This window comes from Crotalus tigris, unplaced genomic scaffold, assembly GCF_016545835.1.
Source record: "Crotalus tigris isolate CLP2741 ecotype Arizona unplaced genomic scaffold, ASM1654583v1 scf7180000017736.1026742, whole genome shotgun sequence".
Taxonomy (NCBI): domain Eukaryota; kingdom Metazoa; phylum Chordata; class Lepidosauria; order Squamata; family Viperidae; genus Crotalus; species Crotalus tigris.
The window spans coordinates 26,781-315,138 of NW_024096602.1; the positions used below are offsets into that span (position 1 = coordinate 26,781).

General features: G+C 41.8%; 2 protein-coding genes and 1 long non-coding RNA gene across 8 annotated transcripts; 2 read left to right on the forward strand and 1 right to left on the reverse strand.

The window, feature by feature from the left end:
* Positions 1-16,605: 16,605 nt before the first annotated feature.
* On the reverse strand, positions 16,606-188,730 carry LRMDA (leucine rich melanocyte differentiation associated). Of its 6 annotated transcripts, XR_005556273.1 has the most exons (6): positions 188,561-188,730; positions 182,945-183,045; positions 88,044-88,202; positions 21,119-21,203; positions 18,681-19,065; positions 16,606-17,916 (listed from the first exon to the last, which is right to left on the reverse strand). XR_005556273.1 is itself a non-coding variant. In XM_039339609.1 (5 exons), the coding sequence occupies exons 1-5, from the start codon at positions 188,726-188,728 to the stop codon at positions 19,042-19,044; spliced, it is 537 nt and encodes a 178-aa protein (XP_039195543.1). In that variant the 5' UTR covers positions 188,729-188,730; the 3' UTR covers positions 16,606-19,041. The 6 variants fall into 6 exon arrangements, 4 of the variants coding, with proteins under 4 accessions (XP_039195543.1, XP_039195542.1, XP_039195545.1 ...); XM_039339609.1 differs by having other exon boundaries at positions 16,606-19,065; XR_005556274.1 differs by lacking the exons at positions 16,606-17,916; positions 18,681-19,065; positions 21,119-21,203 and adding exons at positions 41,751-43,664; positions 52,084-52,237 and having other exon boundaries at positions 188,561-188,672.
* Positions 188,731-203,843: 15,113 nt separating this feature from the next.
* On the forward strand, positions 203,844-207,684 carry ZNF503 (zinc finger protein 503). Its single transcript, XM_039339613.1, has 2 exons — positions 203,844-204,852; positions 205,727-207,684. The coding sequence occupies exons 1-2, from the start codon at positions 204,535-204,537 to the stop codon at positions 207,242-207,244; spliced, it is 1,836 nt and encodes a 611-aa protein (XP_039195547.1). The 5' UTR covers positions 203,844-204,534; the 3' UTR covers positions 207,245-207,684.
* Positions 207,685-214,018: 6,334 nt separating this feature from the next.
* LOC120306411 lies at positions 214,019-219,017 on the forward strand. The gene is made up of 2 exons (XR_005556275.1): positions 214,019-214,643; positions 217,019-219,017. It is a non-coding gene; the product is annotated as an uncharacterized LOC120306411 (long non-coding RNA).
* The last annotated feature ends 69,341 nt before the right edge of the window (positions 219,018-288,358 follow it).

Below are 288,358 nucleotides of genomic sequence, written 5' to 3' on the forward strand. Positions count from 1 at the left end.
AGGTTCAGGTCATAAAGAACTTGTTGCTTGTCACTTTCTTGCCACTTTTTCCCACTAATGGACCAATCATTTCCTTAACGTTTTTCTTGGTTTTTTTACATGTTGAAAGAAGGGTTTTTTTTGTTATTTTTGACTTTTTTCCCAAGCCTTAGATCATTTTGAGCCTTAGCTTTCCTCACTTTATCTTTGCAGGCTTGGGCTATTTGCTGATATTCTGCCTTAGTTATGTGCCCCTCTTTCCACTTTTTATATTTGTCCTTTTTGTCTTTCAATTTATCAGAGAGTTCTTTATGCAACCATGCTGGTTTCTTTTGAGAGCTGTTATTTTTCTTCTTTGTTGGTATTGTGCTAGACTGGGCTTTTATAATCCCACTTTTTTGCCCACTAGTTCAGTGTGAAATTTGTCTTAGTTGAAATTGGAAGTTAAAGCTTGGATTTCTTTTCCCTGAACATGCCAGGTTCATTCACATCATTAAAAGCAATCATTTGTTGTTATGCTTAAATCAATCTGTGTTGCATTGATTAAGGGGGAGAGTGTATCGATTGGAAAACAAGAGATCTTACCTCTCTGTTTCATTTCTTCTGCCCACCAAATGACATCTAAATGTATCTTAAAGATTTCTGGTGCAAGAACAAATATGTCTGATTTTAAAATTGCAGAACACTTAAAAGATTTGAAGAAAATTATTCTGTTATCTTATCTAGCAAAGAACTGAACCTAGCGGGAGAACTATCTGCCTTTTAAAAAAAAATAATAATTCAAGGTCTATTTCAGTCAGAACACATTTAAAAGGCAATTTATGCTGACAATTTGGAAAATATAACTATATGTGATACAGTTATATATTTGCAGCAGGTTACCCCCCAAAATAGTACATTTCAGTCCCACTGATTTAGATGAAACTTCATTAAATCAATGACACGGGGCTTATGGGACTGAGTCAATGATATTTGGATATTTGATAGCTCTACTTTACACAGTGGAGTTGTGAAAACTGTTCAAATTTTTTAGTAAAAACCCCCAGCACACACAAACCCCAATTACCAATGAAGAAAACAAACTTAAGCTGTATCCCACAATATTGCAGCCTTCTGTTCTCCAGGTTGAATCTCACAGTTGTACAAAGACCTCAGAGTTGGTTTCTAGCATTTGATTTTACCATAACTCACAAAAATGAATCTGTTAATAAGTAAATTAGGGAATTATGTATTGGACCTTTGAAGATAACACCGAATGGAAGTAAGGGCAATGGAAGAGGTGGGCGAATGTATCAAATATTTCCAATATTTGAGGGGCAGCTATAGACAAGGGGGGGTAAATTTACTTTCCAAAGCACCTGCAGGCATGATAAGAAGCAACAGAACTAAAGGAACAATTTCCTGACAGAGAGAACAATTAATCAGTGGAACGGCTTGACTTCAGAAATTGTGGATGCCCCAAAACTGGAAGTTTTCAAAAAGAGACTGGACAACAATTGGTCTGGAAAGGCATAGGGTCCCTTGCTCAAGCAGGGGGTTGGACTAGAAGACCTTGAAAGTCCCTTCCAACTCTTGCTATTCTATATTCTGTATTTCCAACTTGTAATAAATACCTTCCAAAATGAGACTCTCTTTTAAAAACAGCAGGTATTTTCACTTCCATAAGTGCAAGAAGAATTAAATATACAATACTATATCTTTACTGCATGGCGGCACAGTGGTTAGAATGTGGTATTGCAGGCTGATTCTGCCCACTGCCAGCAGTTCGATCCTGACCAGCTCAAGGTTGACTCAGCCTTCTGTCCTTCTGAGGTCGGCAAAATGAGGACCCAGATCGTTGGGGGCAACAGGCTGACTCTGTAAACTGCTTAGAGAGGGCTGTAAAGCAGTATGAAGCGGTATATAAGTCTGCTTGTGCTATTGCTATTTTCTTTTTTATGTTTACTGCAACCTACAAGTAACCAATATGTGGTAAGTTTCACTTTTGGTTTTGTGTTCTTCATGTATTTGTTTACCTAAACTAAATTCTTGGCTTTTTTCCACCAGACAAAGCTTTGCTTAGAATTTGCTCCTTTATCCTCACTTATATGCCCAGTTGGATGAATTAGGTGACAGCATCAAACTGACTGAAAGAGTACTATGTGAATATATTTCTTCCTGGCTTTTTTATTCCTTGTTTTATATTCTTTTGCCCTGCCTGCTTCATTCTGTTCGCTTGGAGGCGTGCAAAGAACCGAGAATCTTTTTGCTTTCTGCAGAATGCAGAAGAGATAAAATAATCCATCCTTAGACTATCAAGAGATAGTATTTAAAATTTGGAGGTGTTGGCTGTTGGAGCACTGTAAGAATAGTGTTCACCACGCAACAGCTCTCTCCCAACAGTAAGCCTGGGGGTATTCCAGTCACAGACACACACTTTGATCTCTTGTGCTATTGGATTTTTCTCTCCAAAAGCTCTCCCTTTCTTGACAAGGGGGGGGGGGGAGAGAAACAACTGTAGCAGGGCCTGTTCCCACCATGGCTTCAAGATGAACGTTCCATATGTTTTCTGCTATCTTAGCCTTGTGCCATTATTTCATACACTTGTGTGTCTAATGACAACTGCCCTAGGATTTCCTGATCAAAGTTGGGGAGAAAAAAACTAAGGAAAGGAACAACAGGCACCAAAAGCCTGGAGTTTACTTTGTATGTACTTTCTATATTACATCCCAAAAAGTTATCGCCACATACTAAACAAACTACATTTTTTTGTTAGTCATCCTGACTGATTAATTTAATTCAAATAAATTAATTAAATTAATCAAATTTCCTCCAGGAGCCACGTCTAATTCTTCCCACTAATTTTACTCCACAAGAGCTGTGTTACCCACAGGTAAGCCAGCTACACTATTATAGGTTGTATGTTTTGATGAGTGTAATAGAAGAATCGGGCCACTGTAATTTATCACTTATGCATGAACCATATGTTGGAGCTTGAAGCAGTCTCTGTGGAGGGCAAAAAAAAAAAATGTTCCTGAACAAAAATTAGGGAAGCAAACTTTATAATTCCAATGGAAAGGAAGTTTATTAAGAGGAAATACATGATAAAGCTGGGCAAAGCCTATTGGTCAGTTGTCTACTTCCTGACATAGGAGTCAAAGGCTCTGTGCTTTGTGCATGTTTTGTGCCCTGGGTCCCTTCACTGTTGAAGGCCAGTGCAAGGCTGTTGGGGATGAGTCTGTGTTGTCTTCATCTCAAACTGAAGCGCAAACGGTTCCTGGAGTCTGCAATGTTTTCTGGAAATCCGTTCAACATTGAAGGGATCCAGGGCAGAAAACATGGGTATGGCACCAAGAAGGCTCCACACCCATTTGCACCACTCAGGTGACCCTGAGGACACAGATAAACCTCCAAGTGGCCTCAAGGACTCTCTAAAAGAAGGCAAATGACCAGCTCTCTGCAAGGAGTATAAATCCTTCCATTCCCCACCATCCAGTCGGAGCTGAAGAAGCTTCTGGGATGAGAAGCGAAACGTCTTCAAAGGAAAAACAAGAAAGTCCAGTTGCCTCCTGAAAAAAGCACCTTTGGGGGACTTAATTTTAATTGTCTTGTATCTTTTTCACCTTTTCGCCGTTCTGTAAGCCACCTAGGGTCACTGCAGCAGCACGTGGGGCAGCATATGAATGTAATAAATAAGGGAAACATCCCACCCAGCCCCTGGCCTATGCAGAGTCACCATGCATAGAAAATCAGGGTCTTTTCGGTCCCAGTCTGGGGTTCTTAATATAAAATCCCATCGGTTCCCAATATGAGCCGATCCTGAACTCTAATGGAAATCTTCTCTTAGCAGTTTCTTAATAGGCATCAGAGGAGCTGAAATCCTGAGCCTAGTTTTCCAAGGCCCTAATTATTAATAAAGGCATCATTATTAGTCCTATCAGAATATTCACTTGATGCAAACCGAAGCCTTATACAGTTTGTTTGAGTCACCAAGATGACACAGCTTTGGCACTGATGACAGCAGCTCAGATGAAAAAATCTGAATTCTTCCTCCACGTAGCCACCCTTTTCATGGTTTAAATAGGCTAAGTGACAATCTTTTCTCTTCTCATTCTCTTACAATATCTGGGTTATTACAGCCCAGGATGTTCTGTTCAATTTAACATCAGCTGCAGCGTTTATTAATAATAAAATCTCTACACCGTGGACTTCATTTCAGTCATACTAAAATCAAAGGAAAGGGGGGGGGAATCAAAAAGTTTTAAGATGGCATTAACTTTTAGACTTGACTAAGTCAAGTCATTCTGTTACACATCAAAAGTTTTTTTTGCCCTATGACAAAAGTGTCACCCTTACTAATTGGGAACAGATAACGCTTCATTATAGAGAGAAGATTTTGAGCTGAAAAGAGATGTTTCCAGGCATCTCTTGAAATAATTTTGTAGCCATTGTTGCTTAGACTATAAAGACATATTACTTGAGCAGACTATATTAGGTGGAGTGTGTTTTCTCAGGTAATCCTTCTATTTGTTATGACTGTACAGATCTCCACATATCCTTCTATCTTGATATCATTCTGGAAAAATAAAGATGGGAAACATACACAAAAATTGAGGTCCATCTTTTCACCCTGAATTGTCCTTCTTGGAGTCATGCATAAAGAAATGTGGGGATTCGTGGGTAGAGAAGGGGAACAAGTGACATCAGTCATGCCATAAATGACACTACATAAATGATGCAGTGTGTGTCATTTGTCCCACAAGGTGTTCGTGCGTGTGATGTCATCACAGCTCCAAAGCGTAAGATGTCATCACAGCTCCAAAGTAAGAGATACATGGGAAATGAAACCAGAATAACTTTATGCGGAACAATTTCATAATAAAAATTAAACCTGGCAAGGATAATTAACGATGATCAAAACAGCTGTGGAGAAATGATTGATGTTAAAGATTCTTTTCAGAACTGAAGGTGACATGACAATCGTCAACATTCTCCCACTGTGAATATTCATAACTTTTCTTCTGCTTTTGGCCAAGCAGTTCTACCCGTTTTTGAAACGAAAGAGTTATAAATCTTGGAGAAGATGTCAGAAGAGATCAACTGTGTGCGCCTTAGGCACCCATAGCTATCCTTCGCCTCCTTCAAGAAGACTGATAGAGCAAAGAGGAAGAGATAAATCAAGAAATTTATGGTTGGTTCTTGCCTGTGTCATGAACTCAGAGCATGGATTTAGTCAAGCCAATCTCTTTTTCACGTTTACCTACACACTCAAAGCAAAGCCGACTTAGGCCCAGCTAGACCGGCTGGTGTAAGAATCACAATCTTGCAGCAATGTCCGTAGGACACAGTGTTCAAAACAAGATAGTTTCAACCATTTAACGGAAGCTCTGCTCCTTCCTACAGGCATCCAATCTAGAGTAGTGAGGCACTTTGAAAACAATACTCTGTAGACATTCTAATTTGTTCATTTTTTATTCCTCTTTCAAGGACTCTTAAGTGTTATATTGCTGAACATGTGTCCAACTTCATCTCCTTTTTCCTGCTTTATTTTTACCTTTGAATCAGGGATGTACGGTATATAATCTTTTGTTTAACACAAAAGGCTGCAAGTTAGTTGAATAAGAAAGGTAGGCCTGAAAAGCTAATACAAAGTACTATAGTACATTCCATTCCAGCACAATTTGGTTGAAAAGGCTTTAGAAATGACAGATAGATTAGGTAGGTAGGTAGGTAGGTAGGTAGGTAGGTAGGTAGGTAGACAGACAGACAGACAGATAGACAGACAGACAGACTACATTAGCATTAAAAGGAGGCTATCTACCTAGTTTTGGGTTGTCCATTTGGCCTGATGTTTTTTATATGTTTTTAAGGATTTTCCAGTTTTCGCCTCCCTTAGTCTCAACTCGTGGCTGGTCCAATTGACCCAGCTGAGGGTGCTCTGTCTGGCTAGCCCTCTCTAAGCCCCAATCCTGACCAACATTCGGCTCCATGCCTTCCTCTGCCAACTGAAACTCACCCTCCTCCTCTGAACCTGTGTCCAGAGATGGGTCTGGGGGCAGATCCATGACACTATCTGAGATTGAGCTTGATTGCAAGAAACTGCATCCTTTATTTTCCACTCTTCCCTCTTCATTATTCCTCTTTTGCCAGGCTTTTATCTGGAAACTGTACTGTCAGCCATCAGGGTACAGAAGGAAATATAGTGCATTGACTGACTCGTGGGATATGTTAATTATTGAAATTGATCTCAGAGACTATCTTGGTGGGACCGCAGAATTTCCCAGCCTGGAAACTTTGCACAGGCGGAGAGTGTCCAGACCCAGCATCTTTTCAGGCTTAACTGTTGACAAAGCCAGAAAAGCAGATCTGCAGAACTGTATCAGGAGATGCTACGGGACACTCAGGAAGGAAGCAAAGAAATAATATCCCCCACCGACACCACCCCCTTACAGAAGCAAATGCTGGAGAAACAGAAACGAGAAATCCACACAAGGTGAGAATCAGATCCTTGGAAACGGCAAAGGGGAAGACACCAGAAGAGATTCTTCAATGTCTGAGCCACTTACCCAAGACATCTTTCCTGATTTGCTGATGACTTTGGGCAGGCCTAGTTTTGTCACCAGTCAGTCTCTCCGTGGCTTAATTATGCAGCAGCCCAACTGAAAATTTTCTTTCTAATCGCATAAATCACCTTGCTTTGACACCACGCTCAATAGGGGCCGCAAAGAGTGGAAGAGAGCTATCGACGGCTCTGTCCCTCAAGTCCACAAGGTGCATCGTTTAGCCAAGAGTGATAATGAGATGCAGAATATACTGGAAACTGTCAATAGGCATGTCAATGGAAAGACTCTTAGATCCAACCTCCAGCAAATCAATGGTGGTTTTCAGCTATAAAAATCAAGAAAATGATAGCTTTCAAATGAATGGTAGAAGGAAACACGAGACTCCTTGGGGAGAGATAACACAGCTCAATTTTTCCTCCCTGAGTAGCTTCTCTGTCTGATGCACTCAGGGAAAAAGGTCACAGAACATTACAGGAAAATATCTCTGAAACAAGATGTACAACAACACTGGGACATGACATGAGGCGCAAGCATTGCTACAAAGGCCGGTATAGTTCTGACCTGACAGAATTGAAGTGTGGATCTGCGGTTGATAGGCAAGAGGGAACCAAAAGACAATGGGGGATCTACTCTGAAAAAAACATGAAAGACAACGAGGGATCTATGTTGAACAAATATGAAAGACAACAATGGATCTACTCTGAAAAAACATGAAGGACAATGAGAGATCTACACTGAAGAAATATGACTGTTGAGTTGTGATCAAGGCTCTTGTGGCGCAAGACACACACCAAGAAAATCTTAATCTCTCTTCCAGGGGCAACTCTGAGCATTAAGCCACACATTTTTAGGGAGCAATGCCAAAGGATTTGGTTTCATTCTGGGGGAGAGTCTTCTTGGGGGGTGGGGTGTCTTTTTTTCTTGCAGAGAAATCAAATTTCTATTTAATTCTGAGTAATAAGAAAATTTATATATGGCATAAAGGTAAAAGTTTCCCCTGTCCAACTCTAGGGGGCAATGCAGGGGTTAGAATGCAGCATTGCAGGCTAACTCTGCCCACAGCCTGGAGTTCAATTCTGACCGGGCTCAAGGTTGACTCAGCCTCCCAGTCTGTAAAATGAGGACCCAGATTACTGGGGGTCATAGGCTGACTCTATAAACCACTTAGAGAGGGCTGTAAAGCACAGTGCAGCAGTATACAAGTCTTAAGGACTGTTGCTATTGCTAGTAGCTGAGGAAGCCAGTGTTGTCCGAAGACAATTTCAATGGTCATGTAGCCAGCATGCCTATACACCAAAGACGCATGGAACACTGTTACCTTCCCACCAGTACCTATTTATCTACTATCGTTTGCACGATTTTGAACTACTTCGTGGGCAGGAGCTGGGGCAAGTGACGGGAGCTCACCCCATCACGTGGAGCTCGGATCTCGAAACCCAGGCTGTCAGCTTTCCAGCTATGCTATAGGAAATAATAAACTGACAGTTGACTCCGTTCTCCATCACAATGTAAGCAAGAAATTTGAGTTTTAGGAGAATCAGCAGATGTTTTCATGCAAAATGAAAAGACGGACTATACGCGTTGCCCTCTTGGTATGTCCATGGAGAGACCGTGTCTTCTAAGCAAAGACAGCAAAGCTTTGATTCTGAAGAACGATATGAAAGGAGCATTCCCCCCCCCCCGATAGCAGAAGGGCGGGAGGGGTGCAGAAAGGGACAGCAGCAATTGCCTTTGGGGGCTAAATTATTTGCATGCTCTTAATAAATACTTAAGCATACAGCTGTACAACTGTGGAGGGTTTGATTTTTTGTGTAAACTTTTGCTAAAGAGCTCTAGATTTTGTGAGTTGAATTAATGCAGGTTTATTAATTAATACGTTTAACTATAAGGTGGAATAGGGGAAAAAATCCACTTTGCTATAAATATAACATAGACTTTATCTGATTATCTTGCTTTGCATTTTGTTTAACAGATTTTAAGTTTTAATCATATTATGGCAACCCAATTGAAACAAAAAGTAAAACACATCAAAACAGGCTGGGATTTTAAACAGAAGGTGAGTGTAATGCTAAGCATGTTAGATTAAACACTATTATAAAATTATTCTAATAAGTTAACTGCTTAATTAGGTACGAAGTCGAAATTTTTGGCCCCTAAAAAATAAGGAACGAGGGGAAACATTTATAACATTTTTTTATATATATGAATTTGGGAGTTTTCCACAGAGTTTGTTCTATAATTCAGTGTGGGAGGAAAGATTTCTGATTGGAATGGAGCCAAGATTATTTTATTAAAGGAACAGTTCAGATAGTCAATAAAGAATTATCAAAAAAGCACTATATTTTATGCACCTTCTGCATGTGCGTTTAAAAATTCAGCAAATCAATAGCAATGTTACAAACACAAGACAAAGCCAAAATTTATTTTTTGTACTTCTGGCAGGATGAAGAATTGGCCCCATTTAACACTTTGTAATATAATATCCTAATGTATTAGATCTACATACACTATTTCATATAAATTACTTAAGAAATTTCAGTCTCTTATATTTTGCATTGGTTTCCCACTGATCTTTGGAAAGTATACAAAATTAGTTTTCTGTAATTTTTTTGTCAAACCAATATTTGAAGTTCAAGTCAAAGAAATGAAAGCCAAAAAAAAAAATTCTTGTAAATAAATAATGCACAAGGCAATTCTTTGAGTGGTTTGTTTTTATTATTAATATTTTGGGCTTCTACTAAACCTTGGCAAACATTGATTCAGTAGGCTGACCTACCATTACACAGGATAAGTGTAGGAGCCAAAGAGGCAAAGTCTGGGGGTGGAATCAAGAGAGGAATAAGCCTAGAATTACTATGTGGCCACAAACACTTCAAGTCCAGCCTCCCTTGAATTCCATTAACTCTTACCTAGCGCCAATTTAGTGCTGACTATTAGTTGACTAGATTCTTATGTATAGCTCTGAGCAATAAACCAACATAACTGCAATTTATAAAGTGTGTTCCTGATTCTTTGCCCTTGACAATAAGGCAACTACTTTTAGTGGTATCTTGGATGTTGTTTGTGCTACCGCTGTTCTCCTGGCCATGCCAACTCCTTTTGGTGAAGTGAAAAAATACACCAGTAATAATGTATTTCTATTTTCATTTTCTTCAACCCTGGTGCCCTCCAGACAAATGGGCCCAATCTAATCACTTAGTAAATTCTGGGTGATTAATGAAGGACAAACATCTTGGGGAAGACCTCACTATGCAGAGTGCAGGAGAGGAAGCCATCTACACAATACCCTTTTGAGTTAGCTCAAGGGTTCTTAACCTTGGCAACTTTAAGACTTGTGGACTTCAACTCCCAGAATTCCTCAGCCAGCTTTGCTGGCTGAGGAATTCTGGGAGTTGAAGTCCACAAGTCTTAAAGTTGCCAAGGTTGAGAACCCCTGAGTTAGCTCTTCTCTGCTTTCTGTTAGCAAAGGGGTGTCTTCACATAGCTTAATTTGCCTCAGTTTCTGGGAATAATGATGTGTTGGATATTGGGGAGACTCCTGTGCCTAGGTTCAAAAGAAATAAAAAGCCATTACACCGTTTAATAGTGATGAGAATTAAGTAGATCAGTCCAGAAATAAAGGTCCATTCTGTCATGTTTTGCAGTTTTATCAGAACAATTCTTTAGAGGTGTTGAACTTTCTAGGTCCTTCCTTGGATGAAGGGAGGAAGAAAGAATTCTGACTGAAATAAGACAAAGAGGGAAGCAAGGAGCTCCTAATACAGATTTTGTGATATTCCAATGAATTAAGAGGTACTTTTTCCCTATCTCAAGACCTTAAGTAGCATGGTCATTTTTAAATATTAATTCGTTTTGTTGGAGGAGAGCTAAATAACATTTCCCAAGCTTTTTTGGACCAAATTATGCCAGGAGAATCTGTGGGCAACATTTCCTTGATTTTCTTATCCTGGATCCCAGCTGATCTCCCAGGAGCTTAGATGATTTGAATCCCAGGGTTGAAAGGATTTTAAAAAAACATATACAAATGAGATAGATGAGACACAAGCTCTTTTTCCGGGGGAAAATCTGAAGCTAGGAACATCCTCGTTCATTCTATCCTCTACTTTCTAAACCCTCTCTGTGGCCACAGGTTTTTACAAAGAAGTGGCATGAAAAAAAAGCTCTTCTAAATTCTTAAAAAAACTAGATACCAATCAAGGTTTTTTAAAAGATTGTTCATCCAGTTTTGGTCACCACATTACAAAAAAGATGTTGAGACTTTGGAAAAAGTGCAAAGAAGAGCAACTAAGATGATTAAAGGCCTGGAGACAAAAACATACATAAAGAACGGTTGCAGGATTTGGGTATGGCCAGTCTAGAGAAAAGAAGGACTAGGGGGGCATGATAGCAATCTTCCAGTATTTGAGGGACTGCCACAAAGAAGAGGGGTCAACTTATTTTCCAAAGCACTAGAAGGCAAGATGGAAACTAATCAAGGAGAGAAGCAACCTGGAACTAAGGAGAAACTTCCTAACAGACAGAACAATTAGCCAGTGGAACAACCTGCCTCCAGAAGTTGTGGGTACTCCATCACTGGAAGTTTTTAAGAAGAGACTGGACAGTCACTTGTCTGAAATGATATAGGGTCTCCTGCTTGAGCAGGGGGTTGGACTAGAAGACCTCCAAGGTCCCCTCCAGGTCTATTCTGATTGAATGAATGACAGAGACAGCAAATGTGCAACCTAAACAGAAAGACAGCAATGGCTTGGCAATTGACAAAACTATGGCACTAATAAACAGGTTGCAATAGGTAACGTTAATGAACCAGGGCACACGAGGTTTGCTTTTAAACCTTAGCATATGCATCTCTATTATAGCAGTTCGAAATTGCATTCTTAAAACATGCAGCTGGTGTTTATCACAAACTTCCTGATGATTAAGTTAAATTATACTTGCCAGTGCCTAATTCCTCTAAACTTCATTTCTTCCTCAGCTCGTAAAAATTCGTTATGTGTTCCTCCTTTGAATTTTTGCCGGCATAATAGTAATAGTAACCATGATAAAAAGACTTCATTAGCAAAACAATGTATGCTCTGATCCTATGTAATTTTCACATTCTGGGTACCAGCCGCGTAAGTTGGGAATACACCTAAAATATTGTCTATTAATTTCAACAGGCTTAATAACCTCCGCGACAAGAATCCCACTAATTTACTCTTCACTGACATTGCTAAAAGAAAAATGATTTATGCAGATCAATCACCTTTACTCATCAAGTCAGGCGCTGACAGCCAGCCTTCATCACTGCTATTTAAAAGGCATCGCTGACAGCAAAGAGGGACTTTTTGATTAAGGGTTCTGTCTGGCTAACCTTTTATTTGAAGAATTATTGTTGCTGAGTGACAAATACTTCTCCATTCATTTTCAAGGCAAAGATATTGACATTCAAACGCTTGATGTCTGCACCGAACAGATGCCGCGGTTGGCAAGGGTCTCGCTCACAACAGCAGGTATGCCGCGACTCTGGGAGCCCAAAACGAAAAAGAGAAAAATCCAACACTACTGGCTCAGGCCCAAAAGCTCACAACAAGTGTGGTCAAGAGATCCTGCAGCCACGTGCTCTTGTTTTGAAAGGCTTCGTTGGTGACCATCTACTTGACCTTCTTCTTCAACAGTGTCCTCCCCTCACCTTCACCCTGCTTCTCCAGCTGATCAGATGGGATTACTCAGAAGAAAAGGGAGCAGCCAAGTGACTTGCGCTTGAGAGGTTGTGCACCCCACATCCCTGGATGCAGTAGAGGAGAGCAAAAAAATCCCTAGACAAAGGTTTCCTTTCCCGACTCTAAGGAGATCTAGGTTGACAGCGAGATGAAACACGCAAGTTATATTTGCCGTATCACCTACAAAAATCAAAGCCAATATATTTGTGGCTTTAAGCTAATCCGGCCGTCGCTTTCAACTTTATCGCTTTATAAAAAGGAAGAAAAGAAAAGCGAGAGAAGGAGAGGCAGGTGGGATGAAGGAAGCATCTGGAGAACTTAGGGAATGTATGAAAGGAAAGAGCTACGGAGCCCTTAAAATATACATCGGCTCTGTTCCCTTCATTGGTTAAAGATGAAGGCTGAAAGCATTTCTCATTTCTCATGGGTCCAAGGGCCACTTAAGACCCATCAGGCTTAGTTTATGTGGGAAATGAATCTGTTTCATACACACCAAGTCCTTTACCGTTTGCATCAAAGTCATTGCAGTTGGGAAATTGTTTTATCAAGTCACATGGGAGGCAAAGAAACTAGACCGACCAGTTGGATTCCCTCTCCTGCCAGGCGGGACACAAAGACTTGGGCACCGTGCCCAAACAAAACCATCTTTTGACAGGCTGGAACTCACCACCACACTCTGCTTTTTACAATTTACGATTTACTGGCATCTCCTCTGAGCGCCATACTTTTGAAGTCTTTGCCAAATGAAATTAGGGAAATGGCTGGAGAAGGCAGGGCCTTCTTTCTGATGCAGGCTAGCTTCTGGAATGGCCTCTCGGGAAAGGAACATCTGTGGCTAACAAGGTGATATATATATATATATATATATATATAGCGCAGTGTTTCTCAACCTTGACAATTTTAAGGCATGTGGACTTCAACTCCCAGAATTCCACAGCCAGCATTGCTGGCTGTGGAATTCTGGGAGTTGAAGTCCACATGCCTTAAAATTGTCAAGGTTGAGAAATACTGATATAGCGGAAGCCATAAACTAAATCAATGTTTTTCAACCTTGGCAACTTTTAAGAGGTGTGGACTTCAACTCCCAGAATTCCCCACTCAGTAAAATTGAGAATCACTGATCGAAGTCATTTTTTCCCCCCTGGTACTCATCATGAACACGGGTTTTAAGGTTGTAAGAACATTTGAAATCTAGAAAAAGAACAAAATGATCCTTTTGGGGCAGATTAGGGAGAGAAAAAAACAGTCTCTTCTTGAAAGCTTCCAGTGATGGAGCACCCACAGCTTCTAGAGGTAAGCTGGTTAATTGTTCTCACTGTCAGGAAATTTCTCCTTAGTTCTAGATTGGATCCCTCTTTGATCAGCTTCCATCTGAACACAGCCCTTGATTAGATAGATGCTATCTAGCTATCATTTAACATGTAACGTTACTTTTATTTCTTGACCTGGCTATTCAAAGCATCTAAGCCAGGGCTTTTCAACCAGTGGTACGGGTACCACCTGTGGTACATTGGCACCTGGCAGGTGGTACGCAACCATCCTAGAAAAGTGGTAGCGGGGGAGGGGAATGAGAGCACCGCCAGGCGGGCAGGCAGGTGTCTTGCTCGGCTGTGCCTGGGGGGGGCACTTTTTTCAGTGCCATTGTAACTTTGAACAGTCACTAAGCGAACTGTTCTAAGTCGAGGATTACCTGTACTTTATCATTTTTTTCCTTTTTTTTTTTTTTTTGGTCATCTAGTTTTTGACCCCTTGCTAGGCGACGGGTGGTCCTCGGATATTGCCATGTCCTAAAAGTGGTACAATGGGTGAAAAGGTTGAAGAGCCCTGGTCTAAGCCATCGGCTCTTGTCACATATTCTGGATAACGCCTGCTAGTGCATGAGTATTAAATACAGTTGCTCCTAATCAATAAGAATGACTTTTCCATTAATATTCTCCTGCTGTTCACTCTGTGTGTCTTGCTTTAGAGAAAGAAAGCAAATAAAGAATTAGGAATTTTATGTGCGTTTTTTAAAAAAGATGTAGGACTGGAATAAGAGGTTATGCTGGTACCAGATGAAGTGGGCGGGGAGCACATTTCATCGCCTTCCTTCCGTAAATAAAAACCACCAGGAGACGGTGAGTTCTAGTTTCTCCTTAGGCGTGAAAACAGGCTGGGTGACTTTGGGCCAATCACCAGGAGACTGTGAGTTCTAGTCCCGCCTTAGGCATGAAAGTCAGCTGGGTGACTTTGGGCCAATCACCAGGAGAAGGTGAGTTCTAGTGCCATCTTAGTCATGAAAGTCAGCTGGGTGATTTGGAGACAGTCTCTCTCTCTCTCTCTCTCTCTCTCTCTCTCTCTCTCTCTCTCTCTGTGTGTGTGTGTGTGTGTGTGTGTGTGTGTGTCCAATTCACCTCCCAGGTTGCAGGTATACTTGCTACCCTGAGTTATTCCTAATTTATCATTGTGGCGAAATGGGCAGCAGATAAATTTAATAAATAAAATAAATAACAAAGGCAGGATAACAAAATCTAAAATAATAATAAAATACAATCCTTCCATAAAAGAAAGGAATCCTTCTGTTTTTGGTGAGATGCTTGAATCCGACTCGTGGGCCAATTTAATAAACATTTCATTCCACATTGCAACTACACCTAGATAGACGATCTGAGAAACAAACAGTCACGTGTGGTTTCTTGTGCTCAGTTTTATTTTATAGATTTTTTTTCCACTGACTCTTTATTCCTACTCTGCTGAATGAAAGCATCAGAATAGCAAAGGACAAAAAGAAAGAAATTATAAGGGATTTTCTATTAGTAAACATTTCCTGGAGCAATACATGGATTTTGTTGAGGTTTGATTTCAGATTTTGCTCAAAAGGGGGGGAAAAAACACAAGTTCATCACAACTCACGAGATGCAAAGAAATGCAATTGAATGAGGAGAAATAAAATAAAAGAGAAGGCTAAAATGCAGGTTGTTTATATGCACTCTTTAAAATATTAAAAGTTCATTCCAGTGAGAACATATAGCTTATATCACATACACAAATATGGAAAGCAAACATTTTAAACCGCTGAAATAATGGCTATTGCCATTGTGTATAGAGAAATTATTAAGTTTATTACAGTAAAAATTGCTTAAATAGAAATTGTCCAGCTGTTACAACAGACCTTTGCAATGATCGCAATTTTCTCAGGCAGATACTCCTTTTGTGCATCAGACAACTTCCTGCAATTAAGGGATAATCCCACTTTATAATTCTGTGATTTAGAACACTTTCTTCTACATTGCAACCCACGTGGAACCCCACAGCCAGCTCTTTTTATTCAATTTTGCTGCGTGAAACACACAACTGCCCTATTGTCCAATCTATATTTTGAGCTGAAACAAATCTGGGCTAGGAAATAAACATTAACCATAATAGGAAGCAAAAAACCGTTATGCTTTGAAAAATGCGTGGCTAAAACACATCATGCAATCATTATTTTTGGTATCTTCACTTTTTAATCAATTAAATTTTGCAAAGAATGGTTATAGTGACGAGGAAGCCCTACGAAGAACAAATAGGTTGCCTCATTCATATCGATGTAGGTCAATTTTTTCCCTGATATTCATCAAAACTGGCACATCGGTTCAAAGAAGCTTCTTGAACAAGAAAATTGAATGTTTGGGAGCATACTAAGGTCCACATTTTTAAAATTTTTATGGAGCATTTTTGAAGAAAAAAAAAGAAAATAAAAAAGAGACAAGAAAAAATAAAGAAAAATAAACACAGAAATGAGTGAAGGAAACATATAAATCTCAAAGAATTTGGTTAATTTTTCTTTCAGTTTTTCATCTGTTAGCTTTAAATCCTGGCTATATCATATCATTTGGAAAACTGCAGACTGTTAAAATGAAAATAATATGGGGATATCAATAGTAGCAATCAACACAAGGTAAATCATAAAATGAGATTTACAATAAATTCTACCCAAGCAGCTCAAAATCCATTTTCATCTAATAGATCATTGAAAGTTAGAATATTCACATTTTAAGTAAAGAGAAACTCGTATTTTGTATGTTGTACAAGGCCATATGGGATCATGACTCCCAAATTGAATTAAATTATTTTTTTAGATTTATATCGGAAGATTTACATATGAAGTTATTTCAGACATTGATTCATACTCAAAATAACACAATAATAAAATAACAGAGCTGGAAGGGTCCTTGGAGATCTTCTAGTCCAACCCCCCTGCTCAGGGAGGAAAATGTAGACCTGGGGTCTTCAAACCTGGCCCTTTTATGACTTGTGGACTTCAACTCCCAGAATTCCTTAGCCAGGCACACGTGCCTGGCTGAGGAATTCTGGGAGTTGAAGTCCACAAGTCATAAAAGGGCCAAGTTTGAAGACCCCAGATATAGGTTGAAAGTGCAGTGCTGCATTCTAACCACAGTGTCACCATGGCGCAGGACCAATAAAGATAGCTGTAGTCTTTCTTGCCATGACTGTTTCCTGACCAGGCCCTCTTCAATCAGTGAACATTTAACCCATCCTCATGTTGGGTTTTTCCTTACCTCTCGTTATTGCTCATAGGAGGCAGGGTGTGCTAGTATATCTATATATAGACAGGGATCAATTAATTTGATATATGGGATGCCTTATTTTACTGGCAATTAATTTTGAACAGCAGTTATCAATTTAATTTTTTTTTGGTCTTGGCCTCCCATTTTTTAGGGGGTGCTTTCTGACAGCTATCCTGCCAGGCAAACTTATTGCTGGTCTCTCTAACTCACAAAATACTCCGTTGAGGCATAGTTGCTGAAATTAAAAATGATAAACATGAAAAATGGGTCTGATTTAATGTTTGCAAATTTTCTGCATAACTATGGCAACACACCCTGGAATAAAACATTTTGCCCCTCTGAATTGTTAGCAGCTTTGTAGAAATTAATATCTGGTGTTACTATTGCAATTAAAATTTAAAGATATATGCAGTAATGTACTAACCAACCATATCAAAGTATCCGATTTCATCTATCTATCTGTCTATCTATCTATCTATCTATCCATCCATATCTATCTCTCTATCTATCTATCTATCTATCTATAAAATATATCTGTCTATCTATCTACATTTACTTGCACAGTAGGACATTGATTGAAAAAGTTATCCTTTTACCTCTGACATTTACAACACCGTCAAACTACTTAGTAAAGCTGTATTACCATTATTCTCCACATCTTTCCTATTACCTCTGTCCTTCTCTTGTTATGACTATAACTTTGTTGCTTGTATCTTGCAATTTATATTGTTTTATTTAGTATCCTAATATGATTTATGTTGTTGCTTAGCTAGTACCCTCTGACTATCACTAGATGTTGCATCTTATGATTTATGATAACTGTACTTTTACGTTGTTTATGATCATGATCTGTTACTGTTACTTGTATGTACATTGAGAGCTTATGCACTGGAGACAAATTCCTTGAGTGTCCAACCATACTTGGCCAATAAAGAATCTGTTCTGTTCGTTCCGTTCCGTACCATTCCGTTCCATTCCATTCCATTAGATTCTGTTCTGTTCCATTCTGTTCTGTTCTACTGAAATCCAACGTGAAGAAAAGAAAAGTGGCCATTGGTTTGCTTTGTTATTGTGAAATTGTGAGTCTCAAAGCTGCAGGAGTGAAGATCTTTGACTGTTTCCATGAAGCATGGCTGAAGTTGTTTCCTTTAAGTGAAAAAAATGGAGTTGGGGATTGGACAACTCCAAAGGGCTCTGCTTCTTTCAATTAAATTTCTGGAATCAATAGAAACTCACCCATGACACATATACACCCAATTAATGTAATGCAATACTTGAGCTACGATTCACGGATGTACTTTAAGTTAACCAAGGGCTTGTACGTATGACCTTCTACAGACTGAGATAGTCTACTCTTACTTTTTCACATCTCTTGCTAAAATACTCCTAGCCAGTTCTGTCCTCCTCCTTATGATCCTTTGAACTCAGCCTTTTGTAACTCAAGAGCATCCTGCTGTGAGTATAAGTGAATGCAGCGGTGTTTAGTTGTTTTTCGGATTAAATTTATTGCAAACATGCACGTTCTTGACAGCAGATTTAAAAAAAAAAACCCAAAATAACGGAGCATGTGAGAGAAAAGTCCAAAGGAGCCAATTTCTTTGTAAAAGCACCTGATGGACATTGTGACAGCCTGATTGCCTTCCACCACCGATTTTGGGAACATGTGAAAAATACTGTGCACTGCTGGCTGGTATGTGGTCCAAAATGACTCATAAATCTTCCTTTATCTCCACTGCGGTGTTAGCAGAAAAGGATGAACTATGTTTTTTCTCCCCCATCTCATTCACATGTCTGTCTGTCTGTTAGCTGTGCCCTTGAGCAAAGATTACTGATGACCTACCTTTGATGTATGACACATCAGAAGCAGCAGCTTTTCATCAAGTGAATTAATCTGGGAAATGTAAACCTACCTGCATGTCTCTTTGTAACTTCCCACAATTCTTTTGTGCACTCCCCTGAGCAAGGCAGAAGTTCAGTATTGGAAAAATTATTCTCCAATGAAGCAAATTTGCCACTTATGTTTAAAATACAGCCTAAATTATCTTGAAAGCATCTAAAAAGGACGCTGGTCACCAAACGGATCCCTTGGCGTTCTGGGAAAGGAGCCTTGCTAGCTTCAGCCTTGAGGGCTGCATAATTTGCTGGGGATTCCTCTGATCTTGCATTGTTCATTATGATATTGCCACGGAGCAAAACAGTTTGGGGTGTTGATCAATGAAGAGGAGGCTTTACGTGACAGCTGTCTTTCCTCCACGCTGATACTCTATCAGCTCAGTCTGGAAACCGTGCACTTCTCTGTAAAGATGGCATTATGCATTAGGGCAAATTTTCCCCCGCAAATTAAATCTGTTACACGGTGGCATATTCTTTCTTTTCCTTCCCTCCCCTTTTATCACAACACAATAAACAGAGGTAGCTTTTAATCCTACAATTTTCAGGATGTCCAAAGGATAACCCCAGCTAATTATCCCAATCTTGACAGCCGACACCCAGCTCCCTATTTCTGCTTTTATTTGCTTTGCTTTCCCTCAACCTGCATAAAAACGTAGCTCAAAACAACTCTGCTTTACGTTGACAAGCTTCTGCAAAATCAATCACCTCTGGGGTGTTAGGACTATTTATCCAAGCACTGCATCTGCCTATAAACTGCAAAGCCATTCTTCCCTTCAATTGTTCAGTATTTATTAAACCTCTTAGTAAAACAAAGTGACAGAACTATAAACTTCTAGGTATAGTTTTCACGGAATTGGCTTAAGAGGGACTTGTAAAAATAGGATTAATGGCATAAAACGTGCAATATATAAATACAGCCCTTAGGAAAACGGAGGAGTAAGGGAAAAATATCAAGCAATTACATCTCTAGTTCTGAAAGCTGTGGTATTATAGGGTAATATTTCCTTAATGTTAGACTTCATTAACCCTAAGATAATCTCTCATAAATTTGGCTCATTTTTAAAGTGAAAAAACTATGTTTATTAAACTACTGAATATGTTTATGAAAACAAGACATAATCTACTGCCATAAACTTCTTGTCTTTATCTGAATAATCAAGCACCTCATAAATAAAATATCACAGAAAGTGAGTGCTAAAATTCATTACCGTAATCGCTCGGCGTATTCATCATCTATTTCATTAACAGTCCTTCTCCTTCTTGAATAAATGGATTCTTAGTCTAACAGAGCAAAACCATTTACAAGACAAAATGCTAAGCTGCTTTTTCTCATTTTCCCTTATCTGCGCCTGACTTTCTTAAATTAATTCTTCCCCTAAATCTTATTGTTTCTTTCCAGTGTAACTCAGCACATCAGAGGCCTTGAAAGAAATGTAAGCTGAAGAAATAGGTCTGTAGAGTATAAGTTAATTAGAGATCTAAGTGACTGGGGATGAGATTTGATGGCATGTGGTGCCAGGGAGAATTTAAGAAACTAATCTTCATTTAAAATGTTTGAAAATAGAGCACAAAATATGAAGTGAAGAGGCTCCAATTTCATCTCTGCCGCAGCAATATTTTCATTCTGGGGTTTACTTAAAAGTAACATGCTGGCAGAAGACGACAGTTGCTCCTTAGAGCAATTATTACTCAGCAAAAGCTAAAATAAAACAATGCAACGTATGCAAAAGTCTTCCATTCTTTCTCTCTTTTTTTATTTTTGTTCTTGGAACTGTTCGCATGATTGACTGATTGCTTGGTTAAGGGCACTGATGTGCCCAGTGGAAATTGGAGGAGACATCAGATATATTTATGTATATGTATATGTATATGTACATATACATGTACATATACATATATGTGTGGTGGACCGAGCGGAGGGGTCGAGCAGCCAGAGAGGCACGAAGCCGAGGACCCCAGCCTGAAGCTAATTTTTTGTTGCCCAGGCCCAGAATGGATTTCCGGAAGTAGCATCCACACAGAGAACCGGTTGTTCACATATTTGAATCCCAGCACTGTGTATATGTGTGTGTGTGTGTGTGGAGAGAGAGAGAGAGAAAGAAAGATGCAGATACAGATATAGATATAGATGATATAGAGATAGAGATAGAGATAGAGATAGAGTTAGGATTACATACATACATGCATGCATGCATACATGCATGAATATATTCTTTCCTAAATGAGAACAAAACTCTGTTTTATGAATAAGATTGTGGCCATGAAATGCCTCTGGGAAATTCTCATGGGTGAAGAAAGGAATATAGGTTAGACTTATACAGAACTGAAAATGAGCAAACTGAATTTTGTTTTGTTTTGTTTTGTTTTGTTTTGTATTTGACACTATTAATTTCAGAATTTTCAGAGTGGCATCCATTTAGGTCTGTCCAAGATGGTGACCCTTTCATTGGCATACCCTTGATGAAGCCCAATCTTCCCTCGCTTGGGATGTTCTGGAGAAGATTTGGAGAAGCTGCTCTAATGGTCTCCTCTCGCAAATCCTATGGAATAATAGGAAAAGATCACCAGATTTCCAAAGTTTTCCATATTTGGAATTAACACTTCTAGGTTGCAAAAATCCCAGGGAATATGTAATTAATCTGACCAATCATAGCAGTAGGAATTGTTCATCCAAAATCAGTAGCAGAAAATAAGCAGAAAATAACTTGTTTATATTTGACATTCAAAATTGTGGCTATTAAAACCATTTCCTTGAAGATCATTATAATTAAGTATCTGACTTTATTTTACTTAAGCAAATAGAGAACCTATTTCATTTTACTGTCATTTTATACGTTGCACTTATTTTAGACATTTAATCTAATTATTTTTTCCAGAGATCATTTTACTGCTAATAAATGAAAGACATGAAAAATTAAATTGCGTAATAAAGCGGGAAGGGGATTTGGTTCACAAGATACAGTGCTCCTGAGAACTGGGGTAGATTTAAAATTATGTAAAAAAAACTACTGCCCAACAGAATTAGGAATGTTTGTAGATTTTAAAATACGAATGAAAATACATGGAACTTAATGGTAGAGTGTTAACATGACTTACAGATAATACTAATATATTAATGGAGCTAGGAAATAAACAAAAAATTCTACATACCACTGCACTACTTTGGAACTAAAATTGTTAATAAATGTGTCAAATCCTATATAGATGCCATGTATTTTAGATATGTCTTCGGATTTTCCAGTTAGAGACTACATAAATGATTAGTAAGATCAATTTTAGTATGCATAGGGTTTATTTTTTAAAAAAACTATAACTGTTGTAGCTGCAGGTGGGCAGAAAAGACAAAGTTTCCTGCTTTCAAAGGATGTGGCCATATTCTTTTAAAAAATAATAGTATACATAATTTATGTTATACACACACGATACAGTACATAATTTATATTAATATACCCGCCACATAATGCAGACATAAAATTCCTGATAAAAAAGACAACAATAACTCTGGATAGTTTTGGCAGTACTTGGAGACAGCAGAAGAGAAGAGAAAGAACCAGAAATACAAAATACAAAGACCTGCAAATCCTTAAATAAAGATTGATAGATAGATAGATAGATAGATAGATAGATAGATAGATAGATAGATAGATAGATAGATAGATAGAACAAGATAGATAGATAGATTAGAACAATTAACCAGTGGAACAACCTGCCTCCAGAAGCGTTGAATGCTCCAACACTGGAAGTTTTTAAGAAGAGACTGGACAGCCATTTGTCCGAAATGGTGTAGGGCAGGGGTAGGCAATCTCAGCTCTTTTATGACTTATGGACTTCAACTCCCAGAATTCCTGAGTCAAGCTATGCTGACTTGGGAATTCTGGGAATTGAAGTCCATGAGTAATAAAAGAGCCAAGGTTGCCTACCCCTGATGTAGGGTTTCCTGCCTGAGCAGGGGGTTGGACTCGATGACCTCCAAGGTCCCTTCCAACTTTATTATTATCATTATTATTATTATTATTATTATTATTATTATTATTATTATTATTATTATTATTTTGGATCATTGCACAGTCAGCCAGATGTTCAGACTGGATTTGGCATTTTGTCTACCTATCGAGTCCTTACCCAGGACCTGGGATAGGCAGATGTGGATGTTTGATGGTATTACAGGTATCGTCGCAAGATGGAAGCAATTCCTAGTAAGGCCGCCTTTTGCAATTGACTAATAGCAAATTTGTCAATGCCAATGGTGTTCAAGTGGTGCTCCAGTTGTTTTGGGATTGCACCCAAGGAGCCTATGACTATTGGTGCTACCTTTGCTTGCTTTTGCCACAGTCTTTCTATTTCTATTTGTAGGTCTTTGTATTTTGTTATCTTCTCCAGTTCTTTCTTGTCTATTTTGCTGTCTCCAGGCACTGCCACGTCCACTATCCAGACTTTTTTGTCTTTCTTATCGACAATTGTTAAGTCTCGGGTGTTATGTTGCAGGTGCTTGTCTGTTTGAATTCTGAAGTCCCAGAGCAGTTTAATTTTATCATTTTCTATGACTTTCTCTATTTTATGATCCCACCAGTTTTTGCTTACAGGCAAATGATTTTTTTGCAGATCTTCCAATGCACCATTGTTGCTACTTTGTCATGCCGCTGCTTGTAGTCATTCTGTGCAATCTTCTTGCAACAGCTTACCAAGTGGTCCACTGCTTCTTCAGCTTCTTTGCATAGGCGGCACTTACTGTCTGTTGCTGTCTTCTCAATTTTGACTTTATATGCATTTGTCCTTAAGGCTTGGTCTTGTGCAGCCAGAATTAATCCCTCGGTCTCTTTCTTCAATTTTCCTGCTCTTAGCCATTGCTAGGTCTTGTTATTATCTGCTTTCCCAGCTATTTTTTTAACGTATTGGCCATGTAGTGCTTTGTCTTCCCACGCCTCTATTCTGTTCTTCATTTGGTCTTTCTTGTAGGCTAGTTTGGTCTCTCCAGTAGTCAGTAAGCCTTCCTGATATGCTAATTTCAGTGCATCTTCATCATTGTTCTTCAGATATTCTTCCAAAGCCATTGTTTCTTCTTCAACCATTGATGTACTTATAGCATTCCACGTCCACCTGTTTGCCTTGGTAGATAAAGTCTGTCAATGTCACTGCGTGGATGAAGGGCATGATTCATTGTCATTATTTTTCTGGTCTGCCTATCCATTGCTTTTAGTTCTGCTTGGGTCCAGTCCACTATTCCAGCTGTGTACCTAATAACTGGGATTGCCCAGGTGTTGATTGCCTTTATGGTATTTCCTCCATTGAGTTTGGATTTTAAGATCTTCTTCACTCTCTTGATGTATTCATCTCTAATCTTTTTCTTGACTTCAGTGTGCTTGATGTTGTCAGCTTGAAGGATACCCAAGTATTTGTAGTACTCTTCCTCATCCAGATTCTTAATGTTATTTTCGTGGGGCATCTTGATTCCTTCAGTTTTCATTATTTTTCCTTGTTTGATAGTAAGTTTGGCACATTTGTCCAAGCCAAACTCCATTACAATATCTTGGCTATATATACGGACAGTGTTGAGCAGCGATTCTATTTCAGATGATGTTTGTCCATACAGCTTCAGATCATCCATATAAAGGAGGTGGGATAGTCTAGCAGATGTTTTTGATGTTTGATAACCATGTCCTGAGTTATTTAGTATTGTTGACAGAGGAAACAGTGCAATAACAAATAGTAATGGTGATAATGAATCTCCTTGAAATATTATTATTATTATTATTATTATTATTATTATTATTATTATTATTATTATTATTATTATTATATAACCTTTATTGTCATTTTTTACTGTGGGCACAAGGGCACACATTAAAAATGAAATTTTTAAGTGTGTGTTATGTAAATACATAACACACACTTAAACATACTATGTACAACATATGTATAGACCAGTGGTTCTCAACCTTTCTAATGCCACGACCCCATAATACAGTTCCCCATGTTGTGGTGACCCCCAACCACTTATATATCATCGGGTGCCAGGGGCGTGGCCAAAGAAAAGGGGGAAAAAATGGCGGACAGCCTTGTTTGGCGACCCCCGTGAAATGGTCATTCGACCCCAAATGGGGTCCCGACCCACAGGTTGAGAACCACTGGTATAGACCTACACCTTTATATATAAGTAACATGTTAATATTAATCATTGTCCATCTTGACTAAATAACGATAATGATCTCTTTGGTTTTTCCAGTGTTTAAAACTAGGCTGTTCTCCTTACACCAGTTCACCAAACGCTCAACCTCTTTGTGGTAAGCACCCTCATTGTCATCTTGAATAAGGCCCACTACTGTTGTATCATCCGCAAACTTCACAATATGGTTGGTGGCAAACCTAGCAGAACAGTCATGGGTCAAGAGGGTGAACAGCAGCGGACTTAGGAGGCAGCCCTGAGGAGCACCTGTGCTCAAGAAAATGGTGTCAGAAATATTTGTTCCAGCTTGCATTTACTGGGGCCTGTTAGTAAGAAAATCAAGAATCCAGTTGCACAAAATATTCATAAGGCGTTTGATTCTGTTCATTGGGGATTCATGAATGATGTCTAGCAAGGTCGCACTGCGGTCCCTAATTTGACAAAAATATTTTAAAAATGTATTGGCCACTGGTAACAATCATAAAGTGCTAATAAGGCAAATTCAAATGTAATAATACAGTGGCAAAAGGAATGAACCAGGTTTTGCTCTCCCTCCCTTCATTTTTCCATCATGAACTGAAACAACTTATATGGAAAATAAGAAAAAAAAATTCTTGGAGCAAAATTGGTAATGCCAGTTATAACATTATCTTACACACAGGTGATAAAATTTTTTGACGGCATCTTATCACTTAAACTGCATATAAATTGCAATCATCTGAGAGGCTGCTGGCTGAACTATAAATTATATAAATCAAAATTATTGTGCTTTTTTCCCCAAAGAACCATTGACTATAGAATATAAAACATTAGCCGTTTGGATATGATACTCCTTTTGGAGGTTATCCAAACTTAAAGAGATTATTCATAATTAATTGTAGAGAAGCTTGAAAACAATGTAAGCAAAACAGGACAAAATGAGAGGGGGAAAAAATCTATTTTGGCAACCACAATTGAGAGCACTAAGTCAGTTGTTAAACAAAGCGGTCACTAAGCAAAACCACAGCTGTACTTATAATGTTTCTTCAGATTTCCTTTGCTTTACAGACCTGTGAAGGCCGTAAGTGTGAGAACTGGTTGCAAAGTCACTTTTTCATCACTGTTGTAACTATGAACAGTCACTAAACAAGGCAGCCTGTACAGGTAATCCTCAATTTACAACAGTTCATTTAGTGACCGTTCAAAGTTACAACGACACCAAAAAAGTGACATGTGACCATTTTTCACATGTATGACCTTTGCGATCAAAATTCAGAGGCTTGGCAACTGGCAGGTACTTGTGACAGTTGTGGTGTCCCGGGGTCACGTGATCCCCTTTTGCAAACTTCGGACAAGCAAAGTCGAGGGGGGAAGCAGGATTCACTTAACAACCATGTTACTTACTTAACAATTGCAGTGATCCCCTTAACAACTGCGGCAAGGAAAGTCGCAAAACAGGGCAAAACTCACTTCACAAATGTCTCATTTAGCGACATAAATTTTGGGTTCAACACCTGTAAACGAGGACTGTCTACACTTCAGATAACATCGGCCACGTAACTAATTTTGTCTTAGCTCAACGGCCAAAGAATAGTTTTATTTCTAATCTAAGCAATCTGAAATTTAAAAATAAATCCTTTCTCTGGGGATCATGTAAGGGCAGACATCCCAAATCCTAGCTTAATATGTTCGCTATCAAAATTAGTGTGCTTAACAGTGAAAGGAACACGAATTGGAAGGGAAATGGGAGAATATGACACACTTTCCTAAAAGTATTGTCCTCTATAAATGCCTCCTTTTGATCAACAATATCAGTGCTAAATTGAAACTTTAATTAAAGGGTGGACGTTCATTCTTCCGAGCTTGTGAGTTGGTTTCCAAACGTTTTATTACCAGGTTAGGTAACATCTTCAGTGTAGTTCAAGGCATGGCAGTGTTCTTCAGTTTATCAGGGCTTCAGGTGTGGGCGTGTGGAGTGAGGGTGTTGTGATGGGTCTGACCCAGGGGTAGGCAACCTTGGCTCTTTTATGACTCGTGGACTTCAACTCCCAGAATTCCTGAGCCAGCCTGGCTCAGTTAATAGTGTTGATTCAGTCTACATTCAGCAACGCACTAAAATATATAAACATTAGAACAGCTGTATGCAATGAAGTTTCATTTTAATGTACGCCAATGAGTGTACATTCAAAGTGCCAATTAAGTTATTATTCTATTCTATTATTCTATTCTGTTCTAACAGGGGTTCCCAACCCCTGGTCCACAGCATGCCAGAAGCCCCATCCACGGGATGCAGGCAGCACGCGAAACCATCCCCTCCCTCTGGTCCACCAAAAAACGTCTCTCCGTGGAACCGGTCCCTGGTGCCCAAATGGTTGGGTCCCCTGCTGCAGTAGAAGATGTTATAAATTGAAGGTGCATTTGGGCGTTGGTAATGAATTGGCTTACTTTCAAACAAACTTTCAGCTCCATTCTTTTTGGAAAAATACTGAAGATATTAATCACGGTATAAGAAAATGTAAGGGTTGAAACTATTGATCGAGGTGGGAAAGACTCTTGACAAAGAAAAATATGTAATGAAAGTGCAAACAGTTAATAATTTCATTTCCTCTGAATCCATATCCCCTAATAGCAGAGAGACAACACTAAAAACTACACAGAATTTCTCAAATTTTATGTCGGTTCCCAGGAACCAAGAACCACACGAGGAGTTGCTTCAGAGCAGTTTCTTCATTGCTGCTCTCCTATAGACAAATGTCTTGGCAAACTAAACCAAGGTCCCCAACCACTACGAGCTGTGGCCCATTCAGAACTGGCTACGTGAGTGGATGGCCAGCACAGGTGCACATGGGTGCAGCTCAACTTGCGCAAGTAATGGGCCAGTGCACATGTGCGCACAGCTCAACTTGAGGGACAGTTCCCCTCTCCCCTCTCTGGCAGGGCTGCCAAGCCATAAAGATTGGGGAACGCAGGAATGAAGTGCTTATCTGCCACTTATCATCCACCCTGTTTTCAAACAGGTTATCTAAGAATCAAGTCTTGAATCTACCTTCAAGTCTTCAAGTTACCAGGCATGCTGGCTGGGAATTCTGAGAGTTGAAGTCCACAAGTCATAAAAGGGCCAGGTTTGAAGACCCCTGGCTTAGAGAATGGGTGAAGATTTATATAAACTCAACAATGTTTTCATAAGAAGCAAAATGGTCTACATACAAACATAGAAACATTTCTAAGATAATCCCTATTGCCTGATTAAACCCCAAATGAACAAGTGGTATCATGCAGATTAAAAAAAATATGTGTGTGTGTGTGTGTGTGTGTGTGGGTCTTTGGTTATTCAGGTTTTCTCCCACGTCAAATTGGAAGTGTCTTGGTGACGTTTCGACGAAGTCCCATTCGTCATCTTCAGGCTGGTGTTTTTGGCTTCATGCTCCTAGAAGCACGAAGCAATGGTGCATACCCCCACTGGCAGTTAAAAGGAACAGCTAAGACCACACATTGCTCCTCGAAGCACGAAGCTGAAAACACCAGCCTGAAGATGACGAATGGGACTTCGTCGAAACGTCGCCAAGACACTTCCAATTTTACGCGGGAGAAAACCCGAACAACCAAAGACCTACATACAAACACCCGCAAAAACCTCAGAAAACACACACACACACACACACACACACACACATATATATATATATACACACACACACACACACACATACACACACACACATGTGTGGTTTTTTTCCCTTTTTGAGGGTCTGCATCAAAAGATCCTTAGCTTCCTCCAATAAAATCAGTGAATTAGGTTAAAAGAGTTGACATCTTCAGTACTTGCAATCTGCCATTATTTACCTTCGGGTCATATTGTCAGAGGTGTCAATTGTTATCAGAATGCAAAAGTGTGGTTTTGGAGAATTACTCCTTAGTGTGGACACAGGTGGACGCAACACATGCGCGCATGCACACAATTGATGTGCCATCTGTTACATTTGTGCATGTGAGAACAAGTTGACCTGCCTTAAAACGGTCTTCCTGGCCTCCAGCATATTGTATCTGAGTCCCCAAAACCAACACCTACGTGCCAAATACCCTGAGCGTAATTATTTTACTTGTCGCTAAGAGCCTGCTAAATATTTGAAACAACAAGGCAATATCAGTAAGTATACACTTTAAGCCACACATCCAATTCTCTGTGTGGAATGAACAGATGTGATCTTACTAAGGCTGTAGCACAGTTCAACAATAATTTGTCATATCTGACATACTTTTAAATTGCATATACCTGCCAAATTCATACAGCAATTACAAGCCTGTGTATCTGGCACATTTTAACTTGCGGTGCCTAACCAATTTATCAAGTTGTGCACACAAGACAACCTGAATGTTTTCTCTACTGACACAACAACAAGGCCGACTAATGTCTTAAAATTCCTTTATAGGTGTTTTATGATGCAGCCCAACTGTTTCAACACTCTAGTGGCCGGACTTTAATGTGGTTCAAATGGTTCTAAATACCATCATTACATGTTTAACATCTGTGAAAGTTGGACCAGTAAAGGCAAATATTTTGAAGCTTTGCCTGTCCAGCTTTCATTAACCTGGGGGGAGGGGCGACCTTCAACTTTTGTTAATGGCTTTCCTATTGGGGAATGGCACTTGAAGTTCAGCTTTCAACACAGTCATTACAATGACCTCAAAGTATGGTGTTAGAGAAGGGAAGGGAAGATGGAAGATGGAAAAGAAGGGAAAATGTAAAGAAAGGGAAGAGAAGGGAAGATGGAAAGATGGAAGGGAAGGGAAGGGAAGGGAAGGGAAGAGAAGAGAAGAGAAGAGAAGAGAGGAGGGGAGGGGAGGAGAGGGGAGGGGAGGGGAGGGGAGGGAAGGGAAGGGAAGGGAAAGGAAGATGGAAAGGAAAGGAAGGGAAGGGAAAATCAAAAGAAAGGGAAGAGAAGGGAAGATGGAAATATGGAAAGAAAGGGAAGGGAGGATGAAAAGAAATGGAAGGGAAGGGAAGATGGTTTTCTGTGTCACTAGAGAATCTCTGTCGCAGATTTGTAGAAACTCCACCTTAACCACCTTCAAGCAAAGCTCTAAAAGCATAGCTTTTTCTGTAGGTGTTTTATGCTGGGGACATTTGTCTCCTTTGTTGCTCTGCTTACGTAAGGTTGCTTGCCTCCTGCTTCCTTTTAATCTCTGCAGCTGCTCAGGAGCATTTTGGAGGTGGGCAGCCTCAAGATTCCATAATCAACCTTGTAATAAAGTCTACGGTTTGCATTTCTAAACCACAAAACTTGATCAGTGTTTGTGTTCTCGCTGTGGGCCCCTTATGTATAAAACTTATTTTGGTGGTGGGGGGGATTTCGCATGAAGACCTTATTTGCCACCCTTTCATGTCAGTGGTGCTATAGAAGGTGGCCAGGCTGAGCCCGAGGGAGGGGTCAAGCACGCTATCAGTCTTGAGTCCCTTCATGTCCACAAGAGATCTCAGTCCAGCCCCCCTTGAATTCCATTGACTCTTATCTACTGCCAATTTTCTTTGACCGTTAGTAGCTCAGATTCTTGTAGAGAACTTAAGCTTGCAACCAATTTTTATACCCATTTGGATCTTCTGATTTTCCAGGCACTTGACAGTTGGTAAAATAATGTAGAGGTTTGAAGTCTCTTTACCTGCAAGTAATTAAAGTGTTTTCCAACAATAATCTATATTTCTTTTCAGGAAGCTAATAAAAACAATTTGATCTGGCTCTCTTTGTAGCAATGTAGCAAGAATTGGTGTATATTCCTAAACCATATGTACATATACACAAACACACACGTGTTCGTGCATGCACACACACACTGTGTGTGTGTGTGTGAGTGTGAGAGAGAGAGAGACTACATATAATGGACAAAACCCTGTTCTAAAATGGTCCATTTGCTTTATTTTATCTAGAAATGGCATATGCATTATGTATGAATTTCAAAATGCATTGGATTTATATATATATATATATATATATATATATATATATATATATATATATATATATATATATATATATATATATATATATATATATATATATATATAAACACACACACACACACACACACACACACATATACAATGTCTTAAGCATCATAAATGATCTAAAAGCATGTTCAGATGATTGTCTGCCATCATGTTTTTTAAAAAAACACAGGCCTACTTATTTCCCAACCTGTCATAAGATAAAGACGATTACAATCGAACTCCAGTAACAGTAAACCAAAGTTACTGATCTACCTAGCGAGTTATAAAACTCAAAACTGGCCGTAAACACCTCTGTACTTGGTTTAGCATATTGCCTTCTGTGAAAACGACTTTATTTACTTAGTGGTAAATCTTTGTGTATCAAGGAGTGCTACAGAAGGCGCAATACATAAATTATCAACCCGAGAGCATCCAACTAGTTAATCAAACAAATAGGACATGTAACAAAGAGAAAAGCTATAAATATTGACAACAAGCTGCTCCAGTCACACAAACATTCAATACTTTAGTTCTCAAGTGTGAGTTTTATATCAGTCCCCGAGAAACAGTTTGTATTCTCCAATAAATTTTTACAGTTGATTCACCTGCCTGAGTTCCTTCAGCCATTTCCTTCAGAAGCTGTCAAATCCGCCAACTATAATATATGGGCTGACCAGCAGGAACAGCTGTAGCCATTCACCGCCCTGCCTCCTGCCCTCTGTTCTGCATAAAATAATACATCAAGATTAATTGATTTCCTGTCAGTCTCACAGAACAGAAAATTAATTTTCATGTAGCTATTTTGCCCGGCATATGAATTTCAAACATGGCAAGTAATTTAAGTTTTTAATTATTCATAAGCCAAGGAGGATGGAAGGCGGTGGTGGGTGGGTGGGGAGAGAGAGGCCACAACATATGAGCTTCAAAGAAGCCCAAGGCTCTAGTCTGCCCTCAGATAACCAGAACTTGCTAATGTCTATATAAATAATATATGTGTTCACATACATCTTAGTACAACATCGTTTCTCCCACTCTGACCCGACACTTCAGGGGTGTAGAGCTGCGGTTTGTCAAAGTGGCTGTTCATCAGGTACCCATCATGGGTATGGAGGTGGCATGCCAACCACCTCAAACTGACCTCTCGGGGCCTGTGAAAAGGCCACTCTTGTGAGGAAGACTCAAAAAAGAGCTTTCTGTTCTCCTTTTGGGCTGAAAAAGAGAGAAAGACCGAGAGAGTGGAGGTGAAGGCTGGTTTGAGTGATGGCCATAGCTGGTGTAGAAGAAGGAATGGCAGAACCCAAAGGTGGAGTCAAAAAAGGGATCGGCCTATATGTAGCCACAAGTAGAAACCAACCTCCTTGAATTCTGCTGATTGTTATCTAACTCCAAACAAATGATGGACATACACAGCACCCCTTGTTCTTCTCAGTTCACAAAAATGCATGATGGGGAAAAAAGATACGAGAGAGAGAGAGAGAGAGAGAGAGAGAGAGAGAGAGAGAGAGAGAGGGAGAGGGAGAGAGAGAGAGAGACAGATTATTCCCTGGAGAGAAAAAGAAAGAGAAGCAATATGTCACATCATTACACAAAAGAAAATATAGACTCTGGCCACTGTAGTAAAGGGGTTGAAAAGAATTCCAGAAGAATTCCACGATCTGCAGGCGTCTCCAAATTTGTTCCAGCTCACTGGTGGAACATTGGGAAAAACAATATATGGGATTATTTTTTAAGATTTTTTTTTCTTTATGTTTTTTTTCCTCTATATGCATCTTGGAAGCCTGAAAATGTTTGATAAAACTAATACAAAAGTAAAATTGATCAGGCTTTTTCGGAATAAAACGAGTCCGTATTTGGTCATAACAGCCTGAGCTGTTTTTCCATTTCTCCCGAGATTAAAGCAAAACATTTTTCAGGAAGGCCAGGTGAAGCAACAAACACTGCAAAGAATCCAGGAATGAAGTGTGGTTTGTGGTTGTGAATACATTAGCAGAACTGTGAAACACTGCCTAAATTCCTATTTTATCTTATACTAAACAAAATCAAGAGGGTAGAGATTTTTTTCTAATGCTTCCTTCTGTCTCTGGCCTGTGTCAGTCCACCTCCTCATTGACAACTCAGTCCTTCCTTCCCCACTTCATGTCAGATCTTGCCCAGGTCAGCCTTTTGACCCTCCCCATCTGGAATGGGATGGGATGGGATAGAATAGAATAGAATAGAATAGAATAGAATAGAATAGAATAGAATAGAATAGAATAGAATAGAATAGAATAGAATAGAATAGTTGGAAGGGACTTTGGAGGTCATCTAGTCCAAACCCCTGCTCAGGCCAGAAAGCCTATACCATTTCAGACAAAAGTCTCTTCTTAAAAACTTCCAGTGTTGGAGCATTCACAGCTTCTGGAGGCAGGTCCTATCCTATCCTATCCTATCCTATCCTATCCTATCCTATCCTACCCTACCCTACCCTACCCTACTCTACCCTATCCTACTCTAACAAGGAGAGTAGTTTTTCATTCAGATGAGATTCCCAATAACCATAACTGGACATGGGCTGCTCTCTGCCTTGCATGGACAGAAACCCAGCCCTGATCTCTTCCCATGTGCTTCAAACCACAAGGCCATTACTCCTGCTCTTCCCTGCTAGGGTCACCTATTACTCCACAATGTATAACAGAACTGTTTGCCTTAACATAATGCAGCTATTTATAATGCTGTAATTAAAATGCTTTTTAAGGACTCCCCAGTCTTCAAACAGAGTACAGCTCTGCTGCCATGAAAGAGTATCTGCTGGCTTTAAAGGTCTTTGTTTCTATCAGCTGAATTGGCTGCAAGAGGTTCTAATTATTTTTAGAGGTCTAATTAGCATTTAGTATTACATTACTACAAACTGAAGCAAAATTGTACCCCTTCTCCAATAAACAGCATTCACAGTGTGCAATCAAGCTGCTGTGTGATGCAATGAGAATTAATAGCACTCGGTGCCAATGGTAAATCCTACAACTCCCGCTGTGTGTGTTTAACAATTTTTCACTCCTTCCAGATTGTTCCCATCAAGCGCAATTCCCAAGATCCTAATCAGCTCCTTCCACCATCAATAGTACACAGAGATCTGAGCACCGAAAATTATCTGCAATTTCAAAAAGTGCTTTGTTGCATTATTAGGCCACTGACCTAAGAGGTAATGGGTAAATAGGTTCGGAAAAATGTCCAAAGAACAATATAAATTAAAAGCTTACAGCCTTGCCTGCTGCTTTCACTGGAGCTGCAAATGGTTAGAGTCTTCACACGTCTCTAACTAGCTGCTCAAAGGCCAACAGTGTTCTGTATTTTAATTAGGATTTGTTTTTGTTTAAAATTCCCTTTCAGGCAATCACGCTTGGGCTAATAAATACCTAAATAGGCAGCTCACAAAATTACACAAAGCTTGCCCTCTGGTTGTTTTAAGTTTGGTGGGGGGGAGTTCCCCCCCCCATAAGTCTGCAGAACTACTCACCTAGTCATTCAGATGTTCGGTGGACTAAGTAGTTCCACTACACACCCAAATCACTGGGCTTTGTAGTGTTATGGCATCACCTAATTCAGTTGGGCAGATCCTCCCTTGTTCAGATATTACTCACTGAAGAAGATCTTACAACCGGGGTCTTCACACTCGGTCCTTTGATGACTGGTGGACTTCAATTCCCAGAATTCCTCAGCCAGTCATCAAAGGGCCAAGTTTGAAGACTCCTGCCCTAGACCATCAGAATAGCAGATAAACATTGGTTGACTTCAATTATAATGGAAGCAATGAAGATCCAGATAACCAAGGCACTGCAGTTTTTTAGAGCAGTGGTTCTCAACCTGTGGGTCGGGACCCCATTTGGGGTCGAACGACCATTTCATGGGGGTCACCAAACCACGCTGTCCACTATTTTGTTCCCTTTTCCCTAGCTGTCCTACTCCCTCTTATTGGTGGCCACACCCACTTGGGGGTCACCACAACATGGGGAACTGTATTATGGGGTCACGGCATTAGAAAGGTTGAGAACCACTGTTTTAGAGGAAATCCAGCTTGGAATCAGTGAATTACAGAGTTGGAAGGGACCTTGGAGGTCTTCTAGTCCAACCCTCTGCTAATTTGAGAGACCCTGCACCATTCATTTCAGACAAGGGGTTGTCCACTCTCTTCTTATAAGCCTCTGGTGATGGAGCACCCACAGCTTCTGAATGAGGCTCAGCTTATTATAGCGAGAACAGCTCTGATAGCTTTGATTTTCCACCAAAGGAGCAGTTAACAAACGTATTGATTTGGAGCCAACATATTCAATATGGAAGAAACCAGATCATTTGAACAAGAGAACCAATCAGTTGCTGGGAATTCAAATTATAGCTCCCAACTCCAAACCTCATTGGCACATGAGACCCTTATGAACTAAAGAGAAGAGGGCAAGCAAATCCTGCGGATGATGTTACCTAGTTTGGTAACGCAACATTCAGGAATTGTATTAAAACAAGCTTGGAGAGCAAACCACAGCCAAAATTCTAAAACCCAAGCTACAAATATTTCTTGTTATTTCAAAGAATAGCTCTTGCTCAGAAAGCATAGGAACACAGGCTTTGACACTCAGCTCTCCTTCGACTCACAGAGACAGAAGCAGCAAGATGTTCAAACCAATTAGATAGATATTTTATTCCTTGTTTAATTTGTTTCTTGTTTGACCAGACCAGAATATCTACTCCACTGGAAGGCTACACTACTTTTATTGAAGTTGGCTGTAACAGCGGAATCTGACAAGCTTGATTGAGCTTGAACCACCTTCTCTCCCCCGCCCCCCTTATGCTCCTGTGAATCCAGGAGAACTGCTTCTGAAGGGATGTTATCTCGTATTGCTCTGGAATTGTTTTTAAAAATGCATCTCCCTCTTTTCCTGTGACACAATAGCAGTGCTCCAGTATTTGAGGGGCTGCCCCAAAGAAGAGGGGATCAATCTATTCTCCAAAGCCCCTGAAGGCAGGACAAGAAACAACGGATGGGAACTCATCAAGGAGAGAAGCAACTTAGAAATAAGGAGAAATTTCCTAACAGTGAGGACAATCAACCACTGGAAGGGCTTGCCTCCAGAGATTGTGGGTGCTCCATCACTGGAGGTTCTTAAGAAAAGACTTGTCCAAACTGGTATAGGGTTTCCTGCTTGAGCAGGGGGTTGGACTAGAAGACCTCCAGGGTTCCTTCCAGCGGTATTCTCTGATTCCGTAGCTGACAGTTCCTGTGTTATCTCCATCAAAGTTATTTTTCTGACTCTGTCTTATCTAGATTCTTGAAATGTCTTATGGGCCCATGGGCCAACCATATCTGATTCTACTTGGATTTCTCAAGATCAGCCAAGGTCATCTAGGTGTTGCTTCATAATCCCACAGGGAATGCTCCTTCCTATTACAAACCCTAAGACCTACATTTGACCTCCATCCTTTCAATATTCCAAAAATTTACACATATAAAAAAATGTGCCTGTTTTACTAGGCACTTAATTATTATATTAAATTTAGCATCCATTTTGATCTATGTAACTTTTTTAACTTATTATGTTCCTGATTTGTTCTTGGTTCCCCGTTGGACTGTTTGTAGATAGATCTCTTTAGGCAAGCTTTTAAAGGTCAATAATTTTATCATTTGTATTTTAATGTATATGTTTTTTGTCTTGCCTGGTTGTTTTCAGTGTTAAGGTGGGAGCTTCTTAAGGGAGTTCATTCTGAACCGCAATATATGACATATAAGTAAATAAATCCACAAATCCCCCGGGGGCAGAGAGGATGGTTCTGCAAAGGTGGAACTCTGCATTCTTAACAAGCTAGCAGAGTTTCCCTTTCCAGCAGGAAAGGATTACCCTTGGCAGTCAAATGATGCATTTTGACAGGGTCTAGATGTCTGTTGCTACTCAGGACTTCTGCTCCAGGGATGTTTGGCTGGACAGGCAAAGGATTTAGACCCAGGCTATATTATATTTGCAAACAGAGAGTGGTGTGGTAAAGGACATTTTGCTTGCCTTTGAGAACATACTGAACAAGGGCATTCTTATTTGAAATTGCTGAATTCTGAAGAATTCAACCTTTGCTTTTTCTTAAAGAGATAATCCCCACCACCCTATCACAACAACAGATTTATAAGGCCACTAAATCAAAGAGACCTCAGATGTCTCATGTTTAAAACTTGGGGGGGGGGGCAGGGGGAAATAACAATCCAGATGCAAATATTAAGTCTTCAAGGGCAGCCCCATATAAAATGCATTACAGGAACTCAAAGGAGAGCTAATTAAGGTATGTATGAGCAGCCAGGTTTGCTGATCCACAAGAGGGCAGAATCGGCGCAGAGGATGGAAGGAGTCAACAAGATATGTCGAGAAATTACTGGACTCCATTGTCACACCAATGTGAAAGATAAACAAATATCCAGGGTATTAATGTGTTTTAAGAAAACAAAAACAGGGTTGCAAAATCTAAATGTAAGTTTTAGTCTGTTATGCTAATGGTGTTCCACTTTTTCCTATTCCCCTAAACTTTGGAAAAAGTTCAGAGAAGAGCAACTAAAATGATCAAAGGCCTGGAAACTAAAACATACGAAGAACGGCTGCAGGACTTGGGTTTGGCTAGTCTAAAGAAAAGAAGAAACAGGGGAGACACGATAGCAGCATTCCAGTATCTGAGGGGCTGCCACAAAGGCAGAGGGGGTCAAATTATTCATCAAAGCACCAGGAAACAGGACAAGAAAAAATAGTTGGAAAATGACCAAAGAAAGAAGCAACCTGGAATTAAGGAGAAACTTCCTGACAGTGAGGACAATTAATCAGTGGAACAGCTTGCCACCAGAATCATGGTTGCTTCATCACTGGAGGTTTTTAAGAAGAGACTGGACAGTCACTTGTCTGAGATGGTATAGGTTCTCCTGCTTGAGCGGGGGGCTGGACTAGAAGACCTCCAAGGTCCCTTCCAGCTCCTATTCTATTCTATTCTATTCTATTCTATTCTATTCTATTCTATTCTATTCTAAACCCTGCCAATCACCGAGGCCCACTGGTATTTTTAAGTATTCTCCATGTGATATTAGTTATTATGCTTGCACACCCAAGACATCTATAAACAGAGCCCAAATTAAGCTAAAGAATCCTTGCTCACAAAATAGCCAAAGATGAGATCAATAGCTGAAGCACCAGCATGGAATCTTCTGTCTGGAATGAGACCTCCTTCTTCTGAAGAAGTTACAGGAACTGTCACACTATCCCAAATGTGCTTTTTCAGGAGGCAACTGGACTTTCTTCTTTTTCTTTGAAGACGTTTCCCTTCTCATCCAAAGAAGCTTCTTCAGCTCTGACTGGAGGGTGGGGAAACCGACGAGGAAGTGAAGTGAAACATCTTCACAGAAAAACAAGAAAGTCCAGTTGCCTCCTGAAAAAGCTAGATTGTCACACTAGCAATTTTGAACCTGCTCCTGAAACTTTGAGAAAGGTTGGGCTGTAGGTAACCAGGATGGACTGTGATTCTTACAGGGTTGTGTCTCAACACAAGTTCAAAGAGTTGCCTTGTCATTCAGCCTTGTCATTCTTTCTCTCACCTCTCTTCTTCAAGCTGGTCCTCGGGTTAATAGCTTGTCCCCAGAACTGAAGAGTTGATAGAAACCCAAGGATGACTATTTTCATTTCAGGGAAAAATATAAATCCAGTAGGTTGAAACCTGGAGTGTGGATTCTGCGCTGGGCTGCCATATGTTGCTTTTGATTTGTATTTCTATCAGAAAAGTCTGAGCATCCTCGTATACACACATACCTACCGTGTACATGATTTATAGCAAATCGGTCAAGGCTTCCCTTCACAATTTGACATTATCAGATTACTTCAGAAGCTGGCAGCAGCAACCATAAGTAACAAGCTGTCACTGTAAATAAATCACTCCCTCAGAAATAACATTTTAAAAAATATAGATTAGTATGAGCCAAGGACTATTTTAACACAGGCAACACATTTCTTTCTCTCTCTCTCTCTCTCTCTCTCTCTCTCTCTCTCTCTCTCTCCTGCAGAGACACAATATAGCAGAACACAATATATTACATTTAGGGTGACTGAACGATAGGGAGAAAAGAAGTGTGTGCTTCACAATTTGAGTTGTTGACGCGTTCCTCTGTTTGGTGGCAATGAAGTACAGTTCATTTAGTGACCAAAATTACAACGTCGTTGAAAAGAAGTAACTTAGGACCGTTTTTCATACCTTATCACCCTTACAGCATTCCCCGTGTGGTCACATGATCAAAATTCAAATGCTTGGCAACTGATTCGTACTGGTCACAGTGTCCCAAGGTCATGTGATCCACTTTGGCAACCTTCTGACAAGCAAAGTCAATGGGGAAGCCGGATTCACTTAACAACCTGGTCACTAACTCAACCCCTGCAGTGATTCACTTCCACAACTGTAGCAAGGAAGATTGCAAAATGGGGAAAAAAATCACTTCACAAACGTTCCACTTAACCACAGAAATTTTGGCCTCAGTTGTCAAGGACCACATGTACACAAATATTTACAACAGATGAGAAAGATGGACCTGTCCCAACAGGTGATAAACAAAAGTCGGGGTGCCTCCCCTTTTCCAGTTGATTCCAAAAATCTGGTCAAGGCCAAGACAGAGATGTAGATACAGGTAAGGACAAGAGTGAAACTCGATTTAACTCAACCTCCATTAATACCATGGTTGCCTTTGTAATAAATCCTTTTTAACCTATTGTCATAATATGAAATATACAATTTGGAGACAACTTTCAGAGGTTGGAGGTAGCCTGAACTGTTTTAAGGCAAGAATTACCTGTATTTTAGTTTCCTGCCCTCCCCTTAATCCCCGGCTTGTATAGCAGGAAAGGAAAGAGAAGGGAAGGGAAGGGAAGGGAAGGGAAGGATAGGATAGGATAGGATAGGATAGGATAGGATAGGATAGGATAGGATAGGATAGGATAGGATAGGATAGGAAGAGTAAAACAAAAACAAAAAAGTATATCTAAAACAAAATATCTATATAACACATAAAATGTGCCCCCTGGTTGAATACTGATAAATATATTTCAACAATAATAATTCCCCCATCCCTTGCAAAAGAGATCTGCCTAAAATCTCTACCATCGGTATTTGCTAAATATAAAAGGGACGTGAAAGGAAATCTCGGCGGGGGGTGGGTGGGAACAGATCTGTACACTGCTGATGAGTGTGTGGCAATTTTTCTTGCACATTCCTAGACGTTTGTCCACTGGGTCATCCCAGACTCAGCCTCCTGTACGTTTGCCAAGCAATGATTAAGAAGATGGATTTGCTCCAGATACGAACTCTCTAGAACTATTATCTCCCGTAATGCCGTTTCCGTTCTCGGTGACAGTTCTTCACTCAGTGGGAGCCGAGGTCATGAGAAATGGGCAAAGCTCCCCTTTCCCCCAGAAATCCTGGAGGCCTGCGGTTAAAGCTGCTGAAGCAGAACAAGAGATTTCCCAGCATGCTCGCTGATCAGCTCGTTTCCATAACCGTAAAGTCAACAATCATCGAACTACGTGCCTTTTTGGCAGGTGGCCAACTATAAACGGTAAGTAAGACAGTGGCAGTGGAACTCATTGTGCATAAACAGGGTTACAGCATGGCCTTAAATACATCGGACGGTCTTGGGAGTCTGTAAAATAATAATTATAATAAATAACAATAACAGGAGAAGGAGGAGGAGGAGGTGGAGGAGAAGGAAGAAGAAGAAGAAGAAGAAGAAGAAGAAGAAGAAGAAGAAGAAGAAGAAGAAGAAGAAGAAGAAGAAGAAGAAGAAGAAGAAGAAGAAGAAGAAGAAGAAGAAGAAGAAGAAGAAGAAGAAGAAGAAGAAGAAGAAGAAGTCCTGTGGGATTGGATAGGTGCAAAATAAGGACAGAAAAGGCCATTGTTCTTCCGGCTATACTAGAGTCCAAAATCTAGAAAGACTCTAGTAGGAATTAACTTGCACAGAGAACCAGCAAGGAAATGGAGGTAATAATGTAGTTATTATACTATTCTGTGCAAGGTAGTCCCAACCACAGTTGAAATATGCATAAGGAGATAGGTTTAAGGGTTTGCCTGCTAGTAGCCTCAGGCAAGCACAATGCTATGCGGTATTTTCCATAAAATCTCAGGGTACATTCAGGCCCTGGTGTTTTCCTTCTCCCTCTTAAATTGCATTTCCTAATATTACCCCTTTCCATCATTCGCTGGAGGCTACTGTTTAAATGCATGTCAATATAAATATTGCCGAAAAGGAACCGTTTATAAAATTAATCTGTCTTCCAGTACGCCAGGTAGACACTCGAGTGGCAGTAAATAGCAAACCTGAAACCGCTATTACCTTGTACACATATATTGTATTTTCTAAAGACTGAAATCGGTTACGGGAGGGGGGGAGAAGCAAAGTTACTTTTTTTCCCCTCCACCCTCTACACAAATTTGTTAATGGGCAGCGTAATGGGAAGCCATGTTTGCTAGCGTTCTGTAAAATATCATCAAATTGCCTTTGCAAGGCATTATAGGTTGTCAGACTAATGTGGTTGAGGATAATTTGGCCTTTCAGAGAACTGAACCTCACAGCACGATTATAGGCGCGCACCAAGCAGAGTGTCACAATTATTCTTTCATGCCAAATTACCATATAATGTCATAAGCCTACCTGTCATAAGCCCCGGAGCTTAGCTTCAATTCTTTTTTCTAAGTCTGGAGGTTTGTGGCACTTGCGTCCACACACACACACACACACACACACACACACACACTTACATACAGACACATACCTCCGTCCCATACACACTCCCCTGCACATCCAGAGACGTGCACATCCGCTAATGGAAATCTGATTGTTTTTACCAACAATAAATTTCATAGCAAATCAAAGGATATGCTTGGGCAAACAATCTGATACTCAAGGTTAAAAAATACACAAATAACAAATCGCTGTGTGTCATGTTCAATTTTTATTACTGCATTACACTGCAATAACCATAACAGGATCTCAATTTGTTGTCAGAACATTAAACAACCCCCCTTCAATGCTTCACAAAGGCATCCTGTCTCAGGAACTTACACAATTATCAAATTTCCAACTGACCCACTCTTCTCCCCATATATCAGGGCAGTTCACGTATTTAGACAATTTTGCAGAATAAATTACTTCCCTCCTGACTGCTGCTGCCACTTCTGCTAAAAGTCATCTCACTTTTAATTGTATTTCTGTCTTACTTGGGAGCTACTTCTGTCTTTGGCTCCCTTCCCTGCCGCTACATCCGGATCAGAAGAATCTCCTGGAAACCTATTCATACCTTTCAAATTAGATATTTAAAAACTGGGAGGGAAAAGGGGGGGACCATCTGTTTTCCTTTGAGTTTGTTAACCACCGTCCAGTGGATTTTAGAGATAAAGGAACAAATTAACTAAAAGACAGATTCCATTTGTCCAGGATGGTGTAAGGATTCTTGCCTAGAGCAGAAAGTTGGATGAGAAGATCCCTTCTAGCCTTATGATTCTGTGATTCTACAAATATTAGGACTGGAGCAGTTCTTGTATCAAACTTTCATTTTTTCCAAAAAGGAAAGAACCTGCACATTAGTGGAGATGTCCCTCACTGCTGCCATATTTGTATTTTCACTCCAGGTTGATAGTACCTTATAATACCTACCTGAAGATGCTCTCATTTTAGTCATTCTAATCCATGTGGTCTCTAAATACAGCTATGCCCGTTTCCCATTAGCATAGCATCTTGAGCATGAAAAAGTTTAGCAAACACTTCTGAATCATTGGTGGAAACCGTATGAGCTGGCCTGCTACATTCTTTCTTCCTAGATTTGTTGGTTTACTACTTGATTTCTATAGCTGCCCACCTCAGCAAATGGCTCTGGGTGGCTCTACTGAGGTTGTTCTTCTCAGTTTCCTGTATAATTTAAAAACTGAATAAACTACGATTAGATGTAACCTCTCCCTTTTTGGAGAAATACAGAATCAGATTGGTTGGGGGCCTGCACTTGTGGGGAAAACGTTAGGAAGAAGAAGCCAGAGAATTAGTGAACACAATAGCTGCCATCTGCAAAAGGTAAAGAAAAGGCGAGACCCCTTACAATCAAAGGGCAAATCAATACAACTTTTTTTCCCCTAAGTAAGAACTGCATGCAATTCCTTGGAACAATTGTCAGCTCTTAAAACATCGGTGTACTTGCTTGCATTTCAGCTTCCTTTCCTATCTAAAAGTAACAGCACTTCATTTCCCATTTTTTTGTAACGGGAAAAAAAATGCAGAATCTAACTGTGTCCAAATTGCCAATACCGGATCCATCTTTCCCCATTCGCTAAGGCCTGGCTGAACTTTTTTTTTTTAATATATATATATATAAAACCTCCAAAGCAATAGCATCGATAGAAGTTATAATTTACTTGGAAGCCCTTCTATTATTAAAATACTTTGTCTTACTGTATTATTGATTTGCAATCTATCCCACTTTACTATTTGAGCATCTGAAAGCAATCAAAGCACCCGAGTTGCAAAATGTTTAGACAGCCATTGTTTATGCAGGATTTAAAAAAAAAAAGCCAGATTGAAAAATCCTCAACTGCTTAAGCATCATGTTATGGAAATGATTTATGGCCTCGTAGCAATAACGATGAGGCAGATCCATTAACATATTGGCAGACCCCAGGATGGATTATCGACATTGATTATTCATGGACCACTGATGCTCATTCGTTAGGAGAAGATGGAAGATGGTCTGTGCCTGACGGTAATCTTTTATGAGCAGATAGAATTTCAAGTATTGGAAACCTGGGATTCAACCTCTTTTATGGTTTTTATGAAGAGCAGACCTCAGTCTCCTCTTCTGTCACCTACAAAAAAAAGTGTCCAAATTAAAGTTCATTCTTTATGGCAGGCTTCATTTCTCCAGCCATCATCCTCATGTCTTCTTTAAAAATTAATGATTGCCACCATTCAGCCACCGATTGTTGCTATGAAGATCTATGCAAAAAGCGGGATCCCTACAGAGCCTGTGATATATGGAATTCTCTTTATTACTACAATAAAACTTACTGACATTTCAATACTTCTGCAAATAGCATTATAGTATCAATCTTCTGAATTAGGTTGAAAATTAAGTTGTAAATTAAAAGAAAGTGTACTTTGGACCACAAGGAGGTTTGTCTGTGAGAAAAAGACCTTTGTGCGTGAGAGAACCAAGTGGGAAAAAATCAAAATAAGCAGCTTCTAAACTGCCTTCCCTGAATAAAATGTGGATTCTGTTCTACAAGTTTCAAACACTTGGCAAAAACAAAATCTGAAATTAGAATCCGGTGGGATAGTTTGGTTGGTGATGAGACATGGCAGAGGCTGAACTGGTTTAAAATTTCTAACCTCTTTATTTTTTGCAACTGCTTTCCAATGTCCCTCGGATACTACTGTTACCATCTACATCTCCCCAAAAATATGACAACTTCAGTTGTACGAAACCGAAACCATGATAGTAGGACGACAGGAAAAGGGCAGCTGGAGGTTCCGAAAAAACACTGGCAGGTTGCAGCAGGGAACAGCTCATCCTCCAATATAAATTCATCAATCAGCATTACACAAGAAGTGACTTGCAAATTAAAGGTAGTTCTTTCTGGTTCATACCCAAACAATTGGAAGTAAGACAGATGCCCACTGTGAAATTTCTACAAAGTGAAGGAAAAGGGCCATTTCTAAAGAAAAAAGTGAGAGAGACAGAAAGAGAAATGATTTAGTCGTCACACATACACATGTAAAAAAGATATTGAGACTCTAGAAAGAGTGCAAAGAAGAGCAACAGAGATGATCAGGGGACTGGAGGCTAAAACATGTGAAGAACGGTTGCTGGAATTGGGGATGTCTAGTTTAATGAAAAGAAGGACGAGGGGAGACATGATAGCAAGTCTTCCAATATCTCAGGGGCTGCCCCAAAAAAGTGGGAGTCAAGCTATTCTCCAAAGCACCTGAAGGCAGGACAAGAAGCAACGGATGGAAACCAATCAAGGAGAGAAGCAACCTAGAACTAAGGAGAAATTTCCTGACAGTGAGAACAATTAACCAGTGGAACAACCTGCCTCCAGAAGCTGTGAATGCTCCAATATGGAAGTTTTAAAGAAGAGATTGGACAACAATTTGTCTGAAATGGTATAGGGTTTCCTGCCTGAGCAGGGGGTTGGACTAGAAGACCTCCAAGGATCCTTCCAGCTCCATTCTGATTAATTGATGGATTGATTGATTAATAGTTATCAACTTTCTGGTTCTTGGGAGCCTTTAGAAGCACAGGTCACCAGGCCTATCAGAATTCACAAAATTATAATTTTTTTCAGGTTTGCTAATGCTAAAAGAGTAAAATAAGGATATTGCTTTGCCCTCTGATACTTCCATATTAGTAAGGATCCAATCTGGGTCAGTCCGCCAAGCTTTCAGACTAATACTGGAGCCCATCCGCAGGGAACTTCTCTCTAGCAGAGTGTATGCTGTCTGCTGTTCTTTGTGGGGTATTTGTATGGTGCCTGTTGTGTGTGGCTTTTGGGATATTGTTTGGGGTGTGTTGATAGCTGGCTTTTCATTCCTTAGCTGTGGTGTCCTTGTGCCACCCAGCCCTCGCCCTCTAAGTATGTGATAGGCTGGGAGTAAATCAGCATTCCTGTTGACTAACAAGGGGCCCGTTCCCCAGGTGTCAATCACTTCCCCGGCTGTTTTTGTCTCTGCTCGTCCCAACAATCATAATAGCTGGGAAATTGAATGTGTGTCCTTGTTCATTGCAGGGTGAGGCTACCAATGAGTTCGGGTCTCCTGGTCTGACTGCTCCCTTGTGTTCTTGCAATCTGGTGGTTAAGCTTCCTCCCCATTTGTCCTACATAGTCACAGGGGCAATGTTAGTAAGAACATATGTGCAAATATGAAAAAAATCTTGGGGTTTCTAACTTTGGTATATTTTATGTTTGAATGAAAATGGTTCATTGAACCTGTTGTGTTTTTAAAGTACATTTTCACTATTTTAGATGCAACTTCCTTTTTTTTTTTTTTTTTTTTTTTTGGCTTCTGCCACTTAGGAAAGAAAAATTCCCAGGAAATTGATCATGATTCAGAGCAATACATCTAATTTGAGGAAACCGTATTATATGCTACTTGTCCAGGTAATCCTCTACTCATTTAGTGATTATTTGAAGTTGCACCACCACTGAAAAAAAAGGGGACTTACAACCGATACTCGTACTTACAATCATTGCAGTCTCCTCATAGCCATGTGATCAAAATTCAGGCTCTTCACACCCATGGTTGTGGTATCATGAACTGGTGTGATCACCATTTTTTGACCTTCCCAGGTGGCTTTCGACAACCAAAGTCAATGGAGGAAGCCAGATTCGGTTAACGAACATGTGATTTAATTAACAGCTAACCATTTGCTTAACAACCATGGCAATAAACATTGTAAAATTGGGCATGATTCGCTTAACAACTGCCTTCCTTAGCTATGGAAATTCTAGTCCCAGTTGTGATTGTGAGATGAGGACTGTTTGTTTCCCAGATAAATGCTTCATGGCATTCCCTTGGCTATAAAAAATTGGGGAACGTCAACCAGTATTAATGGGGGTAATTCATTGTCAAAATGTACAAAATCCAGAGATGTGCAAAACAATGTCTATTGAGCCTGGGACCCTCTAGCGTCATCTGGAATAGACCTATTCCAAGTCAGGGCCATAACCCACAGCACTGTCAACTATTTCTCATTCTCTATCGTTCCCTTCCAGAAAATAAATAAATCAATAAATCCTGGAGTCGTCGGTAAGTCAATTCCGAGAGAAAAATAAAACGTTCCCGAATTATTCTAAGAATAGATCACGTAACGTTCATTATGGGACTAATGAAGTCACATAAAACTGAATCAGAAAAGTATCATGTGTTATAATATATATATATATATATATATATATATATATATATATATATATATATATATATTCTGAGGTTTTCGCGGGTATTTGTATGTAGGTCTTTGGTTGTTCGGGTTTTCTCCCGCGTAAAATTGGAAGTGTCTTGGCGACGTTTCGACGAAGTCCCATTCGTCATCTTCAGGCTGGTGTTTTCAGCTTCGTGCTTTGAGCAGCATGCTGCGCAACATGCTGCTCAAAGCACGAAGCTGAAAACACCAGCCTGAAGATGACGAATGGGACTTCGTCGAAACGTCGCCAAGACACTTCCAATTTTACGCGGGAGAAAACCCGAACAACCAAAGACCTATACACATACACATATACATATATATATATATATATATATATATATATATATATATATATATATATATATATATATATCCCAACGGACACAAAGGTGCTGCACCTGCCTTCAGAATGGGCTACTTTAAAGGTTTAGGGCTGCAAAACTACAGCTAGTCCTTACTTACTGACAACGTTTTACCAACCGTTCAAAGTTACAACGGCACTGAAAAGAAGTGACTTAAGATCGTTTTTCGCACTTATGACTACTGCAACATCCCCAGGATCACGTGATCAAAATTCAGATGCTTGGCAAGTGACTCACAGTTATGATGGTCGCAGTGTCCCGGGGTCATGTGATCCTCTTTTGCGACCTTCTGACAAGTCAATGGGGGAAGCTGGAGTCACTTAACAACCATGCCACTAACTTAACCAACGTTGTGTTTCGGTTACCAACTGCAGCAAGGGAGTTTGTAAAATGGGTCTCTGCTTAGCAACAGAAACTTTGGACTCAATTGCAGTCTTAAGTCAAGAACTGCCTTGGAAAGACATCCTAACTCCTCCATCCTGATTAAATCAAAGCCTGTATTAACATATTGTTCCTATATTTGTTGCATGTGGTCAATGCAGGTTGACGGTGAGATGTATCGGGGAGGCAAACGCAAAGAAAGAGAGGGCTCCACAATGTTTGTGAGATTTTCAAAGTTAATGCCACACAAGACTGGTTCTCCGCTCAGCTGCTTCTCCTCACTCATTTTTCATACCGTATTTTTCACGGAGCCATCACCCTGCCTCCACCAAGGTCAAATGAAAGGAAGAACGCTAGGCACACCACAAGAAGATTTATTACAAACCCAGGGTGTGTGTTGTTGAGGTTATTTAGGCAAATTCATTTTCAACCCTCCCTGCTCTAAAGAAGTAGAAAGCGACCATAAAAGGTGTTTAGCCAGAAAAGACAAATCATAAAGCAGCGGAAAGAATTTGCTTGATCCAACGGACCAAATGTTTATCACCAAATTGATTCGTTCTAGAGACTTAATTTTTTTCAATAAAGAAATACCTGAACATGTGAATTGTTGTTCTTTTATGGCAACCATCAGATTATTAGCTATTGTTATATAATAATGAAACAAAGAGGACCCTCTGTCTTCCAAAATCTCAGGGGTTGCCACAAAGAAGAAGGAGTCAAGCTATTCTCCAAAGTGCCTGAAGGCAGGACAAGAAGCAACGGATGGAAACTCACCAAGGAGAGAAGCAACCTGGAACCAAGGAGAAATTTCCTGACAGTTAGAACAATTAATCAATGGAACAACCTGCCTCCAGATGCTGTGGAAAAGTTTTCAAGAAGAGATTGGACAACCATTTGTCTGAAATGGTATAGGTTCTCCTGCTTGAGCAGGGGGCTAGACTAGAAGACCTCTAAGGTCCCTTTCAGCTCTATTCTATTCTATTCCATAAAACCTATTCAGAAGTTGCTCAGACACTGGGATGGCAATATCCTACAAATAAACTTTTTTTGTTATTTCAAAGGTATGCATACTACATGGATTCTCTCCCTGATGTAGGTTTGATTTTTGAATACTCTGGGTATCTATTTTCTCTTCTTATAACTACAATCTGGCTACTGGTTCTTAACTGTCCAGTCCTTCCTTTCCCTGGAGGCTATTTATTTCTACTCTACTCTGTTTTATGAAAAGAAAACCAAGGAAACATCAAAGTGATATTTTTAAGAAGTCACTTTAACGTTGGAAATGTTACAAGCTGACTAAAATAAATTTGTGGCACCCCATTCTCTATTTGCTCTCTTTTCACCTCATGATTCTACTTAAACAGAAAAGTTGCATATGTTTGCATATTAATTATATTTATAGATGCATGTATTTGGGCATGTGAATAACTCCATATGTGATAGCCTTGTATTCCTGTACAATTTACTGAAGCAGCAAAACAGTGCGTTCAATTTATCAACCCAGCATATGCTGTTGGTTATTAGCATGTTGCATCACTTTAGTATGACTTTTTAAGTGTGTGTGTGTGTGTCTGTCATAGATCATTGTATTTATGGTTTATGCTTATTATATGAACCGAAATGTTGTTTGTACTAACTTTGTACAATTGTTTTCAATATGCTTGGTTATGTAGCATCACAATGTCTTGATTGCTTACAGTCATAACGGTATGCCAACTGAATTGTTGTATACTACCAAACAACGTTCTTAGATTTGATCATGGCTTACTTTGGAAATACAGACAAGCAATTTGCTATTTTAAGAGAGGATTCAACCATTCCGTATGAAATTAAAGTCAGCCAAGTTTGCAAGAATTTCCTCAGGTTTCATAGATTCAAGTATTTTTACCTAAGCAAAATCCAAAATTGTACAGATGGAAGCCCATTAAAGCATTGAGACATTCTCCTAGTAGTAGTAGTAGTAGTAGTAGTAGTAGTAGTAGTAATAATAATAATAGCAATAGCGATAGCAATAATAATAGAGATGGAAAGGACCTTGGAGGTCATTTAGTCCAACCCCCTGCTCAGGCAGGAAACCCTATACCATTTCAGACAAATGGCTGTCCGGTCTCTTCTTAAAAACTTCCAGTGTTGGAGCCTTCACCGCTTCTGGAGGCAGCTTGTTCCACTGGTTAATTGTTCTCACTGTCAGGAAGTTTCTCCTTAGTTCCAGGTTGCTTTTCTCCTGGATTAGTTTCCATCCGTTGCTTCTTGTCCTGCCTTCAGGCGCTTTGGAGAATAGCTTGACTCCCTCTTCTTTGGGGCAGCCCCTGACATATTGGAACCCTGCTATCATGTCCCCCCTCATCCTTCTCTTCATTAAACTAGACATAAACTAGATTCTCAATCATCCAGGTCCTGGTTGTCCCAAAGATGCTTTTTCCAAAAGGCAACTGGACTTTCTTGTTTTTCTTTGAAGACGTTTTGCTTCTCATCCCAAGAAGCTTCTTCAACTCTGAAGGGAAGGTGGGAAATAGGAGGATTTATACTCCTTGCAGAAAGCTGGTCATTTGCCTTCTTTTAGAGAGTCCTTGAGGCCACTTGGAGGTTTATCTGTGTCCTCAGGGTCACCTGAGTGCTGCAAATGGGTCTGGAGCTTTCTGGGAACTCTTGAAAGGAAAAGGAACTGAAGAAGCTTCTTGGATGAGAAGTGAAATGTTTTCAAAGGGAAAACAAAACTAAGAAAGTCCAGTTGCCTTTCGGAAAAAGCACCTTTGGGTCTCCTATTCTTTCTTGTCCTGGTCTGAAGAATGAAGAATCTTCTACTGTTAGGAAGAGTCTTTTGCTGGAAGAAAAGACGTTAAATCTATTATTCAGTTGATGGAGAATTAAGAGGTTCAGGAAACTTTTTTATATCATTCTTTCCAGCAGAGGTTACAGAGATTAACAATTTGTAATGCATACTGGAGAAAAAGGGGGAAAAATATAACCTAGAATATTTGCGTAGCTCGAAGGTTTTGATGAGATGGATGAGAAAAAGCTTGAATAAATATTGAATAAAATACAATATTCAGGTGCATTACATATCACAAAATAGTTCCTGCTGAGGAACTTGTTAGGAAAAACAATCATGTGATAAGTTGCTTTAGAAAATGTGCTATTGGTTAAGCTAGTATGGAACACCTGCAGTATCTTTTGTGCCATCACAAAGAGGAAGTTGAATTTTAAAAAGGACACTTTACGTTCTTGCACTGTATCAACCTAGCAGCAGAACTATTTAATTTTAATTACTTCGTTGAATGTACATACAGTGCATATGCATAAATGTATGCCTGTATCTCAAGTTATCTAAGGTATTTAATAAGAAAGGTTCAACACAGCTAACAATTCAGATCAAGAAACCATTTACTTAACCTTTACTTAATCCAAATAAATGTACTTATTTTAATACTGGATCAAAATGGATTTTAGATAAACTGGAAATGTTCATCCCCTTCATTTAAACTTAATAATAGAAAAACAGCTATTTTTTAAGGCAAAACCCCCATATTATGCTGTTACATATGATCAGAAACACACTAGTCTTGACACTAACATTTTGACATAATCCTAAAGGTTTTTTAAAAAAAATATTTTCTTATTAATTGCTGATACTTTCATAGCATTTTCATGCAGCTAGCTATTTGCACTTCATCTAACTGCAAAATGAATGTTGTTCTTTTGGAATAGAAATTAATCCTTATTAGATAGATAGATAGACAGACAGATAGATAGATAGATAGATAGATAGACAGACAGACAGACAGACAGACAGACAGACAGACAGACAGACAGACAGACAGATAGATAGATAGATAGATAGATAGATAGATAGATTTAATTAATCCTAAATTAGACTTTCTAATGTGTGTGTGTGTGAGAGAGAGGGGGGGGAGAGAGAGAGAGAGAGAGAGAGAGAGAGTATGTGTTAATAAAAATTTAGGGTGCACCAACAATAATTGGCCAAGATAGATTTATTGGGGGAAAAAAACTATAATGATACTCACTACAGAGAAAATATTTCACGGAAAATAGAACCCAAAAAGGTATTTCCAATGATTAAACACCCAGTTTGAATTGAGTAACTGTGTGGGAATCAGGAAGAGGGATGAGCAGCACAGGAGTTGGAATTTGGGAGATGTTCCATCTTCTCATATATTTTAAGAAAATCTGCAGAAAAACAGTCCCGGCCGGCCTTCTGTTAGCAGTAAGTAAATTGCTTGTGGACTGCAACTGCCGGCACACTTCAAGAGGCAATTTCTCTCTGTCGTTCATTCTGTTTGTCTGTGTTAAATTCCCCCTCTGCCCTCATCCATTCTTGCATCCAGTGCTCAGCTTTGTCCATCCATCAATCTGCACACTTTGTCACTGCCGACTTCATCCCGGCTTCTCCACAATCACATCCAGGCCTCCTGAGTGCCGCCAGGGAGTCTCTTGCCTCCCAACTGGGTCTCCCTGATCTGCTGACTGAGGGCCTGACGTTTGTCGTTTTCTATTGCAGAGGCAAGCAAAAAACAACAACAACAAAAAAACAACAACCCCAACATCACTAACCTGATTTCTATCATGCAGCTTGGTTTTGTTTTTTTACTTTTTTTCTTGGAGGGAAGGAAGAAACAGGAGAGACACAAAGAGAGATGTTGGCTGAATTTCTTAAAAAACAATTCACCCCTGTGGAGTCAAGACACCGCTTCAATTCGTCTTCCCTCTGCAAAACATCAATAGGGATCACCAGGAGAAAATGTATCACTAATTAAGGGGTTGATAAGTTCCGTGTCAAGAGCGGTTTAGGGGAAGGAGCCCAGACGTTCCCAGGGCCGTAGATCTGGACACAGCATAGTTACAGGAACATCAGAGGAAGACTTTGATTCAAAGGGGGAGAGGTTAAGGGGGAAAAAATGAGGATCTTTATTCAGGGATGCGGGCAGAAAGTTCTAAAGCAGGGAGTTACTTAAAATTAAATCGGTAAAAAAAAATCAGCGAATTGTTTAATCAGTAAAAAAAAATTCAGAGGAAAAAATTAGCAAGAGCACTTAGACAGGCGACTTTTTCCCCATTGCCAGCAATGTGGTGGGCGCGGTTTCAGTATGCTGCATCCGGCCTGTGGGCCGGCAGTTTGACATGCCTGACTTAGACTTATATACTGCTTTGTATTGCTTTACAGCCCTCTCTAAGCAGTTTACAGAGTCAACCTCTTGGCCCCAACAATCTGGTTCCTCATTTATGTTGTCATAAATACGAGACAGTTGCCAAGCGTCTGAATTTTGATCAGGTGATCGTGGGGATGGTGCAACGGTGTGAAAAATGGTCGTTAAGTCACTTTTTTCAGTGCTGTTGTAACTATGGTCACTAAATGAACGGTTGTAAGACGAGAATCACCTGTACTCTTTCTCAAAACTAAAAACCAGCTATTTCACTCAAACGCCACATCTGTAAAACTTATTGCTATGAATATGTGGCCTCCTTTCACTAGATTGATTTGTATTTCTGCTGTTCCAAACACTGGGTAATGTTAATCCCTCCTTCGACTGAGCAAAGGGCAACAAAGAGGATAATTCAATCTGCACCAATTCTTCAAATCAACCCCAGGTCCTGTTCTCCTAAAAGGGAAGATGGTTCTGGGAACTGTTTTCTTCTTTGATTCTCCTTAGTCCTTTCTTGGTGCTTCCATTAGAACGGGCTAGCTGTAGCAGGAGCCATGAAGTTACTACCAATGCTTGTGCAATAGGCTTCACTACTATTATCAGTAAAGTATGTGGAAGGCCCCCAACCAATTGAATCAAATAATGATTGCAAGGATTGCAAAAGCCCTGAAGAAAATTTCATTCATTCATTCATTCGTTCACTCACTCGTTCATTCATTCCAGTTTATCATATTTTTACAACCACCATCTCTCAGAAAAGTCTTATTTTGTTCCTAAATAACCAAAAATGCCAAGCTGCTAGATTCCCTTCAGAGGTCCATCTAAGGCAGGGGTTTTCAAACTTGGCCCTTTTATGACTTGTGGAATTCAACTTCCAGAATTCCTCAGCCAGGCACGCGTGGGAGTTGAAGTCCACAAGTCATAAAAGGGCCAGGTTTGAAGACCCCTGGTGTAAGGGCTTTCTACAGGACCACCTTGGAAAGAGCTTTGGTCCATAAACACCTGGAGTCACTTCTCAGCAGTGGAGCATTGGCAGGGTGTTGGACTACAAGGCCTCCAAGGTCCTTTCCAGCCCTGTGAATCTACGATCTAAAGCAGAGGGGTCCAGCCGTGACCACGTGAAAACCTCTGGACTTCAACTCCCAGAATTCCCAGTCAGCTATGAACTGGGAGGGGTCCAGCCTTGGCCACTTGAAGGACTTCAACTCCCAGAATTCCCAGTCAGTTATGAACTGGGAGGTGAGAATTCTGGGAGTTGAAGTCCACAAATCTTCAAGTTGCCAAAGTTGGACCCCGTGATCTATGGTTTCTTCTCGGTGCAACCCAACGCAACATCCTTGTGCACCAGGCAACCAAAGAAAGGAAAAACCGAAGGAGCCTCGCCTGCCAGACTACCATATACCGACATCTCTAATTAGACAGCAACAAAATTTTATTAATAGGCTGGACATTATGGAATGAGCTTGTTATAAATGGGCCCTGTCAAAGCCTGACTCAGCTCCCAAATGAGTATTCTCAGTTCACTGCTTACATCTGAAGCATCACCACTGGTGCCGGATAACAAATGATTGCTATTAACCGTATTGTTAGTAATGATGGCTGAAAACAAACAAAAACCCATAAATAACACTCTCCAGAAAAATTAACCCATAAACCTGATAGATACCCAGCTGAGAAATAATAAATGACACTTTGGATCCTGCTGGGAAAAGTGAGCGCTTTTTGTTTTCTCCTCTGTCATTAACACATATTCTGTGCTAAAAATTAGATTCTGATATATAATTATCAATGCTTGGAGATATTAATTCTGCTATCACTCCCCATTTCTCTGCTAGCTGGGTGCAATGTTATTCACAGACTACTCTGAGAAAACACATCAGACACTTAAAAGAGCAGGTCAGAGTGACAAGCAGGCTTTTTTCCCGGGCAACAAGGAGCTTCGGCGTGTTCGTCTTTAAATAAGGAAAAAGAGAGCAAGCAGGCAAGGATTCAAAACGAATTTCTCACATTAATTAACTTGGGTTTTCTTTGCAAAAGTGAAAAACAGGCCCGGGGTGTGTAATGTGAGCTCAGCATATTCCCATCTGTCCTAATGAAAGCTGCCTTAAAGAAGGAACAGCTGAGAAAGGCTATCTTGCATTTGTGTATCTAAGGTCCACATCTGTTAAATCTAGCCCAAGTGTTCCTCTTTTTCCCCAATAAAAAAATCCAACAGAACTTATTGGAGATGAAAGGTCACATTCAGGACTCTTCCCAACCAACCTTTTATATGCCATTATGTACGTTAGAACAAAATGGGTGCGTGCAGTGGCTGAAAACTAAAAACTCCAGAAGGGGAAAATGTTCATTTCAAGTCGTTGAAATGAACAGATTTCTACTTTCTGTGGATGGACATTCCCAAAGGCAAAATGGAGCTCAGCTTGATGGCTAAATGCCTCCTTCCGGCTTTATAATTCTATCCTTCTTGCCAAGGACTTCCTCATCTTCCAGAACCTATTTGTCGGTCTTTCTGCCAACAGATTAAATTGTACACAAAAGAAGCAGCTGCATCTTGTAAGGGAACACCTGCAATTAAAAACAGTAGCGCCTACAGCAAGGAATATATATGTACAGTATATGGACGCAGGATGAAATGATAAATATCTGATGGATTTTTTTTTCCCTAAGATAGAAGACATTCTTCTTTTTTCTGTCAGATCCCTGCCTATAAACAATTAGATCACATAATTGCACCATCCTCTAAAAACAATCTCCAGCAATATTAGGCGCTGTAAGCAGTAGCTCAGCTCAAGCAGACATTTCAGTGGGGATACATCCTTAAAAGACATTGAGATAAAATTCAGTTCATTGATGCACTGCCGTTCATGGGAGTAGTCTCAAAACTGTGGTTGAAATTAATTTGCAGGCTACTTAATTAGATTCTTTTTTCTATGTATAAGTTTATTGTGCCCCTCTGTTTAAAGGAAGTCTAATGTCATTGGGATATTAAGCAGGCAAGATTTGGGGATGAGGTGGGGCAATTAAAAATTAACCGGAGATGGATTTTACTTCTCTTCTTCATTTCTAGCCCTGGCCAAATTCTGCTGATCAGCCCCCTCCCCCCCCAACCCAATCCGTTCTCCCCACCGCCGTTTGCTCGTTCCTCAGCACCCCACGATATTAAATAACTATAAAACCCGAAAGCCAAAATAACTAAATCACCTGGCAGCCAATTTCGGCGCGTTAAACCATCAACCCGTAAAATGGTGGAGTGTGTTGAAATAATGTAAAGGAAACCCATAAATTCAAACTTTATGTTCTGTAAAGAACAAATATGAAAAAGGCATCAAAATAATGAAAGATTGTTTATGTATTCTGGCATGAAATGGGAATGTGTTAGGAGAGAGCGCCCGGCGCTGGCAGAGACAGATCGACCGAGCTGACAACGTGGGATCCATCTTCGCGCTACGGCAGACGCCCTGCTAGGACCAGCTGACAGTGCAATAAATCAAGCCCTCTGAATGCTGTACCTACAGCTTATTACATCCAAGATGACAAATAAATAATAATCCCTGTCACAGCGGCCCTTTGCTCAAGGATTGAGCCTGAAACCTTTTGCTCATCATTCCTGGTCTTAAGTGAAAACACCAGAACAAGGGAATAGAAGGCCACGCTTTACTGAGCTCATGAAATACAAAAGGCAAGCTAGGCGAAGAGCGCCCGAGTAAGAGGAAGAGAAAAGGTCAAGTAGTAAAGAAAGGATAAACATTTAAATAGCCCGACTTAAAAGGAGGCAACGCTTAGCACCAGGGCAGCCACCAATTGCTCGGAAAGGGGAAAAAAAGGAAAAAGAAAGGAAGGGAGGGAGGGAGGAAGGCTGGAGAGGCAGGGAGGTGGGAGCCCAGTCAGTCAGAGCACCTGCAACCTCTGGGGACAGCCTGGCCTTGGGTGATTAGGTCCATGGCGCCAGCTCCAATGTAGGGGTAACAACTTGTGACAAATGTGCACAGAATTCCTGTTTTGGAAAGTAGGTGCTGGACTCCGGGCTGGGTTTTGCCGTCCTCCATGAGGACTGTTTACGGAAGAGACTGAGCAGACTCAGCTCTGCCTAAAGAAGCATGGAAGAGTCCTTACCCTCTCCTGGAACCCCTTCTGGACCCAGAGAGGACGGTCCTTGCTTTATTTTTAGCCAATATTCTGGTGTAATGGAATAGAATAACAGAAAGGACCTCAGAGGTCTTCTAGTCCATCCCCCTGCTTAGGCAGGATACCATTTTAGACAAATGGCTGTTCAATCTCTTCTTTAAAACTTCCAGTTTGGGGGCATTCACAGCTTCTGGAGGCAGGTTGTTCCACTGGTTAATTGTTCTCACTGTCAGGAAATTTCTCCTTAGTTCCAGGTTGCTTCTCTCCTTGATTAGTTTCCATCCGTTGCTTCTTGTCCTGCCTTCAGGCGCTTTGGAGAATAGCTTGACTCCCTCTTCTTTGTGGCAGCCCCTGAGATGTTGGAACACTGCTTCATGTCACCCCTGGTCCTTCTAATAAGTAACAAGTCAACACCCCTGTCCAGAGAGTGCATGTGTGGGTTTGTCATGTTATACATAAATGTCCACCCCTACACCAGTGGAGGGGGCAGGGTTGGGTGTTCTGGCTTGTTCGTTCCCTTAACATCTCTAGCTTTCAAGGGTTCAAGACTGTGTCTGCAGAAAGGCAAAGTCCCAAACCCAGCAGATTCTAGGTGATATACTAATATGCAGATCTAGAGCCTGATTGGTCTAGTGTAGAAGTAGGCAACCTGGGCTCTTTTATGACTCATGGACTTCAACTCCCAGAATTCCTGAGCCACCCTGGCTCAGCTTGGAAACCTCTCCCTTTCCCCTCAGCATAGCTGGCTCAGAAATCCTGGGAGTTGAAGTCCACAAGTCATAAAAGAGCCAAGGTGGCCTACCCCTGGTCTAGTGGTTAAGGCGCCAGGCTAGAAAGCAGGAGATGGTGAGTTCAAGTCTTGCCTTGCCTTGGGCTAATCACACACTCTCCGCTCAACTCTCTTCCCAGGGTTGTTGTGGGGAAAATAGAAGCAGGAAGGTTGGATATGTTTGCTGCCTTGAGTTATTTGTAACAATAATAAAGGAAGGAAGGAAGGAACGAAGGAAGGAAGGACTCCAAAGGTTCTGGTTGCATTCAAAAAAACACTTTTCCCAACCTACCAAAGGCTAATATGACTTTGACACAGAAGATCTATTTTTTCATCCTTATTAAAAGGTAATACAAGGAAACTGTTTTCAAGTCCCTTTAGCTATCTCATCCTGGCCAAGGGTTACAAGAAACCTTCCCTGGCAGCAGAAGTTTCTGAAATGCAAAGACGCCGTGGTTAGTAATAACTGCTGGATAACTCTTTGATTCTGTCATGGGTGAGGTCACATTGTACTACAACAAACAACTACAGTTATTTGTTGGACGTAGGAAAAGCCCATGTAAATATCTTAAACAGATTAATGAGTGATAGAGGGGGGAGGAAGTAAACACTGCCGGAGAATCAAGTCTCAATTATTTCTTTATCCAATGCCACGCTCAAGTAAAGTTTTATCTATGCAGGCCAAACAAATATTTACTTAATGGTCTCCAAGATGGAAAGTATTAATAATACAGAAGGAATAACTTCAACTGAAGTGTACTGTGCAACTTTCCACCTGAATCTCGAAAGAAGAAAGACAGTGTAAAGATAATTGTTTCCAGTTCCATCAGCTGGCTTGGTTCAGCATTATTTTATTTTATTTTATTTTTGGAGGGGGGAATAATGCATGCTTTCTTGCCCCACAAAAGCAGAGCAAGGTACGCTGTTGGGAAACACCCAGCCAGGCAGGGAGGAGGAATCAAGCAGGGGATTAGGCTTGAATCCTTGAGCAAGCACAAGAGATTCAGGTCTGCCTTCCTCCCCTCCTCATGGTTGTTTTCCAGGGATTTCCATCAGCACTGTTTAAAAAGTATGACACACAGTGCATGATCAGTCCTGGATGTGACAGAATGAAATAAGCTGTAAGGAAAAATGGATGTCTGTGGTCATCATCAGTGGCAGCCACAAGAGTGAGACCAGAGCAATTGGATTGAGATAAATCCGATGCACAAAATTCCTAGGAAGAGTCTCTTGCACAAGGACAATCAACCTTGTCAAGTTTCCATCCAATTCATGGGTTGGGCCAAGCCGGGAGCTTCATCCTGGACAAGCTAAGCCCATGATGGAAAATGGAGGAAGGACTTAGTTAACGGACCAAGCTGAAAAGGAGTAGCTATCTATTCCAAAGTCAGCTGGGCTTTAATTGAACATATCAGAGCAGCTTCAGTTGACACGAGAGAGAAAAATGTGAAGGCTACTCATAAAATTGCACTTAATATCTATCACCCTCACTCATGTTGTACATCTTCTTTGGTGGGTATGATGTGTTGTACCAAAATTGTATCCAGGAAGAGAATTCCAATCACCTCCTAGGATAAAGAGTGTTCCTCTGTTCATAAACTCTGGAATATAATGTTTCAAGAATGCATTGTACTCAAAATGTGATAAATCTTAAGACTGCCCTTTCGTCAATATTTGAAGGGAGAAATAAAAACTTGCCAGACAAAGAACTATTTTTTTTTCTCTTTTATTGCCTCTTAAATCATTACAGCTTCTTGGAAATTTAAAAATGGGCATGTAAATAAAATGTTGTCTAACATTGTGTGGTAGCTGGCAAGAACAGAACAGTTAATTAATGAAGTAAAAGTTGGAGGGCAATGCTCAATCTAAATGATTTGGCAAATAAATGGTCAGAGTATATTTCTTATATACTGTAGTAAATTAGATTCTATTTATCCACCAATTTTTCATTGTATTCTTAGGCCTGATTTATTGGGATAAGGTTAGAAAGTGTGCTACTTTTATGAACATGTTATAACTTATGTATATGTCACTATATGCATGCTCTCTGGAGTTTGTTGTTGTTGTTGTTGTTGTTAAGTTTCATCTCAGGCTAGAAAGCAAGAATGATTGGAGACAGATCTTCAGATCCCTGGAAAGTATTTGTTCCGCCAATGAGGCCCTTTCTGGGAGCTCTTAAATAAAATTCTCAGAAAAAACTTACTTCTGATCTGAAAGTCAGACAGTTCTCTGGCATGGAGCCTACAACTCAACTGATTCTCAAAATCTGGTTTTTGGATATTATAATGAGTAAATTCATTAGATATGTTCTTCGGGAAGATGGTTCAAAGATTCTTAAGAATTTAGACAGAGATGTCTTCCATTTTATTTATTGATTTGTTTCTTTATTTTATATTTATATATTTAATATCCCTCCTTTATTACATTCTTTATGAATAAAATATTATTTATTTGTTTCTTTATTTTATATTTATATATTTAATATCCTACCATTATTACATTCTTTATAAATAACACATTCTTTATTTATTTTATATTTATATATTTAATATCCCACCTTTATTACATTCTTTATAAGTAACACATTCTTATTTATTTTATATTTATACATTTAATATTCCACCTTTATTACATTCTTTATAAGTAACACATTCTTTATTTATTTTATATTTATATATTTAATATCCCACCTTTATTACATTCTTTATAAATAACACATGCTTTCTTTATTTAGTTGTTTATTTATTTAATATTTATATATTTAATATCCCTCCTTTATTACATTCTTTATAAATAACACATTATTTAGTTAGTTAGTTATTTTTTATTTTATACGTAATATCCTACCTTTTTTACATTCTTTATAAATACCGTATATGCCGGCGTATAAGGTGACTTCCGCAAGTGCTAAAATCGGCGCCAAAGACGGGGGTCGTCTTATACGCCGAGTCATCTTATACGCCGGAAATACTGGTAGTTTCTGGCGTATAAGACAACGTCCTAGGAATGCGGCCCGGCGACAAAGACGGGGGTCGTCTTATACGCCGGGTCGCCTTGCACGCCGGCATATACGGTAACACCAGGTGACAAACTTACTGTACCTCATATTCCTTCCTCCTTCTATTTCCCCCACAATAACCACTCTGTGAGTTGAGTTGGGCTGGGCTGACAGAGAGATACTGGCCCAAAATCACCCAGCCAGCTTTTCTGCTTAAGGCGGGACTAGAACTCCCCATCTCTTGGTGACTGGCTCAAAGTCATTCAACTGGCTTTCATGCCTAAAGTGGGACTAGAATTCTCTGTTTCCTGGCTTTTAGCTTGGCGCCTTAACCACTAGACCAAACTGGCTCTCCGGTGACAGCTTGGATGTTGGACTCAGTGCTAAGGACCTGATCTGGTTTCCCTCTTGGGTTATTCATTCAGATGCGCCTTTTTTCCCTTTGAATTCCTGTCCCAGGAGATTAAGAGAGTCCCAGATATTACATAAAACGGGATGGCAGAATTCTAGATGGCTTCAACCCCAAACCCTAGCTAGGTCTTGTTTTCAAATCTTGCCCACAGAAGCGCCCTTGGCATATGGTAGGTAGGTAGGTAGGTAGGTAGGTAGGTAGGTAGGTAGGTAGGTAGATAGATAGATAGATAGATAGATAGATAGATAGATAGATAGATAGATAGATAGATAGATAGATAGATAGATAGATAGATAACCTTTATTGTCATTTTTTACTGTGGGCACAATGACACAGCTTAAGAATGAAATTTAGTTGCTTGCTCTCAAAGTGTACATATACGTAACACACATATAAACATACTATATACAACATGTGTATAGACCTACACCCTTACATATAAGTAACATATAAATATTAATCACTGTCCATCTTGAATAAGTTCACAATGAACTTATTTAATCTGTCTATTTTACAATAGTGTTTAGCTCGGCAGAACAAAGCAAGGCTAGAAGTACTAAAGAGTACAATCTGACATAGATCAACCCATAATTTTATCTTCTGATTCTGAATAGAGCCATAATTTTAGTTAAATCTTACATAGTAAAGTAAGGTTCTAGTATAGTACTGAAGGTCCACTATTTATCTGACAACTTGACTTCGATAAGATGCTTCTATATTTGATTTTGTTTTCCTTAGACTCAAAAGCCATTCACAAAGCCAGTTTGGTTGAGTGGTTAAGGCACTAGAAAGTGGGAGGCTGTGAGTTCAAGTCCCACCTTAGCCATGAAAACCGGTTGGGAGACTTTGAGCCAATCATCAGGAGATCATGACTTTCTAGTCTCAACTTTAGCCATAAAAGCCAAATGGTTGAATCTGGACCAATCACCAGGAGGCTGAGAGTTCTGATTCTGCTTTAGGCATGAAAGCCACCTGGGTGACTTTGTGTCAGCCACTCTCTAAGCCCAACCTACTTCACAGGGTTGTTGCTATGGGGAAAAAGAGGAGGAAAGTATGTTGAATATGTTTGCGGAATATGAATGAATGAATGAATGAATGAATGAATGAATGAATGAACCAAAAATTGGACACCTTTGTAATCTCAGGTCAAATGACGGAATATCCTATTCAATTTCCACTATAAAAACAAAACTTACATTCCCCCCATAAATTTAATTCAACCCTAGACACTGCTTTAATAATTATAATAATAATAACTTTATTATCATTTTGAATGTACACCTATCGGCATATTCATTTATCCGAATATCTTTTTTTGTTACCTGTTACTGGAAGGAGCACCAGATTACGCAGTCGGGGAATTTAAGATTTGAATAATTTTGCCTGGGCTAATGCTAACGCGGGGTGGGGAGCATTTAGTGATAAATTGCCCGTCAATAAAAAAAAAAGTAAGGGGTCCCCAAACAACCAGATGAAAAGATCCGGGCAGCTTAAATTAGGGAAGTCAATTTCCACCTGCCGATCCTAAATATTTCATGGCCCTATTTTATTCTGACATTTGTAGATGACTAAAGCGTTACAAAGGAAATAAAATGCTGATTAAAGAGTTCACTGTCATAAAGGTTACTGAATTGTAAATGGCCCTTTCCATCTTCCTGTTAATAGGTACCCAGCTGTAAACATCAAGAAGGATGTGGGGGGGGGGTGTCCACACAGCTCCTTTAGCAGTTGTATATACATTAATCACTGGATCACCAAGCCGTGCTTAATTGCAAGTTGTATATCACCCAAATCCATGGTAAGTAGAAAGAAGCTCATTATTGCAGCTTCATAACTACGGGTACTTCTCATTTTAACCTTCTCACACCTGGGACATACTGTTGTTTTACAACGCCAGTGCAGAGATGGAATTAAGCTACTAATTATATTGGCCTGTGCTGTGGGGGCCTGCTGCTTAAACATTCTGCGAGAGAAAGCAAGAAAATAAAATGAGAATAAGGCTTCTCGGTGCATATTCTTGGCTTTGGCCATACGTTTTCAAGGACTCCTGTCTTTCATTTGTTGGGTTAAGGACAGGCGAGCCACAATCCTTGAGAGTTTACAGAGCCACACTGGGAGAATCGGATCAGGTGGACCCCACAGTATTTCGTTTCACCGTGACTGTTGTTCTAAATTCCACACCATAGCACATCGTTGTTTAAAAGTCACCAAAGGGGGGGGGGAGGCCCTATATTCATCCAGAAAAAAAAGTATCTGTCAACAAAGTAGTATGATAAGTTTGTGTATCATGTTGTATACATGACCACTAAGTAGATGGGAAGGGAGGGAGGGAGGGAGGGAGGGAGGGAGGAAGGAAGGAAGGAAGGAAGGAAGGAAGGAAGGAAGGAAGGAAGGAAGGAAGGAAGGAAGGAAGGAAGATCAGTGGGAAGGAAGGAAGGGAGAGAAAGGGAGGGAGGGAGAGGAAGGAAGAAAGGGAGGGAGGGAGGGAGGAAGATCAGTGGGAAGGAAGGAAAGAAGGGAGAGGGAGGGAGAGAGGAAAGATAGTTCATTAATTGTTTCAGCTCTCATCATGCACCGAAACTGAGGCCAACATTATGAGAGATTTTGCTGTAGAATGAGAGGGTGGTGTAATAGAATCCTAACACAATCCTGCTAAATTTAATTTTTCTGTTGTTTTTGTTGATGGGAGCACATACTACAATGGAATTGTGAACTTATAAAAATCAGGGTGTTTTTCCCACTCATAATGGATGCTTTGCATCCCCAGGACTTTCGGCTAAGATTATACATATAATGTGTGTGTGTGTGTGTGTGTGTGTGTGTGTGTGTGTGTGAATGTCTTTGAGTCAGTTTTTGGCTCTTGGGAACTGCCTAATCAAGTCCATGAAATTTTCTTGGCCAGATTTCAGAAATGGTTTTGCCTTCGTCTGTTTCCTTGGGCTGAGAAATTCAAGATCACCCAGCTGGTTTTGTCTTTAAGGAGGGAACTAGAACTCCCAGTTCCCTGGTTTTTAGCCCTGAGTCTTAACTACTGCACCACCTGTTCTTACACACACACACACACACACACACATCTTGTAAATATACATACACTTCAATGCTAATGCTTTCCGTTTCAGTGTCCTAATCGCAGAGTAGGGATCGCAGGGGCCTCTTTAAAAGCTCTATAGTAAAACTAGAGCAATTTTACTCTAAGTAGTTTGCTTCTTCTTCTTTTTTTTTTTATAGACCTCATGTGTTTATCATTCCTAGTTAACCTAATAATAGGCCCAAGTAAAGCGTCTATCATTTCTTCTGAGCAAAACAAACAGAAGTCTCCTGTTTGTTTTGCTTTGTTTGAATGTTAAACTGACCGAATCTTATTTTCAAAAAAAAAAATCCTAATTAATGAAGCAACATGATTTCTCAGTTTGTTGGTTTGCATCTTGTGTTGTTGTTGTTGTTTTGAATTAAGCAGTGCATGTTACGCAAAAATTTCTTCTAAAGTGCTTCTGAAGAAATGTAAGCTACTGCTCAAAATTAAAATGATCTATTTCTTCAGCAAGCCACTTTGCATTTAAGAGGCTGCAGATTCTCTAATTCTCTCCAAATGCTTTCTTTTGAAATGTAAAAGGTAGGGAGGTTGTCAGAGAAGTGGATAGAAAATAACCCTCTGAAGACACCGGGACAAATATTGGAAAGATGGCCTGCTTGAAGCATCAGCAACCAACATCATCCTATTACAATTAAAACAAAATAATGTAACAGTGTATAGGAGAAGGACAGACAGAGCCTGAAGGCAGAGTCAAGCAAGCCATCAGTCTAGAATTGTTATGTTCCCATAAAGAGTCTACTGCTCTTGAATTCCCATCATTCTGATATAGTGCCAATTTATTGCTGACCGTTAGTTGACTAGATTCTTCTGTGTAGGCATGAGCAGTAAATCAGTTTGACTAGAACTTAATGTGTAGTGCTGATTCTTCATGCCTGATGCAAACTGATCCCCAGGGAGAATCCAAAATAGGTCTCCTTGGAGAGCTTGGGATGTTATTATATTGGCCATGTTGATTTACAATGAACATTATGGCTTAAAAATCATACTGATTGGTAATCAAAACATTAGGCAGAAGTCCAGTTCTAGCTAGTTCCTAGTTTCCCAACTACTGAGAAAACAAAATGAATGGTTATCTTCTCAGTTGGCTCTACTTCTTGCAAAACTATACACCTACACAATTGACATGGATCTTGAGTTTGTGTGGAATTAAGTGCTTCCACCCTTCATCCCGTAACCTATGGCCATTATCTTAGGGGATAGAGAGGAAGAGTTGCTGTAGTGAGTATATACTCCCCTTACATATTGCTCTAAGTGCCTAACAGGTATCTATGCCAAGCTGATCTCAACAAAGACAAACTTGGTTGGTCTTAGTTACTTGAATAAGAAACCACCCATCTCAGGATAACAGATTGGAATAATACGTTGAAAACAGTAATCCTAAAATGGCAAACTAGTCCTCTGTTGCTGGCAGGCAGACAACACGGATAAATCTATGTAGTGCTTAGAAATTGAGTTCAGTTCAAGAGAGATTAAATTCAAAAGAATAAAATTGAAATGGCTTATCTACTTTCCATTAGTCACCTGGTGAAACAAAATAGTTCAATATGCACATGATTCTTCACAGTGCCCTCCAGCAAAGCATAGGAGCCGCAGTCAAAATTATCTTGGCCAATAATCTACACGGTACGGATAGTAGATTAGATTTACTAAATGTCTCTAATCCACTTCTTTGTTATGCATTTTTCAAAACCAGCTGCCTGCTTAGCTGGACCTCCTGCAGTATCTTCCAGCTAGTCCAGAAGTTGGTGAATTCTTTCCTAAGTGACATTGCTGGTATGACAAAAGCTGTCTGTCAGTTTTGATGGACAATTCTTCGCGTCATCCTCAGAAGAATAGCACCTTGACAGGGGCAATTCATGTCTATCAACAGAGCTGAGCACAAGGCAGAGTATCGCCCAACTGCTCCTTGACAAACTGCTCTGGATCGGAGGGAAATTTGAAACTCAGTGATTTGGCAAAGGATCGTAATATCAAAAGTTGCTTTGTTCTTTTTTGAAAGCATGTGGCAAGCTCTGAATCAACTCTTTGGATCCTAACCTCAGCTCCTTTGAAAAAGAATCATAATTATGCAGGATTGCTACCCATACAGATCTTAGCAGTCGGCTAAGATTGGGAAGAACAAGCATGGGGAAGTTTTTCACACTAGAGACAAGCTACACAGCTCTTTCAATGGGACAGTTGTGAATGCAATTTTTAGCTATATTATATTTAATATTTTGCTAGGTTTTTGAAAAATTCATCTCAACCCACCCCACCTCTTTGCTACGGAATCAAGATTGTAACCTCACTAGACTGACTACCTGTTGTGTACTCAGAATAGCGAAACAAAGAGGATGGAGGAATCACAGCTCAGAGGGATTAACACTTCTACTTCATATATTAAAGGTTTTAAGTTGACCCCTGGTTAGCCCAGATGTGCTTGGAAAAACTGCTGCTTAAAGGTCAAAACTTTTCAAGCTTAGAAATCTCTTTCAAACAAGCGAGCCAATCTACTGAAATTTGCTAAATGCATTATTTTATGAATATGAAGGCAGAGTTTCCATCTCTTCTGCAGTTTAACTTGTTCACAAATGTCGACGGAACAGAATAAGCAATGAGTTGGCCATTGTGGTTCAATTCACATGAGAAAGACCTTGGGATCACGCAGATGGCTCCATGAAAATATTGAAGTAGCATGTGACCTCTGGAAAAATGCAGATTCTGCGCCAAAGATCCCTAGGAAAATAGAACGATCCACATTGTAAGGCTCTAATAGAAACCTATCATACGCCTGCATCTGGAATACAGTATAAAGTTCTGGTCTTTCATATTGGAAAAAGGATAGGAAAGCTACATAAGTGGGCAACCAAACAGTCAGGGTGTCTCAAACATCTTCCTTTCAAGATAAGGCTAACTGAACGTGGACATAACAATACCAAAACATATAAAATTATTAATAGCCCAGAGAAAGTGGATCAGAAAGTCTGTCTGTTTTTCTCGCTATCTCAGAAATACAGGGCCAGGAGTGGAGCTAACTCAAAAGAAATTTGGAAGCAGACAAAAGGAAAGAACAGTTTCATGTGATCCATAAGTAAGTTGTAGAATTAATTACTACAAGGCAGTCACTAACCAGGATGGCTTACAAGGGGATTGGACAAATCAATGGAGATCAGAACTCTCAAGCTGTATAGTTTCAACATTCAGAGTTACTTCTGGCTTCAGGACAGTAAGAGAAAGGTGCTTCTCCATCTCCTGCTTCTGAATATCAATAAATCTGGATTAGAACAGACCTTAGCAGTCTTCTCTTATGTTCTTAAGTGTTATAGAAAACCAGTCACTGGATGCATAAATCACAATTCCTGGTTTACCGTGCCATCTCAACCCAAATAATTGTTTATTCAAATAAACACAGTTGACCAAACCATGGCTTAGCAGAGAGTGAGAATCCATGCAATTCATTGACTACCTCTTTGTCCATAGAATCAATAATACTCATCGCTCTGAAGGATTGCCAAATTAAACTATGCATAATATCAAAAAAAGTGTAAGGCAATTGACTTTTACAAAGTTTGGATGAGGGAAAAATTGGCATTATGGTGCTCAGTATTTATTTATTAAAAAAAATTATATGGATGCCCGTTCTTGATGACTTCGGGCAGCTTGGAAAAGTAAAACCCAAGTACAAAAACCAATAATCCTCCACACATCCCATCAACAACAATCAGAGCAGTTGCTTGATGGATTCCATATCATTCCGGGATCCCCAGGCCTTGGGAAAGCATGTGGAAGTGGGGCAAATGTTATCTCCAAAGGGAGATGTAGGAGATAACCAGGCAGATCCTGAAGGGGGGGTCAAATGCACCATCAATCTAGCATCCCTACACCCCCAAAAGAGACTTAAATCCCGCTCCCCCTTAAAGCCCATTGACTCTTATCTGGCGCCAATTCTCACTGATTCTTCAGATCAGATTCTTATGTATAGGTTGAGTGGAATAAACTTGCAGTGCTTTTGAACTCTATCCTGGATCCTGGTTTTTTGCACCTAATAGGAAAGATATGTTGATGTTGTAATAATTTCACAGCACTGTGAAACCAAAACAGCCAGGACACTCAGTGCTTCCACAGGAACAACATCTAAACAACACTGTGATGCAAGTGGTTTCTTTTTAATTATCCATCACAAATCTCTCCTGTGATCAACACCGCAATTCATTGATGCAATTAGAAATTTGCTCCTAGCATAAAGGTACCATAAAACATGTATTGATGAAATATAAAATGTAAGGCCGCCCATCCTTTTTGTCTTTGTTAATGTGCCATAACAATCCAAGCAGTGCTACCTGTAAATTGAGAAGGTAACAACCGCTTGATTCTGGCGATTCAGTTGCTGTTTTTTAAAATGAGACTTTTCCTATGCTCAGATTTGGTTCCTATGGGCAAAAGGCATGCTTGTTACATGCTTCTCATAACCTGATTTATGCGCCAATTTATTTTATACATTAGGTGCACTGTGTGTCGTCTAAGTGATGCATAAAAATTTCATGCAGAAAGAATACACTCACACGAAACTGCCTTTCCGATATTATTCTCTCTTCTTTTAGTTAGCCTCTCATGGTGGGCAGAACAAATGATGCCACACACCAAGCATTTCCGCAGCCTTCCTGGCCCAAAATGTTGCAAGCTTGCTAATTCCCTCTGTCCAGCCTATGGAAAGCAGAGCAATTCTATCATCGGAGGGATCCAACTCTGCTATAAATAACCCCATCCAAACTCCAATTTTATTTCCCCCTTTCTGCTCACCCCAGACAGAAGTCTTTATACATCTGCGAATGCTAAGCACCCAAAACAAACAATTTCAAAGCAGTTTTATTTCACTAGATTGTACTTCTGCCGAGATCCTTCCTCCATTATTAACGGCAAATTCACAGTAATCTTTCTCCCAGCTTTTTATTTACTAAAGCAGAGCAAGGAAACCATATTTCCGCATTTCCTTGTATTAGAAGTCTCCCTTCATCGAAGAAATATGAGACCTGGAATAAATTGTACCATCCTGCTTTCTAAAAAAAAAAAGAAGAAAAAATCCTTTCCAGGCCTAGGCAGTATGCTAATGAAAACAGGTTGATAAATGACTCCCTGATATTTTCCAGACATTTTTCTCTCAGAAATGTTCTAAACTGACGAAGCTCAAAGAGAATAAGGCGCATTAAGTCATTATATCAATTTTTGTTACCTAGATACTTCAGTCCCAGTTAAGAGCTGACAGCCTACATAAAACAAGGCAAGGGCGTCATACAACTCCATCGATCAAACTTTGTCGTAGATAGATTGGCTATTACATAAATAGAAGGAGCAGATTCAGTTCTGTAGTTTTTATGCTTTTCAATTAAAGGATAACAGGTACTTTCCCATAAATCTACTAATTGCAGCCGCATTAAATTAACGAATTTCACCAAGCATGGAGGAAAAACCTGCTGGTGGGCTAGTATGGCCTAGCTCCAGTTGCCTCAAAGTGGATTTCCATTAAAGGGTCGACGGTGGCGGTCAAACACCTTGGCTGAGCAGCATGCCACAAACATTTAGCTGATTTGACTGTTAGAAAGGGTGAGGGGGCTACGGCTGACACATTCCCATTTTCTCTTTTGTAACTCCCATCTCTGTTCATACATACAACCTTATGAAATCTCAACGTTCTCCAGAATTCTGAACACCATGGCCCTGTTCTCCTAGTTTCTATTGTTGACTTTGGAAAAAGAAGAACAATTAAGACGATTAAAGGTCTGGAGACTAAAACATATGAAGAATGGTTGCAGGAAGTGGGTATGGCCAGTCTAGAGAAAAGAAGGACTGGGGGAAACATGATAGCAGAATTCCAGTATTTGAGGGGCTGCCACAAAGAAGAGGGGGTCAGCCTATTCTCCAAAGCACCAGAAGGCAAGACAAGAAACCATGGATGGAAGCTAATCAAGGAGAGAAGCAACCTGGAACTAAGTAGAAACTTCATAACAGTGAAGACAATTATCCAGTGGAACAGCTTGCCTTCAGAGGTCTTGGGTGCTTCATCACTGGACAGTCACTTGTCTGAAATGGTATAGGGTCTCCTGCTTGGGCAGGGATTTGGACAAGAAGACTTCCAAGGTCCCTTCCAGCTCTGTTTTGACTGAACTGGGACATGGAAGAATAATTAAGAGAAGAATCCACCTGGATCCTGGCTTGGCCTTCTTTGGGATGGTGGCCATTAAGGGATCATGCAAAGCCTGATACAGACTTCAATGTGACATACATTAGGGCAGGGGTCTTCAAACTTGGTCCTTTTATGACTTGTGGACTTCAATTCTCAGAATTCCTCAGCTAGGGTGCCTGGCTGAGGAATTCTGGGAGTTGAAGTCCCCAAGTCATAAAAGGGCCAAATTTGAAGACCCCTGCATTAGGGATTACAATATTTCTAATGGATCCAGTTTCCCCTCATTTTTTGGGCTGAATTCCACATACAGCATTGAAATAATGCACAGCAATATGAAACCAGCAGAAGCTCCATGAAAGGTTGACCATCTTAAAGTTGCTATGAGTGAGAAAAAAATGGTTTAGATTAACCATCTCACTATCACACAACAGGAGATAAGTTGTCTGCAAGGATGAATCACAGAATCAAAGAATGAAAGGATGAGAAGGAACTGTGGACATCAACTAGAGCAGGGGTCTTCAAACTTGGCGACTTTAAGACTTGTGGACTCCAACTCCCAGAATTCCTCAGCCAGGCTGGGGTTTCACAACCCTCTATCTAGACATCAACTCAGATTTGATCACCCTATTTCCTAGGCCTCAGGAACTTTAAGACATGTGGACCAATTTCCAGGATTGATGTGGGCTGGAAGATTCTGGAAATTGAAGTTTACATCTCTTAAAGTTGCTGAGGTTAGAAAACATTATCCTAACCCATTAGCCAAGTCGTATCTAAATATACAGAACAGCACAGAGCTCTGAAAGGAACTATTTGAAGCTTCCTTTCTGGTTGACGTGGAGCCACTGACATATACTCATTGGGCAAGCTTTTATTCAGCCAGTTCTGAATATTCTCAGGTTCAACAATGAAGATTACAGTTACAAGAAGGTCTGGGGAAAAAAGAAATAATAAGTAGAAGAAATGAAATGCACGCACAGCTGTTCCAATGAAGGGCTAAAAATACGCTCCCCTCCGAACAGAACAAAGCAATTCAAACAATAAGAATCTGAAAAGACAAAAAAAAAAAAAAAAGAGGAAAAAGGTAGGAGTTGGATGTTCATTTAATTCCTTCCAATGCATACTGTTTCAAAGGCAGATAAAGCCACCTGTGATATATAAATCAGCCGCTCCCTTGCTTGGGAACATTACATTCTCTAAACACTTCATACAATACCAATTTGTATAAGAGAACTGTTCTAAAGCAATTTTACTCGTGAAGTATAAATGGTTGCCATTACAGCTTGTTGCTTTTGTACTTACTGACTGCGCAGAGTAAAATCTATAACATTTACATTTCCCCCCCCCCTTTTTTTTTTCACATATTCATCTTGTCATAAATGGGGCCGGTGAGTCCTCTTCGAAGGAGCATCAGCAGATGCCACCACATCCTCTGAAAGCAACTGACAAGAAGGAAGGAAACACACTTGGTCGTCCTGTCCCAACTGAGCAAGGAAAAAAAACTCTAGATTTCAGTCTGTAAAAGGGAATGGAGAGATATGCTCAGTGCCAAACGATTTCTTGAAAATAGTTGGGTATTGTTTTCTTTTAGAACTACAAGAATGGAAGAATTGCTAGAATGTTCTGCCTAGGAAAAAAGAACTTCAGGCTAGAAATAACAAATTGCAAATATAACCAAGTTTTTGGCATGTTACCGGCCCTGGAGAACTGTAGCCTCTTCATTTGACCTACCATTGAAGCATTCCCACATATCTAGACTTCCAATTCTAGATTTGGATTCTCAATTTGCTTCCTTGATTCTATTTTGGCTCCAAATGGACCTCCGAAGGTTACATTTTAAGCATATGTATCATGGTCCAATTCAAGCTTCTAATGTTTTTGAAGCAAAGCATCTCAACTGTGTTGGACTGGGCTGGGACTGGAAGGCTTTATAAACTTTTACTTTACTTTACTTTACTTTACTTTACGTTACGTTACTTTACGTTACTTTACGTTACTTTACGTTAGGTTACTTTACTACTTTATTTTACTTTACTTCCGCCCTCCAGTTGGCATTAATAGCCGAGGCCCTTTAAATTATCAACTGGAGTCAGCAGGTCTGGGAAGGGTTTGATATCTTTTCCCCAAATCTGTGCCTCCATTGATATCCCGCAATCTCATTATTTAGCTTAACACCTTTAATCTTCTTTGCCTTGTACAAACTTTACTGTGACCAACCGAGTTACATATGGAAAGCATTATAAGGAGGGATGCTGGTTTAAATATATATTGCTTAGGATGCTCTGGAGGTTATTTAAGAGATGCCCACAGAGGGGCATTGCTCCTGCTGAGAACCTGAATATCTAAGGCAGAGAACCATATATATTTTTTTTCTGACACCACACTGTACGTGTTACTAACAGGCCTAATTTATAATTTCAGAAATGATTAATGATTTGTGGTGTCTCACCTGAAAAGTTTGTAAATATTTCATAGAGAGATTAATTCACTGCAGCAAAACCACCTCCTGCTCATGAAAGCTTTCTCACAATACATCTGTGGCCATCAAGACACCCGTAACATTTCTTGTTATATACATCTGAAAATATTCTGTAGCGCCTGTATCGATAAAAGTGTTTTTTGGTCAAAATAGTTAGACGCATACAAGAATCCTTGAACTGGTATAGGACACATCTTCAAATTCAATCAGAATAGAACTGGAAGGGACCTTGGAGGTCTTCTAGTCCAACCCCCTGCTCAAGCAGGAGACTCTCTACCATGTCAGACAAGTGGCTGTCCAGTCTCTTCTTAAAAACCTCCAGTGATGAAGCATCCACAATGTCTGGAAGCAGGTTGTTCCACTGATTAATTGTCCTCACTGCTAGGAAGTTTCTCCTTAATTCCAGGTTGCTTCTCTCCTTGATCTGTTTCCATCCGTTGTTTCTTGTCCTGCCTTCAGATGCTTTGGAAAATAACTTGACCCCCCTCTTCTTGTTTCTGTTTTAAAATCTCTGGGAAACAAACCTCAGTGTATCTGTTGCATACTTAAGAGTATGGGTCTTCAAGGGAAAAAACACTTTGATTCTGAAACTAGATGTAGAACAGTTTTTCCAGTCATCACCAATGCTTTTGCTGATAAAGGGAGTCATGCTGTTCTCCAGAGCACCAGAAGGCAGGAGAAGAAGCAACAGATGGAAACTCATCAAGCAGAGAAGCAACCTAGAACTAAGGAGAAACTTCCTGACAGTGAGAACAATTAACCAGTGGAACAACCTGCCTCCAGAGGTTGTGGATGATCCAACATTGGAAGATTTTAAGAAGAGACTGGACAGCCACTTGTCTGAAATGGTATAGGGTTTCCTGCTTGAGCAGGAGGTTGGACTAGAAGACCTCCAAGGTCCCTTCCAACTCTCTTCTTCTATTCTTATTCCTATCCCATCCCTATCCCATCCCTATTTCTATTTCTATTATTTCTATTTCTATTCTATATTATATTATATTATGTGTTATGTTATGTTATGTTATTATATTAATATTATATTGTATTATATTATATTATTATATTATATTATAGTATCGTATCGTATCATTATATTATATTCTTTATTTTATTATATTATATTATATTATATTATATTATATTATATATTCTATTTTATATTATATATTATATTATATTCTATATTCTATTCTATATTCTATTCTACATTCTGTTCTATTCTATTCTATTCTATTCTATTCTATTCTATTCTATTCTAAAGGGTCTGGAGGCTAAGCCGTGTAAGGAAAGATTGTAGGAACTAGATATGTCTAGTCTAAACAAAGAGGAGAACTTTGGGTGATTTTATAGCTGTCTTCTAGTAATTGAGGGGCTGTCAGAGAGAAGGGAGTCAACTTTATTCTCCAAAGCACCTAAGGGCAGGACAGGAAACCACAAGTGGAAGCTCCTCAGAGGAAGACCCAACCTGGAAATACGGAGGAATTTCCTGACAATGAGAACAATTAATCAATGGAAGAGCCTGCCTCCAGGAATTGTGGGTGCTCCATTGGTGGGGTTTTTTAAAGAAAATACGGACAGGCATTTGTCTGGGATGATAGGCAGACTCCTGCCTTGGGCAGGCAGTTGGACTAGAAGACCCCCAAAGTCCCTTCCAGCCCTATGGTTCTATAATTTTATGATTCTATGACTTGAGATATACAGAGAGATATACATGGACTGATATACGAGGAGGAAAAATTTCTCACAAACACTTTGGGAGGTTTGAATGATCCTTAATTTAGATAAGTCAACAATTCCACATGATTATTGTAATATGAACTTTGTACAATCTGCATGATCTGACTGCAGAAAATTCAAGAATCAATGCCATATGAAGAGCTGCTGCTCTGAACCGTGCTTATTCCCATGAAGTATGATAATAATTTCTAGAAAACCACTATATAAATACTGAGCTCTGTTTTTGCCAAATTTGCTGGGAAAACATTATTTAAAAAAAAAAATACAACACTCCACGGCAAAATAACCTTTGCATCATGGTCTTCTAGTTCCAAATAATATTCATCCATATACCAAATATTTTGTGAGCGCTTCTTTAGTGTGTTTTATGACTACACAATCAATAGTGCTCAAGAGTCAAAATAGGATATAAAATCTGAATGGGTGCTATTATTATTTTGCACAAGAATTAAACTATATTTCTGTCTAACCTGAAGACAGTCCAGTTTCATGGCTACAATATGTTACATTTCTACCAGTTCCTGAGGCCTGGTAAACCTCCAACTCACAACCGAGTTGTGCGTTCAAGCACATTACAGTTTTAACAAGCTATATTTAATAAGCTTTATTTGCTAGTTTCCAAGGGAATGCAGTCAGTCTGGTGAGATTCTTGTAATCTAGGTGATCAACAATAAAGTAACTGCTTTGCTCCTGACTGTTCCATTACATCCTTGAGGATTTAACCATGTGAACATTCAAAAACTGCCCTTAACATCCTACGGAAATTAAAAACAGAACACATTTTCATGTTTGCTTCCCCCCAAATTCCACATGGACCTCACACAGATACACAACATTTTCCCTTAATAACGTGGCTCTCTATCAACAGAATTAATCCTTCTATGTATTGGCACATAAGCTACATTTTGTAAAGCTGAAAGTATTTAAGCATCCTAAAGTGGTTCATTTCCAATTAAGGCTGCATCATTGAAAACTTAATTGTTTTTGGAGAAGGAGATAAGAAGCAATACACGGAAAACAACGGGGAGCAAAACTGTCTTTTGCGAGACAAGGGCGGCAGACCGAAGTAAATGATTGTTCAACTATATTCAGAGGTTGCTTCAGATTGGTGGTGCAGCTTGGAATAATTTACTGTATTTTATTATTTATTTTAAATACGGCGTAGCTTTAGCCTTGATCATCTCTACTTTTTGAAGTTTTTCACAAGAGGCTATTCAAAAACAGCTCTCAAACTGATATGGTTGTGCACACAACTTTCAAGCTTCAAAAGTTGAAATATGGATAAATATGTTTTCTTGGCTGTATTTCGATTTTATCTTAATCTGCTAAGCAATCACCAGGACCGCAGAGTATAGCTTGGATGAGACAAAGAAACTTAAAATATTTACAATACTCAAAATAGGAAATTTCCATAGAGTTGGTTTACAGAATAACAGTGTTGGAAGAGACCTTGGAGATCTTCTAGTCCAACGTTCTAGACTCTATCCTATTCCAGACAAATGGCTGTCCAATCTCTTCTTAAAAACCTCCAGTGATGAATCAACCCACAACTTCTGAAGGGAAGTTGTTCCACTGTCAGAAAATTTCTTCTTAATTCTAGATTGGATCTCTCCTTGATTAGCTTCCATCCGTTACTCCTTGTTTGATGAGGCAGATTTGTTTACATTTCTTAACTTACTGTTGAAGGCAAGTTTATTTCTCCCTTTCTTCTTCTCCATCCTAGCTTCATTTGGGAATATCACTAATCAAGGCAGGAGGATCTAGTCTACCTACATCAGAAGAAGGCCATAGCGTGAAAGATGAAGGTGGTCTCTCTTTACTTTCTCCTTAGTCCTATGCAACCTGCTACTTAATAACTACTACTACACGCTGGAGAAATTCAAACCAAATATGACCAGGCACTCTGCATTTGAAATATCCTCCCACACAGCATAAAGCTAATTTAGCTGTCACTTACTGTAAGTAAAATGACAAATATCCGTAATATCTGTCAGGGTATGAATACTTTAAAATGAGTTATGCAGCTGTCAACATTTTGATGACTCTAACAAGAACAAAACAAACGAACAGCAAACAGACAGCAAGTCTGTTACACAACCAGTTGCCAAAGTCTGCTATTACTTATATAAATATTTTTTTAAAAAAAAAATCAAATGACTTCATAAAAAGAAGATGAAGAGGAAAGGATTCAGCCCTGAAGTAATACAGATAAATTGTCAGTACAGTAGACAGATACATGCCAGGTAGGGTTTGAGGTAGATTATAGTTCTCATCATGATTGCAGCCATTTATTTAAAAAATGCATAAATGCTTTATGATTTTGGAATATCAAGATCCACAATTAACACTCAGCAGCAGAAAACCTACTATGTTCCAATAGAAAAGGGTTATTTGTAGCTCAGGGTTGAAATGTAATAGTAATAGTAATGTAATAGTAATGGTAATAATTCCTGTTCTTTGGGAATCTTATCCCATAACTCCAAGAGTGGTTTTCTTCCCATGAGTTTAGAAATGTTTAAAAGCGACCTTATTAACACATACAAAGTTTATTGTTATTATGCCCAGATTACAGAGCGCATAACTGTCCCTGAGAATTTGGATTTTGAAAAGTACTTGCAGAGCTGCCTAATATTTTTTAAATCTTTTGTTCCTTGGGGGAAAATATGAGATGTGGAAATCTTAGCCTTAACCTTCCTCCTAACGGTGTATTAATTAATGACAAGGAAGGGATTGAATCATTCACTTGTAGATGGGAAATTATTATCCAGGCACCTGGTCTGCCCGTTGAGGCAGAGCATACAATAGACTTTCATTCTTAAATCCCAGGTGAGCAACTTCGGCTGCTCAGTTTACAGCCTATGGAGCTGCTGGCCAACCTGGACATTTGGTCTGCTGCCCAGCTGATCCTGAATTAGGAGCAGCTAAGAAAGGGAGAAACCCTGCAAACAAAGAGTGTAGAGTTAAAAGGATTATCTCCACCAATGCAAGACGCAACTTTCTTGGAAGATTTTAACTAGAAGACAAACCATATTTTAAGGACTGCATCAGCTTTTGTAGGACCTTAACTTTATTTGTTGGGAGAGTCATAACATGGTTTTGGTCACCAAGATGTAAAAAAGATGTTGAGATTCTGGAAAGAGTGAAGAGAAGAACAACAAAGATGATCAGGGGACTGGAGGCTAAAACATATAAGGAACGGTTGCTGGAATTGGGTATGTCTAGTTTAATGAAGAGAAGGACAAGGGGGGACATGATAGCAGTCTTCCAATATCTCATGGGTTGCCACAAAGAAGAGGGAGTCAAACTATTCTCCAAAGTGCCTGAGGGCAGGACAAGAAGCAATGGATGGAAACTCATCAAGGAGAGAAGCAACCTGGAACTAAGAAATTTTCTGACAGTTAGAACAATTAATCAGTGGAACAACTTTGTCTCCAGAGGTTGTGAATGCTTCAATACTGGAGATTTGTGCTCCCAAATCATTTTATCCACTTTCATTCAGGAGTCAAGCCATCATTAACCCATGTTCATTTTTTTCTTTGAGGCTGCCCTGTAGTAGGTATAATGCTTGATTTTCAAATTCTTTGAAAATATCTTTGGATCAAATCTGTTCACCATAAAGTCACTATATACACCACAATTCCTCTCTTTTAAGTTCCATGTGGCATTTAATTTCTCTTGTGTAGAGACTTTTATACAAGATGTCCTTATAATCTGTTTTCTAAACATGAGTCCAGTCCACTAGGCAAAAGCAAGTTCCAAGACAAAGGCAAGGGCAACAGCAGAAGAGACACAATCCAAAGTTTAAGGCAAGAATATACAGCAAGGAAACAAACACATTGTTCCCAGTATCATCTCCATCTGTCTGCTGTGCTAAATAGCCAGCTTCTGGTGCAGCCCATCAAGAAGGGTGAGCCTGCCTCCTCACAAGTAATCTGGCTGACTTCTTCTGCTCCTGCCTTTTCTTTGCCCTACGTGTTCTCAGATCAGGTGCAACTGGCAGTTCCTCTTCCTCATCACTGACCAGAGGCAGCTTCCTGCTTTCCCCACCTGAAGCCTCAGGGCTGTCCTGCTGCAGCTGTGCTTCAGCCAAATCCCTCTGGACGGCTGCTCGGAGCCATTGACCAACTGCCCTCCTGATGTGTCTGGAACTGGTTCATCCTCCTCCAAGCTGACATCTGGAGAGGTATCTGGGGAAGCGTCCTTGGGAGTCATTACATAGCAGCAGTTTGGGACACTGGGAGAAGACGCTAGACAAGAAGATCCCAACACACTCAGAATTTGTGGATGTCTTCAAAAGCTACTTAGTGGACGTTAAGCCAGAATTTATACTGCCAGCTGCTACAGTGCAGAACTTCAATTTGGAAATTGTCACCACAGATGTCACCTTAAGAGCCAAAGCAGCTACGAACTGTAAGAACAATATGTAGGAATTGGCATGGTGCCCTCAAAGAAACACTTATCTTAAGGAATGTTTTCCTTATTCTTGCCAAGGAACTCAAAGGCGCTGTTTATTTTATAAGTGAAGTCTGTATTAACCATTATATTGCAAAGTAGCATTTGGTTGGCAACTTTATCTTCCCTAAATAAAATCACTGCTGCGTTCTAATCTGTAGTTGCGCCACTCCTGGTAAGAGTAGAGTCACTCCCGAGGTAAGATCTGACAGCACACTGTAGCATGATTGTCTCCCTAATCAAAACACTCAGGATGATCTTACAAGAAAAGGAACTGAGAAAAAATCTGAAGAAGAAGAAAAATTGTAGCAACGGCTGATTCAATTACCTTCCCATTGACTGGATAAATGCACGTTCTTCCAATCACGTGAAACAGATAAAATTTGAAGATATTGTAAAACCTGTGCCCTGGTGAACAGGGAAACAGCTGGTGGTTTGATAACTCTGAAAATAATCCTAAATAGGGCCCGGTGTGATGTATGAGTGTTGTTGAACAACCGGAAGAGATAGCTGCACACTGTGGAAGTTGTGAGCTTAGTGGGTGACAAGCTAATTGAAGTTAAACAAAGAAACCAGGAGACTATCTGTGTTTTCCCAGCAAAGATTAAAGACTAGATGCACCCAGGTCTGAAATCAAGTGGTTTTTTTTTTTTTTTTCAAAACTTATAAACAGAAAAACTCTACATCAGTGTTGTCCAATTGGCACCTTTAAGCGGTGTGGACTTCAATTTCCAGAATTCCCTAGCTCTCATGCTGAGTGGAGAATTCTGGGAGTTGAAGTCTACACAGCTTAAAGTAGCCAAGTTGGGGGGGAAAACCCACTCTTGATCTTACCAACCCACTGAGGACAAAATTGTGGATCCAGATTATGTCTTCCAAGTATTCAGGAGTTCTTAAAAGAAATACCTAACAGTTTGCTATGATCATTCTCAGTCTCAATTACTCTTATTTGGCTATTTAAAAAAAAGAAAAAAAAAAGAAATCGGGATAATTGCAATTTATGTCTGTTTGGGGTATATTGATAGAAAAGCTCAAGGTGAAATTGTCAAATATAAGGGACAAGTCTGCAAAGGTATATTATGTCCTTTCTCCCTGCCTTCAGTGGCAGGCACTGTTTAATTCTTTAAATAATTATCAGTGCCTGGATATGCTACTCGGTGTTGCTGCAATTAACACAACAGTCAATCTGGAGAGCTTTTCCGTCTGCATTTGATAAGCAGATGGAGAAGAAGGAAAACTGGAGCGTGTCTGGCTTTTGTGCCTGGGCACTGAGATGTAAAGGTGCAAAGAGGGTGTTCACGTTAAAATCCTTGCAATGACCAGACCACTAAGCAAAGACAAGTTCCCGTGTTTTGTGAAGTATTCGGAGTGTCCCGTCAACTATCTGAAGCATCCTTCTATATCTTCTGGGTCTTAACACGCTAAGGCTGGGGAAAATTCAGTAAATCTTACGAGGATGCTGGGCTAAGGCAAATTGCACAGCTATTTCCTGAATTTGTGTAAGAAATGTATGAAAGGAGTATGAAAGTAAAATTTAAAATAATTTTTTTACTTTGTTATACCTTCTTGACAAAGCTATAGAGGTTGTCCAGTTAGCTGCACGTATGCATTCAAAAGGAGAAAAAACAAACGTTGTGGGTTTTCCTCCAAGAATAAATGAGCTTCTTGAAAAATACTGTCCAAGGTTTAAGAAAAAGAATAGTAGCGCTGCCTCATTTCTAAGAAATTTAGATCTTCCGTTTCTTCTGCCCCTGAGTTGGAATCAATTCCTGTAACAAAGTTTACGGCATTTTTTCTTCCTTTCTGAAAATAACGAGAATGCAAAAATGAAACCAAAAACCTCCCCCACGATCGACATAAAATGGTTTAGAATGGAATTTGCAAGTCTTCTGATGAATCTTTTGTGTCTTGCCCTAATCAAATGAAGAATCTGTATTTCTGAAAAAATGGAACCGAGATTATTAATAGCAGCAAAACGAAAGAGTTTGAAGGTCTCCATCATCAATTCCAAAAGGAAATAAGCAAAGTGAATTTGCTGGTCTATTACAAACGAGAGCCTAGATTTCAGAATTATCCATAAGCACCGGGACCCCAAAAGTTTCTAGTCCTCTTCATTGATTCTGGTTTATGGTTAAAGTCCTTCAGCTGCTTCGGGCTCTTTGCAAAATTCCAGACATTATTTCATAATGGAGCTTCTGCTTCTCTGGAACGTTGTGCCATCAATGATCCCTATGCCCATTTTCGATATTCCTTCGGGGAGGAGGGCTAGTAGAATAATATAATATTTGATTATTGAGTTTGGATATCTATTTATTTTATTTAATTTGTTGTTTTTATAAATAGCTCATGGTGGCATACCTAATTAATACTATGCCTTCCTCCTTCTACTTTCCCCATAACAGCAATCCTGTGAGGTGGGTTGGGCTGAAAGACAATAACTGGCCCAAAGTCACCCAGCTGGATTTCATAGACAAGGCTGGACTAGAACTCACAATCACCTGGTTTCTGATCAGCTGGTGCCTTAATCACTAGAGCCAACTGGCTCTTTACAATAAAGTGCTGCAGGTCCAGTGGTACCTACACTATAAAGTAAAGTGCTTGCAACTTTATGAATACTCTGTTTTCTTGACAGAAATATAGGTGAAAAGCTATCATTTTCTTCCATTATTTTTTTTTTAAAAAAAAAATTCCGGTCCAAGCTACAGTTTTCACACTGATTGGAAGTCTCCCATCCAAATACTAACCAGGGCTAAGCCTGCTTAGCTTCCTATCCCAGATATAACATTTTATAGAATGAAATAATTAATATTGCCCTCTCCTGAAAAAAGTACAATTATTGGGAGACTTCATTCATATATGAGTATGTTAAATATTTTTTGTATGTGAGAGAGTGTGCTTTGTGAGTTTAAGACTTTTGTTGTTGTTTTCTTAAATAAATCACAGACTGAAATATCTACCCACTCTAGTTAGCCCCTTGTTGGAGCTAACTAGATTTGGGGAAATGTGCAATGGAAGGTTTTGTGGATACGTTGGTGTCCACAAAATTATGCTATAAATGTTCCCTTTTAATCATTGACACTGTCAGACTGGACAATATAAATTAGCATTTTGTCAATAGCTAAGCCTTTCCCCATCCTGTCTCACCAATTAATGACCATAAAGCCGATATATTTTTATTTAAATAATCAATGGGATTTTTTTTCATCTGCTTTTACTGTTGTCAAGAAACCTAGGAGAGTAAGATTGTCGTCAACTCTTCTTCATTTAATTACCATAATTTATGCAGATCAGTGTTTGATGAAGTGTATAAGGAAGGGAACCACACTGCCAATCATAAAAATATATAGCTACCATTTTCCTTTAATGCCGTCTGTCAATGCTCTGTAATAGAAAACATCAAATCACCTACTTTAAAAGCCCCTAAAAATATACTGATTCGTAACAAGGAATAATATCTCTCAAGGTTAAAGCCAAGTTTGAAAGTGATCAGTACTTCGTTATTCTGGAGATGTTGCAAGGTGCAGCTGATGAGTAAGCACAGTGACAAAAGTGACAGTACTGAAATTATCATCTGTTAAGGCTTAGCTTAAGCATCAGACATATTGTGAAGGACAGATGAATGTTCCCGATAATCCTCAGAATAATTCGGCTCTAAATTCTCCAGGCCAGACGTGGGATGTGAACATTCAAGTCCTACGAGCAAGGACGGTTGACATTTGATCTCCTCTTTGGCCATTTGAGGCACAGTTCGGTTTCACGATAAAATGAAAGGGGATGCATTTCGGACATTCTCTGCTCTTGGAGCAAAGAGTGGGATTGATTTTGTAAAAACGGTGAGAAAAGGAGCATCGGCCTAGGCCTGCAGAGTTTCCCTATGGGGTTGTTATCTTCCACATAACGTGGAGAAAATCGTGATGGCAAAGATAACACTGCCTCTCTTCGTCCTGAAAATATTACGCCATATTAATTGTTTAATAAAATGGTCCCTCACCCATCTAAGAAATAGCAGTGTTTCTGACTAGGGGCGATGTGATTATAGTGTTCCAGTATATGAGGGGCTGCCACAAAGAAGAGGAGGTCAGCCTGTTTTCCAAAGCACCAGAAGGCAGGATAAGAAAAAACGGGTGGAAACTAATCAAGGAGAGAAGCAACCTGGAACTAAGGAGAAACTTCCTAACAGTGAGGACAATGAACCAGAGGAACAGAAGTTGCCTTCAGAAGCTATGGGTGCTCCATCACTGGAGGTTTTTAAGAAGAGACTTGGCAGCCACCTGTCTGAAATGGTATAGGGTCTTCTGCTTGAGCAGGGGGCTGGACTAGAAGACCTCCAAAGTCCCTTCCAACTCTTTTATTTTATTATTCATTTATTCTGTTTTGATGTTGGTGCTAGGAAACAGTGAGGACTCAAGCAGAATTAACACCTATATTAGGCATGTCAAACTCGTGACATCACATGACATCGCACAATGTATCGGGCCAGTTTTGCCATTGCTGGCAATGGGGTGGGAGCAGCTTCCAAGTGACACGTCCGGCCCACGGGCCAGCAGTTTGACACCCTTGTCTTAGGACAGGGGTAGGCAACCTTGGCTTTTTTATGACTCGTGGACTTCAACTCCCAGAATTCCTGAGCCAGCTGTGCTGGTTCAGGAATTTTCGGAGTTGAAGTCCACGAGTCATAAAAGATCCAAGGTTGCCTACCCCTGTCTTAGGGTTTCTATTAATTTAATTTCTTTCTTTCTTTCTTTCTTTCTTTCTTTCTTTCTTTCTTTCTTTTTCTTTCTCTTACTCTTTCTTTCTTTCTTTCTTTGTCCCAAGTCTTGCTGAAGTTGCTGGTTTTAAATGTCTGTCGTTACAGTTTTTAATCTTTATCTGCTTACATCATCAATCATTCAGGAAGGCGAAGGGGATTTGTGAAATGAACGTGGAGACGAATTTACTGTAGAGGTCGCCACAGAAAGGAGAAACGAGGATTATTGCCCTAAAACAAACAGGACTTGTGTGAAAGCAGGATCAGGGATGAGAACATGGAATCCCAGTGCCACCATCTTCACAGATGGGAACGTATCCATGATTTCTGGGAGTTTGCAAATCAGCACAACTCTCAAGCACTGCAAACCACCACTGCAGTAACTTAATAACCCCCTACATGGATTCACACATCATTAATTAAGATGCATCTGACTACTAGGAGTGGAGGGACCCTGGTCTTTGCAGGCCTAGTGAGCGGAGTCTGAATGCGAGTGATCCCTCTTCTGTCTCATTGTCATTGATCGTGTATGATTAATGATTTCCAGGAATAAAAAGTGAAAGGTCAGTTTCGTAGTTCAAGATAGAGCAGCTACATTGGGAGTAATTAAGAGACTTGTGTAAGCATGATGAATAAGCACAAATAGGGACCGTGTGCCATAAACAAGATAACACCAGAAGGTTTAGGACAAAAGGGATATTTCTTTAGAAAGTAGACTGGGAAGGAAAGCAATATTTATTTTTCCTCTCCTCCTCCTACAGTTGGCTCACCCTCAGTTTCTGAAAAGCTTATTATCCACACAGCTTACGAAGGAAGGAGCCTCCTTAAACATTCTCCCAATTCCAGCCTGCCCGCCTCCTTTAAAAATAAAGATAAATTTAAAAAATTAAACACAGATAATTTAAAGAGTTTTCATGTAAATGGATTCAACTCATCTTTGTTTAACATTGCCTTTTATGTCAAGTTCCATGAATTTCTAAGCCTGACGAGGTTCACTGGGAATCTTTTTAATTCCCACCCACAAGGTCTCGCTGGCTGCCGTCTGACTGGCACTATAGAGGGATCAGCCATAGAATTTGCCGAGAAAGCTGGCAGACAGGTGTCAGAATGGGCCAGCGGGCCAGCCTAACACACGCTAATCAGCTCTGGTGTTCTTTTACAATCCATATCTAATTCGCAAGTTTCATTCTTTCTGAAAAACAATTACTAGGTTTTGAAGTTCATTGTGCATTTACTCAACTGTCTCTTTGCATTAATGTAAAGGGGAAACAAGGGGGGGGGGAAACCCCAGAGTCAGTAGGGAAAGGACATCAAACAAACTTAGGAGCGATGAAGGCTTTATTTTTTTAAAAAAAAAAAGCTAATATAATTACAGAGGCACGTAATGTTTTATAATACCGGGGAAAAATGTAAAAATACCTCTTTCCACCTCCAAAAAGGTAGGGGAGCCTTTTTGTATTTGTGAAACTGAAGGGCAAACATAAACAACTTACAGAAAAGTAACCAATGAAATCCCTTGTTGATGGCATCAAAGAAAAAGATTATAAGGGTTTTTTTTAAAAAAAAAACTATCACCAAGGGAAAGCATTCCAACTGCCTTTGAAGAAATAGGCACATAGTTCCCCCTTAAAGGACAACTATTTACAATGTCGTACTTAAAAGATGTATACATGGTTATTGCATATTTCTGCTTCATTTTCATGTTTTTCTAAGCAAATCATATGTTTTTTGAAATTCTAGGTTTACCCTTTGACTTTGGAAATGTATAATTTGATAAACCTTCAAGCAATCTTTACTGAACATAGACGCAGTGCTCCGTACAAGGAATTTTGCTTTGTTTTGTAATATTCAAGTGTCTCGATTATAGATTCATTTCCAAATCAAATACAGATTTCTTTTGGTTATGTTATTTTCATACCATGACAAAGAGTGATAAAATAGCCCTCTGCCAGCAATAATTTTGTTCTGCTACACAATGCTTCCTTCAAACAACATCATCTCCCTAGAAGAACAGAATTAAATAGACAGCATGTCAAACACCACAAATTTGTCTAGATCGCCATGAATAGAGTAGAAGCCAAGAAACCTTAAGAAAAACTTTCCAATTGATTTATTCACTGCTAGTCTATTACAGGTATTTATACTTAAATATGATAGCATTTTATGATATTTAAATGTTTAAATTTAAATCCAACTTTAGTAAGAACTTTATTTCAATGCTGGTCTGTGGCCGTATAGAAATTACTACAACTTTGCTACGTTTTGCTATATTCATAGAATTTTAGGGAGAGACAAAAACTTGAATCCAAGAAACAGAAGAAAATTCAAAGACAGATATTGGGGTGTGATTATAAATGAGCCTGTAATACTAAATGAAATGCCCTTTAATTGTCTTATTTATTTCCTCTTGAGCAGATTGCCTTCTCATGATCAAGATGAAAGAATGGGGAAAAAATGTGGTTTCTCTCTTCCCTAGACTATTTTTCTAAGCCCAGCACAAGGCCAGAAGCATCCTCTAGTTCTGGCTAATTGTCAGTGACTTGAGACATCAGGACAATGCTGTTCCACACATCAACAAATGTGACAACTGACAGCTAGACTATAAGCAATGACAGCCACCAAACAGTTGTAGGTTAACCTGATTGCGGATCTGCACGTCTTCTTCTAAAAGATCTAATAGCATCACAAACATTCTTAAGGTCCCCTAAAATATGTAAATTGAATTCATAAGGTGAACCAACCAGGCATCATAATACTAAAATGAATTCTTAAAAATGAGGACGAGATTTTAGAAGGCATTTTAGCACTTCGGTCCATACGAAAACATACCATCATGGTCAGTTATAATGGAGTATGTTCATTATTCTCAGTTTACTCCTTCCATATTTTGAGAATATATCGTGTGATCCAAATCCCTTTCTCCACATTGCTTGCATTTTTTTAAAAAAAAATGGAATATGCATATGTCCATCAAGGTTATTAACCCTTCCTCCTCCCTCTAAAGAACAAATATCTCCTGAAAAACACTTGAAGTGCCTCTTGAAAAATACATCAAGACTCCTAATGAATCTTGGAAGTAAAATTACAGCCTATTTGCTTTTCATATTGATTCAGCCAGGCTTCAGATTGTCACAATGCTTTTAATTTTAACCAAAAATACACAAAGTTAGAGCTGCTTGTTTTGACAATGATAGAAAGATTTCAGTTACGTGTTAGCTGTGGAAGATCTTAAGATCTTTCACAGTGAAAACCTGTTCGGGCAAGTTCTTAATATTTTCATGTTTACAGAAGAAGAATTTAGGCAGTCAAGTTTTCACATGACTGACAAGGCCTGACTGCATGAAGATTACATTAATATTAATTTGCTGAGCATTATAATTGACTTATTGGGTTGGGTAGGTGAATACACTTAGTTTTGACTTTGCGATGCAACATGTCAACCAGGTTAGAAATACAGATATTCTGAAAGGCTTCTCTCCCAAGAGAAGGATTATTGCCTTTACATAGTAAAATGTAGGGATGGGATTATCAGTCAACAAAAAAAGCAATTTTGTTGTGGGATATGAGCAGTTCTGCCTTTCAACTAAAAGGGAAAGCATATTGCCTCTGTTCTGATTTCTTGGGAACAATCCAGATTATAGGTTTTTAAAAAGTCTTGCAACAATAAAGAGAGATCAAGATCAGTTCAAGATTTTTTAACTTAGATCAAAGCTTGATAATTTGCAACCATTGCCTCATTTAATCACCGGCTGCATTAAAACCCTGCCAGATGCTATCAATATTCTGATAAATTTCCTGGTTGGAATCACTTACAGAACATTCTCTGAAAATTTATCATGGTTGTTATGGGTCTCATTCCAATCCTGCACTGCACAAAATAATTTAAAACTACTTTCCCCCTTTCGTTATTACTCAGCACTTAGGTCTTTAAGAGCGGGACATTATTCTCTAAAGTGAATTTAATATGGCGGAGGGCGATGTTTGCTTTTTCAGCTGAGAACTGCACTGCAACATCTGGATAGGACTAGAGATTTTAGTCCGGGAAAATTGGATGCGATCGTCCCACATTATGAATCCTTCAAACCTCTCTAAAAGAATAATGGCAATCCCTTCAAAGAGATCCCTCCCAATGTGCAAAACGTGTGCAAAATATACAAACATACAAAATACTGTTCTTCGTCTCATTAAAGCATCTGCATCTTTTTTCCTCAGCAGAGCAAAATAGCCCTGCAGGCATGTTGGAAGAAACAAGGCCAGATGCAACACCCAGACCTGTTATAACACAGAAATTGTCAATCAAACTCCAGTGGAGATGCTTCTCGCTCTTTTGGGGTGTCCAGGCAACCCAGGAAAAAAAAGATATCAGATTTGAGTCAGGGGAGAGGAATTGATCTTCCTACCTTGCGGTGCAGAGTTGGCACCTTCTAATATTTGTAATAAACATTTCTTTTAAAAGAGGCATGTTGTCAAATGTCTGCCACATAGCTTTCTCGTCTGAGTATCCATCTGGGTAAAGCATGACAGCCAGAAGCAGGTTCATGTGAGTGATCATCGGGAGTCTGGAAAAAGATGCGGTTACTTTAACAACTTGAAAAGAGAGGCTTCATACTCATTCCCATCCCTCCTTCCTTCCTTTCAAGGATTTGCCCGGCCTTAATCTCTCATTTTAATTATTTAATTCTTGCTTATTCAAACAGGCACAAGTTTTCCAAGTGGGGGCTGTTTATTAGTACAATAGATCGCCCTTTTCTTTTCCTTCTTTTTTTTTTTTAAAAAAAAAGAGAGAAGTGGAGAACCAAAAGCTTTAGTGAAAGTGTTTTCTGGTTTTCTTAACTGCTGGATAAATAAAGTGGATTCTAATCTCCTTGCGTAAGACTTGCAGATGTCAGATTCACTTTGTACTTGGCTCCCCCAAATGTTGCCAAGCCATTTAGTGAGGTTTGAAATTTTCATTTACAAACCTTCCAGAAGTGTATATTTCCCCGATGGTTTACGTAGGGAGCTCTGAAAAAAAGAAAGGCACACGGAAAATGGCAAGAACCAAATGACATTCACAATTTCAGAATTATATTTCATAAAGCACATTTCTATATAATTAACAAATCCTGCAATGCAATGCAGAGGTTTCCCTATGCATAATATAAAGACATTCTTAGACGGCCGCACTGGGGTTGATGTATTCAACCTCTCTGTGCAGTTTGTATATTTTAAATTATTAATAATAGTCTATGTTTTGATAATATTTTAAATATTTTGTAATGATTGTTTTGATATGCTTGTTGTTTTACTCAACTGTTGTTGCCCAGAGTTACTTTTTTGTGAGATGAGCAGCCATCTAAATTCGATAAATAAATGAAATAAAAAGTGCTTCACATCAATATTTAACAGTTTGTTAAATCTAAGTTGGAAGCCAGTTTTGCATGGTTAAAAGCACCATTTAGGCACGAAACCAGGTAGGTGACCTTGGGCCAGTCACCTTCTCTCAGCCCCAGGAAGCAGGCAATGGCATACTATTTCTGAAAAACCTTGCAAAGAAAACTTCAGGGACTTTTTTGACTTGAAGAAACAAAAAAAAAAATCTAAGAATGGTGACCCACAATGACAATCTTAAAAAAACAAAAGCAATCCCTTTTTATGTAAAAGAATAGCTGAGAACAAATTTAAACAATGCAGGTGCCAGCAGTTCTATTTGACGTACTTCTGTCTTTGAAAAGGGCCATTCTAGAATGCATTAGAATTATTCTTGATATTAATCACTTTTTATAGATTCAGTCAACAGACATCCCAGAGTGACAGATAGCAATAAATTAAGATGTACAAATAAGAGCATCTACCAAGAAAATGAAAAGTCAGCTGTAGAATTTTGCCTATGAGACCACTGCTTTTGGAAATCTTGATTTAAACAAATATGTGCATTTTTCAGTTTTCAAACCAATGTTTACAGTGATCATTAAAGGCACACTTCACAGTATTTAAAACAAACAGTTCTAGGCCTCTTTTTCACAAATGAAGAAATATGGTCAACTCCAAACAGAACACTAGTAACTTGCATTTTCCTTTCAGAAAATCCTGTAGAAAACTAGTTATCGCAAAATTAGACTTTATTCCCAGCCTTTGCATATTGGTAGGTGGCCAAAATAAACAACATCCACAAAAATTAACTGCTAAACCAATCAAGGTGGATCCTTCTTCCTTCTTCAAATGATGGCCCTTTTTGCTTTTTAAACAACTCCCTAAATGTATTTAAAGGGGGAAAAAGAGCAATAAGGCTAAAGGATTTAACCCGATGTGCTGATTTACAATATCTACAGGATTTTTTGAGATCTAAGAGCATCCCAGGATTTGGATACCTGCTGCCACGCATGTTATATCCTCAAATTCAATCTCTTGACTTCAGCTCTCCCTGACTTGAGATGCTATAAATCTCTTCGATGATATAAAGGGAACTTTTGACCTTTGAAGGATTATTTCTCCGTGGAGATTCCTTTTCTGGACTTTTTTTCTGAGAGATTTACCAGATATGTGACTGTTTCTCTCAGCTGTCATTCAACAGAAGCCTATGGCAATGAAAACAATACTGCGAAAAATGTCCTGTTTGATGCCAAATGACCTCCAACTGATTTATTTAGCCGAGACTTGCCCTCCTCACCAGAAATACATGAAGGAGGGCAGAAGAAACCATGGTTCTTCTCCAGTCTCCCTTGTGGTTAAGAAAAACAAACCTTGTTTGTCAAAATTATCTTGTAAACATATGTCATATAATTTAGTGGCCAACAAGAAATAATTTTGATAAAATTTTTATAAGGTATGACCTTCTGCCTAAGTGCGGTAAAGATTTATTTTTCTCCATAACCAATCTGCCAGGTAAATGGGGCTGGCAAAGGATGATGGGATGAGGATAGAATGGATCACAAGTCTCCCCACTGTTAATCCAAATACTTTAATCCAGTGTTTTTCAACCTTAGCCACTTGAAGAGGTCTGGACTTCAACTCTCAGAATTCCTGGCTGCTTTAACCACTATTCTTCACTGCAGCATTTCCATCCCTCTCAAGACCCAAAGCAACATGCCTCACTTTCAGAATCAAATAATGTGGTTGAGAGAACACAATCAAGATATACAACTAACTGCTCAAAACAAATTGGGAATTGAGTGGTTGGTAACCTAATCCTGTATTTTTCATAGCCTCTGAGAAGGTTAATTCAGAGAGGGGCAAATAAATGCCCTTGTTGAGATTTAAAATATGGATTTTGGAAAAAAAAAACTCAAAATCAGATCCAGAGTTGGTTTTTTTTGTTGTTGTTCTAAAACAAAGATATTCTCAATGGGTAGGGCAAAGCAGAAAGGAAAACCTTTCAAGTAAGTTAAAAGCCAGACAGTGAAAGCAGATTTTCTTCAAAGTAAATGCAAGCCTCAAAGCAAATTTAACTTATCCATTAGGCTATCAGAGTTACCATTAAGACAAGGACAGAGCATCTATGTTAGCCTTGAAATAATTATATATATTTATCAATATAATCTATACAGGTAGTCGTTGATTTATAACCACAAGACAGCTGTAAAGTGAGTTTTGACCCATTTGTGCTGTCCCGCTCACTCACACAGATGTAACTTTGGTTTAGTGAGTTTATTAATATTCCCCCGCAACTCCTTTCATCAAAAACCCAGAACTGTCCCAATTAAGTCCAGCCAAAAGCAAACCAAGGCTAATCCACAGAGCCATGGCCAATGAATCCACAAGGCACTTGAAAGTTTCCCAATCGAAATAAACCCACCAAGCAAAATTAAATCTACAAGACAAGAAGGTTCATGGGGCATGGTGTCAATCCAAAGGCAATCACAATGACTAGAAAACAAACAGCAAGAAAATTGCCTCCATCTGTCTGCTGTGCTAAATAGCCAACTTCTGGTGCAGCCCATCAGGAAAGCGAGACTTTCTCCTCTTGAGTAATCTGGCTGACCTCCTCTGCTCCTGCCTTTTCTCTGCCCTACGTGTTCTCGGATCAGGTGCAGCAGGTAGTTCTTCTTCCTCATCACTGACCGGTTGCAGCTGCCTGCTTTCCCCACTTGAAGCCTCCGAGCTATCCTGCTGCAGTTGTGCTTCAGCCAAATCCCTCTTAGACTCTTAGATGGCTGCCTAGAGCCATTGACCAACTGCTCTCCTGACAAGCCTGGAACAGGTTCATCCTTCTCGGAGATGACATCTGGAGAGATATCTGGGGAAGCGTTCCGGGGGAGTCATCACACCATTCTACAACATTGCAACTGTCATAAATCTGAAGCAGCTGCCAAGCTTTTGAATTTTGAGCACATGCTGCAACCATTGTAGGTATGAAAAACGGCTGTAAGTCACTTTTTTTCATTGCTGTTGTAACTTCGAACAGTCACTAAACGGATGGGTGTGAGGTGAGGGCTACCTGTGTATCAAAATGTAGTAATCCCTTATTGGAGGTAACATTGTAAAGGGATCTAACTCTGCACTGACAGTCACAGAAAAACATCCATCAATGAGCAAAATTTAAACTAGAACATTTGGATGATATCACTGGTGGTAAAATGGAACTGGATTTATTGAAGTGTCAAGTGCCTTCATAAAATCAACATTATCAATGAGGAATACCCTCTCCAGTATCCAGAAGTTTTTGCTTGTAATTAAGTACCTCAGTTAAATCTCAGCCCAAGCTGTGTCATCCTTGATTAAAGCTTTGGTTCATAAATCCTGCAAGCTTCAGAGAATGCGCACCTTGAAGGCAACTAGAGAGAACATTTTGAAGAGAACAATTCTGGATCAAACTGAAGAACTTCATAGAGTTCAGAAATGGAAAACTGGGAGAGAAATATTTAGGAAAGGAGAGAAGGAACAGCAAAGAAAGTCATGAAAGATGTTTTTGTACATATAGATTTTAAGCCAGAACTATTCTTGTTAGGCATAATTGCATGAAATTATGAGAAATTTTACATTGACAATTGTATTTGTTCAACATTGGAAAAATGAAGATTTACCAACAGAGGAAGAGGTCCAAATTTCCTTTACAAGCATATTAATAAACAGTATCATTTAAATCGTGTTGGCTACATAGTTATGAATGTTAAACAAGTTTTCTTCTGAGTCTCTGCTGAAATTATAGTAGAAGCTATCATGAGATGATTATGAGAAAGATCACATTCATCCAGATACTGGAGAGCCCTCGCTATGAAACTTCTAGACAACTACTATCATTATATTTTAATAGTGGTCTTCATAAAAATTAAATGACCCGGGTTTTTCCCACGTATCCATTCTGAATTTCCATTTACAGTTCAGAATATCTGGTGGGAGATGGAAGTACGGAACACCAGTTTGTGGAACAGATCCCAGTTTTAATGTATCTGCTACCTGGAATTTGCTGATGGAAAGTCTCAGAAAGTCGAAATAAGAGCATAAGGCCAGCCTTAATATAAAGCTAGTCTCATGTGTTCAGAGTCCCAAATAATTATTTGTCTTAACCTCTTGGTCTGCAAATTCACCAAAGCTTATAACCCAAAGCATTTTTCAACCATGGCAACTTTAAGATGGGTGGACTTCAACTCTCAGAATTCCCCAGCCAGCCTGGAACTGGCCTGGGAATTCTAGGATTTGAAGTCCACCCCTCTTAATGGTGCCATGGTTGAGAAACTCAGTTCTAACTCATTCTGGTCTCCTAGCCACAAAACCCACCACTTTCCAGGATGTCCCAAAACACCAGAAGCTCCCATGTTGACCACGTTTCTTGAAGGTCTAAAAAAGACGCCTCTTTTTTGAAACCACATTTCGTGAAAACTACCGGTTAACAAAAAGTACTGAAAAGAAGAACTCTAGAAATGCATAGATAGACGCGCCGGTGACTTCATTTATTCATTTAATTGTCTGGGCTACTCCTGACCAAGTTCTGTTCTTGGAAGAGAGAGGGAAGGCCAATTAATTTATCAATCTCCACTCTTTTCTGCCACAACGTATTTTCCACTTGCCCACAAAAAACGTGTCCATTATTATCAACCAGGTCCCTGTCCTCCCAAGCAGCTTGTGCAGCTGTATAATTACACTTCTTCTTTTGACAACTTCCATGATTGTTTTCCTAACAGTATATTACTTCGTTAGTACTTTCCAATATACGTTATTTTTAAACTGTCACTTGTGCCCGACTCATCCCAATTCTCACTCGTCTGTTTATCATAACAATCATTAATAACTGTCACTCCACGCCATCAATTTAACGAACTCTCTCCCTCATTAGCATGTTCTAGCATTTGTTCCATAGAAAGCCTGATTATTTTCTACAACAGGCCAAGCCAATTACTTTAGTGAAATGGAATCACATTAATCAAAACTTAACAAGGTGGCAAATTTAAAGATATCTGATTGCAAAAGACAGCATAACTAATATGTCAATGTCAAAAGGAGTAGGTAAGTACCCGGCAGCTGTACCCAATGTATCTTTTCACGGGAAAAAGCCCATGGATTTTGACATTTCATCCAATTTGACAACTACCACAGGGTACCACAAAGCAAAAGGCAAGCTGAGCGGCGCCTGGTGACTTCTAGAAAGCCCAGCAAGGACAAACTGGGGTAGGAAACTGGTCACCCAAGCGCCAAGCGCCAGTCCATCACATCCCCACTGCCCAGACGTTTTTCTTTTACACTTGAGAATGAAGTTGCTCATCAATCACAACTTGAGAAATTCAGCAAAACGGGTGACAAAACATGCACAGCCAGCAGTCTGAAATATGCTGACACAACGGACTGAAATATAATATTTTTCCCCCATTCAAGCCATGTAGGCAAAAGGCGGAGGGGAGGGCAGAACACCAGCCCCCTTCTTCCTCCCCTTGAGAGACAGACAAAAACATATTTATTCTATGCTCTAATTTGTTTTCTTGTGCTTTAAAAAAAATACAAGGCAGGTTTCGACTTGTTAAGACAGTGGAGTGATGGCACAATAATCGATACTATATTTTAATCCATTTTATTCACACCCAGGCAACTTGTTAATAATCTGAACAGGATGCTTTCCATTTGTGTTTGGAAGTTGTGTTCTCATTTGTATTCCAATGAGGGAGGGAGGGAGGGAGGGAGGGAGGGAGGGAGGGAAGGAAGGAAGGAAGGAAGGAAGGAAGGAAGGAAGGAAGGAAGGAAGGAAGGAAGGAAGGAAGGAAGGAAGGAAGGAAGGAAGGGAGAGAGAATGGAGGAATGGAGGGAGGGAGGGGGGAGGGAAAGGAAAAGGAAAGGAGAAGAAAGAAAAAAAGAGATTCATGCTGAAAGCCAATATAGCATCAAAAGAGATTGTATAATTTTATTCGGCTTGGGCATAGCATGGAGTTCATGAAATTATGCTCTGATTCATTTTTACAACTTAAACAGCCATTTGGTTCTGGTGCCAGGTTGAATGTGATGTGTATGATAAAACTGAACAAAAAGGAGCACTGCTTGTAAAGCTACCACATTAGTCAATGTGTTGACCTGTTCCATTCCCACCCACACTGCTAAAGTTTACCCTGAATCAATTAATTGTAACACATCAGAACAAAGGCTTATATTTCTGTTGTATAAACAGGAACAGAAGAGAAGAAACATTTTAGTAAAGCATGCTAGGTTCTTGTGTTGAAGCTCTAGATTAGTTTTGTGACATATATATGATGGTTTCTGTTACTGGACATAAAGGAGGAGGCCTTATCTGATTAATCTGAAACTCCAAAAGGTGTTTCATAATCTCAGCTATCCAACATCTGACAACCAACTAAAGCACAAAGCCTTCACCTGAGCTGTAACTGGTGGGTGCCAACACTACAATCACTTATTTACTCTTGGTTAAATAAAATAAAGCACATCAACAAAGTACTGTACAGTGATTAAAGTGGCAAACATGGGCCGGGGAGACCAGTGGTGTCCACATTGGATTTTGGTGTCCATTAGCCCTTCCAGGTTGGCAATGTCTCCTCCTCCTCCTCCACTTTCTTCTTCTTTCTTTCTCCTCCTCCTCCTCCTTGTCCTCTTACTCCACAGGGCAATTTTCTTTTAGAAAGACAAGGTTGCTGTAATCACCGTGATTTGCAAAGTATACATGAAAACTGACTGGTTCCCTTATTCTAAGTAAAACGTTGGACGTTTCACCCCCTTTTCAGAGGCTCCAAACCATGGGTCTGAGTCATTAACTACACAGAACCATCATCCACCATCGTGGCTGCTGGTAAGGTTTTCATCTTCCTCCAGTATCCTTGCTTATCCTTATTCTGAAACGAAGGGATCAAATTAAAGAAAGGAGGGGGGAAAATCCTTGGGATGACTCTAATACAGGGGTCTTCAAACCTGGCCCTTTTATGACTTGTGGACTTCAACTCTCAGAATTCCTCAGCCAGGCACATGTGCCTGGCTGAGGAATTCTGGGAGTTGAAGTCCACAAGTCATAAAAGGGCCAAGTTGGAAGACCCCTGATCTAATACCTTGGCATGGAAGTAAACAGTTAAAAGAGTTTTCCTACTAACCAACTTAGCACATACCGGTTTGCAATCACTGGGGCTTCTAAGCCTTTCCCTGGCAGATACAAAACAGGATGGAAAATAAAAGGAAATTATGCCCCAGATTTTCCAGAGGCAAGAATATGAAGGACAAATTAAGCTATTCGCTGTTCTCTGTTTTCAAAGTATGGCTGCAGATTCCTTCATTTCTTCCTAGGAGAAATGGCAGCAAAGATATTAAAATGACCAGAGCATTAAGCAACTATGAACAATTAAATGAAACGCAGCTGAACAAGCTGATCTCTTTACGATAGGGAATGTGAAAGCTTTATCTCTTTCCCATCCTTTTCATGCGGTATACAGTGCTCCGGATTAATCCCAGGACAGTCTCTCTCTCTCTCTCTTTCTCTCTCTCTCTCTCTCTCTCTCTCTTCCCCCAATGCTACCTATATTTCATCTTCACCCCCAGCCCGAACAGATGGATGTGAATTCAAAGTTTTTTGATCTTTAGCACAAGTTATGGAGGGTTATCTTTGATGGTATATCTTTCGTCTGGCAGCGGTTCCCTTGGTGATGAAGGATTAACCACCACAGCTGTCCCTTCGCAGAATGATGCAGTGGCCTTCCGCTCCACGCGACAGCATCACTTAATCTTAATGTCCACGCTTCCAGTGCAGCCACGCAGGACAAAGCCAATCAACATCAGATGCCACCAAGATGGACCTACTCCTTGACCCTAGAGTCTTTCAACCTCCCACGTCTATTAATCAACATCAAGCAACCAATCAGGAGGTTTCCTTCTTGGAAATGACTCCAAAAGAAGCTAGCATTTGCGGGTTTGGTCACCGGCATCTTTCGGGACTGTGCGCATCAACCAAACTCTGAGCTTTAATTCTCAGGATTTAGCCTGCATCCACCACGAAAAGTTTATTTCTGCAGGCTTGGACCGTTATCAAAAAAAAGGGGGGGATGGTGGTGGCAATTTTGTCTGTGTATGTAAACTAACAGTGATGGTGCAACCTTGTCTCTCATATTCCCGATCTCTCCATTTGACATGCTTGAAGAGGAATTAGTAACTGTGTTTCAGGCAGTGAAGATGTTATGAGGATTCATGTTTGACCGATGAGTCAGAAAAGGTAAAATTAAGTTTCCTTCAAGTTCAGTTTGAGTGCTAGGGACCTCATGGATGCATTCATGAATCGTTCTGGCAACAATAGAGAAGTACCATAAGTGCCGGCGTACAAGGCGACCCGGCGTAGAAGACGACCCCCGTCTTTATAGCCGGGCCGCATTCCTAGAACGTCGTCTTATACGCCGGAAACTACCAGTATTTCCGGCGTATAAGACGACTCGGTGTATAAGACGACCTCCGTCTTTGGCGCCGATTTCAGCGCTCACGGAAGTCGCCTTATACACCGGCATTTACGGGTAGCTTGCCATTCCTTTCTTCTGGATGTATTTACTCATCCAATTTAGCATGATCAGTCTGAAATTCCTCCGAAGTCTCTGTCCAACTATTAGCCACAGCCTAGTTCCACCACGTATCTCAACGGGCAAAGGAGGATGTGGACAATTAGAAAGGAAGACAAACTGGGTGGGGGAAGTGGACACAATGTTTAACTTTTTTAATAGTTTTTCCCAAAAAAAATTGCAATTAAAAATTGCAACCCAAAAAAAACCCCAACCTTAGGATTTGCGTGTATATGAAGTTACTTTTTCCAGAATCAGAAAGACGGTTTTTAGTCAAGTTATTTTTCTGACAAATCATTTTCAATAAAATGTACTAACGATAATGTAGAATCAATGATGCGCTTTTCAAATTTCACCCTATGGACATAGAACAAATCATATGATTTCCAGACTACAGAGATTTGGAGAGGCTGTCTTGAAACCGATCTGCTGGAATCATGAAATAAATTAAATAATACAAATCTAGATGGTTGAGTCTACCAACAGATGAGGGAGAGAAAGAAACAGATGATTTACAATGTCAATTGAAACAAGAGTAAAAACAATTCACACAAGTTCCAAAGACCACCGTTGTGAAAATAAGAACAACCAACCACTTAAAAAATATTTGATTTTAAGCCCATGCCAGTTGGACGGAGGCCATGAGGACAAGCTAAGGAAGCCTTTGGTGGACAATTGGTAACCCTGGCCCATCCTGACTGAGTCCTTCAAAGCTCCCAAACCACGTATGATCAACCAGACTCAAGTCAACAGGATAGGATAATGAAAGTGAGTTCTCCATATCCAAAGGTCCGTTTTCCTCAAATAAGACCATAAAAAGCATTTCCATTGTATTTTTCAAGGTTCCAGAGAGTTTCACCTACATATTGTTGTAAATATCTCAATTGGCCTATGAAAGTAAGCTGACTTCACCCATCAATTACAGAAGCACAGAATCATAGAGATGGAAAGGATCTTGAATGTCTTCTAGTCCAACACCCTGCACAAGGAAGGAGTTGTTATTCCACCATGGACAAATGGTTGTCCAATCTTGAAAACCTCCAGTGATGGAGCACCCACAACATCTGGAGGCAGGTTGTTCCATTGATTAATTGTTCTCACTATCAGGAAGTTTCTCCTTAGTTCCAGGCTGGGTCTCCCTCTGAGAAGCTTCCACCCGTCACTTCTTGTCCTGTCCTCAGGTACTTTGGAGAACAAATTGGCACCCTGTTCCCCATGACAGCCCTTCAGGTATTGGAAGACAGCCATCAGGAATCTCCTCAGCCTTCTCCTTGTTAGGCTAAACATGTCTAGTTTCCTTAGTTGTTCATCCTACGATTCAGCCTCCAGACTTCTTGTCATCTTGATTGCTCTTCTCTGCTCTCCAGTCTTCTTATGAAAGGGAAAGGGTGGGGAATGAACAAATAGAGGGTTGCCCCAAGATGTTCCTTGCATAGGTGACTTTTGAATAGGAGGGGTGGTTCCTGAGAGAATTAATTGCCACTATGCTACTCCAGCAAACCTCTAGTCAAGATTGTTATTTTGCTATTTTAACTTACCTTACATTGATCTGCTCACTGCTTTTGTTTTAAAGCAATTATATTTTAGTGGCTTCTCTATTTTTCTGTTACAAATAAGCCCACAAATTCCTCCTAGGGAAATGCAATAAAATGGTGAATTATAGCTGGAGTTTACTAAACAAATGCAACCTAGTTAAATTTAGAAAAATCTTCACTTTTGCTTACATTTGCAATTTTACTGCTGAACTACTGGTATTCCTTACTTATGCAAACATTAAAATGTATAAGAAACCCTCTTGTGTGCTATATATGCAGCAACCACCCATGATTTATAATGCCCAATTTAAAAAAAAATACACACATACACTCACACACACATACTACTAATCCTGATTTAAATCACAGATTACTCTGTAAACACAAGCAAGGGCCTATTCCAAGTTTTAAATGTAATTTAAACATATTTATATTTTAAGGTGATGTATTTCCCTCTTTCCTTGTCCTACAACTGTAAACTTTCCATAATTATATAAGCAATTTCCCTGCAGCCACAATATTGATCACAGTAATATATGATTCAACTATTACAAAACCACAGCCGGCTGTAAAATATCGCTGGACATCACTATAAACCGCATGCCATAAATGCAGAACTGGGAAACACAAATATTCCGAATGAATTTTTTTAAATAATATCATGATTCCTCTATAGCTCCTCTTCCTGATTTTGAAATACTGGGTTTCAGCAGCAGGAAAGGGAGAAACAGCACAATGAGAATAATCAAGGGACAAAAAAAGTATGATAATTTGTCCAAACGGTAACAAGAACGGTGCCAGTAAAATTATCTATTTAAAGTGGCCTCCAAAACATTAAAATTAAACAAACCCAATTACTGAAAAGCCTTACCAGCGTTTAGTATCTACTATAAAATCCACAATAAGTCATTTAACTGACATGAGAATACTGGCCTCCTTCTAGAATACTATTCTCCCTGTTAACCCTTTCTATCTTGTTTTGCGTGTCAAGGTCCTAGAAGCCATCTGACATATTCATGCATCTTGCCAATATAGATTTTTCCTGTAGATTCGTTCTTCCAAATTGAAGCTTGCCACCAAATCAGCTGCCTTTGAATGTATTTGAAGATTCCATGGACTTCCATAGAAAACATAGAACACTGAATCATAGGGTTGCAAACAGAGGTGGGATTCAGCCGGTTCGCACCAGTTCAGCAGAACCGGTAGCTAATTTTTTGTTGCCCAGGCCCAGAATGGACTTCCGGAAGCGGCATCCACACAGAGAACCTGTTGTTCAGTTATTTGAATCCCACCACTGGTTGCAAGGTACCTTGGAGGTATTCTGCTCAAGCAGAAGAGATAGTATGATTCTGGAGCAATGGCTGTCCAGTCTTTTCTTAAAAACCTCCAGTGATGGAGAACCCACAACTTCTGGAGGCAACTTCTTGGATAATTGGATAATTGTTAATTGTCCTCAAATACTGGAATATTGATATCGTGTCACCCTAGTTCTTCTCTTCCTTAGGCTAGACCAGGAGTAGGCAACCTTGGCTCTTTTATGACTCGTGGACTTCAACTCCCAGAATGGCTGGCTCAGGAATTTTGGGAGTTGAAGTCCACGAGTCATAAAAGAGCCAAGGTTGCCTACCCCTGGGCTAGACATACTTACTTCCCTCAATCGTTCATCATATGGTTTAGCCTCCAGACCTCTTATGATCTTCGTTGCTCTTCTCTCCATTCTTTCTAGGGTCTCAACATCTTTTTTGTTATCATGGTGATCAGAACTGGATGCCATATTACAACTGTGATCTCACCATCATTGAACCTTGGAACCAAATCTGTTGCCTTTGAGTGTCTCTGAAGATCAAGTTCTACATCTGAAACCGTCAACTCTTTAGAATAATTCTGGGCTGTTTCTACATACTACTATCTCCCAAGCAGTATGAGTATCAGCAAAAATGTTTAAAACCATCCCACAATTGTTATAAATTTCTTTGCACACATACATACAACCACAGAAAACCAACAACACCCCATCTTGTACCATTCTTCAGAAATTGAGTCCTTTGGATTCCAACAAAAGGAAGAACTGTCCACATCAGTAGTGCATAAACTCTCAGTATGTACATTGTGATGATGCTATCTAGTTGGGTAATGAAACGTCTGCAAGAAAACAACCAAGCTCAGAGAGCACCAAGGACCCCACAGTCATCATCCTCCTTCTCCTTCTCCTCTTCCTCCTCCTCTTCCTCCTCCTCTTCTTCTTCTCCATAAACCCCACTCCCTTCTAGCACTGCTGATGTTATCCAGTTGGGTAATGAAACATCTGCAAGAAAACAAGCAAGCTCAGAGAGCACCAAGGACCCCAAAGTCTTCCCCCTCCTCCTCCTCCTCCTCCTCTTCCTCTTCTTCTTCTTCTCCATAAACCCCACTCCCTTCTAGCACTGCTGATGTTATCCAGTTGGGTAATGAAACATCTGCAAGAAAACAAGCAAGCTCAGAGAGCACCAAGGACCCCACAGTAGTCGTCCTCCTCCTCCTCCTCCTCCTCTTCTTCTTCTCCATAAACCCCACTTCCTTCTAGCACTGATGATGTTATCCAGTTGGGTAATGAAACATCTGCAAGGAAGCAACCAAACTCAGAGAGTTCCAAGGACCGCACAAAGGTGAAGCCGGGTGATGCTAAGGATCATAAGGCATACGAATGACACCTCTATTCCAGAAAGTGGTAAACTAGCTATTCTTGTGACACCAACCTAGTGGACAGCCAATCGAATTGCTACCCTGTCAGATTGATTCAAAATTTCAATTAAAGCTAAAGCATATGGGAAGATGGACACTGCTCATTTACAGCAGGGCCCCATCCAGCATCTGAGCCTAATAATTTAAATGAGCTTCATACTGGGTGTTAATAGAATTACAGAGAGGATATCATGAATGTGCTACAGTTTGAACTATAATAAATTTTATAAATTCAGATTGCCAGTTGCTCCAGCCATCAAACTGTGCCAACAATAGCCAGACAAGATCTATTACTGAAGTGGCATTAATACAGAAATCATCCCCAATTCAAAGCAGATAATAAAGAACTGACATATTTATTATCATTATTAATTAACAGTTTCTCTAAGATGGAATTAAATCAATATGCTGCTCTGATATCATTTTAACTAGTTATGCAAATCAAACATTTAAAGCCCATGAATGGATGTAAATGCCATTCAAAATTCAGTTCACACTTATTACTGTAATAGCAGAACTTTCAGGCTTTGCTAGTAAAAAAAAGAAGAAGAAGACTTAATGCTCGTTTAATTATGCTCAGACATAAAGCTTATGGAAGAGGAGCTGAAATAACTGATTAGTTAGGAAGTCACAGTGAGGCTGTAATACCAACGATAGACAATGAGATAATAACATTCCAGATCTTGAGCTTTTGCAGGAGAATTTTCCTGGCAGAGCCTATTAAAAAGAACAATGAAATGTGTAGGGAAAAAATGGTTTTTTGTTAAAAAAAATAATAAAGTACAAAAGTTTAGCAGTCTTTTGAAAAACTGAACATGGAGGGAAAGAAAACTATTCACTGGCATTAAGGTGAATGTGAAATTTGTAATTTTTTTTTTAACCCAGTGTTTCTCAAGCTGAACAATTTAAAGATCTCTATATGCTGTGCTCACTTCGGCAGCACATATACTAAAATGGGAAGGATACAGAGAAGATTAACCAGTAGAACGGCTTGCCATCAGAAGCTGTGGTTGCTCCATCGCTGGAGATTTTCAAGAAGAGACTGGACAACCGTTTGTCTGAAATGGACTAGGGTCTTCTGCTTGAGCAGGGGGTTGGAGTAGAGGACCTCCAAGGTCCCTTCCAACTCTTGTTATTCTTGTTTCTGGGCTGAATGAGAAGGGGTGTCCCAAGGTCTCCCAGCTGGCTTCCTGCCTAAGACTGAACTGGCACTCACTCTAATCTAGGGCCTTAACCCTACCACCCAACTGACCTTCTCCATACATATATTAGTATAAACTGGAGGCAGAAAGCTTGAGGAATTTCAAAAATTCCCAGCAAGACAAAGCAAACCAGCCACTATTCATCCTGGAGCACAGCTGGGACTGCTATCAATGCCAGAACGTTGTATCATGAAGAAGATCGATGGCTTTTCCTGGCCATTAAAAAAAAGGACAGAGGGAGGCATATCGTGAAGTAGAACAATCCCTCATTTGAACTGCCAATAAGTATAATCTCTCGCTGGCCAACTCAAACAAGCACTTGGAAGTGTCCTTCGTAACAAATTACGTCCCAACAAATATATTTTTGTTCTGGTGAAGGAGCAGCAACGTCCAACAGGGCCATTTGGAATTGCATCTTGACCTGGAGGTTCTGACTGGGGTACCACAGGGATCTCCGGACTTGGCATCTTTAACACTGGTGGACTTCAAGTCCTATAATTCCTCAGCCAGCAACATTTGGAGGCCCTTGGGGTAGAAAATTGGGTGGAAAGAGTGTTCCGAGAGACAGACAGACATCCGTCCCTATAAGAGCCTTGCAAGACTGCTAGGCTTTGACTCCATTTCTCCTTGGTTAACTTAATTATGATTAATATGGTTTCCTGAATTACCATGAATGTAAACTAATGACAAAGGTTGAGTTCACAAAACGTGACACCCGGGGGCTCCTTTTGTCACGAGAACCCATCTGCGTTTCACTCTGATTACCGTGTCTTTTAGAAGCCTCTGAACCAGCAATTCTTGTGTCAAGATAAGAAGAAGGGTCTCAATCATTTTGCATTAGGAACTTTGTAGTTCAAGGTGGAATTGTGGGGTCTTTGGTGCCATATTGCAGGCTAATTCTGCCCACTGCCAGGAGTTCGATTCTGATCAGCTCAAGGTTGACTCAGCCTTCCATCTTTCTGAAGTTGGTAAAATGAGGACCCAGATTGTTGGAGGCCATAGGCTGTAAACTATTTAGTAAGGTCTGTAAAGTACTGTGAAGTGGTATATAAGTCTATGTGCTGTTGCTATTGCTATTGACTCAGCCTCCCGTCCTTCTGAGGTCGGTAAAACGAGGACCCAGATTGTTGGGAACAATTTGCTGACTCTGTAAACCACTTAGAGAAGGATGTAAAGCACTGTGAAGCGGTATATAAGTCTAAGTGCTATTGCTATTAACTCAGCCTCCCATCCTTCCAAGGTTGATAAAATGAGGACCCAGATTGTTGGGGGCATATAATGCTGACTCTGTAAACCACTTAGAGAGGGCTCTAATGCACTCTGAAGTGGTATATAAGTCTAAGTGTTGTTGTTATTGACTCAATGGTCCATCCTCCTGAGGTCGGACCCAGATTATTGGGGGCAACAGACTGACTCTGTAAAACCGCTTAGAGAAGGGTGTAAAGCACCGTGAAGCGGTATATAAGTCTTAAGTGCTGATGCTTCTGGGTCTAATTCATGGTGTTTGTCATCTTTAAAGCCTTTCACGATATGGGACCAAACTAACTGAGGAACCATGTGCCCACTGAAGGGCCACGCTGGAGAAGACCCTATTGGTCAAGGAAATCCAGTGGGTGGGATCAAGGAGAAGAGTCATTTCATCAAGTCTCTCAAAGTGAGCCTCCCCCCAGTCTTTCTGAAGTGTCTTAATGGAGGCCCTGAATTAAGGGTTTTAATGTTTATTGCTTTAATGTCTTAATGCAGTGATCTTCCAACTTGGCCCTTTTATGACTTGTGGACTTCAACTCCCAGAATTCCTCAGCCAGGCACGCATGCCTAGCTGAGGAATTCTGGGAGTTGAAGTCCACAAGTCATAAAAGGGCCAAGTTGGAAGACCCCTGTCTTAATGTTTTGTAGCTTCGTTTGCAAAGTCAGCGAGATGGGCAGCACGTACATTTAATAAATAAACTGCAGTCACCCCAAAATTCAGTTTCTGAAGAAGGCTTCAGGCTGAAGTTTTTAACACAACAATCTCCAAATGAGGCATGCTCCATTTTAGCATCAGACTGACTAGATTGCTATTAGCCATGCTTTAGAAAGAACCGGCAATATGATCCTTTCCTGACAAGAAATACCAGCATAATTTATTGCATTATTACTTCTCGGAACTGAAACCAATTAATTACTTCCAGCAGGATACAGGAGTGAAAATTCAGCAAGGGAAAGTGATGAAAAATGCATGTACCTCTTCCAAACAATAGGTGCTTAATAGCTTCTTTTATTTGCTGGCTAATCTAGAACATCTTAAAATTGCTTCAGGTTGGGTTATCTGCTACAATGGCAAATATTACCTTGCTCAAATCATTCTCTCTCTCTCTCTCTCTCTCTCTCTCTCTCTCTCTCTCTCTCTCTCTCTCTCTCTCTCTCTCTCTCTTCTCTTATAAATTATCCTTCTTTGCTTAATAACATCAATACAAATGTGTGTGTGTATACATGCATATTTCAAAATATACTTTCCTTCATTTAACCATTTTCTACTATTCTATGACTGTATTAAGCGCCATTGTCCAAAGGAAATAAATAGATACTTTCACATTTTCTAGCAAAAAGGACCTTTGCCTAGTATATTTTTGTCTTGATGCTGAACAAAGCTATCTTTTATTGGCAGACTGGGATGGATGAGATTTGAGTATCCAAAGCTTCTTTGAAAAATGGTCAGATGTCATCATGAAACTTAACAAATGAGGGCGGCCTTATAATTCCATTCTCTAATGATGGACCTTCACACCTAGATGTTGCCAATTTTATTATGGAAACTAATGAAGAAAAAGCCAACACAGTGCTGGGCTGCATTAACAGAGGGATAGAATCAAGATCACGTGAAGTATTAATACCACTTTACAGGGCCTTGGTAAGGCCACACTTGGAATACTGCATCCAGTTTTGGTCACCACGATGTAAAAAAGATGCTGAGACTCTAGAAAGAGTGCAGAGAAGAGCAACAAAGATGATCAGGGGACTGGAAGCTAAAACATATAAGGAACAGTTGCAGGAATTGGGTATATCTACCGTAGTTTAATGAAGAGAAGGACGAGGGGGGACAGGATAGCAGTGTTCCAATATCTCAGGGGCTGCCACAAAGAAGAGGGAGTCAAGCTATTTTCCAAGGCGCCTGAAGGCAGGACAAGAAGCAACGGATGGAAACTAATCAAGGAGAGAAGCAACTTAGAACTAAGGAGAAACTTCCTGACAGTGAAAACAATTAACCAGTGGAACAACCTGCTTCCAGAAGCGGTGAATGCTCCAACACTGGAAGTTTTTAAGAAGAGACTAGACAGCCATTTGCCCCAAATGGTGTAGGGTTTCCTGCCTGAGCAGGGGGTTGGACTCGATGACCTCCAAGGTCCCTTCCAACTTTTATTATTATTATTATTATTATTATTATTATTATTAAGCTTCACTGGTGCAATGCACTATTTTCTGGATTATCTCTCTATCATCTATCTAATCTCTCTCTATATACATCTATTTATCTATTATCTATTTATAGTGTCTCTATGTATTGTATATTTATATTTATCTATCTACGGTATCTCTATCTATCCATCGATCTATCCTATTTCTATATATACAATATATTTATCTATTTATCTATCATCTATTTATCTATCATCTAGCCATCTATCATATCTTTATATCTTTATCTATCTAGCATCTATTTATCTATCTATAGTAACTCTATCCATCTATCGTATCTCTCTCTCTCTCTCTCTCTCTATCTATCTATCTATCTATCTATCTATCTACCTATCTATCTATCTATCTATCTACTGCGTCCACAAATTTCTCCCATTTTTTCCTTCTTGTTGGAAGCATTTATAATAGCTTCACAGTGTCTTATTTTGCATGATTTCCCAATCTTGTTGGACATTTTTCAAGGATGACTGGATGTGGCTTATCTTATTCTCCAAGTTCATCTAAATCCACTTTTCAGAAGCCCAGTATGCAGGCTTGATGCTTCTCAGCCCTTCCTTGCCCGAATATTATGAATGCACAGATATCAATTTCTATCAAAGTAGAAAGGATGTCACCTGTACATCTTCAACCACTCCCCCATGCTGGCAATGTTTAGATCCAGGACAGCAGACCCCCATATTCTTGCACCTTCTGATAAATGAAGTTGACAGCAAGAGAAGACAAGAGGGTGTTGAATCCCTGATTCCTGTCAGAGTTAGATTCCCAGAAGATGGTAATTCAAATCCCCCATTGTCACTATTAGGCATCTCTTTGAAACACCTTCTGATGCAGAACGGCCTCACCATAATGTCTGCCTGCTCGGCCAGCCCATAATAAACTCCCAGTGTGGAATTGCTTTTGTTTCTCCTTCTTTGCTTATCCAAGCTCCTTCAACAGGATTCCAGTGCTCCAGTTCCTAAATTTCCCTACAAGTATATTTTTTCTTTAATATTTGGCACACACACAACCTTAGTGTTGAGTCTGTTCCTCTAGAATAACTTGTGGCCTTCCAAGTACTTTGTGCCCATCATAAACATCACTCCAAATGTTTCAGTGATTGCCTATCCCATCCTATTTCTCTTTCTAAATTAGGATCCCTCATGTTTATTTCCTCTATCAAGTCGCTGATCTAGAAGTATCTGCTGATGGTGGACTTGAACCAGATCTCCTGGTTCAAAAAAGATGTTGAGACTCTAGAAAGAGTGCAGAGAAAAGCAACAAAGATGATCAGGGGACTGGAGGCTAAAACATATGAAGAACGGTTGCAGAATTGTTTAGTTTAATGAAGAGAAGGACTCGGGGGGGGGGACCAGGATAGCAGTCTTCCAATATCTCAGGGGCTGCCCCAAAGAAGAGGGAGTCAAGCTATTCTCCAAAGCACCTGAAGGCAGGACAAAGAAGAACAGATGGAAACTAACCAAAGAGAGAAGCAACCTAGAACTAAGGAGAAATTTCCTGACAGGAAGAACAACTAACCAGTTGGAACAGTTTGCCTTCAGAAGTTATGGGTGCTCCATCACCGGAGGTTTTTAAGAAGAAATTGGACAGCCATTTGTCTGAAATGGTATAGTGCTTCCTGCCTGAGCAGGTTGGACTAGAAGACCTCCAAGGTCCCTTCCAGCTCTGTTATTCTATTCTATTCCTCACTTCTTACAGTAGCACTTGATACAGCAGAACCACTGATCACAGGCAAAACCAGCTCTTGATCCTATCATTTTATTATACCAATCCCAGGCCAATCGATCATGGTTATTACAGCAGGCCAATACATCTAGGTGTATAACTACAAAAAAAATGTGCAGATTTTTTTAAAAATTGTTTTACTTATTTTGGCTTCATTGTCCATCACAACTTCAAAGGTGTCTTTGTACTGATGTGACCCAGGTGCATAGATTACATTAACTTCCTGCATGGTGTGATTGACAGAATCCAGACGATCTATACCTCTCCCATTTCCTTGTTATACTTTAATTATAGTCTTACATTACATGTGTATCATCTCAAAGCACTGATCTGCAAGCAGATTTCAATCCATTGCCTGCCTCTGCAGAAAATCAAAAACCCAAATTGTGAAAAATGCTGACAAACTGGCTGGTGTCCTTACTCCTCCTTTCCTCATCTACTAGTTGGAACAGCGCCTTACTCCTTGTTTCCTCTTCTACTAGTTGGAACAACTTCTTAATTTGGGATTCTCTCAACAAGTAAAAGCTTAAAGCAGAGGTGTCCAACCTTGGCAACTTAAAGACTTATGGACTTCAACTCCCAGAATTCCCCAGCCAGCATGACTGACTGACTAAGGAATTCTGGGATTTGAAGTCCATAGTTCTTAAAGTTGCCAAGGTTGAAGACCCTTAACTTCAAGGCTGCTTTGGATATTATGCTACTCTTCAGCACTCCTGTTTATAGTAGCTACTAGTAGGCGGAGCCAAACAGCAGCAATTTCCAAGGATGCATCACCACTCTTGTTCCTAAGCTAAGCTAGTATCCCCTTTGTGTGTGCGCATAACCATAGATTCTGTATCTGGCTTGTAGCGCATTATAGCTTCTGTCTGAGTTTACGTAATGGAAAGTGGTGCAGGAAAGAAAGAAAAGAAGAAGAAAGAGAGAAAGAAACTGCTGTACAAAAACACACATCCCCAAGACTGACAGCTAATCTATAAATTATGATTTGCAAAATCCAGCACTGGCATCTGCCCCGGGCTAATTTGGATTTTTAAGTGAAAGCTGGCAGTCTGGAGATTTAACAGGTTTGCCTTGAAGTGCAAATAAAGTGTTCACACCATCAGCTGCATCCCATTGCATTTGAGAAAGCCATGTCCGCCCTAAGTTATTACAGATTCTTTTCTCATGCCCTCGTGACAAAACCAATCTTTTTTAATGACTCCTGCCATAGTATGATTTTAAAGATTATTTTTTTAAAAAAGAAAGAAAGAAATCTGCAATATTTATTTTCTTCCTTTTGCAATTTCTTCACGTTGATATGATTCGGTAATTGGTTTGGGGTTTGTTTTTATTTTTTTAATAAAGTTATTGGAGTAATTTGGCTCTGTATATTCCCGATCAATTCTTCCTCTCAAGGGCACAGTTGAAAAGTGATATCTGAAAAGAGCCCCTGATAGACTGCATGGTTAGTCAGCAGCTGAGACAAACAACCTAATCCAGCACAAATTAGTTCGCCTGCCAGCAACAGTTTTATACAAAGATGTAAATTATGTTGTCAAAATTGGTCGCTTTCTAGCTTGCTGCTCAGCTAACAAGAAACCACTTTGGCTGATAAAGATGAAACCTAAAGCTTCGCTCACTTAGAAATTTGCAAATCTGCTTTTTCAGCATTCTGTTAGCCACAAACAAACAGCCCGGGATAATTGCTTCCCCTTACTGCAGTGGTGTTTTTCTCATCCAGTACCATTCCTTTTCTTTTCTTTTCTTTTTTTCAAAACAAGGAAAGAAACAATCTGAGCAGAAACTCTTAAAATAATGCCAATCAGAAATGCCACTCTCCCTTATTTTTAACGCACCCACACACACACACACACACACACACACACCATGTTACAGTTGTAATCAGCTTCCTAAACAATAATATCCAGAGCTTGTTATAAACCTCACCCTGTTGACTTCTCACCAGCAGTTTAAAAGGAAAAGGGTGAAATTGGCAGATGCTTAGTTACTGGATGAATTAACCCACTTTGAGACAAAACCAGGATCCGAGGACACTTTAAGCCATGTTTGCCTGGGCAACTTCTATTTCATTTCTACCCCCTCCCCTTCTTTGCGGGACCCAGAAAACCTTCCCTATTAGTGCAGAAACATCTCTCTACTTAATCGTACGCAAGATAAATCTACATCTAACTCTGGTATAAAAATAATAATGCATTATAACTGTAATTATACTCTGTGTAAGCCAAATAAATAAATTACAAACACCCTTTAAAGTTGTTAGTCACACTATTTGCTTTAAAATTAATTGCAGGGGTTCCCGAATGCTTTATTACGGTCCCAAAGTTGTATATTTGAGCGAACAGTACAGATGATCCCTGTTTGTTTGTTAAATTAAAGCTTTGTTGATAAAATTACAGTTTAATTAATATTATGGGTACTGTATGGCTAAAAAGCTTACCTTGTGCATAATTTATTTCCAAACACATGTCTGGGTACAGAGACTAAGGCAGCTAATATAAAATATATTCCTCCTTTGCTGGCATTTTTCTAAATAGCAGTTCCCTAAATCAATATTATTCACTTGGTATTTTTAAAAGCAGTGTATCTTAATAATTACATAGCATTAGAGTAGGCAATAATTTCACTTGCTAAGCATATTAAATTTAGCAAACCATCAGTCAAAGGAACTGTTGTTCTTTGGAATTCTTAAGCAGTGAGCGAATGAGTTTGGGATCATATTACTTTGGTATAAATGTCACATGTAGTTTAAGAGCACGTGTGTGATTCCCCAAGCCAGCCCTGCACCATATATCTTTATTAGTTTCATTGGTCAGTGCAGTGACCAGTTGTTCATTTTCATTACTCAAGACAAGGTGAACTATTTGGCACAGCAGCTACAGCTCAAAAAGGTATGACTTTGCAGAAAATAAAAATTGTGGACAAGGAGAATAGCACACACACACACACACACACGCAAATAAAAAAATAAAAAGGATACGCCATTGGAAGGATTTAGAGTTGTCCGCAGTTGTTTCCAGGTATGTCAAAACCTTGCAATATTGCCAATTTCTTTCTTATTCAGAACGAAGGGACTCAACTTCCAGGGTTAGGAAAAGGAGTAACTATATTGTACCTTAATCATATATCGTTCTGGGATCCCCAATTGCCTACACCTTCTCATTGCTGGATCTGACTGTACTTGAAGACATGCCTCTTTCCATTAAGCACCTAATTAATCTGGAAAACAGACTGGGATTTACTAGTTTCTTCCACATGGTTTTATGCTTAGGCATGATATTCCTCACCACCAGCCTTCCACCTGCTCTGGACTTCACAAAACCTCAGGAGAGTAGCATGTGCTATTTGGTGTAAATTAAACAGAAAAAAGCATTGCTTTCCCCTTTTTCCATGCAGAAAGGGCGAAAATCCTTTGAGAAAGCACAAGGAGCCAAGATACAGACACAAACTTGCTCATAATTCTCCAGTTAATCTGCAATTACTCCTGAGTATAGACCGGTGGTGGGCAATCATGCCTTGCAGAACACAGGGCAAATCTATTTTGGCAATAAGTCAACCTTACTAGCCCACATCAACTTTTATGACCCTCTTGCATTACACTCAGGTGTCATGTTACAAGCCCATCTTCCAGTTCTGATTTAAGACACCAGCTGCCACACCACAACTGCAGGCCTACGGTCAATCAACAGAAAGAACAAACATAGAAGAATTAGTCTATCGCAGAAAGGCCACATCATAACTTATCAATCCCCACAACATCTCAGGGAAGGTCTCCTACCACTCACCAATCTTGTTGTTCGGAAGCAGCCTTCTCAGAGTGCCTGTGTGAAGAAGCCTCCGATCAATGCCTAGCAACAGCAATCCATATTTTTCACCCCGTGCACCCAGCCAAGCCATCAAGGAAGACCACAGAATAGGATTTTTTTATTTTACCTCCAGAAGGAAAGTAGGAACCAATTGCTTGAAGAGCTCTCCCAGGCACTGTTGGAGGCAGGGGGTTGACTTCTCCTGCTTAGGAAAGAAAGGACTCTCATCTTACTCACAACAGACTGCCACAGAAAAACCCAAAGGAATGGACTCAGGTCTCTGCGTAGTGTTATAAAACAGTACCAGGCCGTGGCATGCCAGCAACCAGGCCACACAAACAAGCAAAGCCCCATCTGCGAGATAAAGGCAGCACACAAAACCACGCACTCTCCGGTCCACGGAAAAACCTTTCTCCACAGAACCGGTCCCTGGTGCCCAAAAGGTGGGTGACCTCTGTTATAAAGCAAGGGTCCCCAATCCCCCGGGCTGCAGCCTTGGCCCATTTGGAAGCAGGGCGCAGAAGCAGTGGGTAAGCAAGCGCATGCATGCAGCTCCACTTGCATGAGCAACGGTTGAGAGTGTGCACAGCTCCATTTGTGTGAGTGGCGGGCATGTGTGCAAATGGAGCTGCATGCATGTATGCAGGTTCACCGGCTACTCAGGCATAACCATTCTCTCTCTTTTCCCCCTCCACCGCCGGTCCACAAAACTGGAAAGATCAGGGAATGCTGTTATAAAATAAATAATGGCAAGTAAGTAATTGCCTCCAAAGGTGGTGGGCACTCTAACACTGGAGGATTTTAAGAAGAGACTAGACAGTCACTTATCTGAGATGGTATAGGTTCTCCTGCTTGAGCAGGGGGCTGGACTAGAAGACCTTTAAAGTCCCTTCAAGCTCTATTCTATTCTAAGAATCAGGACCACCCGTTAGGTTGCAGCACAGACATTTATTCAAGCCTATACACAAGAGTTTAGTCAACTAAAGTTCAGTAGTAAATTGGTGCCAGATAAGGGTGGGACCATATGTGGGAACTTAACAACTCTAAGCCCCGCCCCCTCCAGCTCTGCCTTCTCTATTATAGGTATTAGGACACTTTGCTGTTATTTATCTTTTCTTCCACAAACCAGAAAAAGTCTGATCTTGATGATGGACAGTTAATAGTACAAGGCTTTTGAATATCAGGACTACTTTCACAATGGGTACATTGAACATTTCCAACTAGGGTCTTGGCTAAACTAGAAAAATGAGACTGGAGAGTTACTTTTTCTTTTTTAAAAAAAAAATGTCTTGGTCACCTGTGAGCTGGCAAATTAATTTGCAAACTGAAGCCCCCTCCTTCAATTAAAAGGCATCATATCCAGCCGTTACTCTACATCTGCTTTTGAAATTGTAACAGATGTTGTGCTATAAATATATTCTTCATTAACGGTGAGGTTAGAAATGTCTGTGGAAGCATTGCTGTTCTTTTAAGCATCCTGTGGAATGGTCTTACCCTCTTCCCAAAATGCCAGGCCAAATCTATTATCCCAGTTACTGAGAAATCAGCTGATCAACATCGGCCCTGGGCACACAGGTTGAGACCCACGGATAGAAGTTACCACCCCCACCATGATATACAGCAGTAGTAAAAACCAAGGAAAAGAATATTATTTTAGCAATGAGCTACAGAAACCGGAGAACTGCATAAACTGGGATAGATTTCACAGACAACCAAGGACTCGTTTTTTTCCCCTTTGAACTCCTCTTACTTATTTACTTACTGTTTATTGAATTTTCTGGCCACCTATGTCAGTACATCATTAGGTAAATAACAAGTAGCAACCTGGAAAAACAACCCACAACAAGAATTCATAGCAATTCCCAACAGTCAATACAGCCAAGAAACAGTCTCACCCAAACTATCAGTGCCCCGGGCTTGATGGCAAAACTAGATCTTCAAGACCATGTGAAAGGCCACCAGAGAAGAATGGGTTTTCAGTTGCCATCCCAAGCTTAGGAGACTCTAGTGAGAATCACCACTACGGGCTCATATTCTCTTCTTATTTCCTTTGTCTAAGCCAATGCTTTACCAATGCTTTACAAAGACCATTTCTCCTCACTGTGATCTGCAAATTGTCCCCAAAAGTCTTCTACTACACCATTTTTAAAAAAAACAAAAACACCTCCCAATCATTGAAAACGGGGAAGAAATCAGAGAAGTTGGAAGTCCTTCATTGTAGATATTTTTCTTTTCCCTTACATCTCTTTGCATACCAAGCCCCATTTTGCTTTCCACTCTTGCTCTTTCCTTTGGTTTGTTGGTTTACATTGTTGTTTGTGCGTACGGTGCTTGGTGACATGGAATAAAATTCTGAAAAGACGAGAAAAAATCTCTCTGAGAATTTTTTGGGGCGAGGGGGTTGGGAGAATGGAGTCCCCACACACACGGGAGCATCTACAAAATGCCCACGTGTTTTGGAAGGAGTAGGGCAGCAGCCCTTGCTTAAAAAGATGTCCTCCTTTCTCTCCGTTGTGTCATGAACAAAACACAATGGCTTTTCCGAAGCGCAGGCACAAAGCAGCTCTGGAGGAAGGGGGAACCCTTAATAGCTATGATTAATGACAAGAGGCTAGAGGAGAGAGGGGACACAGCCGCCACATCTATCATCCTTTCCCATCAGTCTCTGCTTCTCTGCCCCTCTTCCTCATCCAAGGCATTATAAAAATGTCTTATTGGGTTTAGAAGGGGGAGGGACATTTTCCCCCTCAAGAAACAGCAGTCTTTCTCTCCTTCCCCCCCCCCCCAGAGGTCTGTGGAAAGAAGAAGAAAAGAAACAAAAGAATGGAAGGAAAAGGAGGACCAGAAAAGGGGAAAGAAAGAAAAGAAAGACCAAAAGGAACAAGAAAATGGCATGTATAATACCGGTAAGATATTCCGAGGAAAAGGCACCCAAGCTATAATCATTCAAGATTTCTGCAAGTTGACTGTACACATGCTGAAGCTACATTTTCAAGGTCTTATCTGCCATATGGTTCCCTGCTTGGATGATTTATTAGGTGTAGGAAGCACACTGATAAATTTTACTGCATTTCCCTGAATAGGCAACCTACGGTGTCAATAAGAAAGCTCAGGCTGCTTTAATGAAAACTGTAAGCACCAAAGGGTAACCATTTATTTATGAGTCACTATAGTATTACTACGACAAAATTTATCTTCTGGTGAACTCTGAAGAAACCAAATCTGGCCAGAGAACACAGGGATCGTAACCATATGTTGACGTCTCCCTTGCAAGAAGAGAAGACTGCAAAAAAAAAAATCTTGGGAACCCAGGTGGGACAAAGACTGGGGTGTTAAATTTTTCTACCAATCAAACGAGAATTTTGATTTTAATCATCGTCGCAACTGTTTGAAGAATTGTGTGTGTCCTTCATTATAGTGGAACTCAACCATCATTTACCCAAAGCATTTGGGGGGGAAATGAATTTCGGTGGCCTGAGTAATTTTCAGCAAATTAAAGGTGGGATTAGCCACTGTAAATATCCACCAGAGGAATAAGGGAGAAGTTAGAATAACAAAGAAACAAACTCATTTGTTTGCATTCCCAACCGTGCAGTCATAACCATTATAAAGTCAGAGTGGTATTTAGCAATTTAAAAGGTTTTTCAACCTTAATTACATTCATCACATTCAAGAGAGATGTTATGTCACTCTACATTACTTTACATACGAAGATATATGTCCGCATTCTGAAAATACTATTTCTGCTCTAAAATTATACTGAAAATGATTTGAAAATAGATAAATGCCTTGTGTCTAGGGAGATTCTTGATCAATTCAAGCCTAGTTGTCCCAAAGGTGCTTTCTCCAAAAGACAACTGGAATGTCTTGGGGTTGTTGTTTTTTTTTCTTTCTTTTTTTTTTCCTTTGAAAATGTTTCACTTCTCATCCAAGAAGCTTCTTGCACGAGAAACAAAATGTTTACAAAAAAAAAACAACAAACAAGGAAGTCCAGTTCTCTTTTAGATAAAAGCACCTTTGGGATAAATGCCTTATATATTTCACCCTGCAGAATTAAAGGCTATGTTTAAGGTTTCTGAGTTTATAGCAGGGGTAGTCAATATTTATATGACTCATAGAAAGGGAATACCTATAATTTGTTTGTTTCTTTGGAGGATGTTGAGAAATTAGGTTGAATGGAAAGCAATAAACCAGGGGTAGTCAACCTTGGCTCTTTTATGACTCGTGGATTTCAATTCCCAGAATTCCTGAGCCAGCCATGCTGATGGGAAAGGGAGAGGTTTCTAAGCTGAGCCAGCAGTTTGACACCCTAGTCTTAGGGCTGGCTCAGGAATTCTGGGAATTGAAGTCCACGAGTCATAAAAGAGCCAAGGTTGACTACCCCTGGTTTATTGCTTTCCACTCAACCTAATTTCTCACCATCCTCCAAAGAAACAAACAAATTATAGGTATTCCCTTTCTATGAGTCATATAAATATTCAGGTAGGGCTTGCCAACAGTGGTTGGGAGCAACGATGTTGGAAATACTCCAATTGTGGAACTCACTACAACTCACTATAAAAAGGATATTTTTATACTGTTAAAACAAATTGGCTAAAAAATACAGACATTGTAGGGAAGTGGAGATGTTCAGAAGATTTCTATCAAAATTAAGAGGTCCTTGAAGGAGTAGAAATATCCATTAAACCAATTTATGCCTTCTGTATTGATATGCCCAGATAACTGAATGCACCCACAAAGACTTGCTATTTAAGCATATATATAAAATGTCTTTTACACTGAATATCTATCATCACATAAAACCACAGACCCTTAAATTAAAGACTGGTTCACCAAAGTTACTCTATATGAGGAGCAGCCCCATAAAGCAAACACCTGTATTCTACAAAACGGAATGGAAAAAGCAGAATTAATATCTCCTAGCACTGTCATCTTAAAAAGAGAAACTTCCTCCCAAAGTTCCACTTTAAAAATTAAAATAAAATAAAAGCCCTTTTAAAAAAAAAACTGTTTTTTTTTTCCCAGACAAGGATAAATAGCATCATTTATGAGCTCTTTGTTGGTTTCCTGATTTCTAAACAATACTTAAACACGATAATGTTTTTACATATTTGGACGGGAATAAATCTCACTACATTCAAGAAACTTCTTGTAAGATAAGTCTCATCCTCCAGGCCTGAACTTTTAAATATCTGGGAAGAAAATCTGCATTTCTGATACGATTGCTCCTAACAGAGCAACTTAAACTCGGAAGCCAAAAACTTCAAAATCAGTGACTTTAGCAAATTAAAGGGAAGAACTGTTATTTCAGAACTGTGGAGATCAAGTGACACCTCGTGCTATATCACGAGTTTTCTTTAAAATGAACTGAAGCTTCTCCATACATAGGCAAGTTCTTATATAGATGCTGGAACAAAGCCAATGCTTTAAATATATGTAAAACGTTGACGCACAACAGGGTTCACAGTTGGATTGATTTCCTCACGCGGAAACACACACGTACGTATGCTAAGCTAACAATTTGTCAGCGAAATATTTCAAGACTCCATCTTTGCATTGGTTCTCACTTCCTAGGCTCCATTTTCATGGGAATGTTAGAAAGACTATATGCAATAAAAAGATGCACAATTCCGATGTGCCCCAAAATACATTCTCTGAGCCAATGGATACACTCAGTAGCAGCATGTAATAAAATATAATAATAAAGTTGGAAGGGATCTTGGGGGTCATCTAGTCCAACCCCTTGCTCAGGCAGGAAACCCTATACCATTTCAGACAAATGGATGTCCAGTCTGTTCTTAAAAACTTCCAATGTTGGAGCATTCACAGCTTCTGGTGGCAGGCTGTTCCACTGGTTAATTGTTCTCACTGCCAGGAAATTTCTCCTTAGTTCTAGATTGCTTCTCTCTTTGGTTAGTTCCCATCCATTGCTTCCTGTCCTGCCTTCAGGCACTTTGGAGAATAGCTGGACTCCCTCTTCTTTGGGGCAGCCCCTGAGAGATTGGAAGACTCCTTATCCTGTTACCCCTGGTGGGTGGGTGGGTGGGTGGATGGATGGATGAGTGGGTGAGTGGATTGGTAGATGGATGAATGGATGACATTTCTACCCTATCTCAACTGGATACACTCACTTTTTTTTTTCAGTGAACAGATTGCTTTTAATTTACCTTTACATTAAACCCAATTTAATAAATAGATCTGATTAAACCTCATATTGTAGGTCTACTTTTACATCTGACCAATACACAATTAATATATACTATTATTAATAATAATACCTCCAAATCACAAGACATTGGCTTTATTCTTATTCTTCTCCTCTGCAGTTTGAATATAAAGTATAAAAAACTAAAAAGAGATTTTCGTAGACATACCAGCCTTTCAACTACCCAAGGAACTGAAACAGCAAAGTTTCGCTGTCGGGCAAGCTTCCACGTCAGCCGCCTTTCTTTCCTCTTGCTGAGCCACTTTTTAACCTCATACCCCACCTTTTTTACTCTTTCTTCCTCTCTTCCTCCATCCCTCCCTCTCTCCCTCCCTCTCCCCTCCTCCTTCTCTCTTTCTGCTTCCCTCCCTCCCCCCCCTCTCTCTTTTCTTGGATGGGTGTCTAAAAAGCCATTTCCCAAATAAAGAAAGTTACCTCAAGGAAAGTTAGGAACCCACTATATCATTTTAAAAAAAAAAAACCCATGAGATTCTTCCAAATAGCAATCCATGTGTTTTGAAGGCCTCCACCCACCAAGATGAACGCAGTAGCCATGGCGGGTCAATCTGTAGAACATCTGCTTCCGTGACAATAAACTCAAAGAAAGTCGCATCTTGCATGGTGTGGTCCACCTCAAAGTCCTTTCTTTTACAAAACAATGAACTCCCCGTCTGGTGAAGAAAAACAAGTTTTGCATTTTCAAGAATGCTGGAAGCGCCTGAGCTATAATGAGCAAAACAAGTATTGTGGCCCTGACAGCTTCGCCTGAGAAACTCTTGAATGTTTGACAAGAAAAAGGTCATGTTTTGTAAAATCCTTGAAAGGTCATCCGACAACAAATCACATGAATGAAATCAGCAGAGTTCAAAGGAGGTTAAAAGAAACACCACAGGCATTAAAGTGTGTTCTCAAGATAAACAAGGTAAGAAAAGAAGGCGGGGAAAACAAAGCCGCCTGTAATTGGTCATACACTATAATTTTAAGTCATTTTCCCTGCACTTAGCAGTTAAGGTAAACTATTCTTTCTCATCTCAGGATGGATTATCAGCTAACCAGCTGCAGCATTTACATGCCTCTGTTAAACGTATAGCTTGATCTTAGAAGATTTTCATTTGATATGTAAATTGATAAGAAAGAAAGAAAGAAAGAAAGAAAGAAAGAAAGAAAGAAAGAAAGAAAGAAAGAAGGGAGGGAGGGAGGGAGGGAGGGAGGGAGGGAGGGAGGGAGGGAGGGAGGAAGGAAGGAAGGAAGGAAGGAAGGAAGGAAGGAAGGAAGGAAGGAAGGAAGGAAGGAAGGAAGGAAGGAATACTGTGTAGATAAACATGAGCAGAGGACCCGTTCATAACAAAATGCAAAATATCACTCTAAATTTCCCAGGGAATGAAAGATTACAATTGCAGAAGGAAGGAAGGAAGGAAGGAAGGAAGGAAGGAAGGAAGGAAGGAAGGAAGGAAGGAAGGAAGGAAGGAAGGAAGGGGTAGACAGATAGACAGACATAGAGATGATAGATAGATAGATAGATAGATAGATAGATAGATAGATAGATAGATAGATAGATAGATAGATAGATGAGAGAAAGATGGAATATAGATAGCTGGATAGGTATAAACATGAGAGAAAGAGATGGATGATAGATAAAATAGATGATAGATGATAGATAGATAGATAGGTAGATAGATAGATAGATAGATAGATAGATAGATAGATAGATAGATAGATAGATAGATAGATGAGAGAAAGATGGAATATAGATAGGTAGATAGGTATAAACATGAGAGAAAGAAATGGATGATAGATAAGATAGATGACAGATGATAGATAGATAGATAGATAGATAGATAGATAGATAGATAGATAGATAGATAGATAGATAGATAGATAGATTACCTTCAAGGAAGTGACTATCTAAACCAGATCTCAAAATTCCCTGTCATAAAACTTTGCAAGGTCCTTCCACCGAAGGCTTTGACCCCTGCATGACCCTCATTTTTAGGCCAACTTCCTTCTTAGCCGAGAGTGCCCAACATTTTTTACAGGACGAAACAACAGCGTTGTTTATGTAGGGTAATTTAAGCACAGATAGCAACACCGGCCACAGCCTGGTCCAGCAGATCTCCAGGCAGTAGAAGCCAAGCATCGTTCAGTAGAGCTAAAAAGCTGAAGGATATTCTGGGGCCAACCATAGAAGCTGGAGGACCACTTTGAGTAAAGACACAGTGGGATATCCGAAGGCTTCCTAAAAGCTCTCGAGATGAATTCTTCCCTTATTGGCTTCTCGCCTTCCAACTTTTTTCTGATTGCCTTCCTTAACTTACCTGTTTCCTTTGTAGATATCTTTTCAATATCTTCTTCTATCTATAGATAAAGTGAACCGATCTTGGTTAAGGAGAATACTTCCTTCCTCCAAATTTACCCAAATTTACCAAATTTACAGTTAGAAAAATTAATCAGTGGAACGACCTGCCTCCAGAAGCTGTGAATGCTCCAACACTATCAGGGCAGCAACACTCATGTAGGCAAGCTTGGATACATACCTGTAGAAATTAATCCATAATGTATACTTGGTTAGTTATACAACAAGCTGCTCTTTTTCCTTTTCCTGGTTTCCTCTAGAAGTAAATATGTTTTTTTTTTAATGTATTCTTTCCGGAGAAAAATAACTGTATTTAGAGAAAAGGTTTTGCATGCTAAGCTTTTTAAACCTTTTCATTTCACTTCCAATTAATCTTGAAGTTAGCAATTTCCTTTTATTTTTCCAACTAAAAAATACACACACCAAAAATAAAACATTAAAAAACTCAATGACTGGATATAGTCTAGTATCAAACTAGACTTTCTAATACTTTTTCTTTCTTTCTTTCTTTCTTTCTTTCTTTCTTTCTTTCTTTCTTTCTTTATTTCTTTATTTATTTATTTATTTATTTATTTATTTTCCCATTAAGTTCCAAAATGCAAAATAATATATTACGTTTACAATGTAAAACATATGCAGAATCAAGGCAGGATTTCTAGACATATTTTTTTAAAAAAAACATGGGGAAACTGCTAATAGATGGACACAATATTGATCACAATTTTGGGTTATTTGTATTGAAATGGTATTTGATCACGTTTTTTTTTTCATTTTCATATCGTCAACCCAAAATCTATGTCAAGTCAAGGTCAATCCATGGAGTATCCATTCAACTGGCATGAAAAAAACTAGCTCCACCATGACTCCATCATGGCAGATCAAAAACCCCGCCAGCCTTTCTAACCTCCAACAGCAAACTATTCTCAGTAAACTCCAGAGTAAACTACTATTTTCCAAAGCATCTGAAGGCAGGACAGGAAACAATGGATGGAAACTCATCAAGGAGAGAAGCAACCTGGAATTAAGCAGAAGCCTCCTAACAGTCAGAACAATTAACCAGTGGAACAGAAGTTGCCTTCAGAAGCTGTGGGTGCTCCATCACTGGAGGTTTTTAAGAAGAGACTGGACAGCCACCTGTCTGAAATGGTCTAGGGTCTTCTGCCTAAGCAGGGGGTTGGACTAGATGCCCTCCAAGGTCCCTTCCAGCTCTGTTATTCCCAATGCTGCCCAACCACCTTGGTTGCCCTTTGAGAATGTCCTGTTCCAAAGTCATCTCACAAGGAGAGGCGCAAGGAGAGAAACTGGTGGGTCCTCCTCTTTCTCGACGGCTTTTGTACATTTCAAAGAAGACAAAGAGACTGGGACTATACAATGACCGATCCAATCACCAGGAATGAGATGCTTGGCGTCGCGTTTCTTGCCAACTAGTTTATTTGCCACAAGCAGAGGGTATAATTAATGTTGCAGAAGGAGTCAGCATTGTCATTTTTCAAATCATTTCCCTGGAAATGTTCTACACCTCTTAATGGCCCTGCTAACGCTGTAGCTGTCATGTCTTGGACAGCTGTGTTTTTACAAGACAAACTCAGCTGTGCCATGTACCTCTCGGTAGACTTCTTAGCTCAACGGCTCAGAGGCCATGAACGCCAGCTGGTAATGGCTGCATGGAAATCTTTGATTAATTTTTTTTTACTCCTTGCTGTTGGTTGGCACTCAAATGTCACCTTCTCCTTTCCCGTCTCCATCCAGATTTACTTTTATTTCAATTTTATTTATTTATTTCTGTTCTTTCCCAAAATCACCTGTTACGGGAAGGATCACACCAGAAAGAGGTGGAAAGAGTGAGACAAATGAAAGGCAGGGCCACGGTGTCCAGATGTGAAACGAGTACAACGTCATCTGGTTTAAAACCCAACGCTGCTCATGAGGCCCCCGCCCAGGGTTTAAAGTTATAATAAATTGGCAGGCGAAAAGATGTAAACCGTTGGGTATTCAGAAAGTGGGAGAATCCCAGGTGCCCACGAAATAATTCCAGAAAAAGCATTTGAACAAAGGATGTTATGATTTTTAGGCCATTGGTTTTGTTTTGTTTTGTTTTTGGCTGCTATTTCCATTGGTTATTTCTGACTAATACTTGCATGGTGTTGATTCTGAATTAATTAATAAATAATTATATCATTCTGCAACACTTTAAAGAGGGGGAGGGGAGGGGAGAGAAAGGGAAGGGAAGGGAAAAGGGGAAAAGGGAAAGGAAATCTCTGGGGCTAAAATGTGTTGATTGTTCCTCCTTTTAATCCATTGGTCCATCCTTTTGGCCCAACCTTTCTTTGGGGACAACCTGATTGGCTCCCGAAGACAAAAGGAGATGACACATCACAAGATGCTTCCCATCTTTAAATGGCTGAGCATCTTTGCCCTCCATGGGCCGGAGAAGACATCTCTCCCTTGCCTGCTGGGTCTGCCAACGCCTGCAGAAAGTGGTCCTTATCCAGCTGGTGGCAGTGGGACCCCAGTGAGGGACCAGCCAGGCTAAAGCAAAGCAGCGTGAGCAGGATCCCTTGCACACCCCACACCATTCAAAACACCCACCCACACCCACCGACCCCAAGTCTTCTCTTCTGCATGATTTGATGCCATTTAAGAGACAATAAACAGCAACTTTAGATTGCTAACATGTCATTTAAGGTTTTCCGTTGCTCCACTTCAAGGAAAATCAATGCCAGCTCTACAGGGGCAGAAGGAAAAAGAAAAAAAAAAACAGAGAAGTGAGCTCCATTTCAGCTCTATTTGAACTCATTTCCTTTCTCAACGGTTGCCCCCTTGAACACCCCCTCCGGCATTCCCTCGCAGCAGGCATGACAGCTTGACATATATGACAGCTTGCCCTGAATGACAACTGATTTGTACAAATTTCAAGCCTTATAAATCTACCTGTCACAACAACAACATAAAAGAGCTTCAGCCCAGCATGTAACACAGGGAAAAAGGGAGGGGAAAAAAATCTTCCCTTGAGGGCACTTTCTGAAAAGCAGCAAGTTCACCTCCAGCCACGAAATCCTCAAACTATCATCCCTGCCTAACTTTGAATAAAGATTCAGGGCCCCATTTTCTTGGCCACAGGCTACCAATTGTCTTATTTAAAGATTAACAGAGAACTTGCCATGGAAAAGAAGAAAAAGGAACGGGCACGGGCATCCTCGCCACGCAGGCCGCACGTACGCCATGCCACCCGCTAGGGCCGGCTTTACAAACGCCATTTGTCTCTATGGGGTTCAGAGAGGGTATAAATGAGCAGAGATTTTTACGGTATTTAAACAATATTCCAGATTGCCCGGGTCTTACATATCCGTTCCCTGGGAGCTGTTCTTAAACAATGCTGCAGTTTACTAAACGAGTTGGTGGGGATGGCCGAGAGGCCGCTGCCATTTTTCAACCAACAGCCTCTTTGTAAAAAAAAAAAAAAAAAGGGGGGGGGGGTTGAGAGACTCTTATAACCCATCAGCCTAATTGGGGATTATTCATTAAGGGCTAATCCTTCCCAGAGAAGTGATCAGCAGAGAAGACACTGGATAAAAATGTCTTGAGTCCTTAGTTGATACACAAGAAAATCAACTCGCTGTTGGAATATAAGTATGCATGTAGCTTTAAAATCATCCTCTACGTAGTTACAAGCCTTAGCTCAGGGGTCTTCAAACTTGGCCCTTTGATGACTTGTGGACTTCAACTCCCAGAATTCCTCAGCCAGGCATGCATGCCTGGCTGAGGAATTCTGGGAGTTGAAGTCCACAAGTCATCAAAGGGCCAAGTTTGAAGACCCCTGCCTTAGCTAGTTGGACCATTTAAAACATTTAGAATGCTTGCATTTAAAAAGAGAAAAAGAAGGGGCGGTTTCTTCCACAAATTGGAGAAAGGGGAAAATCTTTACTTACTGAAAATTTGGAAATGGCAAAACCATGAATGAGCAAGAAATCTTAGAAATAAAGGCAGGGGTTAACCTTATTCTCCAAAGCACCTGAAGGAAAAACAAGAAGTAATGGATGGAAACTAATCAAGGAGAAAAGCAACTTGGAACTAAGGAGAAACTTCCTAACAGAGAGAGGACAATTAACCAGAGGAACAAGTTGCCTTCAGAAGTTGTGGAGGCTCCATCACTGGAAGTTTCTAAGAAGCGATTTGGACAACCACTTGCCTAGAATGGTACAGGATCTCCTGCCTGAGCAGGGGGTTAGACTGGAAGACCTCCAAGGTCCCTTCCAACTCTGTTGTTGTTGTTGTTAAAACTTCATTGTATGGTTTGGCCTCCAGATTCCTTACTATTTTTGTTGTTTTTCTCCTCTCTGCTCTTTCTCAACATCTTTTTTGTATTGTGGGGACCAGAACTGGACGCTGTATTCCAAGTGTGGTCTCACCACCACACAGTACCTGTAGTCCCTGACTTACAATAATTCATTTAGTGACCAAAGTTATAATAGCATTGAAAAAAGTGACTTATGATTGTTAAATCTGAACAACCAACATTAGATTTATATTAATTGTTTATTTAGTATCCTAGTATGATTTCTGTTGATTGCTTAGTTAGTATCCGATGAGTATCACTGAGTATTGTATCATATGATTTATGATTATAATCATGATTCATCATTTCTTGCTTGTATGTACACTTAGAGCTTCTGCACTGGAGACAAATTTCTTTGTCCAATCACACTTGGCCAATAAAGAATATTGTATTGTATTGTATTGTATTGTATTGTATTGTATTGTATTGTATTCTAATTCTATTCTATTTCTATTCTATTTCTATTCTTTGTTCTCTCCTAGTCTAGTCTAGTTTAGTCTAGTTTAATCTATTCTATTCTATTCTTTGTTCTGTTCTATTCTATTCTATTCTAATTCTAATTCTAATCCTATTCTAGTCTAATTCTATTTCTATTCTTTGTTCTCTCCTAGTCTAGTCTAGTTTAGTCTAGTCTAATCTATTCTATTCTTTGTTCTGTTCTAGTCTGGTCTAGTCTGCATTCTATTCTGCATTCTATTCTTGTTTAGTATAATCTAGATTAAATAGATTAATATATTTAATATTGTGCATGTTCTCTCTCTCTGTGTGTGTGTGTGTGTGTGTGTGAGAGAGAGAGAGAGAGAGAGAGAGAGAGAGAGGAAGGAAATTCCTTGGGCAGCTCCCACATGAAAATATGAAGCATTTATTAGAACATCACACGACAGAGAACAATGCCACTTACTGGTGCTTGCTCTGAACCATGGCCTCAACAAAATAGCAACCATTGGCAAGTATAGCTTCACAATTTATAATTTCTAGGAGATGCTCAAAGATGCAGCATCAAAGATTGCCACAGTACAAACACATTTAATCTTACACCCCCAGCAGTCCCAAAAAATTAAAAAAAAAAACCTTCTCTGTACAAGATGCAGCTTTCCCATTCAATAAGATCAACAAAAGAAGAATTAAAATGTCTCCGTGCTGGGAAATAAGGACTTTTATTTATTCATTAGGAAGGGGTTTTTTTTTCCCCTTGGCTTATATTTGTTAACTTGATTGAACAGTTGTTTGTGAAGACTGTCTCTCTCTGTGTATTACTACATATTGATATTGTAAATTAGATTGATTCCTTACTGCTCTGCAACATTTCTCCGCGGCCTAGCCGTCTTCCAAAGTCCATTGTAAAATATAACTGCCAAAAAGGGTCTACTAAAATGCAGAGCATTAAAAAAAAAAACATGTGCCCAGATAATAAAAAAATTGGGAATGTCTGCTTTATGCTCACTAAAATTTAAATACACACATTCACAATTTTTGTTGATTTACCTGACAGCAGAGTGATGAGGCTTAACAGAATCAAAGGGAACACAAATGTATGCAAGAAAGGATACAGTATTTTGCCTTCTGAAAGAAGCTTTCTTATACCAAAGTCCCCATGTGAGATGAACATGTTAACCATGGTTCTTTGAACCCTGTCTTTAAGAACAAGCAGGATAACAGAATAACAGAGATGGAAGGGACCTTGGAGGTCATTTAGTCCAACCCCCTGCTCAGGCAGGAAACCCTATACCATTTCAGACAAATGGATGTCCAGTCTCTTCTTAAAAACCTCCAGTGTTGGAGCATGTACAACTTCTGGAGGCAAGTTGTTCCACTGGTTCTCATTATCAGGAAGTTTCTCCTTAGTTCCAGGTTGCTTCTCTCCTTGATGAATTTCCATCCGTTGCTTCTTGTCCTGCCTTCAGGTGCTTTGGAGAATAGCTTGACTCCCTCTTCTTTGGGGAAGCCCCTGAGATACTGGAACACTGCTATCATGTCCCCCCTCGTCCTTCTCCTCATTAAACTAGACAGACCCAATTCCAGCAATCATTCCTTGTGCGTTTTAGCCTCCAGTCCCCTAATCATCCTTGTTGCTCTTCTCTGCACTCTTTCTAGAGTCTCCACATCTTTTTTTACATCGTGGTGACCAAAACTGGATGCAATATTCCAAGTGTGGCCTTATCAAGCCATTGTAAAGTGTTATTAACACTTCACGTGACAAATTAAAATGTGTGATTGCACAAATGGTAAAAGAAGAGACTGGACAGCCATTTGTCCGAAGTGGTGTAGGGTTTCCTGCCTGAGAAGGGGGTTGGACTAGATGACCTCCAAGGTCCCTTCCAACTTTACTACTACTACTACTACTACTACTACTACTATTATTATTATTATTATTATTATTATTATTATTATTATTATTATTATTATTATTATGTGAAGGAGGCCCAAAGGAATTACAAACCTCACCCTCCATTCCACTATAAGTAAACTTCACTGAATGGAACATGGATAATTAAAAGAATTCTTTAATTTACAGTACTATATTTTTGCCCTCTGTTGAGTAAATACTTATGATAGAGGAAAATAAATAAATTAATGCAACAATCTCTTCTAAATTAGGCAGGCTGTGGTAGATATTGCTTCTGCAGATGACATAAAATCAAGGAAAACCACTTCAGCTCATGAACCTGCAGTCTTCTCTGGATATGATATATATATATATATATACAAATACCTAATCTGCATACTATATTTCAGTGTTTCCTAACCTTGGCAAATTTAAGATAGGTGGACTTCAACTCCCAGAATTCCTCAGCTCACCCTCCCACCTCATCAAAGTTGCCAAGGTTGAAAAGCATGGCTATATTTTATAACTATGTTGGCCGAAATGTGTCTCTGGCCAATACAGAAATCCAACTTATTCTAATAAAGGAGAATATTTGTAGCTCAGGGTTGATATGAGGGGTCCTTGGTGCTCTCTGGGCTTGCTTGTTTTCTTGCAGACGTTTCATTACCCAAACTAGGCAACATCATCAGTGCTAGAAGGGGGTGGGGTTTGCAGGGAGGAGGAGGAAGAGGAGGAGGAGGAAGAGGAGGAGGAGGATGGATCCTTGATGTCCTCTGAGATTGCTTGATGATATTATCTAGTTTGGGTAAAGAAATGTCTGCAAGAAAAGAAGCAAGCCCAGAGAGCACCAAGGACCCCTCAAACCAACTTCTTCCCTCAGTCATCAATTGTCTGCATGTAGCCATGCCTATTTAACCTTTTTTTTTTCCAAGCCTATACATAAATACCCCCATTGTCTCTAAATTCTAGGACACTGAGGACTAATCTTTCTGAGAAATGAGACTCAATTCCCAAAAACCTACATGCTCTACTTAAAATGGATCATGTGCCTCTTAGTGCCTGTCTCCAAAATCAAATAAATGCCCCAAATACAGTTCAAAGCATCCTGAAACTCCATGGTGGCAATGTAGGACACCTTGCTGATGAATCAAAGTGGAAAGAAGCCTTTAAAGCTAAATATATATGGACAGAGAGAGAGAGAAGCTATCCTGCAGGGCAGAAGACAAAATGGAACCATAAAGATTGAGTGTCTCAGCCGAAGGGGCTGCCTACTCAGCCCATAACTTTCTCATAGAGTTATGTGCAAGTTATCAGTCCATTCTAGGTCCATCCTCCCTGTATGAAGTCTGTTAAAAAAAAACAAATTGGCTGTATCCAGAATAAAGCTCAAGAAAGCCAATTTCCGAGTTCCTGTTTTTTTGGACTTGTGCAAGTCAATGCATTTTTGTGGCTAGCAACCACCCGTGCCATTTGTAACTGTGAAGAGGAAGGGAAATTTGTAATTGTTAAGAGAGAAACGCCTGTGCAAATTCTTCCCTTGGCAAAGGGAACAGTCAATCACTTTTATAAGGACAGGAACAACTGAAACTATCCATTCGCATACTTTCTTTTAGTCAACAATATTACCTTCAGTAATCTGGGGGAATGTGCATCCATAAATTACAGAAAGTGTCATTGCATTGCTGAATAAACAGCAACATTTCCATCAGCAGCCGTGGCAGCTTCACAAAGGTATAACAAACAGACTCAATCATTTTCTTGTCAAGCCTAGCCATGAGTCCAGAGTTTACTGCTGGAGATAATGTTGCTTCCCTCAGCATTGTGTGCCAAACTGCAAACTGCTTATTAAAACAAAACCTCTTTATTTATTTATTTATTTGTTTTCCCCCTCCAGTAGCAGGAGATGGATCATCACATACTGCACTGAGGGGGGGGGAGAGAAAGAGAAAGAAAGAGAGAGAGAGAGAGAGAGAGAGAGAGAGAGAGAGAGAGAGAGAGAGAGAATGGCTTTGATGCCCCAGAATTAGTAATCAAGCTAAAAGAGCTAACATTTGGGTAAAAATAAAAGCTGGTTTGGGAGAAAGGAAAATAATAAATGAGACCACAATGACCGGCTGGAAACGGTGACCCAGGTTGATCGATCTCCCTGTCATTCCAGACAATAGGGTAAGAATGTAAGTTCTGCCATGGCAGGTCAGGGCAGTGATTCATCCAGCTCAACCTTCCATCTGCCCGCAGTGGCTTGCCCCGTGCCCCAGGAAAGTTCACCAGCAGGGCACGGTGGCATCATCCATCCATCCTCCTGTCCATTCCAGGCATCTGCTAATCAAGAGATGGGCTCCCCTGACTTCAACACACCAACACAACTCCCTTTCCTGTTCCTACAGACGTAGAGTCATCCTTGCGTGCCAATAGTATCACAAGCATCTCTGGCAATCCTATCGCACGCCTCTTTGATTCCTTTGACTGGCAGGGAAGTGTGCAAGCGACTGATTTCCATAGAATATTTCATCTGAGCTGAAAGACAATTGGCCCAAATAAACTGCAGGACCAGGAGTTATCCTGGAGTTTATTAGTATTGGAAATAATGATCATCTTTCGTGGTCAATCTCCTTGTCTCCTGCTTGGGTTGGGTTAGAAGACCTCAAAGGTCCCTTCCGACTCATTTATTCTGTTATGATCATCAATTGCATGTATAATCTGTCTTCTCTCAGAGCCTGCATGACAATCTTCTAGCTTTATCTTCACCAAACTCCCCTCTAGCATCAGTTCCCTGATCCCAGACCAACAACTGCTTAACCACAATAATGCCTGTGTATTCCAAGTGGAACCTAGATAATGAGTAACACTTGGATCCATTACACCCTGGGGTTTGAACTTCTTAAATGAGGAATGAAACCAGTGGAGGGAGGGAAAAAAATGGTCCCTGAAGAAGACAGGAGAAGCAACCGTGAGTGTCACCTTTAAAGCAAAAGCGAAACATTTCTGTGTTCTTCGCCTGTCTCAGTGGGCGATTCCAAATGTTTACATCTGCTTGAAGTCGTCATGAATGAATTTTGTGTGAATGTTGTGTGTTGAGATAGATGGAGGGAGGTGAGTGAAAGGCTCCATCTATACAGCTTTGGTTTTAACCACCTTCCTTAGGTAGTCCCCAGAAAGTTGCCCACAAGACAGCAACCTTGGAGTTACTGAGATATATCCTGAATTCCTTCTACAGCATTTCCTCTTGTGGGTCCCCTCAAAAATCATTTCAAATGCAGCCAAACCAAAACTCACCCTTAGAGTTATCCTGAGGCTGCTTCCTGCATCTGTGATAAGAACACCTGGAATTCTTCTTCTCACACTTCAGGACATCTAATTGAAATAAATCCTGTGGATTTGCAAATTACTCCAAGGGATCGTGCCGCCAGGAGAAATCCAGCAGCAATCGGTGCAATTGTCACCGCACAAGTGACGCATCCAGACTCAACGCCTGATCAAATATTTAGACACAGAGGCAGGATGAAAGAAATCAACTGTGAAAACAACCCCACCGATAGAAGAAGAAAAATGTTCTTCAAAGTGAAACCATGAAGGGAGAAGCAAGGGTACTGCATAAAGAGCCTCCGAAAATCCTTCACTCTGTCCAAAAAATTTAGGAATGTGCACTAACAAGGGATGAAAGAAAGACAATGCTGGGTCCTGTCTGGACACACAGCATATTCTAAAGACTCCAGAGCAGGGGTTCTCAACCTTGGCAACTTTAAGACTTGTGGACTTCAATTCCCAGAATTCCTCAGCCAGCTTTGGGAGTTGAAGTCCACAAGTCTTAAAGTTGCCAAGGTTGAGAACCCCTGCTCCAGAGGCTTCACAAAGAGGTTGCTCTTGATGTAGAGTTTGCTTACCAATGAAACTGGGTTCAATTGGACCCATTTCACACCAAGCCATGAGATTTTCTGGGCCTCAGAAGTTTTCCACTAAACTCAATCATGAGTTAAGGCATGGGTCTCTCGTTTCCCAGGTGTACAATGCAGCAGTCAGGAGAAGTCAACACATTCCGATAGTTTCTGAAGCATGTATCTACTATATCTATATTAAATGTCCAGAAGAGAAACTCTGCAAAATCTGGTTCGGTGACCCTACTTTAGAAGAGATCAGTAGTCCTATGACTCAGTTGAAAAACAAAAACTACAACAAAAATGAGCAAAGTTTAATTAGAACATAGAATAACAGGGTTATGGAAAGGACCTTGAAGTTCTTCTAGTCCAACAGTTCAAGCAGGAGATCGTAGACCATTCTGGACAAATAGCTGTCTAGTCTTTTCTTGAAAAACTCCAGTAATGAATCACAACTTCTGGAGGCAACTTCTGTTCCACTGATTAATTGTCCTCACTGTTAGGAAGCTTCTGCTTATTTCCAGATTGCTTCTCTCCTTGATGAGTTTCCATCCGTTGCTTCTTGTCCTGCCTTCAGGTGCTTTGGAGAAGAGCTTGACCCCATTTTCTTCTTTATGGTAGCCCCTCAAACATTGAAACACTGCTATCATGTCCCCCCTTTTCTCTAAACTGGCCATTCCCAAATCCTGCAGCCGTTCTTCATATGTTTTTGTCTCCAGGCCTTTAATCATCTTAGTTGCTCTTCTTTATTCTTTATTCCAGATTGCTTCTCTTCTTGATGAGTTTCCATCCGTTGTTTTTTGTCCTGCCTTCAGGTGCTTTGGAAAATGAGTTGACCCCCTGTTCTTTGTGGCAGCCCCTCAAATATTGAAACACTATTATCATGTCTCCCCTGTTTCCTCTTTTTTTTAGACTGGGCAGTCCCAAATCCTGCAATTGTTCTTCGTAGGTTTTGGTCTCCAGGCCTTTAATCATCTTAGTTGCTCTTCTTTGCACTTTTTCCAAAGTCTCAACTTCTTTTCTGTAACGTGGTGACCAAAACTGGATGCAATACTCCAGATGTGGCCTTATTAAGGATTTATTAAAGTGGTACTAATACTTCACATCTCTTTCTTTCTAGTTTGATACTGGAAATTGTATTTAATTCCAGAGGAAACTTTATACTTTCTCCATCCAGAAAGTAGTGCCCTGATGTTTGTATAAGGTATTTGGGGTAACATAAGGTCAAATCCAGACATCAAAGATTGCCTTGAAAAAGATCTATCTGTATTTGCATAAATATTTAAAATGGAATAAAAAATTAATCCAAGCGAATTTCCCAAACTCTTTTCTGCCTGTTCTCTTGAAGGTATATTTCTCCATAGGACCAGCCTGATTCTTTATACATTTTTCATTTCTATTGATACTTATTCAAAGACTTTTTAGTGGAGATTTCAAAAATGTTTGAAATGGAGGTTCTCAGAACTGGGAAAGTTTGTGGCTACCTTCCTTTTAATTAGAGTCTTTTCATTTCTCAAGACAGAATCCGTATCTCACCTAAATCACACACGGCAGTTATTTAGGTTTGGCAAAGGTTAAGGACCACATCTGATTGGCCCAAAGTCCCCCACCCAGCTTTCATGGCTAAGGCAGGACTAGAACTCACGGTCTCCTGGTGATTGGCCCAAAGTCACCCAGCTGGCTTCCATGGCTAAGGCAGGTCTTACTTCATGGCTAAGTTGGGCAATCACCCAGAAGAAGCATAGTTCTTTCTATTGTCTCATTTTCCCGTAAAGACTTTGGAAACATGTATCACTCTCACAGTTGTTCACATTACCTTGAACAACTGAGCATTTTATGAATTATTTATACTGTGGCCCAATCTGAAGTGCAGGAGAAAAGAGAGGACAGATGACTTTCCTGCACAGAAAAGCTACAAATATCAACCTAAAATCAGAAACATCATATTTGCAATTGAACAAAATGCTCCAAAATGATTTTGGAGAGGATTTTGGAATGATCATGTTAAGCTTTGGGGAGAATAAAGAAATAAAGCAAATTTCAGAGCCAGCCAGTTTGGGAAAGGGAAGAAGTGGAAAAATGTTAATATTTACAAAACCAAAGTCATTCGATCAGATCAGACGCACGTTCGGCTGTGGTCCCTGATTGGATATGACTTTATGTCAGGTCTCATCAGGAGAATCACGGGCTGGAAATTAATCTGAAGGAGCCGGCTCAGCACCAGCCTGGACTGAACCGGAAGCTGTGGAGACTTCAGCCAAGATCTGAATTGCCACAAGGCAGAGGGACCCTCGTCTCCCTCAGAAGGAGAGACCACAGCATTGCAAGGAGAGAAGAGGCATTTTGGACTAAAGAGAGGTCTTCTTCTAAGGAAAGTCATGTTCAGAAGTAGCTGACCACCTCAGAGGAACCTCTAAATGACCTCATCACTAAGTAGGAGTTGGCTGGTTTGATTCCATGAGCTCTCAGTTCCTAGCAGTAGAATAGAATAGAATAGAATAGAATAGAATAGAATAGAATAGAATAGAATAGAATAGAATAGAATAGAATAGAATAGAGAAAAGGAATAGAAGAGAACAGAACAGAACAGAACAAAACAGAACAGAACAGAATAGAATAGAGAAAAGGAATAGAATAGAGTAGAGTAGAGTAGAGTAGAGTAGAGTAGAGTAGAGTAGAGTAGAGTAGAGTAGAATAGAATAGAGAAAAGGAATAGAGTAGAATAGAATAGAATAGAATAGAATAGAATAGAATAGAATAGAATAGAATAGAATAGAATAGAATAGAATAGAACAGAACAGAATAGAATAGAATAGAATAGAGAAAAGGAATAGAAGAGAACAGAACAGAACAAAACAGAACAGAACAGAATAGAATAGAGAAAAGGAATAGAATAGAGTAGAGTAGAGTAGAGTAGAGTAGAGTAGAGTAGAGTAGAGTAGAATAGAATAGAGAAAAGGAATAGAATAGAATAGAATAGAATAGAATAGAATAGAATAGAATAGAATAGAATAGAATAGAATAGAATAGAAGCTGGAAGGGACCTTGGAGGTCTTCTAGTCCAGCCCCCTGCTCGAGCAGGACAACCTATACCATTTCCGACAAGTGACTGTCTAGTCCCACAACTTCTGAAGGCAAAAGCTGTTCAACTAGTTCATTGTCCTCCCTGTCAGGAAGTTTCTCCTTAATTCCAGGTTGCTTCTCTCTTTGATCAGTTTCCAACCATTGTTTCTTGTCCTACCTTCTAGTGTTTTGGAGAATAAATTGTCCTCCCTCTTCTTTGTGGCAGCCCCTCAAATACTGGAACACCACTATCATGACTCCCTTATTTCTTCTTTTCTTTAGACTAGCCAAGCCCAAGTCCTGCAGCCGTTCTTCGTATGTTTGGGTCTCCAGGCCTTGGATCTTCTTAGTTGCTCTTCTCTGAATGTTTTCCAAGGTCTCAACATCTTTTTTGTAATATGGTGACCAAAATTGGCTGCAGGATTCCAGGTGAGATCACCTTTGGTTATTGGTCTTGGATCCTACCTAGTAAATGGATTTCCCTTGTCCCTCAGAATGATCCTGGATCCTGGAATCCACCTTATGACTTGGACTCCTGTTGATGCCTTGACTCTCTGACCTGGCTTTGGACACAGCATTCATCTGGCTGTTATTGTCCCACTGTCTTGACTCTGCCTGGTTTTAATTTCAAAATGGGGAGGAAGGGAATAAGCTGTGAATGCTCCAACACCGGACGTTTTTAAGAAGAGACTGGACAGCCATTTGTCTGAAATGATATAGGGTTTCCTGCCTGAGCAGGGGGGGGGTTGTACTAGATGACCTCCAAGGTCCCTTCCAACATCATCATTATTGTTGTTGTTGTTGTTGTTGTTTTAAAAAAACAGTTTGTGGCTGTTTTTCATATTATTTAACCTATTGCTGATTACATTCTGACCTTTAGAGAAAAATGGATGCAGAGCATCGGAAGGAAGTACTCTCAAACCACGCAGCTCCAGTCTGAAGTTTTGCGTTTGAATATTTAACACTGAATCACAAATGACAACCTATAATTAATTTCAAAACGACTTGCCTTGGGGAAAAAAAATAACGTACAAAGGGCAGATATTTTAGGAGACCGGCCAGAGTTTCAAACCACAAGACTTTGAAGGTTTCAACGAAACACTGCACGAAATCCTGTGGACTTTTTTCCCCTCTGCCTTTTTTTTTTAAAACACGATCAAGTATGGCAGAGAGGGAAGATTAAAGACACAGATTTTTATCTTAATTTTTCCTCTTTTAAAGTGTGTCCCTCACCTTCAATCTTCAGAATCTCATGTAGGCCTTTTCCCCTTCCTGGTTTTTAAAAGATGAAAGATATTCTTGGCTGTTGATAATAGCTACATGTCCCCCCCCCCCTCCCAAAGGACGCTGCTCTCCTGACCAATTATGCCTTTAAAAATGCAAAAGGGAAAATGCCAGGGAACTCCATGGAACTCAAGCAGCCTTAAATCTTTCCTTTCAAGCAGCCAGTCCCACAATGCACTTTTTTTCATCTTATAATACAGTTCACAGCATCCCTTTCTCCTTGTTTGATTAGGATTTAGGCTGTGCTGACAGATTAGCTCTGGAAAGACCCCTGGCTGTGCCCAAAAGGACAAGTTAAGCAAAGGATTAACCAATAGGCTCTCCCTAATGCAGTCAAACTGTCACCAAGATCAAAGGCTTTCGAGAGAGACAGAAAGTAATTTAGGCAAGTGTCCTTCGATAAATTAATGCAAAAGAAAATGAACAATCCGACTCCGCCTGGCTGAAAGAATATTCTGCTTTCCCTTCCCAGAAAGGAGTCTTTGTATTGTTTCTAAACAAGCTGGATTTGTTTTTCATTAGCATTATTATTATTATTATTTATCTTTCATCCTGGCACGACGGCTACAAATACAATCATCTAAGAAGGTATTTTTAAATTGCATAATTGTGCCTTTTTCATTCTCGCCGCTTCCAAAAATGGAAAACTTCAACTCATCCCGTTCGTTCTCATTACTGACTTCCAATCTGCTTTCCAGTCTGCTTATATCCCTAGAGGAGCAGCTCTTCTTCTGGGCCCTTCCAGTCAACGTCCCTTCAATGGCAGCATTTCCTAACCAGAAGAAGACATCCTTCTAGAAGGGAGTCCATCGCATAGTCGGCTAAAGGCCTCCCCTTCCATGACTATCACCAAGCAGAAGCAAAGATGGGCTGGAAAGGGCTAAAGGGCTCCTTTCCTTCAGCCAGCAATATAGCGAGCCTATTGTCAAATTCCAAATTTTGAAACTTCCGGGGAGATTAAGCCTCCATACCTTCCTCCGTTCAACATTTAGAACATAGAATCCTAGGGCTGGAAGGGACCTTAGGAGGTCTTCTAGCCCAGTGGTTCTTAACCTTTTTGAACGAATCGCCCCCTTGAGCCAATGAGGAAGTTGTCATCGCCCCCCTCCCCCAACATAACCTCTCAATCACAACCTAGGAAATAATTCTTCAATTTATGCAAACACTTTTTTTGTTTTCTTTAAAATTGTCATCAGGACATATCGATGCAAATAATTTATTTCCAGTCTTTTTCCCATATCTCCCATATTCTGGCCAATAGCGCACCACTGTATGGGTAGAGGCTGCTGCACAACGCGCATGAAGATAAGCGATGCGTCTTTACATATCTACAGCGTTCTGTACTGAAGCTAGCTGGAGGAACATTTGAAAACACAATTCAATCCACTAATAGCGAGCGATCTGATGTTTTTTATGACAGATATACAGAGATTCACTGTACGAAAAAGTCTCAAAACTTTCCCCAAAACTTCTCGCTCTATCGCCCCCATATCACCCCCTTTTCGTTCCATCACCCCCCTGAAAAATGAAATCGCCCCCTGGGGGGCAATATCGCCCAGGTTAAGAACCACTATTCTAGCCCAACCCACTGCTCAAGGCAAGAGACTTTACACCACTTGACACAAATGGCGGTCCAGTCTATTTTTGAAAAACCTGCTTCTCCTCTGCCAAAATTCTCCAGCATTCTCCACCTTCCTATACACGTCTGCCATCATTCCCCTGCTTGTATGTTGTTGTTGTTGTTGTTCTCTTTTCTACAAAGAAAAACCACTGGCTTCTAGAACACCCATCACCTTTTTTTTTTTTTTACTTCAAAGGTTTAAGGCAGTGGTTCTCCACCTGTGGGTCGGGACCCCATTTGGGGTCGAACGACCATTTCACGGGGGTCGCCAAGCAACGCAGTCCGCCATTTTTTTCCCTTTTCCTTAGCTGTGCTACTCCCTTTTATTCTGTTGGCTTTTGAAAGCCAATAGAATAGACTCTCTTGAATAGAGTCTAATTCTATTGGCTTTCAAAAGCCAATAGGAATTGTCCAGGCTGTCTCTGCCCGCCAAAAGTCCCATTCTGCAAACGGTGCTGCACCAGTTGAGTAGTCCTCGACTTACGACCGGTTGAGTAGTCCTCGACTTACGACTGATTGGGGGTCGCGGCATTAAAAAGGTTGAGAACCACTGGTTTAAGGTAAAGTGACCAAAAGAATATAGTAACTGTTAAAGGAGAAAGTTTCATTTAAAATTATTCCAGCCAAGAAAGAAAGAACTTTAAAATCCACAGGGCGCAACTCAGTTATAGGATACTTTAATGCTCTCAATGTTATCTAGTGTCTAGTGCCGAAGGTGAACAAGGTGGGTCTTCCTCATGGTTAAGTTTTTATTTGGATTTAACGTTCAGAGTGGAGGGGGAAAAAATGTTTTTTTAAAAAAACTGATAAGTTTAATGGGAGTAATGCTAAAGTAGCTCTTGTTTCCCTTAATCTTTCAATGAGTTTAGTCATGCAAGAAAAAGGACTTTTTTAGATTTACCAAAGACTTTGTTCCAGGCTCAAGAAAATGGGAATTGCCAGAATCCTTTTGTGTAGATTGTGCAGTCTCTCCCTGGCACTTTGGTGACCTTCTACGCTCAAACCATCTGGTTCCTTTCTCAAATAAAAATCAGGATTAGCAACTGATTTCCTTCTATATTGGGGAGGGAGGGGGGAGAAACAGTGTCCTTTCTCCTAACCTTCTTTGCAGGAGCCCCATCCCTGGTGGAGTAATTCATGCTAAGCATCCTAGCAGGTCAGGGTGGGTGAGTAACTAACAAGATGCATCTAAAGGATATTCACATGCAGCAGCTGATGTGCCCTAATCCCAAAACAAGATTTTGAATGGAAATTGTCCTCTGTGCACCTTGACGTTGTCAGATTTGCTCTCAATCTGACATTTAAAAAGGCTACAGCAAACCTGGATTTCAAATTGAAGAATTAAAAGACAAGGCAAGCCAACCATTGATGCAACCAAGACCGGATGGGTGAACCTCAAATCCAGCCGTTTGTTAATGCCCCTCGTTTCAAAACTACAACAATGTATTTTTCCGACAATGCTGAAAGTTCTTGGTTAACCTTTGCATTATTTTAAAACAAAAGTTACAGCCAGGGGGGGTCATTGGGGGAGGGTCAAATGGTCAAGATGGAGGACAGAACTATGAGGTTGAAGTTCTGCCCCTTTTTCACATTTGTCATGATTGTGTTCGATCACAGAGTTGCCTTTCCCTTTGTGTTATTCCCCCCTGGCCTGCTGGCACCCATGCTTACTCCAATATTTCATATAAGAAAAGTTGCTAAATTTAGTTCTAGTCCTCTATGTTGCTTAGGGTTTCTATCTTTTGACAATTTTAACATGTAAGATGTTACAATAAAACAACGTTCAAAGACAGATTTTCATTTAAGTCACAATTCTTAGCCTTGCGTAGACCGTCAACTAACTTGAGATGGGCTACCTTTGGGGAAAATTTCTAACCCATCTGAAACAGAGATGGCTGAAGTCTACCTAAAAGATACCTTCATTTAATCCGTTCGATTGCTCCTAGAACTGGAAGACAAGACTTTTCAATGGAAACAGTTGACTGTAAACTTATTACTTGAGAGTGGAATCCTAAACCTCTAATTAAGAAACTTTATCGTCCTTAGATCAATGCCTCATTGAAAGATGTGGGGCAACGGAGCTGCCTCTTACGCAATTTTAGACAACCCTGCAGAACACTTCAAAAAATATACTAGATTTTCATTTGAGGAGTTGGTTGTGGGAAGACCCATTTACCCCACACCGTGGATTTTTGCCCAGTGGGTTCCAAAATTCTTTCCTTCAGTCACCTTCATTTTCCTGAAAGTTTGGTGTGGTCCAGCTCTTTCAAGATGGCTGGAATCAGTGTTTAAAAAAATCTCAGCTTCTAAAATATTAGAGAAGGCCAAAGAGGCTTTGTTCAGTTGATGAGTTAAATCAAATCCAACTGCCTTTTCCATTAGCAGCTCTTCTGTCGTAGGTTTCAAACGTAGAATAATACAAGCTACAGCACATTGTAAGACCACATACACTAGGGATGACTAATTAGCAGCTCCCAAGTTAAGTCAGATCTTCATCGAGTAGGACTCAAATAGTTTATTGTGCTTCTAATATGGCAGAAACAATTAGTTCATCCGTGGTTACATCTCTTCTTTGGACTCTCAATTTAAAACCCAATGACTTGGAAGACCTTGCCTGTCAAACGATGTCAATTTGAGCCTGACTGACTCATCAAAGGACTTGTTTGTAAGGCCAAAGACTTTACTCAAAGACCATCCTCTGCCATGCTCAGAGGTAAGATCCAAGAAAAATGAAAAGCTTCTTTTAAATTTTGATCCATCCTTAATTAGCACACCAAATCCATCTAAGTGGGTAAAAACTGCCCAAGTCCATTAAGAAGGATAAGCAATTTGAAAACCGGAGGCTAATTGTCTCCCTCACCTCTTAACTGGAGGTGTCACAATTGAAGCCGCTCACTTCTCTTTTTCAATTCTTGGGATTTTTAAGGCTGTCTCGTTCATTGTTAATTGGAAGGAAGAACTGAAGAGACCCCATTTTTTAATGTAAGGGGTTTCGGTAAAAATTGTAGTAGCAACCAGGTCAGGTCCTAGTTTGTTAACGTGCTCCCTTCTTCCCCGCATGCTATACCCACATATACACAATAAACTTCACAAAATGTTGGCCACCCTCCAGGAAAACTTTGAAAAGCATTAAAATGTTCTTTACTCAGCAATATTCCCAAAGATTTAGAAAAGAACTATGTCAGTAAAATGGGGTCCACCTCAAGATGCAGGCTGTGTACTCTAGTTGTTCTAGATTTTTCTAGATTTGTAAAAAAAATCCAATTGTTCTAGATCAGACATGTCAAACTCGTGACGTCACATGATGTCGTGCGACGTATCAGAACTTTTTTCCTGTTGCCGGCCATGGGGTGGGCATGGTTTCCTCGTGATACGTCTGGCCCATGGGCTGGCAGTTTGACGCCCCTGTTCTAGGTGTTGTTCCTTTTGAGTTGAGAAAACAAGAGTCGTTCCTCTTGACTGGATAAGGCACTTGTCATAGGAAGTTCATAGGCTGTGACGTGTCAAAGAATTTGTGTCTTAAGAAAATAGAAGCTCATATTTAAATAGCAATCTGAAAAGCCTGTGCAACTAATAATTTGCCCTGATAATAGAAAGTAGTCAAGTCCTTTAAAAAGAAAACCCCAACAACAATCACCTATTGGATTTCCACAAACGTTTCTGCTGGCATTTTCTGCCCTGGAATGGAATTGGAAAAAATAATCCACCGTCAGCTAAACATGTACAAAATTGGATCTCATTGCACACCAAAGTAGGCTCCTCAAAACACTCCAAAATTTTGCTGGAAATAAGAACAAGCAAATCGTTATCTGATTGCCAATTTTGGAAATAAACTTAGTTGTTAAAACTGTTTTCCTCTTTTGTGAGATCTTTTACCAACCCAAACTGTACAATCCTGGTAAAATGGATTCATTAAAATATTCCACAAATACATCAGGAAAGCTACATAGACGGTTTACAGCAAAATTAAATATATAAAAAAATATGTTTTTCACAGGCTCCCAGTTTGTATGAATAATCCACAAGAGCCATATCCAAATCAATACAAACCAATTCATACCGATCATCCAAAACCTTCGCAATCTTTCAGCCATCTTACAAGACCAACCATCCTTATCCTTTACAAACAACTATTTTGGTAATAGTTATAAACTCCATTTGTCATGAGCCTTCCTTCTGATTATCCTAAAAAAAGTAAATTCGATCCTCATAGTTCAACCTTTGGCTGATTAACCAACTGATTACTTAATAATGAGTCCACCAAAATGTTTTTATCAAGTGGGGCTAAAATCATTCAAGTTGACAATTCTATTAGGGGACTGTGGGGTCCTTGGTGCTCTTTATGCTTGCTTGTTTTCTTGCAGACGTTTTATTAACCAAACTAGGTAACATCATCAGTGCTAGAAGGGGGTGGGGTTGGAGGAGGAGGAGGAGGAGGAGGAGGACGGAGGTGTTCTCTGAGCTTGCTTGTTTTCTTGCAGATGTTTCATGACATAGGTAAGATCATCAGTGCTAATAAGGAGTGGATTTGCTGTCAGTTTATATTCTGATGGCTTGCCCTGTCAGTGTCGGTGGGTGGTCTTGGTGGTGATTTGATTGGGCTCTTTGCTGTTGGCTTCTTTGGCAGTTTCTTAACTGGGGTCTTGCTTACTTGATTGTTGGTCTGAACTTGACCTTGGAGTTAATCTATGCTGATCTGGGTGCTGATTGCTGGTGGGGAGGTGCTGGGGTCTTTTTGTTCCCTTTTTGGCTGGGTGACTGTCTCTTCTGCATAGTCTATAAATGTTGTTGATGTCTATGTGCCTGTTGATGGCTGATTAGAAATTTTTAGAAATTCCCTGGCATTTTTTTTTTTTTTTTTTTTTTTTTTTTTTGGGACTTGGCCTGGTCTAGGATGGTTACATTTCACCAGTTGGAACTGCGGTACTCACAACAGAATTGACCTTGATCATAACTAACTCACTTCCCAGAGTTATTAGTGTGCAGATAAAATAACAGGTGGCTCCCTGTGTATGCATATGTTCACCACACCTTGACTTATTTTTAAAAATAATAAAGACAGGGCATAAATAAAATGAAATAATAAGTTAAATAAATACATATCACCTGGAGAGAGAAAACATAGTGTGTGAGCAGTAGGGTCAAAATCATATTTTCCGTCAGCTCTGCTAAATAAAAACCCTAACTGGGAAGATAGAACCGATAGACACGGCAATTTCCGAGTGTATCTGCAACAGTGCTAAATCTGTCTTCAGATAACGTTGTTTATTTTTCTCTGCTTTTCGAAACCCAGTGCAACTAAATGTCTGACTGTTCATAAACCTGAAATCCATACATCTTAATTATATTTCTGAGCTCAATTCTCCATGCATGCCAGACATCCACACCAACCTTTACTCCCCATTTGAGCTCAGAGCTAAAAATCAGATTTACAACAACTGTTAAAGCTGAGGATGACAGATAAATTAATCTTCCCTTCATGAGTTTACATCCAGCAGCATCTGGGCTCTTGATCTGCCCCTAACAAGCACAGGGGTCTCTACAAGCTGTCGTTTAAAGTTGATGTTTTCATGACTGGAGATGAATTATTCTGTCATGAGAATCTATTTATTCAGCAGCTGGGAGGTGTGGTCTGGCTTTCAGATAGAATGAATTCATGGGTTAAAGTCTCCTTGAAACATCATTTTAAGGCTTAAAACAGTCAGGTCTGGGGCGGGGGAGTCGCATCATAGCAAGGACATTTTCAGAAAAAGCTGAATTGTCACAAATAACTGAAACCTCAATTCCACCAAATTGATCCACCATCATCTGCAAGGAAAAGTTTATCTATCAGTGGAAAAGGACACGTGTGCATTAAGTAAAAACTGAAGATCTGAAGTTAACTCAAATCAAACTAGAGTAGGTGTATAATTGTAAGATCACCACAATCCCTTCACAATTATAGGAAGAAATTCCAGGAAAACAGAAATGCTTGTTAAGTACGCAACTGGGTGTGAAGAACTTACTGGCCATCAAATGGCCACCAAGTGGTCATTCCTCAAATGATTTGGCCTCAGAAAGAGAAGCAGACCAATAATTTAATAATCTTAGGGATAAATACAAAACAAAAAAATGATTCCGGACATTTTTCTGTTGGAGAAATTACACAATATTGTGCAAATTCCCATGTTTTGCCAAAGTTGTAAACTCAAGTTCACTTTTGGGTCCAAGAGGAAAGAAAAGAACATTTTCCAGGCAGCAGAACTAATGTTCAGTTAGATAAATAAAGGTTCTCAGTCATGATAAAAATACTTTTACATAAGCAGAAAAATAATTTGAGAAATTTAAAAATCAGTTGTCAAGAAAGATTTGTAGGGAGAGAACAGAAAAATATGCTTCTCCACTCCAGGAAGGAATGGCTATTAATAATGTGGCTGTTTCTAAATGACATCTAATGATGTATGCGATATCCTTCAGAGGCCTGAAATATGACACAGTATTGTTCAATATAAGTTTTTAGCAGCTTAAAATTTCTACACAAAAGACTGTGGGTATATTAACCCTGGTCTCCATGGTTCTAGTGAACATAGCTGTTCTTCAAATAAAAATGTTTGGTTTCACTGTGTGAAATCATGATTTTTTTTTCATTACATATGATAACTATAATGAAGACTTTTTTTTTATTTTTTGAAAAGCAGCCAGACTGATAAAATAAAATAGAAGTTTAAAAATAAAAGCGATCAGCCTGCATCACTCTAAAGGCAAGTCTTATATTGGATTGAGCACCAGGAAAATGTTCCCCCTTTTTATGCCAGATCAAAGCTGATCTGAGTGGCCCTATCTAGCAAAACTTGGCTGATCTCAAAAACCCGGTTAGTCCTCAGAAGGAATACCGACAAGAATTCCCAGAGTTGCGGATTAGATTAAAAACCCAAAAGTAATCCAGGACAAGAAGCAACAGATGGAAACTAACCAAGGAGAGAAGCAACTTGGAATTAAGGAGAAACTTCCTGACAGTGAGGACAATTAACCAGTGGAACAACCTGCCTCCAGAAGTGGTGAATGCTCCAACACTGGAAGTTTTTAAGAAGAGACTGGGCATCCATTTGTCTGAAATGGTATAGGGTTTCCTGACTGAGCAGGGGGTTGGACCAGATGACCTTCAAGGTCCCTTCCAACTTTTATATATTATCATCATCATCATCATCATCATCTTTGGGAAAGGAAGATACTTGCATTTGCAATCAAACTCAAAGGCAGCTTTACCATTTTCTTTTGCCAGGAGTTGCATAATTCAGGTCAAACTGAATTAAAGGATCCATCATTAAGGTCCATGTCTGTCAGGACAGTGATGGGAAGCAATTGGCTTAAGAGCTGTACATGAAGGGAACTGAAATTTCATGATGACCTGGGCCCACGTTCCGACAGCTGTTAGCTCCTAATATTGTCCATTGTAATCAGGCTTTTGTGTCGTGGAAAATATTCCTTACCTCTTCACTAGAGGAACAAAGAAGAGTTTGATTGCAACAATACTAGTAGGAGTGACAAATGGCAATGAGGGTCATAATGGGACAAATCATTGAGGCCAATTTGAGGCAACCAAGTTTTCTTTCGAGGGAGAGAATCTATGATTCTCACCTACCTAGCAGCAGGCTGTCCTCCCTGGACTTGCAGCTCAGCATAGCCCCAACTAAAATAAAAAATAATTCAAACACGATAGGCGAAAGGCTGGTTCCAGAAGGAATGAGAGGGTTAAGAACTAATTCCCGGTGAGAAATGAGCAGAAAAGATTCTGGCGAAGATCATCATAGTGGGAGGGAATGGAACCTCTGGATTTCAAACACTGGATCTCTCAGAATTAGGCCTGCACCCAGTGACAGCTCATTTTGCAGATATTCATGGATTTTAGTCATTCCAGCAAAGCAAAAGAAAAACAGATGAAGTATAATGCATGGCACTCCCAAGCAGGGAGTTTTCTTGTGTAATTCATCTTAAAATGCAATATTCTGTCATCTCGAGTAACACTTGCTGAAAGCAGGCATCAATACTTTTTGTCAAAAACTAGCACTCTGTGTAAAACGATCCATCAATCTCTATTTACATAAAACACGGGAAACTTTCCACATGGTTTTATAAAGCCGAACTATTCCAAGCCTCTGTCATCTACTTCCATGCTCCGCTGAAATATAAGTTTGACTACTAGCAAAACGGAAAAAGAGAGAGAGAGAGAGAAGGGAAAAATCCTTTTGCATTTATAAGAGGAAAGGATTTATTTTTAATATAATGCTGACGCATGTCGGTATTGCCAAGACAGCTTCAAAAAAGAAAAATGGGCTTTGTCGGTGTACGTTAGGGACTTTTTTATTTATTTATTAGATTTATGTGCTTGTCCATCTTATACAGTATTCCTCTAGGCAGCTGACAGCAGCAACAGAGAGAATAACACCAGAACTCAGTGGAACGAGACCGTCAGCCCCAACGAAGACGGCCTAGTCCTTCCAGGTTTATTGTACATGTGCTGGGTTCAATTCCCATGCTGGCCTGGTGTCTGGGGGAACAGCCAGGTCTTCATGAGGAAAGCTAAAAACACAGAACATAGAATAACAGGGTTGAGAGGTACCTCAGAGGTCTTCTAGTCTGCCTCCCTGCTCAAGCAGGAGACCCTAGACCAGGGGTAGGCAACTTTGGCTCTTTTATGACTCGTGGACTTCAACTCCCAGAATTCCTGAGCCAGCCAAGCTGAGGGGAAAGGGAGAGGTTTCCATGTTGGCTCAGGAATTCTGGGAGTTGAAGTCCACGGGTCATAAAAGAGCCAAGGTTGCCCACCCCTGCCCTAGACCATTCCAGACAAGTGGCTGTCCAGGCTCTCCTTGAAGACCTGCAGTGATGGAGCACCCACAACTTCTGAAGGCAAGCTCTTTCTCTAGTTGATTGTTCTCACTGTTAGGAAACTTCTTCTAAGTTCTAGGTTGCTTCTCTAATTCTGCTAAAAATAATCTATAAATAGCCAGAATAAAATAGGGCTTTGATTACTAGAGTCATTGGATCATATTGCCTAACTCAGTGCATAATTGAATTACAGAGAAGTTACACATTTCTCCCCTGATTAAACCAACAAGAAAATTTCCAAAATTTGCATTAAACATCTAATGAAAAGCCACCCCATTCTCAGGTATCATGGGGAGACTATTTTTTCCACTGACTGAGCTAACTCTTCCCTATTGTTTCAGACTTTTGAAGGCAAGGAGAAGTCACATTCAATTGCCTCCAAAATTGCTGCATTAGAAAAGTAGGATTGTGCAAACACTGAAAAGAAAATTCTTCACTGAGTGAAACATCCTTTCTTCAGTAGTGAAAATAACCAGTGGGTTTTGGAAAGCTGACACCCTCACTGTATAGGCTTTTCCCAGAAGACTACAGGTGTTTGCAAAGGTAAAGGTTTCTCTGACACCGGAAGCAGAGTTAGGGAACTATGACTGCATGAACATCCAGGCAAACAAGGAGAGCCTTCAAAGCAAAGGCCCCAAAAGATGGAATAGAATAGAATAGAATAGAATAGGATATGATAGAATAGAATAGAATAGAATAGAATAGAATAGAATAGAATAGAATAGAATAGAATAGAATAGAATAGAATAGAATAGAATAGAATAGAATAGAATAGAATAGAATATGGAGTAGAGTAGAGTGGAGTAGAGTAGAGTAGAGTAGAGTAGAGTAGAGTAGAGTAGAGTAGAGTAAAGTAGAGTAGAGTAGAGCAGAGTAGAGCAGAGCAGAGTAGAACAGGAATAACAGAGTTAGAAGGGACATTGGAGGTCTTCTAGTCCAACCCCTGCTTAGGCAGGAAACCCTATACCATTTCAGCCAGATGGTTGTCCAATCTCTTCTTAAAAACTTCCAGTGTTGGAGATTCACGACTTCTGGAGGCAAGTCATTCCACTAAACAACTTGCAGAAATTCTGCAAATTGTTCTGCAAGGACAGAAGGATAGGGCTGGAGGGGACCTAGAGTCTTCTAGTCCAACCCCTGCTCAATGCAGGAGACCTTATTCTATTCTGGACAAATGGCTGTCCAATCTTTTCTTGAGGATCTCCAGCGATGGAGCACCCAAAATTCCAGGAAAGAAGCTGTTCCATTGATCAATTGCTCTCTCTATTCGGAAATTTCTCCCTAGTTCCTGACAGGATCTCTCTTTGAGCTTCCACCCATTGCTTCTTGTCCTGCCCTCAGGTGCTTTGGAGAATAAGTCAATTCTTCTCTTCGCCAGCCTTCAAGTGCTGGAAGACAGCTGTCATATCATCCCTAAGTCCCTTCTTTGTTAGGCTAGATATACCTAGTTCCTTAACCATTCATCATATGGTTTAGCCTCCAGACCCCTTATCATCTTTATTGCTCTTCTCTGCAATCTGTCTAGGGTCTATTTTTCTATTGTAGTGGACAAGAACTGGACAGAGCATTTCAATTTATTGCATATAAATTAATTACATAAGAGAGTCCTTCTTTTAATATGAAATAAAAAGAGCCAATTTGGTGTAGCGGTTAGAGCATCAACCAGAAATTGGGGGACTGGGAGTCCCACCTTAGCCTGCACTGTAATATTATTATTATTATTATTATTTTTGCAGGATAAGGGAGTTTTAAAATGAAAGAGTTCAGGAAAAACTCAAGAAGATTAAGTGCAAGCTGATGAAAACCCAAGGATCCAAATTTGTTAGGCAGTCTCTCTTAATTAAATTAAACCATCAAAATTCCTTCTGCGTGAATCCCTACAAACTCATGGATCAGATAAAACGTATCTGTGACAACTCGTGTCAAAGTCAGACACATTCCATCGGCAACAGCAGTTAATAAATAGAAGTATATTTTCCACAAGTTAACTCTCAATGAAGCCAGCTGTAGAATTAACAATGAAGATATTAAAGTGGTGGGGAGCTTTTGCCTTTTCAGATCAACTAAGGGGTCTTCAAACTTGGCCCTTTTATGACTTGTGGACTTCAACTCCCAGAATTCCTGGTTGAGGAATTCCAGGAGTAGAAGTTCACAAGTCATAAAAGGGCCGAGTTTGAAGACCCCTGAACAAAATGGATGAAGGGATCGGCAGCTGAGATGTATGTTGTAGAGCTTGATTGGATGGAAGCCTCAGGTGAGATTCCTAGGTCATGATGGGTATTTACCTATAATATCCAGGATCGTACAGGCATTTGTTTTCTCTCTGATACTTTATGGAATAGAAAGTATATGATACTTCTGAACTTTGGTGTTGGAGAAGACTCATGAGATGATTCAATGACAATGAACAACCAAGAAAATGAACCAATGGATCATAGACAAGTTAATCCAGAGTCCTCACCTCAGGCATAAATTACTAGGTTCAAACTATAGTATTTTAGGCACATTATGTGAGGATCTCTTTGAAAAGTCTACAGTGCTGGGAAAGGAGAAAAGAAAAAGAAAGAAGAAGGGAATGACCAGGGACAAGGTGGATGATCTTGATGAGAGCAAGAGAGATTTCAATCTGGAAGTTGAGTCGTGGCGATTGGACTCCAGTTGTTGTGACTCAATTTCCAGACAACTCTACCTGGATGACTGAGAATCATCATTGACACAGTAGGCCCAATATTAAAAGACCCCAAAGGGCAAGTCAGGGGCAGATCACCTTGGAGAAAAATCTATCTTCCGGGTTGCTAAGAATCAAGAATACAAGCCGAGGTGGCGCAGCAGTTAGAGTGCAGTACTGCAGGCTACTTTAGCTGACTGTGTTCAGCAGGTCAGCGGTTCAAATCTCACCGGCTCAAGGTTGACTCAGCCTTCCATCCTTCCGGGGTAGGTAAAATGAGGACCCAGATTGTTGGGGGCAATGTAAATATATATATACATTGCTTACTGGTGTACACCGCTTAGAGAGTGCTTGCACTTAAAGCGGTATATAAGTCTCATAAATAAATAAATAAATAAATAAATAAATAAATAAATAAGAACAATTTGATAGCCCATGATCCATCCGTCAGTAAATCAAAACTCCTGATTTACAAAGCAGACGGAAGGTTTTGAAAGCCCAGCTATACACAGAGATCAAGTTTTGTCAGTGGAGATTGGATTATAAGAATCATATTTGATTGACTATGGGAACTTAAATCTCATACAGCCAAAGGGCACCGATTAATGGACGAGGTATCAATCTTAATAGTATCCCTTGTGTCACTCATGTTCAACAATGATTCCTAAGTAGCTCCTCTCCCAATCAGGGGAATCCCCAAGAACGGGAGTGTTTGTCCACCTTGACGTACAACTATTTGTTTATTCCTCATTCAAAGTTACATCGGCACTGAAAAAATGGGAATTATGACTCTTTTTCACACTTACAACCGTTGCAGTATCCTTGTAGTCACATGATCAAAATTCAGATGCTTGTCAACTGACTCGTACTTACGATGTTTGCAGTGTCCCAGGGGGGGTCATGTGATCCCCTTTTGTGACCGTCTGACAAGCAGAGTCAATGGGGGAACCCGGATTCACTTAACAACCGTGTTATTAACTTAACCACTGCAGTTGCAAGAGAGGTCATAAAATGGGTTAAAATTCACTGAACAACTGTCTCGCTTAACAACGGAAATTTTGGACTCAGTTGTCATCGTAAGTCGAGGATTACCCATGGAAGGTCGAGACACAATGAATTCCACTTTTCCTCCTATGTTTACATGAGTCTTGCAAGGCCAGATGAGTTACTGCTCAGTGCTCAAGGGATCTGTTTTGGGTACGAAGAACAGCAGTTAATAAATCAGCAGATACACCTAATTCAACTTCAAACTGCTTGCCTAACATTAATAGTGCGATTGTTGTCAATAAACCTATGTTGGACTTCTCCTATTTTATTTATAAATTACTAATGCTTTTCCTGGGGCAAAATGGTTGAAGTAATAGTCTAGGCTGCGCTATATCTCTGTCAGCTAAAAGCAAGGCTCGGGGAGGGAGGAGAAGCAGGCGCAGAGTACAAACTGAGTCAATGAGGAGAAGCTATTAGTTGCAAGGTGTCCCCGTCCAGTTCTGCCCACTCATCAAACTTGGTGGTCTCTTCCCCTTTTGCCTACAAAGAAACACGGGGGGGGGGGGGGGGGGGGGGGGAAATCAGACTACCTAAACAGTTCCTAGACAATCTGAACTAGTTAAAATACCCCTCGTGACTGGAAACAACAATTGTGTATGTAGAAACAAATGAGCCTTCAACAGCCTCCATATGTGTGTGTGTGTGTTTATACACACACACACAGATACACATAGAGAGAGACACACACACATACATACACATTGGTTTACAGAATGGCAGAGTTGGAAGGGATCTTGGAGGTCTTCTAGTCCAACCCCCTGCTCAAGCAGGAGACCCTATACCGTTCCAGATAAGTAGCTGTCCAGTCTCTTCTTGAGAACCTCCAGTGATGGAGCACCCACAACTTCTGAAGGCAACTTCTGTTCCTTCTGATTAATTGTTCTCACTGTTAGGAAGTTTCTCCTTAGTTCCAGGTTGCTTCTCTCTTTGTTCAGTTTCTATCCATTGCTTCTTGTCCTACCTTCTGGTGCTTTGGAGAATGGGTTGTCCCCCCTTAGATATTGGAAGACTGCTATCATGTCCCCCCTCCCCCTAGTCCTTCTTTTCACTTGATTGGCCATACCCAAATCCTGCAACCGTTCCTCATATGTTTTTGTCTCCAGGCCCTTAATCATCTTAGTTGCTCTTCTCTGCACTCTTTCCAGAGACTCAACATCTTTTTTATAATGTGGTGATCAAAACTGGATGCCGTATTCCAGATGTGGCCTATTGGGTGTCCAAAGAAGGACACCCTTGCTCCATGAACTGCAATGGGTAAGAGTTGGCTTCCTGTTCCAATTCAAGGTGTTGGTCTTCATCAATAAAGGCCTACATGCTATGATGAGTTAGGATCAGGAAGACCAAAACTCAGGTTCATCCTCAGTTATAAAAGCTCAGAGGTTCTGCACCCGAGACAAATTCCTTGTGTGTCTAATCACACTTGGTCAAATAAAGTTTCCTAAATATTCTATATTCTAGCCCAGTCATTTTTTTTTCAACTCAACTTACTTCAAAGATTGTTATTATGGGGATAAAATGAACGAGCATCTTGGAGATATACCCAACTAAGTGATTATGACGATCACCACTACCCTCATGGTGACCAGCCAGACCTTATTAAATCTGAGAAGAGCATTTGACAACCAGCATTTACATTTGCAACTTCCTCCCTCTGGGAGTTTCCAAAATTAAAAGATTTATTTTATGGAGGAGGGAGGAGGGGTCAGATCCAAGACTTTGCCTTTAGCCAAACAGCCTCCCTTTCTGAAATCCTGTGTTTAGAGAATATAGCCGCACACTATAAGAATTCAATTTGGAAACCAACATCTGAAGCCCAGAAGAGAACAGGAAAGTCATATTGCTATAATGCTTAGATTATCAATCATCTTGACAGCTTATTGGCTTTATCACCACACATACCATTAAAACGACGTCTGGCCTAGAATGTCAGAAGGCAAACATTAAACAGATCAGGATTAAAAAGCAGATCCCAAATAGCACTCCAGCAAAAGTTTCTCTTCCACTCTAAAATTAGTTAGAGCTGGCTAAGTAACCAGTGCTTAACTTTGGGGGTGGGGGGGACACAAAAGCTAAAAGGCTTAGAGCCTGCACGGGCTTGACAAGCTGATAGGGAATGTCATGTTGTGGCAATCTGGAAACTCCTCTAGCTGATACAGTACATGCAAAGAGAAGGGTTGCTAATGAAGAGTAAGGGAAAATACTTAATTTGCCTCTTCTGAGACCCAAGAATTTGCACCAGAAGGCCCAAGAAAACTCTTTATGTCAGATAGAAACAGTAATAATTTCCCATTACTGACCAAATATTAACTCTTGGCATTAAAGCGAAATTCACAGACTCGAGAGAATTTAAGAGGCAAGATATACATAATTCATCAGCTCCAGTTAAGCCACAGGAGTCCTCAAATGGCCCTTTTATGACTTGTGGACTTCAACTCACAGAATTCCTCAGCCAGGCACGCTCTTCTGTTCTGTTCTGTTCTACATTTTCTATTCTATTCTATTCTATTCTATTCTATTCTATTCTATTCTATTCCATTCCATTCCATTCCATTCCATTTTGCATTCTATTCTATTCCGTTCCATTCTGCATTCTATTCTATTCTATTCTATTCTGTTCTATTCTATTCTATTCTATTCTACCTCTTTCATCCATTTCTTTGTGTCTGAATGTATGAGCACATATACTCCAACACATTTTAGCATTTCAAGTTAACTCAAAAGAAGTTTGATCTATAGATATATAGAGTGGGATTGAAATGATAAAATCAAGGCTGAGGATTGCCTTGTGGTCACAGATGAAGGCTCCTTCCTTGCTCTTTTTATCTGACCAATACACCTGCCTGCTCCTTAAACGATTCCTGGGTTTCATATCTGGCAACTTACCTTGTTTGGATTGCACTGTAAAAACATTGATGTTCCCTGTAATACGTGGGGCCTTGGCTAAGAAAGCAGGATTTTTTCTCATGTCATCTTGAATTCTGGTGCACTTAAGTTCTGGACTGTTTAAGTTGATGCTGGTGGGAAGGGGCAGTGGGTCCCTCTCAGGCTTTTAAATTGAGAGTTTTGTCAGTGACCTTATAATAGCCAAAGTCCTCAGCAGCTGAAGAGATACAAGGCACATTTCATAATTGCACATGAAATAACAGGGCTTTTATTTTTAGCTAAAATCTTTTAAGACCGCCTTTGCAGTCCTGAGGGATGCTCACAGCAGCTTGCAATAAACCAATAACCATAAAACCACAATAACGCCAGAAGTAGAAACGCCATAAAAATGTAATGTAATGAAACCATCAGGAACAAAAGTGGTGGGTTGACATCAAAAGCCCAGTCAGGTCTGAAACAGTCTCAGAGGGTCTTAAGATCCGATGGTTGGATCAAAATTCACAAAGCCATGGAAGGTCTTGAGGAGTAGAACAGAACAGAATAGAAAGGGACCTTGGAGAGAATAGAATAGAATAGAAGAGAATAGAATAGAATAGAACAGAACAGAACAGAACAGAACAGAACAGAACAGAACAGAACAGAACAGAACAGAACAGAACAGAATAGAATAGAATAGAATAGAATAGAATAGAATAGAATAGAATAGAATAGAAGGATGGGGTGGGGGATGGGGTAGGACAGGACAGGACAGGACATCATCCCCCAGACCCTTAGATCAGCCCTGACCTGCCCCCCCCCCCCCCGCAGTCATTTAGGAAGGCCCTGAAACCAGAGCTTTGCTGGTCGGGAGCCCTTCCAAGGGCTGTGCTGAGCTCCTGTGAGGACAGGAGCTCAGCACAGTCACGATTTTCTGCTTCAAATGGATGATGGGTGGCTTTTATAAGTTTGTGCACTGGTTTTGAAATTATTTTCGTTGAATTGTTTTTTATCTGTTGTGATCCGCTGACAGTTACTTAGGTGAGACGGGTGGCTGCACAAATCAAATACTAAATAAACATGCATGTGTGTGTGTGTTACATTTATGTGTGTGTATTATATGTGTATAGGAGATAGAAACAGAGAGAGAGAGACAGAGAGAGAGAGAAAGAGAAAGAAAGAGAGAGAGAGAGATGGAGACAGATAGACAGACAGATAGAGACAGATAGATCTATCTTGCTACCATATATTTCAATCCTTGTATATAACCTCCCTTAAAGCTACAGGATTTTTAACAGTTTTAATGTTCTTGCTCCCCTATGCTTCAGCTGGGAAGCCAAGAAAAACTGTCTTGGCTGACCCCTCTAGAAAGGAACTAGTTAACCCACTAAATCTGAAGAGGAGGAAACCCCAAACCCCCCAAATAAGAATCAAGCTGTCTAAGATGCTCTTTGTTGCTGATTTGTTAAAGAATCCTTCTGGTACAACAGAGAGGATTATGAATTCACATGTGAATTTATCCCCTATTAAACTTTTAGCTAAAGGGTCAGTTAGCAAGAATGATAAAATCACATGCCGGTCGCTCAGTTCTCCAACTCCGAGGAACACAGACAATTGAGCACATTCCGCTGTAACCTATTTTCCCACCATACTTTAGAACCGGACGCGCTTCAAAATATATGCCCAACTCTGTCACATTTCACAGCTTGCTTTTTTTAATTTATTTGGACCGCACATTTTCAGCTTTAAAACTTCTCACCTGTTTCATTTCTGAAACAACAGGGAGTCTGCAAAAAGAAGAACTTTTAACACAAAGGAAGTGGGTATTCTACACAACTGCAAGGCAGTTTGGCAAATGCATAATTCGGATTCTGCATCTGCAAAATTTGAGGTGCGTTTTTCTCTGCACGGTGGCAGAAAGCCAACTTACACCGGTGAATATATTTATGTAGCACCGAAATGCAGTAAAATCACAGAAGTTCCAAACTGTATACAAGCAGTCCCCAACTTACAACCGTTCATTTAGTGACCATTCAAAGTTACAACGGCACTGAAAAAAGTGACTTATGACCGTTTTTCCACACTTACGTCCGTTGCAGTATCCCCAGGGTCACGTGATCAAAATTCTGACGCTTGGCAACTGACTCACATTCATGACAGTTTGCAGCGTCCTAGGGTCACATAACCCCCTTTTCTGACCATCTGACAGACAAAGTCAACGGGAGAAGCCAGATTCACTTAACAACTGGGTGACTCATTTTACAACTGCATGGATTCACTTAACAAATCTGGCAAAAAAAAAAACCAGTCGTAAAATGGTGCAAAACTCACTCAATTAATTTCTCACTTAACAGCATAAATTTTGGGCTCAACTGTGGTCGTACGTTGAGGACTCCTGGTATTTGGTTTAAAATAAATAAATAAACAAGCAAACAGGAATTGGAAATTGTTGCATCCAGACAGCTGGTGCCCAGGAACACTAGATACCTCGTTGACTTCCCCATAAACTTTAGAGATGTAAAAACAGCAGGCAAGATTGTAAGTCTAAATTCAAATAGGCATCAAAGGGGGTCCGTAGAAAATTTGAGAACAGATCAACTGTTAAAGGGGCAGGAAATTCAGTCAATTCAGACTGTTCGAGACCTTGTGAGTAACTCACACCAAATCCCTTCTGGAGAACATAAGATTACAGGGAACATCGAAGTATGCAATTCATCCTAAAGTATCCTCAGAGAATTGTAAAACCAAGTCTGCCCTACGATTCTTTGGTGAAAAGCAAGTCCACCTCTCTTTTCCCAGACTTTGCTTTGATTCCCACCGGAAATTAAGGCTCAAGTGGGCTGATGAGTCAATGGATAGAGTGAAATTACCGCGGATTTTGGAAGGAGGCTTCCTCTACAGATCTCTGGACAGCTCAGTGACATTTATGAACAGGAAGCTGCTGCTTCCAGAATAAATTTCCAAAGAATATTGTAATCTTGCCTCTGTGAAGATTCCCAATCATCCAGGTCATGATGGTCCCAGAGGTGCTTTCCCAAAAAGGCAACTGGACTTTCTTGGAGTTTTTTTGTTTGTTTGAAAACATTTTGCTTCTCATCCAAGAAGCTTCTAATGATCATTTCAGTTGGAAGCTTCTCGGATGAGAAGTGAAATGTTTTCAAAGAAAAAAACCCAAGTTGCCTTTTTGGAAAAGCTCCTCTGAGATATTCCTGCATCCACAGTCTTTCTGTAAGTGACCACTAAGCATGATTTTTAACGTTGTCCCCTTTTCAAAGAAGACTTAAATTCTCTATCACCACCTGGAGCCTGGCCCGTGTGGCTCTACAAACAGAGAGAGTGTTTAAAATAATTAGAGGGGGAAATAGCGCACATTAAACAATAGTTAATACAAACTTCTGGATAACTAGGACTGTTTTGCTCTTAGTCCTACCCCACAGAAGAAAAATAAACCGGAAAAACATGGAGATTGTCATCCAAAGATCCGGAGCCAACACAATCTAGAAGAGAGGGCGATAATCTTCCCCATATGCCATTTCTCTTTTTTCAATGTCACAACCAGGCGGAAACTTTCAGATGACTTTTGCTGAATGTTTTGAAGTTCAAAGGAAGGCTAACAACAAACGATAATAAAAAATAATAATCCTGTCAAGCGAGAAGAGGGTGAGTTAGTTGCATACTAAGCCTAATTAAGTTCAACCTAGAGGGTCCCTTCCATCAGGCCAGCATCAGCTGGGCGATGCTTATCCATTTTGCTAAGAGGGTGCCTGGAATTAAATCCAAGCTTGGCCAAATTTAGTATTATGGGAAAGCCTGTTTGACTTACATAGAATTGCTAGTCCAGCTGTTAGGACTCTGGAATCCTCCGTTGTCAGTTCCTATAATCAACTAGCGGTAATATTTCATCCACAGTAAAATAAGCCCCTAAATAGTTGTCATCAGCAGGCAAACGAATGAAAAATTAGGAGGCTTTTTGGAAGCCTAGAAATGTCTATTTTAGTATGTTACACATGCATACCACACGACACCCTGTAAAAACTTTAAACAAGAATATGGAACAGCGATAAGAGATCAAGTTGATAAATTTAAAATACCCCCAAGTCATGGCAGTGACAGCCGTTCACCGCAAACATTTCAAACACTGCGGTACCGTCCCAGAGGACCAAGGCTTTTGTGGTTGCGTAATACCCTTCTGTTGAAGTTGGATCATGGCAAAAAGCCCCATCAGTATTTGCAAGGCTTGAACAATTTTTACTTCCCAGCTTCTAGGTTGGGAAGTATATATGAAGAGGGAGTTGAACCGTCTCCACTTTCCAAAACAGGAGGGATTGAAGAACGCATATCTGAAATGCATCAAACGTATCTTTGTAGAGAAGCAAGAATATTAAGGTGGTTTTGTAGCCAAAAATTTCAAATCTCTCTCTGTCTCCCTCTCTCTCTCTCTCTCTCTCTCTCTCTCTCTCTCTCTCTCTCTCTCTCTCTGACAAACAGTCATTGTAACTTTGAACGGCCACTAAATGAATTTTTGTAAGTCAAGGACCACCTGATTTACAAATTTTGTGTTGCTCCAATCGAACTGGTGAAGTGGTGCTGCTTGGTGTCAGTATGGGTAGAGATTAAGGATCTGGGATCCTGGCATTTGACTGCAAGCCGGTGTTCGTGGATCCTGGTTTTTAACTGATGTGAGAAGGGATTACTTGGTGTCCCACTTGCCATCTCTACTCTTCTATTACTATGTTCGTATAGAATGGCTAAAGCCAGGCTAATCCAAAGCCACCTCTTTTGCCGCTGTCCTAATGACTCACAGCGTTGTTTCCAGCAGCTTTGGGAAGTTCTGTAAACTTTTGATTTATAAACAGATAATGGAAATTTTTGCCTGCTGTCCGTGCCTGATTTTGCCTGATTTTTTTGTCTTATTTTGCTAGTACTCAAATTGCAACCATTTCTTTACAAACATTTTGAAGTTATGTCTGTGAGAAAAGTGATTAGGACTAATTCTCGTGTTTATGACTGTCATGGCACCCCCATAGTGACATGATCAACATTTGGGTGCTCTGCAACTGGCATGTATTTACAAGTGCTGCAGCTCAGAAGTCATGGCAATCACTGTTTGTGCAACAGGCTTCTGACAAGCAAGGTCAACAGGTCAGATTCAAGAATCTAGAATAAGAGTAGACCTAGAAAGGACCTTGGAGGTCTTCTAGTCCAACTCCCTTCTAGAGCAGGAGATCCTATATCATTCCAGACAGGTGGCTATCCAGTCTCTTCTTAAAAACCTCCAGTGATGGAGCACCCACCACTTCTGAAGGCAACTTCTGCTCCTCTGGTTAATTGTCCTCACTGTCAGGAAGTTTCTCCTTAGTTCTAGGTTGCTTCTCTCCTTGGTTAGTTTCCATCCGTTGCTTCTTGTCCTGCCTTCAGGTGCTTTGGAGAATAGGTTGACCCCATTTTCTTCTTTATGGCAGCCCCTCAAATATTGAAACACTGCTATCATGTCCCCCCTAGTCCTTCTTTTCTCTAGACTGGCCATTCCCAAATCCTGCAACCGTTCTTCACATGTTTTTGTCTCCAGGCCTTTAATATATCTTAGTTGCTCTTCTTTATTCTTCATTCTTTCTTTCATTGATTCATTTTCTTTCATTCTTCATTCCTCATTTGCCTAATGACTGCATGATTCACTTAATAACTGAGTGTTTTGCTTAACCACCGTTGCAAAAAAAAGGTTGTAAAATCAAGCCCAACTGTTCTGTTTTAGTACTGAAATTCTGATCCCAGTTATGGCGGTAAACCGAGGACTACCTGCTTGTCTTTATACTTGTTGCCATTTGATAAACAAGCATCAAGTTATATTTTTGCTAGCTGAGCATCCCACTGAATATCTTAGTAAAGGAAGTGCAAAGTATGGGGGAGCATCCTGCCTTGTCTATAAAATCATCCAATACTTTTCCACAAATGGAACTATAAAAATTTATTGCTCCCCTGACCGCTGTGTTGTGGGGAATTTTGATCAGGCTGAGGACTTTTGTTAGCTGCCTCTGTGTAGATGTTTGGAGCATTGATATTTCTTACTGTAAACGTTGTTAATTTCTTTTATTCAGAATTGGAATATAAATACATTTCAACAGGGAGCCTTATTTTTCCCAAATTCCAGAATGGGTAGCTGCATTCGATACTTTTTATTTTTATTTTGCAGGCTGGCACATTTGAGGCACTTAAAAACCAACAACGGTATGATGGCATAATTTCTAACTCTAATTTACTATAAGCCTCTCTGAGCCAATAGCAACAAACACAGAATCTACACATCTTTAGTCACGCTAATGACTATTTACTAACAAGATACAATTGTGGGCAGAGCTGTAACCTTAATGCCGAAATACTTCACATTCTCAGATTGTTGCTGTTGTCCAGTCATTAAGTCATGTCCGACTCTTTGTGACCCCACGGGCACAGCATGCCAGATCCTCCTGTCCTCCACTGTCTCCAAGATTTTGCCCAGATTTATGTCCATTGTAGGGCTGTTGGCTTGATCTCTGAGGCTTGGTGGTTTGGCTGCAAACATTTCGTCTCCATCTGGGTGGGACATCTTCAGTGTGCTTTGAATTGTGCTCATCTGTCAGAGCACTGGCCTTTAAATACTTTTTTGTGTGATGTAAATTGGTGTGGGTGTTATTTGTCCAGATGTTCCTGAGTCATGGTCTGGTTTCAGGCTGTTTGATTGGCTGATTACAGCCTGAACCCCGAGCCTGATTCAGAAACATCCAGACAAATAACACCCACACCAATTTACATCACACAAAAAGGTATTTAAAGGCCAGTGCTCTGACAGACAAGCACAATTCAAAGCGCACTGAAGATGTCCCACCTGGATGGAGGCAAAACATTTGCAGTCAAATCACCAACCTCAGAGAACAAACCAACAGCCCAACTATCAACCCAAGCTACTAATATTCAAACACATCTCAATCATGTCCATTGTGTTGATGACACACCATCTAACCATCTCCTCCTCTGCCGTCCCCTTCTCCTTTTGCTTTCCATCCTTCCTAACATCAGGGTCTTTTCCAAGGCGTCCTCTCTTCCCATTCGGTGGCCAAAATATTTCAGCTTCAGCTTCCATAACTGTCCTTCCAAAGAAGAGTTGATTTCCTTCAGGATTGAACGATTGGATCTCCTTGCAGTTCAGGGGACTCTCAAGAGTCTTCTCCAACGGCACAATTTGAAAGCATCAATCCTTTGCCATTCAGCCTTCCTTATGGCCCAACTTCAACTACATTATTTAAGAATTCTTCGAGAGAAACTTACTCCCCAATGACATAGGTCCAGAACTGGCATCCAGAGCTGGCACAAAGACTAATCTCTGCCCCTCATAATCAAGTGAACTGGAGTGATGCAATGCCCCACAAAAGTGACGGGGTAAATTCCAGTCAACTCCCTCAACATAAAACCACAAGCCGGCTTTACCACACTTCACACCACATTCCAAAGTCATGTCCATTTCTTGAAACAGTTGAGGAATCCTAATGCAATTGCAATCATCTTTGATCACACGTGTCCTGGGGGCTTTGTTTTTGCTTCCTGTGCTTTTGGGGAGGGAAGGATTTCCCCCTAAAGATGGATTAAAATGAAATATTAAAATGAAAGAACTCCACAATTACACAAAAGTGCCAAGAATCTCTGGAAAGAGGGGAGAAAAAAACAAAGCCTCTGCAGCTTTTCCATAAAGGAGATGTTGACCCTTTCAACGTCCCTCCTTTCTTCCCCCTCGCGCAGCCCAGAGGTTCCTATTTCACTAACACAATTACACTTGAGTAGTTCCACATCCCTAGTTCAGACTAATCTGTCTAGCAACAGAACGCACCTTTCAGATTCCCACTGACAGAAATCCATCGTTCATCGTTTGACAGCGCATCTGCTTTTTGCTGACAAAGCTCCATTAACAGGCAAAAATTCCATAAGTAATGCTGATCGGAGAGAAGGACGTCTGGCAGGTGGGCAACAAGACCCGGGGCCATTTTTAAGTGAAGAAAGTCACTGTAAAGAGCTGATTAATTATTTAGGTACTATTTGTTCTTCTGAAACTGGGGCATTCTTTTCCGAGGCTGATTTACAGATGTATCTTTCTGTTCTTCAGTGTAAAAGACAAATGCGTAGGGGCGTCATTAGAGTAACGTTCAGCCTCATCTACGTACAAATTCCAACTTGGGTCTGAACTTCACCAACCAATTGAAACCATTTCCACACATTCAAAGAAGTGTCTCGCTAGTAGGAACCCTACTTAAAGCATTTCGATTGGAGGCCGTCCATTTTTAATTTAATTTATTGCAATCTTCTGACCACATTTGTTGTGGTACAGTATAGGTAATTAAAAAATATAATAAAATTTAAGGCAGAGTTAAATTTGTGAAGGTCGCCTTGTCATGGGATGGTCGGCAAATAAATTTAGTAAATAAAAATAAGAATAAACAACAGGGGTAGGCAACCTTGGCCCTTTTATGACTCGTGGACTTCAACTCCCAGAATTCCTGAGCCAGCCTGGCTCAGCTTGGAAACCTCTCCCTTTCCCCTCAGCATGGCTGGCTCAGGAATTCTGGGAGTTGAAGTCCACGAGTCATAAAAGAGCCCAGGTTGCCTACCCGTGACCCAACCTATCATCTGTAAATGAGATCTAGAAAAGAGCTTATATTAAATTATAAACAAAATTATATTAAATGGGATACTTTCCATTTTTTCCTGTGAAGTAAAATAATTTACTGTAATTGTGCGAGGTGACATTAGCACATGTAACACATGTTATATGTAAATAAGGCAAATATAAATCAGTGAGTTCTCTTGAGCATTAGAAGATGTGTCAGCTTCAGCTCCCAGAATTCTCCAGCCACATGCCACGGTTGTTAAGGAAATCTGGCTTCCCCAGTGATTTTGCTTGTCCGAAGGCCACAAAAGGGGATCGCGTGACCCCCGGCACACTGCGACCATCATAAATACCAAGCACCTAAATTCTGATCAGGTGACCCTGGGGATGCTGCTAACGGTCGTGTGAAAACAGTCATAAGTCACGCTTTTCTGTGCCGTTGCAACTTTGAACTGTCACTACATGAATGATTGTTAGTCAAGGGCTACCAGTATCCAATTTACGGGCTGCCCCATCTCATGACTCTGGGTGGCTTGCCAGTAATAAAAACAGCAAAATAAAAATGATCATAAACATAAAAACAATTAAGATTGTACAATTATAATTACATAATTATAATACTGTACAATAAAACCCTCTATAAAGTTAAATTTAAATTTGCCGACAAAGAATTAAAGGGAGACTAGTATAGCTATTTCGAGCATCATCCACTAGCCATACCTCTGTATAGAGTTATAGAGGAGGTCAGCCTTGGCCAACAATCCACAGTGGGGAATTTCCCTCCCCCTGTATCAACCACCTCCAAGTGTTTACCCTGGGACCTCCACACCAACCAGTAGAGTCAAGTCTTAACATCACTTCGGACGGCCATAAGGATGGAGGAAGGACTCACCCCTGGCAGCAAGAAACTCCAGAAGGCAGGGGCCATGACCAAAAAGGCTCTTCTCCTAGACCAGGGATAGGCAACTTTGGCTCTTTTATGACTCGTGGACTTCAACTCCCAGAATTCCTGAGCCAGCCACACTGGCTGGGCAATTCTGGGCATTGAAGTCCACAAGTCTTAAAGTTGCCGAGGTCATGCACCCCTACAACATTTGCTTAGAAGTTGGTTTCACAGCAAGCAATTGTTCAACCAGAAAGGAAGGACACTGTGCAAAGGGAATAAAATGCTATAAGAATACCAGTGACTGATTAATTGCACAGAAACCTCTTGATGTAGCTCAATTACACATCAACCTCAGACAACTTAAGGTTTTAACAACAGTAGAATGCAATTATTTGCCTTCAACATGTTACAGAAACACCTAGTACACGGAGATAACCTTCAGCTTCAAACAAACACTTTCCAACTTATATCAACGGTTGACACTAGAGATTTATAAGAGTTCCCTCAGAAAAGTGAGGTGCAGACCAGCTTCTCCCCACCCCTGTTCCACAACAGAAGCAAAATAACGTAATTCACTCCTGGGTAGGCATGTTACACACCTCCCTGCTGGATGGCTTGTCTGAGTTGTTACCATAACGAAGCAACACATCAAAGGCAGGATACATAATTAGAGAAAAGGAATAATAATTACTTCTAACATGACAAGGCTGACCACAGAAGAAGCCAGTCCTGCCAAAGTCAATTACTCCTTTAAAATTAGGGGCTAGGCAATTATTCCAATGCACTCTTCATGAATTATACTGTTCATTAATGGCAGCACTGAAGCAAATCTGTGTTGTTCTGACTGCTTAGAGGTCTCCTTGATGCAGCCCAGCTTTGTTCTCTGCCATTCGGAGAAAGCTTGACATCAGTAATCACACCCTGAAGAGCTCTCGCTACTAGGGCTGTTAAAGGACTGATCCAGGCGTTGAAGTTTCAGCCCAGCCTGTCTGTTGCCCGAACGGTTTTAATGCCAGGCAAATCACGGAGACCACAGGAAGCTCTTTCCAGTAGCAAGGAACACTGCAAAACCAGCCTCTCTTCCAACCACGCTGTTTTTTTAAACTGTGTTATTATGATTTTTTTTTAAATAATAATGATGCAATTAAAAATAACCTGCAGTTTGGTGTGGCTGGAAGAGAAGCTGGTTTCATAGAAGCAAGAAATCTTCTTATTTTTCAGACCAAGCTGATCAAGAATCTTATAAACAGGACAGGCTAATGGCGCTGAAATACCTTTGAGGCAGTCTTTGAGTCTTCTAGTGACTTTTATATGCAAGACCGAGAGCTCTGGGAGAAAATAAAAGAAAAAGACACAACGGGGCACGGTCAAAGTGGGAGATGATGTTGCGCCCTTTGGATTCCTCATCACACCCACATCTGGAGCTGAAAATGCAGTGCCATTTTAAAATAGCTCGGACATTTTGCAAATGGGACTGTTTCTCAATTCACTACAATGAATATTTAGTTTAAGGTAAATTTCCAAGCTGAAAAGCAGAGTTCTAATCGCTCTTATCTAAACACAGAATGGCTCAAGACAATGTCTAAGAGTTTAGGTAATTTTCCAAAAGCGCCATTTGGGTCCTGTGGTTGACCTACGAGCCTAGTTTAGGGAGCTGAGCTAATGATTCAGGGTTTGGCCTAGAGAGATCTGGATGACCAGAGAGGCATTAAAAAGGCATCAGATTAGATGACAGTTAATGGATTTTTCTGATATCGCTTTGCTGCCATCTAGGGGCTGTCTGGATGTTTGTAAGTTGCATTTAATAGCCCTCGCATCAGACATTTTTCTCTCTCGGGCTTATTCTGAAAGCTCTGATGATCGGTTTGGATTCTTTCTCACGTGGAAAGATTGTTTTCTATAGGAAATTACCAACCAGCATTGCAACTTCATCTACCAGCCAGGTAATTTTTTCTCAAAAGCTTAAGCGGATGTCTTTCAACCAAACTTACCAGGTTTATCACCACAACTTTACCCTTTATGTTCACCAAGCAAGTTTACCACCGATGGAAGAACTGGATGCTAGGAAAGTGATTCTGGTGATTTTTTTGTTGCACACCATTGTGTAGATTCCCTCTTCACAATAAAAGTCCAAAAAAACCTACCATCTCCTCTTAATTAATTTATTAAATTTGTATGCCTCCCATATCACTATCAGAACAACTCTGGGTGCTGATTAAAAACTAAAAATAAAATAACAGTTAAAATAAATTCTTATAATTTAGTCAGTTTAATTAAGTAAAATATAATTTGAAAGAATATTGAAACAGATGTATACTTTTCTTACCAGAATGGACATGGGAAGAGATGATATATCTATTTTCCCCTCTTTTTTTTTTGTCTCCACTGAAGAACCATTTTGTTTGTTCTGTTCTAAGCAATTGAAATTTTTAAGCTCCTTAAAATAAATCTTGTCTTTCAACATTTGTTGTGAAATAACAATCCTTCTGGTAAAGGGATGGGATTAACTAGCCATATAAGAATACTTATTTCCCTGAGAGATTTAAATTTCTCAGAAAATGTCATGGTAGAGGATATATATTATGTTTGGTGAATTTTAGGAACCAGATTTAACTTTCTCTGCAGTCATACATCTCTTTCCAGCTAAACCAAAAGAATATATTAATGAGAATTTTGATCTTATAAAACAGATAAACATGATTTCATCTGAACACACAAATGTAGATATCAACAATGCGTCTGCCAAAGAAATGTCAGACAAGAAACGGATCCATGTCCTAATCAGAGCAAGAAACCTCTCCACATCTACAAATAATCCTTGGAGCCCAATGAAAATGACAAATGTATTCCTAATAAACGAGGTGGATTCAAATCCATGTGGATGCAGGGAAGTCCCTGAGATCATACGTTCAAAATGAAAGGAATATTAATATTGGTGGAAAAACACCAAAGATCAGAATGAACCAGGGAAACGGAAGAATCTCTTCTTGGATCCACCTGGAAACCGTAATCCTGTTCTATTCCGTTCATTTCAGCACATAGAAGGTCTTTTCATTTGGTGCCAACAACCAGATCACACATGAAGAGATCAATGAGTCACTTTATTACTTTAGCCCAGGGGTGCCTGCCCCTCCCACCAAACCATCTTCTCTTTCCACTCTCTCCTCCCTCTGGGCCTCTGGGCTGCCTGCTCTAGCCTATTTCACAGGAATCTTCCCAAATTAGCAGTTTGCACCTGAGCCAGACTAGTAACTTTCAGTGGCATTCAAGGGGACCTTGACCCCTTATGCTTATGTAGGGATTCCAGACTAATTCCCCACTTGACTCCTCCCTCCGACTCAGCTAGCCTGTGTCTGACACTTGACCATGGAACAACATCTCACCAACTGGTCTAGACTCAAAAGCTAAGCAGGGCTGGGCCTGTTCAGTAATTGGATGGGAGACTTGCGGGATATCTCTGAACTACAACTTAGAACAGAAACTTAAAGGCATTTTTAAAGGTGATAATGGCAAAATACTTCCTTACGGTTCCTAAGAAAGCTGTACAGTCATATCCAGGAAGCCCCCCAGGAAGCGTGACTCATAAAACCTTTTCATGTGTAGTAAGAACTCAGCAGCAACTCAAGAGTGCCTCAGAAATGTTATGTTGCTCTTAGCTCTATGAAAGAACTACAAATAATGGATTTCTGAAACTAAATATTCTCTATACTGAGTATTTTCTAAAGAAATAGCAAGCAAGAGATGATTTCTCCTCCTTTGTGTGAGACCATCTTTCTGCCAGATGTAGAGATAAAGCTGAAAACACAGCAGCCAACAGAGGATCAGGAGCCGAGCCTTCCCCGAACGGTTGAGGCGGGATGCCAGGCCCGTTCAGAAAGCCTACAAATGCAATGAATTAAGCCGAGATGTAGTGAGCGATAATTGAAATCAGAGATTTGCCTTTTACCACCAACATATTTCCAAAAAGTACTCCATAAATTTGTTGTCTGTTTTCATTTTTATTTTTTGTCTTTTTTTAATGACATCTGGCAGCTCCGTCCAAACACAGCACATAATTTTTGATAGCTTCTTTCTGCTCTGGCTGATTATGTAACCAGTTGGGAGGGGGGGTTGGTTGGTAGCCCCCCCAAAAAATAGGAATCAGTTTTGCAAACTTCTATTTTGTATTTGGATTGTGCAATACTCTACTGACATTGTCTATCTATGTGGCCTGGCTCTGAGTCCAGAGCATTATCTACCATCACAATCAAAACTCTCTTATAATAATTGCTTTTATCTCCTGTGCCTAAAACCTCAACTCCATGCAACTACACAAGTGAGCATCTCCCTCCATCCTTCAGGTTTGTCTCCCTAAACTCAAATATTGGCTGACATCCAAAGTTCATTCCCAGTTCTAACCGAGGTTAGATGCAGAATTTTTTTTTGAACAGCCTCTTTCATACATATACTAAACACGGAGAAGGCAAAAGCTCCAGGCTGCCATATATGTTTGTGTGTTTGTGCGTACACCTGTGCACAGGTAAGTAAACACATGCATCTCCTTCATCTAACTGGGAAATCCGGTTTTTCCCTTTCCTGCCTATGGAGGAGTTATGATGTGTATTTTATAATATATTATTATATGATGCCAAAGAAGCAACCGTGGATATGTGTTATTTATTTTTCCACTACACGAAGTGTAACCTAGAAGCCTTTTATGTCTTAATCATGTGCTCCGCCATTATGTACTTATTTCTCTCTCACTGTAATTTTCCCTATAAACAGAAAATACATTTATAGTTCCTTAGGGGCCAGCAACCTTCCCAGTTAGTGAAACACAATAAAACATCATATATGCTGAAAGCATTATTAAAAGTGGTCCTTGGTGCTCTCTGGGCTTGCTTGTTTTCTTGCAGACTTTTCATGACCCAACTAGGTAACATCATCAGGGCTAGAAGAAAGAGTGGTTTGTAGAGAGAGGAGGAGGAAGAGGAGGAGGAGGAGGAGGAGGAGGAGGAAGACTGTGGGGTCCTTGGTGCGCCCTGAGCTTGCTTGTTTTCCTGCAGACGTTTCGTGACCCAATTAGGTAACATCATCAGTGCTAGAAGGGAGAGGGGTTTGCAGGGAGGAGGAGGAGGAGGAGCTCTTCTCCTAAATGGAGAATTCTGACTTTATGCCAATTTACAACCCAGGATAAGAAACAGGATTTGGACGTAATGGATAATTTTGAAGAGTACTTAGCCAGAAAGAAACCGACAAACTTGGTGCATCGTGGGAAGACGGAGAGATCCCAATGTTCATTTCAAGCCTCAAAAACTACGTCTGCGAAGCCCAGAAAAGGAATTTGGATGCAACCGTCAAGAAAAAGATTACTGAGTGACAGATGCTCCCCAGCAAAGTAGCTGCCTTTGTCTGTTGCGGCATAAACAAACAGACTTGAGGCATCTTAAAGATTCGCCAACATTTCGTGGCATCAAAACAGATGAGGCCTCTCTTAAGATTAGAGGCCCCCTTCATCAAATGGATGAAATCCTCTCCCAACTATACAGTGTCATCAACTGAAGACCAGCAAACAGATCAAAGAGAAACGAAGCACAAAATTAGAGCTGGTGATAATGATGTTTAACTTCAAAACTTTGCGCAGAATCGTGACGGGCGGCAGCTTTCAAAGCAGCATTAATGATGAACCAAACATTCTGGCTAATTAAAACCTGCCACGTTCCTCATGTGACTCCTGCACTTTCTACAATTACAGATCTGCCTTTTTAAGGCTCAATTCTCAACATTATGTCCCTTCTGCTAGTCAGAAGTCCAGAAATATTTCTGGGGCTTTCACTATCAGATTACTTCTGAATTGCTATTAATTGCAGAATTCAGAATGAATGCACTTTTTTTAGGAGTCTTCTCTTTTGGTTGAAAACATAGTTTTGTACATATATGCCTCCCCTTTTTCTGCTCCCTTGTTCCATGTGCCCCCTTCACGGCTCCCTGTAAAACCCTTGATATTACAAATAAAATAAAATCCAGTATTTTTTACAAATGGATTGTTTTTTACATCCTCCGTGCAGCAGATCAAATAAAATTATCTACCACCTTATTGTCCTCTCAGCCTCCAACTAGTTTCAGATAGTTCAGATATAAAGAGAAGAAACTGAACATGTATTTTCAATATTTAAGAGAGAAAGGCAAAAATGCAAATAAAGGTTGGAATGATTTAATAGAGGCCTGCTAATAAATTAGCTAGTAACAAACAGGAATCTTTCCCGGCAAACTTTATTTTGCCATCTTACGGAGCAACATTACATTTTCCTAAACTCCTTATAAACTGATCCAGTTACAGTTTTTAAAACTAGATGTGATAGATGCAAGCTGAAATAATTCCAATTTCAGTTCTGGCATCATCAATTCCCAGACCTTGTTCCCTGAGTAATTTAAGGACTTCCTCCGATAGTTTTTCATATTCTTTTAAACTGACATTTATCTTTCTCCAGTATCTCCCCAGAACGAGCATGCTCTAAAAACAATGACAGCCCTCTTTGGCTGTCATCTTTCATTCTGGCAAAGACAGATGTCTTATGCTGGCTTATGCCAATAATAGACCTTACAGGGGGGGAGGGGGGAGGAAAAAATAAAAGGAAAGAAAGGGAGAGAGAGGGGGAGAGAGAGAGAGAGAGGGAGAGAGAGAGAGTAAGAGTACCTTGCCTCTGATGTAAAGGCACCAATTCACAATGGTGACACTCATTTGTCAATTAACAGATTTCTCCCATTGTTGACACATGGGACTTAAAAGATGTGGGCTAGAAAGTGATGAATTAAAAAAGACAGATGAGTAAGCTATGAGCTGCAAAGTAATACTATAATGTGCTTTAGATAGGAATATCAACTGACACCCCTGACAAGCCAAACACGGTTTTATTTCATTTCCCACTATATCTCGGCTTCATACTTTGTCTTCTTTGTTCTCTTTTCATCAGCCCCCCCCCCCAACATCTCATTCTGACAGGTGGAGACATTTAAGGCACTTTCCTTTCCAATGCAAGTTAGCGTACTTGATTCGTCATTAAAATGCAAAACGATTGCTTTCTCCAGGTAAAAAAAAAATGCAGGTAAGCTTAAAAGGTTTGTATTTGCAAAGGAGAAAAATCTGAAAGTGACTCCGGCGGCTTTGCTTAACTCTTTCACTCACCGCTAGTCAGATTTTGGGGTGAGGGTGATAGGACTGGGGGTTTGGGGGGGGGACAGTCCTACAGAAGGTGGGCTAATCTATAAGGATTTTATTTTTAAAAAAACACGGAACCTTTGATTAATTTTACATACAGTACAGGGAGTTCTTGACTTACAATCGTTCATTTAGTGGCCATTCCAAGTTACAACGGCACTGAAAAAAAGTGACTTGGGGCTGTTTTTCACACTTATGACCGTTGTCGTCTCCCCATGGTCATGTGATCAAAACTGGGGTGCTTGGCAACTGGCATGTACTTAGGACAGTTGCAGTATCCTCAGGGGGTCACAGGACCCCCATTTGCAACCTTCAGACGAAGCCAAACTAACGGGGGAAGGCAGATTCACTTAAGAACCATGTTACTGACTTATCAACCGCAGTGATTCGCTTAATGACTGGGCCAAGGTAGGCTGCAAAATGGGGCAAAACTCAATAATGGTCTCGCTAGCAGTCACTGGGGTCAAGGACTACCTGAAGAACTGTCTCGCTTAGCAACAAAAATTTGGGGCTCAGTTGTGTCTGTAAGCTGAGGACTGCCTGTATCCAGAGCATCAGCATTAGGAATTTGAACAGGTGACAGGAGAAACCGAAGGCCTTCAGCTGAGATGACATTTCCGGTCTGGCATAATTGTTGTTATGGAACCCTGAAGGCCTGGTAGACCTACGCCTGAATAATTAATATAATTGCTATTTTCCCTCAAACAATCTAGGAAGCCCCTCATCATCCACATTAATATAAGCCGGGGAGGCCAAATCAACAGAGGAGGAGTCATCATTTCATATCTCTTACTTGCTACTTAGCTGGGATCATCTAATTGCTGCCTTTAGATCCGTCTTTGCTTGAATCTAGCAGAGTTTCAATTCTACTATAACAGCCTCACAGCTGAAGCTGTTTTAATAGCCAGTTTTCTGCACCAAACATGTAAACATCGGCCAAAGTCAACACTGGGATTTCTTCTAAAAATGGGAATGGAATTACTCAGGGTTTACATAACCTTTATCCGGGTTTCCTCGGTAAAATGTGTCAACTTTGAGTAAGGAACTACAATATCCTCTTGATGGTTTAATGCGTTCAGGATGAGTGTGAAAAATCTTTGTGGTGAACTTAGAGATGCATGTGTTGGTTGGAGGTACAATTTGTTGTGTACTTTGCTGTGCAGAGACTTCCATCTTGTTGGCTGAGGAAACAAATACTACACAACGAATGTTAAGCGGACTATACAATGCAGGAAAGGGAATGGATTTGAAAATTAAGCTATCAAATTCCGAGACATCTGCATCTGTCAGCAAAAATGGAATAAAACAATTTCAATTACCTAGTAGCAAAAAAAGAGCTGTATTCGCCCGTTTTTTTTCTTACCCCATGCTTTTAATGTTTTTGTTTCCTATTACTCATTCTTTTTCTGTGATTTGCATAACAATGTTAATTCCAAAGCCTTGGAACCGGTAGTTGTATGCAAGTTTGTGAAAATATCTTTGCTCTCTTCGGGATTATATGAACTTTACAAAGAGAAATTGGAAATTTATTTATTTATTCAGTCAATTACCAGCAACAAAAAGGAAGATATATTTTACTAGCAAATGTTACCAAAGCCTCCTACAGGCTTTAGTAACATATAAAAGGAATGAACAAATAATACCAAAGTTGGTGTCACAAACAGGGCAACATGTGAGTGTAAAAAAGGAATCTAGTTGAATCAATTCCATTAAAGGGAGACTTATATAAATATTTCATTAGCCATGCAGGGTTGATTTGGGCCAACCCAATCCTATAAAAATCTCACAACTTCCTCACCACGAAGTTACACCTAGAACTACCATTTAGAACTAAGGAGAAATTTCCTGACAGCGAGAACAATTAACCAGTGGAATGACCTGCCTCCAGAAGCTGTGAATGCTCCAACGCTAGAGGTTTTTAAGAAGAGACTGGACAGCCATTTGTCTGAAATGGTACATGGCCTATACCATTTCAGACAAATGGCTGTCCAGTCTCTTCTTAAACACTTCCAGCGTTGGAGCATTCACAGCTTCTGGAGGCAGGTCGTTCCACTGGTTAATTGTTCTCACTGTCAGAAAAAATTCTTCTGTTAGAAAATTTCATTATTATTCACTCTAAACATTTTCCCAGGTATCAATGTCACACACTTAAGAGGATCACAGCTTTCTGGAACCTCTTTTTTTAAAACAGGAACAAAGTTTAGCCTTCTTGAGTAATCTAACATTTCCTGAGTTCCTCAGCATGAGAGGTTTCTAGCATTAATACTCTTTTTAAAATTAATCTTCATTTTTCTGTGGAATTCAGCTGATTTCTCATACAACTGCAGATAATACATTTTCTTTCATTATTTATCCTGCTAAACTTCCATCCATCAATGCGTGGAACACTCAATTCACAGAAAGTAGCAATTTATCAATCACTATCAATTAATTATAGTATTTGTAGAGTATGTCATTTTATCAGACCATTTTTAATATCTATCCATTTTATTAATTAGCTCTAAAATGTCCTTCAGGTATAATGTTTAAAAACCTATTAAAATATTAGTAGTATAAAAGACTTCAACTTCATTATAACACTGCAATTCTAATATTAAAAAATTAGAAGTAAAAACATTTTTGATTAATGCCATTTTAACAATTAACCAAAAAAAGAGGGCAATGTCATTAAAAAAGCACCACAAATCTTATCAAGTGAATGTTTTCATTAATTTAATGTTTAACAACTAATATTTTTTAAAATATCATAGATGAAAACATACTTTAGCTTAATTTATTTCCCTCTATCTTTATTGATAAATAGCACTCACTGCAAATGTTATAATCAATGGCTGATGAGAGATGATATATTCAATCTGTTTAGATATAGTTTTCCATATAAATACATTTTCTAAAGAAGATGTTTGCTACAAAGAAGAGCAGTAAGACATTCATAATGTGGAGAAAACTCTAGTTTACATCTGTCATTTAAAAAGGGGAGAAGGGAAGGGAAAGGAGAAGGAGAAAGGGAAAAAAATAATCACTATAGGAGATATACTAGCACGTCTGGAAGATTAAATTTAAAATACACATTTTGCCACCATCTTCAATTTGAAAGTACTGTATTTACTCATTTTGTTCCTCGCACTTAAAAAAAATAGGTTGCACGTAAGCCTGAATTTATTGTAAAACTTTTGATGTTTTATTAATGTTTCCATGCCACCTTCAATTAAATTAGATAATCCCCATTCAATAAGCACATTCTAACCGCCGCATCAGATACAGCCCTTTTCATGTTTTAGAGTTGACTCTGAAGCACGTTCTTTCAAGCTACATGTAGAACAACCTAGAATGTAGCAGGCTTCCAAATAATTGGGGCAGGTAAGCAACATCCAGAACAACAAAATCCACCCCTAGGCTTTTTGGGTAAAATAATTACACAATTAAGGCTTTCCTTTGGTCAGAAAAAGACAAAAGAGTGGGAAGACAATTGTAGGTTTCAGTGTCAGCTAAGCTAAGCTAAGCTCCTGTCAATTAAGCCTTTTGCTCCCAAAACATCAGAATACAGAATAACAGAGCTGGAAGGGACCTTGGAGGTCTTCTAGTCCAACCCCCTGCTCAAGCAGGAGACCCTATAGCATTTAGGAAATTTGTCCTTAGTTCTAGGTTGGATTTTTGTTTGATATCTTTATATATTAGTGCACATTTAAAGGGGCAATAAAGTTATTCTATTCTTATTCCATTCTAGCCTAATCTTGAAAAGATCCAACCTTAAGCATAATTTACTTGTTTTCCAGTGCAGAATTGAAATGCCAGCTCTTAACAAAATGCAGTACTGAATTCCAGTTTTCTATGTCGGGATGTGGGCTAAGAGTTTTGACTTCTGCCTAAAGTCAAAGGCAATAAAATCCACTCATTTCTCCATAGAGGATGATGCCACTGGTGTCTAAACTTCTTTCTAGATAGCTAATGTGTCTTTTGTTGACGAGTGCAGATCATGCAAAAGCTTTTGCTGGTCCAAAACACAGCAGCATGTGCAATATTGATCACATGACAATACAACCACGTAACTCCATCAACTGCAGCAGATCCCTGTGAGGTTCCAAGTACAATTGAAGTTGCTTGTTGTCACCTCTAAAGCTCTACTTTCAGGGCCTCTTCCCAAAGACTTTTGCCATTCCTCCAGGCCAAGTGGGCTGGAGATCCTCCACGTCACCTCTTAAGATGTGAACAGGCCCAAGTCTACTGGCTTTGTGTAAGCGATGAAGAACTGGATGTTCCTTCAGGCCCTGGGCCAAGAGGTTGATGGAGCCCCCATCGCAGGGATATAGCTTAGTTTGATATCCCAAGGGTGCTTTTTTTCAGGAGGCAACTGGACTTTGTTTTTCTTTGAATACATTTCGCTTCTCATTCAAGAAGCTTCTTCAGCTTCTTGAAGAAACGTCTTCAAAGAAAAACAAGAAAAAAGCTCCTTTGGGACAACCAGGATCTGGATGACGGAGAATCTCCATAGACACTTAGTTTGATATGCTGACAGTGTAACTATTAGGGGCCTCAACCCAGTTTATTTTGACTAAGATTTGCATAGTTTGGGTTATGCTTTATTTATAGTCCTTGCGCAGAATTCCTTGGATAGATGGCAGCTATATAAATTCATTACCTAAATTATTTTAAAAATGAGAAAGAAATTGGCAGAGAGAAATGCAAGGCCTTCTCTTGGATAAAATTCCTCTCAACCTTGCCAAAATCAAATCAACATACCCCAATTTCTTTTAAAAAAAAAAAAAATCTGCAGAGCTACTGGATCGTGCTACAGGAAACCTTCCACAAATATTCAGAATACACAAAAACCTTTCCTCACTATCAATGTCTCTTCTGTACCTTGAGTTGGAAACCTGTAATAACCGTGACCTGCATGACAACATAATTACTACATATTCATGTCTAATATGATACCCTGGTTCCACGGCCTGCAAAAAAATATGTACTGGTCCTTGAGGCTGTCGCATAATCAGATTTTGTTCAGTGACAACTGTTTGTGCCAGTTCGTGCAACAAACAGAATCACGTCCGATCGGCTCTTTTTGGCAAAGGGAGCCCAAGTCACAAAATGCACATTAAAAAATAATGGATTATCATATAGGTTTATGATAATCTGATTAGATTTAGATCCTGCCTTTCAATCCATTGTAAAATCAAGATGTGCAATCAACCATTGGATCCCAAACACAGATTATAAAGGGAATGATAGAACATAAATCAAAAGGAATACCAAAACTAATTACCAAAACTGGTGAAGAGGGTGAGGCCCTCCCCAGCCATATCTGGACCTATGCATAGGTGATACTTGCACAGGTAACACTTGGTACCTGTGTGCCGTGAAGACTGGGGGATACCAGCACAGCAGCTGTGCCCAGCCTCCATAGTATACAGCTGCCAAAACCTATGCTAAGTTTTTTTGAAGCCCCCCCAACCGCCAAAGTTCATTGATAAACCCTAGTGGCATGCAGAGCAAGCGAATTAACTTTCCTGTAGCCTTGGGGTACCTCTAGAGCAGGGTTTCCCAACCTTGGCCACTGGAAGATAGATGGACTTCAACTCCCAGAATTCTGCATCTTAAAGTTGCCAAGGTTGACAAACTGTAGCCTCAAGCTAACCTCAACTATTGCATAGAAAAATAGTTTCTGATTTTGATGGGTTGGTGGATGGATGGATTGATGAACTGATGGATGGATGGATGGATTTTCTATGCTGCCCATCTCCCGTCCATCATTATCCAACTCCTCCATCATTCTTCATCATCCCAACTGAATTATTGGCAACTGGAGGGGGTATTTGGCTGTACTTCAACTGGGAACCAGTTACGATTTCCTCCCATTTCAGTCGCCCACCCCCCCCTTGAGAAAGCGCTTCTGCGATTCCCATTCTCTCCCCAGGCCAAAACAACCCAACTATGCAGATATTTATATAATGGCAAGTCCTGGCTAGCTACGAGGCTGGCTTGCCTAACAGAAAAGCAAGTGGAAGGGAAAGCCGAGAAGCTCTCGTCCCCAGGCTGAATTCATACGTGTGCGAGCCCAAGCACCTGGCCTTCTCAATCTGCTTTCCCAAAGCTTGCTCTCTTTCTAGAACATTCTAGCCTCAGAGAAGCAGGCTATTAGAGATCCTTCCCTTTAGAATCTTTGAAAATATCATTTCCAAAAGCTGAGACGCTCTTCGGTTGGAAGCAATATAGCCAAAGGGAAAGAAATTTCAAGCAATGTTCAACCATTAGAATATTTGCCTAGAAGCTTTAATTCAAGCAACAGAGACAAAAAAAAAAAAAAAAAGAATCTCAGATCAGCCCTGTCAGAAAAACTGAAGTGAATTTGTCAGTTTCTTATTTACTTCCCTAGCGTTCCCATAGCAGAAAAGAAGAAAAAGCCAAGCACCAAATACTATGGATGATAAATCTCTCTCTCTCTCTCTCTCTCATTTTCTCTCTCTGTGTCTTTCTGTCTCTCTCTCTCACACACACACACACATATACACACACACACACTATGTTTATGTGTATGTATATATGTATGTAAGTTATGTGTGTATGTATTATGTATGTATGTATGTATGTATGTATGTATGTATATCACAATCCAGGCACCACCAGTTCTCCCAAGCAAACACAAGATCCACAGGGAGAAGTAAAATCCCATCAAACAAAATCCCACAAACCAGACCTGATGGGTTGATTTTATTGGGGGGGGGGGCTGGAGAAAAAAAGAATGCTGTTTAAAATAGGCTGAGGGGATTGTTTCCAATTTCTCCCTCCCTGATATATTCAAGAAAGAAAGAAAGAGAGAGGGGGGGGGGAAATACTGTGTAGATAAACATGAGCAGAGGAACAGTTCATAACAAAATGCCCTCGGTGTAAACATCACTCTAAATTTCCCAGGGAACAAATGGGATTAGATTGCAGAAGGAAGGAAGGAAGGAAGGAAGGAAGGAAGGAAGGAAGGAAGGAAGGAAGGAAGGAAGGAAGGAAGGAAGGAAGGAAGGGGGAGGGGGAGGGAAGAAAGAAAGAAAGAAAGAAAGAAAGAAAGAAAGAAAGAAAGAAAGAAAGAAAGAAAGAAAGAAAGAAAGAAAGAAAGAAAGAAAGAAAGAAGGGGGGGGAAAGGAATACTGTGTAGATAAACATGAGCAGAGTAACAGTTCATAACAAAATGCCCTCGGTGTAAACATCACTTTAAATTTCCCAGGGAACGAATGGGATTACAATTGCCAGTTGCAACAACATAAAAAGATAAATCAATTAGCTTGCTAATTTCTCCCCCCTCCCCATTTATTTCTCTCTGTACTGTATTTGTCATAATTGACTATAATTATGTTAATTACTAACTCCAGTATAATTACTGCATTTGTCATTTTGCACACTGTGTACCCAAAGCAACGAGGCAATTGTTGGGCATCAGAAGGAACGAAATACAGCCCCCGGGAAGAGATCCCTCCAAAAACTGGCTGGAATACATTCAGGAAATGAAAAGGGCAAAAGGAGAATTTCACGCAATGCTAGTCTGAAGTGTTGGTTCATTAAGGATATTAATTTTCTGATAACTACACATTCAAGAGTGACACATCAGAGAGCACCTACAGGATTTAGCAATTATTAATGCGTGACAGTTTCAAATGCTAAGTGAATCAATTAAACAGCAGCAATTCCCCCATTTGAGGAGAGGAAGGGCTTCCAAACTGCCTCAGACTACAATTTTCACATGACAAAAAAGGGGGGGGAAAGAAGGGGGGGTGGACCAATTCAAAAGCCTGACAGGTCAAAAAAAAGAAGAAGAAGAAGAAGTTTGAAACAAAAGCATCTCAAAGCCATCATCTCTCCTCTTTCCTTGTCAGATCAAGTTTTCGAGTGTCTCTGCTGAAACGGCAACGCCATGCCAGCTGACACAAGGTGATTTTTCATCTCTTGTCAAGAGAAAATCTTTTATTCTATTTGCTTGGCATTAACATGTTACATTTATTGATCCGGCCCTTTCTCCCTGCCTCTGCAGGCCTCTGGGCTGAAGCCTGGAAGGGTGGAGGGCTTTGATATCCCGGTGACATTCCAGGACCGAACAATGCAAGGACTAAATGGATTTCATGCAGAAATGTGTTTGTGCATGACAGCTACATTATTAACAGCCTCTCACACTGATAAATATGCAATTGCGACTATTAAGGTTTGCCCAATTACAAGGGAAATATTCCCGGTGCCTAATAAAAGCTACCACAATGAAAAGTTTCAACAATAGTGCATTTTTTAAAAGGATGACATGCTTTATCTTAAATTTCTCCTTTGTTTCTCCTTCTCCTTTTTATGGGCTTAGAACTGGAGCCAGCTAGATGGGGGGGGGGAGAATTTCAGCCAGAAATACCCAGAATTGTTCTAGTGAAATGGTATCCAAAGCCTCTTAGGGTTTTTTTATTATTATTATTAAAAGTTTTTACAATTTTACAATAAAATCCCCCTCCCACTACCTCCCTACCCTCCCAAAAACCCTCCCCCCCTCTTCCCAGAGCTGAATACAGGGTTAACTAGAACTAAGAATACAAAACATTTAAACTTAAATAAACCTCAAACAAAAGTTACATTAAAAAAAATAATCCAATATATATATATATATAATAAAAAAGTTCAATATATATATATAATAAAAAATACTTATTATCTTAAACTTTAAACTTCAAACATAAATTATTCAAAAGCTAAATAATATCTTTTAATATCATACTTATACTGTATAAAGTTTATCCATCTTTTCCACACCAAGAGATATTTCTCTTGCGATAAGCCTCTTAGGGTTTGACCCAAGTCCAAAAAAGGTTTCCGTCAAACAAGTTTCAACACTTCTTGTGTCAGCTGTGGATTATTTGGTCCCACAAAATTCTTGCTCCAGAAAATCCTGCAAAATTATTGCACCCAAATTCTCCAAACCAGGAGCATTTTTTTAAAAAGGCTGGTCTAAACCACTCATTGGTTTCAGAGCTGAAAGAAACACTACAAATTAAATAAGAGAGAAACTTGTTTCTTGCACTTCCTCCTAAGGTGGGACTGAAGCAATCTGTTGTTGTTGCTTTTTTCAGGACAAAACATTCGCCCTTGCTAAAAATTCCAAAGTGGTGAAAATATATGTACAAGTCAAGAGTTGAGGTGGACAACAGAGAGAGAAGATTGGCTCACGGAAGGATATTTCATCCATATTGCCAAAAATACCAAATGACATTAGTTTTTCTATTTATCCATAATATTGCACACTAGTCAGCTAAAACTAAAACCAGACTGATGATCTCTCAGTATCCCGATTTCAGAGTTGTTTCTTTTTAGGCTGCATATTTTAAATAGCTTTTTCCTCATTTCATTTATTTTATTTTATTTTTTCATTTATTTTACAATACAAAGGATCCTAAAGCATATATGCATGTGGGTGGGTGGGTCTGTATGTCTGTATGTGTGTTTGTGCCTGCGTGTTTCACAGCTCAAATAACTCCAGGCAACGTACAATCGTCATATTAATTAATATTAAAAAGACAAAAATCAATTGTTTTCCTTCTGTGTTCTAGCAAACTTGTTGCAGCAATCCAATTTCATTCACCACAGCCAGGACTGACAGACCTACTTTAAGGGTCTTCTGATGCAACTTTAAAATCCACATTATTTGATCTGAGAATAATATATTTGCATGGAGAGGCTCTTTCAGAGACTCCATGCTTAAGGTGATGTAAAAAAACACACCTTCTCCTTTATCACATCCTCTTATCTCTTTCCATTATAAAAAGGAACAAAGGGATCTCTTTTTAAAGTAGTTTGAGGCAGATTTTAAAATATCATTTTTTATTCTTTGTCATGCTTCATTTTAACATCTCTCTTTCCTTATTTTGCCAGACACCGGCTTGTAAAAGTGTAAAAGTGACATAAAAATCTTATTAACAAATACAAGATAGTTCTTGACTCATGGCTTTTATTGAGACCCAACTGATTGTTAAGTGAGCAGCACCCAATTTTACGACATCTTGTGCTGTGGCCATTAAGTGAATCACACGGTCGTTATACGAATCTGGCTTCCCCCATTAACTTCGCTTGTGGGGCACTGCAACCGTCACAAACACATTCTAGTTGCCAAGTGCCCAAATTTTGATCACACGAGTGTAGAGACGCGGCAACGGTCATAAACGCGAGGACCCATTGTAAGTCTTTTTTTTCCAGTGCTGTCGTAACTTTGAACGGTCACTAAATAAATGGACATAAGTCAAGGACCACCTGTATCAAGGTAAAGGAAGATAATCCAGATAACATCACAACTTGCTATTGAAAAGATCCATTCCCTTTTTCTTTTTTTTTTTAAGGAAGCATTGGTGTCGGTTACATCTTTGGTTTTTGTCAAATGTAAGCCCTGAGCAATACAAGGTAGAAGAAACTAGACTTTTTAGGCGCCTGGCCTATTTTGTCTTGCTGCCTTAAAACATGCCCGACTTCCATTAAGTTGCATTTCTTCTCTTTTTAAAACTGGGTAACACAAAAGTTAGCCAAAGAAGAGCGTTATGTAAGCTACTATCATATCATATCCATTTGCATACCTTGCATTCATGCTAAATCTAAATGCATTTTAATTTAGATCTATTTTCTTGCTTTCTTTAAGCAAGCCAAAACACTAGTAGACCCAGTTCCCTTCTGCTATTATCAAATCAGGAACGCACATAGCTGCTATCGGTAATGTCATTTTTTTTTTCCCTTTTCACTTCAAGATTTCCAGGAAGCCTAACAAATCCCTGACTGAGCAAGCTCCCAATCATACTTTATGCTACTTGAAAAATTAAATTAAAAGCAAGGATAAGTTGAATTATCAGAAAAAAGAAAAAGAAGAAAGGTAATGACAAGAGACACTTGATACGTCCATCATGGATCAGATAGGCCAGTAATACATAGAAATTGTTTTAATTTGGGGCCATCATCTCTCTCAGAACTATGACTAAGGAGCGCATAGCCAATGAGTACATTGTAAACTAATCTAAGTAATCCACAGAAATGATTGCAGGTTATATAATTGTGTAATTCATTTCCATAAAACACACATTCTTTACCGACACACGAACTCTCTTCCTATCTTCACACACATCAAGATACCATTATTTTCTGCTAAAGCTAAGAACAAACTAGAATCTCATTCCCATTTGCAAATAATTTGACCAAAGCTTTGTTTGTGAATCATTTGCCAAGGAAAAAAGTCCAGAACCAAAAAAAATATGAGTTTTTAAAAGAACAGAAAAATTTTGGAAACAAATGTATATTAGTTTAAGAGGGGTATGTATTTTAAGTAGTATACTATTTTCTTATTCTTTCTTCTTCCTTTTTTTTTCTTCTCTTTTTTGTTTTTATTTTTTAAGACATGAGAAATGTAAAAGTGTTGGGATGGCGTGTATGAAGAAAATAGACTTAAATATTTAAATGTAATCAATTTTGAGAAAATCTTAACGAGTAAGAATGTTTTGAACCCTGTGGGTAAAACAAATGTAAATAAGAATTGTAAACAGGATCTCTGACGAGACAACCAAAATCTCTAAATAGAAAAGAAGCATTATATGGATGTGATTATTATTTGTAGAAATGTTGGAAAAATCTTTATACTTAATTGTTACTTATCAAAATAATAAGAATTGTATTAATTCAAAGTTGGCAAAGAGAATATTATTGGAAGAAGAGAAAAATCAAGCAAAGCTTCTATGTGGATTATAGGTTATAGAAACGAATTGTTAGTGATTGTTTAATATAAACCCAGACAACGAGCTTTTTACCAAATATTATGGCGATTATGTTAAAAAAAATCAATAAAATATATTTTAAAAAATACATATGAGTTTTTAAGAGCTCATCCATACACGCCAACTGCTGCAGCATGAAGACACCCCTACCAAACACTAAGTAAAAATCAAGAAGATGGAGATGTAACCTCAGACGGAGAGGAGAGACCTTCAAAAGTCATGTCAGAAAGCATGACTTCACAGGAAGAGTAGCGGAAGCTCAAAACCAACTTCCAGAAGAGGTAGTGAGTTTGGGATAAACATGTTGTCCGTCATCCGACAAAAAAATAAAATAAATAAAACAGATAAAAGTATAAAAATAATAATCAACAATAATAAATAAATAATACATCAGTAAATAAATGCATAAATAATTTTTTTGAAAGGAAAACAAAAAACACGCTCAAAGAGCAGATTCAGTGGAATGCTAGGTCTTGTTCAGCCCTCCACGTTCTATGTTTCTCTATTTCTAATCGTCTGCAGAGGATCCGTCCTCCCCAGTCCATCATTCCAAAGCATTCTGCGTTCCAGTGGTGTTTCCCTTTATTTCCCAACATAAGACACAGGTAGACCTTCTAGGACACCTGGAGAGGAAGTCCGAGGAGCCTTCAAAGATCAGCAATCTGCGGAATTCAACCATACCTGCTAGTGGACCATCCACTCTCATCCATAGATGCTCCATGACCAGGTTGACTGAGATTGTAGAGGAACTTCCCGGGAAGGAAATACATCAATCTCACACAAGACCCAATGCAAGTTTTCTAGGAGATCAACATTCCCATGAGTACCCCAAAATAAAGGTTCTGGAGAAGTCTCGGGGAACCTCCTCCCACATCCTATACCTGGCCATAATTCTGGGGTAGCAGAGGTGTTCCTGAGCTGGGAATCACATCACCGTACGGATATCAACCAGACGCTACATTTGCAAATTTTAAGCAACTCTTATATAAGTTCTAATTCTGGATGGGGAAAAAAGCAACTATTCCAATAACAATTAAAGGTAATGAGATGTCTCACCATAAAGGACTGCTGTTCCCCAGCTCAGTTTTGGGAGAGAAGATGCGTGGTGGAAAAGCAGATCACCTTGTCCCCAGTCTCAGTTGAGACTTTAAAGCAGGGGTCTTCAAACTTGGCCCTTTTATGACTTGTGGACATCGGCTTCCAGAATTCGCGTGCCTGGCTGAGGAATTCTGGGAGTTGAAGTCCACAAGTCATAAAAGGGCCAAGTTTGAAGACCGCTGCTTTAGAGGCTCTGGGTCTTTCTGTGTGGGAGCTTCTGGTTTTGTCTTAGCTTTCCTCCTCGGCATAGTCTGGGATGGGGGGGCGGGGGCTACAGTCTCAGGTACCCAAGTGTTGTAAAGGGTTTGAAGACCTTGGTTTAAGCAGAGACATCCAATTCTGCAAGGCTAACCTGGGTGAAACTGGGTGACAAATTCTGCTCAGAACAAAAATACTAACCAGGTATTATTTCCACAGCTGCGATGTATTCAGAGTCAAGAAACTCTTTTCATTCCAAAATCAAGGAAATTGGGGTTTTTTTTTAAGAAACAGATCTTTTTATGAACCTTTTGAATCAGTTTTTTTCCCTCTGCTCCTTGAATCCATTCTCATTTTGTTCTTCTTTTAGCAAAACCGGGTAACAAAAAAGACATGTAAAAAAAAACTTATGTAACAAAAGCTGAGCTATAATCAAGGGGTCAAGCAATCCTTTTGGCTAATATTCTCCCGTACGTAAAGAAGATATTAAATACATATAGCTTCCTGCAATTGTGTTTGGTACAATGTCTATGAAATTAGATAAACGTGTCCAGAATTAAACAAATATCAATGACCTACAACAAAAAAAGAACAAGGAAGTTTCCCCTGTTAAGGTGCAGCTTAACCATTTACATGCATGTCCTACCGTAATAAGTTGAAGCTGAGATCCAGTCTTTTCGCGATGCTTCCATATTTTCTCCCAAGGAATTCTGGAATTGCTTTGCAGTCCTGGCCAATGTAAGACACCTATAAGGATGAAAAATGGGAGAGATTAGTAACTATGCATTTTGGGATTTGGAGGCATCTCTCCCCGTTTAGCAATCCTCTGTAAAGCAAATTGCTGAAAACTGAAACTGAATGTTTGAGATAATAAATTGCTTTCATCAGCTGTCCGGGTCTACCTGTATTACTGTTTTATCAAGTTCTACCACTAGGCTGATTTGAAATTTCAGAATTTCAAAATGAAGATGTTAATTAAACAGCCCGCATAATTTCGGCCATCCTTTTATCTTAAGTTTATTTTGTGTGGCTCTCAAACAGTCTGAAATGGAAGAGAAATCAGAGGCTTGCTTTATGAGAAAGTATTAGCAGGGACCTTGCATTTCTGTGTAACGCTTTCCTAAGTCTACACTGGCATTATTGCAGTGAGCCTTGTGTGAAATAAGCCAATACGATCGCAGATGGAAAGAATATGAAGCGTAGAGTTCATATAATGAATTCAAGGTAAAGAGCTAAATTTTAATTTAGATCTTCCTAAATTGGGGCCCACTATCTCCGTCCCTGAATCAGATAATATGGGTCCCGATTGCTCCCTCTTCCTAGGGTAGGAATCAAGATTAAGTCAAGTTGCTTTCCAACTTCTACAGAGCTTTAGCGGGGCCTCCGTGCATAACACCCATGTAAGGAGCCAGCTGTGCTTGCAATTTGGGATTATTGACACTTTTAACCTCAACATGCATGTAACCCAGGGACATACTACACAGGCAAGCAGACACTGCATTCTCCAATTTCTTCTACAAATACATTGCAGAGTGGAGTGATCGTACTGCAGTTATCCAAAGCCTTTAAGGCAGTGGTTCTCAACCTTTTTAATGCCGCGACCCCCAACCGGTCGTTAAGTTGAGGACTACTCAACCGGTCGTAAGTCGAGGACTACTCAACTGGTGCAGCACCGTTTGCAGAATGGGACTTTTGGCGGGCTCAGCAGGGCAGAGACAGCCTGGACAATTCCTATTGGCTTTTGAAAGCCAATAGAATTAGACTCTATTCAAGAGAGTCTATTCTATTGGCTTTCAAAAGCCAGTAGAATAAAAGGGAGTAGCACAGCTAAGGAAAAGGGGGGGAAAATGGCGGACTGCGTTGTTTGGCGACCCCCGTGAAATGGTCGTTCAACCCCAAATGGGGTCCCGACCCACAGGTTGAGAACCACTGCTTTAAGGGGATACTAATTCATGAATTGAATCACAGAGACATAAGGCTGGAAGGAGCTTGGAAGTCTTTGGGTCCACTCCCCCTGCCCAAGGCAGGAGACCTTATACCATCCTGGTCAAATGGCTGCCTAGTCCAGAAGATGGTGGGGAATGGAAGGATTTATACTCCTTGCAGACAGCTGGTCATTTGTCTTCTTTTAGAGAATCCTTGAGGCCACCTGGAGGTTTATCGGTGTTTGAAAGTTTAGGGGAAAATGCAGCATATCTTTGAAATCTCCAATAAAATTTATCATGAACTTTAGTAGGTCACTTAGGAAAGTTGATCCAATGTTTTATATTCAGACAAAAAAAAAACCCCACAGTGATATATTGTACATTTGCAAGAATAATTTTGACAGGTTCCTATTAGTTAGAGTAGTTTTAACAGCCAAGTAATCATATATTCTGTTCAGAGCTCCATTTTTAAGGTCCTTATGAAGTTTCCATTTGTCTCTGAAGCTCCATTTCTCCAAGTTCCAGATAAAAACAAGGAAACAAGAATCCGGCAAGTTGTGTTTGGATGATAACTCATGTTTTCTAACACGCAATCGACTTTCCGTTGACAACTTGCCAATGCCTCCCCTAACTTTACAAATCACCCTTGTAGTTCAGCAGGTCTTAAAATGATTGCAGACAGATACTGTAGTATTTCATCTGCTTTAATCCATTCTTCTTCCGTAACTTTATCGGAGAAAGAGATCACTGACTATGGAGAAATAGTTTTATTGCGAACACATGAGCTGGAAAAAAAAAACACAACAGGGCTTCATTCTTGTGATTTTATTCCTTTTTTTTTTTTTAAGGCATCTGCTATCCTTTTTCTTACAGTCAATTCTACTAAAAGCCCAATTTTCACAATATCCAGAATTACTACGAGGAAAGGTATGGATGTCAATGTCATTATTTTGAATTCTGCTCCAGAATTAGTAAAGATCTTCCAGTCCTCTGTCAACCCTCCCGCCTGGACCACTAAGCTTTTTAAAAACAACATGCAGCTCTGCAAACTTTTTTATTACTCTAGAGGAGAAATATTGATATCTATATCTCTTAATGCACTAGTAGCAAAGGTTCATCCACAGATCTTAATTGGTGCCTTTTTATTTTATTTTACTTTATTTTATTTTATTATTTTTATTTTATTATTGTATTATTTAAATGTATATGGCCACCCACTCACTCTCAGAGATTATGGGTGGCTTACAAAAATAAAAACCCAATATAGGTAGTCCTCAACTTACAATGGTTCTTTTAGCAACCATTTGAAGTTACGACAACATTGAAAAAAGTGACTTATGGCCGTTTTTTACACTTACTACCGTTGCAGTATTCCCATGGTCATGCAATCCAAATTCAGACACTTGGCAAACTGACTCCTGTTTATGACAGTCCCAAGGATTGGGTGAGTTCCCTTTCACAACTTTCTGACAAGCCTGGGGTTGGACTAGAAGACCTCCAAGGTCCCTTCCAATTCTGTTATTCTATTCTATTCCATTCCATTCTACAATGTATTCAATAGAATGGAATGGAATGGAATGGAATAGAATAGAATAGAATAGAATAGAATAGAATAGAATAGAATAGAATAGAATAGAATAGAATAGAATAGAATAGAATAGAATAGAATCTGGAAGGGACCTTGGAGTTCTTCTAGTCCAGCTCAAGCAGGAGAGTCTATACCATCTCAGACAAGTGGTTGTCTAGCTAGCCTCTTCTTGAAAATCTCCAGTGATGGAGCACCCACGATTTCTGAAGGCAAACTGTTCCATTGTTTAATTGTCCTCACAATATATAAGACATTTAAACCAACCTATGCATCCCTAAATTGAGGACAGTGTTGACCTAATATTTCACTTTCAACAGCTGCCCTTGAAGAAAAGTTCAGAAAAATCCCTTGTTCTTCAAGATTCTGTCCTTGAGAAGAGCTGAAAATATAATCCATGTAATGTTGCACTACCCCATTTATTAAAAGGTACGGCTGTGTTTTATTACTCCCACCTATTAATTAAATTTCTGGGTCATTTGGAACTTTATAATTGTTGTTAGCTGGCCAATAAGATTCAGCTCCTGTGTGGCAAATTTTTGTTTTGTTATCTATAAACTCCATTATAACCAATCATAATATTTATTGTTTACTTTTATCTACTTTAATATGTTTCTACTTCTTTAAGCAACATTTTGTTGTTGACCTTAGTACTGGATAGAAAGTAACCCATGTGATCAAAACCATTATGTGTTTTCATCACAAAGAGAAACTAAGTACATAAAATTCTGCAATGTAGAAATCATGGAAGGTCCAAGCCCCCAATATGCTGAGCCAAAACAATGTTGGTGTTGATGGTTGCTTCGAATTGTTAAATCAATTAAACTAACCTCAGAAAAAGACTTGTTTGGCCAATCGGGATTTTTAAAAAAATATTAAGCTAATCCAGCCAATGGTTGCCCAAACTTTTTTCCTTCCTTCTCGAATAAGAAAAAAAAAAAAAAGACCCTGTGAACTTTTTGTTCACTGTCCAAATACAAGTTTGTACAACTTAAACCACTGGACTGTTTGGTTATGCAGCAGACTTAGCTGCACTTTATCAGGTACCATATATATGTAGATAAAATGGCAGATATCCGCTGAGCAAACAGCTTATATTACACGTCAGGAATTTTAAAGTTTGCTGCGGATCTAAAAGCAGACGAGAGTTATTCCCAGCCAAGGGTGGGCAAACAACCTCTCTCCCCAGGATGCTGATTCAAAAGACTGTAGTGTCGGAAAAGGGATTAAACAAGGAAGAACCTGGTTAACTCTCAAACTGCCTTCTTAATGGCTACCAGCAAGCACAAGTCCAGCAAAACAAACTTTGTTTTCTTTATATCTTAAATTGCCAGATCCTGGCTGTTTTGTAAAGAAGAGCGCAGATAGTCTTCAAATTACAGACATTCGAAGTTACAGCAGCACGGAAAAGGGGGACTTGCAACTAGTCCTCACACTTATGACCAGTCTTCGCACTTACAACCATCAGAACGTCCTCACTGTGACATGATCAAAATTCAGAGGCTTGACAACTGACATGGGTTTACAACATTTGCGGTATCCTGAGGTCAGGTCATCATTTACCAGCTTCCCACAAGCAAAATCGAGTTGGATGAAGTTGGATTCACTTAGAACAGGGGTCTTCAAACTTGGCCCTTTGATGACTTGTGGACTTCAATTCCCAGAATTCCTTAGCCAGGGCACGTGTGCCTGGCTGAGGAATTCTGGGAGTTGAAGTCCACAAGTCATCAAAGGGCCAAGTTTGAAGACCCCCGTCTTAAATCTAACAAACAAAATGGAGGCTGTCTGAGGAATTCTGGGAGTTGAAGTCCACAAGTCATCAAAGGGCCAAGTTTTAAGAGCCCTGACTTATAACTATGTGATTCGCTTAACGAGCATGGCCACTCAGTTAACAATTGCCTTGCTTAACAATGGACATTCTGATCCCAACTGTGGTTATAAATGGAGGACTACTTGCAGATACCAAACTCCTACATACTGTGGGTTTTATAAGTTAGCGACTCAGTTATTAAGTGAACAGGGCTTCCCCACTGACTTCGCTAGTCAGACAGTCGCAAAAGGGGACCACGTGACCCCAGGGGATGCTGCAACTATCATAAGTAGGAGTCACTTGCCAAGCAGCTGAATGCAAGCCACGTGACTGTGAAAAACAATCCTAAGCCCCTTTTCTCCCTACCCTCGTGACTTCGGGTGGTCACTAAAGGAGCTGTCGTAAGTCGAGGACTGGCCGCAAGGCACTCTATCACGTGATCTTGTTTTCCTCCGCCCGTTGACACCAACCCAGGTAACTCTGGAAGAGGAGGAGGAGGAGGAGAAGAAGGAAGGAGGCGGCGAGGGGGGCTTCGCAGCCAGGGACCCCCGCAGGCGAGCACGCGCGTGTGGGCCCCCCCTGCTGGGGAGGGGCGTCTCGCTCCCGCCCCTTTTCCTCCCGCCGGGCAGGCGGAAGCCCGAAAGGCGGGAGGGGGCGGGGCCAAGCGCGACAGAGGGAAAGGGGGCGGCGTCGAGGGAAAGTTTGGGAAAGTTTGGGCGCGCACGTGGGCTTCGGGGAGCGGGGGGGGCGAGGAAGGGGAAAAGGAGAAGAGGGAGAGGAGGAGAAGAAAAGGAGGGAGGGGAGGAAAAGAGGAGGAAAGAAGGGAGAGGAGGAAGGGGAAGAAAGGAGAAGAGGAAGGGGAGCCGGAGGAGGAGAGGAGGAGGAAAAGAGGAGGAGAGGAAAGAAGGGAGAAGGAGGAGGCTGAGCGCGGGGAGCACTTACTTGCGTCCCATCCACCAGCCACCCGGCCATGGCTGCGCTGCCAGCGACGGCGGGGCTCTCCGGGCGGGGCGGGGCGGGGGGCGCGGCCGGCCAGCTGCGAGGGGCCCCTCCCTCCGGCCCGGCCGAAGCCCCAGCGGGGAGCGCGCTTCCTGGAGGCGCCCAGCTCATGGCCGGGCGGAAGAGCGGCTGCCGGGCCAGCTCGCCTCGCCCGGGGCCGGGGCACCTTCTGGGCTGCGGGGAGCCCGAGCGGGATGGGCCGAAGACGGAGCCCCCCCCCCGCCCCAATTTACTCGTCGCCTCTCAAATCTTTCAAAACATGGGGGGGGGGCTGATCCGAGGAAGAAAAGAGGCCTGGGCGGTGGGCTGCCAAGCCTTTGTGGACTTTTAATGCTGCAGGTAGACCTGGACTTATGACAGTTCGTTTAGTGACCGTTCAGAGTTGCGACGGCACTGAAAAAAGGGGGCTTAGGACGGATTTTTAGCGACCCTTGCAGCATTCCCCCATGGTCACCTGATCGAAATTCCGCCCCTTGGGCAACTGACTCACATTTACGACGGTTGCACAGTGCCCCAGGGACACAAGACCCCCTTGGGCGACCTTTGAACAAGCAGAGTCCACAGGGAAGCCCGATTCATTTAACGACCGGGTGACTGGTCAGCTGCAGTGAGTCACTTAACAACTGTGGTGAGAAAGGCCATAAGATGGGGCAAAGCTCACTTAACAGATATCTCACTTAATGACAGAAATGTTGGAGTCCATTGCGGTCGTAAGTCGAGGACTATCTGTATTGCAATAAGGAGGAAGCACCCCTGGCTGCTTCTTTCGGGCGCTTTCAAACTCACCTGCCAGAGGATCACAATACACCTGTCCGAAGTACCATTCGAATAGAATAAAGCTGGAAGGGACCTTGGAGGTCTTCTAGTCCAGCCTCCCCTCCGCACCAGCTTTCTAAGAGCTCGGGAAACCGTGGTGGTGGTGCTCTCGGGCACCGTCTCTGGGGACAGGAGGCTTGCAAAAGCCCTGAGGCAGGTGCCCGGGTGTTTCCAGCAGCCTCCATCCAGGGGCACTGAGGAGGGGGCTCTCCTCCCTGTATTCCTGGAAGGCCAAATCGTCCTTGGAACTCCCCGTCTGTGGATTGTTGGCCTTGCCTTGTCAACTGCCGGCTAATCTTGTCTGGGACCGGAAGCTAAGAAGGCTGAGTCCTGTTTTACAGACAGATGGGTTCCCCCCTTCCCGTAGGACAGTGTTTCTCAGCCTTGACAATTTTAAGGCATGTGGACTTCAACTCCCAGAATTCCACAGCCAGCAATGCTGGCTGTGGAATTCTGGGAGTTGAAGTCCACATGCCTTAAAATTGTCAAGGTTGAGAAACACTGCGTAGGACAAGGTGGGAGTAGAAAAGATGGTGGCAAATAGTTTCCCTAACCCTTGTTAAGAAAACTAGCCACTAGTTTGATCTAGCCATTAAGGCATGAGGCTGTGAGTTCTAGTCCCGCCTTAGCCATGAGAGCCAGTTGGGAAACTTGGAACCAATCACCAGGAGACTGTGAATTCTAGTCCCACCTTAGCCATGAGAGCCAGCTGGGAAACGTGGAACCAATCAGCAGGAGACTGTGAGTTCTAGTCCCGCCTTAGCCATGAGAGCCAGTTGGGAAACTTGGAACCAATCACTAGGAGACTGTGAATTCTAGTCCCACCTTAGCCATGAGAGCCAGCTGGGAAACGTGGAACCAATCAGCAGGAGACTGTGAGTTCTAGTCCCGCCTTAGCCATGGGAGCCAGCTGGGTGACTTTGGGCCAGTCACTCACTCTTCGTCCCACCCACCTCACAGGGTTGTTGTTAGGGGGAAAATAGAAGGAGGAAGGAATATTATATATGCTCATCACTGTGAGTTCTTTATATAAAGTAATAAAGGCAGGATAAAAATCAAATAAATAAACTTCATGGATGCTGCTGGAAAGGAAACCTGATGGAGCAAAAACTGCACCTTTGTTCCTTTTGACATCTCCTCTCAAAACATTACAGCCAATGCAGTTCAAAAGTCCCCCGTGAAGTAAAAATATCATGTTCCTCTCAAGTGACTCATTTCTTGTTCTTTTTCTTTTTTTGCATGTGACAGGAAGGAAGAAACCACAACTGTTGAAATCATAACCTGCTTTTGACCCGTCAGCAACCCCCAATTCTCAACTGGGGTAGTATCACCAACTGACTCTGTGCCAGTTCAGAATGTGTTTCAGGCCTCAGTCTTGATTCATTGATTTCTGGCTAAGACGTGGTCTGTTTGAATTTCCAGTAAAACCGGCCATTTCTTTACAACTCTGTGGCTCTCTGGAATCTACACCCGATTTTCTCCATCTGTAAGAGTCGGTCACCATTTTGGAGGGGCTTTTAAGAGGAAAGGTGAGTTGATGGCTTTGTTGTTGCCTCTCGCAGGCTTCAATGAATCAGAATAGGGCTGGAAGGGACCTTGGAGGTCTTCTAGTCCAGCCCCCTGCTCAAGCAGGAGAACCTATACCATTTCAGACAAGTGACTGTCCAGCTTCTTCTTAAAAACCTCCAGTGGTGGAGCACCCACAACATCTGAAGGCAACTTCTGTTCCACTGGTTAATTGTCCTCACTGTCAGGAAATTCCCTCCTTAGTTCCAGGTTGCTTCTCTCCTTGATCGGTTTCCATCAGTTGCTCCTTGTCTTGCCCTCTGGTGCTTTGGAGAATAATTTGACCCCTCTTCTTTGTGGCAGCCCCTCAAATACTGGAATGCTACTACCATGTCCCACCCTAATCCTTCTTTTCTCTAGACTGGCCATTCCAATTTGGATGAAGATGATGGGACATATCCATAAATTTGATTTATCTTGTAGAAGAAGAAACCATTATAAAGGAAATAAAAAATAAAATTATTTATTCATCTACCTTGTCTACAACTGTTTTACATTAATAAACAGACTGTGATTTGCTTTTAATTAGTCATTTTTGCTTTAGATTAATGTATAAATACATTAGTCCCTGATTGTTCAATATATTTTTTGTTTCTCTGGGAGAGAAATCTGTATAATACCCAAGACAGTTTCAAGTAAGGCCTCCAATTTCTCAGATTATAAATACAGAGTTTATTATAAGTACACAGGACTCTTTAGAAGTACTGCAAACATTTTAATTCCTTCGTGTATATCAGTTCTTAGAAGTACTCGGCATTAAAGGGAAGAAAGCCTACACCATTTTATATGTAGGAATTGTATTTGTCATCACTTTCATTTGTAGATAAATTATAGATAAAGCAGAGTGAATAATATTTGAGACTGGCCGCAAAGTAGAAGAATTAATATGCATTTTCTATGCACTGAGAAAGGAAAATATAGCCGAGCATTAATAACCCTTTCCCAGCAAATATGTCATGGAGAGTGTCTTCGATTTCAGGATATGGATTCGTGCTGGATTACATTGAATATTGCACTTAAAATGGCATGTCTAAAACTTTCAATAGCTGCTTCCTGAGATGGTTGCTTTTCATAATATTTCTAGAAATGATCACTTCTGTTTGATTTCCCAGGGACAGTTTTCCCACTATGAACTTCAAGGGAATTGCGAATAAGTCTGGGAGGGGGAGGGGGATCCTTTTCATTCTGTGAACTGATCTCCTGATTGCTTCATGCAGACAACCCATCATATCCAAAAGGAACCAAGAACGGCAATAAGAGTTGCTTCAGAGCAGTTTCTCTATTGCTGCTCGCCTAGCTACAGGAATCTATCTACGGGTGGGTGGGTGGGTGGGTGGGTGGGAGGGAGGGAAGGAGGGAAGGGGGGGAAGGAAAGGAGGAGGGGGAAAGAAGGGAAAGGAGGAGGGAGGGAGGAAAGGGAGAAAGGAAGGAAGGAGGGAGGGAGGGAAGCAGGGGAGGAAGGAGGAAAGAAAGGAAGGAAAGGAGAGAGGGAGGAGGAAAGGAAGGAAGGAAGGGAAGGAGGAAGGAAGGAGGGAGGGAAGAAAGGAAGGAAGGAAAGGAGGGAGAGAGGGAGGAGGAAAGGAAGGAAGGAAGGAAGAACTCCTGCATAGAGTGAGTGAATTCCATTTCAATCTGAAAGAAACTCGAGATTCTGGCCAAGTCAGAAAGCCATTTGAGGGGGACCAGAACTAAAAGACAAACCAGGAGCAACCAAGCCATCACGGGCAACGTACCGCCTTGCCTTGTTTCAGGAAAAGAAGGCTCCTGGGGACTAAAAGCCTATTGGCTTCCTGCCGGGCAAGCGGCCTGCTTAGCGGGGCAGAGTCGGATCCCAATCGGATGAGCCCGAGGGGTCCAAAGGAAAAACCCCGGGAAGGTTCGGCATTTTGAAGGCTATTCACCCGACGGCCGCGATTCAAAGCTGGAAACAAGGCAGACCAAGGACGGTCCTCGGAGCGGCTAAGAATAGCCCGCCCGGCCTTTCCCCGCTCTCGGCGCGGCGCAGCGTCGGTTTGGAAATCGGCTCCCAGGGCAGGAAGCAGCTTTGACAACTGCTACTCGGTCCGTTTCCTCCCCCTGTCCTGGGGGGGGGGGGTTTCTGCCTTCCTCCTCCAGCAGCTTCTCACGTCTTCTTTCTTTCTTTCTTTCTTTCTTCTTTTCTTTCTTTTCTTCCTTCCTTTCTTTCTTTCTTTTCTTCCTTCCTTCCTTTCTTTCTTTCTTTTCTTCCTTTCTTCCTTTCTTTCTTTCTTTCTTTTCTTCCTTTCTTTCTTTCCTTCCTTCCTTCCTTTCTTTCTTTTCTTCCTTCCTTCCTTCCTTTCTTTCTTTCTTTTCTTCCTTCCTTCCTTTCTTTCTTTCTTTCTTTCTTTTCTTTCTTTCTTTCTTTCTTTCCTTCCTTTCTTTCTTTCTTTCTTTCTTTTCTTCCTTCCTTTCTTTCTTTCTTTTCTTCCTTCCTTTCTTTCTTTTCTCCCATTGGGCTCTTTATGCTGCACATCCAAGTCCCAGCAACCTTTTCTTTTCTCTTCTCTTTTTTACAAAGACCGCAAATGAATCGACTTCCTTTTGCTAGGCTGTGATTGGTCAAGCCCTGCAGTTGCATCAGTTAACTGTCATTAAAAGGCTCTTAACGAGGGCCTAAGGGCTTCCTGCTCCGCTTCCAGGAGTCACTCCGACTTTGCTTGTTGTTTAGGCACTAAAACGACCTTGAATGAAGTTTGACTCCTGGGATCAAACAAGCACAGCCTTGGTGTGTTCTTGGCAACAGGAGAGGTGAGGTTTGGCCCTGCTTTCTCCTAGCCCTGGCCGGTCGCCTAGGACTCCTTGGTGGGCGCCCATACAGTTATTAATCAGGCCTGAACCTGCTTCGCGTTGGGGGACAGCCAACATACTTCAGAGTTTGCCCCTAGTGCCAGAAATAATTAAACCTCACCACAACTCTGTAGATTGAAATGGAGAAGTATCCTTAGGGCAGCAATGGCACAGAAGCAGCTTTCTTAGAATAGAGCTGGAAGGGACCTTGGAGGTCATCTAGTCCAGCCCCCTGCTCAAGCAGGAGAACTTATACCATCTCAGACAAGTGGCTGTCCAGTCTCTCCTTAAAAACCTCCAGTGATGAAGCACCCACAACCCTGAGTTCAAATCCTAAAACTGGGAGACCGGGAGTTCTAATCCTGGAACTGAGAGATCGTGACTTCTAATCCTGAAACTGGGAGACTCTGTAAGTTCTGATGAAGCCAGCTGGGTGACCGTGGGCCAGCCACTCTGGCTCAGCTCTAGGCAGGAGGCAATGACAAACCACTTCCGAAAAACCCTTGCCAAGAAGGACTTGTCCAGGCAGTCTCCCAGAATCTGAGACGGCTGAACGGAAGGAAATAAAACCATCCCTTTTGAGGTTTACCCTTTGAACATCTGCAAGGGGTCCTAGGCCCATTTTGCCTTTCCAAGTTCAGCCCCTTTGCAAAATAAGGCTTAAAGCAGGGCTCTTCAAACTTGGCCACTTTAAGACTTGTGGACTTCAACTCCCAGAATTCCTCAGCCAGCCAGGGCTGGCTGAGGAATTCTGGGAGTTGAAGTCCACAAGTCTTAAAGTGGCCAAGTTCGAAGAACCCTGGCTTAAAGCTTTGGTCCCACCGAATCCTAGGGCCACAAAATAAAGGGTGATATTAGAAACTGGCCGAGTGAACTGTTTCCATTCAGTATTAAGTGGTTCTCCATCAGCATCATTATATCAAGAGTAATAAGACAATCTGAAGCTTCGTAGGTTACTATTGTTTCCATGGGAAGCAGATAATTCTAAGACTGGTGAAGTGGGGGTTTAGAGGCAAGTCTTTAGTGACCCATAAAGTCACTAAAGAGGACCTAGTCCTCAAGAAATAAGGACATCACTTGAAGAAGGCCGTTCTACTTTGGCAAGAGAACCCAGAAGTAATCCTGACGTCTACAAGAGGCTCTTCGTCCTCCAGGTCCTGGTTGTCCCAAAGGGGCTTTTTCCAGGAGGCAAGTGGACTTCCTTGTTTTTTTTGAAGATGTTTCTCTTCTCATCCCAGGAGCTTCTTCAGCACCTTTGGGATACAGTTTTGATGTTGTCAAGGAAGATCAACAACTCCCTAGATAGATAGATAGATAGATAGATAGATAGATAGATAGATAGATAGATAGATAGATAGATAGATAGATAGATAGATAGATAGATAGATAGATGATGAGACAGACAGACAGACAGATAGATAGATGGATAGAGAGAAGGGGGGAGGATGGAGGGAGGGATGGGGAGAGAGAGAGAGAGAGAAATAGATAGATAGATAGACAGATAGATAGATGGATGGATGGAGGGAGGGAGGGAGGGAGGGAGAGATACATAGAGAGCGATATAGATGATAGATAGATAGATTTAATTTAAATAAAGGCTTGTTGCCCGTCCATTCCTAAGGAGGGGGGGGACAGTCGGACCCGGAAGGAAAGTTGGCTTCGAGCCAAGTGAAAGCTCCCCTCCAGGAAAGCACCGGTCGGTCTCTCCCCCAGCGGGAGAGCCCACCGCGGAGTTTCGTTTTCGGTCCGCTTGAGCCCACCAGAGGGGCGGGCGCTAGGGCCCGGGGGAGGCTTCTCTTCAAGCTCGCCCTTAGGCGGAAGTGCGGCGGAGGGGTTGTTCTTCTCGGGCTTGCGGGGCAGAAGTCCGAGCCGCCTCGGCTTTGGCCACACACACACACCGGTCTCCCCAGCCCCCCCCCCAACCCGCGGCTGCCGTTGGCGCAATTGTGCCGGCCAGCCCAGTATCGCTGGTCCCCGCGCCCCCTCCCCTGCCCGGCCAAGGGATGCCTCGCTTTGGGGGGGAGGGATGAGGGGCACCGACCCCGCCAATGGGGGAAAGGCAGAACCCGGGAGGGGGGCTCCCCGCCGGCCTGGGGGTCCTGCAGATCGCTGGGGGTGGGGATGGGGGTGGAAGGGGAGCCTCCCGGCCGAAATTCCTTGGGGGGGTCGGGGGTCGGTCACCCCTCCGGAGGCTCTTTGCAAAGCTCCCTGCTTGGGGAGGGGGGACGCAGCGGAGGGCGAGGGGTCCCGCCTGGGGGGAGGGGATGAAGCTGCGTGAGATCCCACGAAGCAGCCCCTTTGACTGGGACCGGGGCGGTTGTCAGCAGCGGCCAAAGGGGGGGGGTCGATGGGTCCTCTTCCCCACTTCTTTACCTCTCTCCCGCCTCCCCCCCCCCACAAAAAAGACCCGGGAAGATTCCCCCCCAACCTGGAGAGGCTTCCCTTCACTTCTTCCCCCCCTCCCCCCCGGCTTCGTGGCTTTCCCAAGAGATCAAAGCTCGGGACGGGCGGCGGAGGAGGGTGGGTCTTTGATGAAATTTGAGGGCGCTTTCGGCAAACTACGAATGGTGGCTTGAAACCCAAAAGGGCCAAAGCGGGAGACCAAGTCGAGCACCTCCTTCTTTAACTGACTGGTCAGTCCTAAGAAGACCCCTCTCCCTCCCTCCCTCCCTCGCTCCCTCGCCCCCTCCCCTTTTCCATCAGCAAATCCCGCAGGAATTTCTTTTTCTTCTCTTGAGAGCCTGGACGAAAAGCAGCCCAAACTTTCCCTTGGGCTGCCTTGAACTGCCAACACAGGTAAAACGTCCGCCCCCCACTCCTCCCTCCCACCCACCCCCCGCCTGGTCCGACTTTTCAATTTAGAGGATTAAAAGAAAGTCACTCCGCTAACAGCCTTTAGTCCATCGCGAGCCCATATGTCAGCCTTGGCGCTTTAAATAATTATATTTGCATGCAGGGAGTGATTCATAAATATGTCAGGCCCTTGAAATATAGGCAGGCATTTCAAACTTTCTATTTAAAAAACATGAATTATGGCCAGGAAAAATGTGTTCCCATTTAAGGGTGATAGGGAGTATTTGGTGTCTAGTACGGAGGCCAATCCATCACAGAGACAATAAAGAGAGTTTTTGCCTGACGCGGGAAATTTATGGTCGCCCTTCTCTGCCCTAATAATTCAACCATTGTGTCAGCCCGTGACAGCTTGTGCAGAAAAACAGCAAGCCCTGTTATCAATCAAAAAGCCCTTTTACATTTTTAGCAAAACTCGGATCATCCAGACACCCTTTTAATGTATATATTACATCATTATAGATCATTCTGTACTTCCCCCCCCCCACGCCCCTTTCCTTTCTGCAACTCAACAAAAGATTCATCATTGCCGTGGACAGCCCTGATGAGCGCGGATGTAAATTATTTGGCGTGTCACCGAAATACAGTCCCGAGTGACAAATCCACTTAGGTGGAATTATTTTTTTTTTTTTAGGACGCCCAGGATTTGGGCTTTGGGGCTCCCACAGACCACGCGGAGGGTCGTCGACCGAGCCTGCGGCACAATCTGAATTATTTTTATTTTTATTTATTTACGTGTTTGTTTTTGCAAGATAGTCGCTCGGATCTTCTCCACCTGCCTCACTTCTTTTCCTCCCCATAAATAACCGAGGCGGTGCCGCGTCTGAACACTTTCCGCGGCTTCGAAACTTTCTTCTCCCGCACGTGCGCGCCTCGGCTCCTTTGCAGGCTCCCCCCAAAACAAAAAACAAAACAATAATCAATCTGAAAAGTTCGTGGAACAAACACGGTCGCCCCCCCCCCCTCCGTTCCCGCAATCGGACGAGACGAGATTGAATCCCTCCGGTTCCTCCCAGCGCCGCGAAGGGCGCCGGGCGCAAGGCGGTGAGTCCCACAGGGGTAGCGCAAGATCACTTCCGGTGGGGCTAAACGCCCCCCCTCCTCTCCCCCAAGTTTTCCATAATCTCGGAGGGCTTCCCTTTCTTCCATTTCTCAGCTCCCCCCCCCCCCCCATCTTCCAATTGCAACCGAAGCTGAAGACCTTCGGGGCCGTTTTCCATCATTGGCGCCACATCCTCACGGACACCGGTGGACCTCTTGCCCCCCCCCCCCCCGGGGCTTCGATTGATATGTTTGGAAGTTGGTGGTCGTCTTGGTGCTGGGCTGAGTTTGGGGTGGGTTTTTTTGGGGAGGGGGAGCGATTAATTTTCTTCCTGAATCTTTTCATCCGCCCCCCCGAAGACGGAGAAAACCACCCCTCCTCCCTCTTTTAAATCTCGCCGCCTCCCTTCCCAGGAGCTGAATGATTTCTGCGGAGTGGGAGGGGGGGCTCTAAATCCCGCACAGCATCTCTGGACCAGGATGCTCCTGTTAGGGGAAGGCGCATGCACACGGTCCGGCGGACGCGCGCGCGCGCGAGACCCGGGGACTTCCAGGCTCCCCAAAAAGGGGGGGAGGGTGGGAAGGCAGAAATCGCGCGCTCGGCTCCCCCCAGTGACGAAGTGGCCTGTTAGCCGCCTGGTCCGGGCTTCTGGCGGGGAAAAAAAAAAAGTTTTCATTTCCCCACTCGCGATCGCGGCTCTTTCTGATTTTCACCGCCTCTCCGCCGGGAAACAAAGGCAGAGAGGAGCCGGAATTCGGCACGGTGGGGGGGGGACCGGGACGCCCTTGAACGAAGGAGAAGCGAAGGATGGCCTGTTCAGTGGTTCGGGTCCAGAAGCCAGGGCCCGGACGCCACGCGGGTTTCGCCGTGACTTGAAAAAAAAAAAAGACAAGCAGAGGCTTTTCCGTGCCCCCCCCAGAGCCTTTGGGGGGGGGCTAAGCGGACTGTGCGGGGAAGGTCCTAATCTTGGCAGATGCGCCCCCCAAATCCAGGAGACGGGTGACTCTCAGGGCTGCCCGCTTTCCTTCCAAGGGTTTGGGGATCCAGAGGGATCCGCTCGCCCCCTCTCTCTGCCGGAAGCCTGAGGCCCTCGCCCCTCCGCGCCGCCCGGAGAACCGACCCGATTCCGGAGTGTCTGCCCTGCCCGCACACAGGCGGGTCACCGGATCGGCTCTGGAACATATCGCGGCGGCGACTCCCAAAGGCAGCTGTTTGGGGGAGAAGCTGGGCCGGAGACCCCGGGCAGGTGGGGTGACGGCACCCGCTTCCCCACCGGTGACCCGGTTTTCTCCGTAACGGAGCTTCGCTGAGCGGGGAGGGAACCCACCGAGAGAGCCAAATGGAGCCGCCCTCCGCTCGAATATATATATCTCCCACTTTGTCCAAAGTGTTGCTGTATTTTATTTTTAAGAGACCAAGAAAAAGAATAAAAGGTTTCTGTGCGTACAAGACAGAGAGGCCGGCGCCGCGGCTTTCCCTGAAACCTGGAAAAGAAAAACAAGAAAGAAAGAAAGAAAGAAAGAAAGAAAGAAAGAAAGAAAGAAAGAAAGAAAGAAAGAAAGAAAGAAAGAAAAGAGACAGAAAGACAGAAATACAGGGAAGAAAGAAAGAAAGAAAGAAAGAAAGAAAGAAAGAAAGAAAGAAAGAAACCAGAAGTCAACCTAACCTAGGCTATAGACCTTTTCTTTCTTTCTTTGTTTTTTCTTTTGAAGGGGGGGGGGCAGGACGAGGGTTGAAGGTGATCCTAACCAGGTTTTGCAGCACACCAGGCTGACCTGTCAAGCGGATTATTTTAGAAGGAGATTAATAGGAGAGGCGGGTAGCAATAATAATCGTTTTGTTTGATGTGACAACTTTGATAGGCGTTGATTTACTTACAAACTGATAGGGTTTTAATTGAGCGCCTTCATCCCGCTGGAGATGAAAGGGAAGCGGGTCTGAATGGCTGCCCGGTTGCCCTGCAGACTCAGGACTGATTAGCCATCTCGACAATGAATAGTTCAAGGCATTTACAAACTTTTTTTTCTACCTCCCCCTCCTCCTGACCCCCCCTCCTTCTTCCCCTTCGCTCTCCCCTCCTCAAATAACTGCCAGCCCTCCCCCCCCTCCTTCGGTGAAAATAAATCATTTCCATTGTGTGCAAATAAAATCGACTTGACATCTTTGCCGATAGCTGCTAGGTAAACGAAAGTGTGGGCTGCCGCTTGCTAATTAATCCCTTCGTTTTTCAGCTCTGCCCCCCCCCCCCTCACACACACACACACACACCACACACACCTCCCCGGCCCGGCACATAATGGCAGCCCCTTCGCTTTGATGGAGGGTGCCTAAGTTAAAGGGCTGAGGGTCTCCCCTCTCGCCCGCCCCCCCGGATTTGAATCTGCTGGAGAGGGCGAACGAGAGGACTCGTCACTAAAAAGAAAGCGAAACCAATTTCGAAGCGGATTGCGCCCTCTTCTCAACGCGGGGATTCTTTGGACAGCCCAGTAACACGAGCGGCTGCACCACAAACTCAGCTGGCGACCTCCCTCCCAGCCCGGGGAGCGGGGATCTCGGCTGCTGTTTCGCAGATAAACCGGCCCTGGATTCCTTTCGCCCCGGAACCCCGGTCAACTCAGCCGCGAGGGCTGACCGTCACGTGGGAATCCTAACGTCGGATGAAAAGTAGCGTGTCCTCCGTGCAACTGGCGCGGCCGGGAGGTCTTCCGAAAGGGAAGGGGCGCTCCCAGGGAATGAGCGCCGTTTAGTTTATATTTTGATAGGGCGGGATCTCGGGCTGACCTTTCACACCAGCCGATCCCTCGATCGATCCCTCGATCGCTCTGGAAAGCCGGAAAAGCGCCCGGCATCGGGGCCCAAAGGAAAGTTACTGAAAGCTACAACTAATGTCTGCGTATCCCCCCCCACACACACACACACTTTCCACTCTCTCACACAAACACACCACACAAGCATTCCACCCACTCTCGCTTTCCTATGCCCCCCCCACCGCCCTCACTTTTGCACGTCAATACGCTGCTTGTTTTACACATGTCCCGGAGTTCACCTTTGATTCCCCCGTTTTGAGCACTGCAACGAGGCCTCTGCTCGACCCCCCCCCCCGCCCGCCCGCCCCGTCTTTCTTCCTTTCTCGGCCTCGCTCGCTCCGCGGGGGGCCCAAAAGAGCCTTTCCCACCTCTGCCCCCACCCGAAGGCCGTTCCTCTTTTTTACTCTTTCGCCCTGGGGGGGGGGGCAAACCCCGCCGGGAAAAGTCGCTCCGCTCCGGTTAGGAAAACAGCTGGCCCGGACACTTCCATGCAAATGAAGGCGAAATGAAGAAGGGCTCGGCCTTCTTTCTTTCTTTCTTTCTTTCTTTCTTTCTTTCTTTCTTTCTTTCTTTCTATTTCTATTTCTTCTTTCTCTCTCTCTCTCTTTCTCTTTCTATTTCTTTCTCTTCTTTCTCTCTTTCTATTTCTTTTTCTTCTTTCTTTCTCTCTCTTTCTATTTCTTTCTCTTCTTTCTCTCTCTCTCTTTCTCTTTCTATTTTTTTCTTCTTTCTCTCTATTTCTTTCTCTTCTTTCTCTTTCTCTTTCTATTTCTTTCTCTTTTTCTTCTTTCGCTCTCCTTTCTCTATATTGCTTTCTCTCTTCTTTCTCTCTCTCTCTCTTTTCTTTTTTTCTTTCTCTCTTTCTTCCTCTCCTTTCTTTTTCTCTTCTCTCTCTCTCTTTCTCTCCTCTACTATCCATCCCCCCCCCCTCTCTCAGCAAATTTATCTATCAGGACTGACAGCTCAAAACAAGAACAGCAGCAGCAAAGAAGAGGCCAAGACGACCGGCCTTGGCCAGGAGGATCCCCCGCTTCAGGAAGGAGGCTGAGCGGGATAGCCGCGCCGGCTTCTTGGAGAGCGACCTCGGCTAGGAAATCCGGCGTCTCTCCAGCCTCCGGGTCTGGGTGCCTTGAAGGGAAAGGCCGGGGAGGAACTGCGGGAGCCTGCGGAGACTCGGCCCCAGCACGCGCGTCTTTCTTCCCCAAAGCTTCCGCCGTTCCCGCTGCAAGGCAGGAGGCGGGCGAAGGGCGCTCCTGGGCCTTTGACAGAAGGGGCGGCCGGCCGGGCGCGGGGGCCGGCCGGGCGCGGGGCTGCCCAGGTGGCCCCAGCTCCAAGCGGAGCGGCCCGGAGCTTGGGAAGCAGGGCCCCGGGGGAAGGGGGCTTGGACTGACGGGGACTCTCCTCTGGGGCCTTCGGGGCTCCCCAGGAAAGCGCCCCCTGCCCCGAAAGCTTTTCCTGCCGCGGCTGTTGCGGAAGGGCGGCCTCCGCTCAATACCCGGCAGCGGGTCAGGGACAAGTGCGACTCTTGGCCAGCCTTAACCTTAGTTGGGCCGTTTTATTAGGATTACTTTTTGCCGGCAGAAGGGGGGAGCTGCCGGGCGGGTTGAGGCCGGGGGGCTCAAGCGGGTCCCCAGAAAACGGCTGAGCGTGAGGGGGGGTCGCCCAGAGCGAAGGGATGGGAAGGTAGAGCAGACACGCAACTCCCTCCCTTCCGACGCGTTCTTGCTTCCAAGCGTTCAGGCGATCGGGGTCAGAGTCGTCGAAAGTTGCGGAGAATTTGCAGCCTGATCCGGGCTTTCCCCCACCCCGAGCGGCCAGTCTGGGGGTTCGCCCTGGGACTCCCTTCGAGGTCCTGCTCGCCTCGGGCCCGCCTCGCGGGGGTGCGGAACTCGAGGAAGAGGTCCCGGCCGGGGCAGGAAAGCGAGAAGGGGGGGCGGGGGAGACCGGGCCAAAGACGCGGGAAGGGAAGCAAAGGCCCAGGCCGCTCCCGGGCGGGTGATCGAAGCGGCACCCAGCCGTCCCTGCGCCAGCCCCGGCGGGCGAAGGCCTCTCGGAGGAAGGGCCCCGGGAGAGCGAGAGGGCGCCCGCCTTGGCCCCGAATCCCTCTCCCCCTCGGCCTCCTGGGGGGAAACCTCGGCGCCGCCGCCCCCACGAAGCCCCCCGGCCCGGCGGAGCTCCTGACGCGGCCTGGACAGCGCCGTCGTGGGCCCCCTGGCCACGAGGAAAGCTCCCCAGAGACCGAGGAAGGGCAGGCGGGCAGCGGGGTCGCCCGGACCCGGAGCGGCCCTCGCGAAAAGCAAGGAAGAGCAGCCCCGACGGCTGCAGCGGGGGGGGGGGGCTCCTCGGCCTGAGAGCAGGAAGCCCACGGGAGACTGACGGGGGTCTGTGGAGGGTCCTCCCCCAGCCCCACGGACGAGGCGCCCGAGGAGATCCGGAGCGTGACCGTCCCGGGGGAAGAAAGAAGGCCCGGCCACGCAGCGCTCTCCCCCGGCGCCGCGGCTTCTTTTCGTGGGGCAAACAAATGGCATTTAGTCCGGAGCGATTTACTCTTTTCAACGGACTGGCTTTTTCTTTTTCTTTCTTTCTGTCTGTCTTTCTTTCTTTCAATTTAAATGCGTCCTTCCGTCTCTTCTCTCTCTCTCTCTCTCTCCCCCTCTCCCTCTGTCTCCCTCTCTCTCCTTTCCTTCCTTCAAAGTCGCACCAGGCTTGTAATCAGCAACACAACCTGACATAAATCAAGGCCGGATTGACAGGGGCTGACAAATAACTGATGGATTGCGGTTGGGGAGCATTGACAGCGGATGAAGGAGAGGAACGCGGGGAGAGCGCGCCTCCCCCGCCCGGGGGGGGGGAAGAGGAGAAGCGGAGGGGGCGGGGCCTCCCAACCAAGCCACCGCCCCCTGGCCTCGCCCAATCCCGGCGTGGGGCCTCCCCCCGCCCCCCCTCTCCAGTTCCGCTCGGAGGGCGCCGGGTTGGCGCTGGGCGGAGGCCGGGGACTTTCCCTGCTGGCGTTTCGGGCAAGGAGGGGAGCCGAGCCGGCGGGCCGCGGCAGCTTCGCCTCCCCCCCCTATAAACGGAGCCCGCGGGCCCCGCACGGGGGAGCCCGGCAGCGGCGTCGGGGCCCCTCAAGAGGCCGGGAAGCGGCGCCCCGGCCCGACCTCGTCCCAGCCCGGCCGGGCAGCGCCTCTGCGGCCCCCGCTCCAGCCCCGGCTCCGGGGACGTGGCCAGCCCGGAAGGGGCTCCGGGCGCGGCTGGCCCGGCCGAGCGGAGCCCGAGGGAGGCGGGCGGGACGGAGCGGGGGGGGAAGCGGGGGGGGGCGGGCGGGGAAAAGCCCTTGGAGCGGGAGCGTGACGTCACATCCCCTTGACCCTCCAATCACCTCGGCCTCCCATTTGATTGGAAGGCGGCAAAGGCTTTAATCTCCCGACTAATTCAGCTGCTCGGGAAGCGCCCGGGCTCCGCCAGAGAAGGCGAGGCTGAGGCTGGGGCCGGGGCTGCGGCTGGGCGAGGAGCAGCAGGAGGCGAGAGGCCGAGGAGAGCCCGCCGGGCCAGGGAAGGCAGCCCGCCAGGCAGGCAGGCAGGAGGGAGACGGGGCGGCGGCGAGAAAGGCTCGGGGTCTTCTCCCACCCCTCCCCGGGACACAAAAGCCCCCCCCCCAAAAAAAAACCAGGACAAGCGCCGTACAAAACCACGGATTTATTTCTGCTGGGTCGCCGCCGGTGGACGCCTCGGAGTTGCCCTTGCCCGAATTTGGGAAAGCCAAAGAAAAGGAAAAGCCAAGACTTTGGGGGAGGGGGACAAAAAGGCTTTGGAGGGAGCGTCTCCTGCCGCTGCTGCTTCCCCCGAGGTTGCAAAGGGGCGTCTCCGCGGGGGGATCGCCCGCCCTCCCTCCCTCCCGCCTTTCCCCCTCCCCCCGTGCCCGAAGTCGCGCGTGGCAGCCGCAGAAGCCCCGCTTCGGTTCCTGAGCAGCGGCGGCGGCGGCGGCAGCGGCGCCGTGCCCCCCCGCGAGTTTTCATGCCAGGCTTTGGGTCATGATTACAGCCCCCGCGCTTTCTGCCGTAAGAAGTAGTCCGCGCGGAGGAGGAGGAGGCGGAGGCGGAGGAGGCGCGGCAGAGCTCGGCGGCGGCGGCGGCGCGGAGCTTCCGTGGCGGAGCGGAGTCGCCGGGATCCTTCCTGGCGGCGGCATCGGCGGCAAAGCTTTCTTCCACGCCATCCCCCCGTCGGACCCCCTGCGCCAGGCCAACCGCCTGCCCATCAGAGTCCTGAAAATGCTCACCGCCCGGACCGGACACATTTTGCACCCGGAGTATCTCCAGCCGCTGCCTTCCACGCCGGTCAGCCCCATCGAGGTAAGCGGGGGGGGGGGGGTGCAGGGCGAGGGAGGGACCCGTTGTAGGGTGCCGGCTTCGTTTCAGCCACTCTGTCCCCAGCCCCCTTCCAGCCCCAGCCCCCTCCCGCCCCGGCCCAGCCTTTGCACAACTGCCGGGCAGCGCGATTTGGGGGCTGGCTGGCTGAGCACGGGAAGGTCTTGGGGGGGGGGACGCCGCCGTCGCCAGGAGGGTCTCCCACCGCCCCCTTAAAGCTCGGGGGAACAGGAGGGAGAGGCGGCCGGCCCCGCTTTTCCATTTTGCAAGCCTCCGCGCCCGCAATCTCCCCCCCGCTCCCCCAGAAGGGCTGCTCCGGCGGAATTTGCACCTGGAATCGGTCAGGCTCGGTCCTTGCCCCCCCCTTCCTTCACCCCCCGCCGCTTGTTGATTCTGGCAGTAGATCTGCCCTCCGAGGGCGCTGATCTGAAACTGAGCAGCCCCGGCCGCCTCCAAGGGCGGCTTTGGGAAAGGAAGCGCCCCGGCCTCTCTCGGGGGGAGGGTGTGTGTGTGCGTTCGCGTATGTGTTTGTGTATGTGTTTGTGAGTGTAAGCGAAACCTCCTCGGGCACGACGAGGGTCCCGGGGGCGGGGGGGGACAGGGCCAGCTAAACAGCGGGTCCTGGGGCGGCGGCGGGCGCGGGAGGGCCTCGGGGGGCCAGGAGTCCCAACGGGGAGGATCCAGCCGGGTGCCCGCTTCCCTTGCGGGGCGGCCAGGGGACGCGTCTTTCCGAGGCAGAGCAGCGGTCGGGGCCGGGGCGGGGGGGGCTGTTTGGAGGGCAGCTCCGCTCGGGGCGCCTCCCTGCCCGCACTCAGGGCTCCCTCTCTTCTCTCCCCCTCCCCCCCTCGGCCGTCTGCAGCTGGACGCCAAGAAGAGCCCGCTGGCCCTCCTGGCGCAGACCTGCTCCCAGATCGGCAAGCCGGACCCCTCGCCCTCCTCCAAGCTCTCCAGCGTCACCTCCGGCGGCGGCCAAGGCGGCGACAAGGAGGCGGCCAAGGCGGCGCCCTTGAAGCTCAGCGACATCGGCGCCGAGGACAAGTCCAGCTTCAAGCCCTACGCCAAGCCCGGCGCGGACAAGAAGGACGCCTCGGCCGGCGGAGGGCCCGCCGCCGCCTCCTCCTCCTCCTCCTCCGGGGGCAGCGCGGGCGGCGGCGGCGAGAAGTCGGGCTTCCGAGTGCCGAGCGCCACCTGCCCGCCGTTCACGCCCAGGACAGGCAGCCCCAGCTCCGGCGCCTCGGCCTGCTCGCCCGGCCTGCTGCCCGGCGGAGAGAGCAAGGGCGGCGGCGAGGCGGAGAAGAAGGAGGCGGCGGACGGCGGCGGCGGCGGCAAGGGCGCTTCCGACGGCTCCGCCCGCCTGGCCGCCGTCGGCGGGGTCGGGGCCCTCTCGGCGGCCGAGCTGAGCCAGGCCCACGAGGGCGCCAAGGGGCTGCTGGCCGCCCCCTGCTCGACGGCCGAGGCCTCCTGCAGCGCCGTCCCGTCCTCGGTGGCCGCCGCCGTCTCGATGCTGGGCTCGGCCGGCCTGGTGGCGCCCGTCTCCCCCTACAAGCCGGGCCAGACCGTCTTCCCGCTCCCGCCGGCCGGCATGAGCTACCCGGGCTCGCTGGCCGGCGCCTACGCGGGCTACCCGCCGCAGTTCCTGCAGCCGGGCGTGGCGCTCGACCCCGGCAAGGCCGGCGGCGCGGGGGGCGGCGGGGGCGGCAAGGCGGCGGGCTCCAGCCCCCTGGCCGGCGCCTCGCCCCCGTCGGTCATGACGGCCAGCCTGTGCCGCGACCCCTACTGCCTGAGCTACCACTGCGCCGCCAGCCACCTGGCCGCCGGCGCCTCCTGCGCCCACGAGCAGGCGCTGAAGGCGGGCGGCTACCCGCTGGTCTACTCGGCGCCGCCGCTGCCCGCCGGGCCGCCCTCGCTGGCCGGCCACCCGCTCTACCCCTACGGCTTCCTGCTGCCCAACGACCCCCAGCCGCACAGCTGCAACTGGGTCTCGGCCAACGGGCCCTGCGACAAGCGCTTCGCCACCTCGGAGGAGCTGCTCAGCCACCTGCGGACTCACACGGCCTTCCCCGGCCCGGCCGAGAAACTGCTCGCCGGCTACCCCAGCTCCAGCTCGCTGGCCGCCGCCGCCGCCGCCGCCGCCATGGCCTGCCACATGCACGTGCCCACCTCGGCGGCCGGAGGGCCGGGCAGCCCCGGCGCGCTGGCCTTGCGCAGCCCGCACCACGCCTTGGGACTCAGCAGCCGCTACCACCCCTACTCCAAGAGCCCCCTGCCCACCCCCGGAGCCCCCGTCCCGGTCCCGGCCGCCACTGGACCCTATTACTCCCCTTACGCACTCTATGGGCAAAGACTGACGACAGCCTCGGCGCTGGGATACCAGTGAGTTGTTTTTTCCGCCCCGCGGGGGGAGAGAGACGCCTGAGGTTGGGGTTGCTTTTTTTTCTTGGGGGGGGCGGGGGGCGGCAGGGGCGATTTGAAACCAGGCTTTCGAGGGCGGGAAGAGAGAGAGAGAGAGAAGGAAAGACGGCCCAGCGTCCCTTGGAAAAGTTTCTTAAGAATCCATTGACCAGACAAATGGTAAAATCGGACGGTTTTTTTAAAATAAATATATATATAAAGATAGTGTTCATCTTGAGGACTGGATCCATGGGCACTGTATTTATTTATGTTAGCTTCAAGCGGGACGATGAATCCGTAAAAAAAAAAGGAAAGGAAAAAAGTGCATTATCTAATTTCAGCTTTGATAGGCTTCGAGGAGAGCAAAACAAAACAAAGTGGAAACACCCGTTGTAGAATATAAATCAATAAAAAGAAAACGAGAAATAGAGGTCTCCTCCTGAATGTTACTTTAAAATTGCTCCATGATTGTACTGTACTGTACGTTCTTGTTTAAGGGCGGGCGGGCGCGTCAAACCCCTCCATGCATGTGTGTCTTTTCCCAAGAACAGCGCGGCTTCCCTGGCAATTGGTCTATTCCGGTTTCAAATTGCAGCGACTTTTCCAAGAAGTATCCCGTGGCAAGAGAGATAATTGGCCTTGTATCCCGACAGAAAGGAAACCCAACCGCCACTCTTCTCCCCCCCCCCCAAAAAAAACCCCACCTCCGTTTGCCTTTTTTTTACTCTTTAAAAGGAACCCTTGGCTACGTTTTCATCTTTAAAGTCCACCCGGTAGCTAGGGTAGGAACAAGGGTGACGTCATGTATTTAAAATAATAGCCAATGTATCGCTTTAAAAGATTAAAATCCTGTATATTTGACGTATTTAAAAAAAAGAGGTTTACTTTTCTTTTGAAATAACCTTTTGGGAGTCTCTTACCAACGCACTTAATTCCCGGGCGGATGAAAGTAAAGAAAGAGAAACAAGACAGTGAAGGTTGATTATACTCCGGTTTAATTAGTTAGTACCCGACACTTTCCTTTTCTCGCAGCCGCGGCGTTATTAAGCAGAACTGGCCATTTAAACGAAAAACGAGAGCGAAGTCAGCTTCTGTTTCAGGGGCGAAAAGGCGTTTGGCGTGCCGGGATTTGCCCACCGGAGGCGCAGAAAACAACAGGCCGAGCTTGTCTATTTGCAAGCAAGGAAAATCGAGGCGTCCCCTCCGTGTTTATTTATTTATTCATTTATTTTTACGCGCGACGAACGAACAACTCCTGCTTCCATTTAGGGAAAACCTGGGTCACGATCCAGGCCGATTCCGGAAGGAATCGGGCTGGTGGGAAGAGATCTTTCTTCATCGCTCGTTCTTGGCTAGGACCGACCGTGGCGCGGATGGTCTGGGGGTTTTCGTCCCCAAGGGTCGGCAGACGAAGAGAGGGACGAGCGGCGTGGAGCAGTTTTTCCCCTTTTTTTTTTCTTTAACACGAGCGAGAAAGTTCCTCGGATTCCTAGGGGGGTGGGGTGGGGGGGGGATGTTTCTGAAACCCAGGTTGGTTTGGCCTGGTGGCTGCACGCCAAGTGGCGGCGAAACGGATGCGTAAAAAAAGATTTATTTCAGGCAGCCGGAAAAAGGGAGATTCAGTGGCGACGTTCGCACGTGCGAAGTTGGGTCAGGGTTAACCCTGGGTCGAGGCTTTCGGAGTCTTTGGCTTATTTGCGGTGGGAAACAAAAGCCCGTTTGGTTCAGGCGGCGGTTCGCGGCCTTGTGTGGCCAAAAGTATTTGAGTGGCCTTGTGTAGTGGTGTAGCGGCGGTGTAGAGGAACGGATAGGCGGTAGTTGGGAGCTGATTAAAGCTCTAATTCCCGGCCACTGATGCGAAGGTAATTGCGTCGAAAAGGGGGGGGTGTCGTAGTTCTGGGTGGGGGGAATTGAAAGAGGCCCCATCTCATAAAATGAGAAGGGGGAGGAAGAGGCTGACTCGCTTATCTGCCCGTGGAGGCTCTGCGGCCCGATCTTGTCTTTACTTCCGAGTAGATCGCTTCCCCCTACTACAAGGTGAAGACCAAGAACTGCCCAAGGGAGGCGTGAGCGAACTTCGGAACGTGTTTCCGGTTCCCCGCTTCCCTTTCCCTTTTATTTCCATGTGTTACTTTCCCTCTTTGGGGTGGAAAGCGGCAAGAAAAACGCCTGGGCTGGTTTTTACCTTCAACCTGGAGAGATTTACCCTTTAAACACGCCGCGTTATTACGCAGGGCTGGATGTAGATGGAAAGAGTCGTTGAAAAGCAGATCCGAGGAAAGAGGAATTGCAGGGACGGTGGAGCAGAAAAGCAAAATATATCCTTTTTTAAAAAAAAAAAAGCTGCTAAAATTTTGACGCAAAAGGCACTCCAAGATGTGCATATCCATTGTCTTGCAAAAGGGAACCAAAGGGATACAAGCAAGAGAAACGTCTGGGCGCAGCAGGATTTCAGTGTCGTTTAGTTCTTACCAATCGGTTGGTAACGTTAGTCGGTAGCCTCAGCGCTGTGAAGCTGTAAAACTTCACAAAGTCAAACAAATCAACCAAGGCAGGCTGACTCCAAGGAAGGAAAGAAGGACAATGAAATAGGAAGGAAGGAAGGAAGGAAGGAAGATAGGAAGGAAGGAAGGAAAGAGTGAAATAGGAAGGAAGGAAGAAGACAGTGAGCTAGGAAGGAAGGGAGGGAGGGAGGGAGGGAGGGAGGAAGGAAGGAAGGAAGGAAGGAAGGAAGGAGAGAGAGAGAGAGAGAGAACGGGCGCTGTACATTCTAACATTTATTTTTACAAGGTTTATTTTGCTCCGCCGTTTCTTGTCATATAGTCAGCAGGGTGGAAGGTGGATGGGTGTGTGTGTGGGGGGGGGGCAGTTCAGGCTTTGCAACAGTTTCGTGTCTTTCCCCGCTGGGACTTCGGGTGGCTGGAACTGTCCCGGGCGATTGGCTGCAGCGAACTGAGGGGCGAAACTCCTTCGTGGCGGCTGCGGTGGGTGGTGGTGGCGATCGCCGCCCTGGCCTTGATGGCTCCTTTTCGCTCTTTTTTTTTTGTCCTAGAAGGCCAGAAAAAAAGGGGGGGGGCTTTCGCTGTTTGTCACACCAAAAATAACTCCGGACTCAAAGGGCCTTTTGGGGGAGGGGGTGGGGTGGGGGCTGTGTTAGCGGAGAGGGGGGGGGTTGTGAGCGCCTAAGTCGTGGCCTGGACTGGATTTCTGCAAAATTCGAGCTGCTCCTTCCGGCTCCCTGCCTGAGGACACGTGTTGGCGTGTTCGGCTTTATTTAAATTAAAAACTAACCTAACGTTCATTGGTACGGGTGCCGAGCGCCCGGGAGAAAGGGGGAGAAATCCCCCATCGGGGGACACGTGTAGAGAAAACGTCGGAGAGCAAAAAAAAAAAAAAAAAAAACCAACCTTGTTTTTTTTAAAATAAAAAATAAAAGAACAGGCTCTTCTCTTATAAGAGGGTTTTTTTTACTGAGTCAGCCAGGGGCTTTCCAAAAGAAAAAAAGGAAAACCCGATCCGGTGAAAAGATTTTCCCGGGCAGGAAAATAGCCAAGGGGTCGTTGTTGGGCCCCTCCCTGACTCGTGCAGCGACCACACGGTCTTAAGAGTGGGGCAACGGAGACAAGCTAATGTAACCCCCCCCCTTCCCTTCCCCCAGGGTTTAACCTGGGCGGGGGAGAGGGGCAGGCGTGGGCCAACTCGCCCCTGGGGTGCTGGGGGCGAATCCCCCTCCTCTTCCTTCTCCGAGCTTTGCCCCCCCCCCATCTAAAGGCCAGGGCTTCAAGAGGCGGCGGTGCTTGATGAGGACCAGGGATGCGTGGCACAAGTCGCTGCGGGGCCCGCAGGCCACCGCTAGCCTCTCCCGCAGCTTCTGCCCAACCGGGAAAACGGCTCCGGGGTCGAGCCGGGCAGAGGGAGGGGAGGGGAGGGGGGTCGGCAACTGACTTTCCGTCCCCTGCAGGTAGAGCGACCTGGATCTCGCCTGCGCCCCTCTCTGCGGCCGGAGACGGGCAGCGGCCTCCGCGGAACCCCGGGACGGCATCCACACGACGCAGTTCAACTGCTGGGGGAGCGAAGTCCGGTCCAGGCGTCCGAGGCTGGGAGCTCAAAGCCTCTTGGCTGCGTCGGATCCGCGCTCTTCAGGATCTGCTCTACGCCCTCTCTCTTATTCGGGGGCGCAGCGGTCGGAGGAAGCGCCCGGGGTTAAGGTCTTCCCACGGCCGGGACGCCCGGCTTTCCCTCCCTCGGCGAAGCGGCTGGAAGAGGCCCGGCAGCCGGGCGAGGCCTTGCTTAGCTTGGCACCGGCCCTGCGCGCTTTCGGGGTCGCCCGGGGTCCTCCCGACACTGGAGGAGTGAGCGGGAGAAAGAGAGAGAAAGCCTGCAAGGGAGGCGGTCGCTACTCGGTGACCTGAGCAGGAAGAAACGGCCGTGGTCGTAAGACTGCGACTGGTAGTAACAAGAGCGGAGCGCGGCTCCGGCTGGACTCTCCCAAGAATGGCGAGCTGGAAGGCAGCGCAGGACAGAGCAAGGCAGCAACCGGGGCCGTGGAGCTGGGAAAGAATTTGGAGAAGGGCTTCCCCTGCGGAGGAGACGACGGAGGAATCGGAGGCCTTGCGGTGCCGGCCTAGAAGAAGCCCACCTGCGCGGAAGGAAGGAAGGAAGGAAGGAAGGAAGGAAGGAAGGAAGGAAGGCCTCCTCGAACGGTTAGGAAACGCGGCAAGGCAAAGGCCGAGGATTGGCTGAATTCCCGCTACTCGCCAAGACGGGAAGGTGCTGGGTGAAGTGCGCGTGGGGGGGGGGGGGTTGTGCCCAGGCGCCTTGGACGAAGCCAGCCTCGGGGCGGGGGGGCTTATGGTCGCTATGGAGCTTGTGGGTCGGGCAGCGCTTTTTTTCCGGTTGGGAGGTTTGTTTGGGGGCAGTATTTCCAGCTAGACACCCCAAGTTGAAGGCGGAAAGCACGTCAGAAATGCTGTAGGGTCTCCTGCTTAGGGGGGGGTTGGACTAGATGATCTACAAGGTCCCTTCCAACTCTGCTATTCTATTCTATATTCTATTCTATTTCATTCCATTCTATATTCTATTCTATAATTCTATATTCCATTCTATATTCTATTCTATTCTATTCTATTCTATATTCTATTTCATTCCATTCTATATTCTATATTCTATTCTATAATTCTATATTCCATTCTATATTCTATTCTATTCTATTCTATTCTATATTCTATTTTATTTCATTCCATTCTATATTCTATATTCTATTCTATAATTGTATATTCTATATTCTATTCTATTTTATATTCTATTCTATATTCCATTCCATTCTATTCTATTCCATTCTATTCCAGGAAAACTGATGCAGGCTTTACAGATTTGTGAGGCCTATGAGATGTCATGGCAAGTAGCCATAGCTGTGGAGCAAATGCTTGTGGTTCAGGCGTCGGGCTGTAAGCAGGGACATTGCAAAGTAGTCCTGCCTTGGGCCCAAAGTCTGCTGGGTGACCTTGGGCCAGCCACCGTCTCTCAGCCCGAGGAAGGAGGCAATGGCAAAGCACTTTTGAAAAAAACCTTCGCCAAGAAAACTGCAGGGATTCTGGAGAATTGGACACGATTAAAAACAACAGTAATAGTTTAGCTGGTTAGCAAATACTCGAATGTGGGCGAAACGCTTCTTCCCCCCCCCCCGCCCCCCAGCATCGCCTTAATACCAAACAGCAAAGGGCCAAATCCGCCCCGTTTCGGAGCGTCCGAGACTTCGCGGCGTTTGTTAACGTGTTGCACTCCGGAATAGCCCTTCCTCGCCAGACCCGGATTTCCCTTTTGGGGATCCCTGGGAGCCACTGGACGGGGCGCGAGAGCAGAGTGGCTTCCCCGACGATCCTTAGGGAATCAAGTGAAGTGTTGGGGGCTCCAGGAGGAAGAATTTGTTCCCCGTGCAAGTGGCGGCTTCATGGGGGAAGAAAGCGCTCCGTTCTGAAGGTTTTGGGGGACGCCCAGAAATCAGCCCGAGCGCCGCGGGGGGAGAAGAGCGAGCGCGGGGTGCTCCACCCGCCTGCAAAGCCTGGAACCCGACAGCTGGGATCCGTTTCAGCCCGGAAGCGCGCGCGTTTAAATCTGGCGTGCCTGCTGGACTCCTCGCCTTCGTTCAGACGACCGGAGAACGCGGTGGGCCGCTTTGCCCGGCGCGCCGAGGACGGGAAGCGTGAGAATCGTGACTCGGGAGACGCCTGCCACGACCTGGACTATCGCCCTCGGCTCGTGGGCGTGGGAGGGAGACGAGACGCGTGGGATTTTTTCAAAGATGGCTGGAAAGAGGGAGCCCTTGTGAACTCTCGGAAGCCCGCCCCCCGGGCAATGAATCCTTTTCCTCCCTTCCTTCCTTCCTTCCTTTGCCTGCCTTTTCTTTTTCTTCTTTACTGTCCCTTTACTCATTCTTGTTTGCCTTTACCCTTCCTTCCTCCCTCCCTTCCTCTCGTTCCTTCCTCCCTTCCTCCCTCCCTCCCTCCTTTCATTCCTTCCCCTCGTCTCCCTCCCCCTCCTTTCCTTCCTTCCTTCCTTCCTCCCTTCCTTCCTCTCCCTCCTTTTCTTCCTTCCCCCTTCCTCCTTCCCCCTTCCTTCCTCCCTCCCTCCCTCCCTTTCTTCCTTCCTCTCCTTCTTTCCTTCCTTCCTCCCTCCCTCCCTCCCCCTTCCTTCCTATCTTCCTCCCTCCTTTCATCCCTTCCCCTCCTTTCCTTCCTTCCTCCCTTCCTCTCCCTCCCTTTCTTCCTTCCTCTCCTTCTCTTTCCTTCCTCCCTCCCTCCCTCCCTCTCATCCTCAAATTCCTGCGCCTGTCCCAGCGACTCCAGCATCACCCGAGGTCCCTTGCCCGCTTCTCTGCCCTTCCGCTTGCTATGCAGAATCAACCGGAGGCGTCAGAAGAAAACCGTTTTGTCAAACCACAACTTCTCTTGGTTACTACTAGTTAGTAGTAGTAGTAGTACTACTACTACTACCAGTCAGCCCAGGAATAAATTCTTCTGCCCATCCCCACCACGTTCTGTTGCTTTGCTTTGTCGTCGCCTGGTGATGACCTAAACTTGGAGAGAGACTGATTGCACGTGGGGAAAGTCAGAAGGATGCTCGCCGGCGTCCCTCCCTCCGCCCCGCCTCCGCCCCTTTGTTTCGCTGAACAGCCCCCTCCCCGTTCCAAGCAAAGATGCTCCACCAGGAGGCGCTCTTCCATTTTCCTACGGAGAGGCTCCGTCATCCGGGTCTTGCTTTCCCAAAGGTGCTTTCCCAAGAGGCAGGCGGACTCACCTGGTTTTCTTCCAAGGACAAGAAAGTCTAACTTGCCTCTTGGAAAAAGCACCTTTAGGATATTCCGTTTTTCCGGAAACGGCTGAAAGGTTTGATCCGCCACGTGAGCGGGAAGGCGGGACTGTTAAAGTGTTTCTTGGTCGTGTGTGTGTGTGTGTACATGGGTGCACGTGGGAGTGCACACGCGTGCACGGAAGGGGAGCTGGGGTAGGTCCAGGAAACGGTTCGATGGGAAGGGAAGGAGAGGCCGGTGGGACAAACGGGTGGAAAGAAGGTCAAGCAAGGTTCCCCTCTTGTGACTCTCCCCAAACGGCTGTTGCACTGCCACGGGGGGGGGGGCGGGGTTCGGGGGAGGTGCTGGGGGAAGCACTGCAAATGAGAAGCCCATCCAAACCTCTCCATGCAGACAGCATCAGCGATATTTGGGGGTGGTGTTTTTTTCTTTCTGCGACTTTGAGGTTGGGGGAAAACCCCTCCACCCACCTTTCCCAAATCAGTTGCAAATATTTGGGTGAAGCGCAACATTTTGGCATCTTAACACCCCCTCGGCTGCTCTCCCCTCTTTGGAGGGTCCCTCCCTCAGGCAGAACGTGGCCCTTTTATGACTTGTGGACTTCAACTGGACCACCACTGATCTGAAATGTATAGGTTTTCCTGTTTGAGCAGGGGGCTGGACTAGAAGACCTCCAAGGTCCCTTCCAGCTCTATTCTGTTCTAGGAAGGAAGGAAGGAAGCGGTGATCAGTGTAAAACTGCCCAGAGTCCCCTTGCTGCTTACATCCCCATCAGAAGACGTGGCGACAGTGATGTTCCCTTCTCATCAACTGATACTGGACTTTCTGGGCTCAAAGTCCAGTATCTTATTTCAGCCCAGGTGGTTTGCTGATGTTCCCAGTTCCTGGAATAGGGATCTTGTGTGCATGGTTCTCCCTGGATCCAAAATGTGTGATCTTGTTTTCCTACTCTCTCTTCCCCAGGTATATTCATGTGGCTGGTTCTTGATCCACTGTGGGCAGATTCCGGCGTATCGCTCGCAGGAAGACGGATATACATGTCAGTTGTGGGATCCTTGATGCTCTCTGAGCTTGTTGTCTTGCAGACCTTTCATGACCCAACTAGATAACCTCATCAGTGCTAGAAGGGAGTGGGATTTGCTCTCTGTTTGCATACAAGTGATTTGCCCCGTCCATGTTGCTGGAAGTGTCCTGAGTGGAATGTTAGTTGCTGTTTGATTGTGATTCTGAGTTGGTAGTTCTGAACCAACACTAACAGGGCAAACATGTAAACATAGAACAGGCTCCACTCCCTTCCAGCACTGATGATGTTACCTAGCCGGGTCATGAAAGGTCTGCCAGAAAACAACTCAGCTCAGAAAGCACCAAGGACCCCACAGTTCAACCCTGAGTTACAAATATTCTCTTCTGGTAGGAGATGACTAGGCTGAGCACAAGGGAAGGGTCAAACGCGTCATCAGTCCCTGTGCCCCACGCCAGAGATTTAAGTCCGGCCCACCTTGAGTGCCTTTCTTAACTCCCACTAATTTCCCTTAGCTGTTAGTAGCTCAGATTCTTGTAGAGAGCTTAAGCTTGCGATGAATCTTTTATACTCAATTGAACTGCCCGAATCTCCTGATTTCCCTGGTGGTTGACACTACTAATTGTTCCACGTGTCAGTGACCAAAGGTCAGCTAATCAGCATTCTCTCTCCCATCCAGGAGAACAGTGCCTTTTGTTAACCAATCAGGGCCAGCCTTGATATCACAATTGGGGCAAAATTGAATAGTCCAGAATGACAGACAAGTGAGGTGCTCCTATTTTGGTTTAGAAAGAGTTATCTTTCCCCAGGCTGTGGGGTGGCAATGGGTGTCCACAAACATTCATCCTTTCAAACCATCAGTAGCAAAGGGCTGAAAAAAAGCAGGAGAATTTTTTTTTAATGTGCATCATGAGCAGGATAGGAGCGGTGGTGGCGCAGTGGATAGAAGGCAGCATTGCAGGCTAATTCTGCCCACTGCTGGCAGTTCAACCCTGACCGGCTCAAGGTTGACTCAGCCTTCCATCCTTCCAAGGTGGATAAAATGAGGACTCAGATTGTTGGGGGCAAATAGACTGACTCTGTAAACTGCTTAAAGAAGATTGTAAAGCAGTATGAAGCGGTATACAAGTCTAATTGCTATTGCTATATAAGTCTAAGTGCTATTGCTATTGACTCAGCCTTCCGTCCTTCCGAGGTCAATAAAATGAGGACCCAGATTGTCGGGGGCAACAGGCTGACTCTGTAAACTGCTTAGAGAGGGCTGTGAAGCAGTATGAAGCGGTATATAAGTCTCAAGGTCTATTGCTATGAACAATGGCGTGAGAAAGGCTGGGCTAGGTTGTGGCTATTGGGGATGATTTGAGGTTTGTTGAGAGGGGTTGTAGTGTGGGAGGCAGCCTGTCTAAACATGCCCAGTGTGCTGCCCACAGGTGTGGAACGTCAGACCCCCTCCCCCCCGAAGGACTTTTGCACCCATGTTTTGCATCAATGTCTTCTGAAGGAGGAACCGGTGGAAACAAAAGAAACCGTGGGGATCTGCTTCACGAATCCTGGGATTGACAGGCCAGGACCACAGGAAGGAGGGAGAAACATTGGAGCAAAATGGTAAGAAGGAAATATCGGGTGCCTTCCTCATTCCTCGTCACAATGGCTGCTCTTGATTACATCCGTGGCGGATCTTCCTCCTGCTTTGGAAGACAAGGGAGATTTTCCTAGAGAGGGCTGCTTTCAGAAGCCCAAATCTCCTGGCTATGTGCCTGGCTTGGCCTTCCCAAGTCAAAAGGGAGCTTGTAAGCAGTCCAGATTTGGTGTGTGTGTGTGTGTGTGTGTGTGTGTGTGTGTGTGTGTGAGTGAGTGAGTGTGGGAGTTCGCAACCTGGCATTGTCATTCTTATCAAACTTGGGTAACAATTTTGGGCACTTCACACACACAAAAACGGTACACCTTTTGGACTGCACATCGCCTGCCTTTGGAATTGCACGCAGTCCTCAATGGCCACAACTGAGCCCAGTGTTTTTGTTGCTAAGTGAGGCAGTTGTTCACTGAATTGTTGATAAGCGAATCTGGCTTCCCCTATTGGACTTTGCTTGTCAGGAGACATCTGGGAAGGTTGCAAGTGGGGATAACCTGACCTGCGGTGTTGCAACGGTTGTAAATACATACTGGTGGCCAAGCACCTGACTTTTGATCATGCGCCACGGTTGTGAGTGTGAAAACAGGTCATAAGTCGTTTTTTCCAGCGCAGTTGCCACTTCAAATGGTCCTGGATTACGTGCAGAATGTAAAAGGCTGGACGCAGACATGGTTGGTGAAGTGGATGAAAAGAGACAGGTGTCAAAGGCAAGATTCAAGAATTCCTCCATTATGGAAGCATTCCTCCTTCTTCAGAAAAACTCTAGAGCATTGGGGGGGGGGGTCCAACCTTGGCAACTTTCAGACCTGCGGACTTCAACTCCCAGAATTTCCCAGGAATCATGCATGGCTAGCTGGGGAATTCTGGGAGATGAAGTCCACATGACTTAAAAGTTGCCAAGGTTGGACACTTCTTCCTTCTTCATAAATAAAACCTAGGACAAATTCATTAGACTTGTGGGATTGTAAGAACCAATACCTGGACATGAAGGGCTCTAAGCCCTGGCCAACTCTACCCCAGGAGGGTTCCCATTCCCATTGATTTTCCCATTCCCTTCTTCCTGGAAAGAGATCGAATCGGGGACATCCTTGGGTGATGTTAAAACGGCAAGCATAACTTTAAAAAGCACCCCTGGGACAACCGTGACCTGGATGATGGAGAATCTCCGTAGGCATCTTCCTGCCCTTCTTATATTCATTCTCTTGCCGGTAAATTCTGTTCTCTGAGTTTTGTAATGCTTGTTCCATCTCTGTTGTCTTCTCAAGAAAGTCCAGTTGCCACTCGAAAAATGCACCTTTCGGACAAAACTGCTCGCCAAGGCGACCTCCAGATCACTCCGCGTATTCTCTGGAATTGTTTTTGCCGTCACTCTGCTTCTTCTCTGACTCTAATAGGAACCCCGCGCATTGCTCGAGAATGGCAACTTCCTCTCCTCTTATCCTGTGTTCCGGTTGTGAACTTTGGAAAAGCTGCCGCCTTCGTGGGCCTGAAGCCACTTAGTCTTATTTTGTGCAGCTCCGGGCATTTCGCTTTCACAATGGCTGCCTTTTGAGGTGAAATGATTCATTGGCATTTTTTCCCCTCTGCGAGTCAGTAACCAAGCACTTAGGACACGGCCGCGTGATTTATCATCAGCACAAAGCACATAAAGTCGCTGTGCAGAGAAGGGAGCAGGAGGGGATTGCAACCACATAGATGAAACAAAGAGAGGCCGGAGGAAACCGTGGTGGCCATGCAGATCTGGAAGTGTTGGGGGAAACTGAATATATACTCAAACCTTCCTTCACCCGTTCACACTCCTTTCCTGAACCGCACAGCAATCAACACTTTTGTAATACATTAAAAAGCTACTGATTGCTGTCTTTTTATAGCACCCAATTGCACAGTGATCTTGCTAAACCCAGCCTGGCGTTCAGACAACATCAACAGCAAAGTTGCTGTTCAGTGTGCTACAAACAGACGGTGAGGCTGCCCAATTTGCATTTTAAAACCGGATCTCCGTGTCTCGCTTTGGAGACTGGGATTATCTGGCATTTGTTCATTTTCACAGGAGAGATGGCTTTCACACTCACATGAACCTAGAAAGCTAGGGATGTCTAAGGAGCTAGCCCAGGAGTCTTCAAACTTGGCCCTTTGATGACTTGTGGACTTCAACTCCCAGAATTCCTCAGCCAACAAAAGGGTACATTTGTTGTACGGGTGTCAATATACATATATGTACACAATGTATGCATGGGTCTCTTCCCTATAGCACAGTAGAACTTACTCTGACATTAAGAAACCATGGAGAAGAGTAAGTTAAACACTGATAAATGAGATTGGAGACCTGTCTCTCATGAGATGAAGACAATCGTTTTTTGAAAAGTGGGAAAGGCCGTTTGTTGGTTTACAAAGCGCCAGCCATTCCTGATATTAGCGTGGTTATGTGACAGGGTAAACTGTCAACACTGGTTTGCCTTTTCACCTAGATTTTCTCTTTTGCTCATATCTTGACAATGGAATGCAAAGGTGGGAGGGGTGATGTCTAGGCAACTGAAAGCCAAGGTCACTGGAAGGAGAAGTAGACTGTTTCCATAACAAGAAGAAGAAATATTACTATTGGACAGTGTGAACACCCAATCTGTTTAACTAAGCAAGCCTTTGAGTGAGAAAACCAGAGCTGGTTTTGCTTTCTTCTGTGCCAATGTAAATTTTCAGTAAAGTATTATGCTCTTGGTAAAATCATGTCCCTCCCAGGAGTTTCTTTTTCTGGAAACGCCAACTGGAGAGTTGACATTAAACCAGCTCTGGTTTTACAGCCCAGAGGCTTGCTTAGTTAAATGATAGATTCCCTCACCAGCACCCACCGGGTGTTCACACCGTCCAATAGCTGTAGTCGGAGGCTGGAATCAACACCCAGTAATTCAGGCAAAGGTAAAATGCCTGGGGTCTTTGCATCATGTGGTCAAAAAAACCGAGATTGCAGCCACAATAGAGCTACCACAGATATAAAACACATGGAGCTTCAATCGCAACACCGCAACCACCATCATGACTTTTTTGACCACACCCCAAGGAACACCCCCCCCCCCAGAAGGATGACCTAAAGCCAAACTCTCCAGCTCAGTGCATTTGGGTCCCTCAGCTGGAGATGACAAATAGAGGATTTGGGAGATATAAGATTTACTGAGTCTCTGGCATGACTTGCAAAGGGACCAGGTGGCAGAATTCATCCTTTTGTGTCCCACACAAACACGCACAGAAACAGAGCCCAGGAAGGAAAGGGTTGAGGCCGCACTAACTGCTCTGATTGTAGGTAGAAGAGCATTGAGGGGGAAGGTGGGCTTAATGTTTCTCTCTCTCCGCCATTTTGGCCTGCCCTCCTTCCTTCTATGTCAGTGTTTCTCAACCTTGACAATTTTAAGGCCTGTGGACTTCAACTCCCATTGCTGGCTGTGGAATTCTGGGAGTTGAAGTCCACATGCCTTAAAATTGTCAAGGTTGAGAAACACTGGTCTATGCCATAAACAGAAATATCTTTGGGTTGGGTGATTGGGAAATGACTTCTCTTGGGCATTGAGATAGCCTTTGGGGATGAAAAGATGAGATAGACATGAGATAGAGATGGAGATGGAGAGAGAGAGAGAGATTTGTCCATGGAACTCTTTCTGGATTGAGATGCAAGAAGAAGCTCAGGATTCAGAAGATCAATAGAGATATGGAGGGTGAAGTTATGGAGATAGGGCTATCATACTTCCCAGGGGGTCCCTTAGAGCAGAGGACCCCAACCTTTTGAGCACCAGGGACTGGTTCCATGGAGAGAGGTTTGTCCATGGACCGGAGGGTGCGTGATTTTGTGTGCTGCCTGCATCCCACAGATGGGGCTTTGCTTGTTTGTGCAGCCCGGTTGCCGCAGCCCGAGACCAGTCCACAGATTGGGGGTTGGGGACCCCTGCCTTAGAGTTCCGATTGTGGAATATATGAGTTTTACCCCAAGTCCTAGGAAGAACTCTGGGTCTGGCCAGAAAAACAGAGGAGACACTTAGAAAGGAAGGCATTCTTTGGTCTATATGGGAATGTACATTCTGAATGCACAAAACAAAAGCCCCCTTCCCTCTCTTTTTTAAATTTTGTTTATTTTATATATAAACTACAAAGAAAAACAGAAAGAGATTAGGGGAAGAAAAAAGAGAGGGGGGAAAGAAAATGTGAGGTACAAGGGGGGGAAACGGGGGAGGGAGGCATTGACTCTTTTCAGCACAGTACAAGATAAAAACACTCCAGCCTCAACTTTTTGCTTTTCACATTAATATATGTAACTTGCCATTTCTATAACGACAAGTCTATCTAACTGACAAAACCAAAGTCAAAATTTCATTTTTTTTTCATCACAGGCACAAATTCCAGAAGTGATATCCAAATAAGAAACATACTTAAATATAATCTCCTCTTTGAATAAAACGATCGATTTAACCATACCTGCTTCATCTTCCTTGCTATGGAAAGAGTGTATATTTCTATTTGCACCTAGTATTTTTTATGAACTATCACCATTTCTGTTCACTATATTCTTTCAAATTCTTTGACATTACGGGGAAAAAATACCTAAACTTTTCTTGAAACACATTTCTAAAATCAAAACTGTCTAATACACTTTTTTCTTTAACTTCTTAACGTACAGGCTTTAAGCTTCAGTATTAAATTTAGATCTCTCCCTCCAAACTAGCCTTGTAAAATATATATATTTTTTCTAAACAAAAGCCTGTCTCAAGAGTGGCATAGATACGGCTTGGAGTCTCCACGTGTCTCTCTCTTTCGTGATGCACTCTGGGTGAGGTCAAAAACTTGCAGGGGACCCATTGCACTCCTTGAAACTCCTTGATCACATCTCAGCAACCACACAGTTGGTGCCCGTACACTGTGCTGTGGGTTAGTCCTGGGCCATCCATTGGACGGATCTCTGCCCCCACCCACCAAACATCATCTACCCATGGGGAATGTACCACTTGGATGTGGGGTGGGGCAGAGTTGGGAATTGTGAGCCTCTCCCTCCACTTTTTCCTGTTTGGAAAGATGAACGTGGCTTTTGCCTTGCCTGACCTACCCCCCCCCCCCACTTCATGGCTCTTCCTACCCACCCATGCTTTAAGAAATGCCTCGTTGAACGCATGGGGCTTGCTTCTGAGTAAGTACACCCCAAATTGCACCACATCTCCACTGAGAGGGTAAATGTACAGTGGACTGATCTGCATTGGGTTGGGGGAGAGGAAAATATATTTGAAGTTTGCCCTCTTCCTCGCTCCAGTTGCTGTGTAATGGGAACAGCAGCCTCTCCTCTCCATGGGAGCCAGCGTTGTCCAAAGACGCTTCCTTAGTCCCTGTGGTCAGCATGACTATATCCCGAAGGAGCACGGAACACTGTGGGCTCCCCACCACAGTGGTACCTATTTATCTACTCGCATTTGCAGGCTTTCGGACTGCTAGGTGGGCGGGAATCTATTCCCACCTTTATTATTTATATAAATAACACACTTGATGCTCCCCTCCTTCTCCTGTTTTCTCCACAACAACAACAACAACAACACTGTAAGGTGGGTTTGGGACTGAGAAAGAGGATTGGCTCAACTACCCAGCCGGTTTTCATGCCTCAAGTGAAACTAGAACTCTCAGTCTCCTGGTGATTTGGCCAAACTGGCTTTCGTTACCTTGCAGGTAAGGCTGCTTCTGACGTGCTAATTAGAAACAGACTTGCATTTTGTTTTCCTTTGTACAGCATGTCAGTGAGTGACATTGGGAAAGCGGATAAATGATAGGCAAAATGATTTTCTGGCAATCTGAGATGCTGGGAGTATAGCTTGATTAAAGTTGTTGAGACCAGGTGAAGCATTAGTAGCGCTTTATAAAACCTTAGTAAGGCCACACCTTACTGGCCGATGGGCTGCTGGCGAAGCTGTTTACCCAGGGCCAACTTGTGAGGAGGAAAAGGAAGATTTTGCCCAATGAGAAAAAAAGTTCTTGTACTTTTTCCTCTTCTAACCCAACAGGTATGGTGGGACAAATAAACATGTGAATGAAAACGTCTTACAATTGACACAAAAGGATTTATTTATTCATTTATATATTAGAATGGAATGGAATGTAGAATAGAATAGAATAGAATAGAATAGAATAGAATAGAATAGAATAGAATAGAATCAATTGGAAGGGACCTTGGAGATCATCTAGTCCAACCCCCCACCACCACCTAGTCCAATTTAAGATAGATTTCTGAACATGTTTGTGTGGGTTACTCTCTTTTTTTCCTTTTTGTTTCCCCTGCATTTGCTGGCAAAATAAAACGGATGGCATGCATTGGGTAAAAAGAGGGCAAGGCTTCCACTGTGCCCACCTTCTGGACCTCTTTGAGATCCTTCCTGCAGGTGTTCCTACTGGACAGAAGGGCCCTTGGTGAAGTCCAGTAGGGTTGTCCAAAGTCCACAAAGAATTATTAGGTCATCTCCAAGACAACCGGAGAAACAGCAGCACTCAAGATGAATAAGATAAAGGGAACCGTTCATTGGTGAATGACACTTTCCAGGTCTACTCTTTGTAACAGCAAGGGCCCTCCTAAAATGTGGTTACTTTTAAAAAGCTTTAAGAATGGCTTAGAAAATTAAGCAGTTTACCTAACTACTATTTTGCTGAGAAGAGACCAGCGGAGAATGCTTCTTCCATTTTTCTAGGGAAAGAACTGGCCTTGTCAAACAATTTCCCCTTAATGTATGCAGTAATGTGAAAGGAGCATTTTTATAAGCTGGAAAGAAAGTATTTCCATTCCCAAGAAAATATCCAGTTTAATGGCGAATCCATAATGCTAAACATGTTTGTTTAAAGAACTCTACATTATTGTACCACATAATCAGCACGGGGCCTGAGCAACACCCTGCAATTAGCAGATTCCGCATAAAGTAATCTATTGAGCGTGTTGGAATGCCAGCAATTGATCGTTTACTGGTATTTGTTTTAATCATTGCTTCCCATTGATTACTGTAAATAGAATTTTAGCATCATAAAGTAAGGCAAAAATGTGTCTCCCTTTACAGATTGCCATAATCGGTGGCCAGAAACAAATCTTCACATAATCAACTGCATTCAAATTTCAAAAGGCATGGGATAGAAATGTTTTCTTGGAACACAAGCCAAGCACAGCCGAAGTCAATTTCTTGTTGATCAGCTGCATTGTTTTAATTGGCAAATTAAAACAATGCTTTCTCCACACAAGGTCCTTTTGATCTAGATTGGACTAGGACATGATTTGCCCGGTTCCGGGTGACAGCTAGGATTTAAATGCAGATTTTCTTAAAACCTACTGACACTCATTCCACATTCTTTATGGTAAGCAGATTTTATGAAGCAGTCAAAATCATTTTTTCAGTGTTATGCATCTAAATTTTCTTCTGAATGAATACTGGTAAGAACTGGGCAAAAACACAGTTGTTCAGAAGAACGGCTAGAGGTGTAAGCAGCCGCAATCGGAGTACAGCCACCAGTTTTATGATATGTTATATCTTCTGTCTCAGATGATCTTATCAAAAGACCTCCAGACTCCTACATATGACTGAACTAAGTTTGATTTTCTTTGTCTAACTTCAGGGTTTCATACCACCTGCATTAACAGTTCTGAGTTTCCACACTTTTTCAATAGAGTCTATTGAAAAAGTGGATCTAAGCATAAGAATGATGCTTAATCCCAAGATTTGCACCAGCTTTCCCCAAACAGATGCTTCCAAGATGTTGGAATACAGCTTTCATAGTCCTCTAGCCAACCAATCTGGAAGGAACCATATTGGAGAAGACTAGTAGTTATTTCATTTGCTGTCAATTACATTTATTTATTTAGCGCATGATGGGAACATGAACAAAAGAGAAGTAAACATATACACACAATCCACATAATTATATACAAAACTATGAGGGTGCAACAGTGACCTCATAACTGGATGAGATTGTCAATCACATTGACCCTTATGTCAATATTGCAAGGTCATTTAGCTGTCTATGCGTAACCTTGCAGCCTCAGAAAAAAATGAAGTGGTTATGTGGGTCCCACAGCAACAATAGACAGGGAAAACAAGCACTGTGCAGGACTGACAATAAAGATGAATGAGCAAACTATTTGGATCATATTATTTTGACCTCAAAATCCAGGCTGGGAACCCTCAACAAACGCTCAGCTGCTCCACACAGTTACTGATTTCCAACTTAGTGTCAAATTTGGTGGCGGATTGTGTCTGAGCTCGGAAGCAAAGCATGGCGGGACCTGTTCAGTTCTTGGACCAGGGTCCACCAGGTCCCCAAGCAGGACTGTGAATTTTACAAAATATCCAGAAGAAGCAATTGGAAGCACTTCCTTATTATGCCTCTCCTATCCAGGAGGGTAAAACAGATCACTTTGAGGAAAGCACTGGGCTGTTGTGATATAAAGCTCTGCTTTGGGGGACTCGACTCATGGCCAGCCTTTTTGTGACTTTGAGTCTGTCCCTCATTGTGCAGAAAAAACAGCAAGCATCTACCCATGAAATCAGCACGAGCTGCACGACTCAAGGAGACTTTATTGTACTTTGTTCTAATCCTGACCTCTGTGAAACTCCCAGGGAACCCTGGTCCTTCCTTGAAATTCACTTAAAAATTGCTCATGCCCTAATCTTTCCCTCCCAATCTCTGCTTTTCTTTCATACGGGATCCAACTTTTGACTGATGTCTCCAGGCAATTATCTGAAAATAGTGATGAATGTTACTGGGAGGATGTGCAAATGACTGTTTGGAGACTTCAAGCTTGGATCTATATGAAAGGTCAGTTATCAAAGAAAAGAGGAAGGCAGAATGGATTATTTGTCACTTGAAGCGAGTAGAATTTTAATGTCAGTAATGTAGGTTATTAAGCGTAAATACACAAAGGTTTAAGGAAATCAAAGGATGAAGGAGGTTTTGACTCCTGGCAAGGCCTCTGAGGAGCATTCTTGTGCAAGGAGGAGCTAAACACACAAAACGAACCCTTTTAGGCAATTAGGCTTGATTGGGTTTACAAGATATCTTCTTTTTCTCAGCAGTTCAATTCATTTGGGCCGGCGTTGTCCGAAGGGGTCTGACAGACTCTCGCTGAAGCCAGTCTGCCAGAAATCCTCCTTGCAGTTCCCAGGAACCAGAAGCTGTTTTTGTTGTTGTTGTGTTTCGTTTCATTTGTGGAGGGGGGGAGCAAAGGGAACCTTACGTGGTCCTTAAAAGACGGGCAAGCTTAACCAGACTTCAAAAGCGAGAAGATAAAGTGCAGCCTCTCCATTTCTGCTTTGATTTCAATCATCAGATGTGAAAACATCAAGAGAGTTAAAAATGGTGGATGAAGAGACCCAGGGAGTTGTGAAGCCTGGTGGCATAACCACTGGGTTAGCAAATGCAATAGTTTAGAATGGTAAATTTGAGAGTCGGGACTAAATCTTTCAGAGTGAATACATTTCAGATAAACATAGACAGCCGAAGGCACAGTGTGTCCTTTCCAATATTCTCTGAAAACTAACAATGCAGGCCCAACTCACAGATCCACCAGCAAGAGGGGCAGGGCAGGGTGAATCCCATCAACTGACAAATGGCTTTAGTCAACTTTATCCCAAGATTCTTCTGCCCAGCAGGAAAAAAAGATTCAGAGCAATCAGAATAACAACAGAGCTGGAAGGGACTTTGGAGGTCTTCTAGTCCAACCCCCTGCTCAGCCAGGAAACCCTATACCATTTCAGACAAACGGCTGTCAAATTTCTTCTTGAAAACCTCCAGTGTTGGAGCATTCACCGCTTCTGGAGGCAGGTTGTTCCACGGGTTAATTGTTCTAATTGTGGGTTCTATACTTAGTGACTCTCAATTGCTATAGTCTCATCCATTGGTTTCCATCTTCTAGACTCCCTTGTTCCATCTTGTGCCTCGTTCAAGAGCCTTGATCTTTTTTGCTCTGTAGCACAGGCTGATCTATGAGATCAATTATTGATCAATCGTCAATCAATGAGTACAGCTCCTTCTGAACAGGAAAGAGGGGAAGAGGAAGAAGATGCGAATTTGCTTGGGACCATCTCATCTTCTGCTCTTGGACTGGATGATAAGGGACTGGCTCTTGCTGGACTCGTTGGCCTTTGAGGACCCTTATTTCTCTCTGTTCTATTCATCCATCCATGAGATGTAGAGGTGTGGAATGAAATTACCTCACACCTTTTCTGCATCCTGAAGTGATTTTTTTTTTTTTTGCACTCGGTATGTGCAACGAGACAATTGTTACAGCTGGAGTGGACTCTGCAGTGACCCTGGGCAGATTTGCATAGGCATGACATCCAAGCAAGGCGAGCGTAGGATTTTATGTGCTTTTGTTCCTCTGATTTGAATTACTGGGTTAAATAAAACGATTAAAACCCATGTGTCTAACAATGCAAATTTATGACAAAGAATGAAAAGCCACAAGTCAGTATTTGTCCCTCACCTTTTCATAACCCACAACAGAAAAGAGAGGCATGGATAATGAAAGTACTAACACAATCTTAATGACAGCATCATTAGAATGGGCTAATTGCCAGATTTACCGGGTTCTGCCTCCTTTTGGGTTCATGTGCATGAAAGCCTTTGGAATTAGAACAGTGTGGGGAGACCAATAAAAATTCCACAATAAACCACTTTTCCCCCTTTTAATTCCAGAGGAAGTCCTGCAGGTCAACATGTTGCTGTAGTCATGTCCAGAATTCTGTGCCCTGAACACACGGCCTTCCTCCAGTCCTGGGCTCCAGCTGATGTTACCATTCAGACAGCTATTCCTTCCAAGCAATGCTGGATCTTCCATAATGTTGGAGGACAGAAGCATATATGGCTATAATGCCTGGAAGCTCCTTCATCTACCTTGCTGGACTCTGGCGTATTCAGTCTGAAGGACATGGAATGAAGAACTTCATAGAGACCAACTGCTTATGAGTTTGAACGTTGGGGAAAAAAAGTCATAACTTTGGTTTAGTCCTACAAAACTATTTTTAAACACCCTTTGGCATGTACCCATCTGCTCCCTGCTTGGAGAAAGAAAAATAAGTGCATTATTGTTTTAAGTGCATCTGATATTTTACGAAAAGGTAACAGATAGAAAACATACTTTGCTTGCAAGCCTTCCTCGCAGTAGTTGGGCTGTCACTTTGGCACAGATTTATGATGATAATTCTCACAACACATGGAATATATATATATATATATATATATATATATATATATATATATATATATATATATATATAGCCAGCCATTTATTTTTCTGTCTAAATAATAAGGCAATTTGTTACAGCTAATTACTCAAATGCTTCCTTAATCACAATTAGAAGAGAGAGGGGGGGCTGCCTCCCCATGTCTACCCACCCCAACAGGCCCCATTCCCAAAGCTCTGTGCAACCCCCCAAATCTTTTTTTTAATGTTGTCCCCATTACATATTCATTAAGAAATGTGCAGCCCATGGAAAAAAAACCAGAACTGCTCGACTCCATCGCTGCAATCTTAAACAATGATTTATTGTGACACGGAATGTGGGACATTTCCCCAGCTTTTGTGATTGCCTTGATGAAGCTGTAAAGCAAATAGCATGAAATGAAGCAAAGCCTCACAATTTAATCAGCTCGTAAACAGATCTATCGCATCAAGCAAATGACATTATTATCCATCTGAAGTAAATCTTGCTAATCTCAGGAGATAAAATCAACATCATTAATGGTCACATGTCATATTCATCAACGCTAAACTATCCCTTTTGACAGATTAATCTTAACGGCGGCTCCCGAGATGTATGCTAATCGGGCCCAAAGCCTGCAATTCATTCCGCCGCCAGCCTGTCCGGTACTCTTAGCAGGGCGATTACAAATAATTTTTTTTATTGATTTACATATTTTAAAATGCATTTAAGGTGAGGTGCCATTAAAAATCCTGTCACTGTTGTATATTTCTCCCACTTTGTCTCAGCCCACATGCGCAAAGCGGGTGGGAAGTGAAAACATTGTTGGACCCAACCCAAAGGGAAGTTGCCATGCGGAAGACACACTGGGAGGACTGGAAGCTGGGCAAATGCAATCATCTCCAACCATGGAGCCATACTTATGTTCAGAAGGGCTCGTGAGGAACCCTGAAAGCTACTTGCAAGTTACGTGTGGAGGTCAAAAAAAATAAGCTCTACCAAGAGTAATGCTGTGGATTAAAGCAATATTCTAAGCAAGAGCTTCTACTTCTCCCTTTCCTGCTTTGCAAGTAACGTTCTAGGACTTGGGGATTTCCATCTGGATCCTGAATTAGGGATTCTAAAGGTGGAGTGGTTTCAGACATATCCCTGAGGTGTTTGTTTTTTTGTTGCAGAAGTTTCATTACTCAACTAGGTAGTGGTTGAGGGAGCTAGGTATACCTAGCCCATCAAAGAGAAGGATCAGAGGGACATGATAACTGTCTTCTAGACCTTGAATGGCTGTCACAGAGAAGAGGGGATTGATTTATTCTCCAAAGCACCAGAGGGCAGGACAAGAAGCAATGGATGGAAGCTTGTTAAAGACAGATACAGCCTACAACTAAGGATAAACTTTCTGACAGTGAAAACAATTAATCAGTGGAATAGCTTGCCTCTTGAGTTCTTCAAAAATAGACTGGACAATTATTCATAAGGTCTCCTGCCTTGAGCAGGGGATTGGTGTAGAAGACCTCTGAGATATTTTGCAATTCTGGGAGTCTATGTTCTAACATCATCAGTATTAGAAGCTCAATCCTGCATTGCAAATTTTGTCTTCTATTGGTTCTTCTAGCTTTGATGATGTTACCTAGTTGGCTAATGAAACATCTGCAAGAAAACAACCACAGTGTTCACCGCTGTTTCTTAGCCAAAGGAACCGGCATTGTCTGAAAACACTTCCACAGTCCTGTGGCCAGCATGGCTATACACCAAAGTGCATGGAATCCCGTTACCTTCCCACCAAAGGGATACCTATTTATCTACTCATGCTTTCATGCTTTCGAATTGCAAGGTGGGCAGGAGCTGGGGCAAGTAACAGGAGCCCCCCCCGCTTGTGGGGCACTCCAGTCTGGAACCTGGGCTGTCAGCTTTTCACCTGACAAACTCAGCTGAGCCGCCGTGCCTCTTTCTACTAGAGTAACCTTACAATAAAGTAGGGTTAGATCCTCTGGATGTGCTTTGCAAAGCTGGCGGCAAGATCTGAATGTTACTGGATCACCCTACTCGAGGCAATTTTGAAGGCGTAACAGTATAAATCAGGGATGTGCCAGGCTTTTGCACCGAGGGACATTCATTGAGGATCTTTGTGGTCACGACAATGTGCAAGAGTACAGTTGGAATCTTGCCCTCCCCTCTTTCAACATTTTCTTTGGTTATTTTTTTTAAAAAAGTATATTTTTTGTATCATGCCTATCAGAACTTTGAAGTATCTATCAGGCAAAAAATAAGTAATATGTTGTTATAAAATGGGTGCCTTGTTTGTGAATTTCAACGGCAGTATCTTGTGGCAAATTTGTGAGTTTCAAAAAAACAAAACCTACCCCAATATATCTAGGGAACCAAACTACTTTTAGCTAAGCACGGTGAGCTGCTTAGGTATCTAATACAGCATCATTTCTTTTATGGATATGACCATCAACAAAGAGTCATCCGTCCAGCTATCCGTTTGCTCTTTTATACTATTACTTTTCTAGCAATTCACTGAAAATTCCCTCTTGGGGGAAGATCCAGAATCTGCCTGGGGAATCTGTTACCTGAATATTGAAAAGAACCACGCATTTTTGCAACTTTCCTCCTGTTCAGATATGGTTGGCACCGAGCCTTTTAGATGTCACTGAAGCAGTACCCGTTCAACAGGTTTTAGTAAAGCTGGTTTGATATTATGATCCTGTCTTAAAATAGTAAAATAAACACATAACATTATAAAACAAATAGATGAAGAAAGAAAAAAATCAGCGAGCTAAGTAAATGAGGAAGATCGAGATAGGTTTTTTTTTCTGAACAGGGTTAAGAGTCTCAAAATGGAGAGGTGAGAACAAAAGAACAGTGTCAAGTTCCAGCTGAGAAGCCCAACAAAGCAAAACACCAGAGGCGTTGCGTTCTCTAATGTTAACTTTATTGGGCATTAGCAAACCGGTAGGATAGAATTAAAGCTATCTCTGAGAAAATGGCAGGAAGCAGTTAATTAAAAGAATGAAACTTTCCCTCCCCTCTTTGGCAATTCAGGTCATATTGTCCAATATATCTTCCAGTAATTATTATGAGAAGAAACTTTAGCTTGCCAAAACAACTCTTCAAAGGTTTTGGCTCTCACGTTGATAAGGAAGACCTGGGGACTCAAAACTCTCCCTTATTTCCCTCCCGCGCTCGGTTGGCAAGCTAGAAGCATGCAGCGGTCCTAAAGATAGTAGCTTTCATAGCTTCACTGACAATACATGACTAAACGTGTGGAAGCCAGAACATTTTGTAAGAATGGAAAGGGGTGGAGAGGAATAAGTTCATTGTGTGGGAAAACTTGATTTAGTAAAATCCCCTTTTCTCTTATCTCGTGTTTTTTAACTTGCTCTGCTTAAGACTTCTTAGTTTTCCAGGTGTGGCCTTAGTAAGACCACACCTGGAATGCTGCATCCAGTTTTGGTCACAATATAAAAACGATGTTGAGACTCTGGAAAGAGTGCAGAGAAGAGCAACAAAGATGATCAGGGAGACTGGAGGCTAAAACATATGAAGAATGGTTGCTGGAATTGGGTAGGTCTAGTTTAATAAAGAGAAGGACTAGGGGTGATATGATAGCAGTATTACAGTATTTCAAGGGCTGCCCCAAAGGTGAGGGGGTCAACTTATTCTCCAAAGTACCAGAGGGTAGGACAAAAAACAATGGATGGAAACGAATCAAGGAGAAAAGCAACCTGGAATTAAGGAGAAAATTCCTAACAGTGAGGACAATTAACCAGTGGAACAGCGTGCCACCAGAGGTTGTGGGGACTCCATCACTGGAGGTTTTTAAGAAAAGACTGGGACAGCCACTTGTCTAGAATGATATAGACACTCCTGCTTGAGCAGGGGGCTGGAGTAGATGACCTCCAAGGTCCCTTACAACTTTGTTATTCTATGTTCTGCATTTTCCTGCTCTTTGTTTATCCTGAAAAAAGAACAGTGCAATGTGTATGTGTGTGTGTATGTATCCTTTAGAAATCTTAAAGTTATTTCTGAATTGGAACATAATTTTAGACTTATATTGTATTTTTATTTATATTTTTTAAAAAATGTGTTAACTGCTTTTTAACAAATTGGGGTTGATTTTAAGAAATAGCACAATATAAATAAAAATAGTAAAAAATTATAACTAAAGTTAGAACATGGATTTTAACTTCTATCACAATTAAAAATATTACCAGTAAATTGAATATAAGGCTTGAATAAAACTAAACCAAGGATTTGAACATAAAAATAAATGAACAAGATTAGACGTGATTTTTTTTAAAAGTGCCAGCTAATCTTTTAAATGCAAGCTTTAAAAAACTTCTTTAAAACCATGTTTTTAAATACTGTACAAACTTAGTAACATATATTCCATTAATCAGGATTACTACTAGAGATATCAAACACCTAAACAGATTTTCTTCATATTTTCAAGGCATATGCACCCATTAAAGTGTTTTGGAATAATGACTTACATTCAGCAGACTGCCAATTACGAGTAAATCCTAAAATTGTTCTCATCGCTACTTGATTGAAATGTTATGGAAGCTGTAGATTAAAAACATTTATTAATTTTTCTTGTAATGCCTGTAATAACATTGCACAACACTCGATAACAGAGGGATCGTTGAATTTAAAGGTTCAAAGGTATCTTGTAGATCAGTGGTTCTCAACCTTTTTAATGCCGCGACCCCCAACCGGTCGTAAGTCGAGGACTACTCAACCGGTTGTAAGTCGAGGGCTACTCAACGGGTGCAGCACCGTTTGCAGAATGGGGCTTTTGGCGGGCTCAGCAGGGCAGAGACAGCCTGGACAATTCCTATTGGCTTTTGAAAGCCAATAGAATTAGACTCTATTCAAGAGAGTCTATTCTATTGGCTTTCAAAAGCCAATAGGATAAAAGGGAGTAGCATGGCTAAGGAAAAGGGGGAAAAAATGGCGGACTGCGTTGTTTGGCAACCCCCGTGAAATGGTCGTTCGACCCCAAATGGGGTCCCAACCCACAGGTTGAGAACCACTGTTGTAGATCTTCCAGCTTTACCTCATTATCCAGGACAGTCTTCATATCATCCCAAAACGAACCATTTCCTTTGGGATTGATTGGATCTCCTCCCAGTCCAAGGGACTTTCAAGAATCTTCTCTAACATCACGCTAGAAAGTAGTTCGAAACTTATCTTCATTTATTAGCAGTGACTCTGAAAGACAGAGAGTCTTCTGCTTTCTCCTTTCCACTGGGACCATTTTTATGTAAAACTATGAGGTGGGCCCGTGTTTATTTCCATCTGGAGAGCTGGACCTGTCACCTGCAAGCCAAAATCTCTGGATTAGCTGAAGCAAATAACCAAAATGATCAGCATGGTGAGGAAGCCATGTTTTAGCAATCTGTAGCTTGGCACCGAGTGAGGCATCAGCTCTCACTTCCATTGACAATAATGACAAGGTTGCTAAGAAACAGAAATAATTTCATCTGCTATGTGACAGACATCTACAACACTGACTCTCCCTTCATGAGATGAGTGAGGTGAATTGGATTTGGCTGAAACAAATGGATGAGAATTTCACATGGGTCAATCTTTTTACTAGAATCCTTCAAAATTCGCCAATTTCTTCATAAAAGAAATTTATGAAAAATAATTTCTATGGGGGGGGGGGGAGAAAGCATATCTCTACTGAGTAGTCTAAAATAGCAACGTAATCTAGCAGATCACTGGCTGAATTCACTCCAGCCTTTTAAGAGCTAAGCCATTTTATTAACCACACTTTTGTAGTCAATAGCAATAGCAACAGCACTTAGATTTATATACTGCTTCATACTGCTTCACAGCCCTCTCTAAGCGGTTTACAGAGTCAGCCTATGGCCCTCAACAATCTGGGTCATTTTACTGACCTTGGAAGGACGGAAGACTGAGTCAACCTTGATCTGATCAGGATTGAACGGCTGGCAGTCGGTAGAGTTAGCCTGTAATACTCATTCTAACACTACACCACCACAGCTCCTTTTTGCCACAGTTAAGCAAATCACTGTGGTCTTAGTGATTTACATGGTCACTGAGTGAGTCCAGTTTGCCCCATTGCCCTTGCTTACTGGAAAATTATAAATGGTGATTATGTGATCCCAGGACTCTGAATCTGTATTAAGTCTATGCAGGTTGCCAAATGCTTGGCTAATTATTATTATTATTATTATGGATCATCGCACAGTCAGCCAGATGTTCAGACTGGATTTGGCATTTTGTCTACCTATCGAGTCCTTACCCAGGACCTGGGATAGGCAGATGTGGATGTTTGATGGTATTACAGATATCGTCGCAGGATGGAAGCAGTTCCTAATAAGGCCGCCTTTTGCAATTGACTAATAGCGAATTTGTCAATGCCAATGGTGTTCAAGTGGTGCTCCAGTTGTTTTGGGATTGCACCCAAGGAGCCTATGACTATTGGTACTACCCTTGCTTGCTTTTGCCACAGTCTTTCTATTTCTATTTGTAGGTCTTTGTATTTTGTTATCTTCTCCAGTTCTTTCTCTTCTATTCTGCTATCTCCAGGCACTGCCACGTCCACTATCCAGACTTTTTTGTCTTTCTTATCGACAATTGTTAAGTCTGGGGTGTTATGTTGCAGGTGCTTGTCTGTTTGAATTCTGAAGTCCCAGAGCAGTTTAATTTTATCATTTTCTATGACTTTCTCTATTTTATGATCCCACCAGTTTTTGCTTATAGGCAAATGATATTTTTTGCAGATCTTCCAATGCACCATTGTTGCTACTTTGTCATGCCGCTGCTTGTAATCAGTCTGTGCAATCTTCTTGCAACAGCTTACCAAGTGGTCCACTGTTTCTTCAGCTTCTTTGCATAGGCGGCACTTACTGTCTGTTGCTGTCTTCTCAATTTTGACTTTGTATGCATTTGTCCTTAAGGCTTGGTCTTGTGCAGCCAGAATTAGTCCCTCGGTCTCTTTCTTCAATTTTCCTGCTCTTAGCCATTGCCAGGTTTTATTATTATCTGCTTTCCCAGCTATTTTTTTCATGTATTGGCCATGTAGTGCTTTGTCTTCCCATGCCTCTATTCTGTTCTTCATTTGGTCTTTCTTGTAGGCCAGTTTGGTCTCTCCAGTAGTTAGTAAGCCTTCCTGATATACTAATTTCAGTGCATCTTCATCATTGTTCTTCAGATATTCTTCCAAAGCCATTTTTTCTTCTTCAACCATCTGATGTACTTGTAGCATTCCACGCCCACCTATTTGCCTTGGTAGATAAAGTCTATCAATGTCACTGCGTGGATGAAGGGCATGATTCATTGTCATTATTTTTCTGGTCTGCCTATCCATTGCTTTTAGTTCTGCTTGAGTCCAGTCCACTATTCCAGCTGTGTACCTAATGACTGGGATTGCCCAGGTGTTGATTGCCTTTATGGTATTTCCTCCATTGAGTTTGGATTTTAAGATCTTCTTCACTCTCTTGATGTATTCACCTCTAATCTTTTTCTTGACTTCAGTGTGCTTGATGTTGTCAGCTTGAAGGATACCCAAGTATTTGTAGTATTCTTCCTCATCCAGACTCTTAATGTTATTTTCGTGGGGCATCTTGATTCCTTCAGTTTTCACTATTTTTCCTTGTTTGATAGTAAGTGTGGCACATTTGTCCAAGCCAAACTCCATTACAATATCTTGGCTATATATACGGACAGTGTTGAGCAGCGATTCTATTTCAGATGATGTTTTTCCATACAGCTTCAGATCATCCATGTAAAGGAGGTGGGATAGTCTGGCAGATGTTTTTGATGTTTGATAGCCATGTCCTGAGTTATTCAGTATTGTTGACAGAGGAAACAGTGCAATAACAAATAGTAATGGTGATAATGAATCTCCTTGAAATATCCTCTCTTGATATTAACCTCTCCCAGCTTCTCACCATTGATCTGCAACTGTGTCTTCCATTGTGCCATCGATCTTTGCACAAATTTTCTGATGTTTCTACTGACTCCTGTTATTTCTAGGCACTTTATTATCCAATCATGTGGCAGAGAGTCAAATGCCTTTTTGTAGTCAATCCATGCCACATTCAGGTTGGTCTTCCTTCTCTTGCAGTTTTCCAAGATCATTTTGTCTATTAGGAGTTGATCTTTTGTTCCTCTGCTATTGGGGCGGTTTCCTTTCTGCTCAGGTGGAAAGAGATTGTTTTCAACTAGATGCTGTTGTACTGCATCAGCTACCACACCAGTTAGTAATTTGAAAGTTGTTGGTAAGCAGGTAATTGGCCTGTAGTTACCTGGTGTTGCCCCTTTTGCTGGATTTTTCATTATTAGGTAGGTTTTCCCAGTTGTTAGCCACTTTTCAATTTCTCCTCCTTGTAGTATATTGTTGAACTGCTTGGCAATGAGTGGGTGTATAACAGTTAGATGTTTCAACCAAAACCCATGCAGTTCATCTTCACCTGGTGCTGACCAATTTTTGATTTTCTTTGCTCTTTTTTCTACCATTTTTGTTGTTATTACTAGTTCTTTCATTTCAACTTCTGTTTTATTTGCATCCACCTCTTTTAACCAAGCCGCATCCTTGTTGTATTTCTTTGGGTTATCCCATATCTGCTTCCAGAACTGCACTGTTTCTTCCTTGTCAGGTACTGACTGATTCCTTGCAGTTTCTCCATTGATGGATTGGTAGAAACGTTTCTGATTGGATTGAAATTGGAGGTTCTGCCTATAGTTTGCAATTCGAGCTTCATATCTACTGATTTTCCTGGCTATAGCTGTTATTTGTTGCTTTATTATTTCCAGTGCTTCCTTGATCTTCCTTGTTTCTAAGTGGTATTTCTTGATTAGGTATTCTTTGGTCTTCTTGTTCTTCAGCTTCTTTTCTTTCATCTGTTCTAGCTTGCTTGCATGTGATCTTAACTTGCTGATCTTATTTTCTAGTCTAACCTTCCATTTTTGTGGTGCACTGTTTGTTTGTTTTTCTTCTTTGTTGATTTTGCATCCCAGGTATTCAGTTATAACTGCAGCTGTGCTGTACATTAGTTGGTTTGTTTCTTGCAGTGAATTGGTGCTTATACTTGCTATTGCAGTATTTGCATCTTTTAATGCTTGTGCTAGCTGTTTCTTTGGAACAAGCTTCAATGCAGGCAGCCTTATTCTGTTGTTTTTGTGCTGTTCTAGATGCTCAGTTATTCTTTGTTTCAATTCTTTTATTTCTTTAGTTAGAGGGTTTTGTTCTTCCTGAGGAAGAGGTGCCTGGTTTCCAAATGAGAACAGTTGTATATCTCTGCTGGATTCCTTCACTGCCAACTCCCCCTGGTTTGCCTCTACATTCTGAATTACTTCTGGTAAGGCTTTGATTTCTTTGCCCTGGGTAAACCTTTGCAGTTCGTCCAATTCTGTTTCTGTGAATACTTTATTTCGTGTTATAAATCGGCGTTGATCTGCTAGTCTCTGTTCTGTTATTTCTGATTCTGGATGTTGTTCTTTCCAGAACTGGTGCATTCGTTTTAGATATCCTCTTCTTGTTGGACTTGATCTGTAGTAACAGATCATTATTTCTTTGTTTTCCATCACTGTGTATCTGCGACGGGTAAACACCTTTTCTTCCAGTAGTTCTGCAGCTGCTGGCCCTGGTTGCTCAGCCAACAGTCCTGAGTCCTGTAACCCATTTTTCACCAGATATCCAGGAACTCCAATATCTAGCGCGGACCTTGTTAACCCGGGCGACATCCGAGCCGGTATGGCATTCTGAAATTTACGTCTCACCATATTTTTTATGGGAGAGACACTCTTTGTCTGACTCCTCTGATGAGACCTGTCCAGTATGGTTGAACCTCTGGCATAGCTCTCATCTTCCTCAGAGTACACAAGCCCCACAACCACGTCAAGGTAGTGCCTCACTGGGGGTTATTATTATTATTATTATTATTATTATTATTATTATTATTATTATTATTATTAATTATTATTATTATTATGCTGGGATAGCTATAAAATCAAGTCGTTTGTCACTGTTTCTTTTAGCACTGTTGTAACTTTGATCAATCACTAAATGAATTATAGTTAAGGACTATCTGTAAGTCAATAGGAATAAATGCCCAACAGTCTTCTTGCATCTGCTTTTATTTTTTATCATCATCATCATCATCATCATCATCATCATTATTATCATTATCATTATTATCATTATTTTTATTATTATTGTGCTTTTATTGTTATTACTATTCACTCATTCATAGACACTCAACAAAATATATTGATGCAGAGACAACAGGAGTGTGTTATGTACGGGTACTTGAGGACCTGGGGTTAAAACGAAATATAAATCTAATTAATGCAACCATTAAAAGGTCATAATTTTTGATGGGTTGATGGATTCCAACTTCTGGCTATATCTTTCAGGAAAAAATATGCAACTTATATTTAGACCAGTCTCAAATTACGTTAATAACCTTCTAGATTTCAACCCAAAATATGATAATAGGAGAAGCCCAGACTATATGAGTAAATGTTCTGATTGCTTAACTACACCTCAAACCACAAGGTGCTAATATCTCACCTTCATCATGGAAGTTCATTAGACATGAAGTAATATTTTTGGTCACGATGACCTTATTGTAAGACCACAGGAACTTCCAGTAGTTTATGAGAATTCATTTCTGTTTTGGCAGGTGGCCCATGAGATAGCAAATTAAATGGAGCAGCAGACATCTTGACCATGTCCAGGTTCTTCACCTAGCCAAAATAAAAACATCTTTTTTATTAAATATCTTCTGTTCTTTCTGCTCTTTATAGCAGAGGAGATTTTGGTTGAATAATTTAAAAAGTAGAATGACTTACCCCCATAAGTTGTGGGTGCTTCATCACTAGAGGCTTTCAAGAACAGATTGGACAACCTTTGTCTGAAATGGAATAGGGTCTCCTGCTTGAGCAGGGGGGTGGACTAGAAGACCTCCAAGGACCCTTCCAGTCCCATTATTCTATGAGGAAGGAAGGAAGGAAGGAAGGAAGGAAGGAAGGAAGGAAGGAAGGAAGGAAGGAAGGAAGGAAGGAAGGAAGGAATTTTTGGAAGTTGTGGGTGCTCCATAAGTAGAGGTTTTCAAGAAGAGATTGGACAACCACTGACTGAAATGATATAGGACCTTCTACTTGAGCAGGGGGTTGGACTAGAAGACCTCTAAGGTCCCTTTCAACCACATTATTCTATGTTCTATGTTCCAACTCATGAGAGAAAAGGGTTGACCTGGTCATCTTTTACTGCTACTGTCAGAAGAAAGACTCTAGTTCGCTTTTAACGCACAAAGCATCCTTCACATTCTCTCCTAATTGGGGCTGCATAAAAACTTCTCCATTCCCACTAAAGTTGTTCCACATTTTCAAAACAAAGTCTGCGACGGAAACGGGCAGCCAGGAACAAGCTGACGCGGCAGCACATTTTATTTCACTTATTATGTGAATATTAAGATGTAATAATGAGCACTCCTGTTATTCTGCCTGGAAGTGATTAGCTGATCAAAGGAGAAAACACAACCTCAGGGTTAGGAAATAAACGAGAGAAGCCTTGGCAGGATATCAGGGTGAATTTTGTGAGTGGCATGTCTGGAAAAGGAAGGGCCCAGCTGGGCAGAAGAGAAGTAAGTTAGAAAGTCTGCTTGCTCGAAGTGGAACAATCTTGTACAATCTACACAATCTGAGGATGGCGAAAGTGAGGCAAGATGACAGCTACAACAGTGCCAACAAATGGGTGCCTGAGTGCTAAGTGTGTCGCATAATTTTTTTTAATGTGTATCAGAGTCGCAAGTTTCTGTTATTATAGCCAAGCTCAACAAAAGTAGCACAGCTAGTCCTACATCGTTTAGTTGACTTTCAAAGTCACAACAGCATGGGAAAAAAGTGTTACACAAGTTATACAAGACATGACCTTGTGGAGGAAAAAAATATCCAGCTATCATGTTCAGCCACAGTGGCCTGTTCTTTCACTTATTTAGTTGTGCAGTCGTGTGATGTACTTACCTTTAGCTCAAAAGAAGCAGTGGTGTGCCATAGAGCGGGATCCACAACCTGTGGGCCGCAGCCCACTACAGGCTGTGGCCTACTGGCCACTAGTCTGTGGGACAGGCTGGCCAGACTCTCCATCTGTGCCCCAGGGAAGCTGCAATGCAGGCAGCGGTTTGGTTTCCTGAATGCACCAGCCTTCAATAAGATACAAGGTTCACGCTGGCAAAGCAAGAAAAAATTTGCAGACATTCCGACCTACTTTGAAGAAAGATTCTCCCCCCCCCCAAATAAATCTGCCCCAAAGCAACCAAAATGCTCAGCCTTTTACGACAACATTATACATTGCATGCAAATAATGGCACACGTTTAATGCCATTATTCAGACCGAACAATTCCTTTGGATCTGCACTTTATGGGTTTTGTTTGTTTGTTTGTTTGTTTGTTTGTTTTCCCCCCTTAAAGATCCTGAACGGTAGCATTTTTCCTTTTTAAAGTGAAGTTGCTCATGTTTCACTGGAGACTTTTAAATTGCTGTTTGCTGAGAAATAACAATGTAAAATGACATTGGGCTGGATAGGCTCTTCCTATGGGTTTGAACCAATGCAAGGACCACCTGCTGGTGCCTTTGGGAATAAAGCAGTCTCCAGGGCACCATTGTCCAATTGTCCTTCTAATTGTACCCTGTTTAATTAGCTGCAATTAATTTTAAGCATCAGTCCCCTGAATATCACATCAGGAAACAGAGAAGGGATGGCGGAAATTGTAGCCAAAATTAGAACTAGAACCCCACAGTGGTAATTTAATAGGCTGCAAATATTTTTGTTCAGCCAATGTGAAAGAGAACTTCGTAATGAAACATGGGAAAGGCAGCATGTAGATACTTTAGACCAGTGGTTCTTAACCTGGGCGATATTGCCCCCCAGGGGGCGATTTCATTTTTCAGGGGGGTGATGGAACCAAAAGGGGCAACGTGGGGGCGAAGGAATGAAAAGGGGGTGATATGGGGGCGATGGAGCGAGAAATTTTGGGGATACTTTTGAGACTTTTTCGTACAGCGAATCGCTGCATATCTGTCGTACAAAAACATCAGATCGTTCGCTATTAGTGGATTGAATTGTGTTTTCAAATGTTCCTCCAGCTAGCTTCAGTACAGAACGCCGTACATATGTGAAGACGCATCGCTTATCTTCATGCGCGTTGTGCAGCAGCCTCTACCCATACAGTGGTGCGCCATTGGCCAGAATATGGGAGATATGGGGAAAAGACTGGAAATAAATTATTTGCATCGATATGTCCTGATGACAATTTTAAAGAAAATTTAAAAAAAATGTTTGCATAAATTGAAGAATTATTTCCTATGTTGTGATTGAGAGGTTATGTTGGGGGAGGGGGGGCGATGACAACTTCCTCATTGGCTCAAGGGAGCGATTCGTTCAAAAAGGTTAAGAACCGCTGCTTTAGACCCGCACAAGCAGGGCTCAAGGCACACAACTCCTAGCACCCTCAAATTAAGCTGTTGAAAAGTTATATCAAAAATGGCTTGTGTCTGGTAGCAGAGATTTGTTTTAATTTCCCCCCCTTAAATTACAGGTAAAATGGGAGTGAGGGGTCTCTAGGAGGCAAATCCTTCCAACCGTCAGGGTTAAAAACTGCGCAGAGATCACTTCTCTGAAATGTGGGTTTTAGCAGCACAATTGGAGACAGTTTGCGAAGAGCTTTCAAAAGTAGGAACGACAGTATGGTGTCTCACGGTAGATTCTGGCCTCCATTCCAATCTTTAAAGTTCTCCAGACAACCTAATGGGTGAAAAACTACCCACCGCTGAACAGTCTGGAATCATTACTTCATGGGGAAGTGGGTGACCAGGGGCCATAAGACAGCCGTCTTCCAGAACGTGAGGGGCTTTCAGAGAGAAGAGGGAATGTTGACCTATTCTCCAAAGCTCCTGAGGGCAGGACAAGAAGTAACAGGTGCAACATCATTCAAGAGAGATTGAACCTAGAATTCAGAAGAAAATGTCCTGGATGTGCGAACAATTAGTGGAATGGATTGCCTCCATTCATCCAGGCTGTGGGTGCTCCATCCATGGAGGCTTTTAAGAAAAGTCTGGACAACCATTTAGCTGAAGTGATATAGGGCACCCTGCTTGAGCTGGACTAGAAGACTTTCCAGTCCTGTCATTCCATGTTCTACGTCCTCTGAGCAAATTGTGCTCTTTGACTCTCACAAAATTGAGCTGGACTTGAAGACTTTCCAGTCTTCTCATTCCATGTTCTATGTCCTCTGAGCAAATTGTGCTCTTTGACTCTCACAAAATTGTCTATCCTTGCCTCTGTAAGCCAAGTCTTAAGGGACTTCTAGAGCACCTGAGATTGGGAACTATACATATCTCTTGGAACACTGTCCACAGGGGAGGGGCCATGACAGAGAAGGTATACCTAGATCAGGGGTAGGCAACCTCGGCTCTTTTATGATTCATGGACTTCAGCTCTCAGAATTCCTGAGTCAGCTATGCTGACTCAGGAATTCTGAGAGCTGAAGTCCATGAATCATAAAAGAGCCGAGGTTGCCTACCCTGACCTAGGTGATGTTTCCTGCATGTCTCCCACAAGGTCACCTTCCTCATTCTCTACACCACCAATGCAGCTCAAGCAGAGACTTTAAGCCATTCCAGACAAATGGTTGTCCAATCTCTTCTTAAAAGCTTCCAGTGATGGAGCACCCATAACTTCTGGAGGCAGATTGTTCCACTGGTTAATTGTTCTCATCATTGGGAAATTTCTCCTTAGTTCTAGGTAGCTTCTCTCCTTGGTTTGTTTCCATCCATAGTTTCTTGTCTTGCCTTGATCAACATGAGAATTTCTTGGGGTGCACTAACTGGTCCCTGCTTTAAGTCTCAAATATTTATAGAAGCTTTTGGTTTGCATCTGAACAGACGCTGAGATGTTAACTGATCATAGGGACCAGCTTGGTGACTTAGAAACAGGCTGAATGAGCTTGGACCATTTAATATAGTCCCTCATTCAAAACAAGGACTTCACCTAAAGTAATATTTGGAAACGTGAAACCTTTTGTGCCGCACTGAAACTCATGGAAAAACCACAATTGCTTCTAATATTTTTAATTTTAATGGAATTGGAGGAAATAGTCAGCCATAAAAGGTTTCCTTTTATGGCTAAGATGATGAAGTCTGCAAAACTTTGGACAAATAGATGAAGGCAAGTCTCTTTTAATTATTTATGTGCATGTATTGTAGAATTACACAAGAATTCTTTTGGTTTATAAGGAAATGTGGTTATATTAATGATTTCCAGATCACTAGCTCATCTGTTTCTCAGCCCTTTATTGTACATGTTTAAATAAAAATGGAATAGAGTATTTACTCCTGCGAGCCTTCTCTGTTTATCCTAACATTTTTATTGTGAGAACGTCTGTATTTTGGCTCATAATTTTGATACCTTTTATTGGCAGAGGTCATCAGCCTCATCCTAGGATTGTCATCCATTTCTGCTCCTGCATCTGAATAAACACTGGACATTCTTTCATCTTCTGGCTCAAAATTAGCTTGACCAGATCTGGATTGTATCCAGTTTTAGTTGCCAGGATATTAAAAGAAGAAGAAGACCAGAAAGAGTGCAGCGAAGAGCAATAAAGATGATTAGGGGGCTGGAGGCTAAAACATATTAAAAATGGTTGCAGGCAAGAGAAGAAACAATAGATGGAAACTGATCAAGGAGAGAAGCAATCTGGAACTAAGGAGAAACTTCCCGACAGGGAAAACAATTAACTAGTGGAATGGCTTCCCTCCAGAAGTTGTGGGTACTTCATCCCTAGAGGCTTTTAAGAAGAGATTGGGTCTCCTGCTTGAGCAGGGGGATCAACTAGAAGACCTCCAAGGTCCCTTCCAGCTGTGTTATTCTGGCTTGCAAAAAGTGAGATGTCCATTGGATGGAAGCAATGAGTTCAGGCTTTCGGTGTCTCTTTGTTGCCATCTAGTGGTTTTTAAAATAAAATAAAGAAAAATAAAGAAAATAGAAATAATTACAATGCAATGAAATGCATACACTCAATTACATACTCACATTAGAATATATATATATATATAATATCTGGAATAGTTTTGTTCCCTTTTTCCTAATTAAGCTGTAATTTTGGGAAAGAAAACTTAGGAATGTTTTCCTTGAGAAGAATTTCCTTAAAACCGTACTGATCTGTTGAAGATACAATGCCTTAATGCCTAAGTAAAAGAGGCATTAATTTGGACATCCTTCTGAGAAAATAAGTTCCTTCTAGAATTATAAAATGATAAGGGTGGAAGGGACCTCAGAGATCTTCTAGTCCAACCCCCTGCTCAAACAGGAGACCCTATAACAGTGGTTCTCAACCTTTTTAATGCCGCGACCCCCAACCGGTCGTAAGTCGAGGACTACTCAACCGATTGTAAGTCGAGGATTACTCAACTGGTGCAGCACCGTTTGCAGAATGGGACTTTTGGCGGGCTCAGCAGGGCAGAGACAGCCTGGACAATTCCTATTGGCTTTTGAAAGCCAATAGAATTAGACTCTATTCAGAGAGTCTATTCTATTGGCTTTCAAAAGCCAATAGAATAAAAGGGAGTAGCACAGCTAAGGAAAAGGGGGAAAAAATGGCAGACTGCGTTGTTTGGCGATCCCCATGAAATGGTCGTTCGACCCCAAATGGGGTCCCGACCCACAGGTTGAGAACCACTGCCCTAGACCATTCTGGATGAATGGCTATCCAATGTCTTCTTGAAAACCTTCAACAAAATGTCCCAATAAGGCTTGAATAGATACTGTAGATGCCATCAGATGTCATTAACAACCCATCTCCGTCACTAACGTATCAGCAAAAAAGCCAAGATTGGATTTCTGGTGTCTTTCAGTGCAAAGTTGTCAGGATTAATCACCGGATCTTTTTTTTTTTTAAAACTCTGCAGTATCGGTCCCTAAGCAAGTGGTTTTATTTCTCCCCGACCTTGTTTCTCCGTGATGCTTAGTGCTTCTGATGGAACCTAATAGAGTTCCGTGTTCATTCATTCCTGGGCTTTTTCCGAGAGAAATGCAGTCACCAAGAGAATAAATTCTATTACAGGACAGCATCCAAGTTGATGCTGGGCAAGGATAAGTGAGTTCTAAAGCAGCACAGACAAAGTTAATAAAGAGGAATGGAGGAGTTTCTCTGTCTTTCTGCCCGGCGCTGCTCTGCGCATCGTGAATTCCAGGGAGTGGTGGTCTCACAAAACTCCTTAGACGCTCCCGGGGTGCTAATTCACATGGCTTTGCTTCGCAAAAGGCAAAGGGCCAGAGCTTCAGGCCCTTAAGAGTTTGGTAGACTCCTGGGAAAATTACACAGTACAGGGAGTCCTCAACAAACAGCAGTTTATTTAATGGAGAACTAGCTGCATTCAAGAACTCTGCATCTTTTTTCCTCCTAAAGCCATCACAGGCAGTCCCCGTGGCCCGGATCTTGGGGAGGCCACGTGGGGGACAGCGGTAGGTGGAAGAGGGTGGCTTGGCAAAGAGGCCTGGTGGATGAGGCTGAGGGAGGTAAATCGCCACCCGGAGCCCTTCTCTTTTTAAAAAGAGACTGGACAACCATTTGTCTGAAATGGTCTGGGATTTCCTGCCTGAGCAGAGGTTGGACTAGATGACCTCCAAGGTCCCTTCCAACTCTATTATTCTATTCTATTCTATTCTATTCATGAAGAGAAGGACTGTAAAAATTACTGTTGCCCTGGTTTCTCTCTCTTTGATCAGCAGCAAAGATAATCAGGGGACTGGAGGATAAAATATATAAGGAATAGTTGCTGGAATTGGGTATCTCCAGTTTATTGAAGAGAAGGACGAGGGGGGACATGATAGCAGTCTTCCAATATCTTAGGGGCTGCCCCAAAGAAGAGGGAGTCAAGCTGTTCTCCAAAGCGCCTGAAACAGGACAAGAAGCAACGGATGGAAACTCATCAAGGAGAGAAGCAACCTAGAACTAAGGAGAAACTTCCTGACAGTTAAAACAATTAACCAGTGGAACAGAAGTTGCCTTCAGAAGTTGTGAATGCTCCAACACTGGAAGTTTTTAAGAACAAACTGGACAGCCATTTGTCTGAAATGGTATAGGACTTCCTGCCTGAACAGGGGGTTGGACTAGACTAGATGACCTCCAAGGTCCCTTCCAACTCTGTTATTCTATGTTCTATATTCTAGAGACCATTCAAAGTTACAGTGGCACTGGAAAAAAGGGATTTGTGACTGTTTTTCACACTTGTGGCCATTGCAGCATCCCCAGGGTCACGTGATCAAAAATCAGATGTTTGGCAATTGACTCACATCTATGACGGTCGCAGTGTCCCAGGGTCACGTAATCCCCTTTTACAAGCATTTGGTCAATGGGGAAGCTGGATTAGCAACTATGTTACCATCTGAACATCTGCATACTGAACAGCTGTGGGAAGCAAGGTCATAAAATGGGGCAAAACTCATTTAATGGCAATTTTGGGCCCAGTGACAGTCATAAGTCAAGGTTTTTAGTTAAGGTTGTGAATTTTCTTTAATGTACGTAATTGTAACCAGTGGATCCAAAGAAAATAGCTTGTTCCCAAACCAAGGGTGGAGAGTTGACATAATTAAAAGCAAGTGTTTTCTCATTATTAGAAAAATGTTGGAAGTTATGAGCTTGTTAGTATACAAGCTAATATATCAATGGCCATTTATTGTGACATTTAAAGGTCCGAGGCTAGATTTTCTTCCTTTATGTTTATTGTCATCTCTGCATATTAATGCTTTCAATGTTTGGCCAAAATTTTATTACTTACAGTGATCAAATCTATCTCTCTATATAAAAAACTTCAATTAACAGTCGGTATTTTATTTCAAAATCGAACAGCTAAAACAAATGTGGGCATGATGTAATTGTTCACTGTCTCTGTAGGGGATTTATCAAATGTCTGATACGGGGTGGGGGCCTTTGAAGGCAACTGTTAAAAAGCACTTATGTTTACTGCTCACTTTAAAATACATTTTAAGACATGATGCTAATTTGGCAGTGATAAAATAAAAACGCAGAGCGACTGAAATATTCCTGCATCAAAAGAGAAAGGATTTAATACCACTGCATAAAGCTGGCCCAGGTCAAAGCATTTTTCTTTAGGTATATTTTATCAACCACGGGACCGACAGAAGTCTGAAATCAGTACTGTTGTATATACTTCATACTGGATGAATTAAAATCAACTCACCTTCATTCTAAGCAAAAGAGAAATAAAGTAAAATTGCTTGCTGTTCTGTACATCCATCTATATTCTATTCTATTCTATTCTGTTCTGTTCTGTTCTGTTCTGTTCTGTTCTATTCTACTCTAATCTATTCTATATACTCCACTCTATATACTCCTATTCTACTCTACTCCACTCCACTCCGTTCCGTTCCATTCCATTCCATTCCATTCTATTCTATTTTATATTCTACTCTAGTCTAATCTATTCTATATACTTTACTCTATATACTCCTATTCTACTCCACTCCACTCCATTCCATTCCATTCTATTCTATTCTATTCCATGCATCCACAAATTTCAAATTATTCATTAAATTAAAAAAAAAGAATCTTTGTTTGTTTTCCCTGTGTTATTTTTAAAATTCTCAAGCATCCTTCAAGGAGGCAGGTGGTTCTCAGGTGAGTGGCAGAGGTGAAAGTTGCAGACTTCCAGCTTTGTATTTAGGCTGTGTGTGTTATGGAAGACAACTTATGCCACAAACTCCTAATTAGCAACTGCAGAAAAGGACATTTTTCATTTGCTTCTTCAGCTATAAAATGTAAGTGTAATCACCTTGAAAACTCCCTTTATTCCTGTTTTCTGCAAAGAGCGAGCCTTGCAAACCCTGAGTATATTAATCATTACTTCATCAGCTCATTCCGGTGAAAGCCAACATTAACCTTTGCTAAATGAACAGCTGAAAGGGTTTTGCTTTCCTGGGTGTCAAAGCTATAATCAAGCTGAGTTTGAGCATCTTTTCTGCAGCTCAGTGAGGAAAAAATCTCTTCTTCTTCTAGACTTGTGAGCAGGATGACGTTGTCACTTGAGGCGACCAGCAAGAAACAGGAAAGCAAAGATCTGCAGATTTAGACTAAGGGATCAGTTCTGGGTCTGAGATAAATTGCACTGGGAGGCTCTTCGGGATTACTCAGAGAAGGAAAAAAAGAAAGAACATCTGCATTACATCATGGCTTAGTGCTTTATTTCATCAAAGCAGCCCGTTGATTTATGTTGATTTGGCCTGGCTGTCCCTGATCTTTGTCCATTAACTGGGCCACCCGATGTCCTTATCGCTGATGATCTTATAGTACAGCCCTTGAGGGCCACCAGGATCAGGTTTTGGGGGTTCAGGATAATATATTTATGGCCACCATTATAATTATTCTCAGTGGGCCAGAATAATATAGGGTGTCTTCAGCACACTATTCTGCATTAGCGTTCAGTCATCCCTTCTTTCCTTCCTTCCTTCCTTCCTTCCTTCCTTCCTTCCTTCCTTCCTTCCTTCCTTCCTTCCTTCCTTCCTTCCTTCCTTCCTCCCTCCCTCCCTCCCTCCCTCCCTCCCTCCTTCCCTCCCTTGCCAGTCTTCCTTCCTTCCTTCCTCCCTCCCTCCCTCCTTCCTTCCATTCATTCATACCATTTGAAATGTTACCCCCATGCCAAGTTGTGGTTGTCCACAAGGCCTGATCTCCCATTGTTATACTATTCTCTTGGCCTGGTCCAAGAATTAATGTTATCCAGTGTCAGCCCTGGTTAGTGTTTGGGCAGGAGACCACCTTAGAAGTCTAGAAGATTAGATTGGGAATTGAAAAATATAGAACATAGAACAATATGGTTAGAAGGGACCTTGGAGGTCTTCTAGTCCAACCGCCTGCTCAAGCAGGAGACCCTACACCATTCCAGACAAATAGCTGTCCTGTCTCTTCTTAAAAACCTCCAGTGGTGGATCTCCCTCAACTTCCAGAGGTAAGCCATTCCACTGATTTAATTGTCCTGTCAGGAAATGTATCCTCCGTTCTAGTTCTTCCTTTCATGAGCTTCCATCCATTGTTTCTTGTCCTACCTTCAGATGCTTTGGACAACAAATTGCCCTCCTCGTGACATTCCCTCAAATATTGGAAAACTGCTATCTTATCACCCCTATATTCCTTCTTTTTGTTAGAGTCCCCTCAATCATTCATTGTATGCTTTAGCCTCCAAATCCCTTAACATCTTTGTTGCTCTTCTTTGCAACACCAAACCATCTCTGTGTCTTGCTAAGAAAACTGCCTGGATGGGTCTGTGAGATCAATACAGCCCGAGCAGGATACACAGAGGGTTGAACTCTGCCTTTGTTTCTGCATTTTAGATCAACCCAAGCCCATATGGGTAGCATGTTCCTTTTGCTATGTACTTTGAGAGCGGGCAACTAAATTTCATTTTTGATGTGTGCCGTTGTGCCCACAGTAAAAAAATGACAATAAAGGTTATCTTATCTTATGCCATTAACTCAGCCAAAGGTCAGAAGAACAGCCTTTAATAGGGGATTAAAAATTCCTTTGCATTTCTGCAAAATCCTGACACAGGCATGTTAGCCGAGCTTGACAAACAAGGTTGCTTATATTTATGATCCACTTGCAATATAATATTAGTTCTGATTAGACACGACGCCCCTATGGGCATGCATTAGTGGATTGATTCTTTTTTCTAGCTATCGGCATATTGCAGACTGCTACATCAGTCAATGCAAGGATGCTAATCTATGCGCTTCTACTTCCTTCTCCAGCTGGGTCTGCTTTCAGACACACCAGTGAGAATGCACAACGTTAGGGCTAGATTTCTGCATCGCCGCAGTCAGGAAATGTACATGCCTGTCCATTCAGAGATGGTTACACAGCTGTTGCAGTGATACTGTGTTTATATCTCCTCACTTCATCAGTAAATCTCTCCTCTAGCGCTCCACTTTGTTGTTTGAATGGGCCTTGCCTTCCTCCCACCTCCCAACAGGAAGTGGGATCTACTAATCAGCATGCAGGACGAGCATCTCCACACAATGTGTGGTTGAGATTTGGGAGGTGTGCGTGTCAGTCCATCTACAACGAACTGCAACCTACGCTTACCCAACAACCCGTTCACAACGTAGGTATGCATTAATGCCTATGTGCAGTTGTGGACAAGTTTAAGAGAATGGGCATCTGCTTCCCTGCACATAGAACCAGGTTTAAAAATCCCTGTCCTTCATGCGTCTTCATCAAGTCTTCATCTCCAAGTTCATCAACCTCTCTTTGACTTTTTGACCTGTTTGAGATTCAGCTTGAACACAATTTGCAATTACTTCAGTCCCTGTTTCACCCCTAGTCCTTCTCTTCATTAGACTGTCACTAGACATACCTAGCTCCCTCAATCATTCATCACATGGTTTAGCCTCCAGACCCCTGATTGTCTTTTTTCAGATCTAGAATATGTCACATGACTTGTCCCCACACTCAGCCAAGACAAAACTAAAACTCTTATTGAAATTAACCTGCACTGAAAAATACCTAGGCATAGGTTATGTCAATCACTCAGAATAGAACCTTGGAAATCTTCTAATCCAGCCCCCTGCCCAAGCAGGAGACCCTCGACCATTTCAGACAAGTGGCTGTCCAGCTTCTTCTTAAAAGCCTCCAGTGATGGAGCGTCCACAACTTCTGAAGGCAACTTCTGTTCTATTGATTAAATTGTTCTCACTGACAGGAAATTTCTCCTTAATTCCTGGTTGCTTCTCTCCTTCGTTAGTTTCCAACCATTGTATCTTGTCCTTTGGAGAATAGGTTGACTCCCTCCTCTTCTTTGTGGTAGCCCCTCAGATAATGGAATATTGCTATTAGGCCCCCCTTGTTTTTCTTTTCTCTAGACTGGCCATACCCAAATCCTGCAACTTCACATGTTTTAGTCTCCAAGCCCCCTCTAGTCCTTCTTTTCACTAGCCTAGGGATAGGCAACCTGGCTCTTTTATGACTCGTGGACTTCAACTCCCAGAATTCCTGAGCCAGCCATGCTGAGGGGAAAGGGGGAGGTTTCCAAGCTGAGCCAGGCTGGCTCAGGAATTCTGGGAGTTGAAGTCCACGAGTCATAAAAGAGCCAAGGTTGCCTACCCCTGCCCTAGACATACCCAATTCCTATCCCATAGATATGGTGATGAGATTTTCAGCGCTCACCAAGTGCACTTTTGACTTGCTAAACATCTCTGATTCCTGCAACCTGTATAGTGGTCCACTTTTCACACTGATACACCTTTAATATTAATTTGTTCTTATTTATTTACCCAGAAAGATACGGAGCATCTTCAGATCCGTGAAAAAGCTTTCATTCAAAATAAAGTATGGTTATATCTCACCAGGGTTAAAAAGATTTTATGTTTATGGCTCGAAAGATGAATGGGTCACTCAGGCATTTACATTCTCATGCATTTTTATGACGATACCACCAAATAAATTTCATGCATGTTCGGTGGGGGATGAAGGGCTTAAATGTTTAACAGCTGCTCTTTCGAAATTCAGGTAGGTTTTAAGTATTGTTTCCATTTAGCACTTCCAACCCTTGCCGCAATTTACAGTTCATTGGTATGAGTTTCTGGATTTGTGCAAGAGAAAATGTCACCTTTGCACAATTCTCTGGGAGGTGTTAAGGAAAGAGAAATACAATCACAGAAGGAGGCACGCTATTGTCTTAAAGCATTCAGATCAGCACAGATTTACTCCAAGGTCACCTTCAGACCAGCAATCAAGTAAGCAATCAAGAAACTGCCAAAAAGTCAACAGCAAACAGCCCAACCAAAAAATTCCCAAGACACCCCACCCACCCAGACAGGCAAGACACCAGGATATAAACCGACAGTACTCCTTACTAGCACTGATGATGTTACTTAATTGGGCAATGAAACGTCTGCAGGAAAACAAGCAAGCTCAGAGAGCACCAAGGACCCCATAATCAATCATCTCCTCCTCCTCCTCCTCCTCCTCCTCCTCCTCCTCCTCCTCCTCCTCCTCCTCCTCCTCTTCCTCCTCCTCCTCCTTCTCGCCACAACCCCAACTCCCTTCCAGCACTGATGATGTTTCCTAGTTGGGTAATGAAACGTCTGCATGAAAGCAAGCAAGCTCAGAGACCACCAAGGACCCCTCTTTCTTAAGTCTCTCTTGTAAATAACCCTGCAATACCCTTTTAATTGTTGCAAGCTTCTTAAAGTAGCCCCCAGGGTGAGATAGGCGGCAAATAAATTTAACCAATAGGATTGGCTGATTTCTGACTCGGCTATGGTGGGAACCCAGCCATTGACTTAGCTTGTGTAAACCAACCCACCACATTAGGCTATTTTGGGGGGATAATTATAATTATCCAAAAGGTTGAGGGTTTTCTTCATCGTGTGAAATCAGCTTCAGTGTTGTCTGGAGTAGATGCTTTTTATGTGCCACCACATGGGGAAGGTATCCTTGTGGGGAAATGATGGACTAATTTAACAAGAAATGATCTAAATAAGTTTAGTTTTCCATCTGCACATGGGTAGAGGGCATTAGAGCAAAGAAATGTGGATTTAAATAAATAATAATGATGTTCTAGAGTAGACTAGGCTAAGGTCCCATCTTTTTTTTTTTTTTTTTTTTTTGGATCCAGGTTCTTATGTAATCTATTTGTCTTCTGTCAAATGGGTGCATTCTGCAAGGCAAGAGTTTGTGATCTTCTCCAGCCCTAAAAGTCCAGAGGCCATAACAATGACAGTCAACTGGTATCTGATGTTCTGTTGTCATTGTTTTGACAGGGGAGAAAAAAAAAACAAAATTACTTGGCTTATCCTCTGAATTTTAAATAGAGTTAGTTTTATTATGCTACAAGATTATTTTCAGTTCAGGTTTCGGAAGAAACATTTCAAAAGTAAGGAAGAGACCTGTGTCAAACAAAGATTTATATTTAAGCTACGTCAACCATCAGTCAATCAACAGACATGCACTTGGAGGAAAAAGTATGTATTCATATTTTCTGATATCAAATGTGAATTTCTCCAACATTCTTATATTATGCAAAGAGATTTTCCAAACATTTGCATAACCTCATTGTATGAAAAAAAAAATCTCGGCCATAGTATATATGCCATTTAATAAATCAGAAATAATTCTCTTTGTTTATACTCCTTTGTAAAGGGGTTGGCATTATAATTAGTTGGCATTATTTCACTCCACAAATAGATTAGTTGCCAGACTACAAAAACCTACTTCAATATGGCTAATAAAAAGCAGATAAATAAGTGTGGTACACAATTTAGGACAAATACAATCTTATTAATGGTAGTTTAATTTATAGTCTGGAGGAAAGTTCTAGTGAGGTATAAATTTACTCACTGGAAAAAAATAAATGAAAATATAATTATGCTCTAATTAAAGCTCTACTTTGATGTACGGCATACTCAAGGTAGCAGTACTATTAACTCAGCACACATAGTATTAACCCCTACGTCTTTTTCCTCAGGAATGGAAGTTATGATTGCCCTATAAAAACTCAATTGAACAAACGGTGAAGGCATTTTGATCTTTGTGCTGTGTGAAATGGGATACACACTCAGCACCCCCAACTATGGAGGAAAAGTCGGATGTGTAAATTGGAATTCTTTATGCATTGCCATTTTCAACCACTCAGCCGTAAAATTCAACATGTTATTCATATTCAACATTCAAAATGTTCTTTTCCATGTGGTACTAAATTTTGCTACTTGAAGCACCCCCCCCCTTTTTTTTTTTATGTTCCATTACCAGCTCACTACCAGCCACTCCTCCTTGGTTCATGTTTTCTTGGGTTTCTCCATAAGAAAATGTGAAAATCACTTGTAACATAGATAGATAGATAGATAGATAGATAGATAGATAGATAGATAGATAGATAGATAGATAGATAGATAGATAGACAGACAGACAGATAGCACTTAGACTTATACACCGCTTCATACTGCTTTACAGCCCTCTCTAAGAGTTTACAGAGTCAGCCTGTTGCCCCCAACAATCTGGGTCCTCATTTTACCCACCTCAGAAAGAAGGACGGAAGGCTGAGTCAATAGCCATACCAATAGCACTAAGACTTACATACTGCTTCACAGTGCTTTACAGCCCTCTCTAAATGGTTTACAGAGTCAGCCTGTGACCCCCAACAGTCTGGGTCCTCATTTTACTGACCTCGGAAGGACGGAAGGTTGAGTCAACCTTGAGCCGGTCAGGATCGAACTCCTGGCAGTGGGCAGAGTTAGCTCGCAATACTCATTCTAACCATTGCCGCCACCATGGTTAACAACTACATTAAGGGGAATTTCCTTCTCAGTAAAGGTTTTGTCCTTCGTAAAATCTCTTCTGATTCCCAGAAGTCCTCTGGAAAGGAGACAAAGATCTGAAGTAGGAATATGGAATCGGGAAGCATCCAAGAGAGACATAGAACATAGATTTACAGAGCTGGAAGAGGTCTTCTTGTCCACCCCCTGCTCGAGGCAGGAGACCTTATTCCATCCTGGTCTAATGGTTGTCCAATTCCTTCTGGAAAACCTTCAGTGATGGAGCACCACAACTTTGGCAGGCAAGTCATTCCATTGATTGATTGTTCTCCCTGTCAGAACATTGTTCTAGGTTGGGTCTCTCTTTAGCAAGCATTAGATAGGACCATATCGTGTGTGTGTGTGTGTGTGTGTGTGTGTGTGTGTGTGTGTGTGTGTGTGAAAAAGAAATTGCGATCTGTGGGCCAATCAGGACATGGTGTTCCTGGTGCGAGTATAAATAGCAGCACATTTAACTTGGTCCCAAGGCGTATCTGCACATGTTCTGCTGCTCTTTATTTTATACAAAAGCATGCATTATTCTTTTAAGCATACATCATGTTCTTTGATAGATGGTTTCAGATTAATGAGATTTATTTGTTTGTGTCCAAGATTGCAAGTTCTGAAGACTCATTTTCTTTGAGAGATTTGGTCCCATATTTTCATTAATGTCATTAATGCATCACCTTAAAATCCACCTGTTTTACAATATGACTTATCTGTCAAGGCATTACTTTGAGTACAGCTGAGAAAAATCTGTAGTAATGGGCAGCTTCTAGAACAGGGGTCTTCAAACTTGGCCCTTTGATGACTTGTGGACTTCAACACCCAGAATTCCTCAGCCAGGCACGCGTGCCTGGCTGAGGAATTCTGGGAGTTGAAGTCCACAAGTCATCAAAGGGCCAAGTTTGAAGACCCCTGAATGAAACTGATTTATTGCTAATCGTGCGTATGCACAGAAATCTTCTCAATTAATAATTGGCACCGGGCAATCAAAGGGAGTTGGACTTAATCTGCTTGTGATTACGTAGAGATTCTAAGTTGATCCCTCTTTTCATGCCATCTGCTCTTCGACAGGATTGAATTATTTGCACTCTTCTGAGCCATATCAACGTTGTTTTGAACTTATCATTTCCCTTCAATGTCCAATTTTATTTGTCTGTAGCCACCAGCACTGAATGGCAGGCTGTGCTGGGCACCAGAAACACACTTTGCTTTGCTCCTAATTACCTGTACATAGAAAAAGAAATCTTTTTGGCATGATTTAGGACCCGGTTTAGCCATCTTTTGAAGAACTTTTAAAAAGTAATCTTGCTTCAGTTTTTAGAACACCCAAGTCAGTCAGGCTTTAACTCAAGAAGAAAATATTGGGGAAAACATCTGTTCATCCTCATCTTTTGGGGAATAGTGTGTGGGGGGGGGGGAAGCAAATCTGGTTCTATAAACAGAGCTCCATTGTCTTTTTCATCAAGGCACGGCTTCTGCTTCACAGGCTGTTGCCCATGAAAAGCAGGATCTCATGACTTTCGAAAGCTACACAACCCAAGTGGTGAAAAGCAACAGGAACAAGAGAAAATAATTCCCAGCAACTGTGCCTCAGAGAAGCCCGGGGTGGCTACCACTCCTCCGTGATTTAATGGTGTGTGGCTGTTTTGTCTGGACATTGCTAATTAGCTTCAGCATTAAAAAAAATGTAGACTTCCTCTTTCTGAATCCAAAGAGGCTTGGCGTGGACTTAGAGCTTTCTTCAAGAATGTGGAAGGGAAAAAAAGTCCTCCATCCTGGGCTGCTGGAGAATTGCTTCGGATGGTTGGATTTTTAGGGATACGTTCCCAAGCGAGGTCTCAAAAGTGCTTTTCAACAGGCAACTGGAATTTCTTGGTTTTTTTCCTTGAAAACGTTTCACTTCTCAACCCAAAAAACCTTCTTTAGTTGCTGAAGAAGCTTCTTGGATGAGAAATGAAAATTTTCAAGAAAAAGAAAACCTTATATAGCAATTCACGGTGCTTTACAGCGCTCTCTAAGAGGTTTATGTGAAAGGCTGAGCGCAAAAGAATGGAGGCCTTTGAACTCTGGTGCTGGAGAAGACTCCTGCGAGTCCCCTGGATTGCAAGGCATTCAAACCGGTCAGTCCTAGAAGAGATCAACCCCGACTGCTCTTTAGAAGGCCAGATCCTGAAGTTGAAACTCAAATACTTTGGCCACCAAATGAGAAGGAAGGACTCACTGGAGAAGGGCCTAATGCTGGGAAAGATTGAGGGCAATAGAAGAAGGGGACGACAGAGAATGAGATGTCTGGATGGAGTCACTGAAGCAGTAGGTGTGAATTTAAATGGACTCCAGAAGATGGTAGAGGACAGGAAGACCTGGAGGAACGTTGTCCATGGGGTCGCGATGGGTCGGACACGACTTCGCAATTAACAACAACAACAAGAGGTTTATGTAGTCAGTCTTTTGCCCCCAACAATCTGGATCCTCATTTTACTGACCTCAGAAGGATGGAAGGCTGAGTCAACCTTGAGCTGGTCAGGATTGAACTGCTGGCAGTGGGGAGCGTTAAGCTGCAATGCTGCATTCTAACCACTGCGTCACCACTGCTCTTCTAAATAATAATACTACAGTCATACTACATGGGAAAATAGACATTAGGCAGCACTATGAGAATTAGGTGCTCAGCAGAGTGATGTCGCGAGGGGAAAAATTGTCCCTGTGTCTTAATTCCAGAGTATGAGAAGCTTAGAATAAGAATAGAATGGAATAGAGCTGGAAGGGACCTTGGAGGTCTTCTAGTCCAGCCCCCTGCTTGAGCAGGAGAACCTATACCATCTCAGACAAGCGATTGTTTCATTTTAAAGATTTGAGCTGAACCAGCAATTGGATGCATCAACTTGTATGTGTGTCTTCAAAGGAGTGAATTTTTTGTGCACACACCTTGACATTTTATTGAGCTGATTCAATCACTTAAATCAAATCCAATTGGTTTGATTCAATGATTTGAATACATTGTTTGAACAGAGTCAATGATCTGAGCTGATTTTCATACCCCTGTTAAAAGCTGTGGCTATGAAGGGCTGACTTTGAAGAATTGGGGCATTACTTCACTGTGAAGAAAAGAGACCTGATAACCACGTGGCAGTTCACAAGAGTTACTCCTTTCTATTGATTTTTAAATCCTATTTCCCATGCTTAAGCATAAATATTATTTTAAAAGCTTGAGAAAATTGAACAGAGAGAAAAATGGATTATTTATATTTAAAAAAACACATTAAAGTAGCATTCCAACCAATTTTAATAAAAAAAAAACCAGGATTGTTTTATTCCATAAGGGTGGAGAAGCAGCTAACTGATTTCATGCAAAAGGCACAATTAGTGTTTAATAAAAGCCATATTTTAATTCAAACATTTCACTTAATTACCGCAAAGAGTGGCAATCAATCCCATCTCATACAAAGCTTGCTGTGGGGAAAATTTGACATGTATCAAGATTAGATAAATAGGCAGTTTGATATAATTATCCGATTCTACAGAAGCATTTGCTATTTCCTCTATTAAGAAGCCAGGACTTTGCTCTGTTTAAGAAGTGCCCCCTGTCTGTGTTTGGGGCGGGCTGGAAGGACACAGTTTGACACTGTGCAATACAGTTGTGCATGCAGTTCTGGCCCCACAATTGCAAAAAGAAAACCTATCTTTGCTCCCTTATAAAAATGTGAGGTCACTGGGTGTAGGGGGTACGTTGGGTCCCCAATTACATCATTATTGTCAGAACAATTTGTTTGGGTGGCCTATAGCAGAGGTGAAGAGATAAAGGAATCATTCAACCCTTTTCAACCCAGCCACATAACATCAATCAAAATGAAAACGCATCATAGCACTTAGACTTATAAACCGCTTTGCAGTGCTTTACAGCCCCCTCTAAGCAGTTTACAGAGTCAGCCTACTGTCCCCCAACAATCTGGGTCCTCGTTTTACCGACCTCGGAAGGATGGAACGCTGAGTCAGCCTTGAGCTGGTCAGGATCGAACTCCTGGCAGTGGGCAGAATCAGCCTGCAATACTGCATTCTAACCACTGCACCACCACGGCTCTTACGTAATGAACAATCAGTGACTAAATCCATATTAAGGTCACACCCAAAACTCAACCACAGCAAAAGTGCCGAAATAGAACAGAGCCAGTCAACTGGGATTGCGAATATGTTGGAATAAAAGATTTTAGCCTTTTCTGATGAGCCTGGTATGCAATTGGGGTGGGGGGATACATTCCCTGAGGTGGGGGACTTACTACAGAAAAGGCCTTCAACCCTGGCAGTCTTGAAGGGAACCAGGACACCACAACAAAGATTTGTACTGTTTGTGTCATTGAAATAAGCCATTACAGAACTATTGTTTCAGGATGATTTAATGTTTTTCCTGCTTTAGCTGTAATTTATAAAATTCTAGGGAAGGGTGGATTAGTCAGTAAAAATGTGCTAACTTTCCCAGGGGTCTATTATAAATAACTAAGGGAGATCCAAAGCCTACTTTTCAACCATGCAACTGAGGATATAAACAGGAGAAAATAAAATTGATTTATATTTTAGTTATTCTCAAAACAAAATGACTTAAAACTAATTTCAAATATCACAATAGAATAGAATAACAGAGTTGGAAGGGACCTTGGAGGTCTTCTAGTCCAACCCCCCATTTAGGCAGGAAACCCTATATTATTTCAGGCAAGTCCAATCTCTTCTTAAAAACCTCCAGTAAATAAAGCACCCACAACTTCTGGAGGAAAGCAGTTCCACTGGTTGATTGTTCTCACTGTCAGAACATTGTTCTAGGTTGGGTCTCTCTTTAGCAAGCATTAGATAGGATGGCTTTGTAGAACCATATTGTGTTTGTGTGTGTGTGTGTGTGTGTGTGTGTGTGTGCTTGTTCTCCTTAGATCCAGGTTGCTTCTCTCCTGGATTAATTTCCATCCATTGTTTCTTGTCCTGCCTTCAGGTGCTTTGGAGGATAGCTTGACCCCCTCTTCTTTGGCGCAGCCCCCTGAGATATTGGAAGACTGCTATCATATCCTCCTCATCCTTCTCTTCATTAAACTAGACATACCCAATTCCAGCAGCCTTTCCTTATATGCTTTAGCTTCCAGTCCCCTGATCATCTTTGTTGCTCTTCTCTGCACTCTTTCTTGAGTCTTGAATCTTCTCCTTTGTTCCAGGTTGTTTCTCTCCTTGATTAGCTTCCATTCGTTGCTGCTTCTTCTGTCTTCAGGTGCTTTGGAGAATAGCTTGACTCCCTCTTCTTTGGGGCAGCCCCTCAGATATTGGAAGACGGCTATCATGTCCCCCCTCATCCTTCTCTTCATTAAAGATTATCATAGATTACAGACAATCCGGGAAAATTAGGACCCAGGAGGTTGGAGGAGCGAAAGTACAATTAGATAAGGTTAGTAATTGAAAATATTAATGGTGGAGAAAAATATATCCATTTTTTGAGCAATTTGTAGCAATGTTAAATAATTGATAGCAGTTTCTTGTAATTAAGCACTAATGAATGCATTTACTGGGTAATATACTTTTTGGCTATTCTCTTTATTTAGAAACACTTGTATTAATCTTGCATGAGTAATTTTGAAATATCAAATGGTTTTCAAAAACATTAATTTCAAACATTCCTTCTTTTTAGGCAACATCTAATTGTTTAACTTTTTGTATGCAGCTAAAACTTTTAACTAGCTGATGACGGGACAAAGGCAATACAGTAATTGGTTAATTAGTATGCAAACAATTACACAGAAATGAACTGGAGTTTCCCAGTAAATTCAGTGACATCAGAAAAACCACAGATAATGGAATTGTTACATGATTAAATCCTTTAAACAGACCATAGAAGATTTATAATCAGATCGTAACTTTATTGTTTATTTCTAAATAGATAAATGAATTGTGGTAATATTAATAATGCTGTTAGTATGCATATTTGTGTATCTGCCATGCTAGTTCTGTTCTTAAATCTGCTTAAAACCTATAACTGTTATCTCACTTTCTGTCAGTGTTTTCCAGACATGGTTGAATACATTTTCCCTAGTCACTTGTCTTTAACCCAGATGGCTCGGTCAACTGGGAATTGCTGAGGAATACCAAGCTGTCCCTTTTATTCCATGTTGCCGAACCTTGAATTTATGTTCTTAGAATTCACCATGACGTCCTCTAGCTCAGGAATGCCCAATGCTGGCAAAATTTAATACGCATGGACTTCAACTCCCAGAATTCCTCAGCCAGCCATGCTTCCCTTGGGAAGTTTGGGAGTTGAAGTCCACGTGTCTTAAAGTTGCCAAGATTGGGAACCCTCATTCTAGATCAACGTTTCTCAACCTTGGCAACTTTAAGAGAAATGACTTCAACTCCCAGAATTCCTCAGCCAACAGACTATATTTTGAAATAAGATAGATCTGGAATGGAATAGGAAAGCTATTTATGAAATGTAGAGCATAGAGATAGAATAAAAAGTGGAGATGGCCAATGACATTCATTGTAAATACATAACGCCGTATTTCTCAACTTTGGCCACTTTATGATATATATAAACTTCAACTCACAAAATTCTCCAGCCAGCTTTTTTTTTCTTTTTACCCCAGCTTTTCTGGCTGATGAATTCTGGGAGTTGAAGTCTACACAGTTTAAAGTTGCAGGGTTGAGAAACACTGACATCACAGAATGCATAATTATCCTCAGAAAAGAATTCTGGTCTAAGATGAGCTTGCAATCTAAGTCATAAGCTTAAGCAAAATCTAAGGCAAGGGTCTTCAAACTTGGCCCTTTTATGACTTATGGACTTCAACTTCAGCACGCGTGACTGGCTGAGGAATTCTGGGAGTTGAAATCCATAAGTCATAAAAGGGCCAAGTCTGAAGACTCCTGATGAGGGCTTACTTTTTTTTAGAAATTATTATCCAGCTGAATAGATTAAACTTACTTTGTGGTTTATAAACACAATATTGTTTTGACTGATTGATTGATTGTGTTGACTCAGCCACCATTTAAACAGATTGTCTTCGTGGACTTCCCATGGTGTACTCTTCACCACTTTAATTGAATCAGTCTACCTTACTGCTGGTCACCCACTTCTTCATCTGGGTAGCAAACTTATTTTGATTGTTTAAAAGTGGGACATAGATTAATTAGGTAGCCAATTTTATTTATATATCCATCCATCCATCCATGTTCAGTATCTATTAGAGCGCCTATGCACAACACTGTAGAAAACAGAGAGAGGATGCTTTCCCCTCTCTTTCAGAATGACTTTCTTTCATTCCCATGCAAGATTTTTGCAGATTCAATTGAGTGAATTGAAATTTATGCCAACCGTTTCCTAAAATTTATTTAATCCGATGACAGCCCTAATTTTTGGAGAGTGTAATGCATGACTGAAGCTTTGTCTTCTGAAAATATGGAAATTTATGTAGCCTCTGCTGCTGACATCATATTTGACTGACAAAGAGCAATCTGAGCGATAACTATTCCATTGTTAATGTCAACTGGAAAACCTCTTGATGGATCTTTAGCGGAAGATGAAGAGCTTCTAAGCTGGATTTGATCATTTAGAATCACCCCCCTAACAGCAAGGCTATAAGTGCCAGTTTTGAACACAGATGAGTTCAACTGGTTAACATTTTCAAAAAAGCATTACATCTCAAAAATAAAGACATCTGAAATGCCAGACACTCATAGTTTGCTTACTACAGGACGCTTTGGTCTGCTACATTTCTGCTACACAATTAAAACTGCCAATATCTCATTTAAAAAAAAAAAAAAAAATTCTTCTGCAAGACAATTTGGCTGAATTCATGATGCATAGCAAAGTGTCAGAAGGAGCTGCAGAGAACATGTTCCCACCTCGCAAAAGAATGGATGGTCATCTTTTGGCATAGACAAACAAACACCCACATTTTCATGTTTTGGATTCTTTTACACTTTGAAGCGCTACTTTTTCAAGCTGAGAAAGTATCTACAGTCACTCAAATAGGCACCAGATACATAAACTGAAAAGTGAGAAAGAGAAAAAAAGAGAAAGAGCGAAATGGAGGGAGGGAGGGAGGGAGGGAGGGAGGAAGGAAGGAAGGAAGGAAGGAAGGAAGGAAGGAAGGAAGGAAGGAAGGAAAGAAGGAAGGAAGGAGGGAGGGAGGGAGGGAGGGAGGGAAGGAAGGAAGGAAGGAAGGAAGGAAGGAAGGAAGGAAGGAAGGAAGGAAGGAAGGAAGGAAGGAAGGAAGGAAGGAAGGAAGGAAGGAACAATGCAACTATGACCCAGTGGGACACAGGTTGTGTAGTAAGTTTATGAAAACATGCTCAGAGGCATCAGTTTACTCTCATTTAAATATCTGCCAGGGCTTCTGCTAGTTTGAAGTGTCACATGCGTTCATCTGAATGCATACTCATTCTGACTACACAGCCCAGTTGGGGTTTGGGAGTCCAGGACCACTTTGGATGATGTCTCAAAGGTGCTTTTCCAAAGGCAACTGGACTGTTGTTTTTTTTCTTGAGGAAGAAGACATTTTGCTTCTCATCCAAGAAGCTGATGAAGCTTCTTGGATGAGAAGCGAAATCCCTTCTTCTTTCTCAAGGAAGAAAACAAGAGGAGGGATGCCTTTGCAAAAGCCCCTTGGAGACAACTATGACCTGGATGACTGAGAATCTCCTTGGAAGATGGGTGGCAGGGAAAGAATAGCCCTAAATTTTCCCTGCAGTGAGGACTGCTGTGGTTAGCTGGAATTCTTTGTACATCATCATGATTCTTTTGATGTGTGGCACAGCCAGATGTTTAGTTTGGATCTGGCATTTTTTGTCCACCTATCCAATCCTTCCCAAGGGCCTGGGATGAGCAGATGCTATTGTTTGATGGTATTAAAGGGATCCTGTAGGATGTAAACTGTTCCAAGTGAAGCTCCATGGGGCATTTTGATTCCTTCAGTTTTTACTCTTTTTTCCCTATAGATGGTGAACGTGGCACATCTGTCCAATTCAACTCGATTGCCATATCCTAACTGTAAATACAGACATTGTTGAGCAGTGATTTGATGACAGGTGATGTTTTTCCGTACATTGCCAGGTTAATGGAGGTGGTATATCTGGGCAAAGGTTTGATAGCCCTGGCCTGAATTATTATTATTAATAATAATAATAATACATACATCAAATGGTTGAAGAATATCTGAAGGACAATGATGAAGATGCACCGAAAACTGTAAATACAGACATTGTTGAGCAGTGATTCTATTACAACTTTCAACCTGGGTCACTTCAGGCTGGCAGTATTTAGCTACTCGGTTGTTCTTGAAAAACACCAAGCAAGGCCAGGTTTGATCAGGAAGTAGGAAATCTCAGGACTTCAAAACAGTTGTGAAAGTAATCATAGAGAGACCTTCCAAATTGTCACATCTCTAAGTTACATCAATGTCAAGAGACAGTGGGGTGTAGTGGTTAGGGTGCTGGCAGACTACAAATTTTAGTCCTGGGTGACTTGAGCCCAGCCCCTCTTGCTCATCCCGACCCATCTCATGGTGATGTTTCGGTGGAGAAAATAGAAGGAGGCAGTATTTGGGATGTCGCTTTGAGTCACACAAAACACAGGTGATATATAGATCTTTCTATCAATCAATCAATCAATCAATCAATCAGAATAGAGCTAGAAGGAGGTCTTCTAGACCAGCCCCATGCTCAAGCAGGAGACCCTCTATCATTTCAGACAGGTGGCTGACCAGTTTCTTCTTAAAAACCTCCAGTGATGGAGCACCCACGTATGAAGGCAACTTCTGTTCCACTGGTTAACTGTCCTCTCTCTGTTTGGAAGTTTCTCCTTAATTCCAGGTTGCTTCTCTCTCTGGTTAGTTTCCATCCATTGTTTCTTGTCTTACTTTGGAAAATAAGTTGACCCCCTCAAATACTGGAAGGCTGCTATCATGGTCACCCCTAGTCCTTCTTTTCTCTAGATTGGCCATTCCCAAATCCTAGATCTAGATCAGATCTGGGCATTTTATGGTCTCTGGGCCACATCAGTCTCTTTGCCTGTCCCTGTCCAGCCTGCCCTCCCTCCCCACCACAGCTCATCTTCTCACCTGGCCCCTTAATTTCCCACCCCGATTTAAATAATAGTCACAATAAGAACAATCAGGATCCCGCAGAGCTTGAAGGAATCTTTTTTGTTGTTGTTGGTTTGTTCTGAATTATCCTTTTTTTCCCCCCTAGTCTCCTTGGCCTGGTGGCTTCCCTCCTCTTGTGGGTCACTGAAGTGCCCCCGATGCTCATCGCAGCCCCCCTTTTAATCTCCCTCCTCCTTTCCCCTCCTTGAATCTGAATTGCTCCTCGAACGCTTGATATTTAATAGTCAATAAACCTCCGGTATAAAACAATTTTAGAGACAAAGAGCTTTCTGAAGCAGGATGGACGGTGGGGCAATTTCAGAGCGCCTTTGTAATCCGTTTGCCTTCAGGCATGTTCTAAACCAAAAGGAATGTGGATAGAAGGCTGTTTGTAGTTCACACTAACTAATGTTAGCAACTAAAGTCTCAGGCGTCCTTATTGCTTTCAAATCTTCTGTCAGTTTCTTTAAAGAGTTTTGCTGGGGCTGCATCGCTTCACAGGAGAGGCTTTTGCTGCGGGGGGGGGGCCTCTCAGAAATGCTTCCTTGAGAAGTGAGATTTTCTTTTATCGGAAGCCAGAATAGTTCTGCGTGGCCCAGGCAATAATAAGGATGATAATAATGAGAAGAAGACCGACTTAAATGTAGCTTGGATTGATTACAAGAAGGCATTCAGCTCGCTGCCAATGATTGGCTCACAAAGTGCCTAGAAATAACAGGAGTCAGTAGAAACATCGGAAGCTTTGTGCAAAGATCGATGGCACAATGGAAGACACAGTTGCCGGTCAATGGTGAGAGACTGGGAGAGGTTAACATCAAGAGAGGAATCTTCCAAGGAGACTCACTGCCACTACTGCTCTTTGTCATTGCACTGATTCCTCTGTCAACAATTCTGAACAAATCAGGCCAGGGCTAACAAACATAAATTCACTAAAGAAAGAAAAAAAAATGTATCTGGAGAACCACTACATATACCTTGGCCAACGGATCTCAGTGAAAGGGGATACAGTAAAGGAAATTAAATGGCGTATTAAATGTGGTTGGCAAGCATTCAGTAAGCTACGCGTAATTTTCAAAAACAAACTCCCTCTATGCCTGAAGGGAAAACTTTTTGATCAGGGTGGGCTACCTGCTCTAACGTGTACCAGTGAAACATGGACACTAACCTCACAATCGATACAAAAGTTATGAGTGCTACAAAGAGTCACGGAGAGAGACATGCTCAACATCACAAGACAAGATAGAAAGACCCACACATGGATGAGAGAGCAAAAGACAGTATACAATGCCCTCAAGAGAGTCAAAGAATGGAAATGGAAATGGGCTGGTCACAAAGCAAGAAGAAGTGAGGGCAAGTGGGACCAAGGCAGTCATAGAATGGATCTCACGTCATCAAAAGCATCCACGAAAGAAACCTAAAACAAGATGGAACCATGACATCAGCAAGTATGCCACCAACTGGCAAAAGAAAGCTGAGGCAATGGAATTTGGGCTGGTTAGGTATGTCACCTTCAATATCAATAGAGAAAAAATAGTAAAACCTGAAGGAATCAAGATTCCCCAAGATTCCAGAACCTAAATGAAGATAATTATTACAAATATTTGGGCACCCTTCAAGCTGAAGTCAAGAGGAAAGTTAGAAGAGTGAAGAGGATCTTAAATTCCAAGGTCAGTGGAGGAAACACCATCAATGTCTAGTTTAATGAAGAGAAGGACCAGGGGGGACCAATATCTCAGGGGCTGCCCCAAAGAAGAGGAGGTCAAGCTATTCTCCAAAGCACCTGAAGGCAGGACAAGAAGCAACCAATGGAAACTAATCAAGGAGAGAAGCAACTTAGAACTAAGGAGAAACTTCCTGACAGAACAATTAACCAGTGGAACAACCTGTCTCCAGAAGCGGTAAATGCTCCAACACTGGAAGTTTTTAAGAAGAAACTGGACAGCCATTTGTCCAAAATGGTATAGGGTTATCTGCCTGAGCAGGGGGTTGGTCTTGATGATCTCCAAGGTGCCTTCCAACACCTGGGTGATTCCAGTCATTAGATACACAGTTGGAATAGTGGATTGGATTCAAGCTGAACCAAATGCCCTGGATAGGAAGACCAGAAAAATAATGACAAGAAACCATGTCTTTCATCCATGCAATGGTTTTGACAGACTCTATTTTCCAAGGAAAATAGATGGTCATGGAAGGATGCAAAGGGTTGAAGAAGAGAAAAAGGGAATTGGATGAATATCTGAAAAATGAAAAAGATGTATCAAAGCTAGTATAACATGAAGGGTTGCTGAGTACTGTAGAAACCAAAGTTGCCTAAAAGAAAGACCAAATGAATAATAGAAAAGAGAACTAGCAAGTCAAAGTATAACATACTACAGCCAGTACATTAAAAAAAAAAAGACAAAACAGATAATGTGGCTTTTCTTTTTGGTAAAAGAAAAATAAGAAAGTCCAGTTGCCTCCTGAAAAAAAGCACCTTTGGGACAGCCATGACCTGGATGATGGAGAATCTCCATAGGCATTCAACATCAGTCAATTGCAAAAGGCAGCTTTACTCAGAATAGCTTACATCCTGCGACGAGAACTGCAAACAATATCAAACAACATCTGCCTATCCCAGGTCCTTGGGAAGGACTTGATAGTTGGATATAAAAATACAACATCCATTCTAAAGATCTGGCTGACTGTGTGACAAACCACGATCATGCCGGAAACAGTAATGGCAAAAGTCCAATTGCTTTGCTCCTTCTTGTTATTGTATAACTTCAAGGATTTCCAACTAGGATTAGAAATGGGAGTCTGCAAATCTTTCAGTTTTTCATTGTTATCACTTGCTTCAAGCACTATTTTGGGATCAAAGCGGGTAAAACAAGAACCGTTTTGTCAAGAGAAGCAGTGGCAGACTACATTAAGGGCAATTCTGCTTGCATATCCTTAAAAGAGTTTGAAAAATGCACTTTTGGAAAAAAAAAAAAAAAAAGGCCAGCCTGATTCTGGAGTTGAAAGGCAAGTTCTTATTTAATTTCCAAATTTTGAAAGCCTTAGTGGTACAGTTCCTATTAGCATATGCTATGGATGTCTGGAACCATTTTTTTTTTAATCATCAAGGTCTCACGTGATTTTTCTAATCATAGTTCCTATTTTTATTTTGAAAAATGGCAGGAGCCCAGTCCTAAAATAAGACGATAGATTTTCATGCGGGCTTTGATGATTAGAGCATTAATGCCAGAATGGGATCCACAACTCCCATAATTAAGATTTAGAAATTAATAGTCCTGCTGCGGCTTTCATTGGGTTATCTTGTTCTGCCATACAGTCCACATGATGGAGGGAGATGTGGTGGCCTAGTGGTTAAGACACTGCTCTTCTCAACTGGAAGATCGGGTATTTGAGACCCAACTATTGCGTGATGGGGTGAGCTCCCGTTACTTGGACCAGCTCCTGTCCTGTTGAGTTACAGATTCAACTTGGACATGTTCTTCTATCAAACGGCATCTTTTGTGCATTTTCGGTCTTGCCCGGCTCCTTCTTTCCATTTCCTCCTCAGGAGCTGTGCGACAAAATGCAGCGTCAGAGACATGCCAGTCTTTTGAATTCATTGTGTGCAGTTTTCCTCTGCTAGTGTCAGCTCGCAGGAAATTGTTGAGCTCAGATGTTGCAGCAATCCTGCTCTTGTAAAACCCTGATGATCATGCCAGCTCGAAAAGGTGCTAAGTCAGGCTGGCTTTTCCAGCCAAAATTCTCCCAAGATAAAATGCTTCGTGGATGCCAGTAAAGGCCAATCTTCTTAAATTGCTGTTCTAGATAACTTTGCAATCCAAATTTAGTGCTCAGCGTGCCCACAATCCTTGTCTGTTATTAGCTTGCATGCAGACAGAGTGCACTTTTAAATACATTTAAGCTCAACATGGTCTCTTAAAATCCAAATAAGAGGGGCAGCAGACCCTATATCTTTCATAATATTTGCTTGGTTGGGAGCAATTTTTTTTGCCCCTTAAAACTGTAGAACCTCAACATCTTTCTGGTAGTACCTTTCCAATTAGCAGCTAACAACCTTGTGAGACTTTTAATGAAGTTTCTAATTAGAAAAGATGTTACTAGAATCTCTGATTTCAAATGTACTTTAGTCTTTAAAATCTATCTGACATTTTTAAAGCTTTTTTACACATCTACCTAACATGATAAAATGTCCCTTCGTGTTGTCCACAATTTCTCTGGTGACAAATACCAATGACACAACAAATAGAACAGAACAGAACAAAACAGAATAGAATAACAGAGTTGGAGGTCTTCTAGTCCAACCCCCTGCTCAGGCAGGAAACCCTATACCATTTCAGACAAATGGTTGTCCAGTCTCTTCTTGAAAACTTTCAGTGTTGGAGCAGTCACAACTTCTGGAGGCAGGTTGTTCCACTGGTTAATTGTTCTCACTGTCAGGAAGTTTCTCCTTAGTTCTAGGTTGCTTCTCTCCTTGATTAGTTTCCATCCGTTGCTTCTTGTCCTGCCTTCAGGTGCTTTGGAGAACAGGTTGACCCCCTCTTCTTTGCGGCAGCCCCTCAAATACTGGAATACAGCTATCATGTCACTCCTGGTCCTTCTTGTTATTAAACTAAACTAAACTAATTGTTTCTGAAACTTTCCTTATAGGTCCAGTGATAATTTGTTTTGTTTTTCTGTAATACTCAAAAGATTTTGTTTTTTAAGATACTCATCTATTTGCCAACATAATATCATATCCTTTATACAAATTAGAATAATATTGATAAAAATATTTTGTGGGCCATATTGGCAGTTAATACAGTATCTTCCTCTTGTAATTTCAATATCATTTGCTTTTCTTTATCTTTCCTCAATTTATAAGACAGCCATTTCCCTGGTCTATTCACAAATTCAAATTTTCAATTTTATTTCCATTTCTCTTATTATTAACAGAGATAACTGTGGCTGCAAAATCTTAATTTGTTGGCAGATGCTTGTATTCCCTGGAAAATTCCTTAATTCTTCATCTCTTTTTACAACATCCAAAATATTTTCTGTTTTTCCTTGCCACTTCTTCTCAAGCTCAGATTGTTGTATCAGATTACCTCGATAAAGGCTTTACTTACATGCCAAACTAGTCTCATATCAGTATCTTTATTTAAATCATTAAAAAATATTTTAATTTTTTTTACAATCCTCCACAATTTCATCTTTCTATAACAGGGGTCTTCAAACTTGGCCCTTTGATGACTTGTGGACTTTAACTCCCAGAATTTCTCAGCCAGCCGTGCTGGCTGAGGAATTCTGGGAGTTGAAGTCCACAAGTCATCAAAGGGCCAAGTTTGAAGACCCCTGTTCTATAACAACAGCTTCATTTCTTCTCCACCTAAAAGAACTAAATTTTCTTTTATAAATTGCGCTCACAGGATTATGGTCTGCAAAGGTCTTCAGTAAAATCTCCACCTAGGAAATTTTAGTAGCCATGTCTCTGGAAATCCAAGCCATACTTAACCTTGAAACATCTCTGTGTCTTTTTGAAAAATAGGTGTCAACATTCAGCTTGAGAATCCAAATAAAACTCCCAGGTTCATTCTGTCTCTGAAAATCTGACTGTTTATTGAATACACTGCATGGGTATGTTGAAGCAAAACTAACTCTGAGGTTCCCACCACCAATTCATAGAATTAAACAATAATTTTCCCAACCAAATCCCCAACGTCTTACGTAGTCCTTATAAACAAGTTCACTTTGTTACGGTTCCCATAACAAAGTGAACTTGTTTATAAGGACTACGTAAGATGTTGGGGAACCGTCTGCTTCAAATCCACACCTGTTCTGGTATCCTTGAAAAGGTTTCAGGCTCTCACAATCTTCTGCTGAATCGTAGAAGTTTCATTTTTCCATTTAACCCACTTGAAAGTAACACATCCCCCCACCTTAATCTAAAAGCAAGTTGAATTTCTCTGTCTAAACTACAGCTTTGATATTTCCTGGTGGTATCTCCTTCAAGCACTAATCTGATCTATCCAAGTTTAATTTTTTTTTTCTAGATAAGCCAGATGTTGTCATCTGCTGCAACAGATGATTACTGCTTACAGTATGTTGTACCCTGTCTGGCTTTTTCTTTTAAGCTCTGAACATGCAATGCTGCGTAAGAAAATCCCATCAGCCAGTGTCTTCCTGTAGCACTTGAAGTGGAAAAAAGCCAGAATGCAGCAGATGCTGACAAATTTGCAAATTTGGGGCAGGGAAATTTGTGGCTGAAAGTCATAGCTTCATGATGGAGAAACCAATGGAAGGAGAGCAAATGTGTGAAGAGCAAAATGTTCACATAATGGATAATTTACAGACACAACATCTGTTTTCTTGATCACTGAAAGCCAACCAAATCTTGAAGAGAGATTGAAAAGAACCAGGAAAAGGTGGAATCTGATTTTGCTATCCTATTTTTACTCTTCAATCAATCAATCAATCAGAATAGAGCTGGAAGTTATCTTGGAGGTCTTCTAGCCCAACCCCATGCTCAAGCAGGAGACCCTATACCATTTTAGACAAATGGTTGTCCTCTCTCTTACACAGCTTCCCTTGTGGGAAGTTTAAGTTGTTGCTTTGGCAGTAGAGCACCTGATTAGTATGGATGGTTTTTCGGTAGACCTGCATTTCTAGTTTGCCGTTGTGGTGTCTGCGGTTCAGGATGTCCAGGATGTCCAGGAAGGATAGAAAGTTGTTGTGTTCTTCTTCTCTAGTATACTGGATTCCTTTAAATATGTTGTTGATGGTTCTGAGGGTCTTCTCTAGTTGGTCCTTTTTTATTATGGTATGATTTTTAGTATAGTATGGTAAAATATATGATTCTGGAAGAATTAAAGTAGTATTACTAAAATGCAATAGAACATAAATCAATTGACTTGGAGATATGTAATACAGAATGGCAGTATCTTGTTTTTCACCCATTCAGATAAACATACATGTTTTTTTCACATCCAGATACACAAATAATAACAGATGATTAATCTGAAAGGTTGGAGGAGGGAATACTGTGGATATTGCCTTGGTCTCCCAGAGGAAAAGGAGAAATACAAATATAACATAAACACATATGCAAATAAGGGTATCTTTGTGGTCACTTCCTTATATGATACAATGCTACAAATTGTCCTTACTCTTGCAGGTCTTTGCAACCAAGGAATGTGTACATCTCCCTGTTTTTTCCCACTGTTCATTTCTGCCCTTAATCCAACTGGTATTAAATACCAAGTGGAAGATCAAACAGGTTCCTGGCAAATCTAGCAGACAACTTTCTCTCCCAAAAAGTAGAGAAGGGAACTAGGGGATTAGCCATTTTGGATCTAATTCTCACTAACAGAGATGAAATGATAGACGGTGTTGAAGCCATAGGAACCCTGGGAGGAAGTGATCATGCAATATTAGAATTCAACATTATAGAAGCACAACCAATAGAACACAGTCAAACTAGAGTCTTGGACTTCAAGAGAGCTAATTTCAATAAACTTAGAGAGGGCTTGGGAAGGATTCCATGGATGAGAATCCTCAAGGGGAAAACAACTCAAGAAGCTTGGGAAATTTTGAAAAATGAGATAATAAAAGCACAGTCTAGCACAATACCAACAAAGAGGAAAAACAACAGCTCTCAAAAGAAATCAGCATGGCTGCATAAAGAACTCTCTGACAAATTGAAAGATAAAAAGGACAAGTATAGAAAGTGGAAAGAGGGGAACATAACTAAGTCAGAATATCAGCAAATAGCCCGAGCCTGCAAAGATGAAGTGAAGAAAGCCAAGGCTCAAAATGAACTAAGGCTTGCGACCAAAGTCAAAAATAACAAAAAAAGCTTCTTTCAACATGTAAAAAACAAGAAAAAAGTGAAGGAAATGATTGGTCCATTAGTGGGTGGAAGTGGCAAGAAGGTGACAAGCAACAGGGAGAAAGCAGAACTATTTAACTCATTTTTTGCATCTGTCTTTACACAAAGGGAAAAAACAGACCAACCTATCAAAAATAGTGCCATAAAAAACAAAACAGAAACACAAGTTAAGATAGGCAAGAAAATGGTTAGTGAGCACCTGTCCAGCCTAGATGAGTTCAAATCGCCAGGACCAGATGGATTACACCCCAGAGTTCTCAAGGAACTGGCAGATGTGATATCGGAGCCACTGAACTATATTTTTCAAAGATCCTGGAACACAGGGGAACTACCAGAGGACTGGAAAAGAGCTGATGTAGTTCCCATCCTCAAAAAAGGAAAAAAAATGGATCCAGGAAATTACAGACCTATCAGCCTGACCTCAATACCTGGGAAGATCCTGGAAAAGATAATCAAACAACGAATCAACGAACACCTAGAGGCAAACAAAGTCATTACTAAAAGCCAACATGGGTTTGTCAAAAATAGATCATGCCAGACAAATCTTATTGCATTCTTTGACCAAGTGACAAAATTAGTGGATCAGAGGAATGCTGTGGACATAATTTACTTGGACTTCAGTAAGGCATTTGATAAAGTAGATCACAACCTACTACTTGACAAGATAGAAAAATGTGGGGTAGACAGAACCACCACCAGATGGATCCGTAGCTGGCTGACCGGCCGTACTCAGCGAGTGGTCCTCAATGGAACTGCATCTATATGGAGGGAAGTGTGTAGTGGGGTGCCCCAGGGCTCTGTTCTGGGCCCAGTACTCTTCAACATCTTCATCAACGATTTGGATGAAGGGATAGATGGGGAACTCATCAAATTTGCAGACGACACCAAGCTGGCAGGAATAGCCAACACTCCAGAAGACAGGCTTAAGATACAGAAGGATCTGGACAGACTTGAACACTGGGCACTAACTAACAAAATGAAATTCAATGGTGAAAAAAGCAAGGTTCTACATTTAGGCAAGAAAAACCAAATGCACAAGTACAGCATAGGTGGCACCATGCTCAATAGTAGTAACTGTGAGAGGGACCTCGGAGTCCTAGTAGACAATCACCTAAATATGAGCCAGCAGTGTGCTGCAGCTGCCAAAAAGGCCAACACAGTGCTAGGCTGCATTAACAGAGGGATAGAATCAAGATCACGTGAAGTATTAATACCACTCTTCAATGCCTTGGTAAGGCCACACTTGGAATACTGCATCCAGTTTTGGTCACCACGATGTAAAAAAGATGTTGAGACTCTAGAAAGAGTACAGAGAAGAGCAACAAAGATGATTAGGGGACTGGAGGCTAAAACATATAAGGAACGGTTGCTAGAATTGGGTATGTCTAGTTTAACGAAGAGAAGGACAAGGGGGGACATGATAGCAGTATTCCAATATCTCAGGGGCTGCCATAAAGAAGAGGGAATTAAGCTATTTTCCAAAGCACCTGAAGGCAGGACAAGAAGCAACGGGTGGAAACTAATCAAGGAGAGAAGCAACCTAGAACTAAGGAGAAACTTCCTGACAGTGAGAACAATTAATCAGTGGAACAGCTTGCCTCCAGAAGCAGTAAATGCTCCAACACTGGAAGTTTTTAAGAAGAGACTGGACAGCCATTTGTCCGAAATGGTGTAGGGTTTCCTGCCCGAGCAGGGGGTTGGACTAGATGACCTCCAAGGTCCCTTCCAACTTTATTACTACTATGATTATTACTACTATTTCCCTCCTAAATTATTCAAGTCTGGGGTGGAGTATTGTTCCCACTACCCAAAACAAACCAACACAATCAATATTTCTTTTGGCCCCAGTCTATCAATCAATCAGAATAGAGCTGGAAGGGACCTTGGAGGTCTTCTAGTCCAGCCCCCCGCTCAAGCAGGAGAACCTATATCATCTCAGACAAGTGACTGTCCTGTCTCTTCTTAAAAATCTCCAGTGATGGAGTGCCCACCATGTCTGGAGGCAACTTCTGTTCCACTGATTAATTGTCCTCACTGTTAGGAAGTTTCTCCTTAATTCCAGATTGCTTCTCTCCTTGATCAGTTTCCATCTGTTATTTCTTGTCTTGTCTTCTGGTGCTTTGGAGAATAAGTCTATAGAAGAAAATTTCTGGTGACTCCCTCTGCCCCTTCTAAGAGCTGAGTAACACATCACACCATCCTTGAGCTTTAAAATTGCCAAACTGAGTCAAATAAGACAGCTTTAAATAATCATGGACCCCTCCAATTCTGCCCTTTCTGTTCAGCAGCTGCATGCAACTCCCAGCTGGGGATTCTCTGGGTACCTCACAACTGAAAACCAATCATTTGTGTTTGCGTTTTGGCACTTCATCTGCAATTTTTCAAAAAATCTGGACCAACAGGGCAAAAGGATTGGAAAGGGAGAGAAAGGATCCAGAAGGTTAAAACTGCCAAGAAACCAGTCTTTCTTTTGATTGTACCCATTTCTGCTCTTTCGTAATCTGGATTCCTCCATTGATCTTTCCAGAAGCATCCAGGAGACAGGTGTTTGTCAATGCCTATTAGAGGACTCCAAAGGAAGGTGCATCCTTTTGACAGTAGCACCTTCTCCTTGTCCCCGCTGGGAGCGAAACTTGTTTTCCAAGACATGACCTCAGAGATGTGCTGTGTGCGTCTTGCACAATTTATCACTGTGTTGCCTATAATTAGGTTTGTTAACGTACAGCCCAGTGTAGTCTTGTTGACTGGGAACTTAATCAAGTTACTATCGAGTTTTTGTCTGCATGGCTCCGGGTGACTGTTTTACTTGCAGAATTATAGCCTTCGCAAACCGATGTGGGGAAATTAAGCTCTGGACACCACTTTCTTTCTTTCTTTCTTTCTTTCTTTCTTTCTTTCTTTCTTTCTTTCTTTCTTTCTTTCTTTCTTTCCAAGCCCTCTCTTCTTCCCCCCACAATATGAAAATATTTAGCAAACAGTGACAATGATGGAAAACAGTAGGAAACAAAAATGTTCTACATTACTATAAAACATGAGGAATGAAGCAAGGACCCTCAGTGGTACAACATGTGTTATGTTGGTTGGCAGTCCATTAGAGCTGATAGACATTTCACTTACCTAAGTCAAATATAACAGTCCAGAATTCATTAATATAAGATGGGGGGAGGGGAGGGCTCGAGGAATCCAGCCTACCATCTGGTTAGAATGACAGAATAATCTAAAACTCATGATTAGTCTAAGGAGTGGAATTTCACTTTAATCTTTTTCATTGCTCGAAATTTCCATCTGCGCACTGCAGCACATCATTTTTCTTCAAGACAAATGTGCTGTTTTTCATGTTCCAAAATTAGATCAGAAGAAAACGATTAATCATGTCATGGCCTGGGAAAGGAAACAAAAGCCCTGATATTCAACACTTCCATCCTCTCTCCCCCCCCCCCAATCACCCACCCCTTCCTTCTCTCATTGGTGTTTGCAAGTTATTTCCTTTCTTCCCCATCTCCATTTTCACTGCAACTTTTAAGATCCCAGCACATCCCTGATGCGTTAGAGCCGGGCCTTCTGTCCATGCAGCCATTTCCAACCCTTGTGGGAAGCTGGGGTCCCTCCATTTCCAGCTAAAGTCCTTGCCCTGCCGGCTGTCCCCTCTGGCCACGTCCCCCCAGCCGAGGACGCCAGATGGTGAGTTGCTTAGATGCAACCCCACAACGGAGCTGGGGGGGGGGCAAAGTCACGGAAAACAAGTCACCGGGGCTGCAAATGAGCGAAACCACATGGTGGTCAGGTGACTGTCCCCTCTGACAGTTGTAGGCCATTAGAGGAACATAGATGTTTTCGCCTTGTGACAAAGAGGAGCCTTTTTAGAGCAGCAGGCCTGCCTGTCAGCTGCCTCTCAAGTCATAACAAATTTCTGGCGCTCGGCTAACGCTGAACATTTGCAGCGTCAGGAAGATGATAAATGACCTGTAGAGCTTTGAAGTGCCTTGGCAGTTCAGATGGGTCCACCGTGCTGACAGAGAAATATACACAACAGCGTAACCAATAATGAGAACATTAAACATTCCTGCCTTGTGACAGGCTGACAGAAAAACCCAGCCTTACATCAATCAACTGGACAGATATAACCTTGACAATTAGCCCTTTCTCTGATACTTGCAATAACCTTTCCACCAGCCAAACTCCTGCACACACACTCACTTTCCTGCTCCCTAATTTACCCTTAATTTATTTATTTGATTTCTTGGGAGCTGTGTGTGTGATCTTCTTCTTCTTCTTCTTCTTCTTCTTCTTCTTCTTCTTCTTCTTCTTCTTCTTCTTCTTCTTCTTCTTCTTCTTCTTCTTCTTCTTCTTCTTCTTCTTCTGCTTCTGCTTCTTCTTCTGCTTCTTCTCCTTCTCCTCCTTCTCCTTCTCCTTCTTCTTCTTCTTCTTCTTCTCCTTCTGCTTCTTCTTCTTCTTCTTCGTATTTCTGGTTTGCAATGGCAGAAAAAAGGTTGCATACTAAGAGCATCCCTCCCCCCCAAAAAAATATTTTTTTCTCTTTCATTTAAAAAATTAAACATGTCAAGAGAAGTTTATTTGGTATGCTTCCTCTGGTTTCCTCTTAGGACAACGGAGTATATATTTGGATATAATCAGCTCAAAGCATCTGTTAGTTCAGTTCCTTGAGATGCCTATTCTGTTTATGCTTTGGGCTTACTTTATGATTACTTATCTTTGGATTATTGGGATCCTGATAAAGTAGTCTGCATGGATTGATGAATTGATTCATAGATTGAATTAGATCAGAGTACACATCCATCCTTTGATCTGGAAGGACACAACTGAGAAAACGGTGGGCTTAAAATCAAATCCCACCAGATTTTCCCCAGGGTGTTTTGAAATGGGGACCATTAAGTGGAAAGAGGAATATTTAAAATGCTGCATTTGGGCACATGGTAGAAGTGGATAAAAGAAATGGTACAGCTCATTCCTTAAAACTAAAAGACTGGACAAGGTTATCCCATTCTTAATCATTGTTTGCAAAGGAAAAACTGAGGCAAAGATTCCCAGAAACCAAATTTGACACAGGATAGACATTGCATTGTTTTAAGTTATTTTGAAGTCATACATTTTCAAGGAGTTAAGGATTTGAGCCAGTGCAACAATTATAGCTTGCTATAGTTGGAAAATGCGTACTTAGCTGTAATGAGACTATTTTTTAAAAAAAAATCCTTTCTAAAGCCAGATAAGTTCTGGTGAGGTAAAATAAATAAATAAATAAATAAATAAATAAATAAATAAAGACAATAGCAACTGCATAACTAAGACCCTTTTGCTTACATCATAAAAGAGCCATAGAAAGGGGTGGGGCTTCCGTCACCTTGCTTTTTTTTTTTTTTAACCCATAGCATGTTCTGAGATTTTTCTCAAAAGCAACCTATCTAAGAAAGAAGAAACGGTAGAGCAGGGGTTCTCAACCTTGGCAACTTTAAGACTTGTGGACTTCAACTCCCAGAATTCCTCAGCCAGCAAAGCTTGGTTGAGAACCCCTGTGGTAGAGGGTCTCGTGCTTGAGCAGGGGGTTGGACTAGAATTGCTCCAAGGCCTCTTCCCACTCTGTTGTCATTCATGAATTCATAATGTAATATTTCTAACCTGAGGCTGTCCGAAGGGTGGACATTGGCTTTTATGGAGAAGACTCTAATACTAACAGAAGCCGCAATATGAAGCCGCCTGTCACTTAGTATGAATCTCCTTTGAAAGAATGAAGAACGGGCATGTGGAATGATTTTTGAGAATGCACAGGGCACATGCTGGATGGAGGAAATGCTGAACAAAAGTTGATTGAAGGTACATGGAGGAGGAAAGTGTCCTTATTTCTCAATTTTACCGCAGGTGTCCTTTACTTGGCGTATCTGAAAGATGGATGGTGCTGTGGGGAGTCAATTGCTTTTAAAAGAATAAATTGTGTGAATGAATATCTAAGAAGGCGCATAAGTTTGGGTAGTAGATGATAAACCAAATGTGAGGACTATTGACGGAGGGGGGATGAGGGGAGAAGCAGGCAGAAATTCAACTGGCAGTCTGCAGGATGTTTTCCAGTTGAATGTCTGAACATCTGGATCAAGTCGGAAGGACATCATGAGGATTTATGGAGAGCCACGCATGACAGCAAACGTTGGTTTGGGGGCTAGAAGACCTGCAGCTGAAGCTGAAAAGAAAGTAATAAACTAAGACAGTAATTAAAAGGTGATTGTATAGTTTGACAGCTGTAGGATAGCCCGGCAGAAGCTTGACTGGGTAAAATGAGGCCAAAATCTTTCTGAGTTGCAGAAATTGGCAAAGCCAAAGGAACAGCTGAGTTCTTCCCAAATGCAGTTGTTCTACCAACAGTTCCTACTAACTATGGTTGATATTCCAGGCCAAATGCAGCAGCCTTATTATTGCCATTTTTAAACATGAGTATGAGAGTTTGAGCTTGCGAATCCAGGGCCTCTCATTCAAAAAAAAAAAAAAAAAACAGGCCATAATTGATATGGCACATGTTTTCATTTATCCACATGCCAACACATAATGATTTTTTATAGTTGCAGAAGTATTCTGCCGAAACTTGGAGAGGAATCACAGACTTGCTTCATGTTCCTTGTTGAACTTGGCCGCTCCTGGACAACTTCAGATGAAACAAGTCGGTTTAGCGGGACGAGTTTGCCTTTGAATGCCGGTAGAGTTTTGGTCAAAGAGATTCATAGATTTCTGCTTTAACGGATTGATGCCAGCTTCTGCAAAGAGAGGTTGACATTTCTCTTACAGAGACTGCCAATAACATCAGGATTCATTACAAAGAAATCCACCGGGTTTATCTCTGGATGACTCTTTTGGATAGATTGTCAATTGTTCAGTTTTGGTCGCCATGATATAAAAATGATGTTACAACTCTAGAAAGTGCAGAGAAGAGCAACAAAGATGATCAGGGGTCTGGAGGCTAAAACATATGAAGAATAGTTGCTGGAATTGGGTAGGTCTAGTTTAATGAAGAGAAGGACAAGGGGGGGCATGATGGTAGTGTTCCAATATCTAGGGGCTGTCACAAAGAAGAGGGAGTCAAGCTATTCTCCAAAGCACCTGAAGGCAGGACAAAAAGCAACGGACGGAAACTAATCAAGGAGAGAAGCAACTTAGAAATAAGGAGAAATTTCCTAAAATTAGAATAATTAATCAGTGGAACAGCTTCTCTTCAGAAGTTGTGGGTGCCTCCATCAGTGGAGTCTTTTAAGAAGAGACTGGACAGTCACTTGTCTGGAATGGTGTAGAGCCCCTGGCTTGAGCAAGGGGTTGGACTGGAAGACCTCTAAGGTCCCTTCCAACTCTGTCATTCTGTTAAATCCTGTCAATCTGGGTGATCTAGCCTACTCTGGAATCTTTGATCCGAACAGTCCATCTGCCTGACAATGGAGTGATTCCAGCTAACAAGGGCATATATAGGGCGTGATCAAAGGAAGGGTTGGATAAAAGACAGGTAGAGATTCAATTGTATTGTTGTGGCTACTAACTTGTCTTTTTGGACCACACACTGTGGATGCCCCCGCTACTACAGGTAGTCCTTGACTGACAGCCATTTGTTTAGTGACCATTTGAAATTACAACAGTATTGAAAAAAGTGATTTATGGCTGTTTTTCACGCAAATCAAACTTCATACGCTTGGCAACTGCCATGTACTTACGACGGTTGCAGCGTCCCGGGTCTTTGGTGACTTTCTGACAAGCAAAGTCAATGGGGAAGCCAGATTCACTTAACAACCAGGTTACTAACTTCATAGCTTACAGTGACTGACTTAACAATTGTGAAAAAGAAAGGTCGTAAAATGGAGCAAAACTTACCTAACCGTCTCGTATAGCGACAGACATTTTGCACCCAGTTGTGGTCAGCTGTATTGAATGCTTCTAGGTGTCTTTGGGTTTTAGATTCCTTCCCGAGTCCAGGAAGATTTCAGCCTACAATCTGGGAATAATGGCTTAGATTTTATTTCTTCCCTTCCCGTTAGTGAGTTGCTGCTTTTAGACTTTCCATTTAAAAAAAAAAAAAAAAAGCTTCCAGCAATTTGTTCTTTATTATTTAATCCTCAATGGGAGTTGAATTGTATTTGCACCCTAACCCTCATCCAATTGGCTGTAATAGGTTTGCTTTACTAGCAATGGAAGGAATTATCCTATTGGTCAGTTGCAGGCATCTTTTTACCCTAAGAAAGAAAGATCTCCAGAATTTGCATTTTCAGAAGTGCTTATTACTATTAGGAGTAATTTAATTTGACTTTCTACACAGAGAAGTAGCCTTTTCCGTCACTGATTCTATGACTCTATGATTTTGTAAAGTGGCTGTCTCACACTCCCACATGTCAATCAAATGTAATATTTTTTTATTTTCTGAGCCCAAGCCTGGTGTATTACTTTCTCCTGAAAGGAAGCTTCAAACTATGATTGCCAGCGAGCAAATAGAACAAGAATCATGATGTCCAATTCTCCAAACTGCCATTTACGCAACTTGGTTGCACTGTATATGCTGAAATAATAAAATTTGTTCCTCTATAACCTCAGTGATTTCATGCACTTGTACAGGTCTGTTACCTCTCTTTGCATCTATTTAGCCAACACAAACTGCTGTTGACTTAAGTATATTATAATCAAACTAAATATCTATAATGAACCTGCATTATTGCAGCTAATTAGGTCCTGTTAAGTTGGGCTTAATTCCTGGTCACTGAATGGACCTCTATCCATCTCTAGTACCATAATAGCCTGGATTTCAAACACTTTCTGTACTTCCGTTTATCTCAGTTCATCCACCTTTTCCTTCCCCTTCTCCTTCCCCCAAACTTCCTGAGTACCACGTGATTGTTTTTGCTCAACCGTCAAATATCATATACCCAAAGCATGTGACTTTCACCCAGATCATCATGATTTCAAGGGGAAATCGATTTTTACTTCATCCAAGATGGACTGATAGATTCTTCTTGTTGTCCACGATTATAAGAGGTTGTAACCGCCTCTTAACCCATAATATGCAGGTGAGTATCTATCTCCCTTGTCCCACTCTCTCTCAATATCTGCAATTTTCACCACTGTGCATTACAATTGGAGACTGCGTTGGTTTAACTCTTCTGGTCTTTGATGTCTGCTGATGCCTATCTTCTTCTCTAAATTTATCACTGCTTCCTTCTCGAGGTCCATCTCTTCTTTACTTCTCTTTCTTCATTCCTCAGCCCAAGAAAACAAAAGTATCTACCTTCTTCACCTTTTTTCTGTGAACTATTAGGTTCACTAAGAATAGAATAGAATAGAATAGAATAGAATAGAATAGAATAGAATAGAATAGAATAGAATAGAATAGAATAGAATATCTTTATTGTCATTGTGTATCCCACAGCAAAATTAAGTGCTGTCCACAGTGCACACTACACACAAGTAAAAACCACAAATAAGAACATACATTAAATGCACACATCTTTCACATTCTATTCAACACTGAGCTGCCCCTAATATTGCACTTCAATGTTGCACTATACTGTGGTATTTAATATGGTTACGGCTCTGGGATAAATACTATTTTTCAGCCTATTTGTCTTTGTTTTTATTATCCTGTACCATCTGCCAGGTGGTAATAGTTCAAAAAAAGAATGTCCGGGATGAGCTGAGTCTTTAATAATTTTTTGAGCTTTCCTAAGGCAGCAGGAACTCTACAGTTCATCCGGGAGAGTGGGGAGGAGAGGGCAGCCAATAAGCACAGTTGCTGAATTGATGTTGTCTTCTTCAGATGAAATTTTCACGTTTACCTTCACAAGATACTGCCTGTGGAGCTTCTCAAACGTCCAGATCATGGACGTTGCTTTTCAAAGGCAAGTGGACTGTCTTGTGTTTTTTTTTTCCCTGAAAACATTTCACTTCTCATCCAGGAAGAACTGAAGAAGCTTCTTGGATGAGAACTGAAATGCTTTCCAAGGAAAAAAACCCAAGAAAGCCCACTTGCCTTTGAAAACATCTTTGAGACTCACAAGATACTCTTCTAAGCTTACTTTCAGTCAACACAGTCTTGATACCTTCACATCTCAAGCTGTTCGTGTCTCAGGCTGTCATTTCAATTCCAGCTGCCATCTCATCCATCCCTGCCATTTTTATAATGAATCTGCTACATAAGTGAAACAGATATGGAAATAATATGCATCCTTGTCTCACTTCCTTTCCTATTCTGAAACGCTTTTGTTTTTCCAAATGCAGTCCTTGAAGTAGCTTCCTGTTCATTGCAGTCAGATGGGCGGCAAACCAATATAATAAATTTTTTAAAAAATGGCAAAGATTTCTCAGATTGAACGCAATTGCTGTAAAGAATCCATGGTTACCACTGATGCGATTTGTATCATTCTGGAAAGCTAGCTAGCTAGATTGATAGATAGAAACGTTATTGATTAAATCAACTGAACATATGAAATATATAAAACTGATACAAAAATACAAAGAAAACAATGGGACTTGTTCATAATAAATCATCGATTTATTATGATGATTTGTCTTAATAAATCACCCCCAATCTGATCAGTGTGATCCTCTTCCTAATGGCCTTCAAAACGAAGAGTGCAATTCTTACTAAGTGATTCATAGGTTCATTCTTTGCAAAAAGTAAGAGAGTTTCTCTCTGGCACCCCAATGTTTTTCAGTTTTTAAACAAGAGTCTAAACAAGCAGCCCTCAGTAAGAAAACTAAAAATGAGAGGGTGAAATGTGGCATCTCTTATAGAAATAGCACAGAACTGGGACCGACCACTTATGTGAAAATTAAGTTAAAATTAAACCAATTCCACATTGATGCAATTGTAATGTAATGGGAGATCTCCTTTTTTCTTAATGCTTTTTTTCTCTCCTATGTTGAATATGATTATATAGAGTCTCTTCTTAAAATATCCAAAATATTGAACTGAATTATGTTTTTGGACCTCTCATTTTTAAAAATTTGTGTCCCTACTTTTCTCTAAAGAAAAACTATTTTTGATGGTTTGCGAGATCAGTTTTTACCACTTTGGTGAGGCATTAATGCCATTTTCCAAAGTTTACCCAGCTAGAATTTAATTGTTTCAGATCCTTTCTGCTGCCATCACATTAATTGCAATGCCATCTAGTGGACTTATTTTGAGTAATCCCTACCTGTGAGTGGGATCTTAAACGTTACGATGGCCAGCATATATATTTTTGTGTATATGTCTGTATGTCTGTGTTTTAAGCAGTTAAGATGATCCTACTTGGCTAATACAGATATTAGATATTTCCTTTGCTCCCTCTGAGTCCTTTAATTGGGAAACTGACAATCTTCTTTTTATTAGTTTATCATAAAAAAAATCCCACCACTGAGTGGAGTGGAATAGAATATCTTTATTGTCATTGTGTAACTCACAACAAAATTAAGTTCTTCTAACCAGCTGTTAAGAGATAGTGAGCCTTAAATGTTCTCGGAATGTGTAGATTCATTCATATTAATGTCCCCCCACACACACACACACACTAATTGTCTGGACAGCCAGTTTGGTGTAATGGTTAAGACATCAGGCTAAAAACTCTCACTTTGGATACAAAGCCAGCTGGATGACCTTGTGCCAGTCACTTTAACTCAGCCCTGGAAAGGAAGCAATGGCAAACCATTTGCTAAAAAACTGCAGGTGCTTGTCTGGGCAGTCTCTGAGACTCAGATAAACAGATTTAAAAAAAAAAGATTGCTTTAGTCAGAGATCAGCAATGTTTATAAAACTAGGTGACCTTCTGGAAAAAAAAGCAAACAAATTGATTAAAAATTTTTAACAGGTTTGTTGTTGCCTTCCTGTGGAGTGCACAACATTTGATTTTCTTGGCCACAAATGATTCTTTAATTGCACGGCCTGCATTCAGATAGAAATCTCTCATTGAATAACATTATACTTGGGTGTATAAAACTGCCCTAGGAGTAAATCGGTTTTATAGCTTCTTGGTCTGTGGGAATCATGCAAACCTTATTTCCATTTGGAAAATCAGTCCATTTTTATTCAGACTTTGGAAAGGAATCACTGAACTGAGTCAATTCCATTTAGATTTCTGAACCAATCTGGGGAAGGACAAAAACACGGACAAAGGGATCTAATTTAACCTTCTTAACTGGTTTCTCAATTGTGCCTGGGAAGGCAACTGACTCTGGAGACAAATCCTTAGTAAGGCCACACCTGGAATATTGCATCCAGTTTTAGTCACCACATTACATAAAAGATGTTGAGACTTTGGGAAAAGTGCAAAGAAGAAGCACCAGAAGGCAGGGCAAGAAATAACGGATGGAAACTAATCAAGGAGAGAAGCAACCTGGAATTAAGGAGAAACTTCCTAGCAGTGAGGACAATTAACCAGTGGAACAGCTGGCCTCCAGAAGTCGTGGGTGATTCATCACTGGAGGTTTTCAAGAAGAGACTGGACAGCCACTGAAATGGTATACGGTCTCTTGCTTCAGCAGGGGGGTGGACTAGAAGACCTCCAAGGTCTTTTCCAGCTCTATTCTGATTGATTGATCCAGTCTGGAACCCTCTTCATGTTGAATTTCTGAGCTGAGTCTTGTCTAGTGAGTTTTGAGCAAGCCTGCAAACGAAAGAGGTGGGAAGGCAAGTGATGAATGCGGCAAGGACTCCAAAATTAGTTTGCAAGCTTCCAAGCAGAAGAGAAGGCCCTTGGTTCCATTTCTGGTGCCTTGCCTGCCATCTCCTGCCCCCCCCCCCCCCCCCGTTGCTCTGGCAGTTCAAAGCCTTGTTGGCTCAAATCGCTGACCTTTCCTCTCCCCTCCTGCTGGCTCTCTCAGATTTCAAGTCTTCGCTCTTCGCCTCTGCTGGACGTAGCCGTTCCATCGTGAAAAATGGAGGCGAGGAATGGAGAAGCTTCCTCTTTGTCCCGCACATTTGCTGAAGATCTGTCAAGGCTGGGAGTCAGAGGGGGCGCAGGCAGAAAAGCTTTTCTGGCGTCCACCCTCTCCTCCTCCTGGGCTCACTGGCTTATTGGAAGAGCCATATATATCAAGCCGACAAGCCTTTCTCAGAGTTACACAGCCTACCTGTAACCGAGCTGGATAATTAGCAGCCTTGAAGATGATATATGGCTTTCATTACCCTTTGGGACTAGAGACTAAATGAGGACACAGCTAATTGCCGTGCAAAGCAGTTTGGCATGAATAAGAAAAATGTGGGCACTGTCTCCTGCCAAAAAAAGAAAAAGAAGAAGGAGAAATATATATATATATATATATATATATATATATATATATATATATATATATATATATATATATATATAGAAAGTTCCTATTGCTTCTCTGATCTCATGGCTGTGTTTTTTTGCCACAGGAGTTAACTCCGTGTCCATAAATCATGGGCTGCTTATGGCAGAGACGGGACTGAGTCATCAACATGTAATAAGCTAGTGACAGATTCCAGCCTGACTACATTAGAACTTCAGTCTTCACCCCCCACCCAGGCCCAGTGCTCTCCCAGCCCCTGAAACCACTCCAAATTTAACAGAAAATTAAATCCAGAGTCTGCAGAAAGGGGTGGCTGCAGGAAAAAGGCTCCTTGTTTACTTCTCCATCCATTGCTCTCCCCCAGGGTGGCTCTCCCCGCCAGACCGGGGTGGGGGGAGAGGAGAAAAAACAAATAAATAAACAAACAAAAGTGTTGCAGAGGGGAAGAGCTTCCCTCCCTCCCCAGTTGCAGACCTCATGACATTTATAGTTGATGGTTTGTCCTTTTTTCTTCCATTCCGGCTGATTAAAATGCATTACCTTTTGCAAACCAGCTAAATTGGCACTCTTGTTGCCCCAGATTCCTGGGAGAGAAGAATGCAGCTCGCAATCTTGGACAATTCTCATCTCCTGTGTCGACTTGCATGGAAACCATGGTGCACAGCCAGGTTTTTCAAAGTCTTCAAAGAACACGATGTACGTTGACGTCCCTTGTCTGTCATGAATCCCTTCACTTCATAACAGTGCTGGTAAATTATGAGTCTCACACTCTTTTAAACTTTCTAGTTTAATGAAGAGAAGGACCAGGGGTGGCATGATAGCAGTCTTCCAGTATTTAAGGGGCTGCCCCAAAAAAAAGGGAGTCAAGCTATTCTCCAAAGCCCCTGAAGGCAGGACAAGAAGCAACGGATGGAAACTGACCAAAGAGAGAAGCAACCTAGAACTAAGGAGAAACTTCCTGATAGTTGGAACGATTAACCAGCGGAACCACCTGCCTCCAGAAGTTCTGAATGCTCCAACACTGGAAGTGTTTAAGAAGAGACTGGACAGCCATTTGTCTGAAATGGTATAGGGTTTCCTGCCTGAACAGGGGGTTGGACTAGATGACCTCCAAGGTCCCTCCTGTTATTCTAAGTTCCTTTGGACCTTTCTACACATGATGATCTGCGTCTCTTCCATAGTAGGTAGTATGGAAGCTCACTGGCTCACCCAACCATGTGCAGGTTAGTCCTTGACTTACAATTTACAACCTGACTTTGTTTAGTGACTGTTTGAAGTTATAATAGCGCTGGAAAAAATGACTTATTTTTCACACTGATGACTGTTCCAGCATCCTGTGGCCACCTGATCAAAATTCAGATGCTCAGCAACAGACTCACATTTATGATGGTCGCAGTGTGTCCCGGGGGGGGGTCACGTGGTCCCATTTTGCAACCTTCTGACAAGCAAAGTCGACGGGGGGAGCCGGGTTTGCTTAACCACCGTCTTACTAAGTTAACAAACGCAACGACTCAGTTAGCAGCCGCGGAGAGAAAGGTTGTAAAATGGTGCAAAAGCTCCCTTAACAACTGTCTTGCTTAGTGACGTAAATGTTGGGCTCCATTGTGGCCGTAAGTCAAGGACCACCGGTACTAACAACTTTGGAACGGAAAATCAGCCTCCTTTCTCTCTAATTTTTACTTTTTTGCAGAGTGGATTTGCTAGATTGTGTAAGAAGAGAGGAATCTTTTGCATCCCCACCGATTAGCCTCATTGGCCACAATTTAAAGTTCGATTCTATTTCAGTGGTGGCGAACCTATGGCACGGGTGCGGACAGCCTTGCTTGGCGACCCCCGTGAAATGGTCGATCGACCCCAAATGGGGTCGCGACCCATAGGCTGAGAACCACTGTTTTAAGGACTGGCTTTCCAGAAGCCATTCACCCCTTTCTAAAGAAAAGCCAACTCAAAGCTTCTTATTCAAGATGTATGCATTTCCTAAAATTTAAAATGTCAATTTTCCCCAGCTGTTCACTTTTATACGGAGGCTGGGAACACTAATTTTCACTGAGGACATCACAATATAAGATAAATTGCTTAGCTTCCATATAAACAATGGAAGAAGAAAGTAATTTCAGAGGGCCATTGTTTCCCTGGGTGTCCTCCAGCCTCCCTCCCTCCCTCCCATCCATTTTAACCCACCGCTAAGCAAACTTTGTACATATCTGAAGCACAACGCTGGATGAGAGATAACAATGGGAAGAATGTTCAGAGTGGGAGTGATGCTATCTCTGCATGCCACCTTCAAATTTCCATCCTTTTTTCATCCTCGCTTTCCTGGACACCTGTCCTGAACGTGAGAAACCAGGTTTGCATGAC

Bases quoted from the DNA above. Each gene is read 5' to 3' on its own strand.
- LRMDA (XM_039339608.1), bottom strand. From the start codon at position 188,728: ATGAGCTGGGCGCCTCCAGGAAGCGCGCTCCCCGCTGGGGCTTCGGCC. The intron at 88,203-182,944 runs GTAGGACATGCA...ATCTTTTTCCAG, and splicing joins CTCAGCTTCAACTTATTACG to ACTCCCGATGATCACTCACA. The intron at 52,022-88,043 runs GTAGGAAGATCA...CCTCTGCAATAG, and splicing joins TGCCAACTCTGCACCGCAAG to AAAACGACAAACGTCAGGCC.
- ZNF503 (XM_039339613.1), top strand. From the start codon at position 204,535: ATGATTACAGCCCCCGCGCTTTCTGCCGTAAGAAGTAGTCCGCGCGGA. The intron at 204,853-205,726 runs GTAAGCGGGGGG...GGCCGTCTGCAG, and splicing joins CGCCGGTCAGCCCCATCGAG to CTGGACGCCAAGAAGAGCCC.